Source organism: Cyanistes caeruleus, chromosome 13 (assembly GCF_971803275.1).
Source record: "Cyanistes caeruleus chromosome 13, bCyaCae1.hap1.1, whole genome shotgun sequence".
Lineage (NCBI taxonomy): Eukaryota > Metazoa > Chordata > Aves > Passeriformes > Paridae > Cyanistes > Cyanistes caeruleus.
Window position 1 is genome coordinate 6,105,359 of NC_141713.1, and position 285,144 is coordinate 6,390,502.

Below are 285,144 nucleotides of genomic sequence, written 5' to 3' on the forward strand. Positions count from 1 at the left end.
CTCCAAATTCACTTTCCCTTCCTTGCTTCTGTATCTGAGCTGCTTCTGTCTGGAGTTACACCATCTGAACAGAGAGAGCCACAGCACTCCTCACGTTGCCTTGGCTTGGGAAATTATTCCTGCCTGCCTTTCCATGCCTGGGAACAGCAGGAGCTGTCAGTGCAGGCTGCCATTGCTGGGTGTGATCTGCAGAGTGGTCCAAGAATAGCCCTTGCTCCTGACAGGCCATAATCCCAGAATAGCTGGGATGTTAGGAAGTTAGTAGAAGGGGAAAGAAGTCACTGAGAATTCTGTCTTTCAAGCAGGGACACCAGGGCTCCCAGAGCCACAGGAACTGAGAGGGGTGAGGAACTGAGCACAGGACTCAGCAGCTCCTGCCCTCACTCAGTACAGTGGGGGTTCACCTGCCTGAAGGAGGTTATTAGAGCCTCTCTGGGTAGCAGAGGTGCTGATGCATGTTACCTGCCCAACAGCACCTATGGAAGGGGTCAGAGTGTTTTATTGTGGTCTCTCTGAACTCTGTTCTCACCCTGGCCACTGAGCAAGAGCAGCCCCAGAGCTGGAAGGCTGGGTGCAAACCCAGTTAGCAGAGCTGGGAAGCTCTCAGGGGACACAGAGGGATGGAGAAGAGCCTGTTTTACTTGTCTTTCTGCTGTACTTGTACAGGAACTGTCACTCTCTAGCCCACAGGAACTAACTGTCTTGAAATCCAGGAAACAGCTGCTAAATGACAGAGATGTCTTTGCATTTATACGATGATCATTACTGGAGGGTGTGAACTCATCTCCTGCAGATAAGCTCTAAGTAAGGGAGGGTGCCACATCATTTTGCTTCTTCCTTCAGAAAGGGTCTTTCAACAAATTGTGTCCTTTCTCCTCTCCTCTCCTCGCTGTGGGATGTTACATATCAAGTCAATTTAATGATTTTCCATTTTGCCCTGACAGTTGCAGGCACTTGAGGCCATCTGGAGATCCTGTGGCCCCAAGTGATGAGCCAGGCCAAGGAACCAGTGTCTCCCTCTCAGATGACCCTAAGTGTGTACCTGGCAGGTCCTGGTGAGCCCCACAGCACAGTCTTGGCTTTTGAAATGAGATGAAAAATAAATGGGGGAAAAAAGCTGGCTAAGTGCCTTTTTGCATATTTAGGTGACTATGGCCCAGCTCTACAGAAAAGGCTTTTCTGAAGTGAAGCATCTCTCTGAGATTGTTTTTTTTACCATAGCTTTATTGTAAAATCTCTCTGCTTCTTCCCCACAGTTGAATCAGATCATTGATCTTACACTGCAAGCTTTGCCTCTCCCTTTTCACCTGTTCCTGCCTCTGTTCCACACAGCCTGGTAATGATTCTGAGATACAAAAGCTCACTGCCTTCCTCATAATGAGTCCACTTCTGTCACAAAGCCTAATTTTGGGTACCTGGATGGAAAATATTGTCCAGACCCCATTTGTGAAAATGCCTTTAATTCTGAACGAAGGATGATTTTTCAGTTCTATTTGGGAAAAATGAGGACAACAAAGAGAATTTAGTGCAGAAGGGCCTAGGAAAGATCCATTCCACATGCTGCAGGCCACAAAACACTCTCCATCTTCTTTATCTAACTTAATGTCTAGAGGAAAGAATACACTCACAATGCACTGTGCTGCAGGAGGTCTCCCACCCTCCTAAGCCAGTATGTCTGGGAGGGAAGGGTACCTCAAAGATGGGTTTGTGTGAATGTTCCTGTGGTGGTTTAGGATGTTGCCCCCTCTCTGAAGGGCACAAGGACCTGGACCTCAGTTTCACCCAGGCAGGTTTTGGCATCCTTCTTCAGGATCCTTCTTCAGGATCCTTCTCCATTGCTGTGTGAGACAGAGAGAGCTGCTGCAGAAGAGACTGAGAAGGTGCTGGGCTTTGTCAGAGAGGCAGCAAAACAGGCAGGGGCTGTAATTCCTTCAGCTGTTGCAGCAGGAATTCACCTGGCAATGCTCTGAACCAGGAGGTCTCAATGAGCAGGTGGCTGTACCCATGTCCAGCAAGACTTAGGTCAGTTGTGATAATTTTGTTCCCCAGCTCTGTAATGTGGTTAGGCACAGAAAAGCTGTCTTTCTAAGTTTGGATTGATATAATTGACAGAAGCAGACATCAAAAATTCCTAGGAGACTACGAGTTATGATCTTCTTTGAATGCAAATAGTTCCTAGCACAGCAGCCCTGACTTTGGTTAGGGCTAATGCAAATTAATAAGCAAAATAAATTATATAATGGATGGAAGAACTTGAAAAAAACACTTCACCCAAGAAAGTAGAAGTGATTTTTCAATAGCACACTGTCCAGGTTTTCACCAAGCTTCAGCTGCTTTTTGAATAATGAAAGAGATGAACAAGTGAAATACATATGCTTCAACCACAATCCTAATTGAAATACATTATGGTCAAACAGGGCATGTTCTACAGAGGCGGAGATCAGTGTGATAAAACCAGGAACAAGATGGAATAGTGCTTCAGAAGTGTTTAAAAGCTCTTCCCATTCCGAAGGAGTGGCTCACATTTGCAAAACATTTATTCAAGTCTCAGCTGAAAATAAATCCTTGAACGTAGCTATGCTACTGAGAGGTTGCACAGTGGCAGTGGCCTCTTTAATCATTGTCCCATTCAAGCCCTAATCAGGGCAGCATATGCAGCAATGAGCGGTAGGAGCTGAGAATTCACCTCCTCAGCAGGGTGAGATTGTCTGTGTGTCTTCTTTCTAATTAGAAGCTCTATTCAAATGTTAATCAGCAACACCATGATTAAGGAGGATTAAAGAGAATACTTGGCCATCACTTCGCTGATGTGGCTGAAGAGGTTTTTTTCTTTCTTTCTTTCTTGTAACAAATAAGGATGTTCTGCTCCTGGTGGAAGTCAGTGTTGTTTGACTTCATCTCAGCGTGGAGGATGCCACCCCTTCTCCAGGATGCTTCTGTGATGGAGGACAGCTGTTTTATTTACAACACCTTCTGCCAACCATCTGAGCCACACTGGTACTTGGTAAACATTTCTGATGTTTGAAGAGTGAGGAGAGACTCACCCACCACTGCTGAGAGGAATTTGGGAATTACTCAAAATAAAGATGGCCTGAGAGAAGGTCACAGGAATAACCTCTCTGCTCCCCTGACATTAGCTTTGAGCTCTCTCTTCTGTTATTCCAGTGCTTTAATACCCTTCTTATGCCATCTTCTCTACCAATATGGGCTCCTAAATGGTTCTCTTTGGATTTTTCTTTAGAGAAAGGAAGAAAAATAATCACTGTCAGAGTAAGATGAAATCAAATGAATCTGAGATAAATCGGAGAATTCAGTGAAGGAACAGTCTTATACTTGATGGAAATGGACAAAACCCTGCAACTGGAAAGAACAAAACCACTGGAGATTATACCAGGATGACCAGCCCAGACAGAATAAGATGAACCACAGAAACAATGGGCACTTCTCCACTCACAATTTCTCTGCTCTATTCAAAGGAACAAGGTGCTACATGATTAGAGACCATGTCCTTCTCCAACATCCTCTCTCGAGGTGCTTGCCTCAATGCCATGCCTTGCCCAGTGACACCACATCATTCCCAATGCCTTCCCATGCATTCTCCATAATTCTCCATAATTAGGAGAAACAAAAAGCTCTCTTGTGTTTGTTTCTTCTGAGGAATAAGCTCAGCTAGCATAAAATGAAACTATTTGTCTAATGGTTTTGTTGGAAAAAATCCCTTCAAAGAGACTGTACTGGAACTGGCTATTCCTCCAAATACATAAAATGATTTAATTAAAGGTGACAAGTTAAACAGAAATTTTAGTGCATAGTGACCTCATTGTAAGTCTGTACTTTGCCTTTACAAAAAGTTTAGCATCAGGTGAGGCTGCCCTCCCACATCACATGTCATAACCAAGGTCCCAGCACAAAAACCTTTCTCTGAACTCAGGCTAGGGAAACTACGTCCATTTGCATATTTCAAGGAAAAAAAAAAAAACAAACAAGAAAGAAAAATTGAAAGCAATCAGCTCATTTCTGGTGGAGAATTTGGATGCTGCCTCCTGCATCCATGCATAATCCTCAGCACAGTATTCATTAAGCCCTGATGATTCATGACTGGCTTCTCCAGCTGAGACACAGGATGGGTTCAGCCCTGAATTGCCCTCACTGTCTGGAGGCATTTAATTCCAGGGGTGACAACACAGATTGCTGTGAGTATTTTGAAGCTGGCTCTGCTCTGTGGCAAAGTTAAGTGTTGACTTCAGCTGTGTTTCTGACAATACCAAGGCAGGCAAGCAGAAATTCAATCCTGCACTATGTATTATATATGATTTATGATTGTTTGGGGCAAAAAAAACTACCAGGGTCTTTAATTCTTCTTGGTACTGTACAGGAAGGAAAAGTGGTGGCAACAATAGGCTGTGTGCTTGCAGAGTCATTCCAGGCTGAATTCATTTTTAAAGTAAGCTAGAGGTTAGCTGAGTTGTCAGGGACTTCTGAAAATTAGGGGTTTTCAAAGCATCCAATTCTCATTTTGAGATGCTGTTTGCAATCAATATCCAGTCCAAGTCTTCAAATATCAGCTGGGCCTTCAGCACACCTTTAGTCACACTAATAGACATTCACACCCCAGAGACCAGCACTGAAAGGGTGACTCCTTGAACTGGAATGCTGTCCCATCTAAAATAGGCTGTAATCTTGGGAGGCACATCTCTGCCAGATTTAATGTACCCAGCACATACAACAATAGTGGAGGTCCCATGGAACAGGCAGCTGTGTAAGCTACACAAACCCAGTCTATTGACCCATGGCAACATCCACATCCCTCCACTGTCACAGCTGGCTGGGACCTGCACTGGGTAGATTAAGCACAGCTAAATCAACCTGCCCACATGGCAGCACAGCTACACTGAAAAACCTGGGGAGAACTGGAATTCTCAAAGCGTGCCAGAGGGAAGGGGAGTAGGAAACAATTATTTGCTGTTCTCCCAGCAGAAGAACAAGGGATCATTACGTGAGACTCCGAAATTGCAGAGTCAAGCAAATGAGCATTTTGCACACATAGTTAAACTGAAATATACTGCCACAGGATAATGTGGGGGCCAAAAATATTCATGGCCAGAGAAACCTGTCAAGAGTCATTAAAAAGAAGGACTTAAACATTGCCTGAAGAAGTGCATACAGTACTACAGCCTGAAGGTGAAAGGACACAGAGAGATATTTCTTCTCTGCCGACACAAATGCTTCTGCTGCTGTTCACTGTTAGACAGAAACCAGAGCAAAGCTGATGTTTGTTTCAGATGAGTACAGCCATTTTTATATCCTTATAAAAAATGTTCTGTTCGTGGAGTTGTCCTTTCCAGGGAAGGTCAGGATCTCCAGATATATTTTCTGACAAATTTTGGAAACTAACCAGATAATCAAATATGCCTTTGACTGATGCTGGAAAAGGAACATCTTCCTGGCTAATAGCAATTAATCCCAAGAGTCCCTCCATAGCCTAATGGATTACCAGGACTCCTAAAGGTCATCTCCTACCAGCAGAGCTCTCCCAGGATAGATGATCCTCACATTGGCAATGCCATCCATGTCCTGACAAGGCCAGGGTAGGAGTGCCAGCTCTTCCTTACATCAGGGTCCCTGTTCCTGTCCCTCAGCTTGAGCCAGCAGACTGAGAGGAGCCAGTCTCAGCCTCCCAGCTGCCCAGGTCCCTGACATTTTACTGCTGTCACCATGGCTGTGTCTAGGCAGCATAATTCAGCGCTCTGCAGAGCTGTGTGAGCCAGCTCAAGTCAGGCAGCATCTGCACTGTTGGCATCTGAGCTGCAGGCACGTGGAGCTCCCTGGCACTTCCCACCATTTTTTCTACCCACACGGCTACTTTGGTGTCTTTTGCACCTTTGCTTAATTTTAATCTCAAGGTGATGAGGCCTAACATCCCCTTTCTCATGGCTGAGGCTGCAAAGAGCAGCAGTGCTGGTCTGTGCCATCCCTGCACGTCTCGCTGCTCTCCCCGCCAGCCTCGGCGAGGAACGAGCCTGGCAGGACTGACAGCGACCCTGGAGCACAGAGTTACAGCCTCAGCTTGGCACAGGAGCAGCCAGTTCAGGGGCAGGGCTCAGCAGGAGCCCTGCCAGCCTGTCTGGTGCCATGCTGGTCCCAGGTAGTCCAGTGGGCACTTTCTGGCCACATCCAAAGCCCACACTTGGAGACACCGTGTCTGTGGCTTAGGTGAGTTACAGCTCGGGACAGCTCAGGTCTCCTTGTGCTCACTGGGGGCAGGAGTGAAATACTCTCACTGATGAGCTGGCTCTTCTTACTGAGATTGAGATCACCTGGTGCCATTCAGCTTGGGACACACACTATCACTTTCCATAGGAAATGGACTGGAAAAAGTTGAATTTCCTGTCTCCATAGCTTTTACTTAAAACATGGCTTTGCATCAGAACCTTTCCAGCGTTGGGCACTTCCATCTGGCAATAAAATTCTATTAAAGCATTTAAAATAAAAACATCACAGAGTTACAAAACACCGAGGTTTTGATCTGAAATCATTACATTCCCACATGCTTAGTAACGTATTCATATTTTTCTTGCTTGCTTCTTTCAGCTAATAGTATCTCAGAGGGGTTCTTCCAACATCACCTATTTCTTGGCTTGCAAAGAAATAAAAATCCTGATTGATGATCTGCAGGCAGACGTGATGAGAGCATTCCAATCAGAGGCACAAGGCTGGTGCCTGAGTAATGGGTTTCCCACGCCCACAGGAGGCACAGCACGTGCCAAGTGGTGAGGTTGCTCTTCTAGCAGGAAAAAACTCTGCACCATCAGATCTACATGAACAGCCACAAGTTCACGTCACTGGGCTAAAGAAAGCAAATAGATAAACCCAAAGTACCTCCCTGCACTTGTCTTTGCTCTTGTTAACATCCAGGCGTGAGCAGTAGCCTGTTGCAGTAGGTCATTTGTTTTAAGATTGGATTTGGCTTGACAGGAAGTCTAGACAGAAGAGTACTCAGTTAATCTGTCAAATTCCCATTGCTCTTCCATGCATCGAGCAGCTCTTGGATGAGCTGGTGTCTCGAGGATAAGGCAGGGAGGTGAGGCAGGGAGGTGAGGCAGAGGCTTTACTGCAGAGCAGTCCAGAGGAAAGGTCCTGGCACACCTGGCTTCCTCTTGAAGCAGGGGAGGAAGGAGCTCATTTTCCTCTGGAGCAGAGCTAAGACCTTTCAGGGTGCTATGACCACAAAACCTTTCTCCAAATCATGAGTTAAAGGACTGCAGTGAAAGCTGCTCAGGCTGGTGTGAATGGATAGGTTGCTTTTTAGGGCAGCAAGGCTTTCCTTTACAAACATTATAAAGGAAATATCTGTGTAAGGCACTGGGTCATAGCCCAGTGGGACCCAAGCTGGGTCCCTTTATTGCTTGCAAAAATCAGCAGTAGGAGAAAACAACTGCAGTTTTATTGTAGTGCCCTCCATGATGTTATAATTCTCACTCCCAGGATGATCTTTGCCACCCTCCTAGTGTGACATTTTTTGGCACTTGCAGGTAACCTCTGCCACGAAGTGCTCACCACATGGCTGCTTTCTTTTAGAAACATTCATTGCCACAGTCCCAGACAGCTCTGACCAGCCAACTCAAACCCTTTTGGGGGTCACCAGGGAATCTGGGTCCCCATCCTGGATGCATGGTTAAGAAACAGGAAGCCCACCAGGTAGAGTGGTTCCACTTTTCTATCAGGCTCCCAGCACTGAATCTCTAGCTCTTACAGCAGCAATAATCAGCCACAGAGCCCTGGAAAGACAGGCGGGCCAGGTTCATTTTAGATAAGGGAACTGTGAAAAATGACAGCATGACAGACAACTGCACAAGGGAGAAGTCTTCACACAGTTAAGGCTTTACTGACAAAATGCTGTAACTTCCCAGCAAGAGCTGCTCGGTCGGCTCCAGAGCTTCATCTGCTGGTGTTCCTCAGTTCATGCCTTCCAGGTGGGATTCTTCTCCAAGAAGAAAGGATAGAGGGAGTGGAAAAAAGGATACAAGGAGTGGAAGTTATGAGAGATGTGGCTATTTTGGGGTAGAGAGCTCTGGAGGTCCTGGAACTAAGGATGAGCATCCTCATGGCACTGTGAAATCTGGTTAGGGTTTGTGTTTTGCTTTGTTGGAAGATGCCAAGTGCACCTTCAGCAAGGTCAGGGGCAGGGTGTTCATCTACAAGCACCCATCCTCTGTCTTCTCACCCCATTTCTCCCTGCCATGCATAAAAATGAGCAAAATTTCCTAAAAATTTTCAAAACCTGCTTCTGAGGCCCAGAATCGAGTCCAAACCCCTGGAGGTTGGACAGGTCAGGGTACAGCAACTTTCTCCAGCTGCTCCAACTGAAGGGCAGCCTGCAAAAACTGCTGAGCACTAAGTGAAGGCATGATGCTGGTTGAGAAGCCCACACCTCTGTCCTGCATGATCCTGGTCATTCCTTCTCTGCATTGGATCCAGAGCTGCTGAGGGAATGTGAGCAAAGGAGACCATGGAGGCAGCTCCAGACAAAGATTTTTGGCTGCATCTCTGAACACTCCTCTGCCCATGAAATATTTATGATGACATGTTGCCTAGCAATGACCAGATTGCCCTGAACAGGCAGGAGATAAAATATACTATGGGATGTGGGAACTATGGGAGAGATTGTGAAGGAGGGGGGAAAAAGAATCAAAATAACGCCAACTCCAAATGGGCACCAATTTTGCTGGGCTTAGGACCTTTTACTAGTAAGAGATGAAAAATAGGTTTTGTTCAGTAAAGAATTGGATTGGTCAGACTGATTTCACCAGCTAGGTAGAAGCTCACAGGGATAAAAGCAGGCAGTCAGGAAGCACTTAGCTCTTATGTAGCAAAATGGTTTATTTTTGTCACTGCTTGGCGATGTGTGTCCAGACAGCACTGTCCTGTGGTGTTTTCTTTCCTCTCCTTGTCAACGTGCCAAAGCTAATTAAAGTGAGCTGAGTCTATCTGTGAAGTGGGATTTACTGAAACAAACTAATCAGGAAGGCAAAAATAGCATGTATTTTTGTCATTTGGAGGGAATTGGTTGGCTCGGAAGAGGATTGATGGGAGAGCCGAGAGCTACCGCATCTCATCTGTTTTGCCATCTGATTCTCCTCATTCATCCTGGTGTATATGCAGAGCACTCTCAGATTGTTTTTTTTATTTTTTCACCTCCTAGATTTAACCCCATTTCCAGCAAGGTGGAGAGCCAACAGGTGAGACAATAGCGTTTCTGAAAAACAGCCACTTTATAAAAGCTGGTGGCGTGTTTGCTATTTGGTGGTTCTCAATGTAAAGAGGGGGGAAAGGGAAAAACATGAGTTCTTTTCCTGTGAAAAGAGATCATCTTGCAACAGCATTTGTTTGCTGGAGCCCTTGCAGAGGCCAGCTGTTAATAGATGGGCTGCATGAGCCTTCTCATTCAGTTTATCACCAGTCTTGCACAGAAAGATTCTGCTGCTTTCACAAGGGCAGTCAATCCAGCCATCTCATATCTAGAGCAGCCCTGATTGCCTTACCATCCACTGCCTGGCAGTCTTTATTCTTCCCAGATCCCTGTGGTGAAGGGATGGTTGCTTGCTCCGTTCTGCAGATTCACAGAGGAGTAGTTCTTAAAGCCAGATGGGAACTTTGCATCACCCAGCGTAACACAGATGGGGACCTTTCATCACTCACCTCGATTCTTTGTGCATGACTGATATCATCCTTTCCCACAGCATCCCATCCCACCACCAAGCCATGGAGACTCTCTGGAGAGCTTGATGCTTTTGGTTAAGCCTCCTGGAAAACTGTTTCATTTCAAATCAATGCATATCTAATTGAAAAAGGATAAAATATAAAGGGCAAAGATGGAAGTTTTGGGAAGGTGTTTGGCAGTGTGCCAAGGAGAAGTGTGTTCCCACTAGCAGAACTAACCTGTCAGCAGGGAAGTTGTGGTGTGCTGAGGAGTGGTCTCCAGAAGAGCCAACCTGTGACCTTCACTGTAATAATCACTCCAGAAACACACCCCAAACAAATCCCCAAATCTATGGGAGCAACTTCCTTGGCCAGAGCAGGCAAAGTGCTGTTGGTGGGATCAGTGTTTTCCTCACCCAGGTTTTGGCGTGCTCATGGGCTCTGGTTCCAGCAAGCTCCTTCAAGCATTTTGTCAACAGCTTGAATTTGTTCACCACTCTGGTTTTGTGGAAGCTTTTTCAGCTTTGCCATTTTGACACTTCTCCTTTGCTGGGTTTGCCAGGTAGAGGTGACACAACATGCTCTAGTCGAGCTCCCAGCACTGTCTCTGCACAAAGCAACCCTCAGGCACTTGCCTGGGCTGCAGCAGCATTTGCCAAACTTGCGTTTTTTTCCCTCAGCTTTTATCCAAAGCAGATGTTTAGCTGGGCCTTTGGGGATGTTCAGTACACTGCTGGCACTTTGGGAAAAAATTCCCTTCCTCCAAGGTGGGGGATCATTGTACAGTGCACAATGGCATTGGGGCGTTTGTGCCATCCTCTCACAGCAGTTTTGGGGACAAGGTTACCTCACTCCCAGCTCTCACTGGTCAGCGTGAGGGGAACTAATTGCTGCCACCTTTAATGGATACACCAAGGGCTGTTTAACCTTTGATGACTGAGCTGATCTGGGAAATGAATTAAACAGTCTTAGACACAACAAATTATATGGTCAAAAAGAAGCAGAATGCGATGGCAGGTCCTTGGAGCTGCTGAAATGGAGGAGCGAGGGGCCAGAACGTGACCCTCTCTCCTCCATCCAGATAAAAGGCTGTCCATCAGAACAGGAGCCATCACAGATGGCACATCTGTGTCAGGAACCAGGCTCATCAATTACCATTGACAGGCTGTCCGCAGTGAGATATTGCCCTGACACGGAATCAGATAATGCTGAGTCAAAACCACATCCTTCAGCAGGCTTCAAAGCCTTCCTGCCCAATGCTATCGCTGTTATGAGCAGCTGGAAGTGTGAGATGCAGTGACAAAGCACCAACTCCCCTGGGTTCAGTGGCTGGCTTGGCCAGTGATTTGCTGGATGCCCTTGGAAAAGCCAATTAAGTTTTGCTGCCTTGGGTTTCTCAGTTGTACAATCCAGAGCTGTACTCAAGCATAATTAACTCATGATCTGACCGCAGTTTCGGGCATGTGGTTTGTAAGAGGGAAGCATGATGGTTAAAAAAATCAGGAATTGAAAGTATTAATAGATTTTTAGGGCCTGAAGCAATGACTCTGCTAATTTATTTATACAGCATTTGTTAACCAGACCGCAGAACCTCTTCCAGCAGTATCTGTACTGCAGGCATGCCTGTGAGTCCTGCCTGCGCATCTAAAGAGATGCTAAGTCTTGACTTAGAGATCTCAAGTGGCAGAGATTTCATCACATCTGCAGGTCTGCTGTTGAAAGGCTTTTTTACCTGCCTCTCTAACACACACCACATTGCCAGTCTGAGCATACCCAGGATCGGCTCCCACCGTGATGGGATTAAAGAGCCGTAAATGTGAGCAATCTCTAACCCAAGTGGAAGGCTGCAGATGGTGACTGAGCAAGCTCTTTGCATTCTGGTGGATAACTTGAATAGATTAGGGTTTAAGCCACTCACAATAAAGAAGGTTTTTAAGGTCTTAAATAATTCTGGGAACTCTCTCCAATTTTCCCAGCATCTTTGAGTTTTAGATGCCCAAGCTGAAGAAAGAACCAAACTCATCTCACTGACATTTCATTTAGAGGTAACATCTCTGCACTACTTTTAATCTCTTTCCTTATTCATTCATGGCTCATATTTGTCCCTTTAGCTACAGCTTTGCTCTGAAAGTTTGTGTTTGAATGATTTTCTACTGTGATGCCCCATTTCTATTCCAACAGAGTTTTTGAACACTCTCAGAATGCCTGCTTTACAACCTGAGCAATGTTTAGACATAAGGAGAGGATGAATAACTTGATATTTTGATCTAAGGTAATGTAACAAGTGCCCCAAAGTCAGTCTGAGTTGGAGAGAGGGAGTCAAATTCACAGCTGGAGTTGTTCAACCAAGACTTGAAAGGATACCCTGGATGAAAACTGGAATTAAAATTCAAGGTGGGGCTTGCTGTTGGAGCATATCAAATCTGGCATTAATCTTATGAAATGTGCTTGCTTCTTTTTCCTTTACTGTGGCTTTGAGCACGAACCAGCTCAGGGAATTACAGTGGAAATGCTGCAGACATTTATTCTAAATTTTTATTGCTGAAATGGGAATGTAAGTAGGATCCCTGACCTGAGAGAGTAAACCAAAATATAGCCAGAGTCAGACGAGTTTGGGATACCCAGGGAGGAGAGAAGATGGACAGGGAGAGCTGAGTGCCACTGGTGTACATGCCACATCTGTTCTTTGCTGGTACCTTATTTAAGAAAGGCTTTGCAAATTGCTGTGGGAGCACAAATGACCTCCAGTGTATCCAGGGAGGACCCATCTCAAGTGCATGGCTGTGGGGCCACAACATCAGAAATTACCAAAAGACCTCTGATTCACTAGGCTCTAAAAGTAAGTTAGAAATAAAGTGTGTCCATTAAAAAATAATTCAAAAAACCCAGCTGCTTCCACATGATAAAGAAGTTATGTCTCCAAGGAGCATCCATCAACAAAACTGTTGTCCATAAAGGAAGACAGAAATCCAGAGAAGGAATGCAAAAAATATGCAGGACAGTGGAAGAATAGATCGAGGAATGGTCTTTGGGAAAAAATTCTGTGGTAAGTGAAGGGTATTGGCAGGTAGAAAAAGAGGGTTTCACTAAATAGAATGCAAATTATAAAAAACTAAAATGCCAGGACTTGCTTTACTTAAAAAATCAAGCAAACAAAAAAAAAAAAAAAAAGAGATGACAGGGTGGTAGAGATGCTTGCAGAGAATTCTGGAGCTGAAAACTGCTTGCTTACATGAATGGCTAATTCCAATTAATAAATCCAAGATAAGATTCCATTTTCTTGTCAAGTGGATATATCAGGCTAAGTAGGATGGACAGTGAGGAAAGAGAGTAGGCAAAAAAAAAAGAAGATAGTGTTCAGTGGGTGTGAGGTGTCAGATGGACAGACTAGGGGCTACACCACAAAAACCACATTTGAGTGTTTGAAGTGAATAAATGGGAAACTGGGGAAATGGAGACATAGATGTGAGAATTATCCAAACAAAATGATGGCTGAAAATCAGGAACTGAAACCAGTGAAAGGGGAAGCTGAAGGGAATAGGACAAAATCCTAATTGATAAACAGGGAAAGAAAGAGTGCTGACAGAGTCAGAAGGGAGAATTGTTGGCAAGGGTAAAGGGAAGTTCCTTTGCAAAGTTTTGTACTCAAAAATTATAATCAAAAATATAATGAAATGTTTCCACCTCTGGGAAGGTCCCTGAGGAGCTCCATACAGCATTTTAGCTGCTGTGTTCAGATAAACCAACATCTTCTGGGAGGTTTTGTATTGTATATTTGTATCAGCTGGGACAGAGCTGGACTGAGCAGGACACAGCCATGATTGACTGTGTCATACATTAATAGTATCAAATTATGGCTCTGTGGTTATTGGGGTGTATGGTGGAGTGTGTTTTACTCCTGGCAATAAATGTAGTGTTTGCCTTGGGATGCCAATCAATAAACTATCTGCCTTAATTGGTATCGATTCATTCATTCATTATAACACTGTACAATGAAAACCAACACTCCTGCGTTGTCACAGCCCCTGCAGCAACAGAGCCCTCACCAAATCCGTTTTGCACAGCAGAACTCAGGGTTTCAGATGGAGACAAACCTCTGTGAAGCTCGCAGTGACTGCAGCTCTCCCCTGGAACACCGAGGGGCTGCCCTCCATCACTTCTGATTGCTACAGACAGGGGCCTCGTGTTCAATTTTGCCTCTTCCACGATCTGCTGCTGAATGGGAAGAGAAAACCTCTCTCTCCTTTCTCTCTACCTCACATCAGCAGTGGAGAACAGAGCTTTCCCTAAGTGGAGGTGTAAATGTGGATACCCTGTGGGTTCCGAGGTGCGTCTGAAGCCTGCTGAGATGTCAGCAGTGCATTGGCTTTGCTTAATAAAAGTGGCAGAAGCTCCTCATCCTGCCAAGGCAGCACTAAAACCTGCCCTGCACACAGGGCTGGGTGGCAGGGGCAGTGCTGGGGGGTCGTGGTCTCTCCCAAAAAGGCACCTGGAGTCTGCTGTGCTGTCTGTACAAGGCAAGCAGGTTTCATGCTACTTTTGGCTCAGTGGGATGCTGTCACTGTAACAATATCTCCTCTCTTTTACCTGGGAGGAGGCAAAACACTCGAGTCAAAAGATTAACTCTGACACGGCTCAGAAGCTGCTCCAGAGGGGCAGAGGGATGCAGCAGTGCATCCAGCCTGGAGAGCACAGGCTCAGGATGTGGTGAGGGCTGGTTTCTCCACTGATGGCTCACTTTTAAGTTAAAAAATGATGACTGAAAAGCAGGAACTATAAAACCAGTGGAAAGGTAACAGGGACAATACCCTGTATGACAACAGTGAAAGGAAAGGGGACTGATGGCAGTGGGGGGAGGGAGAATGGTTTCCAAGGGTTTTAGTTATAATGAATGAATAAATAAATCTGTTCTTTGGTAATTCCATATTTTAAACAGTGCTCAGGACTTTAAACAGTCTCAGAACTTATGGCATGATACAGAAAGAGGAACCTCTTTTCTTGCCTCACTGGTACCCTCAGTCATGGATTTGTGCTTTGTTCTGGGGATGCCTCTCCCAGACAGGAATGTATGTGCTGGCAATTAGAGTTAGCACAGACAATTACACTTCTGGGGTTTCTCTCTCGTCTCACCTCATCTGAGCAAGTCAATTAATCTCGCTGCATCTCAGTTTCCCTGCCTGTAAAACAGATAATCATGTGGGCACCACCCAGCGTGGTTTAATCGAAGTGCTGGCATCTCCCCTGGCTGCAGAGGTACCGTGGGTTCTTTATCTGAAGCCAAGTAAAAAGCTGCTGCCTGACTGGTCATTCTACCTGCCAAACCACCAGCAGTCTCTGCCCACCCCCAGGATTTGCTGGGTCACCTCCCAGGACCTCCCTGCTGTGGCTCTGTGCCGTGGGAGACCCTGCTAAAAATAGCAGTGCTGGCACTTCTGCTCTGGATGCTGCAGTTCATCCATTTTTCTTTTTTAAAGAGCTGATTTTACTGACATTTCTTTTGGGGGGAAAAAAAGAGGGAGGGAGAAAAAGAAATCATTCAATTAGAGATGAAAATAATGGCCCCATTAGGCAGTCACTGCTGGATCAGGCAGGAGGGAGGTGAAATGCAAAGTTCTTGTGTTTGGAGGGAGGGTGTGTGGGGTGTGAGGGGCTCCCTTGCAAAAAGTGCCAGTGTGACGTGAGAGGGGCAAAGCCACAGAGGGAAACAGCCCCAGAGCGATGATGGGACTTGCCCAAGGTTGTGCACCACAGGCAGGAGCAATGTCCATCTCTCCTGGGAGGACAGACCACCCCAGACCACAAAACCTCTCCAGTATCTCCCCCACCCACAGTGATTCCTCACAGCACTACAGAGCACTGCTCTGAGCCTCTCGTGCAGTGAAAAGCAACACAATTATGTTAAAATGTACCAATTAAACAAGTTTTCTACAGAGGAAATTGCTGCAGACATGCCATAGCTCTTCAGGAGGAGGCATCCATTAGTGCTAAATGTGCTGGTGGCCCTGGCTATAGAGACACTGGCCTGTTTGGACTGGGATGGACAAGCTCAATCCTATTTCAGTTATCCTACCAAACAGACAGTGGCTGTTAATTATTTTAGTCACTAATTCTACCCACAATCCAGAGGGGAAAAGTTTTGTATCCCATTACCATATCCCTTGCATCAACTAATGACTCCAAAGATAAACATATTTAAATTAATAGTAATTTCTACATGCTTTGTGACAACTCTCTTTCCGGCATACAGTCTTCACACACTCCCTATTTTTATGCAGAAAAATGTATTGTGTTAAAGCTTGGAGAGCTTTTTATTGGGTATTTTTGGTATGCAATGAGTGCTTTTCTGGCATTAGTCCATCTTATGCCCACTTGGATTTTAAGGAGACACTAAGTGGCTCTGACATGAGTAGAGGAGGGTGAGCAAATGGAAGGAAGCATAATTGGAAGAAATGATAATAATGAAAAAAGATGAACTTTTCAAGACTCAAAGAGGACTGTAAGAACCCCTCTAGAGTGTGGAGAATCTCCACATTTCCCAACAACAATGTACACCAAGAAAAAGGCTGTAGGTGTGCAGCTAGTGTAGATACACAAGCAGCTCATGGGAGCCGTGTCAGGCTGAAGCCCGTCTTCTGGAAACTCCTTTGTGTTCTCAGTAAACATCTTCTTCCATACAATCCATCAGCCATCCTCCCAAGATTTCAGATTTTCATTGGAAAACCACAGTTTTGTTTATGGCAATGAATTTCTTAGCATAATTTGTGGTTTAGGGGTGGGGAAAGGTTGATTTACTATAAAATAATAATAAAAAACACCCAAATGGCCATATCTTCTCATTTTCTCATCCAGTTCCTGTTAGTCTGTGCTCATCCATATTAAAGCACAGTAGGAAGGGGTTTTTTGGGTGGGGTTTGGCTTTTTACAATGCAACCCTAAAACAACATTTGGAAATCAGGTGCTGACGTGTCTGAATGGGTGTGCTGAGCCTTCAGAACAATTTTTGTAACAGGCAGACAGGTGAAAAGGAGAAATCACAGGAGGATTCAAATGTCTCATAAAACACAAGAACCAACCTGAGAGCTCACATGGTGCTGAAACAGATGGCTTTCTGAGAGGTAATCTGTTTTCTCAATTTGGTGCTGTGGAAGGCACATAAACATTTCCTAAGGAGAAGATGACTCCTTGTCTTTTGATAAAAGGCACCTGCCCTCCACGCAGCCGCTATCTGAACAAGGACAAAGAGAGAGAAAGCTACAAAAAAAAATAAAAATTATATAAAAATCATGTTGCGTTTTTCAAGTCTTTGTTGGAAAAAGGATGTAGAGAGGGTGAATATTCCTAATTATTATCTGAGCAGCATTCACAGACTGTAGCTTTGGGGAAGCCTGTGGCAGGTTAAGAGAGCACATCAGCAAGCGCACACAAATGAGAAGGTACCTGCTCAAAGGAAAACAATGCATAAAACATCCTGCTTATGCAAATATATGATGATGACATTACCAGGAGCTGATTAGAAAATAAATCTGATTTTCTTAGGGCCCTTTTTATCAACAACTCACTGTTTTTTAAGAGGTGTCTGGTGGCTGTAACCATGGCTCATTCCTCCATATTTGGCAGGCCCCTGAGGTGAGGTCCAGTCATTTGGAAATTAGCAGAGGAAGGAAGGCTCCTGCTCTCAGGGTGTCCTGCAAGCAAGGCTCCAGGCATGGCTGATGAACACACCAGGGTGGTTTTTGTGCCTGCCACAGGGGAAATGGATCCTGTAATCTGTGTTCCTGCTCCTAAGGATGCTCACACATACATCAGTTCCTCTCCAGCCTCCTCTCGCGCACCATGCAGCAGAGGGACAAATAGTGAAACAACTTGCAGAATAGGTTGGTTAGAAGTTCACTTCTTGCTGTGTTTACAAAGGTTTAGAACTTCCCTGTTTTCACTGCAGGGGCAGAGCCACCAGGACATGGCAGGAATGCTCCATCTGTATGGACTGCTCTGGTCCCGGACACCAAAGAGCAGCACTGTCTCCTTTGATGGTGTTTGCTGCTAGCAAGAATTTTCTGATAAACACTGCCCATTAGCACATCCTGCAAGTGCCTTTCCTAAGCCCATCTCTTCCTGGCATCCATGACCTGCAGGGACTGGTTCCTAGCTCCACAAATTGGCACCAGATCACATTAACAGATGGCCTCGAGTACACACGTGCCAGGACTCATTACGCACCTCTTTTTTTCTTATTTTTTAAGAGCCGTGTATGGACTCTGTCCAAGTATGTGGCAACATCTCTCACATCTGGGATCACGGTGATAGCTCCTTTCTTGTATAACAAAGGTGTGTCTCATCTGTGATGTGCTCCACAGCTCTCACTCACACCCGAAGGGAGGGAAGCATCTGTCTGGTTGGAGTAAAGAGCTGTGCATTCCTTTCGGGTAGCCTGGAGTGAGCTGCTGGCAGCTGACACAAAATGCAGCTGCTGGGATCCATCCAGTCCTCAGCAGATCTTCCCAGCCAAAGAAAACCTCAAATGCTCCCTCAGCTGATGTTCCTGCAGCAGCTGCAGCACAGGGAAAACAGGGCATGGAAGAGTAGGAATTTTCTGGCAAACAGCAGCAGGTGGCCAGCAAAGCCCAAGGAAAGGGCAAATGGAGCCTGGAATCTCCTTCCTTGGTGATACTCAACAGCTGGGTGGATACAATCCTGAGTACAGTGCTCTCAGGGATCCTGCTGAAGCAGGGAGGTTGGACCAGGTAACCTCCAAGTCCCTTCCAGCCTTACCCATCCTGTGAATTTGTGATTTCACTGCTCAGGGATCATTTCTGGGCTGTCTCCATGGCAGAGCTGGTCAGGGAACCTCTTAGAGGAGGCAGCTAAAGGACACAGGTACCACAGCCACACCCTAATCCACCAAACTCTGCTTTTGAAGCTTTTAGTTTAATTTGCATAACTTTCAGGTCTGTGTTATTTACCTGATGGAGAAAGACTCATCCCTTTGTCTTCCTGAAGATCATCACAACTCTGGTGTCTCCCCTTTGTGTCAACCTCAATTTTTTTTTTTTTCCTTGGGAAAAGTATGTTGTGCACTGATCTGTCAGTCACTTCTTCAGGGATATGGAATCTATAAAAAAGAAAAGCCTGGTTTTAAATGACATGCCACACTAAACTGCCTCATTACCTCCAAAGTGAGATGAAATACATTCTCTCTACGTATTATTTTTTCCCCTACTTCTCAGTATTATTCTTCATTCATGGGAATGGTGTTTAGCTTGGAAGATTATAGACTGGTCATAACCAAAGAAAAGGAGAGAAAGATTTACTCCAATCATGTCAAAGGGACCTCAGTGAGTATTAACTGATAAAGCATACACAGGTCTCAGCACCCCCTCACAGCCCGCCTGTGAATTTATCCGGCTTGATAAATGGGAGCAGTTTACAGAGCAGGCAGAAATTGATATGGGAGAGGTTTCTGTCTGGAATGCTCTGTATAAATTACTGGATGCTTATCTGTGAGTAATTCCCTTGCATATGCTAACTGTCCAGACACTTAGAGCCCATGGCAAAGACATTAGATAACCTTCGATTCACAATTGCTGGGGGCAATCTTCAAGGTAAATAAATAGTTCATCTCCTTCAGACCCAAATGATATATCTGTTTCCTAGCACCACAAGTACTGGTCTAGAAATGGATACTTCAGCTACAATTTTTGAGCTGTCCTTCCTTTTTTTTTTTTTTTGTGCCTGCAATTTGTGTCTGCATTTCATGTAATTTAACAGCCTGCTACTCCTGCCTTGCTGCTTTTATCCATGAGGTTTCTAATGTCCCCATCCAGGTAGGTGGACAGTTGAAAATATGATTTTTAATCTTTCTCTTTTTTGCCATACACATTCTATTGAGGCCACAAACCACCCCAAGCACCTTCTTTTATTTGTCTGTTTGGCAATTTTGCCCACAGCTCTTCCTTGCTACAAACTTATGTGCTGAGCTGAAAAGGAAATATTTTTCTACTGAGTTTGCAGTCTTGAGATCAGAATTGATCTGAGCAAAAAGTGAGGCCAGGATGCAGGCAGGGTGGAAATCAAGCAGTCAGTACATAAAGACAAGAGCATTTCCAGCACTCAGACAGGTGAGTGACAAATATCATCCTTTTCTGATAGAACTCCCCCACCCCACCTTAATACAGATATTGCATAGTGTTTGTTGAGCATCAGCCGAATTTATAGCTCTATTTCCTAGAAATAAAATCACTATCTCTGCCTGAAAGTCAAAGCAGATTTTTTTTTTTTCTCCCTAAAGGAATTGCATTGGCACTTTCAGCCCATCTTGCAGCCCAGTGCCAACCAAGTGTAAATGAAGCAGGAGGGGGAAGTTCATTGCACCAAGAGGAAACTTTAGGCTGCAGGCAGTGTACAGCAGCAGATCTAAACCAGATGGGTGGAAGCTGCTGCTTCTCCAGACACCAAGAGCAAAGCCAGGGATTCCCATCCTGTTGTGGCCCAGCTCCTGAGCCATGGGAAATTTGTGTCTCACTGTGAGGGTGAACTGGAGCTGTGACCAGCACGTGGCCAAAACCATGGTGTGCTGTCCCTGCCTGGAGACACAGCCCTCCAGGGAAGACAAGCACAAGGCTCAGGGGTCCCAGCTGCTGCCTTTGGTTTAAATCTGCTGCTACCCTTCAGTCAAAACGTGCACCATCAGGCTGAGGTGCAATAAGCTGAACAAGATGGCCTGCACAAGCCTCCTCACCACAGCCATGAAATAAACTGGAAATTATTAAAACCTAGGACGCTCTTCACCCAGCAGTATTCTTTGCTCTAACTTTTGCTGCATAACAAGCTGTGCTGGTAAGTGCAGCTTCCCCTGGCAGTTACCAGTGAAGCTGGCTCTGTTTGTCTGCTGGATTTGTATTTCCCAGCTCTGGAAGAGGTGCTGATCCCATGCCTCAATCTTGGCATTGCCAGAGTCCCTGGCAGAAAGCTGTGCACAGATCCTTCCACAGGGGAATACTTCATTAATCAAGTGCTGACAGTCCTTCTCACTGTTTTTTTTTTCCCACATGATAGCCAAACACGTCATTTTTGCTCCTGAGAGGTGTTGCATGCAGTCCTTCACAGCACAACCACACCACCCAGGCCCCAGCAGTGGCAGAGGGTCTGGAGCTCAGCCTGTAGCCCTGGGGAAGGGAGCAGAGCTTCCCAACACACAGCCAGGATCTCGTACAGATGCAGAGACAGAGCTTGTCTTTTGACAAACTCCTTCCACCTTCTGGGTTTAACAGCTGGTGACAGCCCATGTCTGCTGACCCCTGTGAATGCTGGAAGCTGTGCCACCATCTCAGGCTTGGCTGCCACCATCTCAAGGCCAGTTAACCCATCCTTTCCTCAATTTTCCATGTGAAAGCAGCCCTCAGCAGCTGTCCAGATGTGCAAGGCACAGTTAAATATCTAGAGTCCGTAGCCCCAGCCAGGGGCATCCCACCCCCAGAATGGGGATATCCCAAGATTTTATATGGAGGCAAAACAACTCTCATTTTCAATAGCATCCCTGGTATTTTGCAAGCTTTTTTTGGCTGCCATTGCACATTGAGCTAATGATATTGGAGAGCTGTCAGAACTGAATCCAGCTATGCCCAGTCCAAGCTCAGCACGTGCAGAGATGGCCCCAGATAGTTTCTCCCCACATTCATTATGGTCAGTTACACTGATGCTCAGATTTACCTATTCACACAGATTTCTGAAATCCTTCAGAGGTTCCCTGCCATTGTGATGGTGTTTGAGTGCCCAGGAGACCTGAGCTCTTCCCCCTCACTCCAGCTGTGTTGTGAGCAAGTGCACAGCTGGAGAGATGCCCAGTTGGGATGGACATCGGAGAAGCTCAGCCCTCTTTGGCCTCTTGCCCACCAGTTCTTGCTCCTAAGAACCTGAAGGCATATTTTACATCACAATTACTTTTTTCTTTCACAAAAAGCTGACATTATTGATTATTAAAGGTCAGTGAGAGGAAGAAATATCTTTACATTTGCCTCTTTAGCTGAAATTTGGGAGTTACTGCCCATCTGCCAGGGTAGAGATGGAGATAAGCCCAAAGTTCAAACTCAGCAGCAACTTACAACTCCTCTAGACCTGGCCAGAGCAAATAACATCTCCCACCACTGCCACATGCCTGTGATTTGGGTCAAAAAAACCTTTTGCTGCATGCTTGCAACAATTTGCACAGATTTCTTTACATCCAGGGTCCAACAAGTGCTCTGTGCAGAAGAGAACTGGGTACCGGTTTCTTTCTCTGTCTCAGCAGAAACATTTATGTTTCCATCTCACAGGAGAGAAAATCTAGATGCTATTTTTTCCTCCTCATGGCTTGTTGCAACAAGGACTCTCCCTACTACCTTTCCCAGAGGGGAGAAGAGTTGCCTTCATTTCTAAATTTAGATTTAATGAGTGCAAAATGAATAAGGCAGCAGGGGAACCTAATCTGGTTAGCAGAGCAGCAGCAGAAAGCACAAGATGCTTGAGTACAGCATTGGGTTGTGATTTCCTGTGCTGAATCCGCAGGAGCATTGGTTTTGTGGATAAACAGCTGGGTATGAATTCGGCAGGCAGTCCTTACTGCTGGTGATGAGAGCAGAGCTGAATTTGGCCCTGAGCAAACACACCTTCCTGCTGATCTTGCTGCTTGGATGCTGTTTTTGAAGGGGGAAACAGCACAGGCTGGAATATACAAAGTTCTGTGTAAAATCACCCCCTTGGCAGAGCTTGCAGAGGTACTTGTCTCCTAAGAGGCACCCTCTGTCTGTCCCTGCCATCGTCCTGCTCTCGGGTCTGGGGGGGCCTGGGGTGCCCCTCTCCTCCACTCCTGGAGCACTACAGGAGCTCAGATCATTCACTAATTCAAAACAAAATTATTTGCTGCATTCATTCAACTTCAAGATCTCCAAAAAAATCTCTATCAACACACCTTAGTTTTGCTCCAGACTTGATTTTCCAAGTCCCTACTGCTGCCCTTCACCCCAAACTTGCATTATCCTTATTATCCTTCCCATCCCTCACGGCCCAAAAAAGAGAGTGCTACTGAGCTCAGCTCCCCTGCCTGGCTGTCCTGATCTGCAAAATATCCAAATGGGTAGGATGTCCTGACTCTTGCAGATAAGATTCTCAGAAAGTGTTTCCTCCAAGAACCCAAACATTACAACCTCAAATTTCTTCTTGGGGAGTCGCTCCATGGGGGAAAAGAAAAAAGAATTTGCCACCAGTGTAACCAAAGTAGCTTCAGTGCCCAAAAGTACAAAGCAGAACGTGTACACAGAGATAAAATATTCAAATTCCACTTCAGGGCATTTTAAGGCAGAATTAGCACCTGGCACTTGTCAGAAATGGCAGAGGATAGCTCATGATGTTAAATGATCAAGGCACTTGCTTTGGTCTCATGTGAAAGCCGAAACTATCTTCAGAAACCATAAATTCTGCTAATCCTGTGCTGATGCTGCCACTTTCTGTGGTGTCCTGGGGCTTCCTTGGAGGTCTGTGGACCAGAGACACATAAAGGATGCACAGACTGAATTTCAAAGGCATCTCTGCTCCCAAAATTTCTAGTGAAGTCGTCTGAGGAGACTGCAATGCTCCAATCCTTTCCTAATTAGATCAGCAGTCTCATCACCTCCTGAGAGGGCTTGGTGTATCCTCTGGCTTTTAAAAGAATTCTGTATCAAAAGCAGAGATCCGACAAATTGGAGCCTCCTCAAATACAGAAAGAAATGTAAAGAAAATAAAGAGCTTCCCCCATCACAATTTTGAATAATGACAGCTGCAGAAATAACACTTGTTTGTAAATAACCCATGACCCTCTTCATCCAAAGGGATCTTGGTAGCAAATTAATCAATGTTTTTCTCAAGACATAGAGGGCATTAATAACATGCTTGGCCAGTTTTCTCACTTGAATTTTAGCTTTTTCAAGGCTGTGACCACACATTCCCAGAAGAAGAAATAGATAACATTATCTTTAATTTCTCACTAATTTACAATGGGCTTATTTTCAGGGGATGGAGCAGATATAATTTATTTTTATACACACTTTATTTCAGGGGATGAATGCAAACAGAAAGCACCATCAATTACTCAATCAAGCATGGAGGCAGCAAATCAGCTGGGTATGAGCAAGGAGGGTCAATTATCCCCCTATATAAGATATTTCTGCAGTATATAAATAAATACAAAAGGCTGGATTTATGTTTCAGTGCTCTCACATTGCCTGGCATCACACAGATATTTAATGTTTATTTGCCATTGTTGTTATGAGGGTTCATTTGTTCAAATGGGTGTAAAGATGACCCTGGATCTGTGTCTTGTAGCATTTCCAGGGTGAGCTGATAGGACAAAGGAAGAAAAAGAAAAAGGAACTGTTATTACCCCATTTTATGGGTGAAGAGTGAAGGTCTAAGGAAACAAGGCTGAGTGGAAGTGTGTAGAGGACTGAGAGGTGACTCCTGTGCTCCAGGCACAGTGTGTGTCTTCCCAAGAAGATCTACACCTCAGAAATTCAGCGAGCAGCTGGGAAACTGCAGCTTTGTCCTCCCCAGCTCCAACCAAATGAGTGGGATTAGAGATGCTTAGAGGTAACAGGTGGCCCAGAGGTCACCAGGGAGCCAAACCCTCACATCTATAAACCCTGCGGGTGAGATCTGCACAAGCCAAAATGAGCAAACCATGGTGAAGTGTTTGTGAGGATTTATATAAATGGTGCTTGAGCGTTTTCCTTGGGGATATTCCTGCCCTTTGCCACGAATCTTCATACAAATTATATTTTTGTGTGCAAGACCAATTGTACAAAGGAAAATGCTCAGAAATATTCATTTGAGTGAGGTCTCACTACAAAGAAATCTTTGTGGCGTATGAAAGTTTCAGTCCCTCAGAGAATGAATTGAAGAAATACAATCTAGGTAACACATTTTGCAAACCAGAAAATAGCAACAAAAGGCTGGCAAAGAGCCAGGTGCCATAGAAATGAACTCGAGGACTGAGATACATCACAGACTGTGTTTGAATAAGGAACATTGTCATAAAAAACAAGCCTGTTCATTCATGAATAATACAGGACCCAGGGACAGGTCTGAATTTGTCATGTAAATTATTTACTGTAACTATGAAATGGCCACCTGTCTGGACTTGTTGCAGCATTTGAAACACAGCCCATTAAATAAAAAAAAAGGAAAAGATAAAGTTGATTGAGATGAAGAAGAACTTCTTTGGTCCTGCAGAGTGGGATGGAGACCTGTCTGCCAAAGCCAGTCTGACCCAAAGCTGATGAGACAGCAGCTCTTAAAAAAACACAGCACCTTCACGCCCAGCATTAGCAATTGTTAGAGATGGAATAAAATCTGCACTGTAAGAACTCTAAAAGACATTTCTCTGGGTTCTGCCTCCACCAGCCTGTTCCCACCACCTCAGCTCAGTCAGCTCCTCCATGGTGACATGCAGCTCTGTGCAGCCTGAGCTGCTCAGGATTTCAGTGTGGGCTTTTGTTTCTTGTTTTTTTATTTTTTTTTTAACCTGTTGCTCTATAAAGTGCTTCCAAAAAAATTAAAAAAATAAAAAATCCCTACAGACCAATAATGAACAAGAGTTACTTCAGAAAGGCACTCGGCATTCTTGTTTAAATAACCTCTTTTACTCCTCCATTGCCTCATTTTTCTCAGGGTTGTCATAGAGAGGAAAATATTGATGAGCTGGTGGTGTGTAAGGGACCATGGATGAGAGCAAAGTCATTTAGTCTGTTCTTGAAAGTATTATTTTTGACCTATTTATCTGGTGTGTGTAGCTACTGTGTCCCTGTGCTCCCTCATGCCAGTTTGGTCATTGGGAAGAGCATCCTGCAGCAGAGGCAGTGCACAGACATGGTTAATGCTGCACTGCCTGGGACTAGAGCAGTGTCTGTCATGTTTAATACATCCTGAGAAAGCAGACACCTTGTAGCAGGCAAGTCAATAGGTTGTTTAATTATACAGAGCTTCCAGAAGGAAAAACCTCATTTTCACCTCTCTAAAGAAAGGAAAGGTCTCAGGTGTCTGTGCATTAGATCTTAAGAATGTCCCATCAAAACACAGGTTGCTGCAAAGGTTGTTACTTTTTAAGAGAAATGTCTTACTGAAATCAGCAAGGTCTCTGCTCTCTCCTATGAGAAAGGAGATGAATGAAAGCAGGCAGTAGGTTCTAAGACTGCTTTCCCCAGAAATAACCCAACACTTTTCTTCCTGGTGCATTGCAGCCTTGTTTGCACTTAGCCAGAAAACTGGAAAAGAACTAAAAGGTGAATGATGCCAGGCCAGGCTGTCTCTGAGTTTTAACCATCAAAAGGCTCCTTCAGCAGCAGTAACATTACTATTGGAAAAGTCCAAGACAGAATGTATGATGTGGATCAAGAGCTACTTACAAACTCCAGCCCTTCTGGAAGCTCTTTGTTGAAGACTTTCCTCTGGATATTTTTTCCTGCCCTTGCTGAAACACGCAGTTCTGTTTCCAACCCACACATAGCATTTGTCCTCTTCAGGTCTCACAACTCCTCTGTTTACACTGGAAGGCAGCACTGCCAGCAGAATAGTTTTGACTGTAGCAGTATATTAACCAAACATCCTAATTAACTGATTCACCCTTTTATTGTCTCACATCTCTGTTATCACTGGGCCTGCTGTGCTCTAACAATGCTTTTAAAAGTCTAACTTGTTTTTTCTCCCCTGGCTTTTAAACACCCTCACATTCCCATCTGCAGCTTTGTATAAAGATGCACATGATAAAACAAACATGCTTTTTGCAGGTTCCTTCACCTTCTGAATGCAGCCCCCAAAAGGTGGCTGCCCTGCACGTTTCTAAAGCTTCAACCCAATCTGTGACCAGATAAATACAGCTGCAGTGATAGCAGTAGCTAACACCAGTAATGGCAATAAGAGGGCAGGGAAAGGAGGGACAGAACGGGGAACCAGCTCAAATAATATTTTCTGAAAGACTGTCCTAAATGTTATTAACCTGATTCTCCTCTGCCATCAAAATTACACCGAGGGATCTCCGGTTCAATGAAATTCAGACCATGAAAGACCAACAAAATCCTTTCTGTTAACAAGCCCATAAACTAATGGCACTTGAAAAACTCGGCACACCAGGCTTTATGACCCGCAGTGAAACAGATTAGAAGTAATACAAAGGCAAAGAGAGCCCCCTAAAACCTTATCTTTAGCTACAAAGAGCGTTCTTGTGCTGAGCAGGTTTTGGTTTGCAGCTCAGCACCTCCTTCTGCATCTCCAGAGGCATTTATGGTTCAGCAGCATGTTTCCACAATATTGGAAAAAATTAAAATAAATCAAACACCTTTTTGTCATTTCAACAAAGAAATGTTCTGGCTTCATACAGAAGTCTAGATGTTTCCCAAGCTGCTCTGCTCCTTTCCAGACACATTTGGAAGTCGTGTGGGTGTTAGCACTGGATGAGTGCTGATTTCAGTGGGGAATTTGCACATGTCCTGAATGGAGAAGATGCTTTGTACATACCCAAGGCCTGCAGGAAATAGTCTCCAGGATTTCTGGTGAAAGGATTCCTAATGAATCTAAGGGGAAGGGTAGCATTCAGCATGCTCTAAGGGTTACCACAAAAACATCATCACCTCAATCATTCATTTTATTGGCTCAGCTGTCCCTTTTCTCCTGCATATGAAGGGAGGGTTGGAGAGCTAAGTTTAAGACAGAAAATCAGGATGAGGCTCCACTCCACCCCAAGGATTTCTTAGACTCCTGGATTTCTGCTTGCTGAATTTCTGTACTCATCTGCTGGCATCAGCCTGAGGACCTCTGCTCACTTTGCACAGGCCACCCTGCAGCCTTTGGGCCACATTCACTCCTCAATGCCACCCTGAGTCCACCTGAGAATAAGATAAAAATTTCCATCCCCTTTGTTCTCCCACCTCTCAGCAGAAATTTTCCTAACTTGCTGGATAATGAGACCATTTTTATTCTTTCTGGCCATCTCCTAAAGGTGAAAACGGGCCCTCTGCTGAACATCAGCTTCCCAGGCCCAAGACTTTTAATGAAAACCTCAAATTCCTTTATTTAAGACCAGCGAGGTGACTAATGGACTAAACAGCCTGAGAGGTGGAGGAAAGGCCCTGCAGAAAGCACTGTGGCAGCCAGCAGGGTCCCTGTGCTGAGCTAATGCTCCTGACATCCAGCCGGCCCCACAGACCTCAGCCAGGGAGCAAACTCCCCTGAGCTGCACTTTGCCCTCCTCAAGCAGCAATTTCACACCCACAAGGCCAGGAAAAACACCCTATTTCTACAGCTGCCCTGCAGCTTCGTGGATTTTCACTCCCCAAATAAGCAGTCTCCTGCTGAGAAGTCAGAAAAACACAGGCTGGGGCTCTGCAGCCTGTGCTCAAGGGCGGTGGGACACGAGCAGGCCCAGCCCCTGAACACGGTGCTCCCAGTCTGAGGATGAGCCCTGCTCAAGCATCTTCCCCTGCCAGGCTGGGAAGATGCAAATTTGCACAAGAGCAGACACAAAGCCAATTTTAAAACCAACGCTGGCCTCAAGCTAACAGGAGAAAAATGCACCATTAGCTTTGATTTTTAAATACATTAGTTATTCTCTCAAAGGCTGGATCAATGGAAAAAGGAAACTGAGCTATAGATAAACCTTTAATTGCTTAGAAGTAGGATTCATCCTCACACTGCCTGGCCAGAGCACAGCCTTCTGCTGGGTGTCTGTGTGCTCCTGCATTCCTTCAGAGCAGCTGGGCCTGCTCCCACATCCCCAGTGACCACCAGGCCAGTCAGGCACTCAAAATATTTTTCTGGTGGGGTCTGGATTGGCAAGAGGCATTTGTGAAAAGTTCCAGAAGGTATATGTGCATTTGTGTCTCAAAATAGAACTAAACACTGAATTTCAGAATTTCCACAGAAGTGTAGCGTTAAGCAGAAAATATTGCCTGAAGGCAATCAAAACATTTCATTTTGATAAAAGCCCAAATACTCCAATTTATTTTATATGCTGCAAAAATTCAAGCTACAGTTTCCCAAAGAAAACTCTAAATGCTCCAATTTCAACAAGATACTGCGAGCTCATCAGCTTTTGTTTGAATGAAATAGCACTGAAACAGAGATATTCCCACAAAAAGTCATAATTTGGAGAAAATCACATTTTTTTCCCCTCGCTGGGAATATTCTAACTGGCTGTATGTAGCAGTTTGGTTTTGCATTTTGCCTGCAGAGCCAAAGACATTTGTGTGGAGGGACACCTATTTGTCACAGGAGCGACAGGAAAACAGAAACAAGGGATAAACACCTAACTTTGCCCTGCCTTGAACAATGTGGGATCTGTCCCTCTTCTCTGGCTGCCTGAAAAAGGCTCTTCAGAGAGGGTTTGTGGCACAGAGTCACAATTCTAATGATGTTTTATCCTTCCAACAATCTGCAACTGCTCTCTACGGTCACACACCCAAGCCAGGGCTGCTGCCAGCACAGGGAATGCCCCAACACAAAACCAAACCAGGTTCTCCCACAAGCCCTCCAGGCCACTCTGCCAGCTCAGGAGAACACAGATCATCTAAAACTTCAGGAGCTGAGCACGGCTGGTGCAGAGCTAAGAGCTTCTGCAGAGCACATTGCCTGGAGCATCACAGCCTTCTCCACTTGGAGCTCCCCAGAGTTCATCTCCAGTCACTGCCTGAGAGCCAGCTCAGGATGGCTTCAGGAAGGCTTCCAGCATCACAGCCTCCCTGGGCTGGGCACCAGAACATCAAGACTTACCCAAGTTCCTGGAACACCAAGGAGGAGAAAGAGCAGAGAAGGCTGAAAGGGGCAGGTAAACTGGTGCTGTTGATGTGACCCAACTGTGAATCCTTCCCAATTAAAGCAGGGCTCACAGCACAGCCACACACAGGCCCTTGTTGCTAATTAGAGAGGGTTGAGCACTGACACATTAACCTCCCAGTCTCAAAACATTAACTTTACCAGGTGTAATATCTTCTAGGTGACATAAAGGTTAATAGTCTGCACCCACAACAGAATCCAGCTCGGTAAATACACAATTAACCAGATTCTGTCAGACGTAGCAGCAAAAAATGAAAGGTCTAGGATGGCTAAAGGGAAGCCCTGGAATGCTGGGTGTGATGTGTGCTGGTATGTTCATTCAGGAATGGCCAGCAGAGCAAGCAGGAGTGATGCCTTCAGAGGGAGCTTGCACAGACCTCAACACTGCCAGGAGCTGGGCTAAGGCAAAGCAATGAAGTGAAATAAATAAAAAGATTCTTCGCTGTCAACATTTAACAAAACATTTTTTTTCCCCAGACTTCCTCCCTCATCCCTCCTGAACTATTCTCCAAAGCTCCCGTTGCTGGAAAGTGAATTCAAAGCAACAGTGGTTGGATTCAACTCGTGTGCAACAAAATTGGGTTGGTTTTTTTTCCCCTGACTTCTAATCTTTGTTTTGCTCTCTGCCTTTCAGAAGAGGGAATTGGAACTGGAAAGGATAAGAAATGGAACAAACAAGGAATAAGTGAATTTCAACTCAGTTGGCATGCAATTGCCTCGTTTAGCATCATTTTGTAGAAGCTTAGGAGAAAACTTTCTTTTGATATACCAGATTTTAAACATTTAAAAATAAAGGGTGAAAGAAGTGATTACTTTTATTCTGACCAGTGCAGCAGCTGGAACAAGTGGAAGTGTGTGTCACTGAATCCTCAGGGATATGTCACCCTCTGGGCCCAGTCCCAGGGCAGCAGGAGCATTGATGGAGATGGAGAGGCTTCTGCAGCTGCAGGGGCTCAGGGTGCATGGCAGGGCTCAACCACTTCACTCAGCTGTTGCTATTTTAGCTAAAAGCTCTGTTTTTTTAATCCACAGCTGAACTGACATAAAGAGTGTGAGACACATTCATCACCACTGACACACACAGCATTTTTCTCCTCAAATCATGTTCCCTCTGAGCTCCTCCTCATTTTATTGTCTTCCAGGTGTTCAAGTTCCTCCGTTCTGCAAGAATTTAGGATGCCCTTGTTCTCTCCTTTCTCCACTTATTAAACTTCATTTTTCCCTTCCCCAAAACCTGCCTTTACCTTCTCTGCCACAACCACTGCTTCACTGGACCTCCCCTCTGAAGGCACTGCACATGCACAGAACACATTCACCCCCACTGTCATTTCTAGCAAACTTTCATCGCCATCAGAACCTCCAGCCTGAGCTCTCAGCCATGCTTTTACCGAGACTGAGAACTTTCTGGAACAGTCAGAGCACCAGCCCAGCCAGCCAGCCAGCCTGGGAGAACCAAAGAGATCATCCAGTGAGACAGGACAAGAATGAAAATAGTGTTTTTAATATCATTTACAGCAAACTTACAGTATGTATTTCACATCACATATTTCTAAACTGCTCATCTGGAAAATATAAGCTGCAAAAATACAGAACACAGTACTCAAAATATATCGAGCATGTGGCTTCTCTTTTTTTTTTTAAAGTCAATTGTACAGTGAAACATTTCCTTTTCCAAACCAGGTTTTGGTTTATTTTGGAAGTGCTGCTAAACATCTGAAAAATTACCAGCACAGTTCAAAGACCTTTCTGAGGACCACTTTTGCTTGGGCACTGCAGGAGAACAGTAACCCTGAGCCCAAGAAGGGGCAGTGGCACGTGGGCTCGTCCAGGTCCCACACAGTGCTGCAGACTATTTGTGGAGATGTTCTGTGCAGGGAGGACCTTCTCCACAACCCACAAATGCTGCTCTGCCCAGGTGACTGTGAAGGACAGCAGTGGTATGAGGGACAAACACCACGGACTGGTCTGGTACAGAGGCAGGTGAATTCTCCTCCAGTGCTGTGAACCCTGCACAGAGCTGTGCAGGTGAGTTTCAGTCACAGGTGTGACACACTGCATGGGGTGGTCTTGTTCTCCAACAAGACAACCAGTGTGGAAGCACCCTCCATGCACTGAGGGAAGATTACACCCACACTCCAGCTGCAAACCCTTGTCAGAGGAGTCCTGAGCTTCTGAAGCCCAGAGAAACTCCCACCAACAACCCAGTTAGGAGACACATCAGGATTTGGAGGGCACATGGCAGGCCTGCCTCGTGAAAATGTATCATTTTCTTTATTTACACTATGGAGAAAGAGAAGGATGGATAAGGGAGTGGGTTAAAGAACAAAATCCTAATATTATTAGCCAAAACTCCAAGCCCCTCCATCTCTTCCAGAGACACAGAGGAGCCAGCTGGTCAAGAAGAGAACTCCTTTCCCAATCTGCTTTGAATTTTAAGTTCTCGAGTTTGCTCATCTGTAGCTGCCACTAAGGGCTGTCAGGGGTGGGGAATAACCAGGTTACACAGGCAGGGCATGTGCTGCTGGTCAACCTCTGCAGCAGGAGAACAAGCAAAGAGAGATCAGCCACCAAAACCTCGCTGTATCTCCACCACGAGTGAGGCATGGCCAAGGACTGGCTGGGCAGTCTCTTCTCATCAAGCACAGCAAGAGCTGCTCTCTCCTGCCTGTATAAACTGCCCCCACTCCCTCCCCTCTGGTTTCAGACGGTGCTTGTGTATCACTTGCACAGGGCAAAAAGAATTTTAGAACAGCCTTACTGCAAACACGCCCCATCTAATGCCATTTATGCACTGCTAGCTCACATGACTCCAATGTCCCCATGCCTGGAATGTGATATAAGTACATACAGCAGGGAAAAAACATTTCTGCAGACTGCATTTGACTTGTATCAAAATCCTAACGAACACCACATTTATTGTACTTTATTTACATGGTAGTCACGTATAATATAATACAATACAGCGTTCCATTTGCAGCGGTAGGCACTATGGGTTTTAAAATGTCACAGCTCTTCCCCTGCTCCATCCCACCCCCTCCTCCCTGCGGGTGTAGTACCAAGAGCTCCCTGTTGTGCGGTCCCAGCGCTGCTTCAGTTTCCCTCTGAACCTGCTCTGGGATGGCTCTTCCCCAAAAGCAGGTGAGGGAAGCTGCTTTCATGGGCTAACGTGGAGACTCCAAAACTTTGGTGGTCACAGACCACTGGCAGCCCTTAGCACTTGTCAGGGGCAGTCATGTGCAGCCTCCTCAGCAGGCTTTGCACCAACACACCGTGAAGGCAACGTGGGGCTGTAGCTGAGCTACAGACCCCTAGCACAGGGCATAGGCCACCCGTGATCACAGAGCACCGTTTGGTCCTGCTGCTGTAAGACTTTAGGAGAACGGCTGTGAGTCTCCAAGAGGGATCATCCTCCTCCTGTGATCGGGCAGGAAGGGTCACGGGTGAAGAACAGGGGTCGTTTCTTCCTTTCAAGTTCACAGTTATTGTTGTGAGGCACCAGAAACACAGCACTGTTTGCACTGAGGGGTAAATGCACCGGTGTTTGTGCGATGCCGTACTGCAAGAGAAAACGGGTTCTGGGGGCGAGATATCCGTGGCAGGGAAAGAAGCCTTTTGCTGTCCCACCCACGGGCAGTTCATTTGGGAAGAACTAAGATATGTTAGGCCATGTGCAACTCTCTTGATGCCCGAGAGGTTTCTGCTTCTGATCCAAGAGCTGTGCAAACATCGCAAATAAAATTTACACCACCTGCTTCGCCTCAATACCAATTTGGTTTTGTCTGGGTTCGTACCCTTCTCGTGTTTGCTCTCAAATTAGTTTCTCTAAATTACTCAAATGAGTGCTTTACCTAGTAGGAACACTGGGAGAGGCTGAGAATTTCAAGCATCTGTGAGAGAATATGCCTGGAAAGTGGACTGTGAGTTGGAAGCCAGCACTTTGGCTGTCCTGGAATGCTGTGTGTCCAGTGGTGCTCAGCCCACTGGCACTGAGCAAGGATCCTCTTACTCAATTCCTAATCACATTTGAACTAAATATTTTTACTGATGAGAAAATTCCAGCCTAGGGAACTCAGGGAGCAGAAATAACCCATGAGTTTCATGTCCATCCAGAACATCCAGCCTCATGTGAATGACAAGAAAGCTTTTCCAACTCCTCCAGACCACAGATGATATGAAGAAATGACCTTGGAGGCATTTTCTTGGTTTCCTCAGCATTTTGCAAGGAAGAAATAAAAGGGAAAACTCATGTATGAAATTGCTATAAATTATTTTCTGAGTTGCAGCTGGCAAGTTTCTTATTGCTTCCTGCCATATGCAGACACCAACTTTGTGCAGAACAAGTCCAGCACTACAAACTGCTCAGGGTATGACAAGTCTTTTCCTTCTTGGGGCTGGGCATCCTGCTCTGCCACACTTAATCTGAATAAAGTGGGGGAAACATCACAAACTCATCCCATCCCAAACCCCATTTGTTTGATGAATGGTCATTCCATCCATCAAACAAATACAGATTGAAGCAAAGCTTTGACAAGCAAAACAATATAAACACTACAAACATCCTGAAAGTCCTATTCTTGCAGACATCTAAATAGGACTGCTCTGTCCACATGGCTTCTCCTGAATTCCCTGGGTCCTTCTGGAACCAAGAGATGCTCAGAGCCAAAGAGTCAAGGCAAGACTGAAGCTGAAAGAAAAGCAGTCCATGTTCACACTCTGCCCCAGGAAACATCAGTATTGCTTCTGGGCAGGCACAGCTTCCTTCTGCTCCCCTGAATTCAGGGAACAGACAATGGCCAAAGATTTTTGGCATCACTAGTTAATAAAGAAGTACCTCATGTCTAAGAAGTGCTGAAAGGCCATTTTTCAGCAAAGCAATTGTATTAAGACTGAGATTGGCTAGAAATGTCAATGGAATGATAGAAAACATCATTTGCAGCCTAGAAGTTATAGATTTAGGGGATATAAGCAGAACGAACTATAACATTTTGAACATATGTAAAACTAAGTGAGACCTGCTGGCATTCCAGGCAAATTTAAACACCACTCAGTAACTCTGGGTACCTTGTATTGACTTGGTATAGCCAAGCTGTGCTTTGCCATCAGGGGAAGGAAGGAAGAACTGTGGCTAGAGAAAGGAAGCTGATGGTCAGCTTGGAAGAAAACACCCACAAACCATGGGTCTGGTGGAGGTAGGGCTATCCAGGAGCACAGAAGGGTGGATAATCCCTTCAGAGACACCAAGTGGCTCAGTTACAATATCCTTTCCTCCTTGGGTCAGTCCCAATCATCAGGTAAGCACGGCTGAATCTGGGTCACACCAAAAGTTCCCATCTTGATGAACTGCTGCCTATGTTCCACTGATTGTAGAATCTTGGCTGCCAACAAACCAGGGGAGTCACAGCAGTGGTGTGGGATGCTGGGAGAGGCGAACCCAGATTTAGGTAAGGAAAGCCAGAATCCCTGTTGCAAACAAGAGCAGGTCAGTATTATTGCTTGTAATCAGAGGTGCTCTGCCCTGTGCACAGGAAACTTGTGAGCTTTGCACATATTAATCAGATCTAGAGAGAGAACATCAACAAACCTGCTTCTGTCTGCAAACACAGTTCACATGAAATTAGGGGAATAGATGAGCACAGCTGCATTTAAAGGCAGAGCAGGAGTAACTCTGGAAACCCTTGTGAATAAAGAAACAAAGCTGTTATCACAGCAGTCCAGTGAAGCATTTGCATGTGTCTTTTGTACTGACAATTCCCCACATCACCTGCCAAGAATAAAGCAAACATCACACCAAGAATGCCGAAGTCTGAAGAAAACACCAAGCCAAACACACCCAGCTGTGACAAACTCACATGGCAGCAACAGCTGTGGCTGACTTGGGGACTAAAGCTTCACAGTGCTGGTAGGCTTCAGGGTGTTGTGGGCTGGCTGTGGAGTGAAACTGCTGGCTGTGAGTTGGAGTTGCCCTTCTGTGTCCCAGGACCTCATTTACTGAGAAAAAATGCGAGTCTGTCTGAGACACAAAGGTGAACTTTAAGCACACTGCCTCCAATGCAATATGATGAACATAAAACTCTCATGGGGATAGGAGTGGGTCCAAATCACACTCATTCCCTTAATTTTAATCTTTTTTTTTTTTGCAAGGAAAAAGAAGTTGATGTGTCTCAGCCATTTGGAAATACTCCAATCACTTTCCAAATGTCTGCAAACCATCAGCTCAGTCTGGAAGCATTTTGAAGCGTAGCTAAGTCAGATAATGGAAGCTAATTCCTCTCTGCATCTTTCCCTTCTCACCTTCTGAGCAAGGTGAGACCCAACCACGATTAACAGAAGCAGCACCAAGGAGCTTAGTGCATCTCAGAGGGGAATGGCAGAGGGAGGTCCCTGTTAGCTGAATTACCAGGAATGGAAGGTTTGTGATATTCAAGTGATAATTCAAGTGATGGACTCTTCAGTCCCACTCTACATCCAAGATGTGCTGAGCAAAGTCAGAAAAACGGATGATTTCTATATACATTAAAAAAAGGTTCTGGAAATCCATCACCTTGTTAACATGCATGCAGAGAAAACTATTCCAGTGTCATCTGCACCAATTTTAGATTGGGGTTCCCTTTTTATTCCACTGGGGCTATTCCAGAGTAGGATCTGTGCACAGGAAAGGAAACCCCAACCTGAAGCCATGCAAGGCAACTGGTCAATCCCAGAGAGACTGCAGAATCTCAAGTAGTTTGTTTTTCCAAACATCCCATTCCTTAGCAGACAGCCATGTGGGGAACACAGTGCTTGCAAATGCCAAAAGGACATTTCTGCTGAGACTGGGGCCCTAACAAACCCCTCAATTTCAATGCTCTTGAAAATCAAGAAACAATTTCTGCCACTGGATCTGGACTGCACAGCTCAGACCACACCCCTGTTTCTGTTCCTGGGAATGGGCATTTTTCTAACTCCATCCTTGTTTTTTAAGTTTCCTGCATGGTTAAGGCAGTTGCAGGATGGAGGCGAAGTGCTGACAGGTGAAGGCCCATAACGCAGTTTGGGAAGAAGGAGGATGTCTGACACTCTTCATTTGTTATTCTGTAACAAAAACTGGGTTGCAGACAAAAATGGCTTGTGGTTCTGAAATCAGAAAAAAATAAAATGCCTGCTGGTGTGGATGAAGTGTTTGGTCTGTGTTTGTTTTCTTTAAACTAAAGCTCTGTTCTTAAATCTGTACCAAAGCACTGACAGCAAAGCCCTTCACTATGCAGGCATCAGACCTAACCCTGGGGAAAAAAAATAAAAATAAGAGTGGGATGGGAGAAAAGCTTTTCAAAAATTCCATTATGAAAAGAAATAAAATAACAATCATGCAGGAATTTCAAGTTACAGCTTAAAAATAATGTAAGTAACCCCATTCAACTGCATCTCCCACACATACTAAGCGAAGAGATCAAATGGAAAAAGTAAAGAAAAACAAAAATGAAAATGTTATGTGCCCTGGAATCCTGTTTCCATAACTCCGGTCAAGGGGGACTTTGTACCAACAAACCACAGCTCATGAACACTGGGAGTTTGTTTTACATCATATCAATCAGCATGCTATTCTCCTTCACCTTGCACTTTCAGAGGGGAAAATCATGAAATTGTGAAAGGCGTTATGAAATTTCAAGCAATCAGGCTTTTAGAAAGGTTCTATTCTGTGAAATTTGTGTTCCAGTCTGAAAGTGTGTGTATAGTATAAAATTATGAGCTAACATTTGGAAAGACAGCAGTCTAAGTAATGAATCTGCAGAATGAAGGGAACCGTACAGAATTATTTCAAAGGCTTATACTTGACAATTATATATATTTTATGAGACAGTTATGCACCCTGTGCCTTTTTTGAATTCATTGTTTTATGGATGCAGTATCTCTGTTTTAGCAGATAGGACATACTAAACCAATGTAATGGTCTAAAAAGCATCATTTACCACCCAGCATAACAATGGCACTGCATAGCTTAATTTTTTTTTTTCCTTAAACTCCTTCATCAGTCGAGTGAATCTTAACGTGACTGAAACCCAAGAATTAAATATCTGCAGTTACAATATTTGTTGAGTATTTGGCACAATGGAGTTTATTTGATACAGCTTTTTTTCCTGCCCTTATTGTTGCTGAACATGTAATTCTGTGCATAAGTTGCAAACACACATGTAATGTCAGTCAAGTGGAAGCAGTTTGATACTCCACACCCATATTGCAAAGCTAATAAAAGTCTGCTTAAAAGGTGCTGAACATGAGTGAAAAGTTATCAACCCTCTGTAATTGTGTCAGCTCTGGGGTGTCCACTGCAGCAATGGAAAAGGATTTGGGTAAGATCAGCCCCTCTGCCACCTGCATGGAAGTGACATCCAGCATTTGACTCAACATGCCAGGTTACTCCTCTAAACATCCTCAAGTTCACACAACAGCTTCGAAATTCACACAAAAAAGGAACTTTTAATTACGATGCTAACCCTTAAAGCCCTTCTGACATTTAGTCCATTGGAAACAAGTCTGGTTCCTGGGGAAAAGCTCATCAAATGCTGCCAATTTGCATTGCTTCCCAGCAGGAATGTTTTGGAAAACAAAAATATGCATACAAAATAAGCCTGACCCCCATGCTTCTTGTAATCAGGTAAAAGTTTCCCCATGGTTTTTGCAGGTTTAGGTAAGTCTGCACTGCAAGAGCCAAGCCAAATCTGCTCTTGCATGGATGTTTGTGGGGAACTGAATGGAAGTTTGGGTTGCTCAGTGCTGGCCAGCCTCTGCTCCCATAACCCAGCCTTCCAGAGGAACACTATTCCCACACGTACAAACAAAATGTGGTATCCAGGAGAGATTATTCCATCTTCCTCACATGGCTTCCACTGAAAGTCAGTGGAATTTCTCTGGTGAAAAATAAAATACCACTTGTGAGGGTTGAAGGATTAAGGTATTCCTCTCATCTTGTACACACACACACTCACACACACACACTTTAAAGAAAACATCCACCACACAATTTCTAGATTGCAAATTATATATATATATATCTTTAAAAACTGGAGAGAACATAAACAGCCTCTCCACATATATATGTATTCACTGAGTCACATAGAATATGAAAAAAAACTATATTATGTAAATCATCATATTATCTGTAATTCTCCAACTGACAATTGTTTTTATAGAGACACAGTGCATTCATTCTCTTTTTTAAAAACATATTATGTGTCTTCATTGGCTTGGTAGCATATTAGAATGAAGGCGTATGGATAAAAAATGCAGAGGATTAAACAAACCCCTTGAGTCACATTACGTTTGGGTGAATTAAACAGGATCCTTCCCCAAACTAGCATAAATAAATCCTCCTCATGGAAAAGTGTCAGCGATCTAAGGGTTAACATAGATTTGAAAATAATTTCAAAAAACATCTCATTAGAGGACTACACAGGTAAGTATTTGGAACTCATCCCCCTTTAAAAAATGACAGCACGTTTGGCAAGTGTGAGCAAATGTCTTGAACTCTACTGGGTTTGAGATCTGAGCGCAGCTATTCGCAGACAGCCACCAAGCTGCAATCTGCGAATAAGCCTGGGCTGGAAGGACTTGGATACCCCTGACAGCATTGCTCGCCACCGGGAAGGTTTCCAGCAGCTTTCAAGGTATTTATCGTGGACTCGTGGCTGGTGACAGAGTGTGACTGCTGGAAGGACTCCAGCACCGCTCCCTCCTTGCCATGGCAGACGCAGCAGGTTGGAGCAGCACCCAGCCTGGCCAACCCCGCAGGGCTCCACACAGCCCATCTCAACTGGGAAAAAACCTATTGCTGTTATCACCTTGCTGTTATCACCTTGCTGTTATCACCTTGCTGTTATCACCTTGCTTTCCCTACGCCTGTGCCGGGCTCTCCAGCAAACCTCTGCCCTCCTTGGAAGCTCGTACTGTCGCCAAAGGAGTTGGTACCCAGCCACAAGGGCTCCCTGCTTTCTCCATCACCCTGCAGGATGTCACAAGTGATCCCATTAAAAGATGCTGTCCTCAAGAATCCTGGCCGGGTGTGACTTTGAGAAAAAGACAAAAGTTTCCTGTGTTGCCGATGCTGTTTTGCAGTTGTTTCTTCTCTCATTCGTGCTCTCTCCTTGTTTTTATTAAAAAGGACCCTTGTATTATTAATATAGTTCACCCCTCCACAGTCACTATAAAACAGACTCCATATTTTCACACCACTCATGATCTTCAAGGTTATAGATAAATTTTGTCCTATGTGGTTGATTTTGGGGCACCGAGTCCCGCCCCAGATTGTCTAGGGTGAGAGTAGAGGCAAAAAACTCACTAGTGCTGAGACCACCTTCGTGGTTCTTGATGTATCTTTTATAGTTTTTCCTCAAGCACTGCCAGGTGGTTGTGTACAGGATGAATGCAAAGGACTTGAGGGCGATAGCAATGCTGACATACAGGTATCTGTAGACCACGTTGTCATACAGTGCACAGGCTCCTTGCTCGCCGCAGAATGTGCTCCAGAACAGACACGTGGAGTCAATCCCGGCCCCGAAGATCAGCGGAGGTGGGATAAAACCTGCCAAAATAAGAGAGACAAATCATGCTTTTATGATCCCTGTGATAAAGAGAGAGGACGTGACTGCAGTGAGAGGAAAGAGGGTACTTTATCAAGGTTAATAGTCCCAGCTGCAGCCTGTGATTCTAATTTTTGAAGTTCTAAATCAACCTGAATGAAGTTTGTGGATGAGCTTTTAGCTTGGACTTAATGTCTACAGAAGAGATTCCCGCTGATATCAATATGCAGCAAGGATTTTATTCAAGTTTGAGTGGCTTTTATTAAGCTTCTTGTTTGCCTAATGAGACTAAGTGGAGGGGTAAATGAAAGAGGAGGAGGACAGCCTTGCAGCTCTCTCTAGAAACTGGCAATTCTGCACTTCAGGGTGTTCATCTGAAGAATCTCAGCATTCCAGTTTAGCACCTAAAATCAGCCTCGGCACTGAGATCCAGTTTTGGACTGTACCCTGACATAGCAAAAGGTTTTCTCTGGATCTAAGGAAAAGAAATAGCCTCTAATAGATGTCAAAGATGCCATCTGAAAAGAAGGGAAAATTTCAGAGTGCCATTAAATGAAATATCACAGCAGGATTCTCCCACAGCCACTGCAGCTAACTACCGATGAGTGTTTCTCAATCATAGTTTGCAGCAGAGCTGCAATCTTAAAGCAAAGTAATCACTCCAAACTCATTTAACTAATAAAGGAAATGTTTTTCTTCGCTACTATCCCCCATCCTACAGGGACACTGCAGCAACCCCCCATTTCCCATTAGCCTGATGGTGATTAGGACATCCACGTTCCAGCTCTGCACTCCCCAGCCAGCGCACGTGCACCGAGCGTGCAGCGCTGGGAGGAAAATGTGAACATTCCACATAATGTAACCATTTCTCTACCTTCTGCTGTATTCATGGGCAGAGGCTAGAAGCAGATAAACCCTGAAAAAAGCCCTGATTGATAAAGTCACTGTGGGTTAAGACAGAGAGCAAAGCAGAGCACTGCACCTACTGAAATCCAACAGCAGGCAGGAACAACACCCCCCTGGCAGTATCAATGCATCCGTAGGTGCTGTGATGCCTGAGACTCTATAAATACCTGTGAAAGCAGACACAAGGACTGCAGTTTTTAGACAGGAAAGTGTTTAATCTTGGATCCAGTTTCATCATTAACCTGGATTTCCAGGCTTAAAAAAGATACTTTCCTTCAGCTTGTCACGAGCAAAGTAGTGACATTCATGACATGTATCCTAAGACTACAAATAAATTGGTTGTCTTCACTGTTCCCTGTGGTAACTGAGATCTCTTTATTCTATTTTGTTGATGACTGGAACTCTACAGATTTTGTTTGATCTTCCTTATATGTTGATAAATGCAGGAATTAAGAAAGGCTATATGGGCTTTTGGTACTCATTTTAACCAGTCATTAATAGCACAAATGTAGTAAATAAAACCAGATGATAAAAAAGCAAGACAATCTGTTTGTTAGAAATACTAGTTCCAGTCATCATATCTAAAACCCTGTCTGTGTTCTGGAAAAAAATATCAGCACCAGCTCTTTGTTCATCATTTCAATGACTGGAAAATCCAGGCTGGGCTGGTTCTGCTTCTAAATTAAAAGACGATTTTTTTAGTTGAAACTTGTGAACAACCTGGATTTTAAAAATTCAGCTGGGCTCCTGCCACAAACAAGCAAGAGGCTGTGCTGCAGACTGCAGTTTGTGTGCCCAGTGCTGCTGGATGGCACCTCAGGGGTAACATCCAGATGTGCCAGTGACTGAGGAGCCACATTCTTTCTGGAATAACAGAAAACCACATTTGGATCACAATTTGGAGGTGTCAGTCCCTGCTTGTCAGCATGCTGAGAGATGTTGATACAAAGCTTTAGAGATGTGCAGGCTGAACTTGAGAGAGAGCTGCCTGCTACCTGCTGGTGTCCACAATAATTTGGCCTGGAAAGTGCTCCTTGTAAGACTTGAGAAAGGATGTATTCAGGATATTAAAGGTCTGAAATTCTTCGCCATTCCAGACAATTCCATTCTGAACCTGTGGCTCCAATGGCACTGCTTTACTCTCTTCTCTGGGAAACTGCAGTAATGCTTTTATATGAAGATATTGTTAGGCTGCCCTCTCACAGCAGAATTCTATGAAATGAGATAATATATGCAGGAGGATACCGGGAGAATTCAGCCATGTTTCATGTTATTACAGCGAATATTAAAGAGAGTCAATCATGTTCTATCTCTTACTGCAAAGTGTTGCAAAAATTTCTGATATATATATATATATATATATTTCATAGCAGAAACTGTAGGGCTGCATAAAAAAGGGTGCTTCTGTCTTACTGAAATCTATTAGCTACGATTGCACCTTCGGGTCTCATACCTCTTGCATTTAATTCTCTCTTTTGGTTCAAGAAGCAGCTATTATCACTGTCTTCTTAAGTCAAAGCTTAAAGGTGAACTGAAAAGCTTTTAAAATAAATCAGTAAAGCTATTCTCAAACCTCAGGCTGATAGAGGCAGAATTTGGATACCTTTGCTCATATGGGAAAGTATCTTTCTCTTCATTTTCTGTGCGTTCCAGCTACATTGCTGATATGCTTCAGGATGTATTGTCTTATTTCATGGGAATCCCTTAGTGACAGAGCAACATATAAAGATTTGACTTTAAATTCTCACCATGGCTTCTTTATTGGAATGAAAAAAAATAAATCTGTTCAACTTAAGCATACATGTCTGAGCCTGGTTTTAGAGGAATTCAGGATGCAGCTACCTCAGGAGGCTTCTCTCTTATGAAAGGAAAAAAAGAAAAGCTAAAAATCCCTCCCCTTAAGCATTTTTCCTTTGGAAACAACACCCCATAGCCATCCTCCTTGCACACTTGCCTGCTGACACTCCACATTCAGCCAGTCACAGCTGAAGTCGGGCCAAAACCCAGGAGCAGCACCAGCAGCTAAAGAAAATGCTGTGTTTGCAAGGCTTGAACCAGAGCTGACCCAGGTCACCCCAGAAACTTCCCTTTGAAGTAAGTTAACTTGATGGAGCTCTTTGTATGAATGCAGCTACTTCACCAAAACCAATGGACATCTAATTGGCTTTATTGTAAACTGGTCTGGGAGGACCATTTCCTGTTCAGCTTAAGGGGAATAAGGTGTTAAAACAATAAGTAAAAAAATGAGGTCACTTATTCAAAACAATGTCTGATACTGCTGGATTTTTGGTCCTGTACTCCCAGTGTCTTACTGTAGCCTGAGATGGCACTTTACAGTTCCTTCCTCTGGGACCAAGGGAGCCATGAAGGGAAGGTACTCTCTGTGCCCTGCTAAAAAAGTAGATTCCACTCCCACAACATGCAGAAACCCTGGGCATGAGATGGTCCCACACAATGATGGATCAGAGGATTTTGCCCTGAATCACTGAGACTAATGAGCTGAAACAGAAGAGCTTTAAAATAGGAGCCACCTCTGCCAGAAGGGAAAAAAACCACCCAGAAACAAGCAGCAGACTGGTATGCTCCCTTTAATTCATACATGAGGAGAACATACCCGTCCAGAGGAGGAGCCATATACAATTTAATGGGATAATAACCCACAGGAGGAAACAGGGACTCAGCTTGTCTCATTTTCCAGGTTTCCTTTCTGAGAAACCCAAAGGAAGGGGCAAACCCACGCTGTAACACAGGTCCTGTCCCTCAAAGGAGGGTGAAAATCCACATCCTTCTACTTCAGCAATATGGAATACAGCAGTAATTCTGCAAGCTGCTGACACGTTAATAACAGCTACAGAAGAGAAACTGCTTGTGTGGGACCATGGGAGAAACAGTCATTTCTCATGCAACACTGCATTTTCTTCCATTAGCACAACACAAATAGCAGGAAAAGTGCCTTGAGGAGCCTTGATGTGACATCCCTCAAGGAGAGGGCTTGGACCCCAGTGAGTCGGACCCCACTCGCGACAACTACAGGGAGTAGAAATCAACTTCTGCATGTTAAAAATGGAGTGTTCCATGAAGCAACAAAGGTTGGGAGAGAAGGACACACAACTTTTGTACCTACCTAGCAACCGGAGCAGCAGGAAAAGCACCCCCAGAGCGTAAGACTTGAGTTCGGGGCTCACGGTTCTGCAGGGAGGAAGGAGGGAGGGAGAGAGAAAGAGAGAGAAATCGATTTCTGTTGTTCTGCTTTGATTAACACACCCCGTGGCCATTCTGTGCTGTCAGCCAGGATGCCACCAGCACCTCTTCAAAAAGTCATTAATGGGGCTTTTCTTCTGCCTTCTCCTGAAACTGCCTACAGCCCCAAAAGTAATTGCATTGGTGATAGGTTCAGGAATTATCCAAGTCATTAATAACAACAGCTAATGTTGTCATTGGATGGGGAAAAATGGAATTCCCATCTCATTAAATCATTGTTTACAAGCTCCCTATCATGTTTTCAAGGCTCCAGATGTTGACAGCTGAAGGGAAAGAAAACTTTTGGTTCTGAAACTCCCCAGTCTACTAGGAACAAGACAGGGAGGGAGGATGGTGGACCAAAAGGTTCAGTTGGCCTGTTGATTCAGTGAGGAAGTGCTCAGCACTAGTTTTCATGCACATGACTTCAGCATGACACTTTTTTTATCTTGGGAAGACAGTGTTTGCAGCGTCTTCTGCTATGAACACAACCTCTACTGCATTAAGAGTTACCCTTCAAAGGCACTTTAAAAAACATTCATGGCAGGGGTGGTTCTCTGTATAAATGCACTGGAGGGGCATCAGCCAAAACTGGTAAAACAAAACCAGTAAGAGCTTTTAAGTTAAGAGAAGACCCTTCTGATCACCTGCCCTGCTCTCAGACATTCATGGGCCATGTAATACCACACCATGACTTCTGCACGAAGCCTGTGACCTCGGGATGATTTTCAGCAGTTTCAGGCAGACCCACACTCTTTATAAAAAGCCTTTATGCCAGGAATTATATGACCTTGGAAAATGGCCCAATGGTTAATGGCTTGGATCAAATAGGATTCTACAGTTGGGTGGTAAATGAAGGAAACAGAATTAAAAGTTTATTTTAATGAAAAAATAGATTATCACATGGGATATTCACAGGGGGCTTTTAATTGGTAGAGGTGTCCTTCCATCCACTTTTCTATATTTAAGACCAAAGTCAATCCCCACACCTCAGGCTGGAGTGAAAATTGCCACTTGGAGACATCTCCTTTCCTCACTGACTACAGCAGTGACCAAATGACTCAGACAAGACATTGAATTTGTAGACACTGAGTCCACTTTTAAATAATCATGGGAGCTGCCAGTGTTCCTTGTCACTGCTCTGGACCCCAAGGACACATTCATATGCCACAACTTTCTTACAGCCATGGAAGATGGCAGCTGCAAGGGAGCACGAGGTGGTATCTGGCTCAGAGCTCTCCCCTGTACATTTGGTAGCTATCAGTGATTCTGAGTGAAATTATAAATCTGGATGTGTGAATTGTTTATTTCCTACAGCTCTGAACTGACTATGTTTAATCTTCCCTTTGCTTTTCTTATTCCTTGGTATTCTTCTTCCTGGCTGGGGCTGGGATTATCTCATTTGAAGGCAACACTAAGATATCTCCATGCAGGATCCTAAAGGTGCTGGCAGCTTCCTTGAACAAAGAACTCTTCAAACTTCAAATTGCTTTTGTCACAATATTTATCATGAGGAATTTGATTTCCCTTTAGCTACGGGAGATGCAAAGAGAGAAATGAACTAGTAGGTGGAATATCTCATTTTGTATCCTGCAGGGAGACATGCCCTCACAGAGCTGTTCTGTCCAAAATCCACTCAAGAGTGTGTTTCTAATACAGACCTTATTGATTGAATTTTATTGGAATTTTCCAGGCAGCAGAATGGATCTGCTATTTATGCCTCTGGTTATTATTCTCAGTAAGTGACAGCTTGGACAGCTAAGTAATTCTGGATAAATATGGGCTTAGATATATATGTATATCATGAAGTATTCCATATGTCTGGAAATAACACAAGGTCAGTTATTTGAATAAGCTGTTTTTGCCCACCTATTCACATTGGTTTAACTCAGATGTGTCCTTCAGACTTCCAGGTTCCTTATGTTCTTGGACTTGGTCCAGGGTGAGAGAAGTTAAACTCCAGTCAGGGAGGTATTCACCAAAGCTAGTCTTTGCCACAGCTTTTCATTCTTCTGTGGTTTCTATGGTCTCCAGACTATCTCTAAAGGTGAGCCTAAGCCTCTCTCTCTAAGCCATTACATGCTGAGAACATGGGGTGGCCCTTGTTCTGCCCCTCTCCTGATGCAGCTGTAACTTCCTTACTACCTGGACTGGAAACTTCACATCTCTATTTCCATGTTAATCCCAGGAAAACAACCCCTGCCACCATTCTCTGCAACATCCCTGCAGGAATCTTGTCTGTTTGGGGGCCCAGTTCCACCTCACTCCCTCTACCAAAGGGGAGCTCACGCAGTTCATTTTCTCTCCAGCAGCTCCACACTGCAGGCCCTGAACTGGGGCCATGCCATGGCTAAACCAGGCAATACCAAGTGAAAAAAAAGTGGCTTAGGGAGGAAATGGCTTGAAGGGAGGTTCAGTTTGAAGTCATGGGTCTGGGGACAGTGAGTTCAGTGTAAAAGGCAGAGGCCAGGAGCTGTGTGTGGGACCCTCAGCTCCCCACTGTGCCCTAGGGTCCCTCCTGCTCTGATCCCACACCAAGAGTGGCCCCACCTGATGATTGCCAATCTTTTGTCCTTTGTCCCCTTGATGCACTAAAGCATCTCCTCCTCTGATCCTTTGCAGTACCTACACTATCACTTTGGTGAGTGTAAGGAAAAAGCGATGGTGAGGAGGAAGACTGTTAGAGGGAGGGTGTTTGTGGAGGAGCAGCCCCTGAACTCGGCTGCCTCCACCTTGTTCCATCCTGATGAGGATGTGACTGATGGCCCTACTTGGTGAGAGTGATGACTGAAGCCCTACCTGATGAGGATGTGCCTGAAGCCCCAGTGATGAGGATGTGACTGAAGCCCCAGCGATGAGGATGTGACTGAAGCCCCAGTGATGAGGATGTGCCTGAAGCCCCAGTAATGAGGATGTGCCTGAAGCCCCAGCGATGAGGATGTGACTGAAGCCCCAGTGATGAGGATGTGCCTGAAGCCCCAGCGATGAGGATGTGCCTGAAGCCCCAGTGATGAGGATGTGCCTGAAGCCCCAGTGATGAGGATGTGACTGAAGCCCCAGTGATGAGGATGTGACTGAAGCCCCAGTGATGAGGATGTGCCTGAAGCCCCAGCGATGAGGATGTGCCTGAAGCCCCAGCGATGAGGATGTGCCTGAAGCCCTACCTGATGAGGATGATGACTGAGGGTGTCTGTGCCATGGCCCCGATCATGCTGCAGACACACATCACGCACAGGAATGTCAGGAAGGCCTCTTCGCACCCAGGGCTGGGGCATTTGCCAGGAACGACGGTGGCGTTTTCGGCAGGGACCGAGGTGAGGCACGAACAGCCACTGAGGTTCTGCAGAGGAGCACAAGGAGTCAGAAGGGAGAGCTACAATCCCCACTGCTGCCCTCTGTAACAGGGCTTGTCAGCAGCAATGCCTAATCCTCTAATGATCAATTAAATAACTCCTAAGTGCTCGTTGTGGGGGGTTTGGAAAGAATTTCAGGAGTGTCAGAGCTGACGCATGTTGCCAGCAAGGGAAAGCTGTCCCTTGGCTTGTTTCTTTTCTTCTGCTCCTTTCAAGTCTCTCCCATAAATGTCACCGCAACAAAATTATTACCGAGTTCTACCTCTTTGGAGGAGAATAAAGAAACAATCTGTGTCTCTGTGACAAAAAAGATCCCCCCATTATGGTTCTAATTACTTTCTTATTTACCTCCGTCCTCTTGGCTGTTGCAATTAAACTGAAGTGCTTTAAATGCAGGTAAATCTGCAGCCCTGTTCTTGGCTGCAGGTTCAGGGCCTGCTTCCAGCACCTCAAACCCTGGGAAGGAGCCACCCACGGTGGGTGCTGCAGCTCACCCAGAGCTGAGCTACCACAGCCTGGCAGCACGGATGCTGCTGGACTCCACTCCAGGGCTAATAAACGACATCTGGTTCAGAGGGATCTGTGTCGAGCTAAAAGCTCAAGTCAAGCGAGATAAACTTTATCAATATGTGATCAGAAGGAGGGTGGAATGACTGCATTTTGCTTTGATCTCTCTAGCAAGTGGAGGATGTGAAAAGAAGCTTTGTTTGCCAGTCACAGATTTAAGGATTTTTTTTTCCCCCCCTATTTTCCAACTCGCCCTCCTGAATTTCTGAGTGAGGGATGTCAGTGCAATTAAGGCACTCCATACTACCAAGAAAACCCTTGACCAATACAGAAAAAAACAGTCATTAATGATTCATGTCTTGTCTTCACAAGCCCGCTGGGTTTGCAAGTCACATGTTTGTATGAGGAGTAACGTCATAAAATATAACATATTGAAAAGCAGCTGAGCCTCCTCCCTTTGCCCTATACCATGTGCAAGCAGAAATTCCTGTGCATTTCTGCAAAAGGAGTCCCCTTAGGACCATACAAAAGCACACTTTCTGGTTCACAGCCTCCAAAGATAAGGATCAGCAGGGGATACTACTCCAGCCTTTCTGACACCAATCTCTTTCTTCTGCATAAATGTCGAATCATTTTCTTCCAACTAAGTGCACAGAAGGTAAGAGAGACTGTGGTGCAGGACTCCAGGAGAGCTGGAGCAGACATGCAGGTGCCTTTCTGCTGGCAAGCAGTAATTAACATAACAAATTCCTGTGCTGTGAGTTAGAAGTTGACACCTGAAGGCTCCAGAATGGTGATGATTAGCACCACTGAGGTGGTATTTGCACAGACAACAGGAATTTGTAGTTCCTGGCTCTTACTGCATTGCCAGCCTGGACAAGGCCCTGTGGATCAAAACCTATGTTAGTCTAGAAAAGTATAGACCTGAAACTGAATAACCCTTGGACAAAATTCCCATCACAGCAAACACACAGAATTTGGTGTTTATTTCCCAAGGGCTCTTATCAAGGGACAGAAAGTACCTGTTTTGGGCAGTGGTGGGGCAGACTGTCCTCCCACTGGTGTGAATTCTTACAAAGCACAAGGCAGATCCTACCTTCACTGCCTGAAAATATGTCCCTCAATCCACTTTTTCGACCACTTTGCTTCAAGGTGCTGGCCCGAAGCAGTGTGAGGGGTTTGTACCAACTACATCAGCTTGCTTAGCACTACACCTCATCCTTACCTGGGAGATCTTTGATCTTTTATTACTGACACAGTATGTAACTCACAGACATCAAACAAGGAAACATCAAAGACAGAGTTATAACTTTGACCTGTGGAGAGGCAGTTTTTTGCTACCTGTGCTAAACTTCCATAGATCCCCTTGTCTCCAACCCCACTGCATTCACCCACTTGTTATCAAAACCTGCTGCCCAGCAACCTGCATACCCAGATTTAGGTGTGCCTGTGAGGCTACACAGATGCAGAGTTTACACCTTTACCAGCATCCTGACTTTGGTGTGGTTATCCATGCAAATTATGCATGTTTTTAATTACTTATTTTTTAAGCCCTGGCTCTGACAGGGAAGGGACAGGCTGGTACTTCAATGCAAAGCTGTGAGGTGCCAGCTCAGTAACTCCAGGCTGGAATTCATGTGTCTCCAGCCAAAATGCTGAGAGTCAATGGCATCAAACAAAAAAACCACATGGTATGCAAGGGTCACTCCCAGGAACGGCTTGAAAGAAAAGTTCTTGGGGATGCCAGAGCTCTGCCTACCTGCACTGATATTCCTATGGCTTTTTGGACAAGTGCACCTCTGGAATCAGCTCAGTAAGAGAGAAGGAATAAAAAAAAAAAACAACCCAAAAAACTGAGCTACACATTGCTTTTAGAAATTGTTCACAGAGGAAAAGTGAAGAGAAGCAGTCAGAAACGTAAAATGTAGTAAAGTTAAATAAAGCATTCAGAGAATTTTATGTCCCAGTAAAAAGCAACCCTTGGCTCATCACAAGCACATAACATTCACAAGACCCTCCAGACAGGTCATTACCTGGATTATAGGTTTAAAACTTGGTTTGGCAATCTGGCTTTGCCTCAAGGCCATTGCATGGCCAAACTGGTCCATAATTCTTGATAATGCCCTTTCCAGCGGATGCTATTGCTTCACCAATTTGTGTTCAAAATGTTACTGCAAAAAACCCCCACAAAACAAAGAGATGAGAAGAACCCCAAGGATGACAACAAAAAGGCAAAATAAGAAGGAATGAGTAAGAGAGAACATGAGGGAGAGTGAGTTTTTTGCCAAGAGGTTTTCTCTTGAAGAGCACAAGGTCAGGCAGCTGCAGACTGAAGGGGCAGAGCTGAATTTTCATTACCATCCTCCTTCCAGAGGAGCCAGAGCTCTGCCTTGCACTACACAGTGAGGAGAACGCTCCTATGCTCCAGCCACAGACCAACACCAGCTGTACACTTGCTGAAGGCTTGGTGAACTGGTGAGACACAATTCTGTGTGCCTGAAACAAGCTGGTTTCATTTAAAACCATCCTGCTGCCATCTCAGGTGTTGACTTATTGGGAGGTGGAGGAAGAAGAGGGCAGGAGGTAACACCTCCATGTGTCACATATTGATGTAGATCCTTGTAGGGCAGCTGAAAGCTCAGATATGTGGTGTTTCAAAGGGATGCCTGCATCTCTGAGGCTGGAGAGGGAATGGAGGAGACAAGATGTTTGAGCAGAACAAGCTCACAGGTGATCTGGGCAGGGAGGCTGCAGTGCCAGCAGCAAGTGTCTGCTCAGCAGCACTCACATGTGCTTTGTCTCCAGGGCAGGGAGGTTTGATATCTCCTCAAGGAGGGAGGATGAAGCCATGGAGGGATAATTGCATGTGGTGAGCACTGATGTCCCTGTAGGCACAAACAGTCCCAGGCTGACCTCCCACAGATTCCACACAGCACTGATCACCATGCCTGGCACAGCCCCAGGCAACGAGCAAGGATGCAGGAATCCCACCAGTCCCCACCACAGGAGCAGCAGGCAATCATTTTCAGTGTAACCCAGAAGACATTAACATTTCAGCAGCAAAAAATGAAAAAGCTGGCTTTTAAGACGTTGTTAAAAATTCCCCACATCTTCTTTATACAGAGATAGTTTGGTCTTTAAGAGTTTTCTAAGGGAAATAAACTCTTAGAGAGAACTGAAAAATGCAGAATGTCTTTGGATGGAATCTCTGCTCTCCTGACAACTGCTCTTGTGGCTGCCTCAGAGGAAAGCAAGGAAAGAGAGAACCAAGAGGAGTTAAAGGAGAGCTTAAACAAGGGTGAATAAAACCAGGATCTGCTCACAACTGTCTAGGAACCGGATTCAGGGACAGAGCAAGAGGAAAAAGACTAAAAGGGTTGGGCAGGGCAAACATGGGCAGGTGGAGAAGAGAGGAAATGAGGAGCAGCAGGATAAAAGAGAAGCTGTTTCCTCAGCTGATCCCTTCTGGGCTGGGAATCTTTTGCAGAGGATGTGTTCAGCCACTGGACACCTGTGCAGATCTCCTATCACGTTCCATGCTGAGGAGGAAGATCAGGGCAGGAGGCTGTGAGATCCTGTCCTGCTCCATGGCTGATCCTGGCAGTGAGTGGGCATTTATGGAACAGAGTGAAAAACAGGGGCTCAGGCCCACCAGAGGTGTGGGGTCAGCTTTTGGGGGTGCAGCCACTGCTGGCTGTGAGTGAGCTACTCTACCAGACACGCAGGAACCTCACTTGAGCTCCCAGAACCATTCCTACAGGCACGAGGTCCCCAGGAGAGCCCACTCACCGTGCTGCTGCAGCCAGCAAAGCAGGCAGATAAGTATGTGACCCCGTCTGCCCCACACACTGGAGTGAAGGAATCAGTTTGGCATTCACAGTTGTTATTGCAGGGGGAATATGGGTCCAGAGATGAGGTTGGAGTTGAGCTGTAAGACAAAGAGAGAAAGAAATTAATTAAGTGTGATTATCAGCCAACTGTTGCCTTTACAAAGATGCCTTTGAGGAGGATAGTTAAGGCAAACACATTACAAAAAAGCAGTGGGAAAGCTAGCTGGGTTCCAGGTCTAAGGAATCAAGGCTACAGCCTCTCCCTGGAGACTGAAATGCCATGGCCACTATCTCCCTGCAAAAATGAATCTAATGCAAGGCTTGGGCTGCCCTGTTACCTCAACAAGAAGCCTCAAGGAAACACAAAGCTCTGTGTTTTTCTGCAACACTGTCAGGAGCTGACAGGCTGAAGTTGTCATCTAAAGAGCTGCCACTGCATACAGGAGCACTCAGGAAGAAAATACCAAATACCAAATAAGTCTCTCTCCTAGTCCTGTGAGTGCAGGACATTAGAGGGTTATGTGGGCCTCATTTCTCACATTAAAATGGGCCTGCAACCACAAACACTCTCTCTTCACCATATCTGTATTTCCAGGCATCTAAAACCTAGTTCTACAAATTCCCCTCAGGCACGTAAATCAATGTACAAAGCAGTGCATGTCCCTTACTGCCAGGACAAACCAGACCAAATGCTATAGAGATGCCTGTGGGTACAGACTCAGCTCTGGCACCACCTTTTGATTCAATTTGACTGAATTTCAGATTTTAGTGAAATGTCATCTGCAGGTACTCAGCTCTCCCAGTGGCGAGTGGCATGGAACATCCCAGACCAAGAGCCCATACAACACTGCCTTCTCTATGCTTGCTCTAATGTTGCCTAAAGGCCAGCCCTGCCTGTCAAGGACATGGATTTATGCTGGTAAAGCTCCCCTGAACCCTCTGTGGACTCACTTGTTTCCATAGGGAACAGTAACCCCTGCCACAGGTCCTGTGTCACACCCCAGGAACAGGAAGGACACGTAGCAAGCTGTGGACACCAGGTTCACCAGCATGGCCATCCTGATGGCTCCCAGAGCAGACAGGCTGAGCTTCTTCACCAAGAGGCCACCCAGGAATATGCCCAGACACGCACACGGGATTGCTGTCATCCCTGCAAGAGGAAAAACCAGTTAGCAAGAGGCACGAGCAAGGCCCAGTGAACTACACTGTGACAGGGCTGAACTCTCCAGCAGCCAGATCTGTGCCCTGGCATGAGGAAACCTTGCAGTGAACAACTGCTGGAGCAGCACCAAGCTGGGGCTGCCCAAAAAAAGGAACAGATGCAAAGAGGCATGCTGCCTGTTTGCAGAACCCTTCTGCCAGTTCTCATCCATGCTGGAGAGAATGCCAGACTTGCTGAGCTTGGCCCAGCCTGACCTCAGCAGCAAATAAAGTCAAGAATTTTCCAAGGTGTCTGGAGGCTCAGGATGAGCCTTGCTGGTGCGACTCACAGTAGTCTGGTCTTAGAGACTAGGCAGGAACAGCATTTGAAAATATGAAATCTCCCTAGAAGAATTTTCATTAACTGTTAAATGCAAAATCACAGCCAGAAGTGATTCCCTTTCCAGCACAGGGAGAAATTACCACACTATGCTTGTTTGGGGTCACTTTTATCTCTTTGCTGCCAGCTATAACTCAGATCTCGCTCACCTGAACTGTGCTTAGAAGAGAATCCCAGTCCTGGCATTTCTGGACTCCCTTAAATGCCATGTGAGAAATATGATTATAACTTTGTTTAAACAAGTTGCAGTGAGAAACACAGAGATACCCAAGTCTCCTTTCCCACTCTCAGGTCAGAAGCAGGATGTGCTGTGGCTCATGAGTGATCCCCTCTTTGCTGGCCACCCAGCTGCACTCACATGCTGACTGCCCAGCCAGCTCCCACCAAACAGCTTTTTCCCTTCTCCCACTGGGCCAACAGTGAAGTTACTTTTCTTTGCCAAGCCTTTAATTTTCAGGAAAGATGGAATAGCCTAAGAACTTTGAGACCTCTGGCCTTCTGTCAAATCGTATTAAAATTCACTAGCAAATTCCTGAGTCACTTGGGGAAGCAAGGCTGACTGCAGGGGATTGTTTCTTTTGGAAAACCGTGCCAAAACCAGAAGATATCAATGAGTTTAACAGGGAAATAAACAACTGTCAGGAGAGCAGCTTGCAAACTCCTTGTTATGATATGAAGATCCACCCATGTCCTGATGTCCCAGTTTTTGACAGATCACTGCCAGCTGCCCATCTGGCGAGCTGTGGTCGCAGATCATCCAAGATCAACTTGCAGATATCTTAATTGGGTGCTGCTGAGAGAAGGGCTGTCATAAACAAATGGCTGGGCCTGCCTGGGATGAGCAGCAGCAGAAAATAAATGAATATTCTGCCATCAGTGTCCTGACAGGGAACAAATGAACACTGAGAAATGCAGAACGTGAAATCACAGCAGCATGGAATGGTCAGAGAGAAGGGACGTTTGAAAGACAACCAAGCTGCACTAACTCAGGGACTTGAACTGTTCATTGCAATCTTGTCCTTTCCAGGCCAAGGGGAAAGCAGTGACAGGAAACAGGGCCTCCTAACCCAGACAGAGATGGGCTGCACAACTGTGGGGCACCAGAACCATGAGATAAGCAGTTCAATGGGCCACGCTATCACTTGGAGAGCAACTGCAGTCTGGGCAATCTGACAGCCCATTTCTGCTGCATCTCACAGCCTCTCCTATCCTGGCTGTCCCATGCTGCTTCCCACACAACAGGCTTGGCCACGGGGGAAGTGATGGCAGCAGGATGCAGTTGAGGAAAAGGATGCTGGGGGTCTGCTCTGAGCCCTGCAGCCATGGCACAGCTGAAGCCCAGCCCTCTCACTCACAGACACATTTCCACATGTCAGACTTTTTGGGCAGCCTGGCAGCAGTTCCCAGCCATGCTGAACGCTTTTCAACACCTGTGGATGCTGGAGGTTTGGTGTCCCTGTGGGTACTCACCCAGGAGCTGGTTGGCAGATGAGGTGGTGAGGTTGAACTGCTGCTCCAGGTACTTCCCCAGGAAGGCAGCGAAGCCGGCCACCACCGCAATCTCCATGCAGGCTGCCAGGATGATGCAGGTGAACACGGGGTTGGAGAGCAGGTGCTTAGTCACTTTGGGGATCACTAGAAGAGAGACAGAAAGGGAGAGGTGTTTTTGTGTAGACTTTACTTGAGGTGCCTGTCTCCTCTTCTGAAGGGAAAACTCACTTCACATCAGGAGTAATTTCCTGTTCTCACAGACAAGCTGCTTCAAATGTGGGAACACCGGAATGAAGTGAAACACCCAAACAGTGCCAGCTAAAGATTCAAGGACCAAGAGAGTGCAAAAAGAAATCATCTGTGATTATTTACTCTTACAGATGATTTTGAATGAGGAAAATTTCCAATATTGCTTTTTGTTTCTTCCATAGGGAAGTCAATCAAAACCTGGTGTGTTCTTTCTTCCCCTTCTCCTTCCCGTACCTGCCCCCTGTGAATAAAGCTGAGCCAGCCAACAGGTGCCATCAGTGCTGTATTCAGCATAAATTCCTGAAAGCTTTCAGACACAAACCAACCCAGCTCACATCTGTTTTTTCCTCCTCCTGACACCCAGATTTGCTTCATTTTCCCGTTCCAAACTGGCACACTCACTGATGGTCACCTTTCTGCAGCACATGTGGGTGTTTTCAGCAAACTGAAACTCTCTGGCTTAGCCTGGCCCGTGGATACCAATGGCACAAGGGTCCTCCTGCCTGGGACAGGCTTGTCAGTGTGTTCCCACAGCCTAAAGCTCCTCCAGCCAACCAACACCCTCCATGTAGACCCTCCCATCCTTAAGAGGGTGGAAGAGGACATGCTGAGCTGTTCACTGTGTAGGACACACATGTGGCTCTGCTTCCAAGGAGATCCCTTGGCTCACCCCTTCCAAATCATCATTGTCCAGAGTCCTCTCTTCTCCAATCCCATCTCAATTTCCCATAAGCAAACAAGAGTTACCCTACAAAGGGAAATCTGGCTAATGAATCAGATCGCACGTTTTCTACTCCAGCGAACATTTTAATTATTGTCGAGATAACACAGCTTGAAGAAGAGAGCATCCCAGTACAGAAGAGAGCCTTGCTTTGTCTCAGTACCTGATGACTAATTTCTCCCTGAATTAAATGTGAAAATCATTAAGTTTGAAAATTACCTTGATGTAGTGTAGTGAAGCCTCAATGGACCCCTATTTGCATTTTGAAAATCCATCCCCCACATTCCCTGCGGTGTACCAGGGGCTGGCAGATGATGTTTCTCTGGTGCTGGCTTATGTTTTCCCTCAGGATTTTTTTTGCACTGGCCTCAGCAGAGAATGCAGAGCTCTTTGTCAAGGCTCTGCTTGGGTGACTTTGGTTCTTTCTTGGGGACAGTGGAAAAAATGGTTATAATTGGGTTTGATCTAACTTTTTTGGAAGAGGTCACTCCACAGTTTCTGGTCTCTTTATATCAGAAATGTTTTTCCAAGCTATATAAAATTCCTGCTTCCTGAAGATTTACTGAACATAATTAAGGTGCAAGAGGCATAGCAATTTTTAGCAGAACAGAGGAAAAAAGAAAAGAAAAAAGAGGAAAAAATACTGTGTGGGAGGAATGGGGATGAGGGAATTCGGACATGGATAAATTTCAGAAGCCACCTGCTGCACCCTTCAGTTCTTTGGTGGCCACCTACAGAATTTCCCTTTCTTGCCAGGAAAAATATAGAAAAGGCAAAGGTGGACTTGGCAGTACTGAGTTTGAAAAGACATATTTAAGGTATTAATGACTGTTGTGCCTCAGGAGTTCAGTTTGCTCAAGATTAATGGATTCCTTGAGATGCAGCTTTGTGCCAATTTAAATCCAAAGACACTAAGGTCTGGCTCTAACTTTATCCACCAAACAGTAGTGGTGACAGCCTGCCTTTTGCAGGATGGAGTTAAAGACCACGGACATTTATTTCTGAAGCTGGCACCCAACCATCATGCACTACCAAGGTCAAAATCCATCTTCTGTGCTTGGGGTGGACAACAAAAATTTGCAGATTTATTGCAGCATCCCACACAGAAGAGGAAACCTCTCCTAAGTGCCTCATCTGGCAGTGCAGGGCTCCAGGTCACAGCACTTCATCACCTAAAGGGGCTACAGGAGAGTTGGAGAGGACCTTTTGACAAGGGTGTGCAGTGACAGGACAAGTAATGGCTTTAAACTGAATGAGGGAGGGATTACATTCAATACAAGGAAGAAATTCTTTAATGTGAGGATGTGAGACACTGGAACAGGCTACCCAGAGAAGCTGTGGATGCCCCTGAAACTGTTCAAGGCCAGGCTGGGCAGGGCTTTGAACAACCTGTTCTAGTGGAAGGTGTCTCTGTCCATTTTGAGTGTCTGGAACAAGATGATCTTTAAGGTCCCTTCTGACCCCAATCTTTCTGTGATTCCATGCTCAATGCTTCTCCTTCCTGTGAGTTTTCTGGGACAGATCCTGTCCTCTGCTGAATGTCAGACCACTGTCTACTGCAACAGGACTCTGCACCATCAGGCAGGCATGACACAAAACCCAGAGCAAAGAGTGCACCAACAGCCCAAGCAGTGTCTGGCAGCCTCCACCATCTCCTCAGCCAGGGCCAGCTCATTCTCTTTCATCTTCTAAAGGAAATGACAGGAGGTTCCCAATAGAATTGAATATCCTTTCATCTTGCTACTGCCATTTGTTAAGATCAATCATTTGACACTGGCTACTGCCTTATCTGTCTCAGTTCTTGAGGTGAAATACCTCTGGGAAAAGGTAAAAAGTCAGCAGTGAAGTTTAAAAATCTCTCAATGCACTGGAGTGACATGCTTTCAGCTGCCTGGCATATGGTGCTGAGTATGGGAATAGAAATGCCTGATGGGGGACAGTGAAGCCCTGGGGACCACAACAGCTACAGATGGTGCATCTTCACTGGAGCCAACTCAGCAGGAGTCGTAGTCAATGTTACCCTGCACCTTACACTTTGGAGCAGCCCTTTGCAGCTACACAACTCAACTGAAGTCCATTTGCAAAGTGGGAAAAGCCTTTTGGAATCCAAAGAGTCTCAAAAATCTACTTGGAGAACCCACAAGCTGCAGCAGACATGGCATAGACAGCCTCAGCCTCCCAGTCCCAGAAGGAGGAGCTCATTTACCGTCCTCGTCCTGCTGCACCCGATATGCTCCAGAAACGGCGGCAGGAAAGCAATTCCCACTGCCCTGTCAAGATGCACTGAGGAGAACACAACACCTCTTTTCACTGCTGAAATACTTAAATTCCAACTCTTCAGACCACCTGTGCGCAGCCTCGGTCACAGGATCATCCACAGGCTGGGAGGGACCTGGGTGGAGATGTCCCAAAGCTCTCCAAAACCCCGCACCAACCCCGTGACTTCCCACCTTTTCACACTCAAGCAACACCCCTGCCAAGGCATCAAAACACCCCCCCTGTCTCCCTCTGTGGGGCCTTTGTGGATGACAGGCCAGGGGCTTGACAAATGCACACACTTATGTACCACCAAGTAGCTTTGATTTGTCACTGCACATCGGGGAGTACCGGGGATAATTGGCAACCTCATTACACGAGGTTTAACTACTCTCCAGAAACGACAAACTATAATCATCACGTTGGTGCTTGAAATGAATTGTTTGGAACATTACAATCACCAAGGCCCCTGTTTCTGGTTGGAGCACCCTACAGAGACATGTTTTCAATTTGCAGTAAAGATGAAGAACACAGAAAGCAAAGTAATAAATTAGAGGGAGTTTTACAGCCCAGTCCACCTAGGACAGTGTGGTGAGGAAAAGGCAAAATGTAGTATAGAGCCAAAATATGACTTTCTACTACCCATGTCAGCAGCAAGCCTCTCTCTCTGAAGAGAAAACAAAAGGCAAAATCACCACCTGGATTGAGAAAAAAGGGATGAGGAAAACAGCACAGGCAGCAAGAATAAAACATGTTCTGGAAAGAGGCAGCTCCTGTAAAAGAGAATATGGAGTAAGGCAAGAGGTGCTGAAGATATCCCAGGTGAGTTTAGTATGCTGAAGTTCCGTGTGGCCTTGGCAAAATTATCATGAAGGGTATGAGGGAAAAGGATGACACATAAATCAAAAAAACCTTCCTGACAAGATTCAAGCTTGAAGCAGAAGTAACATACTCAAGCATGGAAAGCAGGTCCTTCTAGTACATCATCTTCCCTGCAGGAACCACCTTTACTTGACTTGAGAGGAGGACATAAACCTCCCTCACCTGTGACACAAAAGTCATGGAAAAGCATTTTTTGGAGACAGGCTCTGCCTGCCTTCAGTTGCTGCTCAGCTTTGGCCCTGCAGGCTGAAGACCTTTCTGTATTTTTTCATGCTGCAGAGAAGAAGATGCTCACTTGGAAACAGCCAAGAAAAACCTGACAACAGTATCTGCATCCTCATGAAACACAAGCCAAAGGAAACTCAAAGACAGGACCTGATGCCTTTTGTGATCACCACTTTCTCACCTAAGACTTGGGATTCCCAGCAAGCCTTTAAGGTGTTTGCAGGGGGACAAGACCCCAGTCTAAGAAGGCATTGAAGCCTAAACCTGGGCTGAAGCCTCACCACTGTGGCTGTGAATGAAGGTACAGATGGAGCCCTCTCCAAAAGATTGTCACTATCAGTCATGAGGAGTCAGGAGTTAAAAACTACTTTTGTTAGTCTTTAATCCTGCCCAATCCTATGAACTCCCACTGAGGATTACAGGCTCCCCATGGTCCAGGCCCTCCCTGCACAGCTGGGAGCTTCTGCCCTAGCACTGTATGTCTGCTCCCAGAGAGCACTTTTTGGGAGATCAGTCCCGGATTCAGAGTGGCTCCCTCCCTAGGCACTCAGCAGATTGGTACACGGAGCAGGACGGAACTGAACAGAAGACAAGGCAGCTGTCAGCTGTACATCCCAGCTCTCCTACACTCTTGAAAATGAAGCTGGAAAGAAACCAAAATGTTTCCAAATCTAGGGAATTTGCAGTTCTGAAATTCATTTAATTCCACAGTGAGTTTTCGTTTAATTCATTGTGAATGAGCTTCTCCTTCCAAACCTGGAGGATTCCATATCAATTTCAATCCTTTTAGGGTTTTAATCTCTCTTGCTAGACAGAGCGGCAGAACGTAACGAATTTCTGGTTTAAATCATTGCAAAACAGAATGCATTTAGGGCAGAATGTTTCAGAGGTGTTAAAGATCATGCTGAGGAAGCATTCTGAAATCAGATTTCATCAGAACTGGCCGCTGAATTCAATAGATGTGACATTTCTGTGTGGAAAAAAAAGAGAGGGGTTTTAATGAACTATTTCCAAGCACGTCCCAGAGCAGGTGGTGTGTCAGAGGCAGAGTGAGAGGGCGGATGCTGGACAGACTCGAGCAGAGGGCACAGGTGCCCTGACACAGCCAAGCATCTTCTCTGGCCCCGAGGAGCACAGAGGTGCTCAAGTCAGAGCAGAGGTGGGAAAGCAAAGCTGTGCTCCCCACAAGAGCAGGGACTGCCCAGCCCATGCCTAAAGTGCTCCCACAGACCACACGGAGAGCACAGCGCTGGCTCAACCCTGCCAGGCAGGAGCAAAGAGCAATGGCAGCATTTATTCAGACTTCCACTGCTGTTAATCCTTCACTTCTCTGTGCTCCCAAATGGATTTGCTTTGCTGAACTGCAATACTAATCAGGCAAAGCGGTGCAGCATTCACGTGCCAGTTTAGCTGCGGGAAGCAGCTCCCAGGACTGTCCCAAGGCTTTCCTGCCTGAGCTGCTTTGCCCCTGTGCAGAGCCCCCCGCTGCCTCCACTGCCTTTGATTGCCTCTTCACCTCGTGCTGTTCAAAGGCACCACCTTCATTTCAAGTTTAGAGCTGCTCTTAAGACTGCTTCTTTCCTGGCATGAAAATACCCCACAGGAAGAGATGCCAGGGTTTCCCAAAAGCTGGGCCCTCCCTCCTGCTTAGAATTTTACAGAGATGTAAAAGATTGATACTTTGAGCATGTTCCTTTTATATTAGTCCTGGCTTTTTTTGCGTGCTAAGGCTAGAGAAAGCCAAGGAATCTCAGCCAGCCCTCCATCTCAGTGACTTTCAGCAGATCCCGTGGTGTCTGGAGCATCTTCCCACGTGCCAGCTGTGCCGTATCTCTAGGTGACAGCCACGACCCAGCAGCTCAGAGCATGTCCCCAGCTGACACTGCCCTGCTCCCTCTCCTACCATGTCCCTTCTCTTGTGGCAGTCACTGCAAGGCTTGGGAAAAAATGTAAAAAATAATAAAGCTCCTTCAGTAGCCAAAAAGGAGATGCAGTTCACCCTTTAAGGATGTGTTATTGATACAGAGGGTGTTTGCATAATCAATCCAGAGAAACAGCTCTTGCTCCCCACACTTGCACAAGAGATGGACAATCCTCACCTCCATGCAGACATGCATTTACAGCAGGAACAGCCCTGCCCAGGACAGGCTGCAGAGACAAAGTTCACTAAAAATGAGTCAGTCATGGCCATAGCACCAGGGAGCATCTCTGGTCCCAGCCCCCTGTATAGGCAAATTCTCTGCTGTTGCCCAGAACAGCTGTGGTTGTCCCATCCCTGGAAGTGTTCAGGGCCAGAATGGATGGAGCTCTGAACAACATGGTCTAGTGAAGGTGTTCCTGCCCATGGCAAAGGGGTTGGAACTGGATGGTCTTTAAGGGCCCTTCAAGCTCATGCCATTTTATGATCCCATGGATTCTGTTCAGTGTCACAAATTCATGCAAAATCCAAGGTCACATTAGGACAGAAGAACATGACTATGCATGCACATACATATTTTGAACCTCTGTATATAATTAAGAGCCTTTTTTTTTTTATTCTAGGAAAAAGCCCAAACAGTCTTAACGTTCTCCAAAGGAGAATCAACAAATATATTAAGGAGACTAAGACCTGCCACACAGGAATGCATACAGATATTTCAGCTGCTAGCAAAGTAATGTATACCCAGAGAAAGATTAAACCATCACCTGAAACCCTGCTCATCAGGAATGATGAGGTGTGCTTGCCTCACTTCAGCAGCACGACTCTTGACCACATTCTGACTGTGACAACAGTGGCAAGGGACTTGAAAGGAGATGTCAGCTACCAACACCATGTCGTCTGTGACAGCCTCAAAGGAATAACTAAAAAGGTCGTTCCTTGCCTTATTTGATGTGACGTAAATTTTATTTCAAAGTCCATCTACAAAGAGGCTCCTGGAATACTGACTGCTCAGAAATGGGGTTACCTGCAGTGAGGGCCTAACGTGGAGGCCTGTGGTGCCTCCTAATGTAATCAATACTTGAAGCATATGGATGTGGCAGTTTAATTTCTTTACTTCAATGAGCAACAGATGCTCAGTGAACCCCCCATGGCCTCCCTGTGTGCAAGATGCTCAGCACCATCCTCAGGCTGAACTGCTGCCCCTCCATGCAGCAGGGATATGTCATTTTCTTTCATTTTTCTATATGAAAACCTGCAAATGTTTCCAGTGCCCACTCCAGAAGCTCAGTGGCCAGAAGCAGACACTTTGATGTGTACACAACAAAAGCCACAGCACTATCCAAATGGACATATAATGGGAAAAGTCCATTCAAGAGAAAAAATCCTTGCAACAAGGATGAAAGGATGAAGAAATTAATTTTACTGACCGAGTTTCAAATAACTTATCCCTTTACCTTCCTTCTGAATTTCCTCATCAAGTCAAAATTTCACATCTTTGACCTTCCCTTAATGAACAACCACATCTACTATTCAAGGCATTTTTATATATTTAGACAACACTTTTTTCCCCAAAGTCTCTTTTCCCTTCCCACCCGTACTTCATTCAACTCCCAATTAAGGTGACTGCACAGGGAGTAAGTGATTTTGTCCTCATTTATCTAAATGCATCAGGCAGTAATGAAACTCGCTCTGCCACAGCAACAGGGTGTGGGAAGCAGCCCCCAGTGCTACAGAAACACCCTCTCAGATGAAGGGTTTTCCAGTACAGCCTAGAGAAAGGATATCTACTCACATTTTCCCACAAAATGCTGGATCCTCAGCTGACTTTAATTAGAGCCTCCTCCATTTCCATCACTGCAGGACATGATGTGAGGCTTTCTCTCTAATTTGCAACAAATCATGCTCTGCCCTGCCATTTTGCAGCTATTCTGGGCTGGTATCTCCCTCTTCCCATTTCAGTTTAAAGGCTGTGGTGATGCCCAGCACTCATTGCTTTGCATCTGGGATTGCACCAAGCTGAAGCTCAGGTGCTGGGAGCTCCCAATTTCTTTTAAGTGCTCTTGCTGGCTCACTCTGTTTTGAGAAGCAGAGGGGAGGAGGACAGTACACTGGAGAGAAGTTCACAAATTGCTCTGGCAGCTGCGCTCCCTTTCATTTTTTTTTGCCAACTCCTTAGGACTATCATGCATATCTGAAGCTTTGCAGCTTAAAAAAAAAAAGAAACCCAAAGCTTTCAAGCAGAACAAAGTCTCTCATTCAGATGCAGACAATGCCAGAGATAATTAATTAGAAGCTAGGGACTGAAAACATCAGGTTACAGATTTCCCGGGTGACTTTTGGCGGGACAGAGGGCCTGGTGCCGGGCCTCATGGCCAGCACGCCGCGTGTCTCACCTCGCAGCTGCTGGAAGCAGGTGGTGCTGCTGTCCCCATCCAGGGGGTGCCGCAGGACCCCGTTGCTGGGCTTGGGCCGCTCGTAGTCCCTGTCGGGGAGCATGGCCTGCTCGCTCTCCCCGGCGCGCTCGGGCCGCGGCGGCAGCGACTGCGGGAAGCCGAACATGGGCAGGGACGAGAAGAAGAGTAAGGCACCACAGAGCAGGAAGCCTCCCCACCACGCTCCGATCCACCGAGGGTCGTCCGGGGTTATGTCCAGCTTACCTGTGGGGGGAGCAAAGATGGGTCAGGGGCTTGGCCGTGGGGAGGGGGAGACAACGGCGTGAATGATCCCGTGGGCTGCAAGGCGGTCACGGGGACCCCTGGTGAGGGGCACAGGACACAAGGTGGGAGCTGCAGTGTGTGAGCCACCAGTGTCTCACACACTCTTGGATGTGTCCTCCACATCCAAGGGATCGTCAGGACCAGCTCCCATCTCTTCTGTCTAAATGGTACACCCAACGTTGGCAACACCCTGCAGTCAGAGCTTCTCCCTAGCGTTTTTGGCTCTGCTAGCTCCAGGAAGCTGCTGTGTACCAGTGTCCCCTGTGCTGGCACGGAGGTTTTGGACATCCCTGTCCCAGTGTGTCCCACTCACCTGACACATCCCCTGGCACAGAGAAGGACACTGCACCGCCAACCTGCTTACCACCCTGCTTTCCCAGGAGCTCAATGCTCCCTCTGCTTTGAATTCTCGGCCCTTTTCAGCAGAAGAGAGATTGGCATTTGGGCTTTAGGGGCACCTCTGACTGTGTGGAGGGTGAAACAGTCCTAAATATTGGAAAAGAAACCCACCCACAGCATCAAATGGGCTCAGGAAAGTACCAAAGTAATCAGAAAAGGAAGAACAAAATAAAAGGTTAGAGTATCCTCTAGGCCACAGCTGAGCAGAGGCAAGGCCTAAGAAGGGTCTGGAGTCCATGTGGGGAAATAAAAATAAACAGCAGGAGCGGAAAAACTGTTTTCCTAACAGCTGCCTTGCTACCACAGCTACAAGGGTGCCCAGTGCTGGAGCTGATTCCTGGAGGAGACTCAGGTCCACATGGCTGGAATAACAAGTTCCTCTGTTCATGGTGACTGTCTGGTGACACTCTGAAAAATCTGTCTCAAGTGAGGCAATCAAGTTGTCTCTCAAGCAGAGACAGAAGGAAACTCTTTTTTTCCTTGGGGAAAACAACACGTAGCCCTCAAATACAGATAAAGTTTGAAAAATAGTGTTGTGGAGGGACTGGATTCCTCTGCTGTTATTTCTTCCTGCCTGAAGTACATTTTTTTCAGGTTCTTGGGAGCACAACATTGTGAAGAGTCAGGCAAATCAGAGTCTTCTTCATATTCCCTTCCTAAAATAGCTGCTGGGTGGCAGGCAGTGCAGCAGCATGCCCTGGCATCCCACACCTGCCCAGAACAGGAGGAAGGACAAGGCTCAACCCCCCAGAGCTTGTTCTTGTGCCACCTCCAGCTGTAAGGCAGAGCCAGATGCAAAGGGGAAACTCTTTCCCATGCAAAAATAAACAGAGGCCATGTGTGCCCCAGCTTTTGCAGGTCAGTGACTGACCATGGCCAAAGCCAGCTGGAGCTGGGAGCGCTGCAGCCTCCCTGTAAAGTGGCTGAGCCACAGCCCTTCCAGGCTTCTCAGCAGCAATCTTCCTCAGGTCTTCACTGTGGCTCTGTATCTGTCTGGGGCTTTTGGAGCTGTAAATACTGAGCAATGCCTTATGTTAAAAATGGCCAGAAGACACCCAATTAACTTTTTAGCTAGGTCAGCGTCTTGCCTCTGATGGTAACCAGCTGCAGCTACCCAGAAAGCCTGTAAGAATAAAGTCAGCATATATTATTCTTGTGACTCAGGGGCTGAGCTAGCTTTGGAGTTATGTTCATTTTTTTCATATATAAACTTGTCCTATTGCTTTAAAATCCATTTGGAGATTTTTAGCACCTTATGGTGAGGAGTTCCACAGCTTTACCTACAGGGAGATAAAATATTTTCTTCTGTACATTCATATTTTAGTATAAATTATACTAAATGGTCAAATATCTAACAGGTTTCAAACAGCTCCTCTGCCAAGTGAGGCTTTGGTAAAGCCAAGGAATGAAAAGGGGCCATGTGGTGTTTGACCAAACTGCAGCCAAATGTTTCAGCCATCCCAAAAGATACTTCTTTGTCATTTGATATTATTTACATTTCCTCAGCTGCCATCTGCTTGTGAGATCAAAAAAAGGCAAAAAATCTGCACTTTTCTGTGCAGATTTGCAGATCTGTCCTCAGATCTTGCAGAGATCTGAGAACAATTGTTCTCTCAACAATTCTGTTCTGAGTCCTGCGAGGTTCAACTCCATCCTAATGCGTTCTGTGACAACACATTTGCACCATCACAGGGCTGAAATGCACCCTCTAAGGGACAAAACCCCTGCATAAGGGTCTGTGGGGTCCGATGGAGCTGAGAACGGTGGAAAAAGCATCTGAACAACTGAGGGAAAGGAAAGAACATCGGGTTTGCCGTGTGCAGCCAGAGGGCCGGGGAGCAGCAGAGAACAGCCTGGTACATGTTGCCCTCTCATGGCCAAGAACACATAGCGCAGGCACCAATAAACCAGAATTTGGTCTAAAGGAACAAAAGGACAATTTGCAAACAATCTGCTTTAACCCGAGTGAAGGTGAGCAATATTTATTTAATGTTTTGGAGAAAAGCACTAATGCTGTGGGACTGATGCTGCCCATCCAAGCAGGGCAGAAGGTGCTGGGCGTGGATCTTACTGGTGTGCCTCCATCAGAACCTGGCTCCACCACACCCTGGGGTGGCAGCTCTCCAGATATCACCCCGTGCTCTGGACACAGCTCCTCTGGCATGACAGTGCAAGGTGTCCTTTAAGGGCTGGGATGAAAATCATCTCATAGCAGAAAACACAGAAGGGAACAAATTTTAACCATTATAAATCTGTTACTTATCAGAACAGAGCTGAAACCTTTTGAATCCCAGCCTCAAAACCCTTATGAAAGAGGCAGTGAAGATGGAATGACAGCCAGTTTCCTGATTGTGAGCATCAACATTTTTGTCCTGATGATAAAAATTTAGCGAATTTGATTTGAAACCAAACCACAGTTCTCCTTACTTGTGTCAATGAAGACAGCATCCACATAGATTTTGGTACAGAAGGAGCCCAAGATAAATCCACAGGCTGGTCCAAATACCAGCATCGTAAACAGGATCCCTACAAGGAGAGAAGAAAGAGAAGATTAGTACTGAGCTCTGGTTATTCATTGCAAGTTGTTCTGCTTGTCTGCTGTAAGATGGTATTACCTTAGTGATACCAAATAGATAGAGGCAGTCTCTGTGTTGAATGCTCCAGGCAAAAGAGCACCCTTAAATGTGTTTTGCTTTCCATATCTCTTCAGGAAAATGAACAGATGGAGGTGTGATAATGCTGAAGGATTTCTATTGAGCTGAGAAGACAGTGTGGACATATGCTGTGTTTTGGTCGGCTGGATGCTCTAAAAGATGTCTTACTCAACAGCACAAGGTAAAGCAGACCTGCCTTCTCCTTACGGGCAACTCTTGCCACCACCACCTAAAATCTTGGTAGACAGAATTTTCAGACATTAGGGACAGCAAATATATGAAACTAGTGTTGTCACAGACTGTTGGATAAAGTCCCTTTACAGAAGTAGGAGCACTTTTCCTAATCTGTGAAGCCCTTCTCCCCATCAGACACACACGGCAAATATTCATGCTGTGTGGATCTTCCAGCCTCTCACAACCGCTTGTTCTTTCTGCAAAACCTGCATGAAATTGCCAGTGTAATGCCAGGAGAAGAGCTATTACGAGTAAATTACTTATTTGTTTCAATACAGTATTTAGAAGCATTTATTTTCACTCCCATTTTGGCCCTGAAACAGGAACGCTACAGGCACAGCGCCAGCTCTCAATTATCCAGGGCAGAAAGGCGGGGGGACACAAGGATAATCCAGAAAAAGAAGCAGCAAAGATATACAAAACATTTGTAAATTAGACAATAAGAACGTATTAGGTACTTTCACATTTGGGAAAAACAACAAGAAGTCCCCCAAGGACCCTTGTAAATGGCTTTCTGAAGGGTGCAGACTGAGCAGTGTGCAGCAGAGCAGGAGCCTGCTTGTTCCCTCTGGGGAAGGCACTGCTGATGGACCCATGTGCCTGGTGAGGGGGGCACATCAGCAGAGACGTGCCAGCACCAGTCCTGGTGTCACTGCACCTCACAGGTGGCCCACGAAGGAGCCCATTTGCATCTGGGCTCTTTGCTGGCTCTCCTAATCTCTCTGAGGGTGTTGCCTGGCATCTCAGTGCATTTATAATGCACTTCATCACAGCTATCTCAGCCCTCAAGTTCCTTATCTGGAAACTTTTTAATTCCCAAGTTCCCTCTCTGCGCATTTCTCAGGAGCTGGAGAAATTATCAGAGCTGCAAAAAAATTCCCAGACCGCCGTCCCCAAGCAAGGGAAACCACATCTGCCAACAACGGCTTAGCCAAGCAGAATAAACCAGAATGGTCAGAAGCAACTTCAGCTTCATTTTAAACATGCAGGGTGCAAACTAACTCCTCCAGGTTGCTGGCACTGGGACGTGGCTGGATTGATGACCAGGGGCAAAGCAGAGGTGCCTCCAGCCAGCTGCTCACACAAACCCGGTGTGTTAAAGCCTCTCACCTTCAGCAGCACGAGGGACAGACGAAGGTGGTGGGAGGAAAGGAGGTTGTATGAGCTGCAGTGAGGGGTCACTGCTGTCAGGGCAGCAGCAGGAGCTGCCAGCCCCTGCCCAGTCTCTGCCAGCAATGGCACTGTGTCACAGCCTGTGGTAAAATTAAGTGCCAAGGTCTCTGCCTGTGATGTCCCATGTCATGAGTGGACCAGCCATCATCTCCTCTCCTGCAGCCACCTTGTCCTGCTGAGCTGGGTTTGTGCTCCATGGTCCAGCAGAACACTGGGACATTTCTGCCCCTCCAACCACAGAGCTGCTTAGCAAGTCTGTGCCTTGCCTTTGGGGATCTGTGAAGCCTCACAGGGGAGACCCCTGGCTACCTGCAGAAGCATTTCATGGCATGTGAAATGCTGGGAGAGCAGAAAAAAGGGATTTCTTTTCCCAGCACACCTCAAGCCCCATCTCCCTTCCCTCCTAGCCCCACTTGCAGCTATACAGTTTCCAACAGGATTTTATAAAATATCCATGTCACATTTTTTTTTGGTCACTAGATGGCATTGGTGTTTGTCGTTCAGCCCCAAGTGCCAGGTGGAGCAGGCTGGGTGACTGCTGCTCATCCTCACTCCTGAAACATGATGGTGTTCCTGGGCTCCTACAGCCCCAGGGAGGGTGGCACTGACACAGGGCACTGTCAGCACCCACATTTCTGCCACGTACACTCAGTCCGTGCCCCTTCCCTGCTCTAGGACAAACTTTTTTAGAATTGTTTTCAGGCACAGAGTTGAAGGAGACAGCCTGTAGCAGAGATTGCCATGGCTACTCCTGTGATGAAGGAGACAGCATTCAAATACCTTTGGAAACTGAACATAAATTACGATTTTCTATGTAAATATGGTCAAGCACAAGCTGGACCCCATATCAGCTGGAGCAATGACAAATGGAGCTGCTCATGCAGAAGGACAAGGGACAGCCATTTCTACCCTCCAGGCAACACCTTTGGATGCATCAGTGTTGGGTTGAGGAAGGGTGGAAGTTTGTCCTGTGACGATCTCCAAACCACAGAGTTGCTCTGACCATGTGTGTACTGGGAAAACCAAAGAGCTGGTGTTTGTTTCATGGAGCAAAGTGCAAGACAAAGAACATGGAAAAAGATCATCCTTCACCAAAAGCAAACAGGAAATGTTTTCCCCTTTTCCAGAAGCAGAAGAGAGCAGAGACCTGTGGCTGGTGGTCCAGCAGCAGCAGGGAGATGCTTGCAGAGAGAATTATCTCAGCAAAAGGCAAACATTGAGAAAGCAGCCAGTGCAGGCACAGGTGACAGATGAACCTGCCCATCCCCACACTACTGCATCTCAAAACCACTATGTCAGAAACAAGCCCTGTCCTCAGTTACTAAAATACCACATTTCATATCCTAGTGGCTGCAGGAAGGCACGATTTGCTCTGCCATGTCCTCACTAGAGGGCAATGTGGGATAGAGCATCCACTGAAACACCTATTTAACATCTTACAAAAGCTATTAAATTATTATTCACCTCTAGGCTAGCTTAAAAAAAAACCACGTTAATTGTGTTTTCTTTTTTTCTGTAGTTTGTTCTAAAGTCAAGGAAACAACTGGTTCACCCCACGCCCTTTTTTATCTTTTTTTGAAACTCCAACAAAATCCTAGGGTTGCAGTAATAGTATTTTACACTTTAATTCACAAATCTAGCAGATTGTAGAAAAACCCAAGGCATGGACTGTCACAATGGATAGTCCAGAGTCTGTACAGAGCAGGACCTTGCTCAAGGATCAATGGAGCATGCTGATGGGCACAGAAAGTCAGCTAATTAAGCAACTGGGATAGAGCCTGTGGTTGAACATTTGTGTGGAATTGAGGACGCAAGAGGAAATTAGGCAAGTTTGAATTAGCTTAAGACATCCTTCCTCTTTTGAGAAATCCTGCACAAATGCTACCACTCCTGATATCAGGAGAACACTTTCAACATCACCCACCTTGTCCTGCAACCACAAAGCTGCTGCTTAGTAGAGAAGGAGGTCTTGCAAAAGCCCTTTTCCCAGTTCTGGGGTTGCTGCTAAGAATTAAAACATGCTAAATTTGTGGCTAGCTTTAATACTATTTGCTTGGTCTTTTCCCATGTTTCCCCCTAACTTTTATATCAGTCAGATTTGATGGAGACAGAGGACACTGATACCAGGAGCAAACAGATCAAAGGCCCTATCCTGGCTCCACCAGGCTCTTGGGAAACTCCCACTGATGCCAATAAAAACAGTGATCAGTACAGGTACTGAAACCTGTTGGTGTTTTTATTTTTAATCAGAGTTTGGGTTTTTTTTTAATTCTTACTAAATTATGGCAGTTCTTAGAAATACTTCAAGAAGAGACTTTTTTAAAAAGCAACTCTTGGGACAATTCAAACACTTTGGTTAACTATCAAACACTTCCTTCCAGCTTGTGTCCTTTTAGAGTACAGTTACATCTTAGTTTGAAAACAGCTAATAATTTTTAGTTTACCTGCTCTACTCCCTTCATCAGTCTCCCTGCCTCCTAAAAAGGCAGCAAAATAAAAAAAGGCAGCAAAGTGGGCTGCACTGAGAAACCAGAAACATTTTCCTCCCCATCTTTTCAAATAGAACAATTTGCCAAATCCTACTTTGTCCTGTCAAAGAACGTTTTCCCAGAGCTGAGGAAAGGATTGGGACAGAGGCAAGTATTAGATCTGACATTTTGTGATGAGATTTTATCACTAGTAAGGCCCAAGACTGATAATGCAGTTTTCCATTAGAGCAAAGGGAAGGAGCAGCAGCAGGTACCACATCTGCAGAGAGATGGTGGCACGGAGATGCTCTGAGTCATGCAAAGTGCACAGAAACCAAATTGCAAAGACAGGGCTACAGGCTGTCAGTATTTCACTAATAAAGAGCTGTCCCTTGGTGTTTCAAGTTGCTTCCCAGAAGCAACTGGATCCTGAAACATGAGGAAACCTGTGTTGTTGGCAGGGTAAAACTGGTGAAGCATCATCTCAATCCCTGTAATGAATTAACTGGAGACAGTAACTCCCAGGAGAAGCCCTCCTGGCTGGAAATAAGGCACCAAGGGAGACACTGCGAGGCTTGCCAGTCTCACCAAGGTGCAGCAAGAGGCATCTCAGGTACAGCTCACTGGGGAGTAAGAGCAGGTTCAGCACAGTCAAGGGCTGAGGAAAAAGAGCATGTGGAATAAAGAACACCAAGTAATTCTGCTCCGAAACCTCAGCTGCACCAGGGGCTGAAGACATGAGGAAACTTATTTTGGAGAGCTGCCAAAATATGCCAGGCAAAGGTGAGCTGGGTAGGTGAGACAGGAGAAGGAAAAGCAGCATCTCCCACAGCGGGGCTGGCTATCAGAGCAGGAACCATCAGCAGTGACTCACACAGCACTTCCCAACCGTGGGCAAACCCCTGGTGTAGCAGAGAAAACTGCTTTATTCAGCTATGGAGTTATCACTGGTATCTGCTGGGTCCCCTGGAGCCAGGTTGCTCCTGCCTTGGCATTTCCACAAAATTAAAGAGTGTAGAAGATTATTCACTGTGCTCCTAAGGAGCAGCACACCTTCAGCAAAGCACGTGGTCAGAGAAATACCTCCTCCACCTTGCACCATCCTAAGGGACAGCTTTGGTGGGCAAAAAGCTGATCAGTTTGGGAAATTGTTGCACAACGTTGTCCTTGCATCAAGTAACTACATCCCTGAGGAGGAAGGGATCAGGGAGCTAAATGGGATCTCTGTCAGCAACTGGGTGGTTCAGTGACCATCACAAACCACAGGTTTTGGGGTGTGTGGGGGAAGGCACAGCACAGACCCCACCTGCCATGGTCCTGGGAGTGCTGCTGTGGTCATGGGACAGCATCTGGCCTGGAAAGTCACTCTCAGCCCCCTGCCTGTGCAGGAGCAAGCTCTTTCTAAAAGCACAAAGGGAATGGCTTTGCAAAGCACGAGATAATCTCAAAACCCTGCTTGTCCCACATTTCCCGCTGCGTGGAGGGCCGGGCAGGCCAGTGTAAAGGGATTAATTACTGGAATATTGTAATTCGTGGGCTCTGTGACCTGCCCTTAAAGAGACCCCAGCCTGTGGGAACCAAAGGCATCCTGGTACAGACTGGGGATGCTGCATCCTCCTGCACACCTGAGGTAGTGGCTCTCAGGGGCTTGGGATAAAGGTTCCATGCTCACACCTGGTGGGCAAAGCTCCTTGCTTCAGTGGGCTTTCTCTGACTCCTATCAGTTGATGTAACCTCAAAAATGCACATTTAGGGTGGAGGGAGGCTGTTTCCTACCTAGATGGCTTTGTTCTGCAGCAAAACCTGCTGGAGTCACCCAGCACTGCCCATTCTCTCTGGCTGACAGCGTGCCCACAGCAGTGGAGGGATGCATGCACTCCCACTCAGCCCTTGGTCTCTCATTCCCAGCTTTGTTCATTTACCATGGAAAGACATCACTTTCCTGCCACTCAGCTCCCTGTCCACACAACCATCACCACCTCCTGCTGGCTCCCACCGGCTGCAGGAAAGGTGAAGAGGTGGTGTTGGACTGGTGGCATGTTTTGATTTGTTCTGCCTCCTCAGTGCGACCACTGAAGCGAAGGGAATGTTCAAACAGGCTGGGCAGATGTTTCCAAGTGCCTGCAGCTGTTGATTAATGAGGAACAACTTTGGGATAATTCACTTTAATGTTCAGTCTTTGTTCTGATGGGGATCAAAGCAGCTCCAGCCCTGTATTGCCATGAGGTGGGGAGTGAAGGGGTTGGGGGTTCATGCCATCTGTACACACATCATTTATTAGTTTTGCCTTCAGGATCTCAACACCAGCAGACCCCTCAGACACCTCTTTAGGGTTGCTCAAGTGACACCAAAGACAGGGACGGATGTACTGGCAGTCCCAAGACAGTGAGAGGCAGAAATCCCTGCTCAGCCATCCCCTTCCCATGGACCATTCCCTGCATCTTATTACTTTTCTACCTTTTAACAAAAGCTAGTCCCTCCTTGTGATGTGTTGCAATGTGTATGCAGCGCTTTAGTAATCAGGAACACCAAATGTGTTAGAACAGAGTTTTAGTTCTGAGCTCATTGATTCCACTGTTACAGCTCACTGCCTACACGTGTGTGTGCAACACAACACTTGGAGGAAGATCTGACAGTGCTGTCCCAAGACATCCTATTTCTCACTGACAAGACTTTCAGCTGCTTTTGGGCCAGCACAGCAGCTCCAGAAAGCCTGCAAAGCAAAAGCGTTGGATTGAATCTGACTTCTCCCATATTCATCCTTGTGATGGGAAAGCCATACAGGGGTTTAGTTCTTTCAGCCAGGGAAAGAAATTATTACAGAGTTTGAAATCAGGCAGGCTTGGACACCTCCTATCTTCCTCTCTTCTCTGATCAAGCCTTTCTATCAATATACCAAATCAGTTTCAGCAGCCTGTAAAATCCACTCTTGCTTCATGAAGATTTGGGGGTTTAATACAAGCTACTCCCCACTCTATGTAAATGCTGCAGAACTTACCCCCATGTTTAGTAACACTTAATAACTGTATCTAAAGCAGGTTGGGGAGTTTAATTTACTTTCTTACAAGAGGCAATAAAAACACGCACCCATGCTTCAGATACAACAAACTTCTAACATGATTCTTCCAAGGCTGGAGAGAGCCCATGGCAGTGGCCTTCCCCCTGCCTGCTGGAAAAGACTATTTCATTACTCCAGTAGTTTTTGTTCTAGCCTATATTTAACATTCATATTTTAGTCCCTAAAGGAGTTGCTCAGACTCGAAAGTACCTTACATGAAGGCTTCTCCCCAGACTATCAGGGTTCCTTTAAATATTGATTTCCATCAGAATTGGGGATTTCCCTAAGGAAAAGTCTGCTGACTTAGAGATGAAATCTGTTTTCTACAAGCATGCCTTTTGCCTGGTGAACCACCCTGCATTTTCAATTATCACCAAGCCTGAGGTTTGTTTTATCAGCAAATCCCTGTCCCCAGCACTATCAAGGCTACATGTGAAAGGATCAATGTTATACCAACAACTGACAGTCCCAGGGGATCCTGGTGCACACACGGAATTCTGCTGGAGTGGCACAGGGAGGGGGTTGGACTTTTGCATTAGGAGCACAAGCTCAGCATCCAGCCCCAAATTTTCCATAATGACTAGGTGCACGTGCAGCAGCTCAAAATACATTAATTAGTTGGTTTGTGCCCTCATTCTGATGAGCACAGAAATAAGGAAAACCCAAGCCAAACAAAAGCATTAACACCACCCCCCCCGCCAAAAAAAACCCCAAGCCCTACAAAACAAAATAAAACCCCAAAACAACCAAAAACCCAGCCCAAAGCCCTATGTTTATTTGCTTTTAGGTTCCTCCTTTATCCAGCTGCTGAAACAGGATTGCCAAAAAGATGGCAGAGAAAAAAATCACACCATGAGGAAAGCTCCACAACCCTCAAAACCATGTTTGCAAGCAAAACAAAAATTAAAGCAGCCAATTTGTGAGCTCTGCAAGGTAAACTGTGGAGATGTGCTCACTACAGAAGTCTTGGGATTAATTTGGTTGCACCAGTTAACACTGGGAACAAACTGTTCCCCACCAGGCAGTGGAGGGACCTCTTGCTGCATTTCTCTCCTTACTGATGGGAAGCTGGAGAAGAAATTTGCTTATGCTAATCAATCCCTGGCACCAGCCACACGAGAGCTAATCCACTGGCAATCTCCATCAGTCTCTGCATATTTAACCAAAGCAGTGAACACTCACAGAGGATTATGAACGCAGTGGCATTGTTGTAGCAGTGTTTTCCTACTTAAGCTGCAATCACTCTGATGCCCTGTCTCTTAATATTTACACACACACACTACACACAAACAGTGTGCAGAATCACATCAGTGCACGCAAGCACCCTGGTCAGACACTGCCTATGAAAACACACAGTGATTTAATATATCTCCCTGCACCTAGTGCTGTCTCCACTCTCATCCAAAATGCTCATCTTCATGCTGTTATTTCTATAAACCAGCATCTCTTAAGACAGGCATATTGCTTAATCCTCATAAAAGATTTGCCTCCTTCTGCAAAGGTTTTACAGGTAGTTGGACACACAGAGCAAGAGATTAGAGACTCAGGCTGAGTTAGGAGAAGTCCAGAAAAAGAAGCTTCATAGTCGATTTTTCTGCCACTATCTGCAAAAAGGAAACAAAGAAATAAACAAAGTAAAAACTTATGTCCTGTCCAGTCAGGTGCATCAGAAAAAGCTGATGCTGAGTGATCTCAGAAAAATAAGGACAAGCCACTTGTTCCACCTACCCTGCTGGCTCACATTCCTGCCCCCAAAACTTGCTTGTTCTCACATCAGAAGGAGTCAGCTGCGTTTAAGAAGTGGGTACAAGCACGTTCCTAACTATAGCGTGCAAATCCAGGGCAGGCTATTTCCACCCTGCTGCACGAGCCCCCGAGCCACGGATTCCACACCTCCAACATACACTGCAAAATCACAGCCCTGGGCTTGGACCAGCAATTTCCACCTTGCAAGCAATTTTCCCCTTGTGCTAATTACCTTGGGAGGCAGCCACCAAGGAGACTTTGGAAGAAAAACACGCTCCAAAGCCAAGTATGGTTTTTTGAAGGGCTGAAGCCTCAGGCCTTTGAGCTGTGCTTGTCTCCCCCCAGCCCTTAAACACAAACACCTCTGACACCAAATCCACAATGCCTCTGCAGCTACAGATGGGCAGATTTCCTTGTGTTATTGCCCAGGAATTGTGCTAACTGTTGGTTTGTATGGAAATATACTTTTAGGGCCCTTTTTTCTCTCTCTACAGGACTGCAACTCTACTCTGAGTTTGCTGGCTGATGTCCCCTTTAATACCAGGTGGTTTTGATCCTACAGAGAAGTGTAGGGATGTATTAAAGATCTGCACAAAATTCTTCCCAGCTCTCTCTGCCCTGCTCAGACAAACTGTCCACCCCACCTGTGAGCACAGCCTGTGTTTGCTCAACAGACATGAGACCCTTTTGAGGCTCTTGCACATTTTAACCTCCATCACTTGAATTCTGCACAAGTCAGCACCTCCTTATACTCTAAAATACTGGGGATAGAAAACCCAACAGCTCGTGCAACTGCAAGTACAATGAGCTATTTACACGTGATTTTCACAGCCTGTAAAATGTGAATTTTGGTATTTGGAGCTTGGTGCAACACCACCTTCCCCTTTTATTTATTTATTTTCCACTGTGTACTGAACACACAACAGTTCTGAGTTCGGAACAGACACAACACGTTCTTTTGGGGAAAGAGCTGTCAGAACTGCCTCCCTCTCTCTCTAACCTCAGTCTTGGGGGTATCCCTTCCCATCCCACATACCTCAAATGAGAATACATTAAATTTCTAAGTGAGATTTTATGTCAATACAGGCAGCTTGCTGCTTTTCTAAGCAATGATGAGTCAGGAAGAAAAGTTCAGCTCTTTTTTCCCTACTGGACCTCCTACATTTCTGTCTCACCATTTGAAAAACTCTTCCCTGCAAAATTCGCCACCGCTCCTTCCCACTTCTCACCTGACTGAAGCAGAAGGCCACTGCTGCATTTCCAGTCTTGTCATGCCTCTAAAAGCATTTCCCAGTTCTTTCTTGTGCTGACAAGCACCTGGGATTTCAAGATCTTTCCTCTTTGCATCATCCAGAGAAAGGATTTTCCAGGGTTGACGATAAAGACTCGTCAGGTCAGGTATGATGCTGGATACCCCAACAGCCCACAGCTCCCCAAATCCTGCTCCCCTGCCAGCTGATCAAACTGTTACACACACATACATGAGTAATCCTCCATCCCAAACACAGCACCTGCTACAGACACTCTGAACAATGGGTGAAAAGTTCATATTCCTGCTGTTCAGGCACTTCTGTGCCAAGGAAACCCTCCCACTGCCCCTCATCATCCCTGCTCCAGTGCTTCCAGTTCAGCTGATGGCTCCCTGGGAGCATAAGCAACTCTAATTTATTTTTCTCCTTTTGTTTCCTGTTTTCTCAAAAGGTCTTGGAGGAAAAACTCAGAACAACCAAAGAACAACGCAATATATGGTTTGTTCATTTGTGAAGGAAAGCAGGAAGAAAAGAGCATTCAAAAAGCAACAGTTCCCTAAGAACTGCCAGGGCAGCTCCTGCCCTCCCAAAAGCCATCAGCAAAACTTCCACTTTTAGCAACACCAGTTTTCACACATTTTGAGATGTCTCTTCAAGTCTCCTCTGCCTGGCTGCTGTGCAGGTACGGACTACGCTGCACGGTGGAGGATGACTCACAGGCAACTGGCACTGGGTAAGCCCATCCTGAATTTCTGAGGCAAGGAGAGGCCTGGGAATCACCAATGACATCAGGCAAGCTGCTGGGAAGCCAGTGCTGATAACAGTTATCTGTACCCACCATTTAGGAAAGCGCCGTGCTTTCCTCTGCACAATAGATTAAATCTACTCTGGTAATGGCTGAGCTGTCAGGAAGGAAAGGAAATTGAAAACAAACCTCATGTTGTTTCTGCTTCCTCATGTTGCAAATGCCATCAGAAAAAAGCATTTGCTCTTGACAATAGTCATTCTTTGCCCTGACCCAAATCTCACTGAGGTTTAGGGGAACTCTTGCACTGATCTTAACTGGCTTTGGATCAAATCCACTGTTTGCTTCTTAGAGCAGATAAGTATTTGCTCTTAGAGACATTGAGGGTGCTGGCCTGGGACCTCCCATCTCCTCCCTTGGAGGCACCTCACTGCAGAGGCTGCTCAGCCCTTGGCCATGCTCAGGTTTCAGCTCCACCTGCTTCCTCTGGGCAGCAGCAGCAGGTGGCCAAGGTGTCCCCAAAGCATCTGAGGGGATCCCTGTGGGAAATGTGGGCTTGGGGCTCTTGTTGCGTTTGTTTCATGGCAATGCTACGTCTCAACAAGCTCTGTGTAAACTTCTCAGCAAGAGAAATTTGGGAAGTCTAAATATATATTACTTATGGGTGGGACAGCACCATGTTCTCACAAAATCTTCCAGGGCAGGCAGTGGGGGTGATCCAGTCTGACAACCCCCTCCAAATATCCCCCCCAATTACCCCATGTGGGGAAGTCTGAGGGATGCCAGATGCCAGTCTGGGGGATGGGGAGACTGGCTGGATGCAGGATAATCCCCCAATCTAAGATTACTTCCAAATAATTATTTAGCAGTCGCTTGCAGTATCAGCACAAACCCTGCAGACTGGATCCAGAGGACTGTGCTCCTGAGAGAGTGTTATTTAGCATTTCATCCCTTCTCTTGCCAAAACTACAGGCCACATGGGTGTTTTCCTGAGGTTTCTTACCAGTCCTAAGCCATGGGGAGCTGCCAGCCTCTTCAGTGCTGTTTTCACAAGATTATTTTCTTTTATGCCAAGAAGGACCCCGTCCCTGAAGAGTCTCTTTCTGTCCAGGGGAAAGAACAGCTGCTGCTATCATTATGGGCTTGTCTCCCTTAATTAAGCAGCCACAGCTGAAAGATGAAACAAAGCCCTTTTCCAGCCCTCCAGGAAAGGGGTTGGATGGAGGCTCTTGGAGAAGACAGCATTTCTCCCACAGTAGACCTGGAATTGCCTTTTAAATTGAGAAGTGAACTAAAAGCAGCTGAACAACCCATCTAAAATCAATCGTATCAGAATAGCCCAGTTAGGTGTTCAGTGGGAGGTGACCCTTGTCTTAGGAAAGCTACCCTAGCTGGCCAAGTAGGATGAACATAGGAAGGTCTGTGATGGCCTCTTATTTCTGAAACAGATTATTCAAAATTCTTCATATTATTCCTCCTCAATGACCTTTCAGGAGCTAGTGTGACTCTGCAAGGTCACTCCTCTGGGAGTAACTGCTTTAATGATAAATATCCAATTGCCACTTTGTTCAGAGATGTCCACCTCTGAATTTGCTACTTTTTGATGGGCTTTATGTTTTCAAAAGGGTGAAGGTGTGGATTTGCTCTGCCTTTTTTCCTTTTATTTGTTGGCTTGGTTAAAAAAAAAATAAAAATAATACAAGCTTCTTAATTCCCAAATTTTTGGCTTCAAGTGCCTTCTCTTTGCAGGCATTCTTTCATCCTGATTAGACAAAAATGGAGTTGCAACCAACCAGGCAACTGCAAATATCTCTGAGTAGTATTTCTAAGAGTCATTTTGGTGCTGTCACTCCTGCTCATCTGCAGTGTGGCTCTGTTAATGAATTCATGTCGACTCTCTCGTTTTTCTGACTGTTTATTACCCTCTTCCAGCAGTCACCTCCTGGAGGATGTTAACCCCTTAGAACTGCACAGGCAAATGAACTGCTCAGAAAATGAAACCAGTTTCAGACAACCATGCTATTCTGGCTGTATCTGAGCTGGACTCAGAGGTTGATAGAACTTGTTAGCACCCACATGCTGCACATCCTGCCAGCTGAACTGCCAGCGCTGCCATTTCCAAGCCAAATCCTGTGAAGCAATCCAAGTTAAGATACTCATACTTTTAAAATAATCCAGCTAAAAAAAAACTGCTGCAGGGAGGAATCCTTGAGACTCTATGACAGGAAGCTGGAAACAGCAATTTCCAAACCAGCAAATAGAGCTGCCTCTTTTATCATCATTTCACAAGGTTTATCTCTACTGCAAAGTCCTGCTACGTGGAATTGGTCAAAAAGCCTTTGATGGACCAATGCACCACTGGAAAAATGTGGTGGATGAAGCCAGAAGGCTTTATGAGACTGTGGCTGCTTATCCTTACTTTAATTTTTGGGAGAGGGAAAAAAAAAAAGACAGGACATTGAAAATTCTACCCAGAAATTCAAAACTGATCATGTTATTATTTCTGGGGTCAAAAACCCACTGTCACTTCTACGTGATGAATTCTCAGAGTGCGTGATACAGAGCCAAACAAAAAAAAAAACCCGAAGAGTTAACAAAAAGGTTAACAAAAAGCACCGCTCTCAGACACTTTGTTCCCAAAACACCGTGTGTGGAAAGTTTCAAAGCTCGCCCCGTTTTCCCGCACGCAGAGGGAGGCAGAGCGGTTCCACGCGGAGCCGCCCCGCGGGACGCGCTTGGCCGGCCCCCACAAACTGCCACATGTTTCAGCTGGTGTGGCTTTGGACCATGATCTACTTTCATTATTTTTGGCAGAGTTTGTCGCATTCTTTTGGACAGTAATTACATTTTCCAGGGCAGGCTTCCTGCCAGAGCTCGAAACGATGACCAACAGGCCCTTTTTAACCACCTGCTACGATTCCAGCCTTGATTAGTTATTAATGTGCTGTGGAAACCCATTGCAAGAACCTCCCTTTCTGGTTATGTTACCAGGCTGGCTTCAGGGAGAGAAAGGCTTGAAGGGAGAACAGGGAAATACCATAAGCAACAAAGACAGAAATTTGGAAGGTTGCAGAGAAGTCATTGAGATTTTGTAGAATGGTACATGAGTGGGGACTAATTTTTAAGTGGGGACTTGCTTTGTCCCCACTGTTCCCACATCAGCTGGGATTGAGCAGCTGTGACATGATATGAGCAACCCAATGCTAATTATACCTAAAAATAGAACCAAAACTCCTTGTAAAAATCTGGGGCCTTTTTCACCCAACAAGTATCAGGCTCCCATTTTCTTCCTGTGTTTTAGCTGACTCTGGGGAATGGAAGGCTTGAAAGCATTGGGTTTCTGCAGATGTATGGACATTTTCTGACTGCTTCCACCCAACAAACACCTTCATGGGCTCATTCATATTTGGCTGAAAGCAGGGGTCTTAAACACACTAAATTCCTGACTGGCATGAATATGTGGTCCTGGAATAGCTCTGTGCAAGATCCAAAGTAGCAACAGCCCGGCCACAAATGTTGTCTGTATTTATAGGTATTGTAGATGCTTATTATGGGGTATCACAGAGAGATATCAAAGCACAGAAGCTCCTCTGTGGGTTGGTAGGATATAGCAAGTTCACTCTGGCAGGAAAACTGATCTTTCCGTGAGAAGAAAACCTCTAATTTCCTCCACCTTTTAATTTCTACCTTCTAATTTTTACCATCTCCTTGTTTCCAAAAAAAGAAATGATGGTTCAGTGGCACATGGGGATCAAGCCTTGCATAAGGATAAGTCACAGTGTTTCTTGCTGAAGGGAAGTAAGAGGCTCCTGTCACTGCATATCACACACTTCAGGTATTTTCTTCATTAAACCACAGAGGACAGAGGATTGAGGCACCAAGAGGCTAAGGCATATGACCAAAGATATTCCCAGGGCTTTAGGGAATGAGGGTCCTAATCTTCCACCTCTTTTCCCTCGAGCTGGTATGAAATGCCCAGATTGCACATTAGACACTTTAAATTCTGCTGTGACGGATCCCTTCTCATAGTCTGTGCAGTCACCCATTGAAGTGTATGTCCTTCCCCTTTTAATAATCAAGCCTTAATTTTATTTTCACTCATCGAGCACAGAAACAAGTGAAGGGCTTGGCACACATCACAGTCACAAAGGACACAGGTGCCTGGCACCTTCTCAAAGCAGCAGTCCTGAAGCGAGTTATCACAATTACACTCAACAGGAATTTCTGTTCTTCACAGGTAACAAATTTTAAAGGAAACATGACCCACAACATTGCTGATGTCCCGCAAAGCACCTAAAACTCAAGAAAAATCCCCATGAATCCTGATTTAGGCCCTCTTAAATGGCAGACATCTTTGTAGAGTTGGTCATGAGTATGTATTGTCCAGGGTGTATCAAGCTCTTTGACAACTCTCTCCTCCAAAGCCATCAGGATTTCTCCAGCCAGGCTTTCCATGGCATCGCTCCCAGCCTCTCAGGCTGCAGGCTGCCAGGGCTGGTTTCAGCTTCTCTCTGAGCAGATCTCAATAAAGCTGCCCACAGGATCTTGATAAAAATTAATGTGAAACTCTGCTGTATGCCACCAAACTTGCATCCTGTGGGGGATACAGGAAAACTACTAACTTAGTTTTGTAATAAAGCCTCACAAATGAATGGCTATCTCAGGGGAACATTCCACCTTCACTTTCACTCTATTCTTTTATCATCTCCCAGAGGTTTTTAGTAATAAAGCCAGCACTATGTTTGTAAGGATCCAGAGCACACATGCAGAAGGCACTCTGCATTTATTGTGATGATTTCTGCTTTGCAAAGCAGGCATATGTCTGCCAGAAAGCTCCCTACTCTGCCCCTGCCAGTGTAACCTGAACTGTGGGGAGGAGAAGGGGACTTGGTTTTTCATGTTATCCAAGTTTTGGTCCTTTTCTCAACTCTAAAAGCATTTGAAATGAATTCTTCTCTTCACCTTTTTCCTTTACCTGATCAATAAAATAAGGAGGTAAACATCTACAGACACCTTGGAGGCTCCTCAGTGCACCAGGAGTTGCCAAGAGAAGGAAAGCACACCACCACTCACAGCTTTAGAGGCTTAGATTGTTCTGTGGAAGGTTTGGCAAAGTAGCACAGTAAAAAGAAAAGATTTTTCCATCCCTGTGAAAACAATTCCTTTAGTCCGATGTCGAGACAAATCATCAGCCCTTGTGATTTATTTTGCCAAAAGAAACATTCCCAACTTCACTGAAATTATTGAAACATTATGTGTTGATAGAGGGGGAAAATAACTGCCTAGAATTTCTTCTATCTCAGTACTGCATTATATAAAGAGATCTTTTGTCTCCACCCAAATACATAACGTTGGCAACCTTCTGTTGAATATTTGGATAAATTTGATGCAAAGCACTTCAATTTGAACGAATTTACCTTACTAAACACTTGCCACAGTGAGAAGTGTCCAGCAGACACAACCCAGCAATCACCCTGCAAGGTTCCCTCTGCAAACCTGACGTGTCTTGTTTTCCCAGCAGGAAGGTGCAAGGATCACAAGGGGCTTTCTGATCTGGAAATGACCTTTATGAACGTCCTCAAATATGGAGATTGTAGCAGAAAGTTCTAATCATTGCATCTTGGCAAGACCATTCATAAGTCCATAGCAGGGCATTTGTTTAAGGGAAATTACCTGGGCACTGAAGTCATGGAGGGTTTTCATCTCCACTGACTAACTGAAGCCTTCAAGGAAATTATTACACCTTTCCAATTAGGAAAGATAAAAGTTTTCTTTGACACTAAATGACCATTAAGCACGTAACACTAATAGGGGACAGTAACTATTCAGAATGGTAATTGAAGTGTGTGCCATGAAGAACAGTTAGGAAATACACAATTTTCAGAGTCTAAATAGGTTAGAATCCATCTAGTTCATGACTTCAGTAAGTGTATCACTGCCCTGCAGTATTATGGCAAAGCTGTTGGGTCACATCTACTTTATCACCACAGTCAATGTAGGACTGCTCTTCCTGGCTTTTGCAAGGGGATTATTTTCAAGTGTCCAGATGTACAATTTTACATTCGTGCTCATTGCTAATACTGAACTAGTGAACAGGGGGAAAAATGTATGTGATGTTGCATGTGAAAACCACTATTCCTTTCAGTAGCAGCTGTAATACAAAAAGAGGAGCTGACTGATAATCTGAAATTCAGAAACCCTTCTGGGGACCCAGAGATCTATGAGCTGTTTATAAAGGACCCTTCATCCATCCTGAAGTGACAAGACTACACAGGCACGGCTGCAAACAGTGTGTTTAATCCTGCCTTTTGAGTGCTGTCTAGCACTGATCCTGCTTTCTACACACTGCTGGATAAGAAACATGCTGCAACCTCCCCTTTGGCCGTGGCAGGCAGTGAACAGAACCCTGTCCCCCAAACCACCACTTTGTGCCACTCCTCCTCCTCCACAGCGCGCAGAGGAAAGCGCCTGTGGTCCTGTCACAGCAAGAAAAGATAATGTGGAGGAAACCAGGTCACCTCTTGGTACACAGAGGAGACAAGCCGTTCCACAAACCTTTACAGCCCTTTAATACTGGCATTTGAAGTAACTCTGGGCTTGCACAGAAGTGCTGGAGTTGAAGAAAGGTTTTAATGTGTTTGAAAGGGGGGAAAGGAGCTGGATGAGAGCCATGCTGCACATCCCAAATACAACACCTACAGATCTCACCTGCCCCTGAGACAGGCACAGAAAGTCCATCCCTTTGCATGGGGGAGCTTGCTTTTGTTTCACTGTTGTCACAGCTTATGTCATGGGTGATTATGAGACCTGAAAAACTCTCCAGACTGAGCAATTCCACTCCCAAACCTGGATGCTGCTCACTCAGCACTTCCAGAAAAAACTCCCAGTGAGGACTACTTTTTTTATAACCTGCCAAAGGATGAAGAGGCCACTTTACTATTATTAGCCCAGGTATTAGAGTATTCCTCCCCCTTCTGCTTCCAGGAGACCACATCTGCCAGGGGAGTACCTGCAACACCCCCTGCCTGATCCCAGGTTTTACAAGTGACTATTCCCAAACTGGAACCAAGCCAAAGGTTTCCAAACTTCTCCCTAACTCATATGCTGGCTTAGGGTCTGAATTTTACTGCTCAGCAAGCAAACTGGGGGGGAAAAAAAAGTAGCAGGAGCAGTCAGAAAAATCACATTTGTTACACACTAGAAATCCACCCCTTTCACTAACAAATGCTTCTCTCTCCACAGAGGTTCTCAGACACATCTACATAAGAGGCTTGACTGAGCTTAGCTCTCTGGAATATGTGTCACGCCAGACCCAAATCACAGCGCTGTGATGTCACGGCCAGCAGCAGCTCAATTCCCAAGACTTGCCTTTTTTGCACCAAAATAGCAGATAAGCCTGAACAGGAAGTTCTGAAATATTCATAACGATGGAATTAGAGGTAACACTTAATCCTCATTACTCACTATTGGTATTTAGGCAGCATACTGTCTGGCTCGTGAATAATCCAGAGGCAGAAGGCAAAAGAAGTTAATATACGTGAACAGGGCACTGTCATTGCTGAAAAGTGACTCTGCACTGCCTGCTGGCTCCGTGTAATCTTTGTGGGCAGAGGCAAGGTAAATTCCTCTCCCTTTACCTGTCACTGTAAGAAAAATTAGAGCTGGCATGAATAAAGGAGAGAGCAGACAGTTGCATCACTTTCTGCTTGCTACCTGGGGCCGTATTCACAGCGGACGAGCCGCATCGGAACTCCCTGGACTATTTAAGAACAGTTTAGTGGGTGGTTCTCCATTCCTACACCACCAGGCCTGCCCAATAGCAGCAACAAATGTTGCTCTAAGACTTAAACCACAGACAGCTATTCCCTCTGGAGTGCAGCCATGACCTGTTTTTTACTTCTCATTATGTCTTTTGCTAGTCAGGGCAGCTGGCCGAGCCATCGGTGCAAAGGCATCCCACCTCCTTCCAGTCTAGAGGAGCCAGATTAGCAAAGACCTGCTCATATGCTCAGTCACCTGGCTCATTTTGGTTTAGGGACAGATCAGAGGAGCAACTCTGCCTGCTGGGATCAAGGGTCAGCATCTCCTAAATACCAGCTAGAGAAATAAACTGCAGCTGACACAGTAGAGGCTAGAAAGGTCACATCTCTATGGCCTCAGCTTAGTAACAACGCTCATTTCAGGGACTGCACATTCCACAGTCCTTGATCTCAGATTATTCGGGGAAAAAAAGGTGTGAATATTGCCTTTTTCCCCTCTGAAGAAAGAATAAACTGAGAGCAAAATACAGACATCGTTTTCCACTGCTGGCCAACAGCAGAGGAGACAATACAAGACAAGATTTCTGGGGTCATCCCAGCACTCCATCACCAAACATCTCTCACATTTTGTGCTGGGTACCATCCTATTGTCGTCTTTATCTTCCTGTGGAGAAGGTGCTGTGTTGTATCTTCCCTCTGCTTCTACAAGGCCATGAGAGCAGCAGCCAAGCTGAGGCTCTATCTGCCCCATCACACAGATTCCTTACCCTTCAGCCATGCTTCTCTCTCTCTCTCTCCCCTGGATGAAAGCTCCTGTTTCACCCCAGTACCACGACCAAGGCATCTCACTTCCACTCAGCCCATTAAAGCCCACCAAGAATGGAGGCTGCTGCATTCTGATAAAGCCAGCAAGCACCAGGGTTTTGAGCAGAAGCTTTTGAGTTCACTGTCTAAGGTGTCAGCAGGGTGAGGGGGAGAGGGAGCATCCACAGAGGCTCTGTACCAATAGAAAAAAGGCCTAAAAATGTCAGCTGGTAAAGCCCTTCAAAGAACTGCAGGGAAAGCACTTTTCCTTCTTATCCTCAGGAGTATAAAGATTCATGTTTCAGTGCTGCCTCTGTAAATGAGGACACACTGGGTACCACCACGTACTTTACAGGTTCTGCAAGTCATCTCAGTGATGGGGTGACAAAGGCACAAGTTCAGGATTGCCACCACAGACGGGGCTGTGACAAAGTTTTGACTAGAGCACAGTCACTCCAGCTGGCTTCCAGCCTGCCAGCACTTGTATCCCTGCACTTGCAGCCTGCCAAAGGTCAGAGAACTGATCTCCAAAGCAACCTAAGTGATGAAAGTAGAACCTGATTCTCAGCTTGTGAGTCCTGGCTTGCATCAGGAAAGTCTAAAGGCAGTTCAGCTACTTGTCACATTGCAGAGCAGCCTCTGTCCTAAAATGACAGGTGATGTGGGTCAGTGCTCAGGTATCTCCATCTGGTTGTGAAATATTCTACAGATGTGGGAGAGCAGGCAGTGTGACAGCTCTCTGGTTTGTGCAGAGGATGCTGCAAGGTAGCAGAGAAAAAAGGATATTCACTCATCAGCATGCAAGAGTGTCAAACCATCAGAGCCTGTCCTTTGCACCACTGGATTCTGCCCTGTGGAGACAGAGATCTGCAAGTACAGAACAAAACAGGAGTTTTACCTCTGACATTACAAAAAGAAAAAGAGCAAAAAGCCTGCTGCTTACTCACAGCTCCTCTGGACCGTCCCTGGGCTGCAAAAGCTGATTGCAGATTGCTAACAGTAGTCGCCACTGCCATCTTCAAAACTGCCATTTGCAAGTGATTAATTAATGCTGCCTGGGTACAGACTGTATTGTTAATTAAGCTAAAGGGGACTTTTCAAAAGCAATACTGGTGAGTGCTACACTGCACTGGAAGGGCTGAACATGGTTGTCTTTCCCCTCCAGAAACAGGGAAAACAAACAAACAAGTAAACTATAGACCTGAACAAAACGGATCCTAGTACATTTTTAAACAGATCACATTCGGTTAATTTCAAATAAATGCTATGTAGTTTAATTTCCAAGGCTAGAGGCAAGAATAATACAGCCCTGCTGTGTTGTCTTCATCTGTCTTCTAATAAACTGATTAGAGCCCAACACGTTAAAAGCCCAGTGCACCATTATCTATTATTCAGGTTCCTAAAAGATGTTAATTAACCCGCGTGTTCTGAGGAGCTCCATTGTAACACATACAATAGGGAGCCACATGGCACAGTCAAAGCACGTGTTGCTTACTCGTTTTGACTTAATTACATGGGCATGATGCCAGGGTGGTACTGGAAGAAAAAAATACAGTATGGCAGAGACAATGTCCAGATAAACACATCAGTTTACAGTTCATTATTTTACCAGGAAAAAACCCCCAAATAAATTCACCTTTCTCTCTTCTTAGCAACAAAAAAAAACCCCATGTAGCTTAGTCAGAACTAGGTTATGTCAGGCAAACCTGATATTAAACAAGACAATACTGGGTTCAAAAATCAGCACTCAAAAGAGTTCATCCTACCACAAAGAAGACCTGAAAGAAAAGTTATTTTTAGGTCAAAATGCAAACTAAAGCTAAAGGAATTGTAGAAGGAGATAAATGGTGTTTTGATTCAGGTCCTGGTCCCTGAGCCACTGAGAAATGAGTGGGAAGACTAAGAAGAAGAAACCCCTGCATTAGCTCCCACAGCCATGGCATGTGCATGCCCAACACAGATGAACCTTATGGAGAAGATGCATTATTCAGACCCCCACCAAGCATATAAAATATAAAATCTTTCAGAGGTTCATCACAAAATAAAGTCTTTCAGACCATAAAGTTTGGCACATTTAAGTGTTTCAATAATGCTCTTCTCTAAGGTGACAAAACTCTCTCTCCCCAGACTGCAAGGCTTGGGAGTAACTGGTTAGAGTTACTGGTTAGTTACTTAGGGTAACTAACTCTAAGAATTATACTTCTGTGTGAACATGGTAAAATAACATGTGTTCAGCCAAAAACACTGTGCCACAGCTGTTTGCACTGAAAATTGTATTTCTTCCCAAAATCGCACCCTGAGGTAGATGCTCTGCATGGAAAACCTCAGGTCAAGCTCTGAAAGCTGGCAAAGCCGTAAGCACTAAAAGCAACACAGTGCAAAGGAACACAATCAGCTGTAATGCTGCTTGATCCATCTCCAACACTGCAGAGCCAGCACTTAACAGGACATCAGCTAGACTCCCAGCCTCCTGCAAAGCCTGAGGTAGCTGAATGGTGATTTTTAAACCCAGTCCTCAAACAGACAGGTGATCAGTGCTCATGGGGAAGGTGTCTGAGCTGCTGGGGACTGGTTTCCCAGCGTGGAGTCTTTGGTTTATGTAGTGGGCATTTGGTGCTGCACTAGTGAGAAAATCACTGTGCTGAACATCCAAGCACTGCATGGGTTCAAATTCCTAACCTGTGAAACTGAGGTGATGGATATCAACATAAATCACTCATAGGCTAAACTGTTGTTTTGGGCTCAGCCCAATAATCGACAGATATGACTAAGTCACCCCTCACAACAGATAAGAGGGGATGAAAGCCAGCACTTTGGACATTAAGTTAACTCACCTTTGTCTTGTAAACCTCTCCCTTTTTCTTGTTTTACAACACTTTCAGAAGAAAGTAAAAGAAAAAAAAAAAAGCCTCAACAAAACTACAGACTTTTTCTAGAAGGTTTCAAGGATCATGGGCAGGTGAGGCTGAAACAGGAGCACTGTCATCCCTGGCAGGAATGGATCCTCCCGCTGGGATGCACCCCAAGTAACCCAGGTAACTCAGCAGGGTTTGGGCAGGAGCACACCAAGCTCTTGCTGGAAGGGGTCACAAACAGCAGCTGGCCCCACATGAGCTCTCTGCAGCCCAGCACCTGGCTCACGGCTTGCTGATAAGGGCAGGACTTTGCCCAGGGGCAGGAACTGATGCTGTCCTCCGGGGCTTCCATGCTCTGTTTCCCTGCCATAAATCTAAGCCAGCTCCATAAATCTGCTAACGTAAACTGCTGGTGGGAGCTATGCAAACATAACACATGCAATGGGGAGTTTGGAGGGAGCCTACCTTTTGTTCATCTCCTAGTGCTGCTGGTATGTTTTTTTAAAGCTGTTTCAGAGCTGCTCCATCTGCCAAGCACTTGTGATTTCTGCCAGCATAACCACCCAGCCACTGGGAGCATATCACTTTGTGCCATACAAGACATTTGTGATGGAGTTTCAGATGTCTGTGGTGTTGGGATTTTGTACTTAACTGCAGAAGGACAATTTGTTCCTTGCTCTCAGGAAGATGGAACTTTGAAGACATGACAAAATTTGTATTTGAATTTAATGTTAAAGGAAAAATCTGCAAAGGTTACTTAAACTTGTGTGTTCTAGGGAACCAAGTATCAGGTCAAGTTATCCCATGTGGATTTACCACAGATCTCATTCTTTCCTGACATACATAGAAATCTGGAGAGGAACAGACAATCTGAGGTTCTGTTCCCACTTCTCCTGCTGGATTAAAGATTTCCCTTTACCTGTTCAGCTCCCACTTTCTCTAATACAAACGTTGAGCTCTCCCTGTGCTTCCTCTGAGCAGTGGAGCATTCAGAGATGGAACATTGGACTGATGGGTTTATCCCCTCCTTTTTAAAAAAAATAAAAGGAAAAATAACAAACAGAAGAACCCAGTAGTTGCTGAAGCAGCTACTCAGCAACACAGAAAGTTCCCATCCCAGGTTTATTCTGCTGGCAGAACTGTGAATGTGGAGAAGGTCCCCTGGCAGGAAGGGAATGAACCAGCACCACCAGGATTTTATTCTATCTTATGCCGACCCTTCTGCACATCCACCCAGCAATTCCTTCTGCTGACAATGGCAGTATTTTTATGGTCACCCCCTATCAATGCAGATGCCATTAATATGTCTGTGTCTATCAGTGTTAGTAATAGCGCAGTGTTAATTGAATGGCTGAGTGCTCGTTTCATCACACATTAACACTGCTAAAAGTTATATAATTCAGTTCCCAGGGAACATTTTACCATACACTATAAACTACCTCAAGAAAAAAGAAGGCCAAGACAAAGCAAACCAGCTCCTAGCAGCTTCTCCCCTCTTGGAAGGCTGTTATTTAATCAGCTTTCATTTCCATTATTTATCATGTGGAAGCAAAGGTGCCATTTCAGTGGCTGTATCTTAAAATGTAATAAAATATGGCCATGACACAACAATACCTGGATCCTTCAGCCAAATCCCGCATTTCAGTGTCAGGATGTACAAAATATTAATCATCTGATGCAGCTGCTGCCGCCTTTGTGAACAGAGCATATATTTCACTGCACCCTGGCACATCTCTTCTCCTGAGGGCTTTTATTAAAAAGAGCCTGTGAGTTACTGAACCATTAAGGTTTCCAAGCCAGAAATTTGACCCAATATCCAGGTTTACAATGCTCTTGGAAAATATTTAAATCAACGAGCAGACCCAGACCCTTAAATCACAGCAAAAGAACACCTGACACACCATTATACAACAAATCTTTTTTAAGAAGAGGCGGCTGATAAAGCTTAACTCCTGGCATCATTATTTGCAATGTTTTATAACCAAGGAGGGCAGGTTCCTACTTACAGATTAGGTCACCAGACAGAGTCAGAAAACATTGGGGCTGACAAACTCCTTCTTAGACTTCATCTTTGAGTCATGAGTTTCACAACACTTTAATTAAGGAGAATATTAGCAGGATGCAACTGGGCAGTAGAAACAATGCTTTGCTTGGAGGGGAGCACTGAGCACTTTTGATGAGGATGATGATGATGAGGATGATGACAGTGATCATGAACTTGGGCTGCCAAGGCTGGCTTGAGGCTCTGCTCTTGCCTTGGCCTGGCACAGCAGTAGCAGCCCAAGAGAAGTGGCTCCAGCTCCTTGGAGCACTGCAGCTTTTGGACAATGTTCACGTGTCTGTTCAGCCCAGACTTTTAGAAAAAGGAATACAGAAACACAAAGGAGGATCAGAACATTTATTTTGGTGTCAGTGTCACTCCTGATGAGAACTGGGTCATTGAAGAAGAGCTATTTTAGCCATTATATCCAATTACAAAAAGGAATCAGCATCTAAAAATAAAGCTTTGTGTGCCTGAACTATATTAAAGGCAGATAATTCACAATCAAATAGACCACCTTCCCCAACATGTCAAGTCTGCTTCTCTGCTGAGGTGCCACTGTAATGTTATCACCAATGTGGGAGTTGCATGCCAGGGCCAACAGCCACAGCTCCTGAGGGATGATACCACTACACAGGAACCTCATTCTTGGAGACAAAGACCCCCAAAGAACCCCACAGCACTTCTGTAATTACTGCTGCTGAACAGAACTTGTCTGCTTTGAATTCACTGGTATAACTAACCCAAGAACTGGTCAAATATCTGTTACCTCTCTCCAGCATCGCCCCTGTTTAGACATACAAACAATATTTCCATAAATACTCCATCCTCCAAGAACCAAGAAACATGCTCAGACACAAATCAGTCCACCTGAAACACAAACCACGCTTCTGGCAATGCCTGAGTCTTCCCACAGGCACCACACTCAACCTTCTAGCTCTGAAAAAAGTGCCTCAGAGGAGGATGTCTCAAGGCCACCCTACAGATCAACTTAAGTGGACACTGCCAAGCCTAACTTCCTGTGGTGGAAGTGAGGAGCAAAATACCTTTAGAACAAGAAGGGGGGAAACTGGGTGCAAGATTGCAGAGCCAGCAATGGGCAGAGCCTCAAAGCTTGTTTTGATATATGCAAATATGCCAAAGATCAGACGTAGATTTGAAGCACTTGGAATTGCAAAGCTGGATTGAAGTCTCACAAAAATAATCTTTTTCGTGGTACATCTTGTTCTTCCTATTTCTGAATGTGATGGAAACACTGCAAGAACAGCCTCTGCCATCACAGAGCAGCATATTGTATTCCCAGGCCGCGCCGCAACAGAAAAGCAGAAGTGAATGGAGCAGAAAAAAGCATAACACTTTGGCATTATCACCCTCAGAAACACTCCTTTTTCTTTTCCTAGTATGCCATTTGAAAGTTTTTTTACACTCATTTTATCCTCAGAGAACTTCTCTTGAGGACAATTTCACAGAGAAGACTAACAGCGAAATCAGATTTGAGAAATTCATTCATGTTGAGGTGGACACCCCATCTCTCCTCCAGGAAAGTGTGGATGCAATTTATCTGTGCAGACCCAAGAGAAAGGGCAGGGAGGGCAAGAGGGAGAGATCCAGTCCAGCTGAAGGAGGGGCATCAAACACATTAAGAAGAGCAGAACATCATCGACACTGATGGGGCATCATGGACTGATCCAGCAGTTCTTGCTCACATCTGAAGAAGTGCAAATTTAAAAGCTGCCTTTAGGGGATCATTATCTTACATCCTCCCTATCTTGCTTTTGAATCTCTTTTCATTCTCCACCTCCTTCTGACACACAACTCTCATGCTGTTCACCTGCCCCTGTATCACACCCTGAAGAGATGTTCATCCCATCTCTTCAGATCCCATCACTACAAAGATGCTCATTACATCACACTTGCAGTGTTGGCCAGACTTTCCAGAGCTTACAACTGGGATTCAATAGCACCCAGTATATAGGGAGTTGCAGGAAATCAGCAAGTTCTTCACACAGGCCCAGTTCAGGGTAATTATTAATCACATATTCATTAAAGATGCAACCTTTTCTGACCCAATTGTCAACAGGCAACATCTGTCTGCCTGCAAAAATGTGCATCATTGTGCTATGACTTGTATGTGTAAAAAGGAGTCATTATGTACAAAACACCCCCCTTTTGGTCAGAAATTTTTCCACAGCTTGGATGGGTTTTGCCAGTCTCTCCCTTCCTTCCTTTGCCAACAGTAAAGGAGCTTGCATCACTTGTCACTGCAACTCTTCACGCTCATGGGCTGTCCTGTACCACACTTCATTGCTTACCAAAAACTTCCCCTTCTTGTCTGTGGGATGCTCCTTCCTGGGCCTAAAAAGCAGAAGTGTCAGGGCTGCTTCTGAGGCTGAAAGCTCTTGAAGGTAGGGAAGTAGAAGGGGAGGGCTGTGTAGAATCTGCTCTTTTCTACTCCTCTGCAAACATCTCACAGCCCCAGCCAAGCTGCTCTGTGCTAACTACCTGCTAATCCAAATTTTCTCACAGCTCACAGGCTGGCAACCTCCTCCAAGGTCTGTACGAAGGAATATTAAAAGAAAGGTGAAATTAATGTGTAGACGTTTTGTCTTTGATTAACACAGAGCAATTACCACAACATTCGTGTTCCTTAACAGGCAACAAGCTCTTAACAAAGTGATGTTGTACAGAAGGCTCCTGTAGACCACAGCTGGGAGCAGGGCTGAGAGCTTGGAAGCACTCCTGGTTAAAAATAGGACAGTGTATGGAAGAGGTAGGATTTGTAACTTCTAAAAATAGTCTTCCCTAAAAGGATGCTTTTTACCTTGCTCACACATCACATGTGTATCAGACCTCTGAGCAAATACCAGCTGTTATCTCAGGATTTTTGCCTGGTCCTAACTTATTATTTCAGAAACATGAAATCCTAACTCACAAATTTAAGGGGAAAAAAAAAATAAATTACCATAACAACTCATTCTGAGAACTACATTCACAAATGCTCCCTTCCCCCCTGCCAGGAGACACATTCCAGGACCATGTGAGCAAGGAAATGCAGTGGCAGTCTCCAAACAACACGGCCTCTGCTTATTTAACAATTTTGGCGAGCCTCTGTTTCCTGATTCAGTGCTTCAGATTTGCAGCAACACAAGCGAGAGATTACAGAGCAGGTTTGTGTGGAGGCTGGGATAAATGTAGGTCGACCAAACTGAATTTCCTACAAGGTGCAGGAGAGCAGTGTTGTCACACCATAATGGTCTCCAGCTGTTATGCCACCAAAATAAACAGCTAACATTTAAAATACACACATATAGTGCTTAAAAGCATGTACAGAGCTGGCTCATCTGACAGCAGGTCTGCAGGGCAGTCACTAACACAGGGCTGGGTATTTATGGGAAGCACAGAGCCATCACTTGGTGACACTGTTTACATGGGGCTGATTCTGCTGTGGAAGTACCCCAGCTAAATCAGACTGGGATGAGCAGGATTAAATTAAATAATTCTCCAAATTCTGCCTTCTTCTATTGCTCTGCCAGCATCCCTGCTAAACGGGATGTTAATGCATAACATCAGAGCTGTTACTCCACAGGAGCAAGGCAAGCCCAATCTGCACTGCTGGGCAGGGAGCAAGGGAAGGGAATGTCACCCAGCAGATCCAGCATGGAATTAGCAATGGAGCTGCTGTTCCCAGCCCTGCCACCTGCACAAGGAATTTGCTCTGCTTTCCCAACCTCCAAAGCCAGGCTTCTCTGTTAAGATCTCGCAGATCCTTGCATGTTCAAGAGTTAGACTGGTTTCTAAAATGAGGGCAGCAAAGCCTCAGGGCCAATAAAGATGCAGGGACCACCCAAGCAAAATGCGTGAGTCAGTGGAATTCCTCCAGTTTTTCATTTGTCCACATTATCCAACGAGCCATGACGCTGGCAGGCTGCCACAGGACTGACAGCAACAGCTAAAAATTATGGGTTTGGTTTTTCCCTTGGTTTGGGCATGATTAAATAAGAGCACTGAATGTATCGATCTATTTTTAAGCCAGTGCAGTAACCAGCAACATTTGACAAAAGTGCTGGGCACCACAGATTTCCAAAAGGAAAAGCTGCCTCAGCCTGGGCTGCCCAAAGGATATTGACTTTCTCTCAGTGGGCTCCACAGCCCTGACTACAAGACAGGTGGGAGTCCAGAAAACACAAGGTATAAAGGCCACCAGAATTAATGTCTTTCAAAATATAGCTCTGAAGACTCTTTTTAACAGGTGCTTTGACTTAGCCTTTGGCAGAATAGGAAGGAAAGACAAATATAAGCATTTCTTTCCCTCCTACCTCCTGGGCTGGCTATATTTATACTGCCACACAGACTGCTGACAGGTTGGTTCAAATGTCTTCATAGAAATAACCTGAAAAAGCCTCAATTTTCTCAACAGCCTCCTTCAAGCGACAAATAAAGATAAACTATATACAGTGATACAGCTGCTGTGTACCCAGGACTCGAGGTTTGCACCCATGGTAGACAAGAGATGCATTTGCACTATTTGTTCCTCCCACAGGAGCTCTAGGAGGTTTCTCAAGAAAAGTTCACCTGGTAGAACTTGCTTCAGGGGTTTCCTTTTCAGCTTTAGCATTTTACAGGGTGGAATGGCCTGGGAGCAACTTCAGACACAAGTTTGTCTACATGTTAATGACAGAACACCGAAAGCATTGGCAAAGCTGATGTATGATGAGCAGCTTTCCTTCTTTGCAGTGTCCTGGCTCCCTGGTGACCAGTCTGGAAAAGCACTTTCCAGCACCTCACACTGCAACTTTCTCCAAGAGCTGAAAGATTGTTCAGGAACAACAAACAGTGGAGGTCTGAGGAAGACACCAGCAATTGAGCTTGCTTATTGCATTATGTTGGAAAAAACCCCAGAGCTATCAACTCCGTGTGGGAGGAGACATTTCTCAGTTCCTTCATCCTGTGTAATAAGCTGAAAGAATCAGAGGGAATTTTTGCTGGCCAAAACAAGTAATTCCTTGTTCCTGGGGTTGGGGTGTAACTGAGGGCCCATGTTTGTATCTGGAGACTGAAAACCAGAGCAGGTGTACTGTACAGGTTGTACCTGTGGGCACAGAGCTACTGCATCTCATCAGGTTCACCCAGACAGAAGTGACCGTAAGGCGCTGATAGCCAGCAGAGTGTAAAAAGCAGCAAGAAGATTTCTGAATTTTGTTTGCTTTAGTTCCAGCAACAGGCAAGTGTTTGGGCAAGCAGCTCTGGTGCCATGCAAATCTGTGGCCTCCTCATATGTCCAGAGGAACTGAAAGAAAGGAATTCATTAAAGGATACGGTGACATGCCTTTGATGCTTCCAAAGCTATGCTGTCTGCCTCTGAACAACTGAGTCATAATCACAAAGGAAACTCTTCTGAAGTTTATTTCTCCTCTAATTTGCATCTTGTTTTCCTGCTCCTCTTTTGTAAGTTGTGCTTTGAAAGCACATTTCCCTGCCAGCAGCAGAGCAGAGCTGAGAGGCGAGAAAGCTCCCTCCCACCACTGCAAGGATTCCTTGGCTGCCTCCGTGTCTCCCATCGCTGGGCTGACCCATGGGTGGGCAGGGGGAGCTCCCTCTCAGAGCTCACCCACTACCCACCTGCAAGGGCTCTGGGGAGAGCTCCCTTCCCTGAGCTGAGCCACAACACTTGGAGATAGACTGTGCTTCGTCAGAAGGGCAAAATTATGGATGCTTACAGCTGACTGACACACCCCCCATCGCTGTGGGGGTGTGCTCCTGTGCTTTCTTTAGCCTGGTTTCCAGGAGTGTGGCTGGCCTAGAGAAAGCTCTGCAGCTGGCTGAGACTGCTGCTCTGAGCTCAGCTGTGTGACCATGACAGAGCATCACATTCTTGGGCCACAGTCCCTGCATTTGATTGGAAAAAAAAATCCATTTATTAGTCAAGGCATCTAGTGAGTAAGGGCAGCGAGGTACAGGCCTACATTAATAAAGTGTTCCATTTATCTAACATCCTTTATATAGTGTAACATGCTTCCATCACAAATTCCACCATCTCTCCAAGCCAGAAGTTTCATTTTGCTCTTTCCAAGGGGCCACGTTGAAGCCCTGAGGGTAATAGGATGGTCCCACTCTACACCTCAACCCTTGTGTTTGTGACTGTGGCCTGATAGGATGTGGCTGAAAACACATTCATTGTTTTCTGGAGGGATTTTAAATGCAACAGCATCTCATGCTGATAAATTCCAGGGGAAAAAAATGCAATGGACAGGCATAATTTTTCAATATCTCTACTACTGCAGGCCTCTGCTTGAACCTAGAACTCATTTTTATAAGAAGTCTATTAAAACAACCAGAAGACCATGACAGAAAGATATTTCAGTCCTACTGTCTGCAGAACCAGCTCTGCCTTGCAGGACTGACTAGTCTGACCTTCACCCTTTCTCCTTCAAGGGGCAAGATGTGGGCTGTGCCCACCTCTCCAAGTTCAGGGGTGACCCTAGAACCAGTAAAACTGAAAATTCCAAAATTATGCCAAGTTTTTTTCTGGGAAAGACAGTTTTACCCAGTTCCTCAAATCCCATTAGTGGCTTCTTGCCTATAGTATATATATCTAACTCTACATGAAGGAAGAAGAGAGAAAAGAAAAAGAAAAAGAAAGGTTTAAATTAAAAAAAAAAATAAAAATCAAGGTCAAAACATTGTGTTTGTTTTGTCCATGAATAATGCAGTGGCAGCAGTATGACATTGTGCCTTCTGCCCCCACCATGGTTTCTCAATCATCAGAATTCTAAAGGTGTCTTTCCATCTCTCTCCAACAATCATAGGTAGATACTTGACAATTCAGTAAACTAAACTGAAATGAAGGCTCAACAGAGCACAAAATTTGAGGCTAGTTGGAGTCTTTGAACCAGACCATTATGATATTTTGGGTCAGTGAGTAGGAAAACAAGTTGGGATAGCGAAATGTCAAAGTGTAAAACTGTCAGAAAAAAAAAGATGTCAGAAACAATATACTCTCATTCCTCCCTGAAGATGACTCTGTCTGTGATACAATACCAAAATTATTTTACACACCAAAGATTCATCAAGTTCTTTCAGCTGGAATGGCAGCAAGTGATATCTCACTCTGGAGTGTGCACACTGAGCTTCGTCACTCCTGATCTCATGCTTCCAGAGCTGACTTTGACCATGAAATTTTATTGGTAGCACAAAAAAATTCTTCAGTAAAGCTAAGCTGATGGTTTTGCACTGCTGAGAAAAGGAGATGTATTTATTTTGATAATTTTATCTTCTCAGAGATAAAACTAAGACTATAGAAAAAGATGCAAAGATCAAATCACAGATCTTCTACATGGGTAAGTTGAAAGCTACAATATTTTATTAGCTAGGAAAGACAGAACTGCAATGAATTTGGTGAGCATTCAAGACTTGCAACAGTGTATTTTTTTTTCTTGAATCAAAATGCAGTATAGAACCTACAGTGTCATTGCTAGAAATATTCTTCTAAAAAGGTAGATATTTGTTAAACCCTTTAGAATAAATTTGCACTCACTCATGTATTTTAATCAATGACAAGAGATTGAAACATCTGAAGTGATGATGAGCACTGTGAAATAAGCTGGCTGAAGTTTCTCCAGTTAGACAGTGCTGGGATTCAAAAATTAACCTCAGCCATTCATTGTGTGAAGTATCTGGTGTAACCTCACTGTAAAAGAGCAAATAATCTGCAACTGGAGCAAGAACGTGTCCCTTGACAAACAATTATGAGTACACAGAATATGAGGGGAAAAGACAGCTTGAAGACTCTTAGAGCCTCAGAAAAACACACAAGATGAAGAGTTTCAGATTTCAGAACCTGATCATCAATAAACACCAGGGATCACAATCATCCTATGGCTATTAATTGATTTATGTAAAAATGCCTATGAAGGGCTCCTGCCACAGCCCTGTGTGCCAGTCCCACCATGGATTAACTGGAATCTTTGCTGAAAGCTTGGTGTCAATGCCAATAAATCTGAAGAAATGCATAGTTTGAGTTTACCCTGGGATGCCCACTGAAGGATCACAGAGAGGAACATCAGCAGCTGCACTATGGGGAAGGACACTCTTCAGGTCAGAAAACCTGGCACCCATGAGCATTAAACTAATTTCAAATAGTTTAAAATGACAGCTGTAATTTAGCATCCATTTTCTTCTGCACATTGACTACTGAAATGAGTTATCCCCTTCTTCAGCTCCCAGGAGAAAGCCAGGACAAATACACTTTGTCAATCACAATATATCATTCTGCAGCCCCAGCTTCCCTAGAGAACCTCAGCACACCAGTCATTTACTGGACTGGATGGGCCCTGAGCACACACACTGTTAAAAATCATCTTGCATTCAACCCCAAGAGGACAGTTGTAATAAATATTTCCAAACTCTCATTTCTGTGGTTCCATTTCATGTACTTCTGTTCAAGAGATAAAAGGTAAGAGAACAAGTGGCGCTAAAATAGCCACTTGCAGGCAATGCCTAGCATTATCCATCCAGGTCAAGGATCCTGGAATGTAAATACAATGCAACAGAGGCTACAAAATAATGGGTTTGATTGTTTTCAAGTGTGTCTTTCTCTCTCTAGGAGAACTGCCTTTACATAAGCCCTGAAAACGCGGTGCCCTCAATTAGAAGAAGCAGCCTTTGAGTGAATTTGGTGAATTTAATCTTGGATCTACAAGTCTGTGTTTTTCTCATGCTTATTCCCTCATCAAAGAAGTTATTCAGGAGAGGCCAGAAAAATGTTTTCATCTGCTGAAGTGATGCCTTGGAGATGACCTCCAAGGTGATCACACAGCCTGTCACCCCCTCATGGTGCCAACCAAAGTGATGCCTTCACACAAGCAGAACACCAGGTATGTATCTGGCCATGTATTGCAGGCCACTTAGCTAAGAGGAAGACCAAAAACCAAGTAATCAAGCAGGGATGAGTCAGCTGCTGCTTGCAGGTAGCTCACAGGGAACAATTTGGCCAATTCAAAATATTTATTGTATATATAATAGTAGTGCATTTCCAAAGAGCTTAAACAAATGGAAGAAACTGCCTTTTCCTCCCAATTAATTTTGAAGTTGGGGAACTCACTGTCAAGTAATGAGCAGCAAAAGTTCAGTTGGATTAAGAAAGCAATTGGACAAAATAAGAAATCTCTCTTCCTGCCAAGTAACACAGCAGACAGGAGAGAGCAGGGTTTCACTTCCCCCACTATGAGATGGGGCAAAAGGCAATTCAAGGAGGAGTTAACATCACATCAAACCACCAGCATTCAAAATCCCAGCCCTGGTCAGTACAGGAATTTGAAGAGACAGACACTCAGTTTATACAAACCCAAGTGTACTTTGTTGCTTTTTATTTGCTCAACATTTGGCCCATGGATTTTCCATCATGGAAAAGCTCTTGTGCAGCCACAGAAATGTGACAGCACACACAAGGTGTGCTCCTCATGGTGACAGAGTTTGTACTAGTAATTTTGCACAAACATATACATGGTCACAAACAAAGCAGTAGCACAACAACAGCAACCTGGATCCCAGTCCAAAGTGCTCAATCCAGTAATTTAGACAGATCAGCATGAAAGCCCTTGAAGTGGATTCTGGCTGCAGCCACTGTGCTTAGAAGCTCTTTTTGTTGTCATTCCCCTCTAATCAAATGTTTTACTTTGCAGAGACAAATGACATTCCTAGCTTTTATTTACTCAGGAACTGCTGTGACCAAGCAGTCAGCTCCAACACTCTTCTGTCAGGTATAAAATGCTGATGGTCAAATAATACAAGGGGTGATTCATCTTTCAAATACATCAAGCTGCTTGCACACTGAAAAGCCTGACTGCTTTTCACACACCAAGGAATGGCTGGCTTAGGGCTCTGTTATTCACAACACACAGGATTCCTCCAAGTGACTTTCCCATATGTTCACACTTGTCCCACTCTGTTATATATAGGCTCTTCTGGGCTTTCAATGCACAGGGGAAGGTATGGAAGTCATACATCAACAGGCAGGAGCTCTATAAAACAGTGAACAGGTTCCAGGGACAGTTAGGTCCAAACACCTCTCCTGCCACCACCTGCACAAGATGCTGGAGCAGCCTCTTTTTGCTCCCAGCCACAGCCACACTGAAGTGACACATCACAACTGACAACAAAGTGGGTGAAAACCAGGCTAGGAGCTGGCCAAAACTTTCCCATATCTTATTTAGTTTAAAATAAATTTTCCTATAAAAAGGTAAAAAATAATTTCAATACTTTTTTTTCCCCCAATAAAAGCTTTTTAACAGACAAAAAGTAATTATCAGGAAATTTGAGAGGGGGAAGAGGGACTGTCAAAAAGCTGTTTAAGTGGAAGAAAGAAAGCTCTGATTATCCCCTTCCTAGTGCCACTGTGGGAGCACAGTGCAATTCACTGGGAGGCCTCAGTCCCACAGACTGGCTGCTCACATCCACTATTGAGAATGTCCAAGCTCAATGTTCCTCTTTCTGTCCCAAGTACTTCTTCCACCACAGAGGATGAAGCTGATGCACAAAGATCTGGAGAGATTGTCTTTGTTCCAGCTGTTCAGTGGACAGAAAAATCAGGGCAGGTAAATTAATGCTGGCAGCTGGCACAAATGTAACTTTTCTTTTGAGATATAGACTATATAAGACAGCCTAAATCTCCATCCCAAATTCACACCACTGCAAAGGATGCACATCAGAGAAGCTGTGGCTCAGCATATTATCTTAAACTTCAGCATGTGGAAAAAAATAATAAAGAGGGTTCAGCACTAATTCTTTTCTTTATTAGAAGTCAGTGCAGACCATATGTGATCCAACTTTCTGGGCTCAAGACAGCCACCTGGCACCAAAGCACTGCACTCAATTAGTGTGATGGATTGATTTCTCCAAGAGGCCAAATTAATGCAAAGCATTAGTGTTATCCAGCTTGTATCAGCATCTCACAGTTCACAGAGCAGGTGACACCAGCCTGGCAACACCGTGAAGATACAGGGAAAATGTGCATCCCCAATGCTGGCCAGCTGGGCAAGCCCACAGCCAGGATTTGAGGAAACCTCGGGAGGCTGTGACAGGACTCTGCTCAGGTAGGAAACTTCACTCAGCTCTTGGTGTCAGCAACCCTGACTGCAACCTGCCAGCAAGCACCTCATTACCCTCTCTGCCCTGTGAACCCCACGCCTTCCCTCACACTTCAGCATCTTGCCAAAAAGGACTTTTCTCCTTCTGCCATTTATGCACAGACAACGCATTTCTCTTCTTCTCATCCTTACTTGATGCGACCTTGGGGTCCCACGGTTTGCTCACACAAGAAGTGCTTTCTGCAGACAAGGGAACTGGCTGAATTCATCTGCCAAACCTTCACAACAGCAGGAACATGGATCACACTCAAAGAATCCCCTGGCAGGTCACAAAGTATTTTCAAACTAAAAGTAGACAAAGAACACTTCAGGAACTCTCACTATAAGCAAAAATAGCTCTGGAGACCCAACTGCTGTAGCAGACTCAACAGCTACAGCTTTGAAAATTCAGCAGAATTTTACTTTTCCATAAACCTAAAAGAGTATTTATTTTTTTTTGCTTTGTAAAATCAAAAGTGGGAGCAAACCACATGAAAAGGAGGCATGGCAGTACAGTGGAGCTCTCATCTCTGCTTAAGTCTGTAGGTATTGCTACAGCAGACTTCACTGTATAATAGATTCTTCCTGTGGTATTTTGGTTGCTGCAGCCCCAGCTGGAGTACAAACATGTACTGAAAGCCAAAGAAGCAAAGAATAATGAAAATAAATCATTATTTTTTAAAGCTGGAAAAAATCAATTTGAATATGGCTCTTGTGTTTATTTTAATTTAAAGCTGTGACAACTGCACCAGCAAACTTATTACAGCCTCTTTACAAATGGACTGGTTCAGGGCAAAACCAAATGTTAAATTACGACCACAGACCTGCAAAACTGCAGGTGCTAAACACGCACTCAGTGACTCCAGTTCATGTTTAAGGGTAAAGTCCTACTGACATAGCTATAAGTCAAAGAAATAACACAGATTTCCAAAGAACATCAATAAAAATATACTTGTTCTGATGGGTACACACTGGACCAAATCAGCAGGTACAGTAACACTGAGACTTTTACAATAATTGATGCTGCAAACTATGCAGCACAGAGGCATTTTCCTCCCAGGCTCCCCAAAGTGGCTGCTCTGGTGTGATTTTGTAGCCACCAGAGCATCAGAACAAACAGTGCAGGAGCCAGCTTGGTCCTTTTGGAGGAAATTACTTGGTATCTTATGACAAGGATCAGTTCAAGGGTAAATTAATATTTGTATGAAAAGCCTGATTTACTGATAAATTGGTATTTTTTTCCCCATATAATTTTTATGGCACAAGAAAAACAGGAACTAAATAAAATAGGACTTCATAAGTAGAATCACTTACTCAGGCAAATATATTCAGAGATACCCCATGAACAGAATGGCTTAGCAAGACCAGCCAAGCAGTGATCACCAAGCCAAGCAGAACAACCCCTAACATGCACTGCATTGTCTGAGGAGATATGGCAGGGGAATAAGCATCGCTTAGAAATGGAGAAGAAAAAAGTATTGATGGTTTTGTAACACAGAAAAGCACAAGGAAGGAAACATCTACAAATTTATGCTTGGGTGAAGATCACCAAGGCTTCAAACTGCCATGCTTCTTCCTTCCTTCTTTCTTCTCTCCCCTGAAGTCCTTGCTAAAAAGGAATTTACAACCTCCTTGCAGGTTTTGCTGTGAAGTGGGTCCTTAGTTTCCTCTTTTTATGTTCCTTCTGACAGCCTTAGCCTAGGGCACATTGGAGCAGCACCTCACTGACAGCTGTTGCTCTGCCTCCCTTCTCAAGCCTGCCAAGAAACATTAACTGTATTAGCAAATGCAGATGGGAGGGGGCAACCTACAGGTATAACCTCCACCTACCCTTTTGTAGGTAAAAATAATAAAAACAGCCGATGGGCAAACTCCAGTCCCTGCCTTTTTATGTCCTGGTAACACCTGGCCACTTCTGCTAATCCTTTGTTCTTTGGCAAAACGGAAAACAGAAGCTTATCTACAGAGATCATAAACTAGAAGGCTTTCATCTCCTGGAAACTGTGCACATGAAGAACTGTCATGACCAAAAAATCACCAACAACTGCAGAGCACTGACAGGAAAACCCAAGTTCAGCCTTCCCCACAGCACCATCTGCAGAAACCTGTCTCTGATGCCAACCCCTCAGCTCTCAGCTCAACATCAACAATATCCCATCTCTTCTTTGCACTAACAAGATGCTCACATTTCCCAAGCAGGGAATTCTTCACAGAAGAGGCAGCTCCCTTCTTCACTGTGACTGAGTCCCACCATCCCTGCCCAGAGCAGATGCCACCTTCCAGAGACAGTCTGAGGGCGACTCCCACTCTCAGATGTAGGGACTAAAATAAAGCTGGGGTTGGAGGCAGCCCCTGGGTTAAGCTCTCAAAGCAGCTGGGTGCCTGTCCATGGGATTGGGAGCGTGCTGCTCAACAGCCAGCCTCAGGAGCAGGACAAAGAACAGCAACCACAAGCACTGAAGTGACGACAGACGGACGGAAAAGCTGTGGTCAAGCCTGTGGAGAGCGTTAGTGGGGACTGATGGGAGTGCCAGATGGTTACACAGCAAAGTTTTGCCCTCTGCTGTGGATAACAACATTGCCCAATGAGCAGCTCCACTGTCAGTGCAAAATCCACTCTTGCTGATGAATATTTGCACCCTGGTCCTCCCACACTGGTGCCATGTAACGATGCACAAGCCCAGCTGCTGCAGTGGCCACGGGGAGGCTCTCAGCACAAATAAAAGTCACAAATAAAGTGTTTGTCTTGCAGTTTAGATCTAAATAGGCCATTTGGAAACTTGCCCTGGTGATTGTGGTATTCTATAGACTCAAATGCCTCAGTGGGAAGCCAGGTGCCTGGTTCCTATGGATGGGAAAGGTTTCCCTCCATGTGTCTCTGCATACAGGCATGCTATGATCCAGGCAGCCTAAAATAACTGCCTTAAGCACTGGCAGCCAGAGGCAGATGTGTCTGATGACCTTGATACTGAATTTTTTGGAGGTCATAGGAAAACCCCTGTTTGAATCTTAAGTCACTGTCATCCTGAGGAGTAACTGGAGGAATGGTGCAATCAGACCAAATTTACCCAGCTGTACATACAGGGTCACAAGAACAACTCCATCCACACAACAGCATCTGTGATACAAAAATACCATTACTTTGTCCTGCCCTATCACACCCAAGGCCAAACTCTGGTACTGAGGATACCAGAACAAGGGCTCTTGCCTTGATGCACACAAATTTGGGCTGCCATGTTCGTGAAAATCCCAGAATCAACCCACTGCACAACTTGTGTATCATTAAAAAATACTACTGACTCAAAAAGCAGGTTCAGTATGTGAAGAAAAATATTTGCAGGGAGTCAGTGGGGAATACATCACTGCTCCTCACACACAGAGGAAATATTATTCCCAGCACAGGAACTCCCAAAGCTTCATCCCCTTTGCTAAAGAAAGGAGTGAAAGCACATTCAAATGGGCTGCTGCTCACAAAAATCTCAGGCAGAACTTCCAGCTTCTATGGCCACATTGGTGCACTAGTGACACCAGAGTCACGTGGGATGTATAAAATTACAGCTCTAAGATTACAGCCCCAGTGATGATATAAATAGGTGGTGATGCACAGACGACAACAAAGATGAAGGGTCAGGGATTTATGGTCTGTCAGGTGCTGTGAGCAGGTGGTGGCCAACAGCAGCAAGGAAGCCCACAGCCGTGCCAGACAGCTTTGCTCCATTCATATCTCAAACTCCACATCTGCTGGAAGAGTTTCCACTTCCTGAGCAGCTTCCCAGAATTGGCAGGGTGGTGCTTCCTGCCCACACTGTCCAGAGATGAGGCTGCTGCCTGAGCTCAGACACGGCAGAAGGGACGTGCCCAGACCCCAGGACACACTCTGAAGCCCAGTGCTGTGCAGTGACCTACATCAACCAGCCTCGCACAGAGGCAGGCTGCTTACAGCTAAATGAAAGGCCTAAAAACTTGAAGATTTGGAGGATTACAAGGGAGATGAGGCTGAGTCAGGTCCTAATCCTAAGTATTTGCCTGATTTTGTGTGCTAAAATGGGATCTCTGTGACACTATGTACTGCAAATTTTCTAGTTTGAATTTGTTCCCAACCTTGTAGCATTTGCCACCTCAGCCTCTTTTCTTACCATACATTTCAGCACTGGAAGATGACACATCAAGGAAGACTAAGCAGTAAGAGTAGGACACCCTGGTTTGGTCCTTTGGATTCAGTGTTATCTTGAGATAAGAGACCCAAACACACAAATCCTCCCTTTCCCTGCTGCTCTGACAATAGCGCTCCTTCATGCCAAAAGTCAAAGCAACAAAAATGCCCAACTGCTGAGAAAGGTATAAAAGTTGCTTTTCCACAATATATTCTCAACCAGGTACATGCAGAAACATCTTAAATGAGTTAAAATAGGATTTTTGAACTCTATTCCAGAGATGCTGTAAGAATACCGGCTGCTCAAAACATGTAGAAATGGATGCAGCACCACATGGCATAATCAGTCCTGCCTGACAGCTGGCAGTGGTCAAACAGTCCTCAGACTAAGAAAATTTATTTAAATATCTTAATTAGACACTTTGTCCCTCTGTTTAGTCCCACATATCTAACAGGACATGCAAATACAGGTCAGCAGCATGAAAAGAAGAGGAGGAAGCTCAAGGGAGGAAGGAAGAGTACACTCAGCCATAAGCTGTCCAACTAAGGACAAGAAATTTACAAGTGTGAACTTCAGTTTAAGCATCCTATTTCCATTACATCTTCATGGGTAAAGAAATATCCATGCTCTAAAGGTTCAATTACTGACAGGACAGCATGAATGTAGAAAAAAACCCTCAGATTCCCAGAAAAGTCAGGAAACCTTAACTATGGTTTAAAAACTAATCCACTGCCACCACATTGTTAAGACTTGGATGAAACTTGTACAGGGCTTTAAGGCTTTCAAGGGAAATTTTAGACAGAGCACTAGCATTTCATGGATCAGACAATCCAATTTAAAGGTTTGCCTATGCTAGAACTTCACTTGCCTGCGGTGGTTAGAGTGGCATCCTGCTCAGCCAGGCACGTGCCTCAATATGGGTGCAGTTGTGCATGTAATGGTAATTGCATTTCTAGGGTTTATTCGCTTTTTTAGGCAAACTAAACTGTTCCAAATAAGATGGTGCTCCCCTCATCCCAGCACTGGGGAAGCTATGGGTACAAAAATAAAATCCCATCTCTGACAAGATGGTTTTTGATCAGTCTGTGTTTTCTAGCAGGTCAATATCTGAACACTTGCAGAGACAGGAGGTGAGCAGAGAACAGGGAGAGAAGATAAAATAGCTCCTTTCCAATTTGCAGGGATTTCCTAGTGCCCCAGCAGTGATGTTTCACAGAGTATTTCCCCCCAGGAAAGGAGGAAATGGGCTGACATCCCACTATCTCTTCCACCCTGTGCTGTATCACCTCCAGATTAGCTCTACATGGAAATAAACTCTCTCCTAAAGCAAATAAAACTTTTCCTCGTAGCACAGTAAGTTTTCTTCTAGTTTGAGACTCATAATTTTAAATACAAATTTGTTCCCTTTATACAAATTTCTTAACATTTATGGTGTGACCCACAGGCACAAAACAGGATTCCTGATAACACCAACACTTCATGCAGCTTTGAACCTTGGTCAGGATGTCACATTTGCAGAATCCCAGCTAAATTTGAGTCATTTTCTCATAAGAAAACTTGGTTTCTCATGGTGCAAACTGAAAGGGACGGTTTCAAGTCCCTTGTCTTTCCAAACACAGTTTGGAAATATTTTTTTAATTGCTCCTGTATTTTCTCCAGGATGCCTTCAAAACAAGCAATAGCATCTTTTCCAGCCTGGCACAATGTTCTGCTCAGAAATTTTGAACTAAAAGAAAAATTAAAAAAGTAAATAAACATTCAAAAAGATAAACTTTGGTTTAGTGTTAGGGACCTGTCTTTTTTCATCTCATCTCATCTCCCACCAGGTTACAGATTCATTTTGGAGGATGAAAGCAAAGCAAGCCATAAACACCATCCTCCTGCCGACTCCCTGTTTTATCCAGTTGGCTGCAGTATCTTCTGCAGCTTGAGTTTCTGTGGGATTGGTGTGTGTGTGTGAGTCCAGGCACCATCCAGCCTCCTTCCCCCGCTGTTCCCACTGCAGCACCAGGGTGCCAGCGCTTGAGGAGCCGACAGAAACACACTGCCTAGCCCAAATGCATATCTAAAAATGCTCATCTAAAAAAAAATATTATTAGCCAACACGGTTTCTGTGCTAGAGCTGATGAGCTTATTAGTCTTACAGTGCCCTTCCCTCTCCAAACACATCCACACTATTTCTTCTGCCTGCTGTGGCTTCTTGGATCTCTTCAAATCACTCTTGCCCTTCCCCAGGAAAACCCAGCCAGCAGGCAACACATAACCTACAGAGCAGCATCCTGCTCAGCTTTCTTCTTTGTTTTTGAACTGCTCTGTGTGTTTGTGGGGTCCAGAACACCCTGATCATTAAATAACATAATTAGATGTTTGGATCTGCAGCACTATCATTAGTCTGCAGTGTAACAGCACAGTTTACAGTCAATGTGGATGCAGGGCTCGGATCACGGCTCAAATACTGCAAAAACCATCCAAGCTTCCTGAGCACCCAAGCCTTGCCTGTGCCACAGAGCTGGATTCACACACTGCTCTCCAGGTAGAATTGTCATGTGCACAAATGTGGGCTGGGACAAAGGAGAGCCCAGGCAGCCCCAGCAGACCCTGGCACAGCTCAGACAATGGGCTAAATCAAAGTTTTCACAACTAGAGCTCTGTTCAAGTCTAAACTTCCTTTCGTAACTTCTCCTTCCACCCCATCTGCTTTTGAGTAAGTGCAGTTCTTATCCAGATACCTACTTCTACATGGGGTTTCATCAGGCTGGTGGATGAGGTTTCCTTATCCTCTGTAACCTGCTGGAGTGGGGAACTGCCGTGGCACATGAATAATGGACACTCAGGAGAGGGGAAAAAAACATGAGAAAACCAAGCCAAGGCTCACTTAGCCTGTTTGGGGTTTTCTTCTATTATTGAAGTACGTTTTCATTAGCAGATAAACACTGACAGTGCGATTACTCCAAGAGAAATCATCATGCAGAACAAATCAGTACATCCACAAGGCTGTCTCCATTCTCCAACCTCCACAGGGAATACTTCCCCCATCAATAAATGTAGAGAGAAAGGAGATGTTAATTCTTCCTACTAATACTTTGCCTTTCATCTGAGATTTTCAAAGCACTCAACGCTGAGCATTTGTTTTGTTAATGTTTAGAGGACCCAGGGGGAGTGGACGCCTCATTAGGAAATTGATACAGACAAAGCAGCATCATCCTTGTGCTGAAGACTATGGTCTGACCAGGCTGGACAGACCAGGTGCACCAGAGGAAAAGAAGGCAAAGGAACCTGTACACAGTTATCCACGGAGATGATCAGGGCAATTCTGTTGCCCTGAGCCTCAGTCTTACTCACTGGATCAGATAGAACATCCCAGCCAAGCTCCCCACACCCGAGACAGAACATCCCCACAAAACAGACAGGAGAGGCCAAAGGAACTCTGGTTTCCAGGAAGCATAGGAAGTCAAAGAACAGACATTTATTTCCCTGGTCCCTAAAGAAAGTGCCCAGATATCTCCTGGATAAGCCAAGGCTCAAATACCTGCACAGAGACAGCTCCACCGTAAATGCCAGGAAGAAATGTGTGGAAAAGCATATATATGAATAACAGCCACTTCTCTTTTCCATTTCTGTGTTTCCTCCCAAAGGAGAATGTCGTGTATATTACTTGTATCTATAAATAATTTATCTGTCTGAAAGAAAGAAGGCAAGGTCTTACAAATTTAGGTACCATATGCCTTCATACACATATTTATGTATAGAAATATATATAAATATATATGCACGCACAACACTCTGCTATCCTGGCACTCAGATTTCTACAGACAGCTCATTTCTCTCCCCTCTCCTCTCCTCCTTTGCAGGATCACAGTAATGAAGTTAGGCCTGGAAACATTAGTGAAGCACTTATTTAATCCACCCTTTCAAATTCAACTGATATCTGCCCAGATATTATCAAGACAGCAGCTGAGGCCCCTTTGTCAGCAGCCTTGAAGGAGTCATAAGCAAGAAGATAATAAGAAATCTTATTACCAGCTTGGAGAGAAAGAGAAAATAGGGATTTGGAAGAGACATATAAGCCAAAATTGACCCTAGGCAAATGCATGTGAGTAAGGCTTTCAAATGCAGTACATCAGGAGAGCCCTAAAATAGGGTTTTAAATGTGTACAATGCACCCAACCAATTAAAAAGGCATTTATCAGATACTGGGAAGCTCTGTCCCTGTCAGGACACAGAAGCAAATTTTTATCCTTAGCTAAAAAAAATAATTTACCGTTTTGTTTTGCTGTCAGGACATGAATTTTCTTTTGTTTCCTCCCCTTCTGCAGTATCAATGAACAAAAATGGCATTCTTGGTTTATATACCTCCTCAGAAGCACAGAAACTCTTTGCATTTATCTGGAGATGCCACCTAAATCTTAAAATTCATCCCAGAAGTTGGTTTCAGTTACAAGATGTTTTTGAAATAAGCAATCTTGAAGAGCAGTAGCACTACATACTTGCCTGCACAGTAACTGAAGTCACTTTATTTCTTGGAATTTCTTAAGAACCAGAGACATGGCATATTTTTATGAATTATTTATCTAGTATTTCTCACAGAATGCTGTTTTTTGGCGAATTTTTACACATGAAGCTGGGTATCACTTTGAGAAATACGAAGGTTTTGTAGCCCTGCAAAGAGGAGGGACACATTAAGGAATCACAAGCTGTTCACCTGATCTGATCACCAGAATGACCTGCACAAACCCTTCTGGTAACTATTACATCTGAATTCGTGATTGCTTCAGCTCTGTCCCCTGCCCTTAAAATAGGGCTGGCACTCCAGGATCCATCTCCCCCAGAGCTCCATTACAGCAGGGTTTCACACGCCAGGATGGGAGAGGAACCTCGGCTGGTGACGGCATGAGGACCCCTCCCCACTGCATCCTCACAGCCAAGGCTAAGCGATGCTTTGAGGAAAAACACTCACTGAGATGAGCCTGAAAAGCCAAAGGGAGAAGCTGATGGCCTGTTATTAACAACAGATGGCTCTCAGTAGCAGATCTTCAGGGGAAATTGTATCATTTCCCAGTTTGGGGGCTTGGAAACCTGAGACACCATGGAGGTGAGCTGGTTTGCCAAGGGGCACTTGCAGTGACTCTGCTCTTTCTGATTTATTAATAACTCCATCTACACTGACTCAGCTGGAAAATATGATGGCCTCTAAAGGCAGGAGAAAGCTGGTTTATGGCCCAGAAAGGTAATGTCAGTTGAACGTATTTCTAAGCCTGTTTCTAAAACTAAACTTAAATATAAGCAATCATATGTTACAGCTGATCTCAACCCAGAAGATAAAGGTTACTGTGCTTTGCAGGCTGTCCTACCAGAGGCAGAAACAATTGTTTGTTTCAGTTTGGTTTTTAACCTCAAAAAGACAATAAGCAGCATTTTAAATTGACCCAAATACTTGGCTTCACATGACCTATTTCTGACTGCAAAGACATCGTTTACAGGTCACCGACGTGTGACGTGCAGGGAGGAGCACAGCAGCTGCACAGCAGCCAAGAACCCAGCCAGGAGTACCCTCCCCTTGTGCCTGACCACTGACCATCTGAAGCCTCCTCATCACCACTGATTTTGGCACAGAATGCACATTTCCAACTGTTCCATTACTTGCAGATCAAACATACATTAGGACACGGATCCATCTGGCCCACTGGCTTGGATCTGACTTGGAGCATACTCACTTGTAGAATTTCAGCCTAGCCTTATCAATTCTCCTCTTGGTTGAATCTAACACAATAAAAGATTAAGCAAAGTGGCCTCCTCTGCTGTCCTGACAAAGACCAACTACAAGCAGCAATGGCTGCAATGAGCACAGCTCACTCCTGCACTTTCATCTGCCCATGCAGGGGAAGGATGGGACTGCTGGACGTGATGGTGGATCTTCTCTGCATCAGGTTTGGCATTTAAACAACAAATGGGTCTAATTTGCAATAGAAGTATGGTCTGAGACTGTAGGTCTACAAAGCAATGCAAACACAGCATGTGCTGTGGCAATAGGGTCCTTACAGGGACTGCTGTGCAACCCCATGCTGTTCAACTCCTGCACCAGCTCTACCTGCATTGTGTCTCTGCCCAAATACACCTGGGAGCTGTGCTGACTTAGTTCAGCTCTGTGCCTAATCAAAATTGAAAGCCTCTTAGAACTACTGCAGTCTGCTAAGACTTCAAAGGAAAGGTTAGTTAAACTGCAGGACTACCTGCAGACCCAGAGGAACGAGATTTTCTTTCCCTGTCCTAGCTGAAAGTCAGTGCCTGCACATCATGGCAGGAATATGTGCAAAGAGCTCTTTTACCTCCCCATGTTCTGCCCAGCACTGCAGTTATCCCTCCCTCCCAATACATATCCCTAGCAGCTCTCCCCCCCAGCTGCTCTGACAGCCAAGCACTTCTACAGCCCTGAGGATCTGCTTCCCCTCTTCAGCCTCCACAGCTCAGAAGCACCAGCTTTAACTGCTGACAGTACTGGTGGACATCTCCTCTCTTCACACACCCATCCCCAGACCAGGCCCCAGCATCAGATCCCAAAAAGGGAAGTGACATTTGGGCACAATTCAGTGTAGACAGCAGCCTCCCTTATTCTTCTGGAAGCTTCATGCCCTCCTGACTTTGCACATCCTTGCCTTCTACAGAAATTCACCACATGCCCATCCTAACTGGAGCCTTCCTGACCAATTCCAAATTAAATCTAACAACCAGCTCATGTCTAAATGTGATTATTGTCCATGGGTTGCAGGAAACAGGGAAGATTCTATAAAACTCATATCAGGGCCAGGCTTGATAAAACTTGATAAAAATTATCTCTGGAAATAAGTGTAGTGAAAACAGGCTCCATAACAGGGTAGAATAGTCTTTCTAGAGCTCTAAGCCTCTGTCCTACATTTTGTCCAGCTGGTATAAAGCCCAATTACACTAGGAGTAAGACAACAGGTAGCAGTTTTATCCAAAAAGTTATAGATGGATGATAAAGCCAATGCAGGAGATAAAGACAGGAAGAAAAGGCAAAGCATAGGGAAAAGCCATTGATCAGCCACCACATGAAAGGAGCAGCCCAACCATGCTTTTGAGACAAAGGATCCTCTGTCATGAAGTGTTTCCAAAGGCACGGACTGCAAACCCGTGCTGGTGCCACTGGAGCATCCAGGGAAGCCCACTGAATATCTGATACCAAGGAAGACCCTGAGCAGCTGCACATTCTGTCCTTGTGATTGGGAACAACATTTGGGAATTCTTGTCATGGAATGAGAAGTCACCACCTTCATCTACACAGAAGGCACTCAGCCTTACTCTCACGGCCTCCAGAGCTGTACAGAATTGTCCAGAAAGAATGCAGTTGAAAAAAAAAGAAAACAATCATCAGCTTTTCTGTTCTGGAGTGTGGTTGTTTGCATAGCTGAAGTATTTTTGGCTGCATATACAAAATTCAATTTAGAGGTTCTTCAAGTTCAGTTTTGACAAGTAGAGTGACCCTGACTGACCCTGTATTTTCAGGAAGAGTTATGTTAGTTTTGGCTATAAAATACTGATTATCAGCTGTTTATTGCACAAGTGTGGACAACTATCCTACTTCCCTAATTTATCACTAGATCCCTGGGAAAAGCAAGCCTGCTTTCACAGCAGGGAAAGAGAAACAGTAGCACTAAAGTCCTGTCAAGACACCAAGGAAAACTGATCAGAGTTAAGCTGGCAGTCTCTCCAGAAGCTCGAGTATAGCAGAGGTGCCTGGAAATGAAGCAAGGAGAGGCTGTTTTTTCTGTGCAACAGCTGGGAAAAATGCTACAAGCTTGTTTTCAAGGCCAGCCCTCATTTAACTGAAAAGATTAGAACAAAACTGAACAGTAAGTCTCTCTCAAACTGACAGAGCTGGAGGACAACACATGCAAGCAAGCAGCCTGCATACAGAAAAAAAATATAGCTGAAGAAGCAGTGGCTGTATTCTCCTCCTAGAAAGCAGCCTGGGGGGTTAGACATAGCTTGGCTGTGCAAAACTTTGGAGAATACCATCTCCCACTTGATCAGCATCCTTTCCATAGCAGCCTTAAAGTGCAGCTTTCAGAGGATTGCTGTGACACTACAAGGAGGCAGCACGACAGAAAAGGCTCCATCCAGGATGGCAGAATCCCCCCCAAATCCCACCCCACAGCCCAGGCAGCCCTCCTACGTGTGAAACCAAAGTGGCTGGGAGCTCTGTGTGCAGTTGTAGGAGGCCAAGGAGAGAAATAAACCCATTTATAAAGCACCCTGTTCAGGGGGAGCTACAGCATCTCACAGTTCTACAGAGTAACTGATTCAGCCCAGGCAGGACACAGGAATTCTGCTCCCATCTCATCCTCTGTGCCAGTGCTACGAAGACAGAATTAAAAGCAGTAAATGTGGCTGCTCTGCCTCTTTGGCACGAAGGATGCCCAGCTGGTGGACTGTGCCACTAACTCATTTGGCAGCAGGGAATGTGACTCTGGGCAGATGACAGAGGAAAGGCTCTGACTGCTCCCTCCCCTCAGGGCAGGGGCACAGCTGTAGGACCATGGACAGCCCAGTGGAAAGCAGAGCATCTTTCTTCTGCTTCCTGTATCAAAGGAGCCAAAGCATCAGGTTTAAAACACAGACCTCAACAAGGACTTTTTGGACTTTCTCCCACTTTTACAGGTCTTCCAAATCACATCAAGTGGCACATCTCTGGTTGCAAGGAAGTGCCACATGTTGAAGCACTTCAGGTTTTTTTTGCCTTGACTGCAACTAGAAAACATATGGATAAATTGAATACCAGTCAGTGTCATGCCCATTAAAGCATGTGACAGTATCCTAAATGAGAGCATTTCACCACCACAAATAAAACCTTTACTGAACACAGGGAATGCCCAGCCACAGCCCATGACAAACAATTAGCAGCTGTGGTTTGACAGGCATTTCCATGCCTAGTAGCAACTCTTGCTTTTACCTCTTTGAAAATATTACTCAAAACCCATAACACTCTGTGAAGTTTCATAAACAGGGAAAGCCTAATTGAAATAATTCAGCCAAGGCCTTGGAGGAGCAATGCATCAACTGGACTACAATCCCAGCAATTCTTCTCTAACCCTCCTCCCCAAACATGAGCTCATACTTGGTTGCTGAGGGTTCAATAACAATTAATTTTCACACCACAAAAACCTAGCTGTCTTTGCTGACAGAGCCCCCATTCTACAAACTCTATTATTGTTGTAGGAATGCAAAGGAAAATATCCAGTGAAAAATTAAACGAAATCTACCAAATGCCTTCAGCTCCATACAAAGAGAAGATGTTAAAACCTTCAAGTGGTGTCAAAATATCTCTCTCAAAAGTGGCAGGTTTTGAATGGCTTGGTAATTAAAAACTCTGAAGATTGCTGGCTTTAGTTCAGCACACTTCACATTCACAGAAAGCCTTATTTCTTCCCTCCACAGTGCCAGATATTGATGTACTGAGATATTTAAAAAGCCAGTCAGCCACCAGCTTCCATGAGAAAACAGTAAAAAACCAGCTAAAATCTCAACATCTGCAGAGTCTGTTCACAGACCATCAGTCTGCCTGGGTAATAAAGAGACAGAAATGTGCAAAATCACAGAAACCCAGAACCAGCGTTCACACCTTGCAGGTGAGGGGAGGGTTTCTCTCTGTGGACACCAAACGAAGAGCAGAGGGAGCCCAAGCAGGATGGGGAAACCACCAAACCCCATCACCTCAGGAGCCAGGTACTGCCCAGGGGGAGCTCTGTTTGGGACACACTGAATTGGAAGCTCCAGAGCTGTCATACTTTGGCCAAACTCCATGGCTATTTTAAGAGGAGATCTGTGTATATCCCTTACAGGATATACAGAGCATACTGAAACATGCAAACTCCCCCAGAAATATGCTATAGATCAAGGACAAAACCAAGTTCTTTTTTAACGCCAAAAATGTTTTCCACACAAAAGCCATGTTATTAATTACAATTTTTTCCTTAAGTGGCTTACACGAAGGGTTAGTCATATACCTCCCATTGACTCTAATGAGAGCCTTATGGTTAGAACAGCAACAGCTTTTTCCAGAACATGGTGGGTGGAAGCAACTTCTATTTTAATAGGCCAAGAGTAGCGAGAAAGACAGAAAACCAGAAAAAAATTTCCCCCCCTGCATGTTTGGAAGGGGAAGAGATGTGGCATATGTGTTCTCTGCCTCATTTCAGGGACCTGGAATGCATCTTCAAATTCTTAAAAATTAAAGTTCTTGAAAGTTCTTCAAGCTTTGCTACAAGACAATAAAGTGATTTCAGAAAAGATGCTGACCTGCTCCTTCCTTTAGGCTGGACAACTTCCACACTGAAAGGACAGCACCAAGATACAAGCATGGAAGCTGAAAACACATCCTGGGTTTGAAAAATATCTTACAGAAAATGATAGACACTGCCAGTGGTTCAAGGCTGGCATATCTAGATTATCAAAGCTAGACAGAAAAAATAGAAAGGCTTCTCCAAAGAGCCACCACATTTCAAGCTAACTTGAATTCTGAAATGGAAACTCACCCCCTCGAACCTATACTTAGAAAGAAAATCCCTAAAAAGTACAGTCTGAGATTTCATTTAGGAAAACTGAAAACAATCTTGTAACTGAGGATTTTCAAAACACTTCTGAAGCTCCTTAAAATGCCTAAAGCTCAGCTGTTTGCAAGCTGACAAGCTGGGCAACAGACATGAGAACTGGGTTGTGAAAGGTATTTGAAAGCAGGGGAGCCTCCCATAGTGCACACCTTTGAACAGGGACACGGGGGCCCTACAAATCCCACCTCCAGAGCAGCACACACAGTGTGAGCCTGGAAACCCAGACTCCTGTAAAGCATGAAGACAGTTCAGCTTCGAGCTTCTTTTTCTTTTTGACAGTTCTGCAATTCCATGTGGCCTATTAAGAGTAACCTTAATATTTGTAGAAGGATTCAAAACTCTGTCCAAACACCAGTTAATCCTCTTAACAAATTTGTGAGGTAAGCAAATGAGTATTATCATTTCTACTTGATGGGTGACAAAGCTAAAACACGTAAAGAAAGTTAAAGCTGCTATTTCCAAACGAGCAGGTGAACAGAATGAATGAATGAACCAATGAATGAGTGAGTGAACAGAGCATCCTGGAAGTTCCAAAGAGATCTCGTCCTCCAAACAGTCATGTCACTGGCAAGTGTGGTTAGATAGTCAAGTTCTTGAAGGAGCAGGGGATGCACACCTTAATTCAGAGGGTGATAGCTGACACTTCTTCACGTGGGAGGTAAATTCTGCTTGGATTTCATGGCATTAAAGCAAGAAGCTGCTTGGTGAGTACAGCAAGAGGTAGGTTCTGGGACCTTGCTTCCAGGAAATATTGAAGATTATTCCAACAAGCACCACCTCAGATCTCCCTGGGAACAGTTCACCCCTTAAAACCCAAGGCTCCCATCTGTTGATACACCAGTTATGGCTGGGGCAGGATGTTTGAATCTCACCCAGCAGTGCTCTTCAGGACAGACTCCAGTGCTTCCTCCTTCCCCAGGGCAGGGGGGCTCATCTGCCTATTGCTGTACACAGCAGATGTGGTCACCAGCCTTGTTTTCCTATCTGCTTTGTTTTGAATATATTTATAGGGGCACTGAAGTACTTGAGCTGGGCATTTTATTGTCTTGCTCTTATAAATCCAAATAAACTTAGAAAAATGTATTAGTTATTAAAAATACAAACATAAGCATACAAGAATTTACTTTTTTTTTTTTCTTTAAGACCTTAAAACATGTCCACAAGTCCTTAATGCCTGAAAGGATAAAACCCCAAAATGAACAGTACCCCAGAGGCAGCACAGACTCATTTATATGAGCCAAAAACCTTTTGTACAGAGTATACAGAGCTGTGAAACAGGTTTGATCATGGTGCAAGTTGTGTTTCCTGGGCTGGTGTGTGATTATCCAGCATGACTTTGCATTACAGCCCAAGGGCACGGGTGTGAGCTACGAGAGGGTGCTGCAGAAAATCACAGGTGAAGAGCCAAAGGCTAAGCATCTTCTACAGAGAAAAACCCCTGCATTTCAAGCTACACAAAGCTCTAAGTTAGGCCAGAGTTTTATATCCCAGAGTTTTAGGTCCCTGCGGTGACAGGGAGGAGAAGAGTAAATTAATTGTGGTTGATTTTTTCCTAAACAAGAGCCTAGTACCTTACATGCTTTTACTGCTGAAATAGAAACAGATTAGATATATTAAATTGATGACAATGACATTCATCTTGAGAGTCAAGACACAAAGTAACAAACACTGATTTGCTGTCAGAAGCACAAGGAGCAAGACCTAGATTTTCATAAATCTCAGCTGTTGCTCCGGCAACAGCCACTTTTAAACAGCTACATGCAGAGAGCATTTCCACAAACCCAGCCTGCAGCATCTCTGACTCAGTTTACTTGCTGCCAGCAGGGATGGGAACTTCAGGGTGGGAGAAAGCAGCGAGTGCTTCATAGTCCCTGGGTGAGGAAAACCTCCCTGGGGCCACTGTAAAAGCTGATGCATCCCAGAGAAAAAGCTTTGCTGTTCAGCATGTGAGCAAGAAAGAGCTGGATCAGGTCTGTTCCTCCCCAGACAGAGGGGGATGATGTGGCAGGGCTGCAGGGAGGACCTGCCCTGTGGCTGTACAGTTTCCTGCAGTTGTAAAAGCACCACAGACCAGCCCTGCCAACTGCAGCAGACAGAAAAGCAAAAGTTCTTCCTGAACCCTGAGGCTACAGAGGCCCTAGAAAACAGCTACCAGGCAGGAAGAGAGCTTGCATTCCCAATTCTCTGCCTCTTGCTTTACTGGAGTGCAGCTTTCTGTCCTCCAAACACATTAGCTTGGCTATTTAATTTTCCTCCCTTCAATTCTCACTGCCCATGGAGAAGCAGCTCCTTCCCTGCCAGCCTGCTCCCACACTCACCTGATCCTTTTGTTTCAGCTCATTATGACAGTCTGTGTGGGAAGGAGAGCTCAGTAAATGAGCACCAAGTGTGTTATTCTCAGATTTTTCTTTACATTTTGTTGCAAGGTGGCACATGGACATCAGCATGTTTTGACTTTTCTTGCTGAGCAGTCTGGACACAGCCTCAGAGTTCTTTGGGATGGAAACCTGGTAGCAAAGCTCTGTCTCAGCCTGTTCTGCTTTCAGAGCATAAAGCTGAAATTCTTCCCATTTAAGTACTGTACCCCAAAAAAGGTATTTCTTTCAATAACCCTTAATGTTCAGTGGCCTGCTTTGCTCTGTTTCCTGTAACAACAAAACCCTCCCATCTTTATTTCTTTCCTCTGATCAAATAGCAATGGAGGTTTCCAGACTTGGACACCATCAAAATCTGTATTCTCTACTAGTGAGTAAAAGGTGTATTAAGAACTGAAAGGGGAGGGCATAAATGATTTTTAGGTGACAAGTCCCACTGGTCTGTACAAAACACAGACAAGATTGGAAACTGTGTGACCTTATACAAGGGCTGTAATTTGAAAAACTGGAACAAGATCTCTAAATAACATTTGCAGAAGGAAAAGGAATTGCAATCAAAACAGGACTGAGTGTCCCTCCTGCCACAGGTGAGGCTGCAATAGGCTTGCAAAGCAGCCTTAGGCAGAGGCCAGGAGACAGAAGGAGAAAGGGATTTACATGTGGAGCCAAAGCAAAAATACCCAACAAATGTTACTTTGATTTGCCTGTGCAGCAACACTCCAGTCACCTGGAGTGACCCCAGGGAAGGAGCCCAGCAGCAGTGAGGGTTAGGGGAGATGCTGTGGCCAGATTGTCATAGAAATGCAGGGTATTTTATCAGGTTGAAAAAAGCAGAAGACAGCACACGACAGTAAAGCAGCAGCCTCCCTGCTGACCCCAGAGAGGTAAAAAGGCAGAAAGGCAGGAGGGTTTAGCTGAAATTAAATAGACAGTGGATTAGTATAGGATTTTTATCCTTGACCTGGCTTTCTCCCTTGCAGACAGCTTACACCCAAACACACTGGCTGAAGAGAAACCGGCAGACAAGTGATACAGTTCTGCTCTGGCACAATCAGAGGAAGGAAGGAAGCTATCCATGCTTTACTGTACACAAGGTAAAATTAGTTTCCTGCAGTTACAGAAAAGCTTTTCCTTCCTCCTTTCCCAAAAACACTTAGCAGTACTCAGAACAGCAATACCAAATCTTGTACAAGTTTTCTTCTACTTCCTCAGGAATAAAGAGGAAACTAAACAAATTTCTCTTGTTTCTTTTTAAATTCACATCCTCCACACATTCAAGATTTACATTTGAAAACAAAGAGCTGCAGAAAGAGCTATGAAGAAGGATTCTCCTCTTTTCAGCCACTTCAGAAACATGCACATGAATCAGAAACCAGCCCTAGGAAGTTTGCTGCCATCCTTTCATTCACTACAGGAGGCTTTCCCTTCCCCAGCCCCTTTTCAGAGGCAGAAGCTGCATCAATAACCACTTCATCCTACACTCCAGGATGAGACACTGTGGGCAGGAGCTGGCTTTCAGTGAAACCCCCGTCCGGAGCGTTTGCTGCATTTATCCTGGCAGCAGAGCCTGCAGCCCACCCTGTGCTGGCAGCCTGCATGAGCAAAGCTTGCCTAAAATAGTTGTGTATCTTACAAACTACAAACCAGCTCTGCTTCAAGTGCCTCAGAGACAGCAGCTACTTCAAAACTCCTTCAGAGCAGGTTAAGCTTGCAAGGTCAAATGATAACTTTGGGGTTTTTTTTTAAAGCTGTGGCATACAAGAAAGCCTCAGGCAGCACTCCTTTTCCTTTCCCCACCCCAATGCCATGCTGGCTGTGCATGCCAGCAGCAGAAGGCTGGAGCAGCCCCTGTGCTGCTCTGTTCTGCAGCAGTCACCTCACCACCTGGCTGGAAGCCCAGGGATCAGGAAGACTTTGAGGTCCCCATCCCACCAGGCACAGGGAACTCGTGCAGTTGCAGTAAGAGGTGGCACCAGGGCAGCTTTGGGAGGCAAAGCTCTCCAGCACCACAGGGCTGGGAGATGGTGACATTTCTGCAGCATGAAGGATGATGCAGGGGAGAGGAACAGCAGCAGCAAGGCAGCCCCTCCACCCCACGATTAAAGATACACCTCACTAACAGTGCAGTGAACTGACATTGTCCCTTTTCTAAATATCTTCAATTTTGAAACAAACCCCAGAAAAACCCTTGCTGCTGCCTTGGAATGTTCCAAGCAAACAAAACTTTGACATACTTCCTTTTGAAGTTTTTTTTCCTCTCCTTTTTTTTTTAACCCTTGAAATACTGACTTTCTACTCAGTAAAAGCATTTGTTCTTGCAGATATCCCCAGCATAGTCCTTCCTTAACCCCAACCACTGTGCTCCCAACCAGTTTGAAACCCCACCATTGTTTCTGGGATGTTCCAAAGGAACAGTGCAAAACCAAGGTGTGACCTGAATCTCAGGACAGGGTGTTCTCTGAGCAAGCTACACCTGCCTTTCCTGAGAATTTGAAAATAAGGATGACTTTGCTACTCTGTCACAAATCCCTAGCCAGTACTTCATTTTAGCGGACTTAAATTGCTCTGGCACACAATACAGCTGAAGGAAAAATGCTCCCCTGAGCAGCTGCAGTTGCTTGTTTAAAAGCAGAATAATCCTGTGTAGCTCCTCAGGATGGATCACTGGGAACTGTGATTCTGTGATGTTAACAACCCATCCCAAGATGACACATGTAATCCTTTTCCTGTAAAACAAAAGCAAACTGAAGCACCAAGAGGACGTTCTCCTTCTGCAAACATAGTCCAGGAAATGATTTAGTGACTTCTGCACTGCAAACACCTCTAAAAAGAAGTGAAGCAGGAGACTAAAATCCCATAGAAGCATCCTAGTGTGGCTCTGAGGACAAAACGTGGCTCTAGCATTTCTGATGGGGGTAGCAGAGAAGGAGAACTGCACAAGTGCTCATCTCTAGGGCTGTCCCCGAAGCAATGGCTCAAGCTCACACGAACTGCTGGAGCAGCTGAGCTTTCTGGGGTCAGAGAAGGAAATTTCAGTCCTTAAGCAGTTTTGCTTATGTGAGTCAGATGCTCTTGAGGCAATCTGTGTACACATGTGCATTTTCACATGCAGCCCCTTGCCCACATTGATTAGCAGCAGCATGTTCTGTCCTTCCTCTAGCTCTTTAATGCCAACATTGTGACTGCAATTCAGCCCTGTAAAAAAGAGGAAGCTCTTACAAAGCAGGGGGGAATCAATACGTGACAACTATAATTCTCTGCTCAATAATTACAAAGAATTTACACTGCTGAGTAGGCTCCCTCCATTGATTTTTACAAAAATATTTACTGCAGCAGGAATACAGGTGTAAGGCTAAGTTTTGAGGTTCTGTCTTTTCAGTGCATTGATTTCAAAATAATAACCAATTTCATACTGTACAATGCTTTAATACCTTCATTTAGAGACACACCTCCACGCAGACCATGCCTCTGCCTACAGCATTCTTCTCCCTCTCCATTTCTCTTCCTTTGTTCAAAAATCCCAGTTTAGCAACTCTTAAGTACTTATCACAGTCACAGTACAAAATGAGTCATGTTTTAGAAGGCCTTGGGTCCAACAAGAAAGGACAACATCCCTGGAATCCTGTCAGCCAACTCCACCCAATGACACAACCGAGGGGCTGAGAAGATGTGCCAGAATGTCTCAGTGCTAGACAATGCTCAGGCTGTAAATTACACTGTCATAAGAAAAACAAACAAACAAATCCCTCCTGATACCACAGAACCTCTCAGAATGTGTTCTGCAAAACTTGAGGGACGAGGGGGGGAATTAAGAAGGGAAGAAAGCATCGTGATGTCACTGTCCAACTCCAGAGCAAACCTGCATCATATCAGATGTGAACATCTGGCCATCCAGCTTTGGAAACAACAGAAAACAACAGGACTAGAAAAGACAGACAAGACAAGGAAACTAGAACTATGGAATGGAAATATGGAAGGAGAGAACCGCTGCTTTGGAAACTTAAGATGAAGACAAGAGATGACTGAATTGTGTGGAAGAGATGAACAAAATATTACTGTTCTGTCAGGGCTTGTGGGTACCCAGGCAAAAGCTGTAAAAGACATCTAAAAGAAGAATTTAGTTTGTGGAACTTGCTGCTGCAAGATATTGCAAGGCCTGAAATACAAATCAGCCTAAAGTCAGGTTAGATGAATTTGGAAAGTATAGACTCACTTAATATGGCAATGGTCCAGATGGAGCCTCCAAAACCAAACCACTGAACAGCCACAACTGGTTTCAAATACCCAGGAGAGGATAATCCTTGCATTATTCCACACTTGAACATTTGTTGCTGGTTACTTTGTGAGACAGGGCTCAGGACAAGAGGGACTCTGGCCACAGCTGTCCCCAAGTTTAATGCAGCACAGGAATCTCTGAACTATTGCCACCACCACTGGCACAAATGTATTTGTGACAGGAAGAGCAGTTCAGAAGCACCAGAGAAAGGTGGACATAAACTCCCCTCAATTTAAAGGAATAAAATCACCATTTAATTACTTCCTAGCTGTTGATGCTGTCTAGAGGGAAAAAAACCAAGATAAGCCAAGAATCTATGACTGCTTTTCCACAAAACACTGGTGTGCAGCAGCTTCTGTGGACTCAGCAAAAGATACTGCCCTTCCTCTTTAAACTTAGAAAGTGTAAACCTTCAAACCAAGAGCAGCGGTCTGGACCCAAAATAATAAATCCCACTGGCATACACAGATGAAGAGTAGGTAGCTATATGGCACTCTCTATTTTCCTTTTCATTGCAATCAATTTAATTTTCTAATTTTTCATGTGATGTAAAGAAACTGTGGTTTAATTCCTAAAAAAAAAAAAACAAAGACAGAAGGTCAATACCGCTTAAAAAGTCCCACTTCTCTTGGTTTTCTCTCCTGAGAACGCTGATGCTACTGATGCACCATGAATTTCATAAGAATGACTCATTATCTAAGTCATGAAAGATTAAGTTTTTCTTCCCCCTCCTTAAACTCTTTCAAGAGAGGGTTTCCAGGAGTGTGATCAGGCTGACTCATTGCAGAGGGTGCAGGGCCACAGCTGGACGTGCAGTGCTCCCACCTTAGAAACCCCTTCCAGGTGCTTTGCAGAGCTGTGCAATGATAAATGGCAGATTAGCATCTGACACGCTGGAGGAGAGCTTGTAATTACCAGCAAAGCTGAAAGGCAGAGGCAAATAATTGCCTCTCTTCCAGGAGACAAACATCAGAAAGGTTTATTGAGCAATGTTTCTAGGGGTGGCAGTGGCCCCCTTCAACACCTCCTGTAAACCCTTCTGCAATTTTCCCCATGCTGGGGCCACTCCAAAGCCACAAGATAAACTGTCACAGGGGCAGGGGAAGAGCAGTAAGAGGAATAAAACCTGGATCCAGGCTACAGAGTAATAAATATTTATTGCCTTTCCTTTCTGCACATTGTGGAAACAGATGCAAAATGAAGTTCAGTGACTTGTGGGAAGAGAGCCAAACCCAGCTTTGCTGCTGCTGCAAACAAGCAGAGTCACAGGAACGGCTCCTGGTTACCTTGCTAGTGGTGCAGAATTTGTCTGTCCATCCAGGACCTAACCTCTAACACCCCTGCTCCACTCCACATGTCCCCCCAGTCCCATGGGAACAGCAGATCCCTCTGCCAGGCAAGACAACACAGACAAGTGGCTCTCTGAAGCACTGGGACGTGGCTGCTCAGTCCTTAAGTATTGCAAAGACACAGTAGCTGTTGCTGCTTTGTCAGGAAGCCAAAATTTTAATTCAGCTTCTTCTGTCCGAGGCCCAAACATCAGCTTCTCTTCTCATGTGATGAGAACCTCTCTTTGTACCTTCACTCAGCATTTTCAAGGAAGCCTGTTACATTCTCTCAGACCTCCTTCAGCACAACTGTGCGCTAAGGAAACTGTTTGTTCTCTTGTCACACTGCCAGAAGAATGAGAATACTACAAAAAGCCACACAGAAAGAAAAAAAACCACAACTGCATTTTGTTTGCTGGCCTTCATATTTTTTTCCTAGATTAAAGGCAAGTACCACCATCCAAGATGCAGCTAAAAAAAAGAAAGGCAACTACAATATGCAGGGAAGTGCCTAAGGACCAAATCATGTCACAAAGTTTAAATATAATAATCCCAAAATTCATCTTCTCTCATATTCAGTAACATGGCTTCAAAGGGATGGGTGGGATTCTTAACTTCCATACTTTCTTGGTGGATTTTAGTTCTTCTGTGTAGTCACTTCCAAACTACCACTTCCATCTCACATCTTAAGTTCTCACAGGCTCCTACCTCACGGAGTGACACAGAGGCATAAATGGATATTTCCAGCTATTTAGCTGATGATGCATTAGGCAGGGATTGAATCTGGAAAACTCTTTGCAAGCAGCTCAAGCTTTGAGCACCCCATTCATCAGCAGCATGGTGAAGCTCAGGCAAACCCACAAAACAGAGGGGTGAAGGAGAAGGATCCTTCTCCTGAGTGGCCTTTCTAAACAGCTTCACTAAGAGACCATCAGGGAACAAGAATTTTGCTCCTAGAACATGATGTTTTCTCAAAGCAAGAACAGGTGGGGAGACAAAACAGGCTATCTACAAATTGTGCAGGATGCATTTCTTTCCTTAAATAAATGGCTGAAGCACACCACAGGTTACCAGAGGACATCAGAGAAGCATGAAATGTGAAATAGCTCAAGGAAAGAGAGAAAAACCTGGGGCAGAACAGACACCAAGCAGGTCTCTGGGCTGGGGAGGAGGAAAAGCTGAACACACTGATTTATGAAAGTCTGCAGGTACCATGGGAGCAGCAGGTGAGACAGATCAGTGCAGTTTCAATGCTCACAAGAGGCCTCTGCAAACAGCAGCACCTGTCAGACAGGGAGCTGCTGCTCTGTCCTCATGCACACTCTGCCCACTGTTTCCTAATGCAGTTTGGCTTTTTCTTCTTCCCCTCCATGTCTGTAACATCTCCAGTTGACTTAAAAAGCTATTTTCTTTCTGTGGAAATATGAAAGCTCTCCATTATTCAGCACTTATTCCACATGGATGAAGGTCAACGGCCTCTTTACAGAGCTTTCCCGCAGTGTGTAACATTAATAGCTGCACCAAGATGAAATTAATTTCATTTTCCAAGATCTTACTTTTGACACTGAACAAAGTGCGTGGGATGGGAAGGAACAGCAGTAACAATTCCTTGCATGACTCGAGGGGAATTACACCTCAGGCACCAGCACCAAACCCCACAGACCACTTCTGCCCTCTCCTCCAGGGCATGCAAAGGACTCTGGGCTAAACTGGTCCACACTGGTCAGCCCCAAATCCCAAACTGATTATTTGTAAGTCACAGCCAGGACCCTTCTGTGAGAGCCATTCACAACATGTGAGAGTGTTGGCAGAAGACTTGAGGAAGTCTTAAAAATGCTTAGGAGCTTAATGAAGTTAATTACTAGGTTAAAAAGTACTTTGGTCATTACAAATACAACACAAGAAATAAACTGTCCACTTAAAAGAGGGGAAAATAAGAATAAATTGCAGTGATTGGTATCAGGTTCCCTCTGCTCTCACTAAGTAAAGTTGCCATTTCCCATTATATGCCCAATCTCAAGGGCTGGGTCCTAAAAGCTGCAGTTCTGATGACCATATGCAAGAAAAGAAGAAAAAAGGGCTGACCATCACATCCCCCCAATACAGGTCTCATTGCAATGGCTACAGCATTCAGAGCCTGTGTGAGCCCTCTGCAAAACCAATCCATACCAGCTTTAATCCTTTAAACAACTCATCTTCTGAATCTGGGTGGTTTTGACTGAATAAGACATGGTGCCAGCAGCAGTTCTGCTGGGATGTGACATCCCCCATTAGTCACCCCCAGCCAGAAAAACACGGAGCCAGACCCTTACTCAGGAGCACCTCCCCAGGAAGGCAAAGACAAAGCCACCAAGCCTATGAGGCTGAACACCAAACACACTTGGGGTGAAAAAGGAGAGAGTCTGGCAGCAGGGAGCTGCAAAGGAAAGAAGCCTGAGCCAAGGCAATGTAAAGATTTAAGAGGAAGGTGGAGATGAAGCACTGCTTGGACCTCCCCTGTTTGCTATGAATAAAGAAGGGGTACAAGGAAATACAGCACCAGTGCCCTGCTTCGTGCTGTGCTGACCTGCCCCTGTTTAGGCCACCAGCATCAGATGGTGCAAACAGCCCAAAGGAGCTCTGCCATTGTGGGGTAGAAACCATATGCCATTTAGAAACTCTGGAATTAAATTGATTTTGCAATTCAACAGCAAGCACAGAAGGAAGATAAATAAAAAAGCCAGTGGGTTAAAAGTCAGGATCTCCCCTCAGTGCTGGGAACACAGTTTGACTTTAGCTGTGCTGCACAGCTCAAAGACTAAAGCCTAAGCCGTGATATTAAGGTTCATACGGCTGAGAAGATATTGGCATTTGGGCAGACGTCAGCAATTCCTTCAAGCGAGTTACAGATACCAAGGGCTGGAAAGTCAGAAGCATTTCTGCTATGTAAAACGTGACATGCCAAGATATTTATTCTGTTGCAAATGATGCTCCACATGAACCTTGAAAGAGTGGGCTTCCTGCAGCTGAAAAATGAAGACACTCGATCCTCCACACACACACAGAGGTTTTGGTCCAGGTGTACTGATGCTCCTGCCGTCTGCTCCCCCAGTCTGTGCTCCCTCAGAGAGCATTTGGGACTTGCACAGGATCCCAAATTCCTTACACCATGGGGAGAAAAATTATAGGAAAATGCCTGAACATTAGTTATAAAAAGGCTTGTGAGCACAGACTGGGTGATGAGTGCATTCCACTAGTGCTGAATACAAATCAGAGGCAACACACAACCACGGATCGCCTGTTAAGTGATCAGCTCGTGTTTGCACTCCCTGGGAAGGGCTTCTTGCTTCTGGAAGGGCACATGGAAGAAGCAGGACGGGAGAAGGGCAGCCCAGGACACGCAGAGCTCCCAGCAGGAATGCTGCCAGTTCCCACGGCCGCCGAGACCGCTGCCCGCGGCTTTGGGACCTGGGCACGCCGGGACCCTGCGGGCCAGAGCTGCCCAACTGAGGTTCCTTTTAGCCTCACTGAAAATAACAGGCTTTGTAGCTCATGGCCAAATATTAAATGTCACTTTCATACTAATTTTCAAGCTTGGACACAAGTGTTTGTTTTTCAGGGAACGCTCCAGAAAGCCTCTGCCTTCTGCACAGATGGGTACAGCCAAGATCTAGAAAACAATCCACCAGAACTGATGAGACTTGATTTTCCTCCTTATGAAATTATTATATCTGTAATTTTTCTGAATATAAAAGGTTACAGTTAAAACTTGATAATGAAAGCAGAAGTTGACTTTCATTTAAAAAAAAAAACTCAGGATGTTACAATTACTCCTGCCACACAAAAAGTCTACTAAAGGCATTCCTCTATTCAGAAATTAATATTCAAGTTAAATATTTGACTAGTTAGACTAATTTTTTGCAAGGCTTCTTTTATTGGGTTTTCTTGCTTTCTTAAATAAACTCCTTCCAATTTGGTGCTAGAAAACCCTAAAACGGTGGAAATAAAGGGGAGCCAGCGCATCCTGATAAGGTTTAGCTCATGTCCAGCTGCATGAGAAGCCTAGATAAACAGGAGGGAGGAACTCGGCCAACAGGATTTTGGACCCATGGGATGGATGTCATATGTTTGAGAAATAATTTTTGCCTTCTTGCCATGGTTCCGGATACCAGAGAGGGCTGAAGATAAAGACACAGCTCCTGCACCATGTGCTCAGGCTGGATGTGCAAGGACACAATCACTATCATCTCCACTGCACATTAAGCTCTGTGTCACCCTTGAAATTGGTCAGGACCAGAAGGCACTAATGAACCCTCGGCTTATTAATTATTTTTTCTCTCCCCCCTAGAGAAATTACACTAAAAATAAGAAAGAGCATTTTAATTTCCCTTGAAGAAACTTGGAAAATTATCATTCCAATATAACTTAGGCATTCTGATTTTTTTTTTTAAGTAGTCTACAACTTCCCCTGAAGGGATAGTAAACTTGTCGTCTGTCAGAGGAGATTTACTTGGTTATCAGTTGTATGCAAGCGGAATTAGACCTTCATCACCATTTCTAGAGCATCCTGGCTATGTGAACAGCATTGCATAAATGAAGAACTGCACCAGACAAATAACAGGTCGCCCATCCAAAAGGGCTTACATTAATTATGTTAATCCAGTGGAAACAGAGGAGTGTGATTAAACAGTCTCTACTGCCTGGGATTTGGCTGTTATCCAGCGGTAATCCCGCACAATCTGTGTTTGAAGTGTGTGTGGAAGGAGTATACTCTAACCACCTACATTCAAGATCAAAGCCAGTGACTTGGGCAGATGATGGCATCTCTAGACGCAGGAGCAGTTCCTGGAGAGCAGCATCTCCAGAGATGAGGCCCAAGGCAGCAAGCTCAGCCCCAGAGCAGCCGGTCTTCCCCGACTACTGTGAACCTAAGGGCACTGGGGACTTGTAGTTAGGCAGTACCTGTGATTAAACCCCAAAAGCCTCATTATGGAAGAGCAGAATGAGACACCAGGAACAAACCTGGTGCCAAACCTTAACAAGCAGCTGCTTCCTATGCACCTGATAGGGGAGGAAAGTACATGGACCCTCCATGCAGTCACTCCAGGTTAGACCTGAGCTCCCTCTCCCAGAGAGGGGAATCTCTGTACAGGAGGTGCCTCATCCTCCTGCTGCACAGAGGAGTCTGCTAAACATCCACAACTGAAGTGTCACCTCCAAATCTCCTCTTCCTTCAGCTGTAACACAGTGGTTATGAACACAACTGGCTGAAAAAGGGATACTGATTCCCATGCAGCAACACAGCCTGGGGCATCAGCGGAGCTGCAACACACAGCCTCTGCCAGATCACATCTGTGACCAGCAGAAAAGTCCCTTCAGACAACCAGAGCCACTTTGTGCTGAGCACACAGGTAGTGACCAGGATGCCCACAACCTGGGCTGGAGGCAGTAAGCCTCAGTGGTCAATACTGGACCTCCTGCTTCTCTGCCACTGCCTTCCCACAGAAGGCCACAGGACAAGGAGCAGAAGGTGCAGAACTGAGCCTGTGCCTGCTCTGTGCCAGCTCCCCATGGCAGCAGCACACCAGCCTAGCCCCAGAGATGCCACCAAGCACAGTCACTGTCCCCAAAGGCACTGACGGTGGCATGTGCTGTGACACTGCCCTGACTCTGCTCCTGCAGCAAAAGGTTACCTCAGCTTGTGGCCCAGCTGGCAGCAGACTGTGGCCACTGCTGTGAGGACCCTGCTGACACACTATCCACCTGCTGTAACCGGAGCACAGCTTGTTTACTCGCCCTGTCTCTGGCAGGCTGTCTCCCATCCAGAGGCATCTCCAGGGAAAAGCAGCAAAAGCCCCAAATCACTGCTCACAGGCATGGGGAGCACTGCCTACCCACTGAGGAACCTTCTCCAGCCCATTCAGTCCTGAAAATCACCTTTGGCAAGCAGGCAGCACTTGCATGCTACCTAGCACAGCTCCAGAGGGAAGCTGGCAGCAAAATCAATGAATCATCTGCTGAACTTTAACTCGTGACAGTGTGAGCGTGGATTCTGCTGTGCTGGATACAGCTCTGGAAGCTGTGAGGAGCAGAAACAGAGGCACAACTTCTGGGATGTGAAGTGGGAAAGGTCTGCTTCCAAACATCAAAACTCATTTCTACACTTGCAGCTGACAGGGAAGCAAATCCTTAAAACTAAAGAGATCCACTTAAACTAATTCCATTCCTATCTCCTGCACTCCTCTGACACAGAAAGTCTGCAGGATATTGTGGAAAAATCAAGACACTCTCAGAGCAAAGGCTGAGGTCCCAACCCTCCTGTTTCCCACTTTGCAGAACAGAAAATGACAAGTGAAAATGCAGGTCTGGAGAAATGCTCTGTTTCCAAGTCTCCTGGACAGAAAACTGAGGGAGCAACTACAATATACACACTCACAGAAGATGATAAACATGTCTACATGCTATTTCTAAATTCTCAGTCTCATTTGCCAACTGAGATGCTATAGACAGCAAGTAATTATTCCATCTCAGCAGGGGAGACAGGACAGAAATCCGTAGAAATGCTGCTCAGGCAGGAATCAAAAAGCCAGTCCTTGGGAAGTGCCTGAATAACAAAGTGCAGATCACTGTTACACGAGTCTGGTTTGCAATGTTTCTTTCATATTATAGTAGAAAAACCCACTCATACAAGCATATAATGTCAAAATGTGCCTATTCTACTACTAACTTTGTGGCGGATAAACTCACTACAATCATAAAACCCCCAGACTTACAGGTTTGCTGTACCTGTCACTCCCACAACCTCAACTCAAAGTGCTCCTTGATGATCTGCTGACAACTCACTTGTTCAAGGTTTGTGTTTAGTTTGAAAAGCTCAACATCCCCAGCATGAAAAACATCAATATTTTCCTTGGGTCAGCAAAACAGGGCAAATGCAGCTTTTATTTTTCACCCTAACCCTAGCTGGGAGAGGCATGGCTCACATTCAAAGGCACAAATACTCTCTGCCACAAGGCTGGGAATGAGTTTTGCTCTGTAGCTCTGTAACATCATCCAATTCTCAGCTGGAGGTTTTCCAGTTAATAAAACGGCCATATGGGGCATTAAAAAACAAAACCAAAAAACCAAAAGCATTTCCTTCCTTTGCAACCTTCAGTGAATCCCTCCCAAAAAAAAAAAAACCCAAAAAAGAAAAAAGTAGCTAGCCAAAAAAGTAAAGCAGCAGCCAGCAGTACTCCTGAAATGCAAGAGCTTCTCTTTTTCTTCTCATAACCCTTTTACCCAGGCAAAGCATTATCAGCACCTTTGATCGGTGTGCTGCTGGAAGAAGACAAATAATGATGGGTTGGAGGCAGCAATTAGCATCTCCAGTAAACACTGGATCTCTCTCTGGGAACAAGGCTTCTGGCACACTCTCTTCCGCTCCTGACACCACCCACACTCACCATCCAAACATGCTGTTTATTCACAAAACAAGCTCCCTTTGCGAGGGAACAGAGGCCGTGAGCACCCTGTGGTCCAGGAGGAGGCACACACCAATACCCCCCTGCATCGTGCAGCAGTTGTGACCCAGAAAGGCAGCATTCAGCACAGATTCCACTTAGACACCTGATTCCCAGGTGGGTGTCGATTATTTTAGGAGCCTGAATTTTAACAAAAAATGGAGTCTTTGGATGTGAGGATCCAGGTTTCTGTAGACTTAAGGGTGATGGCCCATACCATGTTCCTCCTGCACTGGCTGAGCTCCTGTCTTAACTCTGGTTACTTCAATACCTGCCCCCTTCCCCACCAGGTTCAATATGCTGCTGCTCACATCTACACTCCACCTCCCTTTCACCACCATCCTGATTCTTGCCTCTGCTGAACGCAGCCTTCGCTCAAGTAGATTTCCCAAATCCTTACCCCATCCTAAGCCACCTCCAACAGCTCCCCAGTGCACTGTAGATTCAATTTCCAATTGCCTTCCTGGACTGCAGTAAGCAGCAAGGACTTTCTCGAGCATATCCTTAGCCAGCCCTACAACTCCTACTTGCCTACTCCTTCCTCTGCTCCTCTGGCTCAGCTCTAGAATTTACTGCCCCTCTAGGGCTAATAAAATCCGAACTTGCTGATTTTAAGGAACTGAGTAAGTCTCATCTGTTTACTCAGACTTGGAATATCACAGGACAGCGAGACTAATTTATGCAGAAAGCTTCACTCAGCTGCTCTCATCTCCACATTACCCGAGTTTTGGGGGGGTGCAGAATGTGAGATGAACTCAGGGAGCCATACATGGGAGTATTTTACCCAGCAATGCTGGAGAGCAGCACAGCTGCATTTTCACTTCTTTATCTGAAATTTTCACTTCAACAGGTCTTCTGGCAAAACCCATTTAAGACTGTATTTTTCACCTAATGGGCTTGCCTATGCTGATTTTTGCCAGCCATGACAGCCTGTGCCTTATCTCCCCTGCCCCAGAGCACTTTCCCACCAGTCCAAGGAATTCCATGTGCACTCCTATCTGTGGTGGGATGTTGCAAGACCAGGGTGATGGCAGGAATGCCAATTCAGCAGGTTTTGATAGGCAGATGCCACTTCTGAGGTATCTTTACTCCAAAAGTTTTGTGCCCACTTCACCACCTTTACAACCTTAAAGCCAAAATCCTAAACATCCAATCTTGGGAAGAAAAATGCACGACCTAACTTGGAGATGAGAAAAGCCACAGGGCACTGTGGAATTTGCTACCATTTTTGTTGTGCAGGCTGTAAGTGAGCTTCAAGAAGTGACTGGACAAGTCTGGGATGTGCATCCCTGTGCTGCTGGCTCCTGGGAACCAGCTACAGGAGACTGAGGTGTCTGATTGTCCTCAAAATGCTTCTTGCAGCTCACCAGCTGCTATCACAGGATGGTTTGTGCTGGAAGAGACCTTAAATTCCAACACCACTGCCATGGGCAGGACACCTTCCACTAGAACCAGTCTCTTCATCCGGGCCCTGAAGACTTCCAGGGACTGGGCACTCACCAGCTCTCTGTGCAACCCGTTCCAGTGTCTCACCATCCTCACAGTCAAGTTTTTTCCCTAATATCTAATCTAAACCTACTCTCAGTTTGAAGCCATTCACCCTTGTCCTGTCACTACATGCTTTTGCAAATAGTCTTTCTCCACTATGCAAAGACAGCGTTGGTCTCAATTTAATCATCCAGCTCTTGGAGGCAAGTTAAACATAGTTTGCAGAGGTGGAGCAGGCTAAGGCTGGCAGATAAAAAGCCAGGATCTGTAACCCCTCTGACACTGAAAAGAAAGGAATGTTTGCACCCATGGAAGATACATTGCTTTGCAGGAATGTAGTGAAATGCTTTAGTTCTCAGAGCAATTGCAGAGCACTGGAGTCAGAATTCCTGGGGTCTATTCTCACCCTCTTACTAACTTGTTTTATAGCCCTTGAGACATTGCTGAGTAGGAGTATTTGCTTAACCTAAGCTTAATTTAAGTTTTGCTCCTACTTATAAATCAAGTACCTCCAGGACTTTAAGCTCCTAATGAGGTGGGGCATGCAATTACAGAAGAGAGTGTTTCCATTTGATAGGGAAGTCTCACCAACACATGAAGTAAAGCGCGGTTTGAAGGGACAAGATGTTATTTTAGCAGATCAGGTGACAACTAAGAAACAGAATGTAAATATTCTTGCGGATGATTAGTTACACTGGTCAGAACAAGATCCACCAAGCATGAACATGTGTGTATTAAATAGGTGTTATCTCTCCCTACAAGCCTGTTACCCTCTGGCAATCGTGGGAAACTCTTCACAGAATTCTTACCCAGAACCACTGTGAATAATTTTGTTTCCTGCAATGCTGTTTCCTGTGGTTTACAACACAATGTGCTTGTCTCCCACCAGTACCACAGCAGCACATTTAAAGAGAACATGAAGATGTGCATGGAGATAAAACACAAGTGCAGTAAAACATCTGTACACCTGCATTCCAGGAGTGTGAGTTTTTATATAAAATGAGGAGGGAAATACTGAAAACACACAAACATCTCTACACCACAAAACCAACAAGTGCCCAGAATGAACAGAAAGCTCAGAGGGAACTGGCAGCCCTGGCCAGTAAAGCATGAATCAGTGCTCAAAAAAGCTCAGAAGCCAGGGGACATTGTAGCTCACTTCTTGCATGCTACCACCCCTTCAGACTCTAACCCCAGCACACAGTTTAAAACTGTCTGCTGAGGAAAAGCTCTTTCTAACAAGTCTTATTCTTCTGATGATCAGTCTGATTGAATTAGGACATTCATATGTTGTAGCTGATGGCTAACAAGCTAGAGGTGGTTTTTCATCACATGCGTAATTGGTCTCTGCAGCAATTACTAAAAGAAAACTTATCCCAGTTGTCTTTTTCTCCCCCCTAATATTATTTCTTTCAAACTCAAGCAGTCTCACTGTCTTGTAGAAACAGTGGGACTGGTTTGTCTAACACTGAGGGCAGGAACCTACAGAGTACCACAGGGAAAAAGTGAGGTACACAGAGGGACACAGAGAGGGAAGAACTGGTGCACAGAGCATCTTGCCCTTCTACCAGTTTGAGCACTTGAATGCTCACTATTGCTTTCATCTGCTGCCTTTAGCCAGATCCTCCTCCTTGCCACAGACACAGCTTTGTTTGGCTGCACTCAAGAGCTCTGAAGAGCTCTGAGTATTAAGTCCAAGAGCAAAGTCACATGTTGCTAACTTCTATCCAAGAAATTAAACCTCACATTTTAACTGGTTAATAAAGGACCAAATTTGGATAGTGTCCTCCATACAAAATCCTTATTACTGAAATCAAAAGGGGGCTTAGTGGGAGCGGGCCTCCCTCTTAGGAAAAGCCAAATACCTCATTAGCAGCACAGTTAATGGAAAGGCCATACCCTGGCAAAAAGAAATCTGATAGAAAACGGAGTCCTTTCAAAAGAGCAAAGTTTGAAGAAGCCATTTTGACACTGTGACCAGACATCAACTTTGCACCAAACAACCAAATTTTGAGAAAGCAAAGTCAGAATTTGTCCAAAGCCAAGGAGGAAGTGCAGAGCTTAATAACCTCAGATTTATGCAAACTTATAATTTATGTGGAACAAATGAATCCATAAAGTTATAAACTTTCAACATTCAAACAAGGTAGAGCTTCTGCATCAGATTCTTCTTCAGAGATTCTTCTCTGCATCAGATTCACTGGCTGCCAAGATGACCACAAATGATGCCGAGGAGCTTTATTTTTTTTTACCAGGTACCCATCACTTGTGGCCACACTTTTTCCTCCAGGCTGGTGCATGAGGGGTAATCAGATATTTGTAGTTAGTGAGGCTGCACCCCACAGCAGCTCTGCCCCAAGTGCCACACCGCTGGGCCATCTCACACCCTCACAGGGCCTGTCACAACAGGACAGGGATAAAGGTTCTAAACTACTACAGGGTCAATTCTGACTAGATATCCAGAAGAAATATATTATGAAGAGGGTCACAAAACAGTGGCATATGTAGCATTGACAGTGGGGTGGTGGAGTGCCCTGCACAGTCACCAATGCCCAGCAAAGCCAGGATAAAACCACATTTTAACAGCTTTGGCAGCTGAGTGCTGCCAGGCCCTGTGGGTCAACAGAGCTGCACATTTGTGCCATGGCACTGCTTGAGACTTTGCAAAAGCAAACACTTTTAGGAGGTTACTCAAATAGCACTCATTTGGCACCCAAAGGGTGTAAGTGTCAGCTTGCCCAGAACTCAGCTCAGACCTGCAGCAACTTCTCCAAAGTGCAAGAAAACTCGGTTTGTGCGCTTCACCCAGGCACAGGAAAGGCAGCTGTGAAGGAGGGAAAGCAGGAACTTGTGTGAAAGATCTCTGCATTCTCCTATACACTCAGACAAGCACCTTGTCCTGCAGATAAGCGAGTATCACCCAGCCAGTGCCCTGAATTGTGCCAGCAAAGGGGAAAATTCTGTGCTTTGTCCCACTATAGGAAACAGAGCCCCAGCTGTCCTCAGTGCCAGCCTGTAAACTGTGACCAAAACATCTGGACATTCCTTCTGTGCAACAAGTTGGGGAGTCTCGGTCAAGTTCCCAGGGGAAGGGCCAAGGTTGGCACAGACCACTCCTGCTCCTGCCACCAAGGAGGCACAATGCAGCCTTCAGCTTTTGACATGGGCAGCTCACCACCTTCCAATCTATTTAATTAATTTTATGAACCTCAGGGCTCTGCATATGTGCCAGTTAAATGACAAGGGCACTGCACTAGAGAGGCTGCCCCAGGAATGATGAACTTCACTAGACTCTCCCAGCTGATGAATATTTAAAGTACACCACAGAAAAAACCCAACACACTCAACAAATAGAGTGATTTTTACAAGACATCAGAGTCAGCAAATCCCAATTAAGGCAAAAATCAGCTGCAGAGTACACAGAGAGCACAGAGTAACATGGAAACAGCTCCCACCCTCAATATGCTTTCACACAAAGTCATTTGGTTGGGCCCAAGCTTTATTTACTCAGCTCGTAACAACAGCAAAAAAAAAGCTATTAGCAGAAGGTTAAGGTAACTGAAACAACTGCTGTAAAATAATGGAGCCCACAGCAGTTACGAGTTCGTGCATATATTCATTTAATTGAATAAATACATCCATTCAGCTACTGCTTTTTGCAACAGCCTCGCTGCCTGCAGTGGGAAAGGTTATTCCCATTAATTGATTATTGTTACTGCTCTAATATACCCTACACACTTGTTTGTGTTTCCATTTAATTTTCCAGGGTATTACCACCAGCACTGCAAAAGGGGACACGTGTAACCGAGCCAGCCCCGCTGACACGCAGCAAATGAGAACACCCATCTCTCCCCAAAAGGGCGTAATTATAAAAGGCTGCAGGTTATCGATGGATCAGTGGGTTAATACCAGGATATCCACATGAAGCCATGTAATTTAATCTGATCACAGTCAGTCCAGGGGGAAGACAAGCCAGGGAATCTGATGCAGAGACACCTTTCAGTAATGAACAGGCATCACAGCCCTGGCGCTGGCAGCAGCACTCCTCGGAGCTCAGCGCTAATAGTGTGCCTTTCTCAGCCCATGGGAGACTGTGACAGAAAGGAAGGGCTCTCCAAATCACCCGTAGGAGGATGCATTTACTGAACAAAAGCATTACAGAATTCCGTCTTCAGGCTAAAAATATTACACACCTATAAAACTGCCTATACCAGAGAGGAGAAAAGCAATTCTCGCTTCTGTGCCCACGTGGGGGTGGACAAACTCACCAGGCAGCTGATGGGTATGGAGTGGGCACAGAGTAAATACAACAGAGAGGAGTCAGCTACAATCCACTACAAAGGACCTCATAAAACTGGCTTTAAAAGGAAAAAGGGTAAGGAATGCACGAGGCTGGCAGAGCCTTGGGTGGTGAGCTCAAAGAAGCATGTTCCAGCAAGAAGGGCTAATGTGAATAAAGTACCCATGTTGCTTCAGACCACAAATGAGCACAAAAGGAAGGAGAGTGGCCATGTGGGAGATGCTGTGAGGAGTGAAAGGATAAGCAGCCAGGATGGGCAGAGCTGTACAGACCTCTCAGGCGGGTCCTAAAGGCCTTCTAATCAATACACATCAACAGACTGACTCAAAATGCTGATGATACGACCTGTATGCTATAAACACATAATCATTCCACTTCCTGTGGTTTAGAAATGTAGGTTCAGACATATGTCAAGAAATTTGACAGCTTTGGAAAGGATAAGATTGATTAAAATACATTCATCCTCCGTGTAAAAGACTTCTCATCAGGTAGAGACAAAACCAGCAAACCTCGAACATACAGAATGTTGACTCAAACTCTAATTTCAGCAGCTTGTGCTGATAACTTGCCATTAACTCGCCAGCATAGATACCAACTCTCAGATTTAATTCTTGTCAGTCGAGAAAATGTTTCTGCTTCTCCAAAGCACAATGGCTGCTATCATTTTGACTGACGTAAGCTACCATAAATGATTTTTCAAATGGACAAATTTATCCCTGGAGACAGCAAGATTCCAATTAGGGCATGTTTGTCTTCCTCTGCAACAAATCTTGAGCTGGTGCTTAAAGCAAGAGAGAAGGCACCAGAAGCGAGAGTGAGGTTTCTTTCTGTCATCACAAAACCAAAAGTGCTTCTACACATTTGATGCATATTAACCCCACACTAATACAAAGGTCAAAGCCAGCAGCTGCAGTGCAGAGTCCTGTCCCTGTTACAGGGTTAGTTAGGGCAGATGTGGTAAGAACACACCCTTCTGTTGTGTTCCCCTCTTACACCAAGGGTGAGAGCTGGAACAACCATATGATAAAACCAAAATACATACAGAAAAGGCCAAATAGATAAGACAGAAGAAAGCAGCTAACCAGACACATCCTGCAGAGCTGAGTTACCCATTTTTCCGTTCCTCTGCCCTGCCATGAAACAGGCCAAGGGAAGCTCTATGCCCCAGAGGATGCTGTGCTCAGATACACACCAATAACTCAGGAGCACTCATCACTCCTCAGCACATACTTCCTGACCCAAGACTTGTCCCTTCTGGGGTTTCCTTTCAGCCATTCTTCACGTTACTGCAATTCAGCGAGGAGCCCCAAGTCATGGGTCCTGAACATGTGGGGTATGTGCCCACAATGCCAAATACAGACACAGCTTCAACAAACACCAAGAGAAACTCTGAAATGCATTAAAGATCAGCACAGCATTCTTCTGAATGAGCCTCACAATCTGGCAGGGTTCCTTCCAACATCAATATCAATTTCCTCCATCAACAGGAGACAGAATAATAGCAACTTCCTCTGTTTAATACAGCCCTTAATTGTCCCAGATCAAATACTGGCTCCCAGAGACTATTCATTCTGCTCTATAGGTAACTGTGTCCTAGGCAAAATGCAAGAACTTTTATCTAGCAAATGTTAAATGCAGCAGGAAGGCCAGAAGGTGTGGCTCAGGACTGCTAAAAACATTAACCAACCACATCACTGCACTGGCTCTAATGGAACTCACAAAACACTGCTGGGAGCAGCACGGGCACTCCAGTGACCACAAAACACTTGCGAGCTCCTGCTTATCTGAGAGGCAGCAAATCCATACAACCACTGTCAGATCAGGCTTTTTTCCCCTCTTTGTATCAGCTCATGATGCCTCTGATCTCCCTCCTAATGACAAAGTCCTCACTGATTTCAAGAGAGCTCAGCAAGACTGAGCAGAAAAAGAGCTAAAAAAGGAAATGCCAAGTGAGTCATTAGTGGGTGGAGGAAAGAACCGTATAGTAAGTAGTCTTCAACTTTTACTCCTTTAAAATAAACAGTGCCACAAATGATAGGAATCCTTTGACACTAGTGAAGATGGAGCAGTAACAAGCCCCACACAGTCTGCAGGAATGATGAATTCCTCCACTCAAAGGGGTTACTTATGCTAGACGCCAATAAGCACACAGGTAAAATTAATCTGCTTGTTTAACTTCCAGATGGGAGTTCCAATATTAAATACAAGATCAGACTCAGAGAGAAGCAAGCAAACCAGCACCAAACCAGAATATTTCCCCAATTTCAAACAGCTAAGAAAATTCCTTTATTTTTTCCATCTTTTAGCTGCTACTGCCGGCATTATGACCTTTGAGTCAAGCAGGTGCTCAGATGCTGAAAGGGAGGAGAGTTTTTTTCCCCCCATCATTAGGTTTCACTTGACCAGCAACCTGTTCAAGTGAAAGGTGTCCCTACCCATGGCAGGGGGTAGGAGTGGATGATCTCTGAGGTCCCTTCCAAGCCAAACTCTTCTATGACTCTGTGATTAACCAGAGCAGGCACGGTGCCATGATCTTTCTAACCCTGCTACAGCACAAATATGTTCCCTTTGGAGCATACTTCAGTGTGGACTTTCACTCACTCATCTCTTTGATTCATTTTGCCCTGGGTTACCAAAACACAGCCCTCTTTCCTAGGCCTGGTTACTACAGCAACAGTATCTTTTTGAGTTTGGTAGCAACACATTGCAGGCACCAAAAAAAAATAAAAATATCTGCCATTAGTTCAAGAAACATGAAGCTGCAAGTCAGCAGCCCATGCAGAGAAATATTCCTGTAGTATCTCACCCCTGCCCCTCTAATTAAGAAACTCCAAGAATCCCCACCTCCCTGGCAGAGCACAAGCCTGAGCAACCTCTGACTTCAAAGGATGCACAGCAGAGGTGCACTGCCCACAACCTCCTGTGTGCCTGTCACTGCAGAGAAACCACAGGAGAAATCTGATGGGCTTCATAGCCACAAGAATATTACACTCCACAGATGCTATTAGTTCCACTAATGATTAAAGCCAAAGCATCACTTTAAACACCATATGGTATCACATCTGCATTCTTCTGCACACACATGAGTATTAACATACAAAAAAATGGTTTGGGGGGGTGTTCTCAGGGTTTGGACTTTTTTTAAAAATAACCAGAGAAGCTGTTCTGTATGGTTATTTCATTGCAAAGTGACTGTATTAGATATTATATTATTACTCCACTTAACTTTCATACAACTCAGAAGGAGGAAAAAAAAAAAAATCCCTCCTCAGTGCACACAGTTATTTCTATCTAATTCACTGCCTTGGGACACCAGGGTTTTTATTGCAGAAGTGAACAATGACTAGTCCTTAGCTGTCAGGTTGAGAGACTGCTTCTAACCCTCAGCTACAGTCCAGCCCAATGCAGCACACATGGAATCAACAAAAGCAATACACTAAGGACAGCACAAACTGGTCAATCTGATCATTTCTCAGCAGCAGCCAGCCAGACATTCTAGAAAGTTCAGCCAGACTATTATCAGTATTATTAATTAGCTCCTATCCTGAGAGAACGATCTATGTCAGATTTGCCCCTAATTTCAACTAAGGGAACTTACCCAAAAACATTTCATCTGGTCACACACAGCCCCCACTGAGTGAGTGTGCTATTATGAGAAAGCAAACTGATATAAATATAGCACAGTGACAGTATCCACTCTGCAGTTATTTCCTCTGCGAAACAGAGCAGAATGAAGTGGGTAAGCTGCTCAGCCAGCTTTCTTCTAAGGCCACTGAAAACTGCATTGATGACATCAACAAAAATAATCACTTCAAGACAAATCTGAGCAAATAATTCTCAAACAACATTTAAACTGAGCAATCTGACCTCCTCTCAAGTATCCACCAACATAAAATGACATTTCCACTTGATTCTTCTCCATTTATATTCATTCATGGAATAGATTTTTTTCCTGGTAGCTTTTATTTTCAACTAGCCAAATTGATTGCAATTTGACAGATGAATTAATCATCCAATATCTAAAACCCTACTTGTGATGGATATGCTAGGACAGGGCAGAAATTAAACTTCATTGCATACATAGTGTGCATACATAGGCACTCCTCTGTAATCCACAATTCAGATGTAGAAATCCAGGTTATGATTTCCATAGCTAAAGCCAGAAAGCAAACAATCCCAAAATGCTTGGGGTTTTTTGGTGTGGTTTTTTTCCTTTGTTTGTTTTTAAACTCCACATGTAGTAACAAATGTGGTTAGACAACATCCTTATCTCTGCAGAAAAAATAAAAAAGCAGCATATAGTAAGCAGAAATAATTTTCTGGAAGTATTTTCCCAGCTACAGTTGAACTGCCAACTTGAAACACGTTATTTTAGCATACAAGATGAATGTAGCTCAGGAAGAAGAATCACTCTTCCTAAGCCTCCTCTCTTGCACCCTCCTCCAGCCTGTTCTCAAGACATGAAGCATTGCTTAAGAAATGCCCACGGAACAGACTGAAAGAAGTTGCTGCTCCTCTATATAGTTATTTATAATAGATAATCTTAGAATCACTCTTAATTCCAGCTCATCATTTATGGTGTTGGCACAGTTGCTCCAGTGAATTCAGTCTCATTATTCACCTTTGGGTTGTACATTATCTTGTATTTTATACATCATCCTTCTTTGTCCAGTGGATCCCTCACAAACACTTACAGAACCAAGTGAAGATGAATAATGACCCAAGGACAAAGCTAAATGCTGCAATACTATGATTTTATGGCCAGCTACAGAAAAGCAGAGACATGTTTTGAATACACAGTGAAGCAGCAACACATCCATGAATGCCACGCCATGTAGTGACTTTCCACCAGGCTTCTGCACTATCCCAAGACATTAAACAGCACTTGGAACATCAGCAGGACTGCTCAGCTTTGCTGTCAATGGCCACACTCAGCTTGCAAACTCAATAGAAATGTCTTTGGAAAAAAAAAGCCCAAACAGGAGTAGGATCACCCATTCAGCTGAAAGTCACACCAAGATGGGGATGATTGGACAAGTGCACACTTCTGGTTACCAGGATTATAATAACAAGTGCAGGAGGATCTCGTGCACTCCACTGATTCATTCCATTGGAGAAGCTTACCTAGTGGCAAGTCCTGCAGAACGAGGAATGGGCCAAGCTGATACATTTTTTCAAAGAAAACTTCACCAACAACATTCTCTTTAAACCTGCTAGGAGGGGGAACTACTGCTGAAACCCATAAGCACTTTACCCCAATAACTGAGATGTTTCACTGGGGACTCAAAGGCAAATTCCACAGCATAACCATCTGAAAGAATTTTGCAACATGATCACCAGAACCATGAGTTCTACTTCAGGCTCACTGTATCTCAAAATATACCTCACCAGCTTCCACATCCCATTCTGTTACAGGGATCACATTATCCAGAGTCCTGCCACAGCATCCTGGGTCACAGCACCTACTCTGTAGCTGGCATTTCCTTGCTAAGATGTGACAGTGGTAGTGACAACACGTGTGTCCTCTCAGTCCCCTTAGACTGCAGCGATCACACACACACGCTTTGGAACAGGAAGAGAACTAGGGTATCATGTGGGGGGAAAAAAACAAAATAAAAACATCAATCATCATCACACACATCACCTGAAAATTCTTCAGCTAAAACTGAGCCATAAGCCACCAATGTAAGAATTTAAATGAAACTGGGAAAACACAAAAGAAAGAATGAGCCTCTGCCCAGTCATCATGGCTATCAACCTTTACCACTGCTCCAACAGAAGCAAACATTACTGTGTTTCCCTGCTGCTTGATGTAGAGACCCATGCCAAGTTACTTCCACGAGCACAGCAGCACATGGAGAAGAGGCCTTGAGGCATCCCTTCCACTGGCATTAAACAGGGAACAAGAGCCAGATGCCAGCCCACAAGGGAAGGCTTCTGGGAGAAGAAGTTCAGAGAGCCTTACCTATGTACAGGGAGGAATCTTTCCGCCTCACATGGTCATCGATGTAGGAAACTCCCAGGGGCTGGACAGGGGTAGCACCAATGCCCAGGAGGACCTGTGCCCCGATGAGCAGCAAGTACATCATGTTGGTAGCAGTCCTATTCCTGCAGATAAGGTCCGGGTCTGGTCTCTCGTCGCTGGTGGACCCGTTGACAGCACACACATCCCTCCCTTCAGCTCCCCAGCGTATTTCTCCCGATTCGTATTCGTACTGGTGGGTCAGAAATTCAGGCAACGCAGAAAGGAGGGCACCCAAGGCCATGACTATCCCTCCACATCCTATCAAGCGTGGCCGGTGTCCTCGGGCTCCGAAGTAGCTCACGAAGAGGATGAGGGCCAGGTTGCCAATCTCGAAGCTGCTGGCAATGACACCCACGTCAGCACTCTGGAGGTTGAATCGCCGCTCCAAGGTGGTTAAAACACTCACCTACAACAGAGAAATCCAGAGAAAATTACATTCCATGCCTTCCCTTCTGCCCACATGTGCTGCTGAAGTGTAAATTTCCTTGACTTTTCCTTGGAGCTGAAACCATACCCATCAAGGACATCCAAATCACAGCTGACCTCCAAGCATGACCTGACTGTTCAAATACAGCCACCCCAGAAGGTCCTAATACCAAGTGACATTTCACAGCCTGCCACCTGTCCGAGCACATGTCACTTCCGAATTCCTGTGCCCATCAGTGTGCATTTTGGATGCCTGCAGACACCCATGATTCCATGATTTGTCAGTCTCCCTTTCTATTTGAAGGCACAACCTTCACGCTGCACTGTCCCACAGAACCAAGGCAAAAACCACACTGAGCTTTGCATCCTGCCAGGCACACAACCTTTCCCCTGGAATGAACTGCAGTTAGGGAGCAGCACAAAACCCTGCAGATTAGATTTTTTTGCTTGCAGACCAGCACAAGGCCATCGAGCCACTCAGAGAGACAGTGATGCACAAACAGGCAGTTCAGCTGGCATTGAATGCTTTTACTCAAGTATATAAAAAAAATGCTGATCAAAGGGTTTAAACTGTTTGTGGATTAGTTAATGACTGGGATTGTCACAGAGTATTTTTGAGAAGACAGGCCAATTAAGGTTTACATAGAAGATTTAAATCCACCATGAAGAAGGGATGATTTAACAAATTGTGGGTATTTAACACTAAGAAGAGAGAAGCACATGAATAGTCTTCAAATATTTAACACTCCTGCAAAAAGGAATGACCTGTTCTTTGAATTCAAAATGGATGGGACAAGAAGTGACAAGTTTAAACTGCAGCAGAGATGATTCAGTGTAGATACAAGGTGGGGAGAAACCAGATTTTACTGATAGGGAGTGTGAGGCACTGAAACATGCTGCCTGGAAAAGCTGCAGAGGTCTTCAACAGAGCACAGACCAGCATCTGTCAGGGAAGACACAGGTATGACTGATCTTGCCATGGGGCAGGAAAATGAACAAGATCATCTCTTGAGAGCTCTTCCAATCTTTATTACATGGTGCAGTGAAACACAATGTGGATTTTCTGCAACAGTCACAGCACTGATCAGAGCACGGAGGATGAACCATTAAGTACCTCAGTTGCTGTCAGCCACACCCAAGGGAGAAAATAGGGTATTCTCATGTCTGTGGCAGTGTCCCTCTTCTACAGTAAAAAAGCAACAAAAGAAATCTTGAACGTGTCACAGAAATGCCAAAAACTTTTACCTTGAATAAAATATTATCTACTTTTTCAGACTGCAAAATATGAAGGTATTTAGGGTTGTCCTAAAAGAGGCAGGTTTCTCTATTCCAAAAAAAAAAAAAAAAAAAAAAAAAGTGATAAAGACCTCCGAGCAGAAGGTAGCCCCTGGATAGAATAAAAATAGCCTCCCACTGGAGGCACTGAAAATCTTTGCTGATAAACCTCACGAAGCAGGAGCCAGCTTGACCGACTTTAAAGTATTCTGACAGCAGTTCTTCTCTGGGGGCAGTTTGCCTCTGCTAGGGCACACCAGTGCACAGCTGGACAAAGACAGCCCCATCAGCAACAACATGGAAAATGGAAACAACAAAATGGAAATGGAAACACTTCTGCTGCTTTGCCTAAGCAAAAGCTCCCAAACCTGACGGTGATAAGTGTCCAAGTCAGATCTCCAGCCTTCCTCTCATACAGGCATTTTATACCAACACCAATGTAATCCTCCCCAACTACAGAGCAAAGAGCTGAGGAAGGCAAGGAGAAAGAAACCTAAAAATCAAATCCTATGAATAAAGGCAGTGCAAGAGCAGTAATTCTTCCCATGCCAGAGCCAGGTGTGCGTGCCAGAGGGAGAGGAGATCACCACTTTGCCTGCAGCACCAGGTGCAGGTCCCTGTTGGGATGAAATAGCTCTGTGACTCACGAGGGACAGCGGTGTCCTCTGTGTGAGGGCACAGCACAGCCTGTCCCTGCTCCAGCAGCCTGTGCTGGAGCTCACATTCTGCAGGGACACCCTGGGAGCTGAGCAGGTGAGCAGGCACTGCTAGAAAACATTATGCTGGTGTTCTCAGAGCAAGGCACGCCAAGGAGGGGGGATACAGACAACAGCCCACAGCCACAGGCAGATTCACCAGGCACCCATGGGAGAGAGAACCAGGGAATGGCTTGGATTGGAAAGGACCTTAAAGATCATCTACAGCTCCAAACCTTCCACCATGGATAAGGATTTATCATCCGTGGTTTTGTTGCAAGGTGTGGTCTAATGGGGCTGGCGCTGGGGTCCCATGAAAAACAATTCTGACAGACTGAGCAATCTCTCCAAGATCAATATACAGCTCTGAACATGCAAAAATATGTCTGTGGTGCTCATTTCTGAGCTGTACCTAGATGGGAAGCTCATGATTACTCATTACAGCTGTGTAAACTGAGGTAGAGAGCCAACTATTAATGAGACAAGTACAGTCAACAAAATTAATTTCTGATGGAATAATTTAGGCTGGAAGATTGAAAGCCAACAGAAGTGATTTCCCAAGGCCAACTGGTATTAACTAGCTTTGGAAGTCTACCACATTTTGACCTGGCTGCCAAATTTTAGGCTTTTACCATACACACATACAAGTATCTACAAAGCAGGATGGTGTTTAGAAATGTGTGGGTGCCAGATCTCCAAAGGGTCAGATTTTGGACAGCTGGGTTTGAGATACAAAAACCCACACCATTTCCAGGTGCAATTCACAGTGACAGAGACAGTAAATTGGTGACAAACTAGGGAACTAAAACCAGAGTCCCAATTCTCATTCCACTCGTATTCCAGTGGGACTTCAGCCATTCTTTTCCTTTTTACAAAAGCTAACCCACTCACAGTAGGGAAAAAGAATCTCAACATCCTCGAACACTTTCTTGCTTTACTTTGAGGAAAAGACTGAAACAAAAGCAGGAGAAGGACAACAACTCAGGGCAAATTCCAACTCTCTTGATAAAAGCTGGCAGTTCTCCTTATTCCTCTGGCCAGACCACACTGCATTTCCCAGTTTTCTCCTTCTGGCTGTAGCACTGCTACCCAATGCTACCAGCTCTGTCTTTGCTAAGTGGGCTACGAGGAGCAGAGGGTGTGGTGAAAGAACAAATCCATCATTCCAGCCTTGAGCATCCAGAAGAAAATAGCATCCAAGTACAAAATGCTGAGACCAGCATCAGCAGAGTAGCCTCCAAAACTGACAGTCATAGTGAAGGGAAAAAAAAAAAATCCCAAAATAAAAATAGGGCTGCTAACTGAACTGTCAACATGCAGATTCTTAGCTAGAGAACAACAGGAACACAACTGCATTTTATCCAGGATGGCTGCAGCCCAGCCAGCACAGCCCAAACTCTTACTATGACATTGGCTGTGACCTTATAAAGACCAACTACAAAATCAGCATTAGCATAGCAGAGATCTTACCTGCATTTATACAAAACAAAGCCCTGCCCATGGCTAAAATCATTCCCTTACCCTCCATACTCCACTTTTATGGGACTTCCTGCATGTAAGGTTTAACCTGACTAAACCTGCAGTTTCTATGTGGGATGTTCCCAGGGCTCTTGTAACTCTGGGATAAAAACACTGTATTGCCCATATTTCCTTTCACAATCCTGTTCCCCAGCAGACCAACCATCACCACTCCCAGACACTGTTTGTCCAGAGTTACATAAAATGTTGTAAAAGACACCACAGGTCCCTGTAAAATACTGTTGTCACGTGAAAAGGCTGTGAGGATTATAAAAGTCCCTGTGTGTTGATGCCAGGTTGATCACTCCAGAGCACAGCCCATGTGGATCCTGTTCCAGAGCAGGGACATGGGCCATGGGATGGTGCAGCAGCACAGCAGCTTCAGATGGACAGCCTCCAGCTAAAACACAGCAGGGAAACACCAGGAGCCCACAGCTGTGAAGCTGCTACTTCCTGACCCCTGTCAGCTTACACAGCTGGACAGTCAGGGATGGAGGCAGTCGACTAAGAGGGTATTTAGTTTAAAAAATCTTTTAACTCAAGATCAAAACGGTTACCAGGAAGCAAAGACAGCAGCCAGTAACACTCTCGCAGACAGGATGGAGCAGATCATGCAGCCTGACCCCAAGAAGTCACTGGTGTGGAATCACCCACAGGAACAGAGAGGTGCAGAGCAGGCACAAGGACAGAGGCAGGGCCAGCACTGTGACCATTGCCAGCACCCAGGAAAACGGGAATGGCACTGAAATGACAGCTTCCCATGGCAATGTGCCTGCCTGCCACCCTTATGTGCACACATCTGTCCCTCAGCAGGTCACTGGGGCTCTGACCTGCCAGCACTTCAACTGCAGCACTGTATTCAGCCCTCTGAGTGCTTTGCTGCCTTCTTCCATGACTCCCAGTTCACATACTCCAGACATCTCCCACTCAGTTTTCAACAGCAGCTCCACTAAGATGTAGCTCTTGGACAGATCAACTGTGTTTCACCACAAATTCATGCTCCTCCAGACTGGGTCTATACCAGATCAGGCAACTGGACCACTGAAAACTACACCAGTTTGGGCAGCTGCACTCCTTGCTCACAGAGAAAGCAGGCTGGGCATCTAGAAAAGATCATGTAACCCAGCCTTCTGGCTTTCTGTGAACACACTGCAACATACAACAACTAGAAGTGATTAAAACTTGCAGCATGTTTGCACTGTCTCCTTCTCTTACTGAGCCATGGCAGGCTGCACACACACATTTGGACTGACATCAAACAGGCCTGGGCTAAAGGGGCCTCCTAACAACACCCCAAAACACTCTGCAATGATTAAAAAAGGAAAATGTCTCAAATAACGCACACAGTGATAAATGACCCATATCAAAGAAAAAGAAATCAATCACCACCTTAAAATTTTCCAGCAGAAGCAATTTGTATTGCAACTTTTGTAACTAAATCCACGGAAGCTTATGCCATGCCATTCTGCGCTTATTTCAATAATACATGCTCACATTCATCATTCCTGTCTGTCCCAAATCTACAGACTTCAGCCTTTCTGAACCAAGGTAAATTTGTTTTCTCTATAGGCTGTTTATTTTATATTAGTGCTCAGCAAAAATACAATCCGCAGACCTGCTTTACCCTATTGCCCCAGTTTATCACTAAGAAATGAACTGAAGGCTGGGAGCACTGTTATGGAGTCAGAGACACAGTACATTGAAAATGAATATCATATTGTTCATATCTCCAATGATCAAGTCACATTCACCCACAGAGTCTACAGTTAAGTTCATTGTACTAATAATACTGGGTTATATATAGAAAACACATTGACTTTATGCCTGAAGGGCCCTTTCAAAAGGCTTCTTTTTAATGTAAAATACATTTTCTCAGTTATGTGGTAAGAGATTGGACTTGAAGAGACATGTCTGCAGTGCTACAGGGTGTAAAATAATTGCCTGGCAACTAAGTTCCCAAAGGAAAACAAACACAAACCATCTCCCACAGTCTCCATTATGGAGCTGGGAAACACAAGATTCCTTGAAGAGCCAAAGGGACCATGCCAGAAGTGCTACACCTTCCAGGTGTGTCCACCCACTTCTTCAGGTGTCACCTTGTCCTCTCTTCCAGAAGCTGTGCAGGATGGGGAAAATGTGATCCCATCACTGGGAGATTTCACAGCTCTTCTCATGTAGAGCTGGTCCCCAGGGGCTCGGTCACCCTCCTTCCCACAGCCACCAGGCTCAGGCTTCAAACCCAAGGGAACAATACTGATCTTCTGCTCTGACATCCTCCTGCTCCACAGTTCCAGCCTTGAGATGGATCACTTGTGGTTGAGCCAAACTTCTACAAGTTTTACAAACTTTATAAGGCAGCCACCTCCTTGGCATTTTTCCTGCTCCTTCCCCATCAGATGGCTGGGAAGAGGGCAACAACCTTAATACCCTTTGTCCAAACCCAGGCAACAGCTGTTCTTTCTGCTCCTCACCCCACTGAAGTAATGAGGGCATCAGGACCTCCTGTCTCAGGCTGCTGATCACTTGTTTGGACACCTTTCCTGATCCAGTCAGTAGAAACTTAAAATACATTTTCACTGCAGATGCCAACACCTGTGCTGGCTTTGGGCACACGAACATAAGGGAAAGCAAAAAAAAGGTGGTGATATGAACACACCCAAGCTGGCTCTGCTCAAGGTCTGGAAATCATCCCTGCATAGACATTTGCATTCACATGACAGGGATAATGGATGTCACAGCTGAACCCCTGCTGAAAGTAGGGTGTTATTAGCTTGGCTCTTGCTGCATGTGCCTGTGCTGTTTCTAGGCCAGCACTCGAAAAATCTGCAAGTTACTGTACTGGTGCCATGAGGAGTTTGCAGCTTGGATCTGTGCATCACTGGTGTGAAAAATTCATTTCATATTCTAGTGACCAGCTCTGAGGTTACTGACACAATCCAAATTAAGCACATGTTCAAGGTCAGGATTTTCAGGTCCTGAGAAGAGAGGGTACTGCACCATGCAGCAAGAGAAACAGCACATCACACTTCTAGCTGAGGCAAGGCACACATTTTTGGCAACCTTCTTCTCTCTGGCTTCGAGCAGAAAACTTTCCTGCCATCTCTTGTAGCCCACTGTGCATCTCCTCTCCACATTTCAGCAGCCACAGCATCCTGTGCCACTGGCCCTTGGCCAACACACAAGGCACAAAACAAGTGTACCTGGGCACCTTTCACAGGGTTTTGCAGCTGTGCCACAAACAGAGTGATGCTCCAGGCTGTTGCACACTGCAAACAGAGCAAAGAGCACTCAGCACCTCTGGAACATATCCTGTTTGGTCAGAAGTAGATACATCAGTGCAAAGCCACAGTTTGTTTCAAAATAGCTTAAACCAGAAAAAAAAGCCACCTGCCTCTGAAAGGTAAATGTGCATTTTCCACTGCTCTGGTGAAACTGGGATCCACCCTGGCCAAACACACTGCATAAAAACCCAGCCTCTAAGCCAGGCACACAAACAGCCACGCAGGCAGGGCTGTCAATACCTTCCTCATCTGCTTCCCACAGATCCTGCATGGGACACAATGGGCTGCCCCCCTTTCCCAGCTCTCCCGAGGAAGGGCAGGCGCAGTGCCCCATTTACAGCAGTGTGAACAAAAAGATCTCTGGGGTGTTATTTGCAGCTACCCCCTCACGTTCATCATGGAAACTCAGCCTGAGTCACCAACAGCTCAGAGCAGACCCAGGCCACACAGAACTGCCTCAGCAGAACTCGAAAGGCTTTTTCTGCTGCTCTGAAAGAGATGCACACCACAGCCAAAATCTAGTTTCTCAACCTTTTAAAGTCCCAGCCTACAGCGATACTATAATCACAACCACAGACTTGTGTCCACACAAGCTTTCTGCCTCCAGGTCTGCTGTTCAATACTGACCTCACTGTGTGAAAGCAGGTGGTATTTTAGTCCCTGACAAGGTATCTACATAAAAACACCCAGTGCCAGAATCCATTTTTAGCACAAACTTTCCTTGAGTAGCACACTTAAAACAAAGCCAGTAGATATTTGAATCCTTTCTTATTTTTAAATGTTATGTCATTTTCCCTGGCAGCCAAATAACACATCATAAACATGCAAAGAAGCACAAACCTCAACCCTGTAGCTGCATTTCTGCATGCTTTAAAAACTGTAGCACAGAACAGAGCTGCTGGCACATTTCAGACCTGGAGGATGAAGAATTCCATGTGGAATAAGTGCGCAGCAGGGGCTGGTGAGCAGGGGCAGCCAATCTCTCTGTCAAAGTAAACAGCCAAGGGAAAGCTGCTGGAACATCTCTGACACATTATGGATCTCTTTTCTTTTTTCCTGTGGCCAGCAAGTAGGTGTACAAAGCCAGATGAAAAGGAATTCAAAGTGTGTAATTTAAATGTAGGCCCCTATAGCACTCCCAGCCACATACAGAACTGGCAGCAAGATTCATGCATGGGGCTGGAACTCTGCAAAATGGGCACCATCATGCTGGGTTCCAGCTGAGAGGAGGAGATGAAATTCATGTCCCTGGAAGACTCTTAACAGGAAAAAAAATCCCCCTTCCTATATACTGCCACATGGACTGTGTACTACCACTGGAGAGGCACAATCCCAAGCTGTCACACTGCAACACCCTCCCTTCTCCACCTCCACAGCTGAATGCAGGTTTGCTTGTTCATCTAATAAAACACTTCCTAACACAACACTTCCACGCCTGCAGAGAAGGATTTCTACTATAAACAGGGCACTTGCCATGCAGAAACCATAATGCAAGCCTGATGAGGAAACCTGTCACATGAAGGGCTTCACGTTATCTTAATTTATGATCGAGAGCTGAACTTGGGGCTAAGGGCTGCACCTGAGCTGTGCCACAGTGCAGATGAAGCAGCAAGGCCTGTGGAGCTGGTTGCTGAAGCATTCCCAGCTGCCAGGCATGAACCAGGGCAGAAGTGACACAGGCAGGACACTCAGAGGCAGCATTAATAAAAGCTTTGAAGGAAGCCGAGCTCAGTTTTCACGGTTGGAGGACAACGGTGATTATATAAAGGCTGTATGCTGGGAGAGGAGCTTTCCTGACAAGCCCTACTACTTTTCTCCTCTTCTGCTATCTCTTTTGCTCTACTCCCTATCCAGCAGAAAGGATGCCTGGCTGCAACAAATGGGAATTTGGCTTAGGGAGAAGTTTGAGGCTTTTCTCATCAACCAGTGCATCAAATGCTTTAATTTAGTACGCCTTGGGACGTGGGAAGCCATTTAAAAGGGAAACAACAAAATGGCCACACTGTTCTGCCATTCCACAGCACTTTGTGACAACCCATAAAAGAAATACTGAATCACTGTAAACTTCTGCAGGTGGAATTGGGGTCTCTCTAGCACCCAACCAGCAACACCCCAAGCTTGCCCCAGAGCCACATGTGCTGCTAGCTTATCCCCACCTCACAGCCTGCAGCCCACACGAGCACTGTCCGTGTCATCCTGCTGCCTTGCTAACTAACACCCTCCTACAAAGCTACAAACAACTCATTTCTCCTTTCACGTTGCCTCTGTGCAGTGCCAAGGGTACAAACAGGAACCTTGTGCTGGCTGCTGCCAAACTTCTCATTAAAGGGAGAGGCAGGCTGGGAGGTGAGCAAGGAGAGCCATGGTGTAAACAGGCAAGTCATGGTTGGAAGGTGATCTTAAATCTATTTACTGTAGAATCACCAGACCCTGAAAAACTTTAATGAGCACAATCAAGGAAAACAGAAGTTCCCACTTCTTCTATTTACCTATCAGAGTCTGACACAAGCAAAAGCACAATAGGAGAGGGGTTCCCACAAAGGATCACTGCCCCTAGGGACACAGCAAATTCTGGGAGGAATCCATCATTCAGGCACTAGAGAGTGGGAATTCAACATTCAGCATTCTACACAAAGCCAGAGACATCCACTAACTAATGGTTACTGCAGCCAACATGAGCGCTCTCTCTTCTCTCCTTGAACTTTCCCAGTCTGGGTTCTTTCAACCTCCACAGCCACTTTAAATCCCACGTTTTCATCTTCTTCCAGTTCTTCACTCATCCTTTGCAGACAGCTTCTACATGAAGTTAATTCTCTTTATACTCAGCTTCTCCCTGGTTCCTGCCTCCCCAAGGTACTAATTACAATACAATTTATTAGCCAGGCACATAACATTTAGACTCTAATTTTGCCCTGCTTTAAAGAAAGCTAGACACCACTGAGTCAGTAACAGGGAAGGATATTTTTCAAAAGCACTTTAGTGGCTTTGGAACAAGAGTCCCATTTTCAAAGAGACACTTGGAGTAAGTCACTTCTGTCAATGACAGTATGGCTCAGAAAACATCCTTGAAAATAACACCCTCAGGCTCTTTTAAAATCCATCACTTACCAAAGAGTGTGTAAAGCACTCTTTTCTAGTCAAGCCTCAAACTGCAAAAGGCTAAATGCTTCAGTCCTGACATTTCAGGCAGGTGTGAAGGAAGCAGGGAAGGAAACCATTCAGCAGCAAGGCAGCATCATCACAGGTAGGGCAGCACAAAGTTACCACCCCATTTATTAATTTAGTTATGATAACTGCTAGAGACCTGGTTCAGGGCCCAAGCCTGGGGCCTCTTTCATCCCAGTTACCATCAGTGGAGCAGCTCAGAGCCCCAGACCACCAGATGACCATGGAACTTGATGATAGCACAGACAGCACATTTGCTGATTGAAAAAGCCCAAAGAAGGCCTGGAGATGTCCACGACAAAGCCAGGAAATAAGCCCAAGCATGCCTGATCTGCACCTTCACCACAAAATACAAGCAGTAGCTGATCCTCAGCCAGCAAACATTACCCCATGGGCTAAGCTGTCCTCTCCCAAGTCTGCCACATGTCACATTGTCCAAATGTGAAGAAATACAGATTTCTCTGGGCACAAATATTGGTCTAGACTGATGGAGTCAGTCTGGACATGACAGGTGAGGACAGCTAGCTGCAAAGTAAGAGCTTAGCTTGAAAACATTACCCACATGTGGCAGGAATGTTCCTCTGTTCCTGCCAAGATGCCACCATCAACAGAATCTACCTCACCAGTACGGGTTCAGAGGAATCCAGGTGCTGTTCCTCCATAATTTAATCTCTGAGCTTGAACAGTGGGGGCGAGGAGGAAGTCGGGGAAATACACAGTGACAGGACTCCTGGAAACACTCCATGAACCTAATATTTTGTGACACTGTCTGGATACCCAGAGCTCTGAACACAATTAGGATGCTGAGAATCAAACTGGAAGTGTCTGAATCTATGAACTATATGGGGCAAAAAAGGAAGAAATCAAATGTTATTTAAGTTTCTTTTGCACTTCCAGTGTAGTGAAGTTCTGAGCACCTCTTAAAGATCCCATTCCTTGAGGCCTCAGAGTGATCCCTTACAGAAATCCATAAAGACTTGATCAACAGTAATTTGAGTTCAAGTATTAAAGTAACCAGACACACTCCATTCATGTCAAAAGACCTGGTTAGCTAAACCAGAAGACCACACTTTGCCACAAGCTATTTTCAGAACATTTTTGTCCATTTTGGCTAACCACTCCCCCCAGCTGTAAAGCCAACTCAGAGCAAGTCAGTTTGAACATGGAGATACAGAAGTATTGCGCTGGAAACACTGTAGGAGAGCCTGGGGAAAAAAAACTTCCTTGCATGAGACCATACAACCCTATACCAAACCCCAGAAAGAACTCTGCATCCAGGTTTATCTCCCAGTTGTTACCCTGCTAACCAACTGCTCACTGCATAGCTGCCCACAGATACCAAAGATGCAGTCTATTAATGTGGGAAACTTGGATAACAGCAAGGGACCCTGGGCACTGTTCAGGGATAGACTTCAAAAGTTTGCAATCTGAAAACACACAGAACTGATTCTAGAGGCTGCATCCAGTATTTCCCAAGAGTCATTATATACAGCTACAGTAATTCATTAGGGATCTATTTAAATAAGAAGGCAAAATAAAAATTCTGGCAAAAGGCTTGTCCAGCACTGAATTAAGCTGAATAATTCAAATCAATGGATGCCATCTTAAATAAGGGAGGCTACACCATAAGGCCCAAATGCTTCCAAAAGAAAAAGCAAGAAAAAAATTTAAACTTCTGCCTTCTTGCTAAGTGCAAGAAGTGAGATTAAGTGCAACACAGGAGCCTTGATGCATCCTAAGCCATGGAAAACACTGAGCTTCTGTACATGGTCAGCACCTGAGAAACCTCGTGCAGTTGTGCCAAATGACACAGCAAACCCACAAAACTGTGCCTCTAGTACATGGCTTGCTAGTGTGGCTTTACTTCTGTAGCCATCAAATAACTCCCAGGCTGATTTATTCACACAGTGATTTGTCAGTGCAGAAGAGGCCTCAATTAGGCAAATTAACTCACGGAAGTGAATGGTTTATCTAGCTCCATGGAATACCTGAAAACTTTCAGCATTTGCTCTCAAGCTCTCTGAAGCTGGTAGTCTTTCAGTCCCAAAGACTGTGGGAAACCTTTTCAGTAACCCTAAGCAGCTCCTTTGAGTTACAATTTTTTAATAGTATTAAATATCACAGACTACAGAAAGAGAAGTAAGAAAACCCAAAACCCAACCTAGACTATTATTTAGGTTGCATTGTGACCCAAGGGCTGACCCAAGCAGCCATGTGGTTTTGGTATCACATTTTGATAGCTAAAATAGAAACTTGTGGTCCAAGCACCCCTCTTTGGACCAGAGCTGGAGACCACAAGACAAGGCAGGTTCCTGCAGGAACACAGCTGAGCTCAGTGGGCATTCCTTGCACTGAGCACTTTGGATGAGACCATCTACAGGATCACCCAAGCAGCCATCACTGTCCTTCACAAACAAGCACCCCTAGACAAGGCATCCCTTCAGCTGAAGCTCCTGTCCCTCAGCCAGCAGCTGCACTGACTTCAGACATAAGGACCTGCATTATAACTAGCCATAGGCAGCAGGAAACAAAGTGTGCATCTCATGCAGAGGCTGAAAGGCCCATTGTAATTAACCACTCTCAGCCCTGTACGCTGGACAAGACAAAAACAAACCCCACAGTTTTCCTTTGCTGGTAAGCCCTAAAAACACTGCCCACTATTTCTCAGAAGGGGCCTGTATGTCCAGCACTTTCTCTACCACAAGCTACAGCATTTGGCACAGGCTACGGGAAGGTTGAGTCCCACAAAAATCACATTTTACAGACAGTGCCTGCAGGACAGAAAGAACACCACCAAGTTTTGCTTCTCCTTGGGCTGAACCTTGCTGCCCAGTGGGACAAAAACCATCGAGTGATCACTAAGTGCAGCCAGGATCCAAGCACAGGGGAAACCATTTACACAACAGCAGCCAACACTTCTGCAAAGAGCACATCAGTGCTCAAACATGATTAATGGCTTACTTTAGCTCATGGCGAGGGTGGATGCTCTCCCAGCAGAGCACAGTGAGGATCTGATAGAGACATTCTCCCAGAGAGCCTAGGGGGAAAAAAAAGGGGTGGGATGGTGGGAATATGGTGTTTTGAATTTTGGCTTTGTTTTAAACATCTAAATCTATTTTAACTGGCAATGAAAATTAATTTTCCCAGGTCAAGTCTGTTTTATCCCTGACAGTAATTGCTTTATCTCAACCCACAAGCTTTTTCACCTCATTTTCTGCCCCCTCTGTGTTGAGCAGGGAGTGAGAGAGAAGCTGGGTGAGGATCTGGCTGCAGACCAAGGTTAACACACCACCACAACATCTCACCCAGCTAGGTGGACACCCTTTAACAAGAAAAGTGTTAAAGTTTGAAAAATAACTTGGAGAAAATAGCTTTCCTAAATCACAACAATTAAAGCTCTTCCTGCAGCTCAGTCAGATGATGAGAAGCAAGCTGTATTGACTGCAAGGATTGAAAAACTGGAAGTCTTAAGTTTTTCCTCCTTAAAAATCAAACCTTAGTTATATACTGAAATTTTTCTATTCTTTCCAAATCACTGCATAAGAAAGGATCCATCCCTAATTTGGCACTTCAGTGCATTATCATACAACACTCAGACCATGCCAGGATGAGAAGTGAGCATGTTTCCAGCCGATTGAAACTCATCAGCAGGGTACAAGAAGCCACAGGACACCACCAGAGGCATTCCCCTTTCGTGTTTTTCAAAATAACTTTCTTTCAGTCAGTATTTTAGCTTCTCTCTTGGAAAGTTTTAAATGCTTGCCTTCTTCTCTCTTGGCATTTCTCAGTGCAGACAGGCACATGAGCACATCCACCTCTGGTGCTTTTCAGAGGTACAGGGACTTGCTCTGCTACTGTCCCATGCAAGGCACATGCCAGCTCCCTTCAGAGATTCCTTTCAAGCCAAAGCCTGAGGTTTAGTCCACATTCCAGCACCAAAATGCTCCCAAGCAAAGCTCTGGTCTCCTGCTAATGATGTGCCAAACTACGTTTGCACGAAGCTGAGAAGTGGAAAGAGGTAGCAGCTATTTCATATCCTCCTTTTCAGAAATAAAAAACAAGGACTCCAGACAATCTTTCTGCAGCCCTTCCTGGTAAAGTTCCACCAGAGAAAACAAATACCATTCATTGTTTAACAGGACAGGTTGCAAAACTATTAAGTTATTATGTTTTCTCACTCCCTGTTCTTCCTTTGCAGAATTAAAGGGATGAAATAAATCTGAAACTACAGAAAACTCAGAACTCTGTCCTGCTGTGGCAAACCACTGCTATCCCTTGGCCATGCTCTGTTTGAACATAGGTGCTCCTGCCAGCTGAGAGCTTGAAAAGCTCCATCTACCACATGTTCCAAGAGGACATCAGGAAAAATACTTACTTTTCACCTTAAACATAAAATCATAGAGGAATTCCTCTGTTTTTGTAATGCAGAGGGCACCACTACCTGCCACCCTCCACTGGAAAGCAATTCCACATTGTTTCATATTTTCCAGGCCTTAAAATGTTAGGTATCATCCTAAAATACACACATGCAACATGCATTTCAAGGCTGTTTCTTCTATATTCATCCAAACCCAATGCTGATTTCAATTCAGACAAAAGTCTTTCAGTGGGGGACAAAAAAAAAAAGAAGTATGCCACAAATATATCACTATTCATCTTTGAAAAATGAAAAGTGAAACATTTCTGAAAGGTTTCTGTATTCTTCCACACCCACAGCACACATCTCTTCTCAACAGCCAAGCTTTCAGTTTCCTTATGGCAGTGTTTGTAGCTGCCTTTAAATAAAAAACAACTAAAGGAAATGTTGGATTCAGACACAAACATCAAAGCACCAAAAAACAAACCTGCCACAGCTGCTTCAGAAACTGGGTGAGTCATGAATACCTCAGTACAACTGAATTCCAGGTTCTGTCAAAAACTTCATTTGATGGATCACCATAAAACTCAATTTAAAGTATTTTTTTTCACTTTCAGTAAACTAAGGAATTATGAATTATACTGGGGAACAGCCTGGTAAGTGTTTCAAAAAATATTAAAAATAAGTCAGTTCCAGCAATCCTTGCCCAGGAAACAGATGTAGCATGGAATAACAACTCCTGTGCTCCCACACCAGCCTGCATCCAAGAGCCACTGTGCCTGCAAATACACAAAAATCATCCAGGTGATAGCTGCATACACCAAGATGGCAATAAAACAAATACAGGGAAATCAGCTGGCTGCTTGGTCAGGTTTTAAAAGGCTGCTGTGAAGGGAGAGGCAACAGAGGGGAAATACAGAAACCAAAGCAAATTCCTTTTCTTCTTGAAAATAACAATGATGATAAACATTCAAGCAAACCAGAAACAAATATTTTCCTTTTGCACTGCAGTCATCTAAAATAAACGACAGTGCTCAGGCAGTGCTGCAACAGAAGCTCAGTAAAAGATCTTCAACTCCAATTCAGTGGGCACTGTGCAATAGCAGGAGGGGGCTGCCTGCCTCACTTCAGCAGGGAACACTCAGGTGGCAAAATGCTGAAGCACATCAAATCAAGGAAAAGGCTGAGAAAAAAAAAAAAATGCTAACTGGAGAGCTTAGAAAATCTGATTTTAGTTCCGATGTGTTTCCTAGTTTGCTGAGTGAGGAGAGGCAGATCCAGACCTGTGCTCTAGGTCCTTACCTCTGTATGGTTACAACAGCGTATCTGCTTAACATCTGGGGAAAAGGAACATTCCTTTTCTCCATCCTTTCAAACAGCAACAGCTTGGATGCAGGGACCAGCTCTCTGAACACCACAGAATGCTTCCCATAAGAGGGCAGAGCCCTCCCAGCACGGATGGGAGGAGTGCCAGACACTCCAGGATCTTCCTGAACAGCCTGCAATCGCTATTGATCCTATTGACAGCACATGGAGCAGGGCACTGAGAAATCCCCCCTCGGTGAAGCAGGCACCACTATTTGCTTTGCACTGCCTCTCTACAAAGAGACAGAGCATCTAGGGGTTGTTCCAAGGTGACCTGGAGACGGGACTCTTGGGGTTCTAGTCCTGGTTTTGCTGCAGAGCTATAATGAAGCCTTGTAAATCAAAATCACTGGCCCATTTCTCTGTGCAATAGGAAAAATTAAGTCTTCCAAACTTCACTGGAGCACTTAAAGCAGATACTGCACAAAGTACTATCACGTTTATTTAAACTTCTTTGGATGATGCTTAAAATACAACATTTGTAGCTTTGTCTGGTGTTGATCAGGAGACAAAGCTACATTAATTCATCCAAGGTGCAACCTCACCCACTAAATAGTTTGCAATTGTTTCATCTTCCTGTGAAGGAACAGCAGGAGACCAAGGAGTCTACACGTAAGGATTACAATACACAGAGGACAAATTCTTCTTGAACTGCAGAATAACCCTTCTGAAGCAATAAATATACATTGGTGTAGCAGACAGAAGTTGGCTTTTGGTCCTTTACAATATCCTGAAAGTAAGTGAAAATAAAGCCCATACAAACCTGATAGACACCCCTTTCTGGGAAACAGGGGTGCCAGAGATGGGCAGGGATCACAGCTCCACTGAGCTCTCTCTGGGACAGGGGCTACAGGACCTGAAGAATCACACTGCATAAAGTTCCTAAGCACAAATGGCACAGCTCTTCAAACCAGTGCATTCTCTGCTCTAATCCAAGATCCCTTTAAACCTCAGCTGCAGGAACACTGCAGCCATTAAACCACACAGAGCCTGTCACACAAGCACCCTGCAAGAGCTGGAGGGATTCTGGAAGCAAAGGCTGGCCAGAAGAAATGAGACCTTGGATTTATGATGGACATTTCTAACCATTCTTTCTTTCAGGGCTTACAAACATCACTTGGCCCTTACAGAGAAATGGAAGAACTGCCAAACTTTTTGTTAAAAAATAATAGAAACACTAAAATCAGTTAGTCCACATTTAGACGTCAAGTGCATTTTGCCTTTAAATGTATTTAACCAAGAATACATCAGACTGTAAATTGCAAATTTCACCTAATACATAATGTAAGGGATAAGCATGTTACCTCTACACTGTTTCATCTATTAGTAACAGATAAAAAAAACCCTTTTCTCCTAATCAACTCATACATGCCAGTTAACAAATTTTCTTGGTACTCAAAAATCCACACTTGGATTAGAATTTGTTTCTATAACTTTAAATAAAGTTTTCATATTAATGTGTCCATGCCACATTCCTGATGCACACCCCACAGGAGCCTGAAAGCATCAGAACTCAGAGCTGGATCTGGTTTCTGCTCCACCCTGCAGTCAGAGGACCCCCAAAAAACATCAAAAGGCTTCTTTGAGAAGAAATATGAATGTAGTCAAAAGATCTAGTTTAGAATAACTTTCTGTGCAACTCAGCTGCAGAACAGACAATATTCTCTAATGGGAAAGGCACACTAGAAACAACTTTCCAGAAATAACATTGCCAGCGAAGATATATTAAGGGAAAATGAACGGTAAGCAATAACCAGCCAATGCCTGGCAATATTCATCCCCACTAAAACGTTTATTTTCACTCCATGGGTTTCTTCCCCTTTAACTACCCCAGTGACCAATAAATTATGAACATTACAGCTAATTTATTACTAAGCACAGCTGAGGATGGAGAGAAGAAAAAAAAGATAGCAGTATTTTCAAGCTGATTCTTATTCTAGGAAAAGAAATACTTTATTAAAAACAATAATAAATTAAAAGGGAAAAACTGCTTTTGTAGTTAACTCTGCCCATGCCTAAGCCATTCAGGTTCTGCTGCTGCCAACCCATCAAATGTTTTATCAATAGCTTCAGAAACAGAATCAAGCTCTTAATCTCTGCCTCAGTTTCCCCACCTGTGACACTTCTCCCACCCCATCCATTCAGACTGCAAATACACAAAGGCAAATTCTATTGTGCAGCACCAAGGACAACAGAAAGCTCTGGAGCACTGCAGTATTCCAAAAACTGACTTTAATGACATCCTCCATGCGGATCTTGCCAGATTTCAAGGAGGTTTTGATCATGTCTGTACCACAGAACACATTATTGTATTAGTTATATTTAACTTTGGAGAGAAAGGGGTTGCACAGCAAAACAACTTAAAAAATCCAAGGGACAGATTCTGCTGTTAACCCCTCAGCTCACAGCAGTTCATCACACAGGGCCCCTACTTCTGTTTGTTCCACCAGGAACCCTTTGGTGATTAACTTCTGTATTTATCTTTGATACTTATATTCCTCCTGAAGATGCAATTTCTAGATTTTCGTTGATATCTCAAACCTCAGCAGCAATAAAACTGCACAGAAGGAGCCTTACCCAGAGACCACATACACACACTCTCACCTGGAGTCACACAGCACTAATTTTACTGCAGACACTTAGTTCAGAGAGTTTTTGTGGGCTACAGTCAAGCAGTGCTGCATGGGCAAAGCTCTCCCCAGGAAGTTAAGCATGGCTCAAAAGTTTTCATTCAGCAAAACAAGAAACAATTTGGCATTCATTCCCACGCAAACACCAATGCACCCTCCTTGGGAGGGACCAATTATTTTCCTTTCCATCCCATGCTCAGGCCAGTCATCCTCTATCACTTGATAAAACACATGAATAGCTGCATTCAAAGCTGTAGCAAACAGAGACAGCTCAGTAAAGCTCTGTAAAAACAGCTCCCCAGAGCACAGCACAGAACTGGTTCCCAACGCGCTTCCCATATGCATGCCCTTTATCTAAAGAAGCCCATGACTTTGGCAGATGTTGGATGCTTGCAACTAGGTCAGTCTGAACCAGAACGAGTCGAGGCCAAAGGCTAGGGAGAGAAATTAAACTGCGCTCCTGCTCCACAAACTGTGGCTGTCAAAACGAGAGCTCCCTGCCTTCTGCTCAAGCAATGATTTCACCACTGGCTAGGCAAAAGATTTGACTGGCAGGGTGATGAAATGCCTCAGTGCTGAACCGCCAGGAGCACTTGGAACGTTATTACCAGTGAAAATATTCCAAAATATAGCGCACGTAGGAATTCACGGGGAGGGAGGTAGACAGGCAGCAAGGTGTTGCCAAGGTGTGTGAATCAGCCCTATGGAAATCCTCATCGCTGCACGGCTGGCATGACTGATCACACTGCTGCATCCACCCAAAAGGCACAAGGCTCCAGCTGGAGAACAGAGGCTCCAGCCCTTCCCTCCTGGTGCCATCTGCACCACTCAGCTCTTTCATCCACTGCCCAGCACTGCAGGAGAGCAACTGCAGGTGGAAATCAGCTGGGCTTTTAAAAGTTACTGCAAAATTCCTGAGTAACTTCTGCAGCAGGAGTGCCTGCAGACTACGAGCAGCATTTTCCCCACTGCCACTGCAGTTGCTGGGAAATTCAAGTTTCCAAAAGCACGCAGGAGTAATTAGATGAAGCCAAATAAATGTGTACACAAAACCTTACACGAATATGCAAATAATAGGGTGTATTCAACAGCCCCAGAAATTAAAGCAGCAGCGCAGGCTTGTATTTGCATAAACTATGCAGGATATGGCACCAAGTAATTTTGGAACAAGTGCATTTTGAAAACAGCAAGCATAATAATAGACAAATATTTTGGAACGTGACATTGATCAAATACTCCCTAAAACTTCACATGAAGAACCTCAGAGACATTGCACTATTTAAACACAGACATCTACTGCTGGCATCCTGGGGTATTTTCACTGCTGAGTTCTGTGGGAAAAGAATTGGACTTTATATAGATCTTTATCAGCATTTATTATTTATAAAGCCCTGTTGGCAAGCACAATGTTTTATGAACAAATAAAAGTGAATGATCCTTGCTTAAAAACCACATAATGAATGAATGTATACTTTGTGCATATATTCAAGTGGTTGCTGCTAGTCTGTTGCACAGTGAACATGGAAAAGGGGAGGTTTTTACATCTCTAAAAAGAAATAACAATAGCCACTTCTAAATGTACTGACATAAAAGCCCAATCCACACTGAGCTCTTCAATTACTCCTGAGAAGCCAAGCCCCTGACTTATTTTCTTAGCTAGCTGAGTTTCTGCTGTCATGGTCTCCCAGTGCCAAACAAGACAAAATCTGAGGAAACCAACTTGTCACCCTATAAGGCAAAAAAAGGTTTCTCTTCCTGAGTTACAAATAACTAGGGAAAGTCACACATGTGGCCAAGGAAAGCAGAAACATGAATACAGAACTCCCCCACTGCTGACAGGCTAAAATTAGTAGTTTATTCAACTGCCCAGAACTACACACTGTGCCTGTCCTATGCAGCATCTCCCTATTTGTCTGTCTTTCTGTTTGCTCTCCACTTTGTCTCGCCCGCTAATTTGTCCCTGGGGGAGCAGCCCAGCAGCCACCACCGAGCCCCACTCATCCCAGAGGCCCCAGCAAATGAATTTACACTTGCAGCTACACCTGGGCCACTCTGCAGTGCCTCCACTGATTCCACCCCATGGCAGCACCTGAGAGCAGCCCTCGGCCCCACAGGACACTCAGTCTGCAAAAAGGACTAAGTCCTCCATGCTTTCCACCGAGCATCTTTGCTGCTCGTGCTCTCAGTCCCCTGCAGCACCTGTAAGCACAGCGCTGGGCAGGTCTGCTTTGAGCACAGATTCACCCTGCAATGGCAATTCCACATCTGCATCTGCTCACTGTATGAAGAGCTCCATGGCATTTGCAATGACGGCAGATAAATTATACAGGGAACAGAGGAACACTTTCCCAGTGCAGCTGGGCCACTGCTTATGCATGCTAGGGATTGTTTTGAGTTTAGTTTGCTTTTTTTCTTTCCCCTCACTGCCCAGTCCCGCTGGCCATGGGGCACACGGTCATGCTGCTCAGGACACAGACCTGGGGAAAGGCAGAGAGCAGAGACAGCAGCACCTCAGTCGAGTTCATCCCTTGGAGGAGGGAGGACTCTGGGAATCGCAGGGCTCATTTCCAGGCAGTGGGGCTGGCGTGTGTGAAACACTCCAAACGAGCAGCAACGCCTCTCCGGTATGAAGCACACCCAGGAGTTGGGGAGAACAGGAAAAGAAATGCTAAACTGGTGAGGAGTGAGCAATGCAAAGGAGTTTGAGGAAAATGCCACACGAGGGACTAATGCTGCTGATCCTACGCTGAACACCCCAGCCAGGCGTGCTGATATACATACATATATATACATATATACAGCCCTCTAGCAGATCCATACATTCCTGGCACACCGGTGCCCACTGGGTGACATCAACCGTGGGCTCTTCCTTGACTATTACTTGGAGGAAGGATTATCCTACACTCATTCACACTGACAGCTCATTTTGCAAGTAACTCATCGGAAACAATGTATTTACTTACTGAGGTGTTACTCACATGAAACAGGCATGTTCCTGCCAGGCGCCTACAAATTAAGTTATATCCACATATACTTCACCTAGGGTATGGGACTGCCGAATTTATCTCATCAGATGGGATGCAGTTTCCCTTGGAATTACAACTACGCTTCAAACTTGTGTTTTATTATATGGAGATGAATTCTAATTTCCATTTCTTATTAAGAGGGAGTATTAACCATGGTTAGTTTAGTCACATACCTTGAAAAATTATAGATCACGTTCAGTACAAATTTGCATAAGTAGTTTGAGCATGTGAGAGAAGCAATGCTAAATACTGAATACAAGTACCAAATGCAGAGTTCTTACATTTACTGTAGAATATATTATGTGTATGGCCTCAAAAAGCCTCAGAGATTACGAATACATTTCTTTTCCATGGAAACTATAATTCTCAAATCCAGCAAGCTATTTCGAGAAATTTAAATCACAGAAATTTATACACTTACATCTGCTGGAAGCAGAACATTTCCACAGGCTGTACACTTCAAGGCACAAGCACAGCCGTATGGACATCTTCCCAACTCTTCTACTACACTTCTGCCTCTGACACCACATCTCACTATGCAGATTTAGCGCTAAAGTCTTATTTGGATTGTTCTGTACCCAGCACCGGGACTTTCGGGGCCGCTGCGCTTTGCACCGCTGCATCACTTAAGAGGATGAGGAGAAAGCGGTAACGCGGGAGGCACGAAATAAATGCCACGCTAGCTTCTGCCGGTATTTATTCAGTGTGAAGTGGAAAGGCTGGCGCTGGAGCCGAGTGCCCGGGCAGCCGGAGCCCGGCGCCGGTGCCAGCCCGCCCCGGGCACGGCGGCGCTCCGGGCGCTCCGAGTGCCGCGGACCGGCCGCACAAGTTGGGCGGCAGCGGGTGGGTGACCCCTCGGCACTGCTGAGTCATTTCAGCCGCCGAACGCCGGGCTGCCCTGACCCCCCTCCCCGGGCTGGGGGGCTGCTCGCAGAGCCGCCCCGGCGCCGGGGAAACTTCCCCTGCGCTCCCCGCCCGCGGCTCAGCCCCGCCGGCGCGGGGGGCTGCGGGCCGGCCGCACTCACCAGGTAGGCTCCCACCGTGCCCTGGGCCAGCATCAGGGCGCACTCGGACACCAGGAAGAGCTGGATGCTGGAGAAGCAGGAGACCTTCCTCCGCCGCCTGCGCTGCCGCGGCGCGCCGGCCCCCGGGAGCTCGCTGCCGCCGCCGCCGCCCGCCGAGCCCCGCTTCCCCGGCATCCTCCCGGGCACCGCCGCTCCGCCGCCGCGGGATGGCGGGCCCCGCGGCTGCTCCGCGCCTTCCTCCTCCTCCGCCTCCTCCTCCTCCTCCTCCTCCTCGGGGTGCCAATCACAGCGGCAACCCGCGGCTGCCTCTCCGCCCGCGGGCTGCTGCCATGGCCAGCTCTCCGCCGCCTCCGCCGCCGCCTCCTCGCTTCTCCCCTCCCCTCCCCTCGCCCGGCCGCGCTCCCTCTCTCCGCCGGCTCCGCGCAGGCCGAATCCGCGTCCCCGCCGGCGAGGGGCGGGGAACGCGCGGGGCCGGGGCCGGGGCCGGGGCTGGCGGAGGCTCCGCGGCGGGCGGGGCGGCCCCGTCCCGGGCTGCGGGCACGGCGGGGGGAGCGGCGGCCCCGTCCCGGGCTGCGGGCACGGCGGGGGGAGCGGCGGCCCCGGCCCCGCTGCCCCCCGGGCGCGCACCCGCGGCCGGAGGGAGCGGGGATGCTCCAGCGCGGCGCTGGCAGCCCGGATTGTCCCCGCAGCTTGGGGGCAGGATGCCCCCGCATCGGCCCTGCCCGCGACTCCCTGCCGGGGTGCGTCCCCTGGTCCCTTCAGGTTTAGGGCCCCTTTACAGAGGGAAACGGAGGCCCCAGAGAAATTAAAGGTGAGAAGAAGTGAGCGGCAGGAGGGGACTCGCATCGCGCTGCCATGTGCGCCAGCCTTGGCCGCGCTTCTTGCCCCTGCCACCTGCCTTCCCTGGTGCCCTTTGCACTCAGACCCACCTCGAGTTCTAATTTCAAGAGATATCTTCTGTTAAAAACCACTAATCTTCACTTCTACGATTACAGATCACATTCCTTGTCGGCGCAATTGCAAAACCTGATCTGTTTCACTCTTCCCATGCACTTTTCTAGTTCATTTCTGGATCCACACTGGGGGCTGCTGTTCCTCTTCCTTGTGTTGTTAAATTCTAAGTTATGTAGAACTTTAAATCCATTATCCATTTAGTACTGGGATGCCCATGACCTTTGAGAGGAAGAATTTTCTGTGATTACAGGTTATATTTTTCCAGAAATACACCATTATTTGCATCCCAAATTTCATTTTCAAAGGTAATTGAGGCCTTGAAGCTCCTGGACACCTCAGAAGATATCTTTGAAAATGGAACTTAAGACCATTCTAATTTTCAGGGCATAAACCAGTCAGCACCAGGAAGTCAAGAGAACTGATAACTTGAATGAGCCCTTTTTTCTTCCCGTGCTCTTTTTGAGTTTCATCTCCCAAAATATTATCGCTTCTTGGGGGCTTTTTATTTTGGCCTATTTTTACGTGAGTAACCTTTTTAAACCTGATGCTGAAAACCTCTGAGCAGAGTCTCCACCCAGGCTGATGAATCTTTACTCAGACCAGCTGGTGCACATTGCAGAACTGCAAGCCATTGCTGGAAAGAAAATGGAGAAGAGAGCTGGCACACTCAGTTGCTGCCCTTCGCTCTGCCAACAGTCAGCTGCCAACAGGTCCCTCCCATGCTGAACTTTGTCTTGCCACAGCTTTTCCAGCAGGTCTGGGCCACATCAACAAGTGTCAATAGTTCGGTCCACCTCAGGGACACAGTCTCCAATATTAATGGCCTGAGGCATCGTTATCAAATAATTAGTGAGGAGAACAGTCTGGTGCTTGTAGATGAGTGGTCTTCATTTTAATGAGATACAGATCAGTCCTCTAGACATTGCAAACCTCACAAGATGCACATTAGAAGCTACCTGAAGCCTCAACTGCCTAGGTTTTTGCATGAGGCCATGAGAAACTGGCTCTTCCATACAGGTTTCTGCCAGTTCTTAAGGTGTTTGTTTTCCATCCTGAAAAAACTGGTTCTTCCACCAAAGAAACCCCAAAAAGGCAAGTTTTCTGGAAATCTCATTAGACAACAAAAATGCTCATCTCCTTCCTAAAATGTTTATTTTGGCACTTCTTCTATAAGAAATCTTGAAGTTGGGAAGTTAACAAGCTCTCTATCTCTAGATGGGTAAATTCACAGACTAATTCAATTAGCATGGCTAGACAGATGCTTTGCTCCAGGTGGATGCTGTAGTGTGTTATAAACAGGATGGACAAGCTCACAGACTTTTAAATAGGTGAAACCAGAATGGTGTCTCTTAAAATACTTCAACATACAGAGTTATGCTAGGGAAAGTCTTAAAATTTACTGAAAATACCCTACCCAACAGAATCAATACTCATTTTTGGAGCATGCTGGTCTTTCCAGTCATTTTTGCCTGCTCTAAGTTAGATGCCAAGGGCAGCAAACTCTGAAAACTCATCTAGCTCATCAAGTATATACCTAGAGACAGAAGTAAACTCCTGCACATGCTACTGCTGTTACCAATATTCAAGTTGATGCTTTAAAGCTCTTGAGAATATATATATATATATATTAAATATGTAAATGACATCTTGTGTCTCGATCATGTCTTTGACATCATGTTGGAAGAGTTTGTCCAGGCTGATACACTGCTTGTCTTTGACAAGGAAAACAGCTGCTAGAAAAATTTGACTCTCATACTAATTATCTGAAACATCTGGTTGCTTGGTTTATTGCAGCAGAATATAATTTTCAGTTCAGTTTCTGTCCAGAAGAGACAGAATGCCTGGATTTTTTTTCTCTTATTTTTGTATCTTTTTCACTTATTTATGGTCTATGTCCCCTAGAAAAAATCCTCCTGGGTTTCTCTGCTGAAAGAAAGAGTGAGGGTCTTACATCTCCACTGAAGTGCAATGGTAATTGAGCTTTTCTTTTTGCCACCTCTAAACAGACCACATTCCAGAGAGATCTCAGTAGAATGCTTCAGGGATGGACAAGTGACCAGGTTGGATTTAATAGTTAATTATTGCTATACCCAAACAGCTTTTCTGGCCTAAATTGACTCAGCTTTAACTACTAATGTGTGGAATACTAATGTTCTTGGATTATCATTAGCCTAGAATGAAAAATGACTCTATAGCTAGAATAGTCCCTTCTCCTCAGGGCTCAGCAGTTTTGCCAACACAGTTCTCAGCTAGTTCCACAACCAAAGCAAGCCTTTCCCCCCACAGTAATTTGTACTAAAACATCTTGCAGATACCTTGTCAGGTTTTTATAAACACTCTGACATTCATTGCTGGGAGGCAGTGTGCTGCCCTAGATAAGGGTGGTCACTCCAATCTTAGACAAGCCAGCTCCCCTGAGACCCTCTCATTTCTTTTTGTCTCTGGACATCTCCTTGCTGAGTACCCCTGGGCTTGTGTCAGCATTCACCTCTGGGTAACCTTAGCAGGCAGAGTTTTCTTAATCTCTCAGCACCCTGAAACAATTTCTGCTTTAGTTCACTTTCCCCCCTCCTGTTCATGGTTAATATTACTGCAATTTAGCTGTGTAATCGTGTGTAATACTAGGCAGGCGTAACTTTTTTCATCCATGTGTAGAGTCATTGCCAGGGGTATATGGAGTGTGTGGCATTGAAGAGCTGAGAAAGAGCTCTGTAGGGTGAGGACCTTAGTGAAGTACTTGACTGCTATCTTACACCTCCAGGGGCAAAAGTGCAAACTGAAAATCTAAGCTTGACCATCAGCAGTGTGGGTAACAGGAGAAGGAGCAGGAGAGGATGATTTCCCGTCGGCAGAGCTGGTGGAAACGGCTCCTGTGAAATGTGCCAAGGCCAGCAGCTGAGCAGTATCATTAGGCATCTCTACAATTGCCATTGGAATCATATTCCTGAACCTTCCAGACATATTTTACAGTCCAGGGAGCGAATGTGTGCCTCACCCAGTACAGCCACACTGGAGACCGTACCTATTCTTGCTGAGGATGTAGCAGGGGAAACCAGGAACAGGTGCTAAGAGAAAACAATGGCATTACAGAAGACCTGTGATATAAATGAAAAAAAACCAAACAAACCAACCAAAGCAATGCTACAACCATACCTATTGACTTCTGCCACCAAAACTGCTCTGGATATTCTCTGCAGGGGGATTTCACTTCATTGCTCTCCTTTCCACTGCTGTAGGTCAGGAGCAGCTCTTGCAGTCCGGCACTCACCAAGTGTCTGCATCCTCACCCCTCCCCATGGCGATGGTTTCAGACAGGTGTTTGTGCAGTGTTGGGGCTGCTCTCCTGCCCCGTGGCCCTGGGTACCAGCCCGGCTGTAAATCTCTGCTAATCTGAGATAATTGCAAGGGTGACTGAGGAGCATCATGGTGAGAGCCGCCCTCGGGGCGTGCTTGCCTCGGTCTGCCCGGCTGACACTTGTTCTGCCCCTTGCTCTGGCAGAGAAGATGCTCCCACCTGGCTGCGAGGATGTCTCAGTGCTGCTTTAGGTACAGGAAAATAATGTCCCCCATAGGTTTGCATTCTGCTCTGTTCAAAATCCCACCAGTGAAGTTAAAAATCAGGCGCAGCTGTCTCAGATGCCAGTCTCACACTACACCCATTTGGGTTTCTTTCCAAGATAGTGTATCCATGTTCAGGCCAGTTTTCATTTGCTTTAAGCCATTTGGATGAAAGGAGAGCTCATGTGCTGCCAAAACAGATTTGCATGTAATGTAAATCATATCCCCTTGGCACCAGATCTGCACCCCTGACTGGTCCTGCTTGGTGCATTTGTCTGAGGGAAGGCTTACATATTAAGAAAATAAGGAATAACTTCATATATGTTCAAAGTACAAGGAAGAAAATGTAAATAAATATGCGATCCCAGGGCTTTAGCCAAGAGGCTTTTCCTTGGGATGGCTTTGAAATTATGTTTCGTGATTCTCTGGTGGAAAACCCTGTGGACCAGCTGGCACAGGAGGGAGGAGACAGGAAGGGATTTTAATCACCTACCAGTGTAGAATGGGGGTATAAGTGTGCCCATCAGCCAAGGGTGTATGGCAGTAAGGAGAGCTGAGACTGGAGCAGCTTGTGGATGTATCAGCAGCTGTCATTTCCAAGATACCGTGACACTAACAGTTTTAAAGAAATTTCTTTCTGTAAACACTTCTGACTTTACTGCCTTGCTATTTTGAGTCCTGCTGGAGACTTGGACTCATTAAACAGGCATTTCCTTCAGACAAGCAGATTAGATAGTTGTTCCTTCCCCCACATGATGAAAGGATGGAGAACACCTCACTGAAGCTAAAAAATGCAGAAAATTAGGACACATTAGTTTAACAAGAGGTCAAGGTTCACCTTGAAATCTCCATCTATAAAAAGAGTTAAAAAAGAGAGGAGATTCCTAAATGCAAGAATTGGGTGTCTTGTCTACAATTCACATTGCATAAACCTAGCTCCTAACCTCTAATTATGGTTTCCCAAATAAATGAGACTTGGATCTGAGGGCAGCTGAGTAACCTCTGGTGCCACTGACTCCTTGAGACTTGGGGGCATGTGACACTTTTACAACAGAACCCAGCAGGATCATGGTCTAAATGGAAATCCCAATGACTTTTGAATTAAAGTAATGTCATTTAGCAAACACAGTATAATTGTGAAGTACCTGCAAATATTGACATCAGTCTAACGCCTCATTTAGTAGGAAAGTTAATTTGCAGAATCAGAAAATGAAAAGTAAATTACTGGACAATAGACTGCTGCTTTCTTCACTATTAATCAGCATCTCATAAAGCAATGCCTGTCCAAACTGTAAGTCAATATACAATAAAAAATATTTCATTTCTTTATTGTAAGGATGAGACCTTGAAACTCTAATTCTAGAAGATAATTCTATTTAGTCAGTCAAAAAAAGGAATCGTCTATATTTTATACATTGATGTGCGTTTGTAAAACAACTAAGCACAGTAGTAACACCTTATTACAAATGTTCTCTTTCCTGTCACTGTCACACTCCGGAAAATATTCTTGGCCAGACCTGTCCATGGCTGATGATGCAGCAGAAGGCAATGTTCCCTGGAGTCTGTAAGAATTCATCTTCCAGGTGGCGGGGTAACATGAGGAGTGATGGTGACATTTTTTGTGTAGGAAGTTACACCAAGCTCTCACACAGTTGCAGTTGCTGGTGACACATGGATGTTTCTGCCCAACTCTGAGCATTAATAGTAGTGGGCCAGCCCAAAGGTCATTGCTGTGATTTCATTTTGGCCCCTTTCTTTGGATTTTCTTGTGTTAGCTGGACACAATTTGCTCCTTCTATGTGTCCACCTTCCAAGTAATTTCCCTTAATTGCAAAATGTAGCAAAGCTTTTATATGAAAGTTTGGTGAAGTGCTTTGGACCAAGGGAGCTGTAAACACTTTGCAAGCAGATGGATTTCCACCCAGACACTGAACAGTTGTGCCCTGACACTTCTTGCTAGATAATGACTTGATGGACCCAGTACTTGTAAATCAGACTGTCCCCTTAACAGAGAAGCTGTTTACAGTGATACTCAGTGGCATCTTCAAATCGAGCCATGGGTGCATGGGCTGACTTCTTCCCCTGGAGCTTTTTATTTACTGTCCATGACCACATTCTCAGTGATCTTGCAGCTTGGCGTGAATGCTTTCAATCAAACATTGCTTGCTTTCAGCCCAGCCATATTTATTTTCTCTAGACATAATGTAGAACATTGTATTTGTCTCATGGTACTAGTTCCTGGGTTTATTGAAATGACTGTTGTATCTCTTTGCAGAATAGATTTTATTAACATCTCTGAGCTGGTAAAAGCCTGGCTCAGGGCTTTTCTGGATTAGCTGTTTCTTCCCAATGGGAGAGAGTTTCCTGTGTGATTTTGTGGTGAATCTGGAGTACCAGGATCTCTCTAAGACGCTGTGGTCACAGATGAAGTGACCCACTGTGAAGGGGGTCATGGGAGAGTGGGAAGCTGTATAATTGTAGATGAGAATTAAAATAGTGGCCTATCCTGTCCATGAAAGAATGAAGGCAATCAGCAAACACAAAGTAGGACAGTACAGACAGAAAATGGAGGAACTTCACTGATGGCATTGTGATGCTGTGGAACAGCCCCTCAAAACAAAACCAGCTCCCACAAACTGAGTTCTCTCACCCCTTCAACTGATGCATGACCCCAGTTCAATTCAATAGGTTCACCTTAGGAGCAGCTAACAGTGTTGTTGGGTGTTACCTTATATACTTATGTAATTTCAGTTGGGTGAGCTTGAAGTAAAAGAACACCCTTTTGTCACCTTAGCTACCCCGATGCCTGTGGGTACCATAAGGTCAGGCACAACCTCTTTTGACTGAACACATAACCCTGAGTTGAGTTGTGATCTTTCAGGTTCATGTTGATAAGTAACAATGTGCCTTTGAAAAATGGCAGCAATATGAGTATATAGTGAGTATTTTGGCCAAAATTGAATGTTTTTCTTCTGTCTTGTACTCTACTCTAATAGCCTGTTATAACTTTCAGCATTATTGACATTTGGTCCTCAAAAGTTTGCACACAGACTAGTGGAAGCAAGTAGGAACTTCAAGAATGGAACTGAATTTTTTTTTAAAACTTACTTTATTGGGGGTTTAGTGGTTTATTGTGCTTTATTGGTCCAAGCTTTTAGAATTAAGAGAATCCCTAAAATATTTCATGTCTGTGTGAAACTGAAATGTCTATAACAGCCTTTTGTAGTATGTAATGCCTGGGTACACAAACTGATATTTAAGGCAATGGTCATCTGATATAAAGACTCAGCTGTGAGGGGAGACTTTACTGAAATCACTGCAGAAGACTTTGCTGAGCATTCCTGAGGGTCTGTGGGCAAACTTTATCCAAAGAGCACCAGAATCTTGCTGCATCTTTTCATCCCCGTGGTCCTAGAGGCTGAACTTCCCCTTATGAAGGATCCTTCCAGTGTTTGGTATGAAGGAGTGTAATATCCGTGAAGTAATGATAAAAATACAGGACAGAGGAATGCAGGGGAGAGAGGAGCTGTTGACCTCACTGGAGCTTAGCTAAATCAGTAAAAGATAAAAGGAATTCACTTGCTCTTGGGCTGACCTCCAACATGAAAACAGGGCAGTGCAATGGGCAGTCAAAGAATAAAACCAAATGTCAAATAACAGCGCCTCAGTAAGGCAGCAAAGTGTTGTTCTACTTGACCTTGAAATAAGCAAGGCCCTCAAGGAAAAAATGTCTGATTAATTTACTTACTGTGAAGCAAACAGAGACCATATTTCCACTGATATAACAGAACAACTCTCCTGTAAAAAAAAAACAGTCAGGGTGTGGGAAAGGAAGGTGTCATTAAAGGAGATTTGTGAGCTTGATATCTTGATGCTTCTCAAACGCAGCCTTGCCTGATGCTAATTCTAGAGTGTTCAATAAGCATGGAGAAAATGAAGCAACAAGGAGAGGCAAAGCCTGACAGGTTCTTAACAGCGTTACATTCCTGCTCCACTTTTCACTGCTATTTCAGAAAGAAAATAATTGGGTTACAGGAAATATCCTGAAAGCTCTCAGATGAATGTTTGCTGTTTGGGTAGAGTGGCCTGCAGGTGAGCCCTCAGCAGTTATTTTTCATTGAGAAAAAGACATCATTTCTGTCTCCTACATGTTGTGGTGTGAAGGGCTGTCCACATGCCAGGAATGGCATTCTGCTAATGCTGAGGGTGCAGTGGTGGAGGTTTGGATGCTAATTATTATCTCACATCAGAGAATGGGATGGCTAGTTCAAATGGATTGAAAAATAAATAATCTCTCACTACTCATTTAAATGTCCTTCCCCTCTAGATCAAGAAACTAGTTCCAGCCTTTTGTACTTATGGTTGGACATCAAGAGATGGGATTCACTTTGCCACTGAAATTGTTCATCTTCCTAGAGAAGACCATATGCACTTACCCAGGAAAGTTACAGACAGGACCTAATCTAGAGAAAGAAATTCCCTTGAAACCTTGTTTTCAGGGATATTCCCTAGAGCTCAGTGGGATCTGCTGCTATAAAGACACCACAACCCATGTTGATACCACAAGGATGGGAGCTATTTCCCACTGCCTAACAACAAGCACTTGAAATTATCATTCAGGATCTACCTTTGCACCTACAGCTTAGCTCCCTTTCTGACTTTCAAAGTCTCTTTTCTGAGAGAAACATCTTGTCAATTATGAAGAATATTTGGCTGCATAATTAGGATGAAGGACAGTTGTTCAGAAGGCAACTATTATTTTTATTTTTCTATGGTAATATAAAACTCTCCTGTGAATCAATCATAAATGTCTCTCAGTGATTAATGACCAGTGCTTGAAAGCTGAGAGATGGCTTGAATGCAGATTTTGTTATAAATTATTTCCTTGGTTTTTTGTCCCAAATGCAATAATTTATTATTAATAGTATGTGCACATCACATTGGAGCAAAATGGAGCATGGCACCTTAAGACAACCAGTGTACTCAACAAAACTTCCTTGCATAACTTCCTCCATGTGGACCTCCATCATTAATCTTTTGACAAGAAGGATCTTGATTCTTTCCTTTCATACAAAATTAAAAATGCCTTTCTGGAACAGAGAACTGAAGCAGTACATCTGCTGAGAGGATGAGAATCAAGGTCTTTACAAAATATATGGCTTTTTAAATATTCAGCTTTGTTGCCTTGCATAAATTGCAGCAGTGCCCACCTGGTCTGTTGTGGACTGAAGTTCTGGAGGTGCTGCTTTCTCCTGAGCAAAAGTTCAGTCTCAGCTCTCCTCTATGTGGACATTGTTTTAGCACCTGGACAGGACAATATGATAATGATTATTCAAGAGAGTGGTTGTCACTCCAGTCATTCCATTGTATCAACATGCCTTTTCTCAGTCAAGCTGAACACACCCTCCATGAACTATTGCTGTTGTCTGCTTGAAAAAAGCTCATTACCAGAGCTGATTAAGAGAGATGCTTCAACCATAATAGATACATGTATTTCTGTGAAACTCAGCTTTTTATGACATTTTTTTAAATTAAAAGCAGTATGTTTTGATTATTGGATTTTCTATTAGAATCCTCCTTTCAGTAAGTAAAAATTACCATGACAATTTTAATACCTTTATCTATAATTTTTTGGTTTTTTCTGGGAAGGTGAATAAAAGTGTAAAATGTAAAAGTGTCCATTTTACATTTCAAAATTAAAACAGAGACTTCAACATATCTATCAAATTGTTTTCTCTATCTTGATTATTTAGCCATCAGAATGTATCTTACATCTCCTGTGCTATGAATTTGACTGATACCACCAGCATTACCACAGTTTTCACATCCTATGAGCTTTTTGTGGGTTTAGGTTTCCTAATAGAAGCATTAGAGGGACACATTTACATGCTGGCTCTGATTTATGAGTAGGTTTTATTTGTGGGGAGATTAAATTGTGGTAGGTTGGGTCTGTTTGGATTTCCTGGATAGCCTCTGATTGGTTTTAATACAGGTAACCCTCACAGTAAATCAAGTGTCTCAGCTGATCTACAACAAAGTGAAGCTGTGACTCATTACCTGGTAGAGCAGCCTTTCCTCATGTAACTCATTAAACTGAAGGAGTTATTTACGATCCTTGCAGCCACCCTAGCTGATGGTGTCATTTAGGAAACCCCAATGATCCATATGGAATGTGAAATATTTGATGGTTCGTAGATAACTCATTAAGGTCTGAACAAATTCAAAGCATGCTTTCCCCAGGAAAGCTCATCTGGGTGATGGATGTGGCCATCACTGGGCTCCAGGGGTCACCTGGAAGCACAAAGGATGTCCCCTGCCTTTGCCCAAGGTTGATGTACATAAGGTTTTCTTGGAAACTTGTTAACTCTGTGACCTGCAAAGTGTAGTGAGGAAAGGATTTTTTCCCCAAGTCAAGCATGTGCACCCTGCAGAAACAGCACAAGAATAGACTTCAAGCTGGAGTTGTCAGGAGCACTGTTGAAAGAAAAAAGTTCTTGAGCTTGGAAGCATGGCTAATGCAAGCCTGAGGGCATGCAAAGCTTAGACACTGCCCAGAGCTTGCAGAGCATCTGAACCCAGGCCTCAGGGCCAGATCTACAGCAGCATTTGGGTCAGTTTATCACCTCTGTTATTCAGCATCTGCAGTTTATTTCTTTATACTTCTTTCTTTCTGTCACTCTTTGGTGCTAATGAAGTGCTCACAATCACTCCTTGAATTCATTCACCATCGTGCCATTCTTGAAAACCCGTGGCTGCACCATCATATTTACACTTCAGCAGCAACACCAACCCCCCAATCCCTGTGTGTCCACCAGCCAGCTGGCCCCCCTCTCCTGAGCAACCATGCAGCCATTCCAGGAGGATCCTGGCCATCCTCTTTGAAATATGCTTTATTGTCCCTTGGACACCAGTCTGTCACTTGCATGGCAAGCAGTCTGAGAGAAGGGCTGCACTCGTGCTTTCTGTTAAGTGGCTAATGCACGGGGGAGGCAGAGGGGGATATTAAATAATAATGGCAATAATCATACATCTGATAGAGTTCTGTTCCACTTTAGCACTAAATGGAAAGCTGAAAGCCTCCCCATGGATCTTTTCCATCTCCTGCACCAATGGTTGTAACAGATGCATCAGTTTAAATTTATGACTTGCATGACAAATAAGACTGATACGTGTGTTTAGAAAATCTGTGCCCAACTGGCACATTTTGCTTAGCTGCAAATGATGACACTGCCATATCTGTAATGTAACTTATAAAAGGCATAGATGTGGTCCACTTTTTAGTTGGAACAAGATAACATAGATAAGTTAATGTGATGTCTGTCCTTTACCTCCAACTTTATGAAATCCTTATGAAATAAAAATAAAAGCAATGAACAAAAGAATCTTCTATGATTTTAAAAATACCTACAAACAATAAAGAATTAGTAAAACCCCAAAGAGGAATGAGGAAACACTGAAGATGAAAACCACTGATCCATTTCAGCACAGATGAAACGATTTGACAAATGTACTGGAAAGAAATATTAAACAGAAACAAGCTATTAATTTTCACTGAGGGTCAGCCTGGGAGCTTGAGTAACACCTAAAATTCAGGTTAACCCTTCACAGTGGGGAGGATCTCACCATCAATCACAGCTTCTTACTCTTCTGGAGGACGAGGATACAGCTCATATAATAACTGCAAAATGTTTTGGACAGGTGATAATGTTTATAGAAGGGAAGGATGGTTTGGAAAGTGGAAACAGTTCAGAGATTACTAGGAAGGCTAGAAAATGTCAAAATTAACATGGAAAAATATTGATCCATTTAATTTATTTCTTAAAGGGAGAGGACATTGAGGGGTGAGACTGGTCTCAATGAAAAACATTTCTGCTATCAGGGCCTCTCATGGGAGCAAAGACCTTCCAGCTCATAGGTCAGCTGCTTATATTGCAAATACCCTGTGGGCTGGGCTCTCCTGGCCATTTTTAATGTCTGTGTGCTCCCAGAGTATCTGAGCATCTTCAGAACTGAAGATTTTACTGGACTTCACAGTGTCACTGGCTTATCCCTCATTTTGAGGTTCAAACTCTCTGCTCAGTGCTTTTGGAGGGGAATGATGTTGCTGGGAAAAGCTGTGCAAGCAGTTAAGATGAGGAATTTCAGCCTTGATGCCTCTGTTCTGAGCACTCCTTCACCTAAAAGAGAGCATTTACCTCCTCTCAGCTGCCTATGCAGCCAAACGTTTTGTCCTTGTCCTTAAAAACTACCCCAGCATTAAACTGTACAACAAATCACTCCACTTGTCCACAGGGAAGAGTAAATGCCACTCTACTCATACCTTACTTCTTCAACAATCCTTTTGCCAGTGCTAGAAATAATGATGTGAATACCTCTATATCAGCGTTTTCTAACACGATTAAGGCTATGCCAGTCACCAGAAAGGTCACCATATGATAGACTACAGACCACAGGCCCTCACAAGCCAGTGTGACTGACACATTAAATATTGGATTGCAGCTTGGTCAAGTGACTGGTGTAGTGTGAGAAATGAAATCAATACTCACCCTGGTGAGAAATGATAAAAATGAGCATTCACCGTCAGCCACGTTCAGATGGCGAGTCTGGAATGCCATATTTTCGTGTTTGTAACCTAGATGTTGCCTTAAAAATTGCCCTGAAACTCAGTAGTAGAGGCAACACTGAGTACTTACTCCTTTCTTCAACTTTATCAATGTCCTTGATTTTTGAAGCAGCAGTCTCCTCTGTGGAAGCCTTGACCCATCCTGCCCCAGCCATGAGGGAGGGACCTGTTCTGCCAGGCACCAATTCCAACAGAAATAACAATACTAGGGAAGATTCAGCTTGTTCTACCTTGAAAAAAAATACACCCAACAAAGCTCTTGTAGCTGTTTCAAGGGGACTGTATTCTGTCCCTCACGAGAGAAGTATTCCAGGTACAGTGAGATGCATTTTAATGACTCACTCATCGTGTGGAACAAAAGCCATTATTCCCCAACCATTCTCCTTTCCCAATCTTCCCCATTCTTAACACATTCATTACAATTATTATTGTTATTATTGTGGATAGTATTATCAGTATATTTTATTTTCTTTCACTTATTAAACTGTTCTTTTCTCAACCCACGAGCTTTACCTTTCTTCCATTCTCCTCCCAATCCTGATAAGGGTGAGACCATGATATCGTGTTACATTTTGTTGAATTGGAATCAAACAGAAATGTTTCTAGAGGAAAGGTTGATGTCTCAGTATCTTCTCTGTTTGGTCTTCAAAGTTCAGTTTTATTCTTCTACATTTTATTTTTGTTTTAAAGGTTCACCAGTTGAACAAAGAAAGAAGGTTTCAGATTGATCCTATTATCTGTTTACAACAGGCTGGTCTTGAGTTCAGAATCATCACTGTCTAAAAAAGCATTGAAGTTGTAGTCATGAGTATTAGAGTGTGTTTTATGTGCAACCTTCTGGTCTTGAAAGCAAAATGAAGTGCTTCAGCTCTTTTAGCATGTCTGCTCCTTGAATATCTATTTTCTAGGTCAGTCTTAAAAGCAGCCTGCTTCTTACAAAAGCAAATCCAATATTGAAGACGTTAGGTCCAGGCAGCAGTTTAAAACTTGGCCCTGTGTGAAAAATAATTAATAATAAGAAATAAAATGGTGTTTGTGTAACCTTTCTGTAGAAGAAGCCGCTAATTGGTACAGATGTCAGTGCAAAGAAGCACTCGGAAGAAGCATTGATTACAAATCCTGCTGGGATATGGCTCGCTAAAGGTCAATCACTCCTCCTATTAATTGCTTTAAAAATGAGGCTTGGAGAAAGCTGCATATGAATAATGGTGGGATTTTGGCAATCCCTGTTGTAAACTGTGGCAGTGTTTCCATTGGTTTCAGGAGGAGAAAGTTGTGCATGGCTTGGATGGGCCCTTTTATTCCGCCTGGGTTTGTCTGTAATGAAATTGGCTGGTGAAGAGGTGAGCGTGGCAAAGAAGTGCCTAAACCACAGCTCTTGTTACTGACTGCTGTACTGAAAACACATTCATTTCAAACACCTCAAAAAGCGCAGGAGAGAAAATTAAGTCTGGGTATGTTTCATTTCTCCAGGCAATTTTTCTTCCTGGGTTACACAAATCTATTCTTTTCGGTTGTTTAATAAAAAAAGTCACAGAGTGTAATTGTTAAAACGAGCGGTGGGAAATGCAACAGCCTGACAAGAAATTACATGTCTTATTTATCTCCACTGAAGTTACTCCTGCAGGAGCTGGGTGCTGGTGGAATGCATTGCATTGAGTGTGTGTCTCTGATGCTGGGCAGGGGCGCTTCCCCCAGCTCTGCAGCCGTTTCCTCCCCACTGGAAGTCCTAAAGGTAAATGCAAACCCAGGTCTGAATTAACCTTTGGATCTCGCCAGAGAATGATGCCCCTTTGTGCCCTCGCTGTTAACGCTGAGGCAGAAATGAAGCAGGTCAGGCAGAACTGGAGCTCTGTGGGTGGCCTCCTGACTGTAGGAAAAGTTAAATCAAAGCTCAAGGAATAGTTATCCCTGGGGAAGAGGCTTGGTGCTTACAAGTTTTCTCTGTGAATGCCTGAAAAACTGCCCAAGCACGATGCACACTGCACAGCCCCAGCACAACAAGCTCTGGCTGAAATAGAGATGAAAATAAAGAGAAATAATGTTTTCATGGAAGTGGCAGTATAAAATCAGATCCTGTTTAACCAGATTGGAATTCTTCTGTGCAATGATTTAACAGCATGCTGATGTGCTGATAGCATTTGCTGTCAGCTTAGTTAAATGCTGCTACGTGGTGCTCCAGTCCTACAAAAATTCACTTGTTTTCACAGATAGCTATCCAAGGGCATCAAGGCTCTTCTGAGATGGATGGCTTCTTCTTTTGAAGACCCTAGCTACTATTTTGATCAGCACAGTGTAAAAAACCTGAAAGGAATTTGAATTAGATTTAAATTATTTCTTCATTTTGCTGTCATTATGTATATTGGGAGGAAGGGGAATGAGCAAATAATGAACAATATTGCAATTATACCTTCAGAGGGTTTGGCTTATGTAGGGCAACTGGGCCAACAGATGGTGAAAGCAATTTGATGTACAAAAGTATGAAATAACTGATCTAGACAGAAGGATTAAAGAGGGGTGTGGATATAAATTGAACATGGATCATGAAAAGTATATTGGACTATTATGGGAAATCACTGCAGCCTGAGCACAGATGCTGCAAAAGGGGAAATCAAATTGCACTGGCACAGCAATAGAAGCAAAGACAAAAGGTGAGAGCCTTATTGTTTTAGTCCTTTGTCAGTGATGCAGGCTTTGATCTGCTGGAAGGAGAGAGCTGCCTCCAGGGAGAGATGCTGAAGGATCTGGTCAGGAGCAGAAAGTTCACAGGGTTGGGGCCAATTTCCACAGCAAAGTACAGGGTGATGTGCTGATTTTAGAGAAACACCTTTAAGGAAGGGCTCCATCAGGGCATTGCATTCCTTAAACTAGCACTGAACAAGACAGAACACCTTATTAGTGTTGGCTAAAAGGGCCTGGATGAGGCAAAAAGGGCAGGCTGCCTCTTTTGAAGCATAATGCAAGCACAAAATAAGTAAAATGAGGACACAGGTTTGAGAGCACTTAATGGGAAGCACCAAGTTTTCAGTTGATAATAGCCACTTAATCAAACAGCCTTATGTAAAGTCCTTCTAATCCTAGCTCATCAGCAGAAGCTATGCATTGCTGGGGTATTCCCAGGACAGAAGTACAGTTTTGCTGACAAAGAAGACTAAAAGCAGGATATTCACACAGTGCTCCTGTCCCTGCTGCTCACTGTCTAAGGGAATGTGTGCCCCAGACAGGGGTGCATTGGTTGGGATCCCCAAGCTGTCCAAGCTGGTTCCCAAGGTGGGCAGGGCATGGCACGCACCAAAGTGGTTACACAGATTTGGGAGTCACATCCTGCATCCCTGCTCTGCCCTGCGTTCTGTGCAGCAGGACAGCCCAGCCTGGATGTGCCTCTGGGATGGCCACATCCACCAGATAACACATCAATATAAAAAAAAAAGGTGTTTACCTGCTTCAGGTGGGTGTTGTGAGGAAGCTGAGTGGGATAGCAACACACTCCCCAATCCCTCCCTGTTTTTAGGAAAGAACTGGTGTCCCCTTTCCTGTGCATGGGACTGCAGAGCTGACAGCAAAACACAGGCTCTGGGCATCTTTTGCTGTGATCCAGGGGGAGAATTTGGGGGGCTACTACTGGACAGGTCCATACAGAATGATTCCTGAAGGACTCCCCAGAAGGGAAAGGGAAATTCTGTGGGATACTGAGTTGCTGAAGTAGCTCACTGTTGCTCTGTGTATGTTCAACAAATGATCAATAGAATATGCTGCACCAGAAAGCCATGACCAACTCACCTGTCTAACCCCAGAAACACTCTGGTGTTCACTGCAAAGCTCTTCTAACACAAGTGTGGTGCCATGGAGTTCCACTGATCTGAGCTTTCATGGCACTGCCTTCCTACCTGGAGAGGATAACAGCACATGGCTGCCCTGGACCAGCAGCACATCCCAGTTTTCCTTATTTCCTAGGTGGCTAAATTGCTTTGGGCTGCACATGTGGTGGGTGGAGGATTGCTTCAGTTCATTTCCCACCCATAACCCAGCAAATCACCTCGTTTACTCTTAGAGCTCCCATTAGCAGAACTGATGGTGAGGCATGAGGAAGTTCTTGTTTGCTTTTTCATCCACTTAGTCACACAGTCCAAAACCAAATTAAACCTTCACCCTAGAAATTTCCTATTGTGAGAAATGTCCTATTGTGAAAGGCACTTAATTCCTGCAGGGCCCTTGGAGTGCTGAGGAGTCAGAACAGCACAGCCTGAAGGGCTGAAGCACAGTAAAACCCTGACTTTGGGATTTAATGGCAGAAATAGAAAATAAGAGTGTTGGAGAAAATCAGTTTAGAGGAAGTAAAAATGGATATTTCAAAAAAAATGGTTTTCTTCAGCTTTGGATTATTTTCCATTATAAACTTTTCTCTCTGTTAAAATATCACTCCTAGGTCAATTTGTCAGTAAAAATTCCTGTCTCAGCATGAAGGGTCCAGTCTTTTCAGCTTGAAAATACACCCCTGCAACTGGCATGCCTGCACTGAAATATGTTGTTTTAAAAATGTGTACGTGAAAGTTAATACATAAAAACTGCTGCACTCACTTTTTTCACTCTGTATTGTTAACCTAAGTAAATTCACGTGCATTGTTTCACTTCATCTGAATTGGTATATTTTAGGGAAATTTTCTTGCATAAAACAAATCAGCTGGATCCTTCTCTGCAGCCCCTAAATTCTGAGGTGCCAATTTTGTTTTGTCTTCATTTCTATTCCCTGGTTTTGGAAATTTTGGGGCTAGTAGAATGGAGAAATTTTCTAACTTGTTTGACCATTTCTTGCTCCTCCTCCTTTCTTCCTGTCTGACAGATGATCTACACTCCCCCAAATCCCAGAACTTGCTCCATCTGAAAAGAATGCATCAATCTGGAACACAGAGCAGCAATATATAAACCAGGAGTAGGAGTAAAGTTATAGTAATTAAGGTGGAGTCCTGAAGGGATAGGTTAGTGTTAGTTAGCTTTGAAAGAAATTGCAAGAGTATGCTCAGACCTTATTAGCAGATATTCCCTGGGTACAGAATGTGTAAGATACTTCAAGAGTTAAGCTGAAAAATAAAAGCTTCAGCAAGGGCTATTTAGGTCTTAGGAAGGCCAAAGAAGGATTTAATTTAGATTTCGTCTGGTGAGCATTTTCTGTTGCAGACATTCTTCCTGCTCTCTTTGCTCTCAGGGCAGGATTCACCAGCATGCCAGCTTCCCATCCCTGTCTGGAGGTGGTACATACAGACCATGACAAGTACAAGCCAAGCAATGATGTGCAGGACAGCAATTCCTCTGTTGTCACTGAACTGAGGCTGAGGTGCCTACACCAACAGAGTAAAAACCTGCTGCAAGGGTGCCAAAGCAGGTACTGGAAGGAATTTGATTGGCTTACATAAGCCATCTGAAATATGAAGCAGCAGGGAAAGGCTGGTGGCCCAGTGTCCAGCAGACCAGAACTTGTAGCAGAGAAAAAATACTAACAGTTGTTCCATTGGATGTGCAGCATCTTCCGGCTTTCACTTAATTTCTGTCCCTTCGTCCTGAATTTGGAGGACAAAATAGGATGTAGCCCAGCAACCGTGTGCAGTTCTTGATCCAATGTCCTCCTCCCCCTGGGGTGGTGCTGAGTAGGGTCCAGTGGCAGCAAAGCCATGTGGATATGCTGCAGACCCTGAGCACACAGCCAGTCCCTCCCTCCCCAGCCCAGGGAAGGACTGTGGTGTCCTGAGCTGGCCTTGTTGCCTGGGCACAGTGTGGATGCTCCTTCAGCTCTCTTTTTGTGCTGGGATTGAGAGTGTCCTGGTCCCTGGTGTAAGTGCCACTCTGTCACAGCAATGCCATGTGTCCCAGTCCTGGGGGAGAGGCTGGGCACGTGCTGGGCGCTGTAAGCAACAGCGAGTGTTCATCCCCAAAATGCGGAGGCGAGGGGAGCAGGGGGGGAGATGTGACCTCAGCAGATGCTCAAGAAGGAGAGGGGGAGGATGTGCACTGCAATGAACCAAAGTTAGCACAAAAGAGAAAGTGTTAGCCTCGTCACGGTAACAAATGCATTCAAATCTGGAGTGGGGGCTGACAGCAGCTCTGCTCTCCCAAATGCCTCAGCACGCTGCCCTTGAGCTCTTCCCTTCAACTCACCACACCTCAGCACTGCCTCCTGTGCAAACAAACAGACCTTTCCTCCTCCCTGAGCTCTGAGTGTCCATCCCCACCTGTTCTGGTCCTCCTTCAGAGCAGGCAGCACGCCTGAAGCGTTCTGCATCTTCACAGCGTTTCACAAACACCAACATACATCACCTCTCCAGGCCAGCAAATGCTCTTTGACAGAAATTTGTGTCTTGCGATTTTAGTAGGAAAGGTTGAAAGAAAATGGTGTTGGCCCAGTGCTCTTGCTGGCAGAAATCCAAACCAAGTGTGGAAAATCCAAACTGGATATAACAAGAGGAGAAGATTTTGTGCCCTGTCACACTGTTGGTGCAAGAATTCTGGTTAATTGTTAAGAGTTGCTTATGCAGTGTTTCTTTCTGGCCATAGACAATGTCTTGCAAAATGTGGTTGTTAAAAAATACAATAAAAAAACCCACAATTTTTTGCCTGTATTCAGTATCAATAAAATAGTCTACACAACCTTATATGACCATACTCCCTGATGTCAACACAAATGAAGCACCTGTCTTCCAGAAGAAACAAAATGTCAAATCTGTCACCTTTAGCAAACAGAGCAGCCTTTTTTTTTTTTTTTCTGCTGTCTCATCTCTGAAGTACCTCTTGCCTGAATGACTCCAGTTTTGATGATTAACCAGCCCAGTTTCAAACATCTAGAAAATGCCTTTCCCAAACAAGGAAGGATCTGCATGTTAACTCCAGCAGCGTTGTGCTCAAATACAGACCCATTACTGCTGTTTGTTAATCATCTGGGGAGACAGTGTCTGCAAACAACTGTGCAGGGACTCTCTACAGGGTTTATAGAAGTGTTTATAGCTTCTTCTGTACCTTCAGTGAAAGGCAAAATTAGTGTTCATTGATACATGAAGTCTTCAGGCTTCATTTTGGAGTTTTCTGCTGCAGCATAACAAGATGTACTGAAAGCACTCTTGTGTGCTCTGCTGTACCTCCTCAAACTCCTCTTCTCTGGCAGATCAGATGGATGGGGGGCTGCAGCCATTTGCATTTTTAAATAAAGTCAAACACTGTAAAGTGGAGCTTGGCTTTCTACAACAGTGTGCTGAGCACTTGGATTTGGCTGTATTTTGAGAGACTTGAACTCTGCTCCAGTCTATTGCTGTCTCTTTTCTGAGCACACTCCCTGTGCTCTAACAAACATTAAAATCAAGGTTGTTCCTTCTCTTCAGCTGAAACTGGGATTTAGCTGACATCTGGCAGAATCTGACCCAAAGGTTTGACAGAATCTTTGAATGCTCATTGGAAGGGACCCAAAAGACCATCTGCCTGTAACCCCCATGCCATGGGCAGGGACCTTCCACCAGACCAGGCTGCTCAGAGCCCCATCAAGCCTGGAGATAGTTTGGAGTCAGGTTTGGGGCAGATATGTAGGTATAAGGATATGCAGACAGCATGATCTCAAGAACCTTCAGAAGCTCTACAAGAAACAAACAGAAAATCATAATAAAATAAATAAATAAGTGCTAAATCCAAAGAAATCGGAATAAATGTATCCACAGGGGTCAACTTAGGGAAAAGCCACATAACTGATGTTCCTGCCTTTCTCCTTTCTCCCCTTGTTTTGCAGCTACAACCAGAAATGATCCTCCCCCTTCCCCAAGCTGAATTCAATCTCCCACCATGTCAGCAGCTGGTACCTCCTCAGCACTCACAGAGACATTTTGGGCACTGCCAAGACTATTTGCATTGCCAGAGGAAGGATTGTTATCCACTGAATCTATGAAACCTGTGTCAAACTCAGCTGTCCCTCCAATATTCTGAGCACTTTACCTGTGTCAGAGGAAATGGGAACCATTTAGTGACAATGTGGCACAATTGTGGCACTACAGGTTTTGTGTTCTCCAGGTTGGAGTCACCTGAATGGGAACCTGAAAGAGATGCAATAGATGTTTGAACTTGTTGATGCATGAATTTTGAGCTGGTGAAGTACAGAAAAACACCCTCCCCTGTCTGGAAACATAGGGACATTCACAAAGGTTAAAAATTCTATATTGGCATCATTTGGGCTCGAGTTATAAAGCAACTAACCGTGTTAGAGATGTGTGTGGAAATTTTTCAGGTGACGTCAGTGAAGTTTGCATAAATCCCCTTTCCAGTACTGCTTTATCCAAACACATCCTCACACATGCTACACAAATCCTGGCAGTTGGCCTGCTGAGTGGAGAGGGCTGAACACATGGCAGGCACCATGTGTGTGCAGTATACTTTGCCCCAAGCTGCTTGAAATCCCCAAGATTTCCAGAGACTTGAAAATGTTACAGGAGGTTGGCCATTTCCACCCTGCACAGTAATCTGAGTTTTCCCTCCAACTTCTGCCAGTGTTTTTAAACAGGGCTGGAGCAGCCCCTATCTATAAGTACTCCACTTCTACACCAATGTTTGAGATTCCAGCTGATCAAATTCTGTTATGCCACTGTTTTGTTTATTATGTATTGATGCTTTCCAGCATGCATTTAATTTCTTTCCCTTCTTGTTATTGCTGGGTGACTCTTGCTGGGACACACTCAGACTGTGGAGATTTACAGAAGAAACCTGTGTTTTTTCCCAAACCAAGAGTCCTGTAGCTCACAGCCTGCAGCGTTTCCAGGATGTGAAATAACACAGTCAGCAGGACAACATGTCAGTCACTAGCACAAGCCAAAAATAGCATGTGTAAGGCCAAACTCAAAGGGCTAAAATGTTGCTCTTAGAGCAGATGTTTAAAAGCTTGTGCACAAGCTCTAGGCTTGTTAGCCAACCTGGACCAACTGCAAAAGGCCTCTGGGAAATATTAAAACTCTTGGCTAGTGCACACACTTCTCTGTTGGAGGCACTGGAGATATGTTTTACTTAAAAATGAAAGTGGTAACCTGGGCTGAAATCTTGCTCAGGGATCTCCTGAGCCAGAGATCCTGGCACCACTCCTGATTTGGGCCAAGTACTCATTAACTGCAACAGGAGTTTGATCTCAAAAGGGGCTAAGCAGGGCATTTATGGCTCAAGAGACTCTTGTCTTAAGGAGGATGGGGTAGCAAAAAATTACTTGAGAAATTCCATAAGTAAGAGTAATAGATGGGAGGTTTTACAAGTGTAAAAGAAAATAGATTTAAAAAAGATCTGAAGAAAGAAGACCTCAAGATAACCCCAGGGGCAGCACTCAGCAATCCCAGCCTCACTTTGCATCCACTCCAGCCTCTATGGAAGCACCAGGTCCTGACACATTCTCTGCAGTGAGCAGGAAATATCAATGACTTTGTCTTTTTTCCCATTCCCTCTTCCTGGTTTTCTAAAAACATGTCCTGATGAACAGCCCATCCACCTTTACTGTTTCTGCCATACTTTTACTTCTGTGCATCCTCTGTGTCTTTTGGCTGTGTCTCTGGCTTGTTACCATGGCAAGGAGGTGCCCTTCTGTGTCATTCACAGTGAGAAACCAGTGGCCCCAATACTCCACATAACAATTTTATAGCCTAATGTGTGAGAGCATGAGCTCATCGGGAAGCAGAAAGCCAGCATTCACCCTGAGCTACGGATGATTTCCTCAGTCATTAAACCTTTGGCCAAGCAGCACCACTTTTTTTCTTTCTTTTTCTTTCTTTTATTTTCTTTTTTCATCATCACAAGAAAAAATAGCATTGAAGCTTTTCCCAAGTGCCAGATTCTACAAGTAACAGGCTGGGAGTTATTACGACTCTCATTAGTCTCCATGCCCTCCTTCCCACACCTGTGAAGACCAGCACGTTCTAAAAAGGGTCAGCTGGACTCAACAGTGAATGAAAAATTTTGCTGGGTAAAGACCAGAGAAGAAATAGATTGGGATAATATGGTGGAGGAAAGCAAAATTAATTTATTTCCCCCAACCTTTGCTGAAATTAGATGAGTGTTTGGATTGCAAACCCACTGAGGGAAACCCCATGGTGGTGCTTGATCTTGGTCCCATGAAGAGCAAGGGTTTGTTTTTTTTCTGATTAAAAAACAAGCACTGTAGGATTGGAAATTCCACCCAAATATATGACATTATTTTCTGTTCTCTCTGGCATAGCTATGTGAGAGCTCTACCCAGGGCAGGGTATTGTGGAGCTATTGCAGAATAAGGCAGGAAGTGAGAAATGATCACTGTTGTGTCTGAAAAGATCAGGTTAAATACTGGAACAAAAATCCACTGAGGAATTAATTTGTAGACTTTGCAGAGAGTAAGGAAATTAAATCTAGCTAAATGAGTTATTCATATTTTTTCCCTTAACAGTAGTAAGCATTAAATCTTGAACTGGGAATACATTGAGGCACTGACACACCATCAGTGTGTTAACTGGCTCATTCATGTTGGAGCAAGGCTGTGGGTATCAGGGAGCTTTCATTAATAGCTGATATAAAAAGAAAGCAGTTTTAGTCAATATTTGCCTTTTCCAGGCACTCCTGGAAGCACAGTTTGTTTGAGCTGGGAGGGATATCCTGGGAGACCTGGTGGTACAGGCCAGGATGTCTCTCTCCTGATGGTGTCGATTCTAGGAATGCTGTCTATGGATTTTACTCTTCCCAATAGATTGTCTCTGGGTTCCTGTCATCACCTGAGCTACCTACATTGTTCTGATTGGTTTGGCACCTGGAAAAAACTGCTTTCAGGAATGAGGAACCAGCAATACAATGTGGTGCAGCTGGTGTTATCCTAGGAGTGAGAAAGAAGGCTGGCAGAAAACAAAATTTTGACCTATATAGAGCGATCCATCTGTCCAGGGAAATATTTCTGTGCTTCCTAGAGTCAGCTTCTTCCCCTGCTTTACCTGTTGGTGTTCTGACAGGCATTTTCAGTGTTTTTACCAAAAGGATATTTTTCCTTCTGCTGGAACCCTTCCCCCCAAGATTATTTCCCAAAACATGGTGCTAGGAAAGGCTTAGCTGCCCAAACTTGCCATTCTCATGTGGTTTTCAGCAGCCTCCTGGGAATTCCCTTAGGGCTGTCCTGCTCAGTCATTGAATTGCCTTCCTGGCTGGGTTTTTTTCCCTTTTTCTTTTTTTTTTTTTCTTTTCATTCAGCTGCTTGCAATTCCCATGAACTATTGTATTAATAAACAGACCTTTCCCTTCACCAATCAGACAAGCATATGGGATATGAAGCAATAAATGACAACGCAGCCCCACATCCTTCAAACCGTCACTGGCCTTCATGTCTTGCAGGAGAGGAATTTCATCCAGCTGGTTTCATCATGGTTGAGTGATCTTCAGTATTAAATTCAGGGCAAAAGCTAAAGATCACAGCCCCAGAATCCTTTGTACGTAACATTACAAATGACTCGCCTGCAAATGGAACGAAATGTCAGAAGACGATATCAGATAAATGAAGATATCACCACAACTACTCATGTGGAGCATAATGTCCCAGACCTTCTCTCTATTATTTCAAAAGCACTCACATTTCAAAAGAGTGGGGATTTCTTTTCCTCTTCCCCATAGGGGAAACTGACGCTGTAGAATTGAAAACACAATTGTGGTGCATGCTGCGTGAGAAGCAGTCACTTGCTGCCTTGGAAACCTTGAAAAGGCCGTGTCTCTGATTCTAGTTTCTCTTTCTCTCACCCTCTAATTATGTAAGCCCCACTCATTTAGGTTTGGACTCAGCCTGCTTTTCTTCCTGGTATCCATTACAGCATTAGGCTGTTGCAGTGACAGAGGGACCCTGTGGGAGGGTAAAATTCCCTGGTGGGTTAATGGAAGAAGCTGGGTGTTTTCCCTGGAGGAGCGTTGCTCTCAGTGGGATACAATGGGAGACACGTTCCCCTGTCAGGGATGGTGCCTGGGCTACAGCAGCAGCCACCCCTCCCCTTCCAACACCATGGGGGCTGAACTGGTAATTTAGATGTAATTGGGCACCTCTGATTCTGTTTAATGGGGCTCCTGATAAATGGCTCTCCTGCCTAATTGGTACAGCTACCATAGGAGGGCCTGGCCCAAAGTGTGAAGCAATGCAGGCCTCTAACTCCCACTGAAATCAATTACACTGAAATCAATGAGAGTTAAACAGCTGAACAGCTTTTAAAATCTGGCCCTCAGTGCCCCCCCAGGGCTATAATTTATCAAAACACCAAATAAATGGCATGCCTGGTTGATTTCAATGGGTGTGACTGGTTTATAGGAGTTATTACTGGAAAGACCCCAGCTTTTAATACATGTCCCCTGTTATTTTTCCAGAATTTCAGTCTGTTGATGCACAAATGCAAAGCAAATGTAGTTGAGTTTGACTGTGTTCCAGGAAGACTATCAGGTGGAATCCAGCATATCTTTGATTTTGACCATGATGAGGAAGGGGATAGAGGATTAGACAGACCTCTGCTCTCATCCCATGCAGCCATTTGTGCAAGTTCTTATGAGGGCAAGTGATTTGAGGAAAAAAACTCTGCAGTCTTTGTCCATCAAAACTCTCCTGAACATCACTGGGCATAAAATCAGTAGTGACCTTGAGGATGGAGCCTTTTTTGCACATTGCAGTGCTGTGAAACTCTCTGCACACAACACCAGGAGACTGCCACAAGTGCCTCATTCTTTAAAAGATAATTCAATTAGGGTGCTCTGGTGCTTGCTGGCAAGATCCTACTGCTCTGTTACAGTTTCTAAGCAGGGTACCTTATCTCTTATAACTGTTGTGAAGTGCTTCACAGTTCTGTATTTCAGAGTAGTACCAGATACTAAACTATGTCTCAGTCCCCACATCCCTGAGAAATAGAGTTGCACCAGGACTGCCACTAAAAGGACATTTTCTTCTGCAGGCATCAGTATTTAGGACCATCATGCAGTGAGTAGGGTGTTAATTAAATCTGATTTATGTCCCAACATTGTAACACATGACCATTGTGTTTGATAGGTTAATCGTGGGACATTTCAGTCAATTTTCTGTCTGCCCTTGTATTTCCTGGGCGTGTTGATCCTTTGGCTTCAGGGTCTTCTCAGAGGTGTGAGTTGAGAGGCAATTAGAAATTCTCTTTCCTGTTGTGAAGGGAGGAGTGCAGCACGCCAGGTGGCCTTGGAGGGTGACTGTCCAAACTCACCTTTTGGAATCCTAGAACCTCCAGGATGAAAAAAGTGTTATTTATGGACAGATGAATGAACTGAATGTCTTCATTTACCAGGGTGCCTTGTAACCTGTCAAACCAGATGTCAAGTGTCAGTCTTTCAGAGTGTGACAAATAATTTCCATTCTGAGATGGCTTTATGTTGCTGATTATACTGTTGATGGGCCATCAAAGACATCAAATTCTGGCATCTATTCTTGATGACAATATGTAAACTCTTCAGTGATCTACATATTGGCTCAGGGACTGACTTTGTTCTTTCCTGCTCAGAATAGCAGTATTTCCTCACCCCTCCAGAGAATGATATGTTTCTCACTTTTTCTTTTTTTTTTTTTTTGTGGTGCAGCTTGGACAAAAGGCTTGAAGGTGTGAAAGAAAAGTAGCAGCAAAAAGTTGCATCACTCATTCCCAACATAACTCGTGTTGGCAGTGTTTGCATTGTCCTGGTTAAAGATGCCAGCGTGCGCTTGAGTTTGTCACACCGTGACAGATCACTGTGTGATCTGCTCACAGCTGTCCTGCCAGGGGAAGCCAGCCTTTTTCTCCTCTTGTGATACCCCAGACTGTTTTTACTTGTGCCAGCCATACAGTTTTCTCCAGCCTAGAGCAAGGCACTAAGGAGACAGTGTGGTTAGTACTGACGAGCAGCTCGAATGCAAAGTGAAGCCCCAGCTCTAAAGGATGAGTCTTAAAGTCCCCAAAATACTTGTTGGATGGAAGGGAGATAAAGGTACAAAAAATAGGTGTATTGCTTGAAAAATCAGAACACTTCATGTGAGAAAAGGTCCTTGGGAAAGAGACTCCAGCCTCTTTGGAGATCACACTTTGAGTTCCTGCTGAAATGCTCTGTGCAAGTGGTACTGAGCTGCTGCCAGGAGCTGAGATCACAGTTCACCTGGCTTTATTTTCTCAGAGGTGCCTGGAAGTGGCTCATTTTAAACAACAGCAGTGTATGTTTGGACTCACATGCTTTCTTTCCTTCCTTCTCCACCCTAAATTTCTTCATGCTTCCTTGAGGCAACAGGCATGGTCTTCCATGTAATTTGTTCTTTTATTCCACAAACTGATCTAGGTCACACTCTTCCAGTGCCAGCAACTGAGAGGTACCCATCAGTATCTTGTCTGTTAATGATATTACACTTCCATGAAGTTCCTTCAGATCATCCCCACCTGTACTTATGTTGTGCCTTCTCTCATCTCTTTTTCTTTGCTCCTAAGCAGATGCATTTCTGACACTGGGAAATGTCTTGGTGAATTTGCGTATTTCCTAGAATGACATTGTTGGCATTTTGACCACAGTATATGAAAGACCTGAAAGGCTTGCAACCTTGTAAAAATGAAGTTAATAAATATGTAAATCAATCTATGTTTATTTATAGCCTGGCAGAAGTTAAATAGCCAGATTCCAGACAAAAACTGTGCTAGATATAGCTCCAAATGGCTTAGAATTTCAAACACCAGGAGGAGATGAACACATACAAGATCCTTTTTTTTGTTTTTTCCTTTTAAACAACTGAATTACCCATAATTTTCTCTCTTTAATTTTTTTACTTTCATGTTTACAAGGCATTAAGCAACACACTATTAATTACACAGAGGTCACTCAATGTAAGATGTATCTCCATTTCTCTCCATGGCACTTGGCAGAAGCTCCACTCAGGTGGGAGTGGAGCCCACATTAAAGGTGATGCCATGAGGGCCGCTATGTATGTATGGATTTATTTAATTCTTTATTACAAAGTGTGCCTGGATCAAAGAATTACACCAAGGAGTGAAATTGAACCAGCTAAAAAAAGGGAAAAGTAAGAAGTCTCAAAACGAATGCAGCACAGCCCTTTCAGATGCTGTTTATTTACTTTTTGTTTGTGGGTGGTATTTCCTTCATTCCCCATCAATCATGCCAGCTATTGATATTTTTTCTGTCAGACACTAACAGGATCAGACTGACTGACATTATCTGTCTATTGACTGCCTCAGTTTTCAACCTTTTTGGATTTGCAGCCCTCCTGAGCATTTCCCAGCTGAGGAATTTAAGCCAACTGACATGGATCATTAGCTTGAGTTACTCTTCATGAACCTGTCAGGAGTAAACTGGAAACCTCAGAACCCTTAGGTAGATAACACTGATTGTATAGGATAGATATTTACATAACACCATTGATGTCTCAGGTATAATCACTCTCTAGCTGAATGAATTAATCAATAAGAAACCTGTCAGAAAATGCAGAATAAGAGTGTTCTAGGCATTAGATCCCAGGTGGATCCATTTTCTGCCTCTCTGGGCTGAGACAGAGTTTCTGAGGGGGTCTTCACCCACTCAGGAGGACAGCTGTGACCCAGGCATCCTTTGCATGCTGGGTGGGTGGATAAGGGTTTAGGACAGCCCCTTCAACCTCTTGTAGGCTTGGGAGAGATAGGAGGCTCTAGCTTGGGTGGATTCAGTCTCTACATTGAGTACTTACCTCTTGGGCTTTATTTCACTTTATTTAGCACCTGAAATCATGTTGGAGACATATCCTCTTGGGTCCCTCACTGGAAACTAATTATACTCTCATAAGCCTGCTAATTTAGTGTGTGCTTCCAGCCACTCCAGGCAGGCACCACCTGATGTGCAAGCTATGACTTGCATAATGCTTGGGGACTTAATTTTCAGAGGTACCTTTGTGCCATGGAAATCAGCAGGACATCTCATATTGCTCTTTTTTGTCTTCACATCATTGCTCAAATAAATACAAGAAAACTCTGTAGTTATGTCTAGAGACTCAGTATTTCTACATTTCTCAAATGTCAGATTTGCTGCCTCTGCTAGACTGAAGAGCTTTTTCCCAGTAAAAACCTACAAGCTGAAACTTCAAGGGAGATCACATCCAGCAATTTGATATGGGTTCTTCACAGTCAAGAAGTTCAAGGGCACGTGGATATATGAAGTTGTGTTGATGCAATTGATAGTTTAACCTGGTTTTGTCAGACTGATTATGATTTCTGTGAAGGTTTACTTTTCCTCTATTTCATTTAAGATTAAATTTCTAAGTAGTGATTTAGGCTGGGAAATGACAAAACAATTTCTAAGCAGAAAATCTATCTTTATATGGTAGAACAAAGCACTGCAACTTATATCTGTCCTGGTTACACTATAATAATTTGTGTGTGGACTAATCCTGGGAAGTTTAAGAGGCACTCCTTTGTGGATACCGTGCCCTAGAGATGAAAGAGGAAAGTTGTTGTCCATTCATGTTCTAAATGTTCCTATGAGGTGTTAATGAAGCATTTCATTCTTTAATGGCACCACTGGGATTGCAGTTGTCTATATTTTATTTTAAGTGTTGTTCATTTTCCAGGGATCAATACCTAGTTCCTAGAAAAGATACAAAAAATTCCAGTAATGTAAGGGAGAGAATTACTGGGTACCTTGAGGGCTGATATGTTGGTAATGAAATCTCTTCTGCAGTGTGAGCCAATTTTAAATTCTCCACAACACTGAACTTCCTTTCAGAAGATGCAGAGCAGAAAGAAAAATCATGTCACGTAACAAATATCAAGACAGAAAGAGGGCCCAGTAGCTTTTCACATAGGTGTTTGGGACTCAATCAGTCCTTTAATCACTCAGCTTCAGCAGTGCTCTGGCAAGTGAGATAAAAAATCCAGTGCACAAGGCAATCTGAGAGGCCACTAATATCTCAGAAAGTGAGGCCAGGATTTATTGCCACCTACTCTGCTTGATCTTCTCCAGAAGGGACTTTGTGTTTAATAGAAGCAGCAAGTGTACTAGACAAAAGATTTTTTTGCCAGATCTTGCTTTGGTCAGTTGGAATCCAGTTTCCATTACTTCAGGGCTTGGCATGAACAAAAGCTGCAGAACTTAAATGGTTTACAACCCACTTGCTGCATTTTTAAAAAACCCTTATGTATTTTCTGTGCTGTAGTAGTCTGGTTTTAATTGTCTGGATATATTTTAGTACAACAGGCTCACATGGGAAATTTTTACCCAAGACTTTTTACAGAGACAGCTATAAGAACAGATCCAGAACGTGCTGTGGGAAAAGCCTTGTTTTCCATGTGTCATTGCTGAGTCCTGTCCCCAAACCAGGTTCATGTCTATCATCTGGCTGTGTGAACTTTCCAGTGTCATATAGCAAATATGCTTTTCTTTTCCTACCTCAGACCATCTGGAAAAGCTGTTCCCAGCTGCTGTGTAAAACATAGTAGGAGAGGCTGTGAATTTTCAGAAATACTGGTTTTCCCTGTGCTGCTTTTGGCTGGAGTAAATTTTGTTTTCTTCACAGTAGCCAGTATTGGATTTGTGCTGTTGATAACTCAGGGATGTTTTTTTTCTTGCTGAGTGATGCTTACACACAGCCAAGGCCTTTTCTTCTTCTCACCCCACCAGTGAGCAGGACTGGAGCACAAGGAGCTGGGAGGGGACACAGCCAGGACAGCTGACCCCAGCTGACCCAAGGGATATCACACACCACATGGAGTCATGGTCAGTGTATAGAGCTGGGAAAAGGAGGAGGAAGGAGGGGACATTCAAAGTGCTGGTGTTTGTCTTCCTGCATCATTATTACATGTGATGGAGCCCTGCACTCCTGGGATGGTCGAACACCTGCCAGCCACTGGGAAGTGGCAAGGGAATTCCTTGTTTTGCTTTTTATTTGCACTCACAGCTTCTGATTTATCTATTTACCTGTCTTCATCTCAATCCACAAGTTTTCTCACTTTCACTCTTTTGATTCTCTCTTCCATCCCACTGGGTGGAAGGAAGAGGCCACATGGGGCTTAGTTGCCATTTTGGGGTTAAACCACAGCATTCCCCATCAAAAATTTTCTGATTCAGCAAGAAAGAAACACCTCAATCTGCTGCAATTCCCATGCAAATCCAAAAGCTATCCAAATAAACCTTCCTTACCAGCCATGTCCAAACTGTGCCTGGTTTTGTGTAGGGCTGGCTCCTCAGAAGGCCTTCTGGCAGCCCTGGTAATGCTTTGCTTGGCAGCAACTCTATTTTAGATTTGTTTTTATTAAAAATTATGGCACATACCCCAGAACGAGAATTTCAGCCTCTAAATTATGGTGCTGCACTGATGTGGTGGCTGTGTTTTCTCTAACTCCCATAACAGGATCCTTCTACATGTGGTTGGTAGCATTTTTTGTAAAGATTTTTTCCCCAATCACTTGAGATTTCAGAATTGGACATAGGATTTTCCTGCACTGTTTTTTTTTTTTTTTTATAAATTATTAAGTGCCTGATTGTAGTTGACAATATGCTGGATTCTGCTCCACATATAACAAGAGAGCTTGTAAGGTGTGAAATGAAACTACATGGGCATGGAAACACAGCAGAGATGTGGTCTGCTCCTCTCTGCTGGAATTAGAAATAATGTGGGTATGATAACCTGAAAGAAGTCCTGTGCCCCTTATTTTTGGGTGACAAATTAAATAATGGTGTTCTCTAAAGTGTTCTAAAAGATTCAGCTTTGATCCTACCAAACTCATGGTGACAACCTGTCAGGAGAGAAAGGTGGGTCTGTGAATTGTGATCATGAGGGCACATGCACGGATTTTGATGCAGTCCAGGGTATAAAAGGTGGAAGTGAGGAAATCTAAGACAAGTTTAGTAAGATCTCATCCCTGTCTTCTCCAGAAAAGGCAGAGTCCCACTGCAGGTCAGTGTTCTGTATCATTTTTTCCCTCCCTTATTCCTGAGCAAGGTGAGTTTCCCATTCCCCGCAGGAGGAGATGCAACACAGAATCTCTGTTAGGCCCGGAGATGGTTTCTCATTGTTGTCTGTGAAAATCAGATGATTTGTGCCCCATTGTAATGGAAATAGTTTAGCACTTGCAGTGTTCCAGCAGCCATCCAAGCCCAAGAGGAGAGCTGGCAACTTCCCCCTGACATTTCCAAAACAACTCGCTGTATTTTCACTGCTAAATGATGCTATGGACAGAAGCCCTGAGTCCATTCTTCCTGTCAGTTCCAGGGACGGGCAATTAATCACTAGTGATTACAGGTTTTTTCCTAGCCAATAATTGCAAGGCAATTAAGTTTGGGGAAGAGAGAGCAGGGTGGCAGCGTGGATGGCTGTGCAGGAGGGACTGTCAGCCCCTGGCAGTGTTAAACTGTCCCACATCACCTGCGAATTTCAGTTACCAAAGCATATTTTGATATGCAGTAATTATGCTCCCACCTCAGTTTTCATCCCTTTCATTTGTCGCTTCCTTTGAATGTCAGGCATTATGTGTCACGGTTCAGAAAGACTTGAGAAATCCATTAAGAGCTTCCACAAAGAGAGCAATTTTTCAGACAAATGTACGATGAAGAAACTGGTCTCCTCTGATGATTAATTCCAGTAACTATTCATCAAATCAGGTGCCAGGCTTTGCAGTAGGGTAGGAGCATTAAGAGCTGTGATGAGTAAGGTCTTCTAGCCCTGAACCTATGAACTAAATACATCAGCAAACTCCCAGGCAGCAGCTAGCAGAAATACAACATTAGTTTTAGTCACTGTACTGTTAAAACATGTATTTTCACTGGCAGGCTGCAATTGCCAACCCTTCATAAATCTTTCCACAGAGCCTGTGCCATAAGAACCACTGGTTTAGCTCTAATCCCTTGGATTGTTGTAATCTTTCATCCTCAGGGGGATTCCAGTGACCCCACACCCACTGTGCCTGGCTGATGTCAGTGGGAGTTTTGGACAAAAGCACTGGAGAGGTTTAGTCAAGCAGATATGTAGCCATGCTGTGATAACTTCAAGCTGTAGTTAGGTCCTGGTGGTGAGTGTTTAATCCACTGGGAGATACCCAGAGATCAGGGGTTTATTGGTTCAGCAGCTCAGGCTGTGCTCTGCACTGGAGAGCAGCAGTGGTTCCATGCTTTGTGTGTCACCAGCAGCACGGTGACCCCCAGCATCCAAACAGAAATGCTCCTCCTTGAAATGCCACTTCTCCTCTCTCTCCACCAGACTTCATTTTGTACCGCAGAAAGGGGTGTCCCTGATTTCCAGCTCAGAGTATCCGTTCAGCCAGGACTCCGTGTATTTATCACAGGAGCTGGAGAATGGACTTTTTCACTCTGGCTGGGATGAGTGATCTGTTTGATGAATTGAGTGCATTTCTCCCTTTCACTCTCCTTCCCAGAAAAAGGAGCCACAGGGAATGGGGAGTCCTGCCAGCCTCTACTTCTGAGCCTCCTGCCCTGATCCCACATAAGCCAAATTCCCCTTGAAGTTACACTTGGGTAATTCCATTGAAATGAACAAGATTTTTACAGTGTGATCAAGAAGAAAACTTGTAATACAAGTTTTTTTAAGATACACTTACTTAGTTCTCTTCTTTGCTTGCAAAAGTTGTATTTGGAATATTCTCCTTCCTTCTTGCTCTCTTGTGGGTGTACCTCTTCTGAAACTTTCCATTGTTGGAAATGTCTGTAAAGAAAAGACAAAAAGAGATAAGCTGAATTACTTTTTTCTTCCTCAAAAATTTCCTCTGCAGAAGAGCTTGCAAGAATTGGAGAGAGAACATGAGATTTTAATGCTGCCTTTAGCCATATGTAATTATAAAGTCAAGGTATGGGTGCCTTTAGGGTATCAGCCTAAAAATGAATGGCATTTCTATCAGAGTAGCAAAGGGAATGTTAAACTGTTCCCTAGTGATGGAGACCCAAGATAGAGAGAAATTAAACTCTGTGCTCCTCATTTCACAGACATGAGCACACACACACGATCACAGAGAGCTCTGGTCACCGAGCCATGGATTAGAACACGGGGCACTGGCAAGGCTTTATTTGTGGTCAGTCAGCTGCTGCGGGGAATAAGCCAAAATACCCATTTTCATCCAGAAGACTGTAGGAAGCCAGTGCTAATCTTGAGCTGAACTGCTCTGTTTGATCTCTAACTGCAAAGAAAGGTTTTGACATCGTGTTGATCCAAAGGATCTCACCAGCAGAAGACACCTTGTGCAGGGACCGTGTCGACATCAGAGCCCAGCAGAGCCAAAGCCCCAGCAGTTTCTGGGTGGTTGATTGTAACAACAGCAGCAGGACCCTCCTGATCCAAATTCTCACACGGGACCCTGCGTGGGTTTGCTGAGGGCTGCAGTGTGGCAATCACACTGTTACCAGAGCCTAAATCACCAAGCATGGCAGAGGGAAGAAGAAAGTGATTACTCAAGAAACAAACCAGCAAGGACAGGGAAGTTGCAGACCCCTGATGCATTCCCATAGTCATCAGATAACTTATATTTTTTACTGTCAATTTTACCTCAGAGCTTTACAGCTAAGTGCACAATACTGAAAATGGTTCAGTTAATTTAGAATAAAATTTTTTAATTCACTGGTCTGCCACCAAGTCTTGGAACTATAATCATGCAGCAAAGTAAATCTTTCTTTGCTATCTAAAGCTTCAGAACTAAACACCACAGGTAATCATCAGCCTTCCTGATGTTTGTTCTTAATTGAAAAAAGGAAGATAGTGCTTTCAGGAAAAGCAAACTCCATGTCCTTCCTTAAAATTTTGTGCTAATGTCTTTCTTCTATTTCTCAATATTAATCTGTCTCTAAAAGGCAAGATTATTAATTTCTAAGGATATGAGGATATTTTCTCCATAGTCTGACCTGAATTTGACACTGTATTTAATAGATCAAGCTCAATACAGATCAAAATCAGCTCATTTCTCATAGAAGTTTGTTCTTTCTTCTCAGCACAGTAGAGCATATCTTTTGCAGCTGAGCCATGTCAGGCTTTATCCTAAGACTTCTCTCACTAAGGAAGTTTGCCTCTGGCTGTCTCCTTTGCTTTCTTGCTGACTTGTTCTTTGTTCTTCTGTGGACACAACTCTTCATACTCCTTGTTCTTCATCTGTTAAATCATCTTTAAAGAAACAGCATTAAGAGGACACTGATACAGTTCAGTCAAGTGCACCATGTGTAAGAGATGCCCGAGTTAAGCTTGCCTAAGCAATCCTAATTCAGTCCCTTATACATGTGTTCCTTTTTCTACAGCCTATAACTCTCTGTTCAATATTTCAGTGGATCTCCAGGGAGAGCCCCATCTCATGCTGAGACTGGGAATCTGCCAGCAGAGCAGTGCTAATTGGAAGATGACAAATGTTTGTTGATGGACCTCTGATGATGGTTGTGATCTTGGATCCCTGCAGTCTTCTAGGATGACCAATTTATTTAGGCTGACTCAGATAATTAAATGCATGAGTAAATTTTTCCTCACTCAGCCTCTATTCTTTCCTCATGGGGCTGCAGATCTGTGAACTTCCCTTGCACTGAGCTGTCCCAGGATTACCCATTCTCTTTGCTCAGGAAGCACCAAGTTAAGTCAACTGAATCTTTAGCCTCTTTGAAAGGTCACAAAGGGGATCTGTCCTTCACAATATCAGTAGATTTTCCCTACCAATGATGGAAAATGTGCTACCACATACAGGAGACACTGCATGAGCAGATCAAAAGATCAGTATTTGATGTGAGGAGGACAGTCAGTTAGTCCATGCCAAATGCTTTTGGCAGATTAGCTCTTGTTTTGAGGAACACAGCCTGAACACTTTCCTGTAAGATCAGGGAAGTGGTGCCATGATCATAAAACATAACCTCGCTGCTGCTCTGTTTAGCAGCTCTCTTTCTACCCCAGGCACAGACACTGCCTTCATTTCAAAGATGGTCAATTAACAGGGAAATTACCTCAGTTCCAGCAAGTGGACATTACTGGGATGGCATCCTCAGGCCTGTGTCCACTTGATCCAAGTTACAGTTCAGAGCTGGAAGAATTTCCCCAGGGAAGAGGAGAAAGATTCCACCTTCAACCTCTCTAGAGCATTAGTGACACGGCAGTGTGCACGCCTGTGGGATTTGGGTACATCTCTCTGCCAAGAACTGCTCAACCCCTCCTTTCCTTCCTGTGCATCACAGAACTTTGCCCACTGATTCAGCAAACTGCACCTGCAGCCCCTTGCTCTGACTCCCATGCACACCCCAAGGATATTCCTCAGACATTACTGGGTGAATCAGAGAGGAAAGATGCTTGAGAAGACCCTGTAAACAGTTTACAGGAATAAAAGAAGGGAAGTCAGTTTTTCAAATAAAATAACCACCTAAGAGAATAAAATTATTCATTAATTTATTTCAGGTTGAACCTCTATACAAGTTTATGCACTTATTTTGCCTCACAGAATCATTTCAAGCATCATCAGTTCTCAACAGGAGGTACATTTCTAGCAGTGCTGGGAAGTTCCCCCCAGCTGCACTGAAGGGTTCACAAACCATCACTGATCTTACACTGCAGTCCCTGCTCACATCCAGCACTGCTACTCATCAGCTCCCCATCATTTTCCTTTGCTGCTGCTGCTGTTCTCTTCTCCAGAGGTACCAGAGCATCCATGGGCAGCAGGTGGTGGTCTGAGCTGAAGTGCTCTGGAGAGACCAGCAGAGGTGATTGGCAGCAGTGAGGGTTTGAGATTCCCAGCCTGGAGGAGGCTCCTCTCAAAGCCCCCGTGCCCACTCACTGTGAGCTCCCTGCAGACTCGCTCACTGCTTGGTGACAAGAAAAACTGATGAGAACAGTGCCCAGGTCCTTCCTTCTCCCTTGGAAAGTCACTGCCTGGTTCTTACAACCAGATGGACTTCAACATCCTGACACTTCCCTTCCAGCAAAGAAAAATGCTTAATATACAAAACCCCCCTCACTAGCGTTTTGAGAACATTTTCCAATAAAATAAATCAAAAATAGAGGGAAATTTCCAACCGATAAAATTAGCCCAGCCTGTCAGTGCTGCTGCCCTAAAACAATCAGTCATACCTGGGAGCTAAGCTCCCATGAAAGGCAATTGCATCTCTGTGTTGGTAATGCTTTTTGTCACTGCAGTATGTCTTTGAGGTACCTCCGGCCCCTCTATGGCTGGTTTAACATAATCTCTTCTGATAGCAAGTAGGAATTTCAGCTGTAGCCAAAAAGGCTTGACAGTGTTGCTTTCATCTTGGTACCATCCATGCTAAGGATATAAGCAGAAAAATATCACTAACAATACATCAGCTGGGCTTATACTGTCACAAAAAATTCAAAAAAGACACTATACCCCTTTCTGATGACACTGTCATTAAATCCAGCTACCCTGGAGCATGATTAGTGCACACACAGACAGCACTGAGGATAACAAAATGAACTTGCAATAGCTACTCTTTGAGTAATTCTGAGTCATCACTGATTATCTGGTGCATGATCAAGCAAGGAAACAAGCAAAACCATGTTGATTTATGTCCCAGATGCCACATACTCTGCCAGGCTCAGGCTAGTGTGACTATGTTGTCCTCAGAACTTAAAATGGCCACACATCAAGAAAGAATTTGGATTAGCACATTGAGGAATTAGTGCTTGCCAAAAGGAAACAAAGTAAAAACTGGGAAAGGCACTATTTTGATCCATTTCATGATATGACATTTTATAACTTCTCTCAGAAAGAGTTTGGTGTTTGACATCTGATGCTTTCTAAATATGTCGCTGTTTGTGGCATGCTCAGAGAAAACCTGTAATCATCACAACCTCTTTAATGCAACACAATGAGATCTGACTGTAGCAATAAATCATAACTCATCCTATTCTATTCTCATTGATTTTGGTGGAATAAAGGTTTTGCCCAAAGGAATGAAACCACATGAATACTTTGTTAGCTTCTCATCATTTCTTTCTCAATTCATTACTCTTTGCTTTCTCCTTTGATGGCTGGTCATGGAAAGTAATTCAGTGAATAATTCTGGTGAAGGATTCATGTTGTGCTTATTATATGTGAGAAAACTATTCGTGATGCATCTACAAGGAGATCAGTACGGGTTTTAAATCTTATCAGGTTTGTAGACACCAAATACTGGCTTTATCTCTGAATTGGCTGAGAAATATGTATTATTTTTTACTTTCAGGTACAAACATTTCCATCTGCATCAAAATTTACTTGCTGGGAGGCTCTTTTATTAACACATTTTGGTTATGTTTAGTTTGACCCTGCCATCCCTGTCATAACTCTATTCACATATATTTCAGGGAACTGTTGAGGAAATATCAGGGTGCAATAACAGAATTTTGCTTCCAAAATCAATTTCACAGCAGTGAAGAGTGATGCAGCTGGCTGAGCCAGAAGTGATGGCTGCCACAGTAAACCAAGTTTAATTTCTTTTTTCACTTTACTGGACTTAATACTCTGGCACAGAAAGACAGATTATTGGGAAATAGGCTCAGGTGACCAATGAGGATGTGGAATGGGTTTGATTAGGTTTCTATTTAAGGAGGGATATTATTTGGGAAATTGAGTCTCACTCCTTGTTAGAGACTGATTCTAACTTATCAGCTAAAGAGGTTTAGGTAACATTTCAACTACACAGCTGGAAGTGGTACAATAACCCTTGATTTGAAAGGAATAATTATTGCATCCAGCTTAGACTTAAAAATGGAGAAAAGCAGACTTACAGGGCACAGCAAAGGAAATCTCATTTTGTTTTTAATTTGAAAGCAGTGAGGAGAAAACATGTTGTCATGTAGCTGTCAGTGGGACCTTGACACCTGAATCAGAGACTTCAAACACTGGCACAAAGAAGCAGCACCAGTTCTGTGCAAACTTGTGTCTCCTGCATGGGGAAGGGAAGAAGAGGCATCTGGTACTTCCCTCTCCCCATTTCCTACAGCCTGACACAAACCCCCTTCTCTCCTGATCCAGACAGAGGCCATGCAGCTCAAAGAAAATTAAAAAGTGAGCATTACATCTTTGCTTATCAGTTGTCACCCCAGATCTGGACCATGGGGAAGTCTTCATCAGGGTGAAATCTGTCTCTCAGAGCCTGTGATTCACCAGAGAACACACTGACATAAGGAACACCCTAAAAGTATCCCATTTAGCCCAGGTATTAACCTGCAGGCAAGAGTTTAAGTTTTTAAAGCAGAGCAAAAGACTTAGTGATGGAACTTCAGTTGACATTAAGTCCCACACACTGCTTTGAAAACTTACCACCTAAGAGCTACCTTAAATATATAATGCAGTAATGGTATTAAACAAGGCAAGGACATTAAAGCACTGGCTTTAAACCTGGATTTCCATAATGCTATGAAATGGGACGATAGCAAATCTAGTGCTTGGTCTTGATTAATTATGTGAGAGGGGTACGCTGGACTGGCCAGCGCTGTCATAGGCAAACTGCTTATTAAAAAGGTTATGATCTTTTCTTTTCCTTCCTAAATACCTCTTAAGTGCTTCATCAGCTCCCTCTGAATAGGTAGAGGGAACCTCATGGAGGTCACTTGCAGGGAAGTGTTCCCAGGAAAAGCAGGACCAATCTTCCTTATACCCACAGGAATCAAATGCTGTTTCCATAAAGTAGAGAAGACCTGCTAAATTCTTTCAATTCTTTAGAAAAAGTTCTGTTCTTTTTCCCTGAGAAATGCAGTTAAGATTGGTTTGAAGCTTCTGAGAAGCTTAATGAACCATGTCTATGCCTGTAGCATTTTAACATTTGAAAACTTTTGTTGCTAATTAACTTCATTAATAGTACTTAGAGGCACAGTGGCCAATATTTACCAAGCGCTGGCGTTACTGCAAAGCACCAGTGGAGCTCAGCAAATAGATTCCCTACAGAAAGCTACAAAGCTGAACTCATAGTGGTCAGATTGTTTCTCCTCTGCATAAAAAACCCTGAAAACCTCATTGATGCTGTTGTTTAAAGAAAGCAGAGCGGTGTTAAATGAATTGACGGAACTTCCTGATCCTGCTGAGAGCCGCGTTCCCAGCCGGAATTGCCAGCGTGTACAGGGAGCTCGCTGCAGGACCGTGGCCTCGAGTGGACAGGGCTGCACAGAGCAGTCCTGGCTCCACAGGGACCCTCAGTGCTGCAGAAATGTCCCTTTCCAAGCAAGCCCCCAGACTGGAGCTTGGCAGCTCTGAGGGACATGGCTCCCAAAGCCTGGATGACTTCAGCATCCATCCAGCAAAATTCACCACACATGGTCCATGGGTAGTCACAAGTGCATCCCCTGGGCACAGTGGGATGAGGGGGTTTTAATGAGACCACCATGACCAAAACCTACTGCTTCCCAGCTCAGCTGACAAGGGAGGTGCACCAGACTCACTTTGCCATGACAGAAATGCCCTCTGAAAAGGCAGGGAGGTTTCTTGGGCACAGCTATCTGAAGTACAGCTAATTGGACATCACTGCAGCAAGTAACTGATCTGGAAAACTCCAGAATTGTGTAGATGTTACAAGAAAAGTAGCTGGAATTATTTCTTGAAAAGGTTTTCATGAACTTCTCCCTGTTCTTTCTTTTCCTCTTTTATTTTTTCTCTTTCTATTTCTTTCTTTGTTTTCTTTTACGTCTTTCATAACCTCTTTTATTTACAGTGCATCCTTCAGGGGACACTGTTGAGCTATTCACTATAAATCTAAAATATATACATCTAGGTTTGTATATGTATGGAAATAGATTAGTCTCTTTGACTTATATTTCTAGTCAGTCTGTCCAGATTACTGTGTTCTACCAAGGGAAATCTCCTGACCTGAAAAATGTTTAAACTATGTTTTGGGTTTTTTTAATATCACAAGAGCATTTCTATTGGTATGATGGTTCCTAGATGTTCCTCTACAGCCTTTTACTACACAGACAGGATTTGAGTAGATTCTGAAAGCTGCTGGGAAAAAAATAGTTGAAGGCCCCAGGGATATAATCCTTTCCTTCTGGTTTTGCTACAGCTTTTTTTTTTTTTTTTTTTACTTTTCTTTTCTTTTTTTCTTTTTTTTTTTTTCTTTTTTTTTTTTTTTTTTTTTTTTTTTTTTGCATGAGACCCCAAATCCCAGGGGATTGCTGAGATGGTGAGGGCAACTGGAAAAGGAGGAATACCTTATCAGGCAATAGCTACACAAGAAGTTTTTTAAATTTTTTCTTATCTTCATACTATCATCTACAACACCAGATCCTCTTAGGTTTTACACCAAAAGGGGTCTCTCTCAGGAATTCATCCCCTGGTGTATTATATTGTGGATGGTTGAATTCCCCTTAAGAAGTTAATATTGTTACTCTTATTGCCCATGAGGATGGGATGTAGGAGAAAGCTGGAAAGACAAGGGAAAACATCCTGTTGGATGACATAGTTTTGGGCATTGCTGAGGGTCCCTGGGTGCTGATCTGGAGGAGTTTGGCTCAGTCCCTCAGTCTCATGTGTCCTCTGCAGATGATGATCTGTGCCTGCAAGGCCATGCCAGCATTTCCCAAAGTCCCTTAGCACTGCTGCTGTAGCTGGGATCATATTCCACTCTGCATGAAAAGCAGAATAGGCCTGTGCATAACTGGAAGGTTGGATCTCTGGGGAGCAGTAAACCTCCAAGGTTTGCAATGGGTATAAACACACCCTTTTAATTTTTTATTTTTTTTTTTGGCTATTGTGAAAAGTTGGAAGGGTTTCATATTTTCCTTTTCTTCTGCCTGTGAGAAATATATTAGCTAATAACTTAAACCCCAGGGTGCATGCTGGTACTTTCTTAGACAAGAAGGGAAGGATCAGTATTAAATACAGTTTAAAATAATCTGAGAGGTATGTGGAAGGAAGACAGGATGAAAGCAAATGACAGTAAAGTACTGAAATGGACTACAAAAAGAACTAAAGAAGAGTCTTTAATGCAGAAACCAAAAGGAGGAAACATTTGAACTACCGTTTTGGGGCCTGATTCTTCTCCTGCCTGGTTATCACCAGCCAAATTGCCACAGTGATTCTGCAATACTCTGCTCCTCCTTTCTGTGTGCCCAGTGGTGCTGCAGACTGATGTGAGCAGGGTGGGACCACAGCTGTCAATGGGAAATGAAAAAGAGACAAGTTGCTGCAATAACAGGGCTTGAAAATGTGCCTGATGTGAACATCAGCAAGACATTTGGTGCACTCCTAAGGCTTCTCTATCACTGGCCAATCTCTGTGTGCTGTGAACAGGTCTAAGGCTTTGGGATGGTTTAGCCATCTCTAAAGGGCTGTAGAGGTTTTATCCACTTCAGCTCTCTAAGCCTTTAGTGCCAAATCCTTGTCCCTTGTAAGTCTCCAGCAAAATCACCAGTAGTTTCAATGGGTGCAGGATCGGGTCCCTGGAGCACTTTAAGTAATTTAAACCACTCTAAATCCTCGAAGCAGCTTAAGTGATAAGCTACTTGTTCCAGAGTTTTCAGCTTGCAGACCCAGCTTGTAAAATACTCCAGGCAGCTCATCATGCACTTGGCTGTGAGCACACACAGATGCATTGCTTTGGAACGCAGAGATAACGCGGTGAGACTTTGTTATCAAACTCTCAAAGTGGTTCACTTTTAGAGAAAGTGGGACTTTTGTTATTTTTTAAACATAGTAAATAACTTCCAACAGCTTCCAGATGAGATGCTGCTCCCTGTGCTCAGGCAGGGGAGATAGTGCCAAAGGCTCTGGATTCAGACCCTGCTGGTGATGTCATTTGCTGCTACATTCCCAACCAGTCTTTGTGATAGCAGGAGCACCAGAAGCTCTTTAATGTACCCTGCTTTTGAATGATGATTGGAAAATAGGATAAACCTGGAAAACACTTCATAAAAACCCTTCTGTAAAAAAGTCCCTTTGCAAGACAGACCCTGTAAGGAAACCTGTGTCCCTCAAACTAAGTGACCTGGAAGTTTCCAAGTGAAAAACCACCCTGCTAAGCTCCCTGAGATTTTGCTAAAAGCATTTTGCTAACAGCAAGAGATGAGGGAGAGACTTCCCCCTTCTCCCAGCACAGGTATTTGTGGACCAGGGTGAGGAACTGCTGCAGGAGGGAGGCTGAGTCCTGAAGCTGCTGCCACCCAAGGGTTCCCGTTTTCCCCAGGAATGGCTGTACTTGCAGCACCTGTTCCATCTTGTGGATTAGGAGGGAAATCAGGACCCTCCAGTGACGCTGCCCCTGCCGCGGCTCTCCTCGCCCTGGCTAGCTCTTGCTCCCTAGCCGCTGGCAGCGCCGGGAGTGGGGAACGGTCTGGGAGCTCGTTGTCCCAGACCGAACCTTCAGAGCCTGTACGCCGCCAAGCTCTGCGGTCTCAGGTGCGTCGTGGGTGCCCGATGAAGGCAAGGAGGAGGCTCAGAGTCCCAGGTTCTCTCCAGAAACCAGGTTTTATTCCAGGATCGGGAGCAGTGGATGGGGGAAGGACTGGAAAGGTCAAGGGTAGGACGGTCTGAGCAAGGAGCACCTCCGTGCGCTCCAATTTAAGGTGGGGAGGGTACAAACACAAGAACCAATCAGGGCATCTCAGGGGAGGAGTTGGGGGGAGGGTTTACAATGTTGGGGACCAATAGGAATAACACGTGGGAGGGGCGGCAGTCACAATGCCAATGGGGCTTCGAGTGAGGGATAAATGACAGGGAAGGAGCTAGAACAAGAGGTGGGGTTTACATAGATTGATGGGGTTCAGGGGCAGGAACAGGGTGATGGACAAGGAAGGTTCAGGAAAAAGGGGAGGGGTTTACAAAACTGACAAGTGGGTAAAACCATTACAACTCATGGGGGGAACAACATTAAGAACAAACCATTTAAATTAATAATCAGAACAAAATGAACAGGCGGCAACACTCCAGGGTGTCCTCATGGTGCATGGGCAGTTATCAGCCCTAATTATCAATGTTTATCTGAATGAGTGTCCTCACTTCCAAATTAAGTTCGACATCAAGTATGTGTTGGTAGGAGTGGATGTCTTTGTGGCTGGTGGGAGACCAGCACCTTGCCAGTCCATGGGCACTGGTGCCATTTGTAGGTCAATACTTTTCACCTCGTGGGGGAAAGCAGTTCTTCTCCCAAACCCTCATGCTACATGACATGCCACCTCCTTCTCTTTGTGTCAGAAGTTCAGAGGGAACAGCAGCTCTTCCTAAAACTTGCAGAGAAGGAGAGAGAGGGCACAAAGCCACAAACTCTTCTGAAAGCTGGCAATAAACTTGTGTCTGCAGGTTAGAGAAAGGTGTGAATCAGAAACTTTTCCCTTTTCTCCAAGCCCTGGGAGAGAAAGGGGCCAAGCACTGAGGGGAAAAAATGATATTCCATCTGCAGCGGTTGCAGCCACTTTGGAAGTCCTAGCAGCAATTTGGACAGGACTGCTGCAAACAGGTAAGTTTCTAAAGGGAAAGGGAGGTGGAAGAGCCAGACAAAAATTTCACTGCATTCCCATCCTTTCATTTGCCTGACAGCACCTGGTTCCCACTTGTCTTTTCATCTATTTTTTGCAGATCTGCAAATCAAGGCAATTGTGGCCAGGCCTAGTCAAGGGGATATTTTAGGGAGCTTAGTAAGTCTTGATGAAATCTCAGCAGTTTGCTGCTTAGGGCATAATGAAAGAGACTGGGATGTTGTTTGAGACTTTAGCCAAGCTGTCTCCCTGGAGATGGATGTTTTGCTTCCCTGCAGAAGATTCAGTGTTCCTGCAGTAATGTGGGAGGCTCTGATGGTGCCCAGCTCATATCTGAGCTCCAGGAGCAGACAGAAGGACTGCAGCTCTCCACTGGCTACCACAGCATGAAATCTTTGCTAGCTTTGCTCTGCAGCACCATTCCTACCATCTCAGTAGTTCCTCTGTCTTCTAGCCCATCTCTCCTCCACTGCTGGTCCAACCTCCTTTCTTCCTCTGACTCCTACTAACTTGAAGACACTAGAAAATTACCTTTCAATCCTGCACACTCCTGCTGCCCCTCTTTTCCCCTTCTTCTTTCCTTCCCATCATACTCATCATCCCCTGCCTTCCTGCTCTCCTGTTTTCATCAGCCTCTCCTGTTCAAACTCTCTTGGGTGTCTAGATAAATATCATATACTGAATTACAGCTGCAGGCCAGAGCCCAAGACACCTGGGTCTGATTCTTGCAGTGTTCATGAGCTTTTGTAACTCAGCCTCTTTCTGCTGCTCCTTCCTCATCTATGAGCTAAAGCTGTAAAAAATATACATAGGGGCCTTAGGTTCATAATAAATCCAGGGTATGATTGCTGTTAACCTCTTCTGCGAGAAGTTGAACTGGCCAAATTTTCTGGTGGAGGCCACTGGCTACCCTTTTTGGATGTAACATGCCATTTTTCCTGAATTTATTCCCCCCTTTTCCCTCCCAGGCTGTGATGTGCTTGGCACAGGAGCTGCAATCCATGCAGTATTATTATTAGGCAATAAACAGTGTCCATGAATGATTTAAACACCGACAGAGCTGCTGATATTGATAGTTTTTTAAGCTCTATAAAGAATTGCATGGAGTTTTTTTTTAATGGAAATTATTAGGTCATCCATGGGGGAATCTTCAAAAGTACCCCTCTGAAACAAGGCAAATAGTGAAGCTTTTGATTTGCAGAGGCTCTTCTGGGGCTCCATACCCTGGGCTGCCTCTGCCAGCAGCACTGGGAGGGACAAGGCACTGGCTCTGGGGGTGGAATTTCTCTAGTTTCCCCCCCATAATGAAAACAAAACTGCTGCCTTGCTGGGAGGAGCAGAGAGTAAAGCCTGTGGAGGGGATGGGGAACAGACTGTGCAGACACTGATTGATGCTGTAATATTGTCTGCTCTTCCCCCTGGAGTTTCATGTGCTCAACAGCTTCTGGCAGAGTCCTTCCTCCTCTCCTGCCTGCTTCCAGTCATCTTTCTCACTTTCCTCCTGTCCTCTTAAACCATCCCTGCTGGCCTGATATTTCCAGCCCTTCACTTTCCAGTTCTCACATCCTATCTCCGCATCTTATCAGTCCCTCAGGACAGAGAACATCCACCTGACCCTCCTTGAACAAGCCAGCCTACACTGGTGGACCATGCTCTGGGTCCACCACTCACAGCTCTTCAGCTCATGCTTTACCTGCTTTACACCAGCTGCCTTCCACCCTTCAAGATCACAACCTTTCAGGAGGTGAAAAATCTCCACCAAAAACTGGTAACAAACAGGCTGGATGAGGGAGGGCTCTTTAACCACCACTCTTATCTCTATAGCACTTGTCCTAGTGGGACTGACTCTTGTCCCTAAAGTCTAATAAAATAACAAGAAATCTACTTTGCATTCAGATGTTCTCTGTTCAGATTAATTTACAGGTTGCTTTTTTCCCTGTGCAGAGAGATAAAGAAACATTGCAGAAAAATGCCTAAGGTTTATATGGGAATTGGATCCCCAATCCTTATTAAAAGTCAGAAAAACTGGTGCCTAAGAGAGGTTCATATCTTTGAAACTCTCTCCTTTTGATTTCAGAAGAAGGCAAAAATGAGTGTGTCCTCCTGCATTGAAATGTCTTGGTGAAGACAGAAAATTTTCACCACACCTTTGTGACTTGGGAACACTGAACATAGAGATGTAGAAACCAAATCCCATTTTAGCAGTCATCTGCACACCTCCAGGTCCAGCTTGGAAAACTGCTCAGAAGGTGCCTCTGCACATGCTAGTCTCTCACCCTGCATGGCTTTTGAAACTGAGAACTCAACACACTGGAAAGCAGAGTTCCTGTGGGTGTTGGATGTAATCTCCTGGATGCCGTCCTCGGCTCCGATTAATGGCAAAAAATAAAAATAAGCTCTTTTGCGGAGCAAGATATCTGAAAAGCAGGCCTAAAGCCCAGACTGTGAGCAAAGCTGTGGGAATTTGAGTTATCCATGTGTGGAGAGAGCTGCAGGAACATGGGAGCAGGGAACAGGAACAGCAGAAGGCCCTGGTACCACACAAAAGAAGAGAGGCCTGAGTCTCCATGGTCAGAGACACTTTAAGTTCCCAGGGGTCACTTGAAAAGAAGCCTTTTGTAATATGAAGTTAATTTAATTAATCTTGAAACAATCAGAAGAAAAATCACTGCCAGCTATGTTGCTTTTAAATAAGGATTTCAATGGGCCAAGATTTAGCATCCTTTATAAACCCATCTGCCTAAAGGCCTGTATCTTATCTGATCATTTCCATGGCAACAGCTCTGGGATTAGAAAAGGATGAATGTTTAGGAATAGTTGCTGGAATTTCATGGAAGATGATGAATTGAGGATTACTTCACTACCTACGTGTTACCATGGAAATGCACATTTACAAATTGCACTGGATTTTAAACCCCACCATTATTAGTATAAATTGGTGCTGCTTTCTGAGAGAGCTCCAGGAGCAGAAGGTGCTCTCACCTCTCCAGCCCCACTGAGCACATAAGTGACTGGCTGCTGAGAAAGGAAAGGGAAACAAGTGTCAGGTCTTGGGCTCAATTTCTCTTATCAGACAAACTCCTGAATGAAACCCAGGTAGTGAAATGGGTTAAAATTAAAAAATAAAAGTGTATTTCACACAGAGAAAAATCACCAATCAAAAACAAACCCCTCCAACATATATATAATGGAATTTGATAAATGGATAACCAGATTTTTGAATCACATGACTTCTTGACTTAGGAGCCTTTCAGTCTTGCAAACCTGTTTTTATTGCTTTTGTGAAATTCTTAAGTGTGAAACAAGTCTACACAGTCTGTTGTATAAAATATTCATAAAATATTCCATATTTTAATAACCTGCTCTGCTCTACCTCTGGGACTGAAGTAGGACTTGAGACTAACTCTTACTAAAGCCTTGGAAAACACAGTTCCCATCTTTGAAGCCCGGAGCAAAACCAGAAATATTCCCCATCCATCCATAAACCATGAAAATTCAGAGGGCCAGATAAATAACTGCTGGAAATTCTTTTATCACAGACACACCTGTTTTTTGTAGGGCCTGAGGAAGCAACTTACCATAAAAACAACTACAAATATCAAAATAAAGAATGGCATAATAACTCCAAGAAGGCTACTGCAGCTGATCCATTAATTTAATCTAAAGGGACCAGAGCATCTTTGAAGCAAAACTGAAGATTTGCAGCAGCTTGAGAAGGAAGTGTTATATGTTTTATTTTCTATATCAGGAAACTGAGTCCAAAAAAACCACCCTGAGGGTCGAGCCTGCTGAGGATGTGGCATTACACAAAACTCCCAGGTATTTGCTGGTTATAATGTTATATTCAATGAGAGATGGGTGTTGTAATTATGGGTGGGGTAGTGATGCTGCTTCCTGGGGGAGAAGCAAAAGTGTCCTCTAAGGAGCTGTGTGGCTGAGACCACTCCAAAACAAATTCACCTCCACTGATGTGGTGTGGTGTGGTCCTGTCAGCAACAAAGCTATTTAGACTGACATCCCCACTGCCTAAAACTGGGCAGGAACACCCAGGGCAAGGTGTTTCCAAGTGAGGCCAACTTCTGTTCATCCAGCCACCACCTGGCACTCTGTAATTCCTCGTGGCATTTCCTAGATCCTGGGCTTGCTGCAAACACACCACAGTGATCCAATAAGCTGTGCTGGCTGTCTTGGTGAGCTGGAAATGAGATGAAGGGAGAACACCTTCGCCAGGGATGGCAGAAGAGGCACATCAGCCCACACCCTCTGGAGACATGCCTGTGTTGCATTTTTAGTATTGAGAATGAGTCAAAACCCAAGAACACAGAGTCTCTGCAGTCACATTCCCCACCTGACCTTCCAGTGACAGGGCAGAGCACTCAGTGGTGACCCAGGCATGAAGTTAGCTGCCATTTTTTGGAAAATATCATGGTGTGAATCTCATCTGTCCTTTGCATTGAGGAGGTCACTGCTAATGCAGCACCTTTGCAGACTCAGCATCCTCCCAAACCCAGTGGTATGTGGAGGGGAGGCCCTCATCCCTGGGTTTAGTGACAGATTTGGGTGTTGGCACTGCATTACACCTAGTAACAATTTATGATGGGATTTTTTTCCATGTTCTCCCTTCCCACCTCTTTCTTGCAATCTCCCCCTGAAAGCCCTACTCCCAGCACTGCCACATTCAACCTCCTGCAGACTTTCTCACGAGCAATTAGGATATTGCTGGAGTGGTCAGAGCTGCCAAGAGGCAGCCAGGATGCATGGCATCTTCCCAAGGGTGAGAAAATCAGAAGTGGATCAGCTGTTTAGAAAACCTCCACCCTTTCCTCTAAGATAAGCCTCACAGCTGGACATAGAACCAGACACAATGAAGGAAAACAGCCTGGCTGAGGTGGGGTTTCCTCCTGCCCTCGGTGCTGACCTCTGGGAATGGCATTTCCCAAGGGAGCAAGCCCCTGGCTGGCTCCACTGCCCCACTTGGATATGCTCAGACAGCCTCAGTGCACTATCCCAGAGTTATCCCAGAATCCAGCAAGCATTAAACCCATTCCCTGCTTCAACACCACTGCACACAGCTTGCTCTGAGGAAGCTGTACAAGATTTTAGGTGTCCAAGGAGAGAAATCCTTTCAGCAATGAGGTTTTGCCTGTGGAAATGGGTGGTTGCTGGACACCCCACACCCACTGCCAGGGGGGAAAGGGAGTGAGCTACAAGACAAGTTCCTTACACACTTCTCAATTGCCAGCTCTATTTTTGGCTGCTACAAGCTGGAGTGCCACAGGGGGAAAAAAAAGCTTCATTAAAACTCTAGCAATGAGATTCTTCTGATTTTCTTGGCAGCTTGATGACAGTTTCTACCTGCTGAAGTTTCAATATTGGAGGGCAATAAAAAGGGTATTTTGAGGGTGAGGGGAACAGCCAACAGCTCAAAGAGCCTTTTCCTCCAGCCCTGCACAGATAAAACATTTTTAACTTTCCACACACCAGGAACCAGACAGATTTCAATTACTGAAAACATTGGCTTTGAAATTTGAGAAACCAAACCAGGAGGCAGACTGTCTTAGGGATGAGGGGGCTTCTCTGCTCACATCAGGGGTTTGGGACCAACCTGAACCCAACCATGACATCTGCCAAAGACTTCTTGAAGTCTTGGGCAAGGTCCTTCATCTCAGTGTGCCACACTGCTGCATGTGGCACAGAGATTTTGCACCTGCCTGTGCAGTGGGACCTCAGTGTCACCCCCTGTATGACAGTCAATCCTCCCTTAGTTACATGCAAATAAATAAGCAAACCCCTTTTTCTTTTTTTCTTTTTTCTCTGTGAGTTGCTTTATGCAGAAAAGACCTGGGATGAAAATATGCATTTTCACATGAAGAGGTGATCAAATACCTCTAAGATGTTTAACCTTGGAAGATGAAAGAGTTCCCCAGCTGTTGTCACCTTCCCCAAGTCGTTATCAGAGCAATTATGTGTGATTTAGTAGTTTGCTCTGTTGCAACACCATTTTCTATATTGTCTGAAATGATAAATGGAAACGCAGACCTGGCCCCTGTATGACTTCTTTGAATCTGCTGCATGGGACAGGTGAGAAATATTGCAGCAGGGTAAAAAAAAGTGCTGGATGATACATGGGAATGAGCTGATTCCTGCAGTTTTCCCTACGTGTCCTTAGCAGTCAGGAAATTTTCAAGAGGGCAAGAAGTTATCCACAGGTAAAACAGGAAAGCTGTCTCTGCTACTGTTGAGCAGATGGGATCAGGGTGCTGCTTGGGCACAGCATTTCTCTTTATGTGCCCTCTATTTCTGAGGCAGTTTCAGGAATTTGTTTGTTTTTCCAGTTCTTAGCAATTTGGAATTTAAAAATAACTCCCAAGTTCTACTTGTTCCTTTGGAGTCCTCAGGAGACCACTGAGAGCTTTCCCCCTCAGCCAAAAGGGCTCAAAATACCCTTTCATTTCCTAATATTTATTTTTTTTTTGTAAATGAGATGGCATTCCTTACATATCATAACTCCAGAGGCTGGATCTCACTACAAATTTCAATGCACAGAGTAAAAATGTTGTGGATTTCCAGCCCTGGTAACCTCAATGGAAGAGAAAACCCTGAGTGAGTGACCTAGAGACATCCAGCAATGCAGAGCAGACAGGGTTTGCTTTTGGAAATAACAAGGAGACACTTGGCAGGAAAGAACAACCACCTTGAGATTTACAACTGCAAATTTTCTTCCTTTCAAACACAGACCTCGTGCATCCCACTGCAGGTTTCCTGTACTAGTAACACTCCTACAGATTTTGGATTACTACTGCGAAACAGTCACACCACCACAGGAGTGACTTTACAGTATTTTGAGGTCCTTTACATCCAGGCAGAGAATCTTTTCCATTTGGACAGTGACATTTTGTCCCTACACAGCTGTACAGGAGTGGGGATAGAGAAGCCAGGGACTGCAGGGAATTGCCCTGTTCACTGGTGCAGTACAAAGCCACCTCATAACTGATAAATGAAAAGTCACTGTTCAGTTCTTGGGGAGAACAACAGCAAAAGAGGATGTGGGGCTCAACACACCCCTCAGGAAAGCCAAAACACACTGCAGGCTGCTTTGCAGTGCTGAAGGCAAATTGGAGAAATGGAAGGCAGTAATAAGGGCTCCCACTGAAATGAATGGCAAAGCTCCTGGTGACATAAGAGATGCTAAATCAGGAAAAATAATTAAAAAAAAAAAAAAAGTCATCCTAAGCCTTGCTTTTTTTAAATTTTGTTTTCTCCTTTTTGCATAATTCCAAAATAGCCCTAGGAAGTAGAAGAAACATGACTCAAAGACAGACTTTTCCTCTCAAGACCCAACTTCCTTCCTTGAACAGTTTGGAGAAATTTCAGCCACACATCTCTCTGAGCAAGGGCTTTATTTGGAGCTGTCCTTTAGTTAGGAAAACCCCATCAAAAAGCCTGTGGCCTCTACAGCAGACATCCTGAGTCAGGCAGGTCAGGCACAGAGTTCAGGATTTTGTTCTTTTAGGACACTATTGTATCCAAGAAAGCAGGATATGAGATTTACCCTGGCCTTTTGCTCTTGAGCAAGAGGCAGGGACTCTGCAAGATGATATTCTGGCACAGGCAGGGAGTTGAGACAGAAAACCCAGCACAGGCAATGTCTTCTGGCACAGTCTGAGCCTTCTGAGCGAGGCACAGCCAGGCTCCAGCTGCAGTGAGAGAGGGCAGGAGCACGGTGCAGACATCCCCAGCTGGGGGAGAGCATCCTCCAGGGGTGCACAAACAGCTTCAGACACATCCACTGAAGGAAAAATCCCAGAGCACAGAATTTTGAAACAGAATTTGGGATTTCAAGGTTGAATGAGTTCAGGAGTTTCTAATAGACCTGGTTTGGGGTCAGGACTTTTTTTTTTGGCAGGAAGGCTTAAGCCATTTCTGAATTATTACTAGAATATCTTTTATTACTATTGATGATATTTTTGTACTGAAAAACGAGATTTAGGTGATGTAGAAATGTTGGAAGCCCTCAGACAGTGTCTTGGAGCTCAGTTGAAGACAAGGATAGCATTTCAACAGGTGAGCAGGGCTTCAGAGATTATAGGGGATTGCCATTCCTCTTCCAGACAACTCACTTTTTTCTCTATTTATTACTTCTGGTGTCAATTTATTCTCCTAGTCAGGCCAGAAGGCACATCACAGGGGAGCTGGAGCTGCTCTGAAGGAGCAGCAGCTGGGGGCTGTGGCTGACTCATCTCTGCACAGGGAATCCCCAGCATTTACATCTCTGAGACTGAGCAAACCTTAATTTCCACAGGCAAGTTAAATTCTCCACAAGTTAAAAAGACAGGTAATATTCTGTCTCAAGGGTTCTAATTCACCTGGAAGTGTGAGACCAAGCAGAATTACACCAGTCAAATAGAGTGGTTTTTCTGTTTTTGCCCATCAATTCTGGTACTTTTCTCATTTTATCTCTGTTCTCATGGGCTTCTCAACTCCATCAAATGGCAAAATTTTACCCTTTAAAGAATAAAACCCAGTTGGCAGAATCCAGTGTTTGTAGAAATAGCAAAATTAAAGTCAGATAAGAAATACTTCCTGAAAAGGTGCAGAAATCAGGAAAACCTCTCGTTTTTCAAGTCATAACTTACTCCAGCTTGCTAGGTTACGTGTCCCTCTACTCAAGATCACAGCCAAGCATGAGGATACTGTAAGTAAAGTATCACATTGTTCAAGCTAAAAAAGCCTCCTGATGCCATTCCCAGCCAGCAATGGTCATTATAAACTCTGAGAAAAGCTGGATCATCATAAAATGTGCCCAAAAGATGCAATAAAAGGCTTAGCAAAGGATACCAGAGAGAGCCTTAAGTCTTACTTTCCTAAAGTTGAGAAATCCCTAGGAGAATCTGCAGCGATGCTATTACCCAAAACAATCCCAAATCACTCACCTAATGTGGGTAATTACTGTGCCTTTTGATTTATAAGGTACCTCACAGGCTGTGACACTCAAGGTCACTTTGGAGTGATAACGTGCTTCTAATTGCAGCAGCTCGTCCCTTGTTGAGGAGGAGCAGAGGTGAGCTCAGGGTAAGGAAGCATCACCAAATTCAGGTGTTTGTGCCTCCTGAAGGTGCCATCTGTGTGTGCAGCCACTTCTCCTGTGGGCATCCCTTTCCACCAGCACCGAGGTTCCGTGTGCTGCCCTGCAGCTCCTGGGATGCTCAGGGACACCTGCACAGGGTGTCACTTGGATGAGAACAGGCACTGTGTAGTGCTAAATCTCCAGAGGCCACCTCTGCCACTCTCACTCTCCTTTAACATGACGTCTCTGCCTCTTTTCGTGTCCCTTGGTAGAAACAGAGTTGGAAATGAAGAGTCAGACCCAGTCCTGTAGCACATGCCTCTCCTACACACCCCAGACTGGATGCCAGTTCTAGGAATAACAACTCAGGCAGGGTCTTTGGCCCTTGGTCCCTGCTGCCCTGGAGAGTTTGGATGCTGTGAATAATCAGTGAAGACACAGATTAAAGGAACAAAGAGCTTGAAGACCAGGGCTGCAATCAACTGAATTAAATTTTTTAGCATCAAGGGTATAGCTTACTGTGAAATCAGGGAAATATGGAGATATCACTGCAATGCATTTGCCAGTCCTTCCCTAGATCTGTACTGGGAGAATGGAATTCCTTCTTCCTCAAAACCTCAAAAGCTTTTGGCTTTGCTCCCTGCAGCAGATCCCTTCTCCTTGCTGTGGAACAGAAGCATAGATCCAGAATAACTCAAGGGCTCCAAGAACAACTCCAAAGGGTTAAAAAAGCTTTGGTACAAAGATAATTCATTGTGATATTGCTGAGGTACTGAACAAGCAAACACTGAGATTTTTACTTTTCACATCACTTCTAATGCTATTTTTTTTCCCTCCTTCCTAGAAACACATTGCAAAAGAGAACAAACCTACTATTCTCACAGCTGAGGTGCCAGTCCTCAGCTCTGCTATTTAGAGCTAATTTGGTTTCATTTCCATAAAATTTGATGAAAGGTACTTGGAGCTTTGGACGAAAAATATTTAGGAAAAAGCATTTATTTCTCAGTTCACAGCAATTTCTTTTCCAAACACTCAGTTTTGTTTTGCAGTTGTACCGGTGTCATTCTGAATAAATATGAATATTGATTGCAAAGAACAATTACATACAGCAAGGCAAATCTAATACTGAGTGAAAGATTTTGTATCTGTACAATAGTTCACTTGTATTATACCATATCTCCTTGTAATACTGTACAGAGTGCTCAAAAACTTCCTTCTGGGTGGGTAGAGAAACTGAGTCATGCAGAATAATTGCTATTTAACTCTGTATTCAGCAAGGCTTTTAATGAGGTGCTTAAGCCATTCTGTTTCATAAAGCATTTAAGATGTCCTGCATGGGATAAGCCATCAAATTGTCAGTTGAAAAATGTATTTTCCAAAGCACTGAGCACTTGGGAAGCTCCAACTGAAGTCAAGTGTGGCCTTAAAGATAAATGTCATCTTTTTATCTCCAGCCTTGCATTTCCACTGTAGTGAAGGGAAGAGGTGAAAGCATGGTAAGCCCAGCAGGGTTTACCCAAATTTTGAAGGCAAGAACACCAAGAGAGTTCCAGATCAAACTGTTGAAAGCCTGCAATCCATGTGAGCACAAAGGGCTTTTTCTGATCTGAATGATGACATGGACCTAGAATTTGGCATATCCTGAGTTGGAAGGGACCCACAAGGAGCAAGGAACAGCTCCTGTCCCTGCACAGGACAGCCTCAAAACAGGAAAGAAAAAGGAAAAGGAAAACTTCTTTTTATCAGGCTTTAAACCTTTAAAGTTCACTCCAGCTTTTCCTTATCCTGTCAAATCTAGCAGAGCCTAATTCAGAAGTTACATCTTTCAGCAATCTCATATTTTCTTAATAAATACCACAGGGTGATGGACCTGTATAGAGTAATAATATTTCCTTGAGATGATAACTCTGCAACTAAGCACAGCCTATACCCTCTTCAAAATGTCAGGTGGGTAAAATACCCCCCAAATTATATTTGTCACTATCAAACAAGACAGTGTTTGCACACTTGGGAATAAAGTGAAGGCAATTAGCTTCTCATATACTTGAAAAGATGTTCCACTGCCACCTGATTACTTTATCTTCATTATTTTTAGCTGTAGAATTATGTAAATAGCAATTTAGAGAGCCCAGAGGATTCTGAAGATTCAGTTTAATGACTCATAATTGTTTAATTGGACTGTAAACTGGCCCCTGCAGGGAGCTGAGCACAGGTACAAGTGTTACTTCATGTCCCTACCAAAATTTACTAATTGCCAGCTTTTGTGTAAGCAACAGCTCCTGAGTTCTCCCAGCAGCACTGCAGTTCAGCACTGCTGAGGATTGAACCTGCATGAGGTTCCTCTGGGGAATGGATTTCAGAGCCTATAGCATCAGGCAGGATATGCTGGAATTCACAGAATCCAACCACAGGCTGCATTCTATGAACAGAGGGTAGGATGAGGGGAAAATGCTGTTATTAGTGAGAAAGGAAGAGGTTTAGCTCAATTATGTCACAAATTCCATCCTACAGAAACATAACACAGTTATTTAAGAAGGGAGGAGCATGCTAAACCAGTTTCTGGGGGATGTACGCAGTACTTTGGAGATGTGCTGTGAGAAATCCAGTTCAAAACAGAACTGGAGATATTTCCTAGATGCTGGGAAAGAGCCCCATAAAAGAGAAATCTTTAGGTTGCCCACAGAAGCAGCAAGGATCTCAAACCACAATCAAAACAGGGGCAGATCTTGGCTCTGAGCTGAGGAGAGCTCCGAGGCAGCACCGAGCTTGCACAAGAGGCAAGCCCAAACCTCTCTGCCCTCCCAGAAAGGAGGAATGGGGCAAGGAGTTCAATCACTGCAAAAGGGCAGCAGATATCCAGAGAAAAAAAGGCAGAGAACCTGAGATTATTCCTGCAGCAAGACTAACTGGCTTGCCAAATGAAACATAATGGAAAGTACCAACTCTGCTCCACTCTCTGTCCATCTCTCCCCTGGTCATTTCATTTGCCCTTCTTCCTCTCAATAAAATAAAATGAAATGCATATTTTCCTGTAAGCTTCTTTACAGTGCAGGCTGCAAGAGGCTTGAGGACTTCCCTAGGGGGAATGAGCTAACCAGAGATTGCTTCATCCTTTAATTCCAAAGGCCAGGGACTTCCATTTTCAATTTCCTTTTATCCAGGGCTTCTTATTATGTTCAGGTTGCTCCTCCACACCCTTTACTGAGTGACAGGCATGCGCTGGAAGCTGACAGACAGACACCCCATGTGTGGCCAGTGGCAGAATGAAACATCCCAAAACCTGCTTTGCAATCAGAAAGATCTTGATGAGTTTCTGGATTGCCTGATACGGTTTGATAAGGTCTGTAAGGTTGTGAGCTGGGCATCTCACTGTCAAGTGTGATTAAAAATATCACTCAAGAGCATCCAGGGTAGCAAGAAGTCAGGTGGGGGGTTATCAATACCCTGTAACCAGTTTTTATTAAGCAGCAAACAGAGCCTGGGAGGTTGCTGATGGTCTTGCTGGGGCTTTATGACCCTCCCACTTCCATCACCTGGTCAGATAGGACAGGGCAAGGGGAGCATGTCATAGGGATACAGGATTCATTCCTCGAATATCTGCGTCTCCAGAGCATTTTCCTTTTCAAACTGCCCATCTTAGCAAAGCATACCTTGTCCCAGTGTATGTGTTACGTTAGCTCCAGGTGCAGCCTGGCTGAGGCACCTCAGCCCCTCGCAAGAGGAGGCTGCAGGATCCCTTCCCAGCAGGGAACAGCTTCCTTCCTTGCTGTGGGAAGCAGCGTTATAATTTGCATAAAAGGAAACCAGCCATAATTAATACCATTCATTGTACCTGTCCTTAAATCCATTACTGGCCAGGCAGGCCAAGCCTGAGGATGCTGTGTTTGGCTCAAGGACAATCAGGAAGTTTCCTGCTGTAAATTCCTGTGACAGACTCCTGGCTCTGAGCTGAGGTGTGACAGAAGACATGAGATGTCACACATGTACAAGCCATCACCATCCTCTGCCAGTCCTGATTGGCAACACCTTCTCTTATCAGCTGGGTTAACCATCACTTAACCTCCAGCTAGAGACTGATCTCTTCCCTCCTTTTCATATACCAGAGACCTTCGTAATTTGTTTCATTCTAGAGGAATATTCTCAGGATTATTTTGAACTGGCAAAACAGAGTATTAGAAACTTTTGAGTGTCAGACAGTGCTTTGCTGAGATGCAGGTTCTGGGACAGAAGCACTTGAGAACCAGAATTGGAGTCAGTGCTAATTTAAAAGGACAGTGTAGTCCAATCCAGCACAACAACTATGTACTACATATAAATGTATGTACACACACATATATATACACCCAATGAAAGTGTAATTTTATGGCAGTTATTGTATTTCTCTGTTGGTTTGAGTTAAGCAGAGGTCAGCATCATGTGCTGTCTCTCACAAACATGGCATAAGTGTGCAGAGGGGAGTTCTTATTGAATCTGCTTTCCAGAATTAATTCTCAAAATTTTGTTTTTGTTGCCTGATCATCATGAAATTATTTGTAAAACAAAAAAGGAAGCTACAATCAAATGTTATTTCCATTAATTGAAGATACATTGCATTTATTAGAGTTTTAATGATAATTGAATATGTAAAGAACTAATAATTGTAATACTAAAACATCTACAATGCAAAAATTGAAATCCTTTTTGTTTTAGTTCAGAGAAACTTGGACCTTCCCTATATATGGGAAGTGTCTTTTAAATTCCTTTTGGTTCCCCCTTTAAACATGTGGCAATGACAAACATATTGGCTTGTTATGACTTTTAAGGAAATGACAATTTAGGGAAATCCAGAATATCTTGCTTCAAATTTTCAGGTCTTTAAATATTTCAGTCAGAATGTTGGAAAGCCCATGAAAACCCTGAGTTTTTTTCAGCCTTCACTAACACACTCCAGCCTAACACTCAGTGCAACTGAAGAGACTTTAAGCAGCAAGGGCAAAGGAAGGACACCATCCAGTAAATATGTAGAAATGTGTTCTGCCTTCCAGCTCTGCTCTCTCCCATGGCTCTGGACCTGTTAGATACAGCTGAAGAGCCAAACTTAGCTGGAACCCACCTGGCTCAGCCTGGATTAAAGCCACAATCAAGCCAGGAACCTTTCCCCTCCATATTCCTTTCAAGACAGTGAAAACACTGTGCAAACAAAGAGACAATGAGTGAAGCTGTTTGGTGGCCAAGCTCACTCCATTTGCTTTCAGCTCTCAATTACAAGCATCACATCCAAGAGCCAAGTAGCAGCAAAAACAAAAGCAGCCAGCCAAACCCTGCCACCAATTTTCAGAGTATAAATCCTAAATGAGTCAACAGATTTATACCAGTATAACCCCTTTGTGAATGATCAAAATAGGAATAAAAGGCTGAGATCTTCCATCCATTTCCTCACTAAATCAGAAACAACTTGGGTGCTCATCAAGATGATGCTCCACATTAAGACAGCAGAGGATCTGCTCCACTTTCAGAGTCCCAAGCTCTGTGACACCCCCAAAATCCCCACTGCCTGTGCTGAGCTCAGCCTGCCAGGGTCACTGGCAAGACTCTCAGAGAAGCCATTTAAATTAAATTACTCTGGTTTCACTAAGTGAAGGAGGAGGAAATGGACAGACTGTGCAGCCATGCCCTGCCTCACCTGTGCAAGCCTTTCAGTTTTTAGCACCATTTCCCTATCTGTTACTGAGCTCCTGACCCAGCAGAAGCTGCTCTACAGCAGGAAAGCGCTGCCCTAAGAGCATTAGCATTAAGTACTACAGGGACTACAATCACCAAGAGCCTCCCTCATCAGCAATGGAGTGTAACTGATAATTCCTCAAGGTTTTGTGGCTGCACATGTGCTCTGATTTCTTATAATATGCCAGCGCAGCTGTGTTTCAGAGAGCAATAAGCTGAGAAGTAATGAGGGTTATTCTATTTCTCCATCTCAGATCAAATCCTTGATCACTCTAGCTTAGGACAAAACTGGCTCAGTGATGCAGACTCTTGATATTTTTGGTCAAACACCCATGATGCACCATCTTGCAGTGTTTACACATAAGCAGGCCTGCATGGCAAGGCAGTTCCCTGAAGCATAAGATTTGATTAACCTTGTTAGCTTGCCTTGCAGAGCTGCAAATGTTGTTAGACATCATGAAATTATCCAGCCCTATTTAAAACCCAACCGGAGTATTTGGCCTGCTGACCTCCCCCAGCAACAAATTCCACAAGTAAAATTATCCACAGCTTTCACAGCCCAGAGTGGCTCTGTCCCTGATCCCAGCCAGCAGCATCACTTTAAGCTTCACCTGTGGGAGCTCAGGGTTTCTCCTGCCACTTCACCTTTCCCCACTGAGTCCCCAGAGAGTCTCCGTCTCGGTCATTAAAATCCAAGTCAGTCCAGACTACCATTAAAATTATTAAAGACAATAAGTGGCACCATTAAAATGATCACAATCTGCATGTGCTTGAAAGGTAAAGATGGGAGAATTAAAAGCACTATTCTCCAAACCCTCTCTCAAGGGTTATCCGGCATTATTGGGGCTGATGTAAAAGATTTTATCTGCACTGGAACCCAGGGAAATACAAATAAGGCACCCTGGTAATACAAGCAGTCATATGTGTATGGACTTAACTGGTCTACAACAAATTCACTTCTGACAAACTTCAGTTCTACTCTGGATGGAGACTCAAGTAGGTGCTTGACAAGGCAGAGCAGAACAGACCTTGCCTGAGAGCTGGAGAATTTCTAACCGAAGGAACAATCCTAGAAGTCATAGGAAGTTCATAGCTGCACTTGATCTTAAGGGTCTTTTCCAACCTAAATTATTGTATACAAACAGTGATGGGGGATTGCAAGCATTAAAAACACTCACAGCTGGACACTTCCACATAACTTGGAGACAATTATTCCCCATCTCACTGATTTTCACTCCACAGCTTCCCCACTGATTTCCCCTGGATGCTCCTTTGGGCCCTTTCAGAGCTGCCTGTTGCTTTCCCTGACTCACAACAACAATAAGCATTCAAATCCCTTCTGCTGGAGGAACACAGTGTCAATTACAGCAACATCATCCTTCTTAATCAAGGTTAATTTCAGTGGGTAGCATTTTTCTCTGTCGGAATATTGTCAGGTGTTTTTAGATCTCCAATTTTATATAAATTTAGCCTCTGAATTCTCAAGGAGAGAGTTGCTAAGGTAACCAGAGCCAGCCATATTGCTGTATGTTCTCCCCATGGAGCTTCATTAGGGCCAATCAGTCATTTCCAGGGTAATAGAATATGTTGCTTTCAGAGATAAGGATACAGCTTTTTATAGTGTCAGGGTATTTTTATTAAGCATGTTAACCCCTTGCCCTCTTAAGAATCAGGCACTGGCCCTTTCCTTAGAACTGTAATACCCAAGAAATGAGATTCAGGGAGACTAATTGCTGGCAGTTGAGCACCTACGGCCAGATCAGAGGAAGTCAGCGTGCCTGGAGTATGTTGCCTTGTGATAAGAAAGCCAGGGGTGGCTGGGGATTGTTTTCTGCTGGCAGGGAGCCAGATCAGCTTTATATCCCCATAGCCAGGCACAAAGCCTGTTTCTGAAATAGATCTGACCTGCATGAACCAAGGGCTTTGGTGTACATATTTCTTGTTCCTGTCTAGACATATGGACTACCTGCTATGTTTGGTCTCTCGTGTGAGCATCATCATCTTTCACATCTAAGAGCTACTTTACACCTGCTCGTAGAATTTATTAGCAGCTACTTTGGAAGACTGCTTAGAAAAAACACTGGTATCAGATCAGTTCCTGGAGATGAGACTTAAATCTATTTCCCCAGAACCTAGAAACCTCCCAAGTTTAACCTAGCTGAACACAGCACAGCCAAGATCTGCACCTTTTGTCAAAGAGATCTGGCTGTTGTTCTGATTGCCCCTGCACCACTCATTAAGACTGACTTCAGAACACATATTCTCATTTCATATGCATGCTGGCTTCAAAATTAATTTTCTCCAAGACTTTCCAGTCAGTACTAAGGAAACCCCACTGTACCAGAACAGCTGATGTTTGTGTGAGTCACACTTGCTGATCCGTCTCCTCGGTCTGTACCTTCAGCATGGAGCTGCTCTGAAGTTATTTTTTCAACTCTAAGTAACAACACATTTATCCCTGTGCTTCTTGCTCATCCATAGGACCAAGAACACCTGAACTGAATATGACTTGATCTCATTTTTTGCAGAAAAAATTTGAAAATATAGTATTAAGAAAGAAAACACATTTACTGCCAAAGTGGTAAAAACAAACCAAACCAAACTAAACAACCCACAACTCACTAACAGCTTTCTCTATCTCAGTCTTCACCCAGTAGGACTCCTCCAGAGTTCTGCCTGCAGACCAAAAGCTGCAGTCATAAGACACCAGAAACCCAAAGGAAAAACCTTCCCCTCCTTCCTCCTCCATTAATCTCTATGGAGGTTCCTGGTGCAGAAAGATAGAGTTACACCTCATCACTCCTGCTCTCCTGAACATCATGTCCATCTTATTGAATAATGGATATAACACTGCAGTCAGGAAGGACAGCATCTGCCAGCTGATACCATGTTTATTGTTTTCCCTTGAAAGAGTCCATTATTGTAGTCCTGTAGCAGGTTCACTCACAGACAAACAGAAGCTTTACTTAAAAGAGGCAGGATCTTTTGTGCTGGAGAAGTAGAGACAGCTGGGCACTGGCATATTTTTGTCATCTCATGATTTTTTTTCTTGCTGTTATATATTCACTGATAGAATAGGAAAATATAATTATGTGGAATTTGAATAAAATAAATGAGATAGTGGCAATAATTTTAAAAAGATCCTTGAAAAAGCCCAGCATTTGCAGCACAGAGGTATTTAATAATCATTTGAGTAAAAACTCCACTTGTCCAAACATGAATTCACAGTTGAAACAAGCCCATGGAAATGGATGAAATTGAGAGCAATCACCACACTTACATCTGGCTTGAATTTGTTACTTTGAAATAGAAGTGTAAGGCAGGAGCACACATTTGAATACAAGAACAGCAGCAGTGATGGGGACACCCAGACCAAAGAGCAAAATGGGAAAGGTTTTTTATGTTGGTAATTCTTTCCTTTCTTATGACAATGTCTCACTTTCCTCCAAAAAATGGAACCTGCCCCTGTAACAGACTTCAAAGACCCTACAAGAGTGAACACAAAGCATCATTCCAAGGGCTTAGGAGTCCATTTACCTGTGCATGGCTGTCACAGCAATGGAGGACAGGACTTGTGTGTCCACTGGCAAGTGAAGGATCAGCTCCTCACCCCTCTCTGACTCCCCTCCAGGTGGGTCCTGCAGCCTGCATGGGATGTGCAGTAAGGAGGGTGAAGATGAGCACCTTTCACATGGCTGCTGCATCTCACAAGGTGTGAGACAGGGCTGGCAAGATGTGGATGCAAGCTCAGTACCATCCCTCTTTCAGTTTTCAAGAGAAGAAACCCAGGAGCGAAGAAAAGCAGAGCCATCTTCCTCATCAACATTGCCCATACTAATGAGAATGTTTAGCTTGCAAAGCTTGACTGCAGCTGCAGTAACACAGAGAGAGAAAAAGCCCAGCAAGCTGCAGGGAAGGTGCTCCAGCCCAGGCTCCAGGGGAATACCTCTCCATTCGTAATCACTGAGCACTGAAGGGGGAAATCAGAAACAGAACCCATTCTGCTTCAGTCATCTATGCTCAACTCCCTGATACAATGGCTACCCAGGTTCTCTTTAACTTCTTTTCATCTGAACTCCACCAATCTCCAGACAGGCATGGAAATCCCAGGCAGGCTGCAGCTGCTTGTGGGAGCAGTTTTGTGAGGCCTCCACTCCCTAGGACTGTCCCCTTCAATAGCAGGTGATGGCTTTTTCTGCTTTGCAAATCAAAACACCTTTCTAGCAAAGGAAAAAATAAAGCAATAAGAAGGTAAATTAACCTCCTGCAGGAAAAAATCTGTGTTCCTGGGCCTGAACATCTGCCTTGGATGCTTTGTGAAGCAGCCAAGTATTATGAGCATAATCAGCCTCAGAAGTTTTGCAGGGTGAAGCTGCTTGACTTGAACTTGAATCCTCCATGAAGCTCTCAAAGCTCACATTAGAACCCTTTCTGAACTGGTTTCTTCACATCTTACTTCCCAATCACCAGGACTTCCCATTTGTCTTTTAGCAAGGGCTCAGTTCAGTGCCCACCTGACCCCATTTCCCTCCCAGGACTGTGGCCTCCCACCTGAGGCACCCACAGACATCCCACATCACATCTTGGCCACCTGTTAAAGCCCCTTTGAAACGAGGATTCGGGGCACCTAGAGCTCCCTTCTCTGCAAATCCACCTCACCTCTAGGCTGCCTGCTGCTAAATTGCATCTCTGCAGATTTTCCCATCACCTATAATAACTGTTCTTCATAAGAAAGGAATCCAGGATAAATATAAACTAAAAAGAATCACTTCAATACAAAATGCAGCACAGCCCTCCCCTCATTTCTACTCAACCAATCCATCACAAAAACCCTTGGGACAATAGGATGTTCTTTGCAGCCTGATGCTGTGGAACAGGTAACAAAGTTCACAGTAATGATGTGATTGACGTCAGTTATCTTGGAGAGAATACCCATTTAAAGGTTTTTTTTTTCAACCCCTGGTTCAGCACAAAAACAAGTCATCTCTAATTGCAGTTATGCCTGTAACAAGCTCGGAGAAGTGTATAAAATCTCACTGTTCTGCCATGTGAAGATGATTTATCTCACGAGGCCTGAAAAGTACGGTAACAAAGATAATAACCAAACTCAGGCAGAGGAGAAGACAGGACTGTTTTGAGGAAGTTTAACTCATTGGAAACAAAGAGAAAGTAAACTACTCCATTATGCTTCCTCTTTCCAGATGTGGAAGTAAAAAACCATCCCGCTTTCTGGAGCTCTGCATGTCACAAATGAAGCTTCTTAGGCACTGTTACTCAGCTGGAGGTTAAGAACAACTCAACAGCTGTTCAGGATTTTAAGCATCCTTCATTCCTGCTGGAGTTAACATCATGCTGATAAGCACCAAGAAAGTTTGAAAGCTTATGCAAAACTTGCCCAAGTAAACTATCTAAACTCCTTTGATCTGCAAGCCACAGCAGGAAAATCTCAGCGAAATCAGTTTTTCTTATATTCCAGCACTCGTGCTTCTGGCTGGAATTAGAAAAACGCACATGAGCAGAGCTTTTTCTAAGCTCAAAACATGGTACTTGTCAGAATAAGTGCCACCTTAGGCCACCCTCTTGTGGCCAGGGAAAATTTTGCAGCCTCCTTGTTCTGCTTTTCCCTCTCCATCAAACCCATGGCCCCGCTGCCCCAGCTTTGGGGGTGACTGAACCCACACTTTGAGTCCCCTCGTGGGTTCCACCCGGCTGCAAAAGGAGGCTCCCGAGAAGATGCATCAATTCCAGCAAGGAGCTGTATATTAATAATGCCCATGCTTGGGACATCAGATTTCCTGGGGGAAGGTGAGTGGTAAATATTGGGAGCAAGGAGGATCTGTGCTTCTCTCCAAGCACATCCCTGACCCTGATCCTCACCACACTAACCCTGATAGCTCCAGAGAAGCCAGCCTGCTCCTGCCTTGGCTGCTGCTCACTTGTGAGTCACCTGCTCCAGCCCAGGATATTCCAGGATTCCCAGCACACATTCCAGCTGGCAGCAGGGCTCCAGGCTGAGTGAGCAGAGCTGCTCCTCTGCAGGCTCCTCAGCACTGCAGGGTGTGCAGCCCCTGAGTCAGAGTCAGCTCAGTGAGCTGAGCTGACATGAGGAGGAAGAAAAAAATGAAAGGAGTCTTCCAGGGGATCAGTTTCTTGATCTAATTTGCACTGAGTGAATGAAGGAGAAGCAGGGGGAGGGTGATGCTGAGAGCTGGTAGGGCTGCACTTTTGATGGCTGCTCTTTTCTGTAGCAGGGTCCTGGTTAGATGCAGCATCAATTCACATCCTAAACCTCTGCCAATGTCTCTTTTCATGTCTGGATAGCACACCCAATGCATACCCACACTGTCACCACATCATAAATATGTGCCTTTAGCCAAAGGCCAAAGAAAATTAGAATTTAGGATAAACAGCCCTTATTTCTATTTAAACCTGTTTATGTACTTTTGTAGAGCAATAGCAGCACTTCAACCCTCTGCACAAAATACTTATTAATAGCAACAAAACCAAGTGAATAAGACAGGAGAAACAAGCAGGGTATTTTATTGCATCAAATCCTCCTTTTGCATCATTCATATTTATACAGGCCAGAGACTGATTTTCTTGGTCTGCCAAGCATGGCTGATAGATACACTGCAAACACAGAACAGACCCTTGCTCATAGCCAGGTTTCTCTGTCTCACAAGAGTGCTTTTGTTTTATCTCTCCCCACACCTTTGCAGTAAGACAAAGGATTACAGCTCAGATGAGTGGGCAATTATTAAAGGAAGGAGAACCAAATAAGCAGTCAGGCCAATCTGAGAGAAGGATGTAGGCAGAGCTAAGGCATAGAGACATCTCTGCTGGATATAGGCACTAGGGACCAGGTAAAGCATTTAGGCACTAGCAGCCACTGGAATGGGGAATTAATGCCCAACTCCCTTTGAAAAATATTAAACCTTTGCCAAAATAAAGGAGGAGAGAAAGGATTTTTGTGCTGGTGGTAAAAAGGTGATGTTGCTTGATTCAAAGCAGTACCTTTTTGCTCCCTGGTTCTCTTTGCACCTAAGGGCACCTCTGGACCATGGCCTTGGAAGTGGCCAGAACGGCGTAAGAGCCATGTCAGGAGTCACATCAATGTGGTGGTGCATGCAGCTGGGACCTCCTCTAGCCCACCCAGCAGCAAGGTCTGAACTTTCATCTAAATTCATGCTGCCTCTTCCTCAGTTTGCAGTTACCCACCCAGCTGAGATGCTTTCCCAGAAAGCCTTAAAATAATGGAGTTTTTTTCCCCAAGAAGCAGTAATCTTACCTTCTTTCCACCTTTTACTGCATATCCTTGTGTGCTCAAGGCACACACAGATTTTAAATACTTAGTCTTTAGGAGTCTGAGCAGCAAAAAGCAAACCCCTCTTCAGAGATGTGTAACTAAAGATGCTCTCAGTCTCATTTTGCTCTGTGTTTGATTTAAGCCCCTCACCAGACAACACAAAGGGAGCTGCCTGGTGCTGCAGAGATGGATAGATCTGTTTGTACAAGACTTGGACAATTGCTCAGATAAAATCTTTGTCAATACTCTCTATTGTCACATCCCCATTGCATGCACAATCCCCTCTCGCTGGTTCATCTTTGCTTTTGCTATTATATCTGGTGTAAGGATAGAGCAGCATCTGCTTCTAAAGAGCCTACTGCCACAAATTTACACTGCCAAAACCTCATTCTCAGAGGGAGGGAGAGAAAAAAACTAAGAAAAAATAAATAAAATAAAAAAAAATAATCTGATGATTTACACCTCCTCAGTGTTCTCTCAAGAGCCCCCAACCTCAGTGGAAATTGCAGACATGGAACAGAACTCTTGGCTCTCATGTCAGGAGTCCAAGCACACCAAATGATAACTTTGAGGGCAGCATGTCTTCAGAGGAACAGATGCAGGATTTTCCTGGTCCAGGGGCAGCAGAGCTGTTGTACAGCAGGCTAACAGGGAACAGAACAGAAGTAAACCTGTGTCACTCCATTCCTCCTCTAGACTTCATCACTCAGGATGGGAAATGGGGTCACTTTTCCTGATGTGAAACACAGCTGATTATTCTGGCACTGTTATGTGTCAGCTCCACATTTAGGGCAAGCAAAGCACAGGATCTGCTCTCTGCTCTGCAAGGATCACTCATCTCTTTGAGGGCTGAAGTCTCCGTCTTGGGGAGCCAGCAAATTTCCAAGGGGATAATAGGAAGCAGCCACCCAGCAGAGAGCTTGCTCAAGCCTAGATTTAGCAGGGAAATATATTTCCTATCTGCTCCATCTCAAGTGCCCAGAAAGCAGATAGCATATCAGTTACCAACCAGCCCCAGGAGAATCCTGCCTTCCTGTCTCTGTCCTCAGGGAAGTGCAATTCCTTAGGAGGAAAGAAATATTGATGCTCAAGAGCTCCAGCATAAGAATAACTTGGTCAAAGGTCTCTGCTTTTCCCTCAAGTTAGTTATTTCCCATTACTCTGATTTATCCCTTTTGCCAAACCTTACATTCTCATTTTTTTTTAAATTATTCCTGACAAGTCAAAAGAGCTAGCAGGGCTTCCATAAAGAAACATAAAAGATCTTTCTCACACTGAAGAAAACAGTTCAGAAGGCCAGCAGGCTTTGGTGCTGGGAAGGCAGGGAGGGGAAAGAGGCATTTCTGCATTGTCTTGTAGCATCAGGCACACCCTATGGACATGAGACCTGATCCCAGCTCTTCAGAGCAATATGATAGATGGGGAGATGATAAAAACATGGCCCTGGCACCAGGTCATAGCTCATTCCTACTCATAGGATGGAAAAGAAAGCAGTGACAGTAAAAACAGCTTCACAAAAAATCTGGCCTGATAGCATGACAGTTCAGAGTGGCACAGAAATCCCCTTCCTAAGGCTCTCCAGCTGAAAAATATCCATTCTCTGGAGCTCTTTGGTCTCATTTGCCAGGGTCAAGCTGCACCCAGCAGCTTCAGGAGGGTCTGAGCACAGCACTCAGTCTGTCCTGGGCTTGTTAACACAGGCAGACAGCACACACAGATCAATAGCCAGGGTCTGAAGTTTCACAGCAGGTCATCATTTGATCTGGTAATAAATCTTCTATGGTTTATTACTGGGGACAACAGAAGTAGAAGGAAAACATAGTTTTCAGCCTAGCCGTGACAAATGGGTTATAGGGAAGGAATGTCCAGAGTGGTGGTCTGAGTTATTTCATTAGGAAACATATTAAACACTGATATTGTTCTCTGCAGGTGAGACCCTGTCGAATGAAAATGTCAAAACACAGCAAAATGAGTTCAAGAAATAAAACAGCCCCAAAATAAGGAAAAAGATCCTCAGCTGGCATTGTTAGGACACTCTGGGACTGGCACCATCCCTGTTCCCTTTTGAGTTGTGGGGAGGAGAAGTAAGCTGTCCAACCCTCTAACCTTGCAGCTCCAGTGGAATGAAAGGGTTTTTAGCCACTCCATTCCCCATGCTGCTCCTGCAACACCTTTACTTGCATTAAATTGGAGCCACAGCTGTGTGCTATGCAGGCACTGTTATCCTGAGCTGAGAAGAGCCCTTCTTTTCCTCTTTTAGCCTTTCCTCAGTGCAGATTAAGGCACAGAGCCATATAGGGAGCAGTAGTTCCCCCACTGATACCAAGAGGAAGAAAGGTACCACTTGTTGGAAAATCTCCCTAAAATAAACAGGAGCTACTCACCAAAGTTGTAATCCAGCAGTCCTCTGCTCTCCCTGCTCCTACAAACCCCTCTCTGCTAATGCTTCACTGATCACAGCTCTTAGAAGTGCTTACAGGTGCCCTTAAAAGCAGTGTGGTGTGAGCTGGTGTCCCTTCACCTCACACAAAAAAACCCTCAAACAAACAATAAAAAAACTAACCAAAACAAAAAACCCCTCTAAAAACCAAACAACACCTCCCCACCCCAAACCCCCACAAAAAAACACCCAAAAAAACAAGAAACAAAAAAAATTCTGGATATGATTCTGTACTTTTATTTGGTTCTCAGCTACAAAATGCCTTATGGAAATCAGTGAGCAGGAGATAAAGAGTTGAAGTCTCTGTTTGTCCAATACCTGTCCAGAGCACATGGAAATCCCAGACATGTTTCTGCCACAGCAAATCCCACGGATTTACTAAAGTGCACAAGCAAGATCTTACATGGCTTTGGGAAATCTTGGGCACCATGGGAGAAACTTTGATCCTGTAACACTTGAGTCAAATTATTCCAATGCTGTGTCTTACACTTTTCTTAGAAATGGCCACAGCAAATAAAAATATTATAAAGAAATTATCTTCCTTAAGTGTTTGCTCTGAGTTTAATGGAAGTGTTCTCATTTGGAAGGATTCCTGCCTATGAAAATATTTGCTAACTCTTAACTCATGGTCTGTGGCTATTGCAAGCTGCTCACTGTCAGAAAAACATCCATGCCATTAGTGAATAACCCAGAGCCCTCATTGAATCAGTTTTCATCTCCTTGTGTGGATGCAGTGAGATTTGTTGGGAACTGGCACCGTGCATATGAGAACACAGATGTCCCAATATTCCTCCCAAAGAGTGGGGGACAATTGCACAGAATGCTGAAGACCTAGACATTGTAACAGTATAAAATTAATGAAATGTTTTTAATAACTAAGGTAGAGGCTTTTACTCAAAGAAACTCTGAAATGCCACACCCAGCTTGTATGCTAAGGACAGTGAGAGAAAACACAAATGAACCTTGACAAGTTTTATTGTCTCTGGAAAAACATTTGTTGGACAAATCTCTGTGGGTGCATAAAGGTCCAGCCCTTACTTAGTTCTTTATGTAGCTTTTAATGGGAGACATTTTACAACCTTGTTTGGATAAGAAAGAATATTGTGACCAGACAGCTGGGCAAATACTTCACCTTGGGAAAACCCCAGCTGGCATTTCCTGCCTCCTGACTCCTAATAACACGAAGTTTTTATTCTCCATCTCCAAAGGTGCCTCCAGCCTTGCAGCCCCTCATGCACTACAGGGTTAACCAGAAGCCAGGCTGTAAAAGCAATTCCAGCCCTCACTAATCCCATCCTGAGCTGTGAGTCTGTTCCCGAGGTTTCCCAGCACAGCTCACTGCTGCATGTGTCTTTATATTATAGCAGAGCACTTTATCTTTAGGCTGAATTTTTGTAGGGCTGTTGAATATAGTGATGTTTCAAGCTGCTCTGTCCAGATAAAGGATTTGGGCTGAACTTCTTGGAAATGCAGGATTTGTGTCCCCAGTCAGAATGTTTTTCCTTCTGGAATGTGCCCAAAATGCCCCTACCCTGGCAGAGCAAAAAAAAAAGAGTAGGATGTCCTGGGTTTTATCATCACAGCTTGATCTATGTGGTGGCCTTTGAGCTGCTGACAGCAATATAGTCTCAGGTATTTAGACATGGTCCTTTCTCTTCTGGGTTCACTCCCCTGGGACTTCTCTGGCTCACAGTTGGAATCTCCCTGATTCATGTGTGTTCTGTATGTCTCCTGTGCTTATCACACATGGGAGCTGCCTTGGGGTAGGTGTCCTCTGGCAGCCTTGTACTGGTGCAGCTGGAGCCACCATGCTGAGGATGCTGGTGGTCAGGCTCTGATCTGTAACTGGGAAATACTGAAGGACCCAGGAAAAAGCAAAGGCTGATGACTGTCTCTTACCCAGTTGATCTGGATGCTGAGGACCCAGATTGACTCAGAAAGCTCCCAAAACCCTTTTCCCATCTTTTCATTCCCACACCTCTGACTGCATCTTAGTCATGGCTGTGAATGCTGGCTTTCTTTCCTCCCCCAAATATTCCATTTACTCTAACAAGACATGGATTGCACTTAATTGTTTATCTGAACTGATGCTGTAAACTGTTTAAATGATTCATCCATTAATATTCAAGGTGGATGCTGCTTTCACACGTTTCACTGTGCGGAAAAACAAGAGACGCACGTGTTATTTTAATGAATCAATAATTACCTCTCATAAAATGTTATGAAGATAGGGCACACCACTATTTATTAGATACTTATTTTAGGTTGTTTCACTTAATTTGGTGATAAATGCTGGCATTTACCTGTGAAAGGAAGGTGCTTCTCCCCAGACCATTGTGGGTTTGTTTCTGGTGCCCACACAGGGAGTGATGCACTGGAGCATTGTTAGGAGAGGCAGGATTCCAGCCTCCAGTAGTGATATGCAGAACAGCATTTTGCCAACCCAGTCTGCAAATGACTTTGTTCAGACCCAGTAGTTTATATGAAGAAAAAAAATTAAATAAATAAATAAAGGAAAACCAACCCTAATTGCTTTTTCAGGCATAGTGCAGGGCAGCTGGACAGAAATTGTCTCTCTGGCACAAGCATCTTGCTTCAGCCCCACTCACCCCTTCCCCTGCTCACTGCACACACTTGGCAACGGGACCCCTCTGTGTCCTGAACAAGGATCAATTCATCATGTGGAACAGGAGTCAAGCCCACTCCCAGGAGTAATTACTGGGAACATGGGGATTGAATGACTAAAGCCCCATTTAAGTGACAGGAATTCTGCCTTTCATTTCAGTGTGGCCAGGATTTACTTGCAAGAAAAGAGGGGAAAGTTCCTAAGATTTCATTCAATTTGGATAAGTACCAAGAGTTTGTTTGGTTATCCCAGAGCCTTTTATCTGCAGTAAATACAAAAAGAAAAGGCCTTTGAGAAGACAGATTGAGAGGGTGTTAAATAAGTTGTTACCCTTTCCTTGTTCTGAGTGCAAGCAGCCAGTGCTCATGCATAGAGGCTCTAAAAGGCTGCCTACATACGATCAAGAAGTAAATTGTATTTAAGACTTTAATGATGGAAATTTAACTTGCTGCTTTGGGCTTACCCTGGCCAAGCCAGTGGATCGATGCACGACGGTCATGCATTATTTTAGCTGCAGTTCTGCTGACAAATGGTGATGAGTTTGCAGGGAATTATTCAAGAGACATAAGCAGCTACAGGCAAGGAGTGTTTTTCCTTTATCAGAACTTGCCAAAATGTGATTCTGAGAAGCCTGTGCTTCAGTGAGACTTTGTCTCCTGACTTCTCACCTCCAAAAGTCTCCAGTTCTTGCCCAGAATGGAACTCTTGTGATGCAGACAGTGGTCTGGTTTCAGTGTAATTCTTCCCTGCTCTGGTGCCAGAGAGGTTTGGAGACTGAATCAATATTTGCAACAATTACAAAGGAACTTTACCTTCAAGCATTCTGAGCTCAGTTGGCTTTTAAACTTGTCAGAAATAATTCTCCACCATCTTCTTGCAGGTTTTAGCAGTAGACCTGAACATACAGCCACACTGAATAGGCAGGTGGTCCAATCCCAGCTACCTGTGCAAAGGTGACTCTGGATTTGCATGATGCCACTTTGAAAAAGAAGTAAAGGACTTCTGAGAAGCTGAAACACATCTACATAATATCATTTCAGTCAGGTGCTCTGGGCAATAAATATTTTCATGCAGCTAATTTATTCTCCTTAAAAAATGTCCCATGGGAAGAAATATCATATGGTTGATTGTTCATGAACATTTAAAGAGTTTCCTATCTGGCAATTATTTCTCCTTCTGACAGAATATCAATCCAGCCATTCTGTCAGCTCCTGTGCTTTAGTTTAGTTACTACCACAGTTACTGCTACAGCAGTAAAATTTATTGATCAGACATTCTTGCTTTACAAGGTAGAAACAGAGGGCTGTGACTGCTCATTCCCCCACAGCATGCAGTAACTGTCTTTGGAGGTGAAGAGCCTTGAACGTTTATGGAGCTGCAGACTGTATTTTCCAAACTGGCTGTTAGGAATGACAACCAAAAAATAGAATCATTGAGCAAGCAGGAAAGGAAAAAAAATAATGTTTGGGCTCTCAGTAACCACTGTTGACCTCTGGGTGTAGATATCATTGTCTGCTGCTGACTAGTGTAGAACTAGCAGCGAGCTCCATGGAATCCTCCCTTTCCCTCCCTGCTCGTTCTCTCCCTGGAAAGTGCTGCTCAAGGCCTGTGGGGCAGATGGAAAATCCCATTTGTGTGAAGTAACACAGCTGCAGAGCGGAGCCTTCACTGGGGTGAAGGTCTGTTCTGCTCCCAAGGCCAGGGGACTGCTCTGCATCTTGACCCACAGCACCACCAGCATCCCCAGCTCTGCTGCCGTGCTCCTGCTGCAGGCACGGAGACAGGGAGGGAGCGAGAGGCACTGCTGGCTTTTGGCAGCTGTTCTCTCATTAGTTCTCCATTAACTATCAGGAACAACATGTGATGCATTCCCACACCCCTCTAGCTGTCAAAGGTATTAAAATGCCCAGTGCCATCTGACTGGGAATGTGGAAGGCAGTGGTGGAAAGACAGGACACATTAAGCAACTCAGAAACCGAGGGGCCAGCTGGTATCTTAAGAGGGTGTCATTTGTAAGGCACAAATGGGTCTAAGTGAGCACAAGGGAGCCTCTGACCCTGAGCACTGAAGCACATACTTCTCTTCAAGGAGTTAGTAATTCCACTAAATTCATTGGCAACAATATTTTTGACCAACTCTTTTCTGTGTCTAATGTTCCCTAGATAAAAACTAGAAGTGATAATATCAGCTTGCCAGTTGTTGAGGCTTATGGGCTAAATGTGTGCAGAGTGCTTTGGGATAGGAACCTAGGAAACAGGCCCAAAGAGGACTCCAAGGGTACCAAATCCCATAGGTACATCCAGCACTTAATATCTTTGATAAATTTAGCAAGCTCCATCCTGAAGCCTGTTAAATTTCTCACCCAAAGGATTTTGGCTAGCAAACTATTCGTAAATGTTACCTTTCTGAGGATTAGAAACACAGCTGTTCATGTGGGCAAATGATGAAAAGAAAATGCATTTAGGAAAAGATTATCAGCTGCATTATGAGCCAAAAGGAACAAGTGTACTCTGAACAGTCCTGCCTGCTCTGGGCACTGTTCTCCTGTCCTCTTCCATGGTTTATGTCACAGTTCTCCTCCAGCCATTACCCCATTACTCCTTTCTGTTGTCTCCCTCTCCACCTTCTTCCAACTGATTTTTTGATTCTCTCCTCCTCTTCCACTTGATTTTGAACATCAGAAATCCAGTCCCCCCTTACAATCCAGGAACATGGACATTGACTCTTTTGCACTGAGCTCCTGGAACCCTGTCAGCATTCAGCCACATCCCAGGCTGGGGTCAGGCCCTGGCTGCAGAGAAGATCCTCTCCATTCCAGGAGACAGCATTTCTTCCCTTCATGCTGGAATGGAATCCATGGAGTCATGGAATGATCTGTATGGGGAAAATGGAGAGCCTGATGGAGGAGTGTGGGAAGAGTGGCTGTGCCAGCACCCCCAGGCTGTCCATAACCATCAGGATGATGATGACTGAGCCAGTGTTGGGAACCACAAAAGCAGGAAGGAGCCAAACATGCAGCAATAGAACATTATTTTTCTCCTCTTTTCACTAATTATTTCCTAGGATGAGAATTTGCTTTTGCTCAACATTTTAAAATTGAGGCTACTCTTTGTGCAGCGGTCACAATCTGCCCAACATTCACATCTGATGGTGGGGACAGAACCTGGTTTTGGATATCATCCATCAATGACAGATCCACGCTGCAGTGTGATGGAGGGCAAGGCAGGGAGGAAGGAGGGGGAATGGGAGATGCAGAGGGCTGGTAAGCAGCACACAGAAATCTCATTTTCAGTTGCCAGCTCAAAAACAACCCCAGCTTGCTGTGGCCCAAAGCCATTTCCTGTTGAGTGTAATGACTTTGGTACTTGCTCTGCACATATTAGACAGGCAACCAAAAGGAAACAACAGCAAAAAGCCGTCTTTGAAAATGAAGCAGACAATGCTAACAGCAGCTATCCATCTTAGTCTTCATTTCTCCCTGGAAACAGATCCCAGCAATTAGCAGGACACCCAAATCTTTCATGGATATAAAAAAATGTTAAATAAACTCCAAAGTTACTTCTGTCTCTCTGTGAGCATCAACAGAGGGAGTGAAGGGATCCTTCAAGCTGTAGTCCAGCCCCTCTGCAGTGAGCAGAGACATCTTCTACCTTGATCAAGTTGCTCAGAGCCCCATCCAACCTGGCTTTAAATGTTCCCAGGGATGGGACACAGCCCATGCCAGTGTTTCACTGCCCTCACTGAAAAAAACCTTCTTCTTGCATTTAACCTAAACTGAGCCCTTTCAGTGCAAAGCCATTTCCCCTCGTCCTGTCACAGCATGTCCCATAAGAAGCTTTTTCCCACAAATATAAGTTTGTGCCCTGGTGCTGAGGTCCCAACAAACCCAAAAGAGACAATTTGCTCCTTGGCACAGGCGCTGTGAGCTCCCTGCTGTGGAGCCCTTTGGCAGCAGCGAGAGCCACCCTGCAGCATCTGTGTGCAGAGCTGCAGCCCCACAGCCATCCCCTTCCTGCCTGAGCTGGGGTCAGGGCAATCATCCAAACACCCTTAATCCTGACCTGGACGTGTTTGGGGGAGGCACTGTGCATCTCTGCTGCTCTGCACACACCACCTTTACGTTTTCACCACCCGATGAGCTCCAAGCTGCCAGCCAAGAGTGACAGAGGATTCTTTCCCCGTTAAACAGCTGTGCTGGCAGCACTGATGAATGTTTCAGGATAACTAACATCCTCCTCATCTCAGATTCCTCTGCACCTCTTAGCCTGTTCATGTGGAAATGGCTTAGCCCTGGATTTAAACGGTACTTCTTCCCAGACTCGCTTTCCCTGGTATTTGTCCACGTTATGGCATGTATCCATGTGAAAGAAAAAGTATGTTAAGGGTAATGGAGCAGAAGGACAGAGGGTCATCATTATTTTTTAAGCTGCTTCGAGGACTCCAAAGAAGCTACTTCCAGCTGACAATTATGTAGGCATTTTGATGTGGCTGCCCTGCAGGAGGAAGTTTGGCTCCACCACACCTTCCCCTCGCTCAGATTGCTTTCACCTGAATTTTAATCATCTGAAAGACTCTTAAGACTCGAGAAAGATAAAATCAATAAAATGTTTAATGTAGAGAGATGGCACAGGGTGACCCTGAGTGCTGTTCTTTGTGGATGAAAAATGCCTCATTTAAAGTTTTTCAGTTTGTGGATCTCCCCCAGCAATAAATTTGGTTTCCTGTCTTTTGCATTCACTTTTGATTTCACTAGAAATTGGCTCCTACAATCAGGGCAGGGCAGGGAGATGGAGCTGGACTGACTTTGTGCACAGACACTTCACAATCACCCAAGAGAAGTGTAGCTGGTGGAGTTTTCCAGCAGCACAGACTAGTTTCTCCATGAATAGGAGAGCTGGCATGATGAATAGTGAAGCTTTCATCACTACCAAAACATCCACAATAGTTGTTAATTCCTTCCTAGCTGAAGAGGTGGTGTGTAAAGGACTGGAGCTCTTCAAGAGATGAAAAGATATTTTGTCCCCAACAGAAAGCAGCTGATAATGAATTAGAAAAGCACAGCCCACACCATGCTGAACATCTGCATTTGGATTTTAATTCTCCATCCCCTTAGAATCCTGTTTTAGTGTTGTCCAAAGGGAGATAAAAAATTATTCCTCCTTTTATTATGTCTGTGATTTTTTGGCAGTGAGATGAGCCTGTATCTTGCAAACTGATGTTCTCTCTGATGTGAGGAGTTTGGCTGCTTTGGGCTCTTGTAACTTCATTTACTTTTGGTCCAGAAGAGGCAAGAGCAAAGAACTCACCTTGCTGTTTCAGGCAATTGGGAGCAAATCAAACAGGCTGAGACCCTGCCCAGAGCTTTGGATGGGGACCCTTCCCACACAGGGCTTGGTGCTGTCCTGTTCAGTCAGTGGCATGAACTCTGTCATGATTCCAAACCACTTGAAATAACCTCTCTGGATCTCTTACAACAAAGGTCTTTGCCATCTTTTTATGCATTGAAATACCACAGAATAATATTGCAAAATCCGCATGCTGGAGGAAAATGATGGAAATAGAGATTTTTCTTCACTGCCAGAGTGAAACTCATTGACTTTTATGATATGTCATGTTTTTCTCAGCACTGAATCTCCTGCAGATGCATGATTAGATAGAAATCTCAGCTACAGGATTCCACAGAAAAGTCTGAATTCAATGCTAGGTTCTAGGAAGCAGAAGGTGCACTAAAAAAAAGTTAAAATATCACGCTTTCTTGGAATCTGACTTACACGTTAGGAATGGTAGATTCTGCAAATGGTTAATTAGTAAAAACACTTGGGATATTCTCAGCTAGAAAATCCTCTGTGCCAGGATCACAAAGGGCGAGGGTTTAATCTAATACACAGCAGCAGTGGGAATTATGGTCCCTGCTGTGTTTCAATATCCAGTGAGCCATTGCTTGGGTGTGTTTGGATACCTCCATAGCCTTGCCCTCATGAAGCACAAGGGGATTTACTTTCCTCTAAACCTGATTAATCAGTACCTGTGGAAGGCACAATGGGTTTCAGTACATTTTGTTAATATACTAATGGTCTTTTTGTTTTGTTTTGATTTTTTAACAAATGCATGCCTTCAATACTCACTGAATTTAATTAATTGTGGTTCCTGCCTACAGAGGAATCACCCAAGTGGCCAGCACTGGACCATCAGTTCTTGGGTGTCCTGCACCAGAATGTCCCTCCTCACCAAAGGATTGTCCATCTGTTGCTGAGAGTGGTGGTTAAAGATCAAAAGATGTACATTAAATCTTATTTCTGTTTTCTCAGAAGAAGTTCTGTGTGAATAATCAGTAATCTTCAAATGCAAGAGACTCTTACAAGAGGCTGAGTGACTCCCAAAATTTTGGATGAATTAAAAATGTAACCAAACCAGTAGAGAATGGGTAAAAGAATTCTACTCCTTTCTATATATTATCAGTTTAAAACTGAACTGCAGCAAGTGAAATAGGAAACAAAATCCTTGACAGTTCATTCCAGAGCTACCCTTATGAAACACCAATCCTGTCATTTATTTGCCTTGTCCTTGATAAATACGCACAAAAGAAGGGAAGACTTTACAGCAGAAAATATCAATAACGTCTTAAGGGAGTCAGGCAAAATTGGTTTGTCTATTTACAAATCAATACATGAAAACTCTCCATAAAGCTGGTACTTATTTGACTTTGATGCCTGAGCATTACTGAGGGTGTCACGGGTTGTTCTCTGCACTGTGTAATGGCACAGAGAGGCAAAGCTGTCGTGCTGTGCTGGCTCTCTGGTTTCCCACGTGTGTCCTTGTGCCAGCACAAGCCAAGAGGCTCCATGGGGTCATGGAGGAGTGCTGAGCACCCCTGCTGATGGGAATCCCACAGGGATGTTCCTCATCTGCCCTCCCTGCCCCTCCACGCTGCCCTGATCGCTGCACTGAGAGTGGAACAGAAGAGCTCAGGCCCTCCTGGCATCAGCATTTCCTGGAATATCAGCAGGGTTTTGTGGAATGATGTTTTCTCCTCTGTTGTATTCCCTAGGTCCTGGAAATAAGTGGAAAAGGCTATGCAGACTCAGCTGGGACAAGTGAGATGGGTCAAAACATTTACATCAAAACACAGGCGAGATATCAGCTCTAAAATCTGCTTCCACTTCCCTCAGGGAAGGCCCAGGTCTGTCCCTGGAAAAGGGGTGCTTTTCTGTCTGTGCAAGACTTTAACTGAGAAAAGATGCCCAGGTAACCTAAGAGCATCCCTCCTGCAGCTACCAGGACTTGGAAATGTTTCCCAGAAAAGGAGTGAGTGAAGATGCAGAGATGAAACCTCTCATTAAATCAATGGAGCAGAGCAGTTGTGGAGTAGCAGAGGAGCAGCAAAAGGCAGGCAGCCCTTCTGCAGGGCTGAGACAGCGATGGCAAAGCAGATAAGCACAGTCACTAAACACAGCCAAGACCCCAAGCATCAATCTAAACCCTACAATTACGAAAATATTGCCCTTAACGTCGCTTGCAGGATGTACAATTAACCCTAAGAAATCAGCGAGAGAAAAACTGATTGGGTAGAAATTCCATAAAATGGGGGTCAACACCTCTTTTGTTTTCTCCATCAGGATTTAAAAAGACATAAAATCAGGGATATAAAGGCCAGCAGCAAGAAATAAGACTTTTTTTTTTTCTCATCCAGCAGTAAACAACACACATCTTTCAGAAAATGAGACGTGTCCCAAGGAATTTGAAATGGATCATTGCCTTTTATGAAACATTAGATGTGTCTGGAAGTTAACACTGAAAATTAGAATGCAGAGAATAGGCAGACCACAGAAAAACATCATTAAGTGCAATGTATTGACTTTCCTTTCACAGTGGGGATAAGAGCATTATTGTTTAGGTAAGTGAATGGGAATTCAAATGGGAGACCAGACCAAATCTACCTAGTTTTGTTTTTTGGGGTTTTTTTTACAAGATGAAATTTCCTGCAGTGTCCTGTATTACTGTATTATGCATTACTGCCTGGAGGAAAGTTTCTCTCTAAACAAATAGATGAAAATATTTTGAGAGAGATCACAAAGGAGCTTAGAGCAATGAGCAAAAACCAAATAGGCAGTGTAAGCATGATTAATTTGTTTCTGCCTGCTCCTCCATTCAGAGAGGGATGAGCTGGGGAAAACATGGTTTATTTGCAAAAGGAACAGATTCCTATCACAAAGAGAATGGGGGCAAAACCACTTTGAATTATTTCTGTTGTCTTTTGTGCAACAAATTCTCTGACAGAAAGATGTAAAACTTAAATCTTCCGCATGCTGGAATGCTCTCACATTGCTTTTTCCAGCAGTGGGCTGTGCTCAGATGCCTTTGTTCTCCATATCTCCCTTCTCCTCTTTGTGTGCTCTTTATTTATGGTCTTCTACCTGTTGGTTAACAAGTTACTGTGCTACATGAGTGGGAAAGACTGGATCTCTGATAAAGGGCTTCGATGAGCAGAGATAGCACTGCTGGCTTGTTCTACAAGGTGCTCCCTGAACAATTTGTGCCACAACAGGAACAGCCTCAGGTTAACAGCCTGTTTTTTGAGTCTTAGACCTTGCTGTGAGCGGTGCAAAGGTTAGGGAGATGAGGTTGGAAGGTGAAGGCTGTCACGACTCTGCCCTGCTGGCACAGCTGAGCGGGTGGTGGGTGGTGCTGAGAGGTCAGGGACTGACTGCCGTGGTTCAGCTTCTCAGCCTGGTTTTGCTGCTGAGCTGGAGGTGTAAGAACCATGCCCTGAATGCAGGAGCAGGAGCTCAGTGGTTTCAGGTGACCTACTTTCCACCCACCCCTGTCCTGATGAAGAAGAAGCTGTGGTGTCTGACTTGGACACACTTTGTGTACAGCCTGGCTGTTGCAGGAACTTTCCTGAATGCGACCCTCAGTTGTGCTGCTGTTCCTGGGTGAGCAGTGGAGCTGCTGCTGCTGCTGCTGCTGCTGCCCAGTGAGGCCAGCAGCAGCTTCATCTCCCTGTTCCTCAGCTCCGTCCTCCCAGGCTGTCTCCATCTCCTGTGTGCTTTCCTATCCAGGTTTGTGATAACCTGGCATTTGTACTGATGGTGACTGCTGAAAATATATGTGTGCTTTGGATTTCATAGGGATTTGGTGTCATTTTGGTCCTTTTTAGAGCTTTGCTACTCTTTTTTGTCCCTGAGAATAAGTCCTGATTGTGCTGGTGATAAGTCCAGCAAGGGCAGCTCCCAGATGAGTGGGAAAAGATGTAAGAAAGTTTCCTCCAAAGATTTGGAGGAAGGTAATAGATTTTTCTCAAGGTTTGTGTGCTTTTATGAAGTGTAGAATAGCAGTAAAAATTTTATTTTAAGCTATAATTAACCTGTATGGGGTGAAATGAAAAGAGGTTGAATGCACCAGCCACAGGACTCTAGGTTATGGCATTTTTGTTCTTCAAATCACATTATGACCAGCTCTAAAGAAAACAGAAACACTGGAAACAGTTTTCTGGGGAAAAAGTGAATTGCTTATTGCTCAGCTGTGGTTAAGAGGTTTTCTCCCTCTTCCTTCCCCCATTCATTGCTAAGTTATGTCCTCCCTGGTTGTAATTCACCATAAACACCTCAGGGATGGAGGGAATGATTGAAAAAACAGGAAAACGTTTGAAAGCCTTGACTCACTGCCAGCAAACCACCTTCCACTGCAGTTAAATATCTGTTTGCATTTGAATATTTGATGGAATCTGGTCGAACTCAAATGAAACTGTTGCTGGGAGAGAGATAATGCTACGGCAATCTATAGTAATGATCTGAAGCGGTGCCATTTGCAGCAATGGCTCTGCTATGGCTGCTGCATTGTTAATGAGAGCACAGAAACACACAGAGCCCATTAATGCCAGGGAAAACCTGCAGGGAGCTGGGCACCAGGAGGCCCTCAGCTCCCATCCTCTGTGCCCAATGTGGAAATTTCCACTCAGCCCCTGACACGCAGGGATTGCCTCCCACTGACAGCTCCCAGCTGAAGAGCTCAGGGGAGCCCTTCCTAACCCATCCCACTGTGCAAAGACTGGGATTACTGAAAGCCTGGTCCTTCTGCAAAGGGCACACCAAGGAAGAAGTAGAAAGACAGGATTTCCTATCTCTGATGGCTTCTGAAATGAGTTTGCCTGCAAACCACTAATCCCTGTGCTACTAAACAGTTTCACTCTCCCATACTGCGACAGTTTTCCTTCCTGCTTTTCTCTAACAGCTACCACAGTCAAGGATGGATCAGTTATAGATTCCCTCACAAAACATAAAGCCCTAAACAAAATGAAAAACTCACTTAAACTTAGTGGAAGATTCTAAGATTAAGTCCAGAGCTAAAGCTGACCCAGAGGTCATCTCCGAACTCCTGCAATGGCTAAAGATGCTCACTTCTAAGCTGGGTGAGATCCTGCACACTGAACTGGGGAAAACACAACTGGTGAGGTGACAAATGGGGCCAAAATTCTTCCTCAAAGGAAAGAGGAGCCAAAGGAAAAGGGCAGTCACATCTTTTGTGCAGCAGGCTTCATGCCAAGGGAAAAGGAGATGTCAGGCTGTCACTGCTTCCTGCAGCACTGCTGAAGGGGTATTGGCAGGGAGAAGAAAGCTCACCTTGATCTTCTGAGTAATTGTATTTCCATGAAGTGTCACTTCCTGCCAGCTCACAGGTGTTCCCACCTGTGTTTGCTGCCTGAGCACTCAACACCACCTCCAAGGGGTGGTTGTGGAGGCCCTTTCACTGAGCTGCTGCCAGGCTGAATGGAGCAATTCTCATTTTTCCCATCTTTTTTCCCTGCCTCCATTCCACATACAGCACCGCCAGTTAAATTGCTGGGAGAAGCTGGGACAGGGGGACTCTTCCCATTCAGTTTTTATTATTGGCACAGTAAACAGATGTGGGAGTTTTCCACTCCAGTTTTCCCTGGATGCAGGAGAGGATTTAACCAGCACAGCGACTGCCCAAAGGGAGATGCTCTTACCTCACATGGCAAAGAGCTGATACTGTACCTGGAGAGAGAATCCATGAGTAGGTCACTTAAAGATCTGCTCCTTGAGAGATTTCCCTGTGCCTTATTCTGAAATATCAGGCTGTGCCCTCACCTGGCAGGGAATCTGAGATGAGACAGGTCCTGGTGCAAGCTGATCTGGCTATTTGGACACTGGTTTCCAACAGCTGAAAGAGACCTGCCATCAGAACCAAAGAATGACATTTCTTTCAGCAGTGACCATTTAAACCCAAATTATTTATTCAGGGAATTTATCAATTTAAAGAAGAAATCGTTAGTCAATCAGATTCTGAGAAGTACCATTCACTCAGGACTTGCAATACTGATCTCAGCCTTGTGCTGGCATGTGGGGTGTTTATTCAAGCTTGACCCTTGAAAAGGGTCATCAAGCCCCTGTCCCAGGGTATTGCTGTTTGCTTTCAATTGCAAATGAACATTGGATAAGGACTTAATCTCCAGTTTGCCTTGTAGAAATTGATTTATCACTTAATAAAACCCTTGCTGTGATGGGGAGAGAGCAGGCAGAGCCTGAGCAACAGCTCTATTGTGCTGTCAGTATAAATTAGAGCTAAAGATGTTACTCTTTAACTACAAGCTTTGGGGTTTCTGTGTTTTCTTACAAGTGCAATTTTCAGCTGACAAAAGGCATCTTGCACAACAGATCCTTTCCTGTTTAGGGTTTCATCCCACACGGTTTTCACAGCCTTGCTGCCCTCTGAATCTCCTGCAGGCAGCATCATGCAGGGGAGAGGGGATCAAACTACAGGAAAGGCAGAGTCTGCTTTCAGGGGCTGGAAATTGTAGTGTACAGCTATTGATGATAATTATAGGGAAAAGGTTCATTGATTTACACTCTACTTTCTGAAAAACTGAGGTTTCAACAGAACCAGGGAAAGGAAAAAGTAATAAGCTAAGACATCTGTTCTACTTTATCTGTTATTAGAGAGGATAGAGCTGGCTTCAGGTGTCTGAGAGAGTGATGCTAAGCTCCAAGACAGAGTTAATTCTGAAGAAAGAGCTTTACTTCTAAAGTACACACCAGCTTATTTTTACTAGGATGTCACCCCAGGCTGAGCAGCTGAAATCTGGAACAAGAGTGCATCAGCTCTGTAGAGATGGCCTTGTCCTGAAACAAAGGTTCAGGGTAGGGTGCAGGGACCACGTCTGGACTTCATCATTTGGGAATTGCCTGAATGTGCTTCCTCTGTAAGGAGACTGAAAAGATGATAGAGTAATGCTCAGTCAGGAATATTGAAATGCCAGCTATAGATAGATGGATGGGGTGGTATCAGCTCTACCTAGAGCTGAGAGCTCTTGATCTCCTGCCTGACTGCAGATCCTGCTGTAGCTGAAGGTACAGGTTGGACATCCAGGAACAGGCAGTGCCACAATGGCAGCCTGGAGTTTTTATGCAGAGGAGCTGAATTAACATGAGTGGTGGCTATGGATCCAGGAGGCCAGGTCTAGCTCAGGGCTTTTCCATGTCTGAAGACTCCTGTCTCTTTTTAATCCTGCAGCTTGTTAAAATCAGTTTTGTCTTTTGCATTCAGCTTCTGAGATGTTCCCATGAATTGTAGATTCCATAATTCCTGATTTCACCCAGCCCAGGACTTGGGGGTGGCATAAACCAGCCTGAAATTCCCTTGGCATAAACAAAAATTCTATAAAGTAATATTAACCAGGGCTTATGGAGTTAACTTACTATGGCATAAAAACTCATAGAGGAGAGGAAGATTTATTTATAAGTTAACATTTTTATATACACGCATGCATATATATATTCATTAACTTGCTAGAATATATATTGGGAACATTTAATACATTCTTCAACAGCTGAGAAATTTCTGTTCAGCTCACGAATTCATCACCACAGTGAGTGATAATGAGCCTTTTGCTGAAGGATGCAAATCCTCCAGCATCTCTGCATTCCTGGGGAAGGAGGGACTAGGAATCCAGGCTCTCCCTGATACTGAGGCTAGACTGAGAATGGAAAAAATAAATTAACCCTTGTAATTTTTGCTAAGTGTGTCTATAATGAACCATATTTAATCCTAAAGGTAAAAGTATTTTAAACAGAAAGTAAATGTGGACCTGATGTACCTAATGACTGTTAATCAAAGAAGAATTAGGACTTAGGACTCTTCTTTATTAGAAAAAGGTTTTCTAATATTTTGTTAAATCTTTCCTACAGAGATTTATGCTCTGGTACTACAGAGAACAAAGTCTTAGGAATATCTTCCAAGTTAATTTCCTCTAGAAAACAAATAATTGAATTTGCGTATTTACTTGCCATTATTTCACACTACTTTTGGGACATCTTATTTCACTCCTTCATAAATTCATTTGTAGCAACTTATTTTCTTTATTCTTATAATATTCTTATATATTCTTATATATTCACATCACAGTGATCTTGGAAATATTTTTCAAAATCACTTTGGTTATTTTAGTCATGACTTACCAAAACGTTTGCACTCAGTGCATATTCTAATCTACAAAATAACATTTAACAAGCATTCAAGGTCTTTTATACAAATAAAAATATATATGTGAAGGTGAGGAGTTTGTGTAACTTGCTTTGTATGGAAGAAAGAAGAGAGCAGAGAAGCAGCCTGTCAGACCACAGTTCTTACTGTTATGACCACTGGTGACCAACAGCCTCCAAAATCACACCTCTCCTCCTGTCTTTTTTTTCAAACAAAACGCAAATCTACCCTTTTAAAGATGTCTTTGCTGGTCTCTATGATCGCTCCCTCCTTTTCCATTTAGGGAAACACCTTTTTTAAATAATAATAATAAAAAAAATAATTGTATTGGATATACAGATTTGTGTGCCAGTGAATATTTTGGTACTCTGCACAAGGAAACGCTGACCATATTCATTTTTTTTTTGTCCTGTAGGCAAAAGAGATCTTTTCTTTTTGAAGTTCTCCATTGCCTTAAGAACACTTAACAGAAAATTTCCCTCCTTGCACTAACAGGACCAAAATTCTAAATGAGCTGAAGGGGAGGCTGCAATCTTTCATTAGCTGCTGAAGAATGCACCACACCATCCAGCTTCGAACATTCTGTCAAAAATATAATTAAGCCATCTTCTAAGTAATAGTAATGATGTCTTGTATTTTCCCAGATGCTTTTATCCCTGCAAAGAATATATTTCAGAAATCACAGACCTCCTCCTGTCTCCCTTTATTAAAATAAATTTTGAAAAAATGGCATATCTACTTTGATGAGAGGTATATTTATTTATGCATGCATGTATGTATGTATGCATGTATGTATGTATGTATTTATTCATTTATTTACACATTTATTTATGTATCTCAGTGTTTATCAATGAGATAATTTTAGTAAAGGATACATGGCAGGGTCATGTGCATGTATATTCATGAATATGAGTCAGGGCTGGAATTTCTTTCTCAAATCCTTGAAGTGCATCAGCCTCTTGTGCCACCCTGCAACTTTGCACAGCTTTAACCCAAGGAATCGAGGAATCCTTTGTTCAGCTGAAATTCAAAATGTGCTTCACACTCTCCAGGTGCTGCAAAAATATCCAAAACCCCTCCTAACAGGCAACAATCTTTATTTTTTTCCTCTTTTAACACTGGAGGCCTCCTGTTTCTAAATTATCATGCCTTTAGGGACAGGGCTGTGAGTGCCCAGTGGAGAGACCCTCGTGGACAGGGGGTGGCAGCAGGAGCCCTGTGAGGTGCTGGTGACATCTCTTCATCTCAGCTCCTCTCTTGGTGCAGGCAGAGCAGGAAAATCAATATAAAGTATGCCCCCTTCTATTTTATTTATTTATTTGCTTTTATCTTTTTTAAGGGAAGTTTAAAAAAAAAAAAATCAAACCCTGTCTCTAACTTGGTTGTCCCTTATGAGGGATTTTAAGGTAATCTTTCATCAGCTTGCTTTAACACCACAGGAAAAAATCTCCCTCTCTTGCATTCTTACTTCAGGCAACTGAAGCATGAAATGGGAAATCTCATCTGCAGTGGAGAGCAAATGTGTCACCTTATTTATTAATTTCATCATCAGCTGAAGACTTTGATTTATTGGACAAGCCCAGCCAGAGTGTTTTGAATAAAAGCAAGAATAAAGACTAGCTCTGGAGAAGGTTGCTGAATATTTTCTTTTGATTATTTACACAGAGATGCAATGAGAAATGTCGTTTAAAATCAAAAATCAAAACACTACGAAACCAGAATCTCTTATGTCTTTTTCCACCCTGTGGGAAGTTTTTATTCCTTTTTCTTTGCCAAGTCTCATCATGGCTTTGGTCACATCACATTCCAGCCCATGCCTCTACAACCTGCAGGTTGTGGAGTGCTGTACCTTGGATCTGTTTGATTTAGCTAAACTTAGCTGCCAACATGATGGGTTGAGACCCTGGAGCCCTGGCTTCAAGGTGCCATTGGCAAAATGAGCAGAATTTAAAATATTTGCAAAGTGCTCACATAGTGCTGTGAGCTCTCGGGCACTCTGCAAGTGCCTGGTATTTTCTTTGCAAATAGGATTTGCATGGATCTGAACATTTAAAATATTGCAAGAAAACGTGAAGTCACCACAGCCAGGCAGGAGGCAGACTAAGAACCTCAGATTTATTTCAGACTAAGAACCTCAGATTTATTTCAGACTAAGAACCTCAGATTTATTTCAGACTAAGAACCTCAGATTTTATTACTGCTTTTGGGACACAGAACACAAAGGCACTATCTTTCAAAAATCGACATTTTCCCCTTTTCTACAGCAGACATACACTGAACCAGTTTCACATAAATTAGTTTAAACTTGCAATAATAGTAATACATCCAGAAGAATGGTGAAGGAGTTCCCTATGCAATGCTGGAGCCTGAGATCTCAGGTATAAAGTCAGGAGAATAGCAAAAACAAAGAAATGGACCAGGCATGGATGCTGGCTCGGGCATGTCCCAGAATGATGTTCCTGCTTCATTTCCCCAGGGCTGATAGTGGATTATCTACTGATGGATAGGTTTTTATTACAAGTGGACATGTTTTCCAACATCTGATCTTCATCCAGATGTTAATTCAGAGAAATATTCTGCTCTGGTTTGTGCAGGGCAGTTGGCTAAGAGCATCTTGACAGTCCCTTGTGGCACTGTAATCCATGAGCCTTGCCAATAAATCACACCATTGCTCCAGCCTTCCCTGTGGAATCACACATGCAAAGGATGTGATGAGGAGGATCAAATCTAGCCCTCATCTTTCTTCAAAGCACTTCTTTTAAGAGGAAATGTGTATAATGAGTGATTCACCCACTCCACTTAACCCACCATTTAATCAGTGAGGGGGGAAATACAGACTGTCCTCATATGCAAATCTCCTGTTTTATGCCTGTAAGGCAATGAAACTCATAGATATAAAACAATTATATTGTAATGTTTGCTTTTTCCTTAAGGGGAAGCCTGTGGCATTTAAAAAACACACATTTAGAATCTTTAAGCCATTGTTTTTGGTGTTGTTTAAGGGATGTGGGGCCAGAGAGTTAACTGAGTTAGATGGCTTTTCAGTCGGCATCAAAAAGAGCAGGAATGAGTCCCCGTTTGACAGCTTGGAGATAAACTGTAAATGTGAGACATAATTTATATGTATTTTAAAAATTCAACAACAACAGCAAATAATTCAAGGAACTCTAGCCAGCTGGTCCTCCTTCTAAAACTGGATACAGCAAGCAGGAAGTCTTTGCACAGTGATGATGACATGCAGAAGCCTTCTATATAAATTTACACATTTATCAAGCCTTTGTGGAATAATAAGCTACAATCTAGCCAGCCTGGGGCAGTCTGCTGTAATTGTTATGATTTGTTTTCCAGATACAGTACAAATTCCTTGGTAATCTTTCCTGAATTTTAATAAGGGGAAGGGAAGACTTAATTAAAGAATGCTTTGTACCTTCTATGGCAGCTGCCATCTGCGAGTGCTTCCTTCTGGGTCTTATCTCCATCGTGCAGCCCCCAGCTCTGCCTTTGTGCAGGGTGCTGGGAACTCACACTCAAGGGGTGAAATACCCATGCTGAGAGGGTTTTGGGAAGCATTAGCCACTTTGGCATCTTCAGTGGAGAGGCAAGAACCAGAGCCCTTTGATCAGCCCTGATGCATTAGAGCATTTATTGAAGACATATTTATTGAAGACAAATGGCATTTATTTTAAGACAAATTAATGACATTTATTTCAAGACAAATTAGGGAATACCCAGTTAACATATGAAAGGATCACAAAACTTTATTTATTTTCTTTTTAGGGAGTATGTATAACATAATTGACTTCTACCAAGAGTAGTCTCTGGAGTCAATAGGGCCTTTTGTATGTTGATATAAATAGACTTTTGTTTTTACAATGAAATAGGGAAATGTAGCTACCCATAGAAGCTGTCAGTAAAGAGGTGAGCTTCTCAGATGCAGCTCTGTACAAACAAAATTGATAATTTATTTGGAAATACATCCTCCCCACCCACAGTTTCATGAATAAGCAACTTTTAAATAGGAGTTTTTAATTAAGGCTGGGTGCCCCTGCTTACAAGGTCGTGAAAATCCAAATAATATGATGGATTTCTTTGCAAGTATGACCCAGAAATTGGCTGGGATTTCAGAGCAGAATGTGTCTGACCACAGCCAAAAATAATTCTAAAAACTAACTCTCCTTGACTTAATGCAGAAAGAGCAAACACCAGAGGCATCTTATGGAGCCTTTGCTCCCTCCTTGCAAAGTATAAAAATATATTTTCTTATGTACCTTTTGCTGTAAGAAATTAAAAGTTTGGCCAACATCTCATTCTTTCTGTTCTGTTAAATGATGCCTGGTACAGCTGTGAAAACTTTATTCTTCCTCTCTTTGCCACATTCCTTTTCCCTTCTTTCCTATCCATCTATCCTAAATGCCTGAGGGCTGAGAAGCTGCTCTGGAATGGGAATCCTCAGCACTGAGCTCCTTCCTTGCATGTCAACCCCCCTTAGGAGCAGCCAGGATGTAATTAATAATCAGTCACTGGAGAGTCAGCAATGGAATCTCCAGATAACATCCATCCAACTTAAGCCTGCCCTCAGCACGAGTTTTTGGAGAAATGTCTTGGGACTTTGTGTCTTCTGTTACACCTTGATATGATCAGACAGGAATCCTCGTGGGAGTGGGGAAAAACACTGGCAGACCTGATAGCCAGGGTTTCATTTCTCCCTGTCTGACTGCACACGTGGTGTGATGCCTTGCTTTAGCTGATGGGTGTGTGAAAGCCTGAAGTGTGGACAGAGGGGTTAATTTGTTGAAAGAAAAATGAATGCCCTTTGTCTTTATCTTCTCCTCTTTTTATCCATTTGCTCTATTCTATCAAACTCTCAAACTCCATCAAGCAAACTGCTTTCCTCTACATCTGGAAAAATTCAGTTTGTATTTTACTTCTATTGCACTTTTGTGTCCTTCCAGCTCTGTTAGCATAGATCAAAACAATCTAGGAGCATATGTTCCTATCAGATTTAATGTGTAGACTTTCTTAAATCTCTCAAAAGACCTTTCAGATCTAAGCCTACATTTAAGTAAGCAATTAATTATTGCAGAACTCTTCCAATGAAAACACAACTTGTTTTCAATTTAAACTGCAGTTCTGGCTCTTTTGAAGTTTCCTGTCTGTTCATTCCAGGCTAGGGATTGTGCAAATTTGATCTCAGACAGTACCTGTCATATCATCAAAGGCATTGGGGAGCCTCCACGTGTCAGGAAGAATCTCCAGTTCTCCGCTCACTCCCGTGGAGTTCAGGGACCAGCAAATTCAGTCACACACATCAATGTGCAAACCACTGAACTGAAACCTCTCTCTAAAACACTTAAAACACTGTATCTTGCCTAAAAGGACACAGCCTTCCCACAAGAACAGGGGGAGGACATTTAATTAATCCTATGACACTGTGAAATGCCAGGCAGGAGGGAGCCCTTGGGGAGGGAGAGGATTTGGGAGTGAAGCGTTTCTTGTCCTGGTTCATGAGCTGGGGACAAAAGCCAGGAGTGATTTTCTGAAGAGAGGGGGTGTCTGTGATTCAGCTGTCACATCTTCAACAGCTCCTGGCGACCCAGTGACCTGACAGGGCAGGGAAATACTTCCACCAGAGCTGGGGGTGAAATATGTCTTTCTGCTGGAAAAGTCCGGGCGGTCCCACAGCTTGTCATGCAGTAAATCGAGTTCACCGTGCAGAGCATCACCTGCTGCCAACCCAACAGGAGGCACCAGAGCCAAGCACAGAGAGCCCCATAAATACACAGAAAGAGCAGAGGCTTAACGTGGGGCTTGTTGTGTTGGTTTTTGAAGGATGGTGCATAATTCATCACCTGGGGGCAATCATGAGAGGGATGTTTAAATTCCTCAGAGAGCACAGAGCTTATAAATAATAATGAACAGAATAAAATGCAAATGTCCTGGAAGGAATCAATAGTCATGAATGAAATCAGCCCTCAGATCCTAATTGAAATGAAAATGAGATGCATATTCAATATGTGCTTAATAGAATATACATAATATGAGCATCCTGAGCTAATGAACAAGATCTTTCCATCATGCAGATACACACAGGCAGGCCCCCCTCCTAGGAAGAGAATGCCAATAGATGCACCCAGCCTTACCATACCTCTGTGAATTGCTATGTATAAATACATATATATTGAGGATAATAGAAACAATGAACTTTTAACCTCTGTTAGGTCTCAACCACAAACATCCACAAGAAGAGCAGCTGTTGTTTCTGGATATCCATGAAATTGTGATAGGTATTTTGCATATTGCTCCAAAAGTAATTGAAGCTTTTGTTTGTGTTGCAAATAGGCTGTGTTGAGGTAAATGTGCTGAGCCTTTATTCTCCTCTGTATTTCAGGCCATTTTGCAGTAGCTGAATAGGTGCCCACATGCTAGTTGCTCTGGTTCCTTGGTAGCCCTTCCTAGGATCTCAGTGACCCACGCAGAAGAGTGGGAGCTGCTGCTCTTCGAATATAATTACAAACAATTCAATTATTTTCTGCACAAAGCTGAGCTGGGGATCTCACGTTACCTCAGCAGAAAGCAGATGTGCACCTCTGTGGGGATGACATGCCCTGATGTGGTGAACTGGCACGCCTCCTAGCAATAAGGAAAGAGCAATCTCCCTGTTTAAAACCAGATTTTTGGTGTTTGTGACTTGGAAGAACGAGCAGCAGAGACAGAACATCAGTGTCATGCTCAGGAGGGTCTTGGCTAGGGCTGCAAACATCAGCTGTCATGAGCACAGCACTGCTGAGAGAGGAGCAGGAGATGCTTCACAGCCCTGGGACCCAAGGAATCCTGACAGCTGGGTAGGTGTGAGGCACCATGGCTCATGTAAGATCACCTCCCTGAGGTCCCACTCCTCTTGTGCTGGAGAATACAAGTTAAAAGGTGCCCAGTTTGCTGCTGAAATGCTGATTGCCCTTTGCCATGCTGGGTGCCTCACTCAGCAAAACAGAATTCCACATTCTGCTCCTGGGATAAAAACCCAAAACCCAAAGCCCTAACTGTGGAATTCTGCCACAGTTCAACCTCTCTGCCTCCAATTCCTCATCTCCACCCCACATCTGTCCTGAGGGTTGAGTGTTTAACATTGCAATGTTTTGAAAATGTTCTAAATGTTCTGTGCTAAATCCTATCTGAAAGTACCTAACTGTTAAACAGATGGAGCTTATTTTATTGCTTTGCAAAGCAAATGTCATCTGTATTGAATTTCTTGCCTTGTCTGCTAACAGAATTCTTCTCTCTGATTTTATTTTTCCATTCCTGAGGAGACAGGGTTGTTGGGGAGGGAGCTGAGCACAATAATTTAAGGGCCAAAAATCTCGTTCTTCCTTTAGTATCCAGCATTAATGTTACTGCCTCATCACTACTGAGCCAGAATCCCACGTGGATATCAGACTGATGGGGTCTTTATCCCAGGCCCATTACTGGATGGAAACACATTCTTCTGAATCTGCACTCCATGACTGGATGGGGGCACTCACTGACAGGGAAAAAAGTGTGTTCTGAGTGTAGCAGAAAGCTGAAGCAAAATCATCCCTCCCTTAGCACAGCACAACAGCTCTTCTGACACAGTGAAGGCTTTGCTAAGAGCCACTCAGCTAAGCTAAGGGCCATTAAGCTGCCATAGAAATCCCTGCAGGTTTTCCTCATGGGGAAAAATGGCTGGAAATTATCACTGGTGTAAACTGCAAGGGTGCAGCTTTGCTCCTGCTCCTGGCTGACAGCTGAGCCCAGGAGAATGCCTGCAGGGAGCTGGAATTGCTCTTGCTCATCAGCTGTCCCTCTGCCCTGCCTCAGCATCTCCATCCCCAGACACGAGCACAGCACTTTGGGAGGGCTTTTGACCAAAAGCTGTTCTCACAGCCAGCTGAGTAATTCTTCTTGTTGTATTCCTTTCTCTTCCAGCAGGTGGTTGTCTGTAGCTGTTCCTTTGCAATTTTTCTCCTTATTTTCTGGCTCCAGGCAGTGGAAAGCCAAGAAAAGAGAGAACATTGAGATGATGGACCTGTCTTCATCACCTGGCCTGCATCCTTTCACCCTGCTTCCCAGACCTGGTGAACTGGGTTCCAGTTCTTCCTCCCTGAGATCCTACAGCCTCTGCACCCTCAGGAGTGTGGCTTTGAGTCATAAGCAATTAGCCTGGAAGGACTTGAATCTATTCTAGGCTGCTGCTGCCAGGTACAGCAGATGCTATCTGTTAGATTTTACTTTCCCAGAAATTCTTCTGATTCATAAAACAGTCAGGATTGTAGACCCCTATTTTGTCAGCTCTTTCTTTCCTGCTGTGTAGCTTTTGGCAGTGGAAATGTGTATGAATGACTACAGAGCTGGTCTTCTTTATTAATATCTTGCTTGGCCAGAACATTGTTGGATAAGCTATGGATCGTCCTGGGGAGTCTGCAAGGCATCAGGAAGTGATTTTCCAGATGAGAAGTAGAAAGAAAGAAAGAAGGAAAAATCTGTTTTGAGCTACACACACAAATTCCCATGGATGCAAACAAACAAAATGGAGAAGAATTAATTCAATTAAAGAGCATTCAAGCTTAAGCTTTGTTTTAGGATTTTTTAAGTGATAACTCATGTAGCTAAACTTCTTTGGAGTTTCCCTGGATTTATTTTTTTTTACATTTTTTTTTCCCAAGTAAGACAATCCCTCAGTTAAAAGGATCAGAACACTCTGAAATAATCATTGAGAAGTAATTCCTCTTGCTGTTCTCGCTGGGGAGCAGCACTCAGGGTGGATGCTGGTCCCAAAGCAGCTGGAGACAGCTCTCAGGATGTGGCTCTCAGCACATCCCTTGGTGCTGGGATGAAGGGGAGGAGAACCACACAGATTGGTGTGGAGCAGATGTTGTTGGGGCTGGCCCTGGCAGCCCAGGCTGAGTCAGTCACAGCTGGCAGGGAAGGTCCACACTCCTGACATCCCTGTCTGGAGGGGACACACAGCAACACAGCTGAGCCCAGGCCTGACAACCTGACCCACACCTCCCCTACCAAAGGGCTGCTGCTGCCACTGCTGGAGGGTGCCAAGGGCAAACTGAGGGGTGTGAGAATGGCTTTGCATGAAATACATTGACTACTTAGCTGAAATTTCACTCCTTTTTGACATATCACAGGCACATGTGATATAAAAAGATACATCTATTTCTAAATCCACCTCATGCTGTTTAGAACAGGGGTGGGAGCCATTCATGTTATACACAGAGGTCGATGGAAGGGGGATCCTGTGAGTTTTAGGGAAAACTCTTACAATAAAAACCTTACCTAGAGCCAGTAAAACATTCACCATTATCACCCCTTCCACACTAGTGGTCCCCATCTTCTATTTCTACACTTTGTGTGAGGGTTATCAACTTTTCGCTACGCCAATGACACCCTCATCTTTTGGAAGACTTTTTGTTGCAGTGACAGTATTAAGATCAGTTTAGCACTTGTTTTGCTGGTTTCAGGTTTTTTAAAGCACAAAAAAAATATTTATTTTAAACAGTAAAATTACCAGATAGGAAGCTAATTTAGTAAGTTGATAATATATTCTCATTTTAATTAGAAGACTGCACATAGAGCTGTCTTCTTGAAGTACAACCTGAAACAATTGCAATAATCCTAAACTGCCAGATCTGATTTTGTTTTCCAAGTAGGAACTAAAGAATATTTTAATTTTTTTAAAAATACATTGGAGAGGATAATATTTCATTTACAAGGGCATTCCATAAGGAAGAGTGACTCAAGCACTACTACGAGACATAGAAAGTGAAAAAGTTAAAACCAACTGAGTTGAAAAACAGTTATGATCACCCAATGAAATAAGCAAATAAAAGCTTCAAAGAAAGAGTTCAGTTTTGCCACCTAAACCTTTCTTACTTTTCTACAAGCCATGGGTAGAATGCTACTGCAATTCACAATACAGAGCTTATTTTAATATTCTGCTCTCTCTATACATATTCCATGTCTGGAAGAACGGGGCTTTATCTTAATATTATCAAGGTCTTTCCATCTTAAAAACAGTGTACAAGAACCAGACTGACTGAAACTGAATACAGCATTCATGGAGAGAACAAATACCCACAAAATTTCACCAATGTCTGATGAAAATCAAGATGTACTCTCTGCAGAGATGATTATGTGGACCCCCCCAACCCCATTCACAAGTGAATATTCTATTTTTATGTATACCTGCTTCCTAACTCTGTTTCCAGTGAAGGAAATAATAAATTATTTTTAATTTCATTTTTATCCATGAAACAATCTCAGAAACTTATTAATGGACAGGAAATGTTGGCTGATAGTAATGTGGTTAAGAAACACATTACTTTATAATCATTTTACCTGGGTTCAGATTAAGATTCTTAAGCCACAGAAGAAATTATTTCTCACTCTTTTCTTGTCAGAGATTGAATACCTAGAACAATTCAGAGTGGAGATAATACTTGCTGAGTTTAACCCAGTGAAAAGGTTGTGGTAGAAAATTTCACAGGGAAGTTTAGGGTAAAGTTGAATCTATTTTTTTGTGTGGTGGAGAGAAAGAAAGGTCCCCACCTCCAGATATGTTTGAGTTACAGGGAAAACAGTGATTTTATCAAGAGGAAATGGGAGCTAGGGAAATATTTCTTGTTTCTAAATAAAAGCATTCATTTTCCCCCACCTCCCAATGCATGGGATGTAGTCAATACAAAATATTGCTCTTAGCTGCCTCAGCATGCATGTCAGCACTTTCTTGGCTTGATTTCATTTCAAAACCCATTCAGACTCTATTCTCCCCATGCTATCCTTCTGCAACTGATTCAGGTTTCAGGTAATATCTTGCTGTCTTCCCTCAAGAATAAAAATCAGAGCTGGCTCCTGTGGGCAGTAACTGATTCTCACATGAGCTAGAGGCAAACCTTAGGGTTCATTCCAAACTCACTCTTTTGTAAGTGTGTCTAGCTTGATTGAAACATGCAAAAAAGCATCATCTACAGCTGTCATAAGCACAGCACTTATCTAGGAAAAAAGGCTTGCAGATGAAAATGATCCTGGGAATAATTGCAAATCCAAGATAAAAAAATCAAGTGACCTCCTTTTAAATACCACAGAAACATATTGGCAAACCTTTACCATTAGACTGGAAAATAAATATCCATCCACTCATGGTCAAATTTCAAATGAACATGATGTAACTAATCAATTTTTGTTTATTTAGCATGCTCTAACTACTCAAGTAAATCTAAATTAATGGCATGAGTAATTGGATTCATTTAAGACCTTGCATTTCCTTTCCTTCTGCTCTGCTGCTTGCTGCTGCTTAAATGGGAGCAGCCAAACCATTTTCTTCTGTGGGTCACACAGACACTGATCACCAGAATTGGGGTCCCAGGTGCCCTTTTCAGAATTATCCTCTCACATGTGGCATAGCCAATGATTAAACCTGCCAGAAAGCTTAGAGCTCCAGAGCAATTCAAACCTGAGACTTCCAGCAAGGAAAAGAAATGTATACAGAAGAGAAACTACCCAGCGTTGTTCCCACTAGTGGGAGAGGGAAGAGGTTAGTTTGAGGTTAACAACAAGGCTTTGGAGGCCTTGGCATGTGGTAAAAATGTCTTCTGGCACAAAGCTGAGCCTCTGGGCTGTAGCTCAGCCTGAGTGGGATGTGATGTGTCCTCCAGCCTCTGCTGGAATTCATGGAACGAGACATTGCTCACTGGGGATTGCACTGGAGCCCAGGTATGCATGGGATGGATTTTATGGAGTTGGTTGATAGTGGTTTGTACCTCAGGGCTTGTCTTTAATTACCTGCTCTCCTGTAGGCCTCCTTCCTCCTCCCAGCACACAGAACTCCTCATGTCTGTCCTGTCCCATGAATCCACGTGCTGTGATGGTTCTACACATGCACAGTGCACATCTACTCCTTTCTTTTCTGGGAATATTGTTCTGTAACACCATTTGCAACACAGGGTGATTACAGCAGCTTTTTTTGCTGTATAGCAGGTAATTTGTGTCAGCCTTTGTCTTAGGAGCCTGGATCTTTACCTGCTCAAAGCAGGTTTGCTTGGCAGGAATTTAAAACATTTCTTATGTCTTAGAGGAGTTTCTCCACTTACATTTTGCTAAAGTGGGGTATAAGGAAAGTATCACTCCATTTTGACTACTCTTATTTAAACTGAAGTGGTGCTGTAAGTCAGCCCATTCCTGTCAATCCTTTTCTGCCACTCTCATGGATGGCATTCCACCAGTGACCTCCTCTCCTCACATGCCCTACAGACACTCCTCTCATCCAGCAGCTTCTTCAAACATCAACAGGGAGCCCTCCACACCCTGCTTCCCACAGCTGCTCTGCCCCCTTTCTAAGCCAAAATCACACTGACTCCCGGTGGTCAGCTTTATTCCAGAGACACAGAATGCATCTTCCTGCCCTGTTTTCTGATCCTGCTCTAACCAACCTGTTGTAATTTAGGTCTGGGCCAGCTCTTCCTTGCTGCTCCTTTTTCCTTGAAGCTCTCCAGCAGGTTTCAATCCAGCCTGGAATCATCTTCACTGCCATCCCTAGGAAAATGCCTTGGTGCACTGACAGGAGTCCATGGCCAGGCCCAGCATGGTTTGTAAACTGCATTCCACTCTGCTGTGGAAGGGAAAATGTCTGCCCAGAGAAGATGACTCTAAATACACAGTGGCATCACTTCCAGAGCCTTGACTGCAAAAATCAACTTTTTTCTCTCTCAAGTCCTCACTGCCAATGTTCATGCACAGAACTGCTGAAAACTGGGGTTTTTTCTTTTCTGGAGGTGTGGAGAGAGAGATGGAGAGTTACTTCACAGCATCTGGGCATCATTTAACCCAACCCAGGGGTTTCTGGTGCCCCTGCAATTCAGTTATTCAATTAGTAACCAAGAACAAGTGCATTCTTTTTTCATCCCATGGTAAAGAAGGCTGGTGCTGCCTGTTGCAGTTTTATTTATAGCTTCCCTACAGAATCCTGCTCTCTCACAGGAAAACCAAGGAATGAGCTGGAGGCTGCTGCATGGAGAAAGGGAGTTCTTTAGGTAGGGGCTGGATGTGGGGTTCTGATAATACTGTGTCACAACCCAGAGAATATCTCTTAGAGTCTGTCTCTTCTCTCTCAAGAGACTCTTCTAACAGACTAGGCTTTTTTATGGAAAGAGAACCCTTTTCACCTAAAACGTTGAAGGTTTTGCAAGGCAAAGTTGGATCCAAAAGGGAAAGAAAAAAATAAAAGTTACTTCTACCAGAGTATTTCTGGGAGAGAACAATCACCTTCTGGCCTTCTCAGCAGCGCTGTCCTCTCTGTGTAGTGGTTAAAATTGCTCAGCAGTGATGCAAATGCCTGGAGCCCTTAGCCCATATGAAAATGGTGTGAGGTGTGTGAGGGTCAACAGGCAGGAGAGCAGGAAAAGGCAAAGGGGTTTTGGGCCAGGAGCAAACGGAGTTGTTAAAATGGCATCTTTTCTAACTAGCAGCAGAACTGCTGACTCTGGTTTAGATTATTGTTCCTTGCCTTCCATGAGCACTAATAGGCTATAAATAAACCCACAAAACCTTACTGCCAGGGAAAGCTAATTTCTGGTGCATTTACTGATGTTTAGGGCTTTCTTTTCACAGCAGATGAAATCACTGGAGTGTTTGCTGTGGTTTGGTGCATAGTAGCTTGAATCAGAGCTTTGCTTGGAGCAGCTCCCAGCACTCCCTTTGTTGTTGGATCAGTGTGAATTTGCAAGGGGCCAGAGGAATTAAGGGCCCACACTGCCTGATTTTGGTCATCAGGATGCCCACTTTTATCTTACAAATACAAACTTTGAAAAAGTACACCCTGTTTTCATCCAGAAACCCACTGAACAGACTTCTAAACCACAGAGATTTTCTTCCCTTGGTCTCTTCCTTGAATTCTTCCTTTGGATTTTGGTCTGTGCAGCAGGGAGAGGTGCCAGTGTTGAGAACACCTGAAAAGCAATTAAAGGCAGCAGCTGCTGAGGAACTGCTTCTTTATTGCCCTCCACTGAAAAGGTTCATGGAAAACTATTTGCTTTCCCTGAACTGCTGAAGAAAATGTTAGACAAGCTGTAGCTCTGTGCAGAGGTTTGTGCCTGCTCTAACCTCTCGCATCCATTTGATATCTGCAAATCTATTCACAAATTATTTCCTATCTGCTTTTCACACTTGCTAGATTCCTGGGATGAGAGGGTCTTTATTTCTTTGCAGGGCTGAACTGCCGCCAACTAGATTAGAAAATGTTACTTTCTGATAGATTTTTTTCCCCTTTTAGCTGCCTACAGAATGCTATACCAAGGTACACCGAAAAAAATAAATTCCACACCAGAGATATGATTTTTCTATTAACCTTCTCACCCCAAACTTCTTCAGAGACATTCATTTTTTCCCCTGGATTTCTATAGAATTTTTCCATAAAAGCCGAAGAAGTTTGCAGAAATCAGCCATTCTTAAGAGAATTTTGTCATGCTCACATATTTGCACATTGCTTTTAAAATCAGATTCCATATAAATATACAATTCTACTATAGGTGAGGCCTTGTAAGGCTTGGTTGGTACATTACAGAGCCCTTCATTTCACCAGGCTTTGGTGAAACCCAGCTCTGCTGTGTTCCTGGTACAAGCTGCAGGAAAAGGTGTCCAGGAGCTGGTACCACACGTGGTTCTCTATAGAAATCTGGTGTTGGCCAAGAACTGGAATGGTAAAGGAAATGGTCCTTTGGGCACTGGGAATTCACCAGCCCATGTGGAGTGAGTCTGCAGCACTTCTTGGCCAAATTCACCATTAAATGAGTGTGCCTGTACAGCATTGCCACTGGGATGTGAAGGCAGGCACAAATAATCAAACCTTTTGAAACATGAAAAAATCCATTTCATATGCAGCTGAAGACACCCTGCAGAAGAGTTCATCCCCATGATGTTCATCCCCATTCCAAAGGGAGAATTCCCACATTCTGATTGCATGAGTACTTGCAGAACAATATGCAGAGTGCTGCCATCAGAGAGGTATTAGCAATCCAATGCAGCCCTGTCTCCTGGGGGTTTTGGTTTTGGTTTTCTTTCCCTGATATTTGCTCTTTCTCTCACTCTTCTTTGTGGTTTATTGTGTCCTTTCAAGCATTAATTTCACAACTGATAAATAAAATTTCCTACTGACTGGGGTGCAATGGCAGTCAGGCCAGGATTTACACTTCCAGTTTAATAAAACCAGTGAGAATGATTTGTTAAATCAATGCAAGAAAAATGCAGGAGAGGAATTTCAGAGTTCATGGGCATGATTGTATAAGATGGAAGTAATAGCTTAGATTTCTTCTGATATAAGCAGTGTTCTCAGGACCCTCACATAGTTACAGTGGTCCTACATTCCTTCTTTATAATGGATTGATGTTTATTGCCTAGGATTTGGGATTTTTTATCCTGAAATCTAGACAACTATTAATTTCAAGATAACTTATGGCTACTCATAAATCTAATGATTCGAGAGAGCTTTCAGTAAAGGGACAATGTGGTAATGATTCCCTTGAATTCTGGCAATGAATTTGAGCAGACTGACTTATGTTCTGCAGGTACCAAACAAATTTATTAATCTTACTGCAACAGTTAGATATCAATGCATTGTGTTGTTAACTATTATATTAGAAAACTGGGGATTTGGAAATCTCTCTAATTATTAGTGGTTGCTGTGGAGAATGGACTAGATCATGATATTTACCAAGGTAGATGTGTTTGACTTCACACCACTTTCCTTCTCCTTGGTGTGTTATTGATAGTGCTCTGTTGCACTCATTCTTTGGAGAAAAAAGGAATTCACCAAATAAAAGAGTTTTCACTGATGTCCACATTTCATTGTGTTGTAATACTATTATTTTCCCCCTAAATTTTATCCATCCTTTGTCTGGTATATGCGGGGCTTTGAGGATAAGCACAGCAAATAAAAAAAAAAAACAAAACAAAAAAAAACCACCAAAAAACAAATAAACAGAAACTCTGGAGACTCTTCAGTCTTCCTTAGTTATAAAAAAGAGCAGGACTGCATGTAGGGGCTGTAAGGAGATGTGTAAAAGGGATCATGATTTGACAGATGTCTTGATAGGTTTTCTTATTCCTCTGCTTTTAAAAATCTTATTTCCTTTAAATATATCCCACACCCCATTCCATGGCATCTCAGGATACACAGACACACACAGACATCCTGCTGCTGCCATGACAGCAAATGTTATATGGTTTTTCTATATATATATTTGTTTGTGTGAACACATCTGTCCTCACTTTAGGCCTAAAGCTCACAAGCCAATGCCAGAAGCTGCAGTGATTTAAGACCACAGAGTTAGGCTGAATGTGGTGAAAGCCAGGCACATGCTTAAACTTGCTTCTTGATGGGAACCTTCTTATCCAAGTACAACTAGGAGGACAAGGACAGTCAGAAAGCCAGGAGCAGTCAGATCATCCAGGGAAAATGACTGCAAGTTGTCACCCTCCATCACAGCTTCCCAGGCAAACAGGGCCAAGTCCTTGGAGCCACTGTATCCTACAAGGAGTCTCCCAGGTCAGGGTTTTCCTTGGCCATCTCCAAGTAATACCCAGAAGGGTAAATACTTTTAAATTTTGCCCACAATCCAGAAGATTTGTTGCATTACGTTTTTGTCCAAATAGATACAAATATTGCCCCTCATTATCCACAACCCTTGAAATTTTGTGGGTTTTGATTTTTTTTCTTCAAATAATTAAGGCTGTTTTCTGTTGGCAGCCATCACATTTGCCTATGTGAGGCCAAGTCGTTCCAAGTTTATTAGATTTAGTATTTCCAAGAAATACCTTTCATAACCAGAAGTGCCCATTAGTTCTCCAGCTATTTCCTGTCTTATCCCCAGGTTGTTGCCCATGCCAGATGACCATGGAAGGGCTGTCTGATGTTACAGAAATAGTCTCCTTCTCTCTGGAGGACACCAACTTCTCCGACCCCACACAGAAATAATGATGACTTTAAAACACAGAGTGCAGCAATTACCCATGCACGTGTCACAAACCATGTCCACAGAATTATTTACTGTCTCTCTGCTTTTAATTTTGTCCTTGTTCTGCATCCTACAAAGGTCCCTGTCATGCTGCCAGCATTTTGGTGCCTGTTATTTATTTTATTTATCGTTGAGAAATGAAAATATGTGTAAATCCATAAATAGCTAATACAAGAAATATTGCTTCTGTGACATAAGTCTGAGTCTTTCATGGCTCTTGCATCAAATGAATGGTCCAATGGGTCAGGCAGCTGCAGCCAATCTCCCAGCACCCTATGACATTTAAATATAATTTAGCTTTCAGGGTTATGGGGGAAGAGGGGAGGGGAAACTGCATGAGTTATGAAAATACAAATTAAACTACACTACTATTGCTTTACAACAGCCTGTACCATATTAAATAGCTGATGTGTCTGTTGCGAGACCTTATCTTGTTACTTTTACATTTATGTAAACTTACTTCAGTTAAAAAGAGCAGGAAAAGAAAAATCAATTGAAACAGAAGACAGAGATTTAATTTAGCTGGGGTGAAATCTGATCAAGGAAGGCAAATGATGAAGATAAAAGTAACCCCCTGTCCCAATGCAGAGAGAGAGTGGCTGTCTGATGTTCATTAGAATTAATTAACAGCATTCTGCTCCTCTGGGACCTGGGGGGCTGAGGAGGGTGGGATTTGCTGCTGTTCCGAGAATGAATTAGAAACACAGACCAAAGGAAAAGGGAGCCAGGGGTTCTCACCCTTCAAGACTACAATGGGTTGGTAGATCTAGATGGGGATGGACAGAAGTGAGGTGGTTTAAGCACAGCCCTCCCTCCCCACAGCTGTGGTGGAAAAGGCAGTGACTGATGGATTATTGTGCTGGCAGTGTACCTGGGAAAATGAGGTTTATGTGATCCACGCTTTGTATGCAACTGTCTGCCTCTGTAAAGATCATAATGTCCACTGGCTGACTTGAATGAGATACCTGAATACTCAGAGAAGTTCCCAGAAGGAAATAGGCCAGCAGGTGGAAAAGCCTCTGTGTCTACGTTCAGTCTGATGCTGGGAATGAACTCACATTCCTTATGAGACACTAGAGAATCAACATTAGACAGAGCTATTGTTGACATCCCTGCCAAGCCCACCACTAGCCTGTGTCCTCAGGTGCCACATCTACACCTCAATACCTGCAGGGTTGGTGACCTCCCCATGGCTCTGGGCAGCCTGTTCAGTGCTTGTTCACACTTCAGCCTGTTCCAGTAACAAGACAATCTTTGCTGAAGAAATTTTTTCCTCATATCTAATCTAAACCTCTCCTGGAACAACATGAAGCTATTTCTTCTTGTCCTTTCCCTTGTTATGTGGGAGGAGAGCCTGACCCCCACATGGCTGCACCCTCCATTCTGGGAGCTGTAGAGACCAATAAGGTCACTCCAGAGCCTCCTTTTCTCCAGGCTGAGCCCCCCCAGCTGATCCTTATCAGACTCATGCTCCAGTTCCTTCACCAGCTCCATTTTCTCCAGAGACACTCCAGGCCCTCGATGTCCTTCTTGTAGTGAGGGGCCCAGAACTGACCCCAGGATTGGAGGTGCAGCCTCACCAGTGCCAGGTCCAGAGGGACAATGACTGCTCTGGTCCTGCTGGCCACGCTGTTGCTGACACAAGCCAGGATGCTGTCAGCCTTTCTGGCCACCTGGGCACACTGCCAGCTCATATTCAGCTGCAATCCTGACGATTAAACCCGGGATAATCCAAATACCAGACACAAAATGGCAGGAAAGAGGTTTCATAAATTCGTGTGGGTTTTTTTCTCCTCCTCCCTCACCGAGAAGTACTGCCAGGAAGGCTGTTCATGCCAGCCCTGAAGATCCTGTGCCCACACTCGGTGTGTGAGAGGAGGAGAGGCTGCCAGTCCAGCAATGTGAGCAAACCAACAGACCTGCTTCCAAAAACATGGGAGGCAGCTGAGTGTGGAAGGACACAAACTTTGTTTGTTTTGGATTGAAAAGGAAAGCTCATTTTAAGCTTCATAGGATTTTTTTTGAGGGATGGAAGAAATCAGCCTTTACCAAATGCAGGGGAAAAACTGACTTTTTAAAACCTGGAGAGGATCAGGGCTTAAATAAACAAGGTCTCTGAAAAGAAATCATGCAAATGTGCTTGACAGATTCCCTGTTCAGAAAATGGTGCCCAAGAACAAATAGTTCTTTGGCTGTTGAAATGTTACAGGATATTGGCAGCCTAAAGAAATGAAAATAACCCCCTGAATCAAGAAATTCTGCATTCCCTGAGCTGCTGTGCTCCTGCCCTGTGGTCAGGGAGTGTGAGCACTCTCAGGATGGTGATGACTGAATGATTTATGAAGTCCCTTTTTCAAAGGATGCCTTGAGAGGTACATCTGTATATTTGATCCCAGCCAGCCATGGCATCAGTCTCTGAAGTCTGTTCCACGTGTTGTCTGTTCATTACACAAAAGCAGAGTGAATCTTCATTTACTGCCTCTCCCAGCAGTTTAGAGAGGGGACAAATGTGAACAAGGTACATGGACTGCTCAATTCAGTATTCAATAATAAAGCAAAGACCAAGTGGATGGGGACAAACCAGAAGATCATGTTGATGGCCTGCTTAGATCTGTCCCTCCAAACCTGCTGCAACCTCAAGCCTCCAGAGCTGATCCTTCCAGGTCAGCAAGCTGATTCCATCAGATTAGGAAGATGTGATGTTGGGAGAAAAGGCCTCTTCATTAGGATCATTTGACCATGGAACAATATGCATGAGGAATTCCTTAGCTGGACACTGACTTGAAAAGCAGGGGAAGGAGGGGGAAGGAGCAAGAAGCCTCTTGGGCTGTGCTCTGACAATCTGAATATTCACCAAGCATTTCGACTATCAATCTACCCCAAAACACATGAGCAGTGTGAGGCATGAAAGTAGAGTGAGATCTGAATTTGATGGGTCAATCTCTTCAGTGATTTGATTGCAATAAATTCAATCTTTAGTTCAGAGAGGTGACACAGAGCTGAAAATTGAAGCTCAGCTACAGAAATTGAGTCTCGGGAAGGCAAGAAAGCAGCAAGGCATAAAGGGAAAAGAAAATAATTTCTTAAATAACTTCCCTTTTGATTCCTCTAGCTTAAGCCAGTGTTTGCCAAGAGATAATCTGTGCATAGCTTTGCCTCCTGTGTTTCAGAAAGGGACTCACTGGGGGCCAGACTTTGAAACCCCAGCACCCAGCAGCCAAGTATGAACTGTAATGCTGAGGAATTTCTTTCATGACTAATCCTGCTGGCTGTCCTGGTAGGAGGGGGAGCCCTTCCCTCCCTAAGGGAAAGGAAACTCGGTCTGGGCCATGGTTTGCACACAGCAGAGACCCTGAGGGCAATGGTCAGTGGTTTGATGCCACCGAGATGTTCACCTACCAGGAGCAGGCGCTCACTTATCACCGGGGCTGGAGAGGGAAAGGATTCAATACAAACAGCTCTCGATGTGCTGGCAGAGCCCCCAGCCAAACTGGACACTGTCTAGAGGCTGCTTTCATTTCCAGGGCTGTCACCTACCTTGGAACAGTTGTTGTTCTCCAGGAGCCAAGGCCGTGGCACTGTGTGGTCCTTGGAGCCAGTTCATGTCTCAGTATGAGGAGCTCTGTTTTGTCCCGTGAAGACATAAAACTTTGGTCTTTTCTGCACTCAAAAATATTCAAACAAGAGAAATTCTGAGTTCAGCCCTCTGCAGGAGCTTTGGGATTTCCTCCCTTCCCAGCCTGGGAAAGCTCTTGCAGGCATGGTAGAGATTATCAGTAGTAGTTACAACACTATTTATGCATTGTATTTTAAAACATTTTGCTTGAAGCGTTCTGCAAAGAACCAATACTACAATAATAAGCAACAATTTAGAAATTAGCATCGAAGTGGAAAACCAAGATAGATATAACATAAGAGCCAAAGGGCATCATTAGAAGGAGGGGGATGCTTCCCTTTGGAATGCAGCCATCATGCAGAAAATGCCTGTTCAGAGCTAACTTTCACCTGATCCTTCTTCCCTTCGAGAAAAACATGCATTAGAATTTAATGTTGCAATTTCTGTGTTAGAATTCAAAAAGCAAACACAGCCATGAGCTTCTGCTTGTTCTGAGATCTTGTCCACCCTACTTCTCTCCTCTTAGATCTTATTCCTCTTAAACAGGTTGTAAAGGCAAACACAGCTCTCTTGACTGCACCAAGAGTCAAAATTGTTTTCTGCTCTTGCTTAAGTGAAAGATCAGGATTTTTGTGGGCTTGGGCCACAGTTGTACCGTGTATGACCACAGAGTCCAATAGCAGTGACACAAGTAGAGATGAGGAATAGCTTTGAAGTCTTACAGACATAATTTACCACACTTCTTATTAGTTACTGTGACTGTACAGATTCCTACAGCAATCAAGGTTTTTCATTAAAGCCCATTTTTAATAGAACATTCATCTTCACTGGAGGGAAAAACGTTAAAGACATATCTGTTTTCCTTAAGTCCGGGAATATTATAAAAATAGTTGGAGTCCTAAAGAAGAATATTTTAATTTTCAGCCGGTAAACAGTGGCCAAAGTGCCAAAATCTCAGCTTCATGCAGAATAGGAAAAAGAAATTAAAATGTTTGGTGAAGTCTTTTCCTCTGGGTCATGTTTATCAGGTCACTGCTACATTCCTTTTCTTCTATTTCTTGGCTGCTCCAGGACATCCCTTCCCAATTCTGCTCTTTCCCTGGAATTTCTCACCTCTGTAATTTCAAGTCCACTGTCCTTTGATGCAGCAGGAGCCTGCAAAGCCCCAGAGGCTGCTGATTTTGGGCAGCAACTCTGTTGTGCTGTCAGCTGAGAGTCCTCCCACCAGTGCTGATCTCTTTCTAAGGCAGCCTTTACATCAGTTTGTACGTGAAGGCGTCTTTCACTCTACTATTTACAGAGTTCAAAGATAAAAGATTTAATATTCTCATCAAATTTCTCATTTCAGACTTCTCTAAGCTTCATCCAGTTAAGCTGCACTGGGCTGAACTAACTGTTCAGCTTATGTGAAACTTCTGATAGAACATCCAGGTTTTTTTAAAGAACATGGAAGATGGGACAACCATGTCACTAATTATTTTGCTGCTTAAGCATTCTTCCTGTTTAAATGCTTTTACGTTGCATTTAGATTGAATTTTTTTAGTATTTTGACATTTATTTTTAAAATATTTTCCCCAGAACCACACACAAATCTAATGGCCATTTGTATTGTAAATATTCCTTTTGGTCCTAATATATTTTAATAATAATATATTAATATATTTTGTAATATATCTTATAATATATCTAATATGTTTTAAAATTTCTTAGTTCTGACAGCTGTGGTTTTCACCATTCTTGATGGGATGATTGATCACACTTCTTATTTTTCACATGTAACACTGTGTGTGTGTATATAACATGCATATATACATTCTGTATGTTTAGTTTTGGGCAGCTGGCTGCTAGTAGGATGCCCTTAGCCAAGGCAGTTGGGTGGTGGCTCTGGCCTCATCTATTTGAGACAGCAGGAGCTCCTCAATTTTAGGACCCTATTTACCTCTGCTGAACTCTGTGTGGTACTTCTGGTGATTGTGCTGGTCATTGAGTAAATGCTGTAGATAATTTCAAAGTCATTGGCAAAATATCTTCTGGAGGCACCAGGACTGATCCTTTGTGAGGCAGCAAAGGCGTCTCTGGGTGCATCAAGGACTGTTTTTCCTCCTCATCCGAGTGGCTGAGCCATCTCTGCCTTTAAGAGCTCCATGTGGGAGGCTGCTGGGCTGGCAGGCAGAGCCAGCCCTGTCATGGGGCGCTGGAGGAGGCTGACCAACAAGCCACAGGTTCCCCTGTGCCACATTGTCAAAGCAGTGTTCCCATTTAGTCACTCAACACTCTCTGTCTTTCAGGCCTCATTGAGCTCCAACAGGGGTAAAAAAGTCTCTGTCACCAGCGTGATCTTCATCTGCAGGACAGAGACTTTAGAGGATGTCACTGCCATCACTCTGGCTGGGGGTAAGGCTGAAATAACTCCTGCCAACCCCGTGATGGAAACAGGATGGAGGAACACCTCTAACAACAGGCAGCCATCAACACTTCCCAAACTCTGCTCTGAAATGAGGCCACTGGGCTGTCTCTAGCCTGGCTGTGGGTGTGTGTGGTGCTGGGAGCTGTGGGTCTCTGGGTAGCAGGGGCTGTCTGGAGCACTGAGGGGCCCTGCAGCTGCCAGAGCCCAGCCCAGGGTGACAGCTGTGGAGACATCATTACTGCCCACCTCCCTGCTCCTGCTCACAGCCACTTCGCTTTTCAGCTCAGTTTATCTGTGACATAATTTCCCCATAAAGGAGGGCTGATTGTAAATCCAGATGGAAATGGATTTGCATGAAATGCACTTTAATTAATTAGCTAAATGTTTGCAAAGTGCTTTGAAGATATAAAACTCCATACAAGTGTTCAACGGTTCTAATAATAAAATAACAATAATTAATTTCCCCAGGAAGCGTGTGTACAGCATGTGCTCAGAATATTCCTATCCAAGAACATAAAAAAAAATAACCCCACTTTACCTCTGACATTTTATTGAGGACTGAGTACTGCAATAAAATAAATTAATTCATTTATTCATCCATGGAGACTTCAGTTTGGCTCTAGTTTAAAAAAGAAAATAGCAGCCATAGTGCCCATTAGTCAATGTGACAGAACAAAAGTATAATTTAGAGCAGTTAAGCAAGACAGGGCTGTTTAGTAATGAGGAGTCTGAAAAGGGGACCAAGTATCTCTGATTTCAGTTTTCCTCCAAAAGCAGTATGGCCCTGCAATAAGGTGGCCTGCAGTGACTCAAAATCTGGATGTTATTCTGAGTACATTAACTATGAGGAAGCAGGCAGAAATCTGGGCTGTTACAGATGCTTTTACACATTGCTTCTGGATGAAGCCTGGGAAATTATGCTCCCTTCCCTTGGAAGAAATGTTCCTTTTCGTTGCTTGCATTCCCTTGGATTTGATTTCTGCAAACATTTGGTCAGATTTCTGCACACAAGAAGTTAGTGAGAAAAAAAAAAAAAAAAAGCCATTTACCAGAGGATTTGCTTCTCCAGCAAAGGCTTCCAGCATTTCAAGGTATTTACAGCAAAACTTCAGCTCAAGAGCCAACCTTCCCTGTGCTGCACCACCAGGATTGCGTTCTCTGAGGGAAACTGGGCTAGATCATCCTCACTCTGAAGGAAGGAGTTGAAAATGCAGTGCTCTTCCTTCAGCTTCCCTATTTTCACTTGAAATCGCTCAGACTTGTTAATTTACCCGTGACATCCCACCAAACACATCTGCTGGAACAGGTCACCACAGAGACTCAAGGGCAGGGCAGAGAAGATCTGAGGATGGGCTGATTTCCCCCTGCATTTTTCATGCTTTATACAAGTGCAGAGACGAGTGGTGAAAGTTTGTGTCATTAATCAGTAGCTTATACCCAAAGCATTAGGGATTTTAAAACTGAGGAGATAATGTGACAAATGAAAAAAATGATGTGAATTAACAGAAAACTGACTTTTCCCCTTGATATTAATTCATTTCTATGGCAAGGGTGCACTTTCAGAGAGCAATCAAATTCATTAGGAGGTTTTGATGAATATGGAGAGACAGGAAAACATCATTTATCACTTGGAAAAGCTTCACAAAGCACAAGAAGAGCCCCTTTGTGGAGTCATAACTGCAGGAGATGTCATCTGTCAGGGAGCCTGCACGATGGCTCTCCCTCCCCAAGTGGGGATGTGCAAATTGCAAGAGGGGCTTTAAACTTCTCTCCAGAGCCTGAGTTCAGGAGTTTGTTTTTTGTCTATTTTAGAAATAAAATCAGAGAAGAAAAGTGGGAGAGTTGAGCTGCCTTCTGCAGAGGGACTCTGCCACCCAGTTCAGCAAGCAATTGTGTGAGATTCACCTGATTCATCTGTCTCAGAGCAGGATTTTATGACAAAAACCATCTGCTTTGTTCCCAGTAGTTATACAGAGTATTATATAACAAGAAGCACTAGAAGGAGACACTCAGACAAAAACAAACCTCTACTTTATCTTCATGCCTATAAGCAAATTGAGTGAGAGCAAATGATTTTAGATGTATCTCTAAGCTCCTTACCAAAGCAGAGGAGATATTCATGCTCCACCAGAAGTAAAAAGAAGCATTCAAAAGAATAGCTGAGGCCAGCCATTTTCCCTAAATACTTAGCTGTTTGCCAAAAACTGGAAGATTATTTGACAGTCATCAACATGAATTTTCTTGAAGAGGGTGCCTGGAGTAAGTAGAAAGACCTGAAGGTTTCAAGCATGCAAAACCAATAGAACTTTACCCTGACTGTGAATTCATCCTGCTTCTGGAGAGAAACAATGGGGAATTTGAAATCTCCATACAATCTCAACATCAGACTGAATAAAAAGAATATGATTGACCTGCTGCATGTGACCATTATGTTACTGAAAAATTCCCACCTATGAACCAAGGGATTTAGCCCTTGGAAAACCTACTTGTATTTGCAGAGCTGTTTCCTGACCTTTTCTGTAAGCCAACATAGTCATGAGCAGTAAGATCAAAAGTCTGATGAATGTCTGATGTGAAGAGAAAAGAAAAGGCTTCAGGCTCTTTCCCTTAGAGACTGATGAACACTCATTTCCAGTTAATTTAATAGGGTATATGCTGAAAAAGGGACTCCTGTATACAGTACATTGAACACAATCTCTTATATTTTCTCTGCTTAAGTGGATGGTCTGTTCTCGTGAGCCTCTGTCTTAGCAGACACTAAATATTAAGTTTGTCAGATGAATGTACCTCTTCAGGAGCTCAGTCTGCAGGCACTGAGTGCACTTCAGATGGCAGATGTTGATTCAGAATGGATACAGAAACCCAGAACCCTGCCTGATTTGGGACAAATGGAAGAGGTGACCTGAGTCTCCAGGGAGGCATACCAGCTAAATTTCATTGATTTAGGGGCAGCAGCAGTGATTGTGGTCCCTGATGATCTGGGTTGGACGCTCCAGACCAGCTGACTGTGCAGCAATTAAAGCAAAGGGAAGAAGAAGGAGCGTGTTTTAAGGCAGCAGCACCAGCATCAGGCTTAAAGCTGACAACTGAAATCTAAGGATGCATTTCATGACATGTGAGCATTTTGTTCCTGAGCCATCATTGAGGACTGGTTTTTGGCATGGTAACTGAGCCACACACCTTGAAGGAGCAGGAATTATCCTGGGGGGAAGCAGCTCCCCTGCCTGAGGCACAGCTCAGTGGGACCAGCTCAGCCTGTCAGCCCCTCAGCACTGACTCCTGCACATATCACTGGAGACAGGAACACACAAACATGTGTCCTCACTGGTTCCTAGCCCAAACTTCCCTACACAAAAACAAAACTCAGCTAAATTTGACAAAGGCATCTTCAAAAAACTTTTTTTGGCTGGTTCCTACCTGTGAAATAATAATGTCTCTACAGAGAATGACTTTGGGATGGACATAATGAAAGGGAGGAGGGAAAGAGTTGACATTTTTTAAAGAAATCCATTAAGTGAAGCTAAGCATGTCATCTAGATCTTCATTTTGCAGGCGTCAAGTAAATATAAAAAGATTGTATTTGCAGTAGGCAGGAGCCCATGCTCAAGCCCAGGTATCTACATTAATGTTACCAACTGCTTTAGGGTTTTCTTCACTGGGACATTATTACAATCTAACCCTCCCAGCTGCTAATTTCCTGTGCTTTGCAGGATGGTGAGCAAGGTACAGGGAAGGGAGGAAGTCCTTTGGAGGGGAATGGAGCATTTTACTGCATTTTATTGCAGTAAGTAATTACAAATTTAATTATTTCATATACTCTCTGCCTTTGATGGTTATCATCAACATACAGATACTCTGCAACAGCATAATTTCTCTGGCAGCAGCAAATAAAGAATCAAATGGTGATTGGAACCATCAAAAATCTGTGTCCCTGCTTCTTTTGTCAGGGTCTTTTGTGGAGCTCAAGTTTGTGTGGATCTCTCCCTTAAATCCACTGAGCAGAGTCAGGGCCACAAAGCAGATTGTTCTCTGTTCTTTCAGGAACTTAAATGATGGCTGGAAGAATAATAGAATCATAGAATGTCCTGGGTTGGAAGGGGTCCACAAGGAGAATTGTTAATCTATTTCATTGTAGCTGGGGTGATCAGGGCTGTAAAATGCTCCAGTGCTTAACTGCACTTTTATAACCCTTTACAGGAGACAGAGTGATGCCAGAAAGCCTCTGCATTTACCACTGCAGAGGAAACAGAAGGAGACATGCTCCTAAAAGTGCAGTTTGCCAGGGGAAGCTGCAGCAGCTGTATCTGTGCTAGCAATGAGCTCTTCCCTCAAGTTCAGCCCTAGGATTCACCCTCCATTTTTCCTGAAACTCAGACAATTCCACGATGGATCAAACACGTGTGAGATGCTATCAGGCTGGTCTCTGACAGCTGGAACAGCTCCAAGGATACTGTAGACTGCTTCTGTTGTAGCAGATCTGAATTGCATGAGGAGGACCTGAGAGCTTGCCATCATTACCCTCTGCAAATCAGGACTGAGAGGCTGCCCTGCAGATGTCCCTGCCCTTCCTGTTCACTGCTATCACTTCACTGTTTTCTTACCCTCCACTCTGTTTTCTCTTGATTTAGTCTTCACCATGAGCACTTTCTTGCCACATTTCTTGTTTTGGATCAGGGTGGAATGTGGCCCCTGGCTTTCAGCAGCCACCCTACCCCACAGGGTACCTGCTGTCCCTGGTACCAGCTGGGACAGACCTTTGGATCCAACCTGAAAAATGGAGGAGCCAGCAAAATGAGGAGCCACAGCTCCTCTTCTCTCTAAATCCCATTGTTGGTCTCAGTGGTAATACATCAGTGTTTAAAACACTTTAGCTTTTCATCATCCATTAGACTAAACATCCGCTACTCATCTATTTTCCTTCCGCAGTATCATTGTCTTCACGAGTCAGAATTAATTGATTTCTTTGTGTTGGCTTGGGTTTCATAGGAAGACTATATATTCCCAAGAGATGAAAACATGAACTGAGTGGTGTGGGTGGGTGTGTGTGTGTGCAAAATAGATTTCCATCTAGATAAGGGGGAAGTGAGAGTTCAGTACAGAGCTACTGTTATAATCCTGGAGACACAGGAAAACCACAAAATTGCTCTATGTGCCACATGGGAACAAGTTGCTCAGAGAAGCTGTGGCTGCCTGACCTTTGGAATTGGTCAAAGTCAGGCTGGATGTCCCTGCCCATGGCAGAAGGTTTGGACTTAGAATGTCCCCAAACCAGACTGTGATTATATGGGGCCTCTTAGATAGGTACTGAAATATCTATTTTATAAATAAAGTAGAAATCCATGATGGAAGTTTAATTGTTTGAGAGAGATCAGACAACAGACAAACTACATAATCCTTAAGAAAACAGAGGAATTCTGGATGTCACTCATGCTCTTCCTCCTGAACCCTGTTATCATCTGAATGCACAAGAAAACAAAATCTACAATAAAATAAGCTTCAATCATAAATCAGTGAAGCTGAGGGGGCAGCAGGTCTCTCAGTTTTTCTTCTCTAAATAAAAACCTAAAAAGACAAGGAAAGTTCAATTTCTGTCCAGTAAAATGCCATTATTGTGTCTGACAATGACAGGTTTTGCAAACCCAGACACACAATGAACATGCACATGCATACAAAGTTGTTCCATAATAACAGGTTTTCTGGCTTAGTCTCAAAGCTGACGTAAGTGAGAAGACTGGGAGCGTCCCTTCTGCTATTTTATGGACTATGAATAGGATTGCACTTGTCCTGATGATCCTTCCATTTGGCCATCATTCATAACCATCAGACAGACTGCCCCTCACAAAGAGGGGACATCCATACCCAGGATAGTCAGAGTCAACACATCACTCTAAGCATACCCACAGTGACCCAACATGTGTTTTTCTCCCTTCCTTCTTTAATTTGAAATAGTTTTTATTTTTCCTTTCCATTTTCACCTGCTCCCTGGGTGGAAATTTCACTGCTAGGAAGGCAAGGACACCAGCTGCTCTCTAACTCTCTCCATTCATCTCTCTTAGGTCCTGATTCAGTCAGGTGCTTTTGTGCCTGCTGAACGATAAGCACCTGCTTGAATCCATCCTTGTTCAGTGAAACATTTAAAACCCATTGTAAGCCCCACTGACACCAAGCAGAGTTAAACACAGTTAATGCCATACTTAAAATTCAGCCCAGTTGTGTAGTGCTTTGCCAAATCATTATTTGGCACTGGATAGCAATGCAGGCATAAGTGACCTCCAAAAGGCTGCTCATGACAGCTGTTTATAGCAGTTAGGGGCAAATACCTTAAGGTGCAGTTAAGGAAATGTACCCAACTTCACATCTTTGCCACTCACAAGCAAAAGCTTAAGGAAGCTGAGAGGAGAAGATTCAATTTGTTCTCCAAATGTGACATAAGCTCTGAGGAATAAATGCACAAAAATGCCGCTTTTAAAAATTTTGAGGTTAGCAATCATTCACAACTGCCATAAAAGCCAGACAATTTCCATATACTTCATTTTAGCTGCCTAAAAACTAAATTCACATGTTACAAAATCTGAAGGTAACTTAGGGATGCTTGCTTGTGGATGCCTACCTACAATTCCCAGCACTTGAAAATTCATCATCTAATAAAGTTATTTGAGTGAAAAGCATTCAGTGCCTCAGTTATACTCCTGCCTTTTCATGACCAACTGAGATAACTCATCACTAACACAAATTGTGCTCGTGCACATCAACATCAGCAGGAACAGCCCCCTGGAGGGTGTGCAGTGGGCTGGTTATGAGAGTATTTATGCCAGAATACAGGAGTGAAGAGTCCAGAGCTGTACCTACACCATCCATATCCTCAAGAACATAAAGGCACTGAAACTGCCTGACTCTGGTCTACAGAAAATCTGTCTGAGCCATCTGTTCTCCAAGAGTTTGTTGACCAGTGCACAACTGGAGTGGTAATGCCTAATGGGAGGTGTCTAATGGGCAGATGAAGAGAGCAAGCTAAACAGCTCAGTCTCTGACTATTAAAAGCTGTCTTTGGTTGGGCTGCCTGGCTGAGCTGCCAAAGGTTGAGCTATTAGAGGGCTCAAGATGCTTATCTAAAAATAGGTTGAGGACTTTTTGTCAAATTTCACTGCTTTGGTTCTTTCTAACCCACTATAAAATCTGCCTGATCTTTGGATCTGCCTGGAGCGCTGTGAAGATCAAACTAAGGCAATGAGAGATAGAAAAACAATAGGTTTAGTGACAAGAAATATTTATGCCTATCTTTTATTTTCTCTTAGATGCAGCCCCTAGTACAGATATCATCAGAAACTTCAGAAAGTTCTTTCAAAGTGCAAGGAATCTCTCAGGTCAGGTGTTACACAGAAGAAGCAAGACCTCAGCACCAGCCATGCTGTCTGCAGGCAGAATCCCTCAGTGTCCCACTTCTTCCTGCTCCTGAAGGACTCTCATGCCTTGAAAGAGCTCCAGTGGAGCACAGTTCCTCTGCCTAGCAGTACACTCACCATGAGCTCACCAGAGGTGACAGCACCATTTCCCCTGCTCAGAATATCTGCTGAGATGTTGATATTTGGCTCTGCCTGTGTGTGGAACCTCTCCTCAGCCAGGACCTGCAAGGGCTTTGCTGTGAAGCATCGGTGAAGCCCCAAACTGGTGAAATGAGTGGTGAGACAGGAGGCACAACCTCCACAGGAGGGAAATCATGACAACACAGCTTGCAAAGAGTAGCAGATGCCACCATGCTCACCCAGAGCTTGCCAAAGAGCTTGTTTGTTTGAGTTGCCTCCATTGCCTTTTTCCATGTACGTGATTGCTCATGCACACAAAGCCAGTGAGTGACTGCAAGGGGATAAACACACACATGCTCAAACCCAGCCACACTGTGCTCCTTCTGCCAGCTGGAAAAGGAGGGCTGGAGTGTTTCTTGTTTTCCTTGTTTCTTACCCCCACAGAAAAGTCTGGGATATCAAACAACAACGTGTAAAGAGAAGATAGAGCAGTTTAAAATGGAAAAAAATACCTGAAACAGTCTCATCTGCTTTGCCCAGGAGGAGCTGCTATTTCACTTTGATGCCTGCTGAAGCTGTGGATGTTTCCCTTAGTCTCAGCAGTGATTTTCGTTCCTTAATTAATCAATTACACATGTAACTGTGGTCCATTAGCAAGGCAGATGACTGTCTTCAGATGCTGATTACTGGTTTCGGAAGAGCCCAAAAATATTTCAGTAGGATGAATAAATTTCCTCTATGAGGTTTTAATGAGACCATTTAGCTTTTATTCTTTTTTTAAAAAACAAGAACAGAAATGGGTGTAATAAACCAACTCCACCTACATGATGCACAGGGGAAAAACAACAGGCCCCAGTTTTAGACCCTGTCTGCACTTAATTGTACTTGGAAGAGTATATAATGGAGAACTAATGGTACCTATGTGTTTAGCTCACTTAGCAGTGCAGAGGGGATGATTTCCTATACACAGCATAGCACTTTGGTTGGCTGTTTTATAAGATAATGATCAGGACACATACATTAGTAATAAACTGCCATGGCTAGTATGTCCTGAGTTATAAACTCCAGCTGGTCATGATCATAATTATTAATAATAACAGTAATGTGCATTTCTAAATCATATCTGACCCTAAGAGCTACTGGAGTCTGTTTATGTAATACACACATTGCAGTAAGTCTAATTTCATCTGTGTATAAATATAGGGGCATTTTTTCAGTATGGGGACAGATTTTCAAAGAAGCAAGAATTCAGTTCTTAGAACAACCCAGTCTACTGTGCTGCACACAAAAATACAGCCAGGATTTCAGTACTTTATTTTCTGCATCTTCCCATAGTATGCACATCGTGTCTGTTCGTTTCATCAATCCATTATTGACAAGAAGAGCTCAGGACTTTGATTTTAAATCTCATCTGAGAGTCTGAAAGCCTCTCCTCTCCAACAACTGCTTGTCCCTGGGTCACTGCTACTATTATTTGATGATTTATGTTTACATATTCTGCTTGGAGGTTGCATTGTATTTGCTTTCTCCTGTTTTTCTTCCTGACACTGAGGATAAAGCCAGCAATCAACAGGGGACATCAGAAAGGGCTCACAGCTGGCCCCAGCCCCACTGCCTCCAGCCTTTCTTAATGTTTCACTGATTATTTTCCAAACCGAGAGGCTTAAGCTGTGAAATTCCTGAAAAATTAGTTCTGAGCTCAAGTGCTAAAAATACACATTTCATGTAATGCTGGAAAGAAGACATGGTGATCCCCACTCTACGTTTGCCAAAGCATCTCTGAAATCCAAATAAATTAAACTTCTTATTCAATCAGTGTTGCCAAGTGGATGGGTACAAGCAGCTCCAGTGGTGAGCAAGTAAATTGGCTGTATTCTGGGATTTATTCTGGTGGGCTTTTTACTAGTAAGGGAGGCATCAGAGTCTTTTAGTCCTGCTGGACCGGTGTCCTACATCCCCCCTGGACACATCTCCAGAACTCCAAAGCTTTGGAGTCAACTGGGCTTTCACTCCTTTTTCCTTCAGGATATTTAGATTCGACTCAGGAGTCAGATGTCAGGAATGCATGGATAAAACATCCCCAAATCTGGGATAAAGACAGTAAGAAGCAATTTGCATTGTAAAGAAGTTTTATAAGTATGCAGCCTATTAATAACTGCCTCCACTTGTGACAAATGTCACTGGGCTGATTTGAGCTGCTTTGGAGGCGGAACAGATACAATTATCTATCACCCCGGAAGATATTCTCAACAAATTATTCACATTTGAAAGGTATTAGGATTTTGTTTTGTTTACCTGATGAGCAGTTTTAACCCAAAGGTCGTGGTTTTTAAAGTCTTCAGACTCAGGGTCACTTCTGTAGGGCATTTGC

At 44.3% G+C, this 285,144-nt stretch overlaps 1 protein-coding gene and 3 long non-coding RNA genes across 5 annotated transcripts; all 4 read right to left on the reverse strand.

The window, feature by feature from the left end:
* Positions 1-15,236: 15,236 nt before the first annotated feature.
* LOC147650668 (uncharacterized) lies at positions 15,237-29,571 on the reverse strand. Its single transcript, XR_015275586.1, has 4 exons — positions 29,470-29,571; positions 18,660-18,808; positions 17,917-18,473; positions 15,237-16,950 (listed from the first exon to the last, which is right to left on the reverse strand). It is a non-coding gene; the product is annotated as an uncharacterized LOC147650668 (long non-coding RNA).
* Positions 29,572-37,597: 8,026 nt separating this feature from the next.
* On the reverse strand, positions 37,598-168,511 carry SLCO3A1 (solute carrier organic anion transporter family member 3A1). 2 transcript variants are annotated; one of them, XM_086848313.1, is made up of 11 exons: positions 168,405-168,511; positions 167,978-168,221; positions 144,226-144,691; positions 66,750-66,848; positions 63,600-63,863; positions 54,932-55,096; positions 52,873-53,071; positions 51,881-52,019; positions 47,396-47,571; positions 44,116-44,180; positions 37,598-40,087 (listed from the first exon to the last, which is right to left on the reverse strand). In XM_086848313.1, the coding sequence occupies exons 3-11, from the start codon at positions 144,524-144,526 to the stop codon at positions 39,708-39,710; spliced, it is 1,788 nt and encodes a 595-aa protein (XP_086704439.1). In that variant the 5' UTR covers positions 144,527-144,691; positions 167,978-168,221; positions 168,405-168,511; the 3' UTR covers positions 37,598-39,707. The 2 variants fall into 2 exon arrangements, with proteins under 2 accessions (XP_086704439.1, XP_086704438.1); XM_086848312.1 differs by lacking the exons at positions 167,978-168,221; positions 168,405-168,511 and adding an exon at positions 167,049-167,245.
* Positions 168,512-183,340: 14,829 nt separating this feature from the next.
* On the reverse strand, positions 183,341-192,176 carry LOC147650669 (uncharacterized). Its single transcript, XR_015275587.1, has 5 exons — positions 191,932-192,176; positions 191,769-191,820; positions 191,518-191,652; positions 188,149-188,246; positions 183,341-187,795 (listed from the first exon to the last, which is right to left on the reverse strand). It is a non-coding gene; the product is annotated as an uncharacterized LOC147650669 (long non-coding RNA).
* Positions 192,177-232,834: 40,658 nt separating this feature from the next.
* On the reverse strand, positions 232,835-236,091 carry LOC147650670 (uncharacterized). Its single transcript, XR_015275783.1, has 3 exons — positions 236,013-236,091; positions 234,463-234,558; positions 232,835-234,272 (listed from the first exon to the last, which is right to left on the reverse strand). It is a non-coding gene; the product is annotated as an uncharacterized LOC147650670 (long non-coding RNA).
* Positions 236,092-285,144: the final 49,053 nt, after the last annotated feature.

Bases quoted from the DNA above. Each gene is read 5' to 3' on its own strand.
- SLCO3A1 (XM_086848312.1), bottom strand. From the start codon at position 167,222: ATGCCGGGGAAGCGGGGCTCGGCGGGCGGCGGCGGCGGCAGCGAGCTC. The intron at 55,097-63,599 runs GTGAGACACGCG...TCTCTCTTCTAG, and splicing joins CTGCTTCCAGCAGCTGCGAG to TGATCCCCAAAGTGACTAAG. The intron at 47,572-51,880 runs GTGAGTGGGCTC...GCTCCTCTGCAG, and splicing joins TTGCTGGCTGCAGCAGCACG to AACCTCAGTGGCTGTTCGTG.